General features: G+C 45.6%; 5 protein-coding genes and 2 long non-coding RNA genes across 12 annotated transcripts in view; 4 read left to right on the top strand and 3 right to left on the bottom strand.

Moving 5' to 3' along the window:
• Window positions 1–81,180, top strand: part of Lmtk2 (lemur tail kinase 2) — an 87,260-nt gene extending 6,080 nt beyond the window's left edge. For 2 of the 3 annotated variants that reach the window (XM_087903302.1, XM_085683870.2), the window contains exons 2-14: window positions 20,340–20,464; window positions 25,284–25,428; window positions 34,359–34,432; window positions 38,741–38,859; window positions 39,696–39,783; window positions 50,044–50,177; window positions 58,238–58,322; window positions 58,708–58,829; window positions 64,877–65,026; window positions 66,544–69,445; window positions 75,540–75,672; window positions 76,034–76,273; window positions 77,580–81,180. In XM_087903302.1, the coding sequence (XP_087759428.1) occupies window positions 20,340–20,464; window positions 25,284–25,428; window positions 34,359–34,432; window positions 38,741–38,859; window positions 39,696–39,783; window positions 50,044–50,177; window positions 58,238–58,322; window positions 58,708–58,829; window positions 64,877–65,026; window positions 66,544–69,445; window positions 75,540–75,672; window positions 76,034–76,273; window positions 77,580–77,608 (4,346 nt within the window). In that variant the 3' untranslated portion in view covers window positions 77,609–81,180. The remainder of the gene's footprint in view (window positions 1–20,339; window positions 20,465–25,283; window positions 25,429–34,358; window positions 34,433–38,740; window positions 38,860–39,695; window positions 39,784–50,043; window positions 50,178–58,237; window positions 58,323–58,707; window positions 58,830–64,876; window positions 65,027–66,543; window positions 69,446–75,539; window positions 75,673–76,033; window positions 76,274–77,579) is intronic. The other variant, XM_087903301.1, reaches the window with a different exon arrangement.
• Window positions 81,181–83,298: 2,118 nt separating this feature from the next.
• Window positions 83,299–87,466, top strand: Bhlha15 (basic helix-loop-helix family member a15). Its single transcript, XM_048436781.3, has 2 exons — window positions 83,299–83,379; window positions 84,048–87,466. The coding sequence occupies exon 2, from the start codon at window positions 84,092–84,094 to the stop codon at window positions 84,698–84,700; it is 609 nt and encodes a 202-aa protein (XP_048292738.3). The 5' UTR covers window positions 83,299–83,379; window positions 84,048–84,091; the 3' UTR covers window positions 84,701–87,466.
• On the bottom strand, window positions 87,467–116,518 carry Tecpr1 (tectonin beta-propeller repeat containing 1). The gene is made up of 25 exons (XM_087903300.1): window positions 116,401–116,518; window positions 112,110–112,344; window positions 111,804–111,986; window positions 111,484–111,606; window positions 110,852–110,977; window positions 108,767–108,941; window positions 108,578–108,678; window positions 107,182–107,283; window positions 104,434–104,579; window positions 101,994–102,499; window positions 100,997–101,142; window positions 99,909–100,064; window positions 99,102–99,251; window positions 98,855–99,012; window positions 98,180–98,307; window positions 97,012–97,114; window positions 94,624–94,720; window positions 94,425–94,504; window positions 93,264–93,320; window positions 92,428–92,608; window positions 91,810–91,945; window positions 90,975–91,067; window positions 89,403–89,509; window positions 89,200–89,319; window positions 87,467–89,071 (listed from the first exon to the last, which is right to left on the bottom strand). The coding sequence occupies exons 2-25, from the start codon at window positions 112,332–112,334 to the stop codon at window positions 88,970–88,972; spliced, it is 3,501 nt and encodes a 1,166-aa protein (XP_087759426.1). The 5' UTR covers window positions 112,335–112,344; window positions 116,401–116,518; the 3' UTR covers window positions 87,467–88,969.
• A 23,092-nt stretch (window positions 116,519–139,610) lies between these two features.
• On the bottom strand, window positions 139,611–145,834 carry LOC148123093 (uncharacterized). Of its 2 annotated transcripts, none has more exons than XR_015735292.1 (3): window positions 145,666–145,834; window positions 143,518–144,077; window positions 139,611–140,101 (listed from the first exon to the last, which is right to left on the bottom strand). It is a non-coding gene; the product is annotated as an uncharacterized LOC148123093 (long non-coding RNA). The 2 variants fall into 2 exon arrangements; XR_015735291.1 differs by having other exon boundaries at window positions 143,592–144,077.
• Window positions 145,835–145,980: 146 nt separating this feature from the next.
• On the top strand, window positions 145,981–168,858 carry Bri3 (brain protein I3). 2 transcript variants are annotated; one of them, XM_048436778.2, is made up of 3 exons: window positions 145,981–146,122; window positions 160,210–160,312; window positions 168,449–168,858. In XM_048436778.2, exons 1-3 carry the CDS (start codon window positions 145,996–145,998, stop codon window positions 168,579–168,581), a joined length of 363 nt encoding a protein of 120 aa, XP_048292735.1. In that variant the 5' UTR covers window positions 145,981–145,995; the 3' UTR covers window positions 168,582–168,858. The 2 variants fall into 2 exon arrangements, with proteins under 2 accessions (XP_048292735.1, XP_085540022.1); XM_085683896.2 differs by lacking the exon at window positions 145,981–146,122 and adding an exon at window positions 159,669–159,931.
• A 1,030-nt stretch (window positions 168,859–169,888) lies between these two features.
• Window positions 169,889–267,648, bottom strand: Baiap2l1 (BAR/IMD domain containing adaptor protein 2 like 1). The gene is made up of 14 exons (XM_087903298.1): window positions 267,366–267,648; window positions 228,498–228,573; window positions 222,838–222,924; window positions 189,555–189,616; window positions 189,382–189,453; window positions 186,821–186,958; window positions 185,837–185,989; window positions 183,531–183,698; window positions 182,550–182,697; window positions 180,215–180,422; window positions 179,579–179,656; window positions 177,540–177,732; window positions 171,078–171,115; window positions 169,889–170,479 (listed from the first exon to the last, which is right to left on the bottom strand). The coding sequence occupies exons 1-14, from the start codon at window positions 267,414–267,416 to the stop codon at window positions 170,365–170,367; spliced, it is 1,587 nt and encodes a 528-aa protein (XP_087759424.1). The 5' UTR covers window positions 267,417–267,648; the 3' UTR covers window positions 169,889–170,364.
• On the top strand, window positions 194,788–225,411 carry LOC146895505 (uncharacterized). Of its 2 annotated transcripts, none has more exons than XR_015737260.1 (3): window positions 194,788–195,159; window positions 217,770–217,859; window positions 225,110–225,411. It is a non-coding gene; the product is annotated as an uncharacterized LOC146895505 (long non-coding RNA). The 2 variants fall into 2 exon arrangements; XR_014999982.2 differs by lacking the exon at window positions 225,110–225,411 and adding an exon at window positions 218,409–218,578.
• Window positions 267,649–287,515: the final 19,867 nt, after the last annotated feature.

Here is a 287,515-nt window from a genome sequence, read left to right as displayed (position 1 = left end):
TGAGCTTCTGATCCTCCTCTACCTCTGGGGTTGGAGGTATACGCCCCCAGTTTTATATGGTAGAGACTGAACCCAAGGTCTCATGAATGCTAAGCAAGTACTCTACCAAATGAACTACATTCCCAGCCCTCAAAGAAGGAGATCTTAAGTGGTGGTTGCCCAACATGGAATATTTATTTTTACTGGATTTGAAAAATCCTTTGCTCAGAATAACTTGCTATTTGGTGGATGGAGACCCTGTAAGAAAAAAAATCAACCCGACAGATTTATGCAGGCTCTATGAGCTGGCATAGTTACTTCTGCAGGTTCATTCTGTTGGGTAACTATGCTAGAAATTTTTAGGATGTTCTAAATTAGTCTGCTTTTATGTAATAAACCTGTTTTTAAGCTCCGTGATGACTAAAGCTTTTGCAAGTGAACAATTGCTGGTTTTAATTCACTTAAAGGAACCATGAACAATCTAAATTTTCTTAATCCCAAACACAGTTGCATATTTTCTTGAACTATCCTCAAAGGCTGCATGGTTCAGCCAGATTGAGGAATAACCAGCCAGGGTCTAATGTTTTCTATTTTAAATCAGTGTCCGTCCGTTCTCCTAGCCCTCCACATCGTGTATCTTTGCAGTTCACTGGCAATGCTTTACTCTTTAAAATTTTTATTTGTGGGTCAGCAAGATGGCTCAGTTGGTGAAGGTGCCTGCCACCAAGCCTAATAACCCACGATCAATCAATCCCCAGAACCCACATGATAGAAAGAGAAAACAAACTCCCACTAGTTGCCCTTTACTTACTAACATCCCTTCCTCACTGCAAAATTAAAAAGATAAATAAATGTGATAAAAATTATTTACTTAGTTGTGAAGAAGGGTGTGGTCCGTAAAGGAGAAGTTGGACTGGTGGTTCTGATCTGGAATAAACTGTCTGTTCAGGGTGTAGATTCTTCAAGTGACGGGTCTTCAAGTAAAGGTATGTTTTAAGAACAAACTAGGGGAAGAACCTGCTGTTCTTTCAGAGGACTTGAGTTCAGTGCCCAGTACCCACATTAGGTGGCTTTCAACTGTTTGTTTACTCCAGCTCCAGGACAGTTGGTACCGCTGGCCTCTGCTGGTGTCTGCACTCATGTGCACATATCTACATGTAGTCACACGCTCATGCATAATTAACATAATAAAAATAAAAGAAGAAAACTAGGAAACCAGACTAGTAGTGCACACTTACAATTTTACCACCCACGAGATGAGACTGAGGGTCATGAATTGGAGTCCAGCCTAGGCTATGTAGAGAGGTCCAGCCAGCCTAAGCTGCATAGTAAGACCCCCATCTCAAAACTAAGGGCTAGAACTATAGCTCACTGGTAGAGTCTAAGGCCCTGAGGTCAATCCCCAGAACTGCAAAGGAGAGAGAGAGAAACAAAAACAAAAAGCCAGGAAAATATGGTAAAATCACTGTGTTGGCAGAACAAAAATATTGCGATGATGTATTTTAAAATTGTGACAAGTGACTCACTTGGAACCATGCCTTGGCATTTCAATTATTTGCCACAAAAAACAGGCATATCAGAAAAATAACCTCAGTGTTTTAAAAATTTTTGTTGGCAAGGGTTAGCACAGTGCAGCAGTCTGAAATCTCATTTGATTTTATTATGACTCAAGTGGGAAATGAGAGCAGTGCAAAGGGGCCAGACACCTAACAGGATGGTGGGCCTCTCTCAGTCCCACTCCACCTGAATGTGGCTATTTGTTCTCTGGCCACTCCTGTATCCTCCAGGGCCTTGGCTGGAGTGGGGGGATGCATGACACTTCAATTTTGACAGTTTGGCTGGCAGATTTTGCATTTTGCTATGTAATGTGTATTTTTTTTACTATTTTAAAAAGCTTAAGGTACTGTCAATTCAAATAAACATGCCAGGACTGTGCAGTGTGGCTGTAATAACCCCTTGCTCCTTGTATCTGGCCCCAGTTTGGTAGATACCCATCTGGTATGCTATGAGCTCTTCCTGTCTGCACTCTACACCTTCTGTGGCTGGTGGTGGTGTGCACAGCACCTCCTTCCTCCCCTGCTCTGTGGTGTGTGTGTGTGTGTGTAAGCAGGGTCAGCCCCCAGCATTGTTCCTCAGGAGCTGTCCGCCTTGTTTTTGAGACAGGATCTTTCACTGGTCTGAAGCTTGCCAAGTAGGCCAGACTGGCCAGTGAGCCTCAGGGGCCTTCCTGGTGCTGGTATTGCAAGTGCCTGGCTGTTTTGCATGAGTGCTAAAGATCAAGTGCAGGTCCTCCTACTTGTGCAATAAGCACTTTACCAACTGAGCCTTCTCCCCAGCACTTTCTTAAGAGCTCGGTTGACTTGCTTATAGTTTACGAAATACTCTGTGCTAATTCTCATCTTCCTTTTTAAAGCTCTTCGTAAACCCCACTTCCTCCTAAATCCTTTGTTCTGGTCCATGGCTTAGAGATTCCTGCCCCAGTAAACCATGTGTTGCTGGTTGAAAACATTGCAACTTAGGATTTGATTATTTTTCTTAGCACTCAGCCAAGTTTTATTGAAATTGGAAGAAGCACAGCACGCACACACATGCATGCACACATGCATGCACACTTTCATGCAAGCATGCGCCCTGCAGCACAGAAACACGGCAAGCACTCACTCCACAGCACACAAAGAGGTAGACTCTCTCCCAGTAAGGAGGGGTTTTCCAAGAACGCTGTCCCTGGTTTTGATTTTTTTTCTTTTAAAATTTTAACTTAAGCGACATTTGAAGGTATAGATCACATTTGTACATCAAAACATTTTAAAGTAAATTAATTGTACACTGAAAAACTGTGAATTTATGTGAAATGGAAGGCAGTGAGGAAAGTTTACTAATAGTCTATATGATCAAATAAGAGCATAGATTCCTTCTACCTGTCTACCACTTCCACTTAGCATAGACCTTTGTATTATTAAGTCCTTTCAATTGGCTTGCAAGGGCCGTGTCTGGTGCTTTGTATAGCATGTCCCAGGTTGTAGGTACTCAGTCCAATGTGTAGGTGAGGATGATGAGGGTAGTCCTAAATTCCCCAAACCACGATGGAGCGTTCATACATAACAGGAGGTGGTGGAGGTCAGAATCTTCTTTTTACACTTGATTTTTCATGCAGTCATTGACTTTCAGCTGGAGTGAAGCCATTTATAGCGTGGTGTTTTGCTTTTGCTTTGTGTCTATATGTTGATATGTATGAGGATACATTTGTTTGCGGGTACACCTGCATATATATGTGTCTGCATATGCAGGCCTGAAGACAACCTCAGATGTTTCTCAGGCACTGTCCATGTTTTTCATTTGAGACATGGTTTCTCATTGGCCTGGAATTAGCATGTAGTCTAAACTGGCTGTATAGCAACTCTCATCTCGGCCTGCCTCAGTACTTGGATTACAGTTGCATGTTACCTCACCTAGCTTTTATTACTTTTTATTTTATATTTTTTTTATTACTTTTTAAATGTGGATTATGGGAAGGGCTTTGTGTGGTTGGTTGTTGGTTGGTTGGATTTCAAGTGCTGGGAATGGACCCCAGGGTCTTATGTGTGCTACTGAGGTATACTTCTCTCCCTTTTTCTTATCGTTAACACCTTATGTTAGTATATTTATACCAATGAGGAGTCATTATTAATGTGCTAGTATAGTGAAGGTGTGCACTTAACTCAAGTTTCTTAGTATTCCCTCAGACACCACATTCCTGTCTCCTGTTCCCTTACTGGAGACTGGACATAGGACCTTCACTGTACACCCTAGCTAAGTTCTGTGCTGTTGAGCTTTGCGTCTCTGGTGGCCTCCAACATTACATTTAGATGTCATGTCTTTTAGGCTTCTCAAGCATATTTCTTGTTTCTGATGGTGTTGATAGTTTTGACATGTATAAGAACAGGTATTTTGTAAAATGCCCTATAACTGGTTTGCCTGATCTTTCTGTTTTTATGAGAAAGGATCTCAAATTCACTCTGTAGTGCAGGATGACCTTGAACTTCCGGTTCTCTGAACCTTTGGTCCACCACCCCCCCCTTCACTTCCCTTGTGCTGTGCTAGGATTACAGGCTCACTGCACAGTTCTTGGCTTGAGATGTTGTTTTGTTTTGTTTTGTTTTTTTCTTCTTCCTTTTTGATTAGGCTAGGATTAAGGACTAGGAGGAAGATTGCAGAGATTAAAGTGGCATTCTTACCAGGTCAAAGATGCCACATACGTGCATTGTAACCCTCACTGATCACCTGGGTGCTGGTCCTTTCCTGCTGTAGTTACTTTTCCTCCAAGTGCTCAGTCCATGTTTACTCTGTGTAGAGTTAATTTATGTTCCACCCCCTCGCAACGTCAAGTATCTCTAGATTAATTTTAAGATTTTATTTTTATTTTTAGGTGTGTGTGTGTGTGTGTGTGTGTGTGTGTGTGTGTGTGTGAGTGAGTGTGAAATGGAGGCCAGAAGAGGGTATGGGATTCCCAGGAGTTACTGGCACCTATGAGCTGCTCAGTGTAGTAGGTACTGAGACCTTGAATTTCTGACCTTCCTGTTTGCACCTATTTAGTCCTAGGATTGCAGATATGCTAGGATGTAACCCAGGACTTCATGTGCACTCTTCCAACTCAGCTACATCCCAAGCCTTCAATCTGGTTTTGGAGCTTTTCATATTTATTAATGGAAAATGTCAGATATATACAAAAGTAGGGTAAATAGTATCCGAACCACAGCAGCACACTGAAATTTATGGTCAGTCTTGCTTCACCTGTGCCCTTCCCACTGCTAGAATTGTTTTATTTTTATGTAAACCCTAGTTCTAGATTGGTTCAGTTGGAGCTGAGGGTGTTTTTATAAAACAGGATCCTGCTTGCACCAGAGTCACCTACTTATTTGTAGAATTGCAAATGTTGAGGACCCTGGGTAACCAACAACATGAAATCATAATTCTGTAGGTTTTCTTAAACCTTATACTTAAAGGACTTTCTGCTGCCCTCCTCACCCCATCCTAGCACAGATATTCTATGTAGATATAAAAACACACGGGTTATTTAAATAGAGATTTGGGACTTGTTTGAACTGATGAGATTGAAGGAAGCAAGAGAAAAACTTGAATTTAAAAATGTTTAAGTTAGCTGGGCAATAGTGGAGCATACCTTTAATCCCAGCACTTGGGAAGCAGAGGCAGGTGGATCTCTGAGTTCAAGGCCAGCCTGGTCTACCGAATGAGTTCCAGAACTGGCTTCACAGCTACTGAGAAACCCTGTCTTGAAGAACAAAAACAAATAAACAGGACCCCCCCCAAAAAAAAAACCCAAAATGTTTACATTAGTTTATATTCGGTTCTTTCATCTGTGTGTGAGAGAGAGAGAGAGAGAGAGAAGCTGGTGCTATGAAGCATGCGTCGGAAGACAACTTTTTCCTCCATTGTGTGGATTCTGGGAATGGAACTTTAGCCCTCGGGCTTTATGGTTGTTTCACCCTTCCCTCCCCTCCCCTCTCCTCCCCTCCCCTCTTTTTGCAGGGTCGGGGGTGGGGGATGGGGAGGGGCTGCAAGGTTTCTCTGTGTAGCCTAATCATCCTGGAACTCACTCTGTAGACCAGACTGGCCTTGAACTCACAGAGATCCTCCTGCCTCTGCCTCCCAAGCACTGGGATTAAAGGCGTGTACCGGGCTGTAGAATATTCTCATGAGCCGAAAGAAAGATGATTGTGTAATTATTCGGATGCAATTAAAAGAACATCATAGGCTCATGAATTTTTTCAAAGCAAAATGCATACCTTGAATAGGAGTATTTGCCAACAAACATTTATAGTAAATTTTGATAGAGAAGGATTTTTGTTTGTTTTATTTTATTTTTTTTGACATGGTCTTTCTGTATTCCAGGCTAGCCTCAAGCTCACTGTGTAGAACAGGCTGGCCTCAAACTTGCACCAATCTTACTGTTCCTGTCTTCTATATGCTGGAATTACAGGCATGTGTCACCATAGTGGACAACCTTCAGCTTTTTATTGCAACACTGAGTTGTTGTGAACTATTGGTCACCTCTGAGCTGACTCACAAAAGCCAGGCATTGTGGTATAATCCAGCAGCCCTATGTTCTCAGAAGGCTGATTTGCTGAGAGATTTGCATAAACCCAGTAATTCCAGGCCAGGCTAAGCAACAGACTTGAGACCCTGTTTTAAAAAAAAAGTTGCTAAATTTAAAGTATTGTACAAATTGCAGATTTTTTCTTCAGGATCTCAATAAATTCAACCTGTGCTACTTTAGGAAAGAAATTCTCTTCCTCTGTATTCTGCCCAGAATTCCCCTCTGTAACTTGGCTCACTTTAGGCAGCAACTGTTCCCTCCAGAGATGCAGCCTGACTGTTACCCAGCAGAGCCTCACTTGACTTTTACCTCAGACTGTTATTAAAGCCAACACTCGGATGCTGATTGCTAGTAAGGCAGTGAAAAAAATAACAAAGCTACCAAAATATCTCTCTAGAAATGCTACCCAAGGATCGTTGCAGCGGGATTATCCAGAAATCTGTAATTCAGCTTAGTTTTCTTTACAGAAAATAAAACTTAAAGAGATGGGAGATGACTCAGAGTGCTTGCTGCAAGGGGACCCGAGTTTGATCCTCAGACACCATGTGAAAAAGTCAGCATCTCTGATAGGCACGGGTAATCCCAGTGCTAGGAAGGGTCCTGGGGTGGGGGAGGGGGGGAGACTCTGTCTCTAAAAATAAAGTGAAAAATGGATTGAGAAAGACACTCCAGAGCTCTTACCTACATGTGTACATGCACACACAGGAACTTAAACACACACAAAAGAAAATGTAACTGAATATAGCTGATATGAACCATAAGTACTCAGGAGACTGAGAAAGTTTTGAAGTGTTGAGTCCTTGTCTATAGAACTTTAGGATTGAGATTTCAGTTTACAGATAGAAGAGCTAAGGATTGAAGTTGTAAATTCAATGCTAATTTTACCTGCGTGACTCTTGACACTCAGACCACCCTGTTCACCAGGGTAAGTGAGCTGCCTTGTGTTTTGAGCAACATGCTTATTTAGTATGACATAATCTAACTCCAGCCACATCCTCTAGCATTGACTTGTAGTTACCACCCAAAAGCACTGAAGTGAGATTTTAAGTTGTTGTGTGTACTTACTCTCTGCCTCCCTCCCTCCCTCCCTCCCTCCCTCCCTCCCTCCCTCCCGCTTTCTTGAAATTTTAATGTGTGAACTCTCTGTGCAGACCATGCTGTCCTCAAACTTATATCTGTCTCCTAAATGAATGCTGGGAGTAAAAGTGTGTGCCACCATGTCTAGTCTATCAAAATTTCATAGATGATGAAAGAAAAGCAATACTGAAAAACCAGGAAACCAAAATAGTCAAAGAATAACTTAATTAAAATTTTAGTTTTTATTTTTGTAAATGTATGTGAATTATATGCCACATGTGTGTGGGTTCCCTCAGAGGCCAGAAGAGAGTATTGGATCCCCAAAACTGGAGTTGGTTGTGGGCTGCCCAATGTGGGTGCTTTAACCAAACTCGGACATCTGGAATGACATCCTATTTTCTTAACCAATGAGCCATCTTTCCAGCCCCAAAAGGAAAGGAGGTGGGGAGAGAGGAAGAGAGCGTGTTTGTGGACTTGTGAGGCTAGAGTTATTGGATCACCTGGAGCTTGAGCTTCTGGCAGCTGCAGTTGTCAAACATGGGTGCTGGGAACCGAACCTGGTCCTCTGCAAAAGTAGCTCACTCTTAACCACTTAAACCATCTCTCTAGTCCTTTCCTCCAGAAGATTTGCTTTGTTTTGTTTTTTGAGACAAGGTTTCTCTGTGTAGCCCTGGCTGCCCTGGAATTAGTTTTGTAGATTAGGTTGAACTCACAGAGATTCGCCTGCCTCTGCCTCCCGAGTGCTGGGATCAAAGGCATGCGCCACCACCGCCAGATTTAGAAATTTTTTTTTTTTTTTTTTTTTTTTGCTACAGGCTCTCATACTGTAGCCCGTCTGGCCTTGAACTCTATAAGTACTGAGGATGACCTTGAACTTGTGATCTTTCTTACTCCGTCTGAGTGCTGAGGTTCCAGGTGTGCCTCACAATACCTGGTTTATGCAGTGCTGAGGACAGAGCCCAGATCGGTGTGCCAAGCAGACACAGCTGAACCCCCTGAAAGAACAACTGTACTTTCCACCTCTGAAATGAAGTTGCATCAGTTAATTAAAAGGATAAGAGAGTTTCTGCCTTTTAAGAAACATAATCATAAACTTGTAAATGTTCATTTGTAAACATGAAAATCCTTTAAACATCATAGACCTGCGGGCTTCTGTAAGGGCCTGGGCCCTTTTAAGAATCTGCTGACTACTGTGGGTTCCAAAATAATGCTCATTGCAAGTGTTTAGTTTATCTTTCCCAGGTGCAAGATAGATGTTTAAAAAGCCTGTGGAGGGGCTGGAGATAAGATGGGGGAGACGGCAAAAGGGGGCATGGAGACAGGCTTGCTGTCTCCCTTGCTGGCTGACCAGCTCGTCTAGCTAATCAGTGAATACCAGAATCAGTGAGAGAACCTTTCAGAAAATAAGGTGAAAAGCAGTCAGGGAAGGCATCTCTGTCTTGACCTCTGACCTCCAGATGCAGCTGCATGAGTGAGTGCACCTGCACATACACACACAAACACCCTCAGGTAGGCTCAGCAAGGGACCTACTCTCTGATCCACTCCCTGGGCCCCTTGGCATTTATACTGTGGCTGCAAATATTCATAGCTGACTACAGATTTATTAAGTTGCTTTGACAGCTTTTATTTTCCCTTTGTTGCCATGTTTTAGTTTTTATATAATCGTCATTTACTCATTCTTCACTTATCCTACTGTCCTGAATCTCCCAGGATCCTCTGTTCTGTACTTAGAGTCGTGGCACTCTGGCTGCCGTCAGGTTCCATTGAGAACTCTGAGTCAGTCTGACCTATTCCTTTCCTGTGTGACCTCTCTTCTCTCACTTTATTAGTTTTTTTTTTTTCCCATCACTGTGACAAAATACCAGATAGAAACAACCGAAGGGAAGAAGAATATATTCTGGCTCACAGTTTGGCTATGTCCTGCTGGGACCATCATGGTGGACTTCATGCAGGCAACGTGTGTACCAGAACCCTCATATCTTGACAGATCAGGAAAGTGGACTAGAATATTAAACAGGGCCAGGCTTTTAGCCTCAGGGTCCACCCAGTGGCTTATGTCTGCTTGCTAGGCCTCTTGTCTCAAAGATGCCATACTTCCCAAAACAGCGTTAGCAACTAGGACCAAAAGTTGGAACATATGAACGTAAGGGGACATCCACCCTATTCACTTCCTTCATTTCATTAACATGAGTATTCATCCAACCCTTTGAATCTTAACACTTTGCTTTGGTTCTGGAAAGTTCTCATTCGCTTACCCACATATACTTTTGGAAGATTTACCTGTTTGTCCTTTTCTTTTTAAAATTTAATTTGACTTCTTTTGTGTGTAGACTAGGTTGGCCTCTATCTTCCTGCCTTTCAAGTACTGTCTTTCTTTTGAAACTTTTGGGACAAGCTTCTGGTTTACTTCTGTTGATGAAAGAAGACTTTTATTTAAATATTTTTTGATTTATTGTCTTTATGTGTATGTTTGCCTGCATGTATGTATGTGCAACACAAGGGTAATTTACCTTTGTTACAACAACAAAGGTAACAAGAGGCCTCAGAGGCCAGAAGAGGGCCCTGGATACCTTGGAACTGCAGTTATGGATGGTTGGGAGCCACCATGTGGGTGCTGAGAACTGAACCTGGGCCTCTGCTACAGCAACAAGTGCTCTTAATCTTGGAGCCATCTCTCCAGCCTCACTTCTGTTGAACTTTTTGTCTTATTGTTCTGCTGGGTATTAGTTTTTTTGTTTTATTATTTTTCTATAACATTTAGTTTTCAGGGGCTTCTTCCCCATTCATTTATTCAAGAATGCAGCCTAGGCTATTCTTGAACTCGTGGGCTCAGGAAATCCTCTTGCCACAGCCTCCTAAATAGCTGGGATACTGACACACATACCTGAATCTATCTGTTTCTACTTCTCTCCCCCTACCCTCTCAGACCTGGTCTCCCTATATGACCCAGGCTGGCTATTCTTGGAAGTCTCCTGCCTCTGCTTCTCTCACACTGGGATTACAGGTGTGCACTGCTATGACTGGCTCTCCTACTTTTTAAATACCATCTTCTCGTGAATATGGTGTCTCTTCTAGAATCTGGAAATATTGATTGGAGTTGTTTGCTCTCCATAGCCGTTACTTGCATTCTGTTTTTATTTGCTGTGTAAGTTGCTGTCTTTGCCTAAATAACATTTTCTTAAATGTCAGGTGCTCTTAGCTCCTGAACAAGAGATTAAAACACTAAACTGAGATCTCCTCCCTGACCATTTTTTCCTTTTCTCTCTGCCTTACATCCAACAACAGCCTGGCACTGCTGGCTCCACCCTGTTCCATCCTGTCAGGGAGTGCTGAGGTAGTATACAGAGCAGTGGCTATGACTACACATCTCTGTCTCTTAGTTGCTCAGTTTTTCATTTGAAAATGTCTGCCTGCTTTTGAGGTTGTTGTAGGGGTGCATGAGTTTAATGTAGTGTCTGGCATGTAGTAGGTGCTGTTTAAGTATTGATATTTCACAATATCAAGTCACCAACATTTCCTATGTGGATTAGTCTAATAGCAAACATACATTCCCTGGGACTGGGGAGATGGCTCAGTACAGTGCTTGCTGCACAATCATGAGAACCTGAGTTCCAGAACCCATGTTAAGGGCATGGTGGTGCATGCTTGTAACCCCAGCACTAGCAAGGCAAAGACAGGCAGATTTCTCGAACTAGACTGATGTAATTAGCTAGCCCCAAACCACTGAGAGACCCTGTCAAAAAAGACAAAATTGGACCTAGTGAGATGGCTCAGTGGGTAAATATTCTTGCTGACAAACCTGAGGATCTGAGTTCAGTTCTTGGGACCCACATGATGGAAGAGAATCTATTCATTCAAGTTGTCCTTTACACACACACACACACACACACACACACACACACACAATTGTATGTTCCCCAATCATTCCATATAAAGTAACAGTGTCTTAATTTTTGCCTTGCTATTTCATAGTGCATCTCACCTCTCAGGTTGTTTGAATTTACTTGTTTCTACTCAGGATGGTAAACTATAGGCTTAGCATGGTGGTACACACCTGTAATCCCAGCATTAAGATGAGAGTTCAGTTATAGCCTGGGCTGCATAGTGACATTCTGTCCCAAAAAGAAATCCTTGTTAGCAGAATATTCATCCTCTTAACTTCTGAGTTGGAAGAGGGTCAGGGCGTAGTAGACTGACATAAGTCACCTGGTCTGATGGTGACTTTTGTCAGACCAGGCCACCATGCAGAAATTCTGTGTACTACACATCCCTGTTAGTGTTCTTGAAGTAGGGGTGAGTTGATGTCTCAGTAATAGGTTTTAATGGGTTAGGCTGAGAGAAACCAGCAATTTCCTATAAAATGATCTCTTTCGCAGGTATTCAGTTAGCTCTCAAATTATGTCATCCTCTGTCAGTGAAAGTGACCTTAATGCTCACTTTTGAACAAATGAGATCCATTCATTTTGTGTTCCTAGGCCACTGGTCTTCCTCTTAGGGGTCCTTGTGGAATCTGATTCATTACTGGCCCTCAGTGTGTGACTGAGTGTATTTAGCACTGTTTCATTTCCCCTTTCTAATATTAGAACCCACTGGGGGAGTCTAGATTGCCTAGTGCTATTATAAATAGATGTACTATTATGTTAGGAGCTCAGAAAACATTTAGTGACTTAAGGTTCTGTGTATAGAAAGCCTTTATGATAGATAGGCTTGCAGTTTTGAGGTATAAAGCAGAAATGTGGGATCCTCAGTGATTGTCCACATTTTCCCATGTGAGGGTGACTCACATTACCAAGTCTCTGGGATGCAGAGCTGCTTGTTTGATTTGGAAGAGGACAATGGTTTTCTTGGTCCTGACTTGCTTAAAAAGAAAAGCAGGGCTGGAGAGATAGCTTTAATGGTGAGAAGCAGTTAATGGTGCTTCTTGTTCTTCCAGAGGACCTTCAGTTCAGCACCCACCTTGGGTAGCTCACATCTGCCTGTATACTCCAGCTCAGGGATCCAGTACTCTCTTTGGCCTCCACAGGTACCTGCCCTCATGTGCATATACCACTCTTCCTGATACACATAATTAGAAAAGAAATATTTTAAGAAAAAGCTCTTAAAAGAAAAAGAAAAGCCAAAGCTATATATTTTAGATGTAGGCTTTATGGCAAGACCAGTTTGGAAGATTGTTGGTGCTTGGCTTTAGGTCTCCTTCATCAGGCCAGCCCAGTTTCCTTGAGTTTCAGTTCTCAAACAGGCTCATATTTCTCTTGTGTCAACTTCCCAAGATGAGAGGGTCTGGGAAAGCAGGAAGTAGCTGAATTATAAAAAGCCGTGCCTCCCAGGAGCTTTGTTTGCCTTGTTCTCTTCGCTGGTCAGGTAGTCTAACCTAAGCCCCTGGGTCCTGGGGAAACAGAGTGGAAGATGGTCTAAACATCTGTAGCCCCAGCACTCGGTAAGTTAGGGCATGAAGATCATTATGACTTTAAAGCTAGTCAAAACTACATGGCAAGACTCTGCCTCAAAATAACCAAAAACAAAACAGTGACAACAGCAATTGGGGCTGGAGTGATAACTCAGTAAGGTGATTGCTTTGCAAGTGAGGATCTGAGTTCAGTCCCCACAACCCATGTAAAAGAAGTGGGCATGATAAGACATGCTTATAATTCCAGCACTAGAGAGGCAGAAACACATAGATCTCGGAACTCCTTGGTCAGCCAGTGCAGTCTACTTGGCAAGTTCCAGGCCAATGAAGACCTTGTCTCCAAAAAAAAAGGGTGAATGACATCTGAGGAGTAACAGCTGAGGTTGTCCTCTGGCCTCTGTACATATGCACATGTAGTTGCATACACAAATGTGCCTATATATACATGAACATGCATGTATATGCACGTACATACCCACAATTGCAGTATTATGGGTCTGAATTGTGCACACCTCACCAGCACCTAAAACTGATTGTGTTTGGACCTAGGGCCTTTGAAGAGGTGACTAAGTTCAAATGAGGTCATCGTGGCAGACTCTTAATACAGCCTGACTAATGTCCTCAGGAAGAGGAAGTTAGGTCAAGGAGACAGCAGGGATATATATGCACACAGAAGCTCATTGAGGGTGTGATGAGAATGCAGCATCTCCAAGACAAAAGCAAGAGGCTGTAGGAGAAAGCCAACCTGCTGCCACCTTGCGCTTCAGCCTGCAGAACTATAAGGTGATCATTTTCTGGTATTGAAGTCCCTCAGTCAGCTTACACAGATCTCAGAGAAAAGTAATGATCACATTGTAGAAACATCAGCTGAGTCCCTCCCGTGTGTGTGTGTGTGTGTCCCATGCATGTCTTTGCAGGTGCACATGTATGTTTGTGTGTTGAGGCCAGAGGTCAGTCTTGTTCCTTAAGAGCCATGCACCTTATTTTTTGAGACAGTCTTTTTACTAGGACCTGGGGAGTCAATAGGGGATTATATATAAACCTTGTCCCTGACCCCATCTATCTAGGGAGCCTTTAAGATTGAGTGATCCATTCTGCAATGGGGAAATGGCGGGAATTGGGTGTCCAAAGGCAGATCCTTGGGACCTTAGAGATGATTCCCACTGATGGGCAAGGTAGAGTTTCCTGGTGGTGGAGTATAAGGCAGTAAAAGAAGATTGATCTGATCAGAGAGAGGGCCCCATGGCTCTCAAGTGGAGAGCAAGGGCAGCTCAGCCTGAGCCTAGACTGCGAAGGTGGTGGGAGTCAGAGGATGCTGGGCAAGCCTTTTGGACTGTCCTGCTAACACCTGGATTTTGAGCTTGGAACTTGGAAAGTATTGCTTTCTGGTTGTTTGGTCACCCAGCTTGTGATTCTTTGTTGCTGTAGTCCTGTCCTACAAAACACTAGTTCAAGAGTAGAAAAGGGCTAATGTTGGCCTGTCTGACAGCTCAGCTCCCAGGACTCGTGTGGCAGAAACCAACAATGGTATAAAAAAGTGGCAATTTGTTTTCTAAAGCAGTTGTAATGTCAGTAGTGAATAAGTGAATAAGCAGTTCAATTGCCTAAGACTGGTAGGAGATGGGGGACGGCTGTCTTTATTATTACTTGTGCTGCTGCCACCATTGCTACAGCCACCGCTACCACTGTGGATTGAATCCAGGGACTCCCACATGCTAGGCCAACACAGGCCAGCACATCACCATTGAGTTACATACCCAGCCTTAGACTGTGGTTTAAATAAATAAGCCATTGACTCTTGGAGTACTGATTGGCCAGAGGTCTGAAGCAGCATATGTCTAAAAGGTAAACCTGAAACATAGCAGAAAGCAGCAAGGCAAGGCTGCTGAGGAGCAGACTTCTTCAGAGTGTAGCATCTTTAAGAATTACTATAAGCAAGGCATGGTGGTTCACTCCTTTAATCCCAGCACTTGATAGGCAGACACATGTAAATCTCTGAACGTTCCAAGTCAGCCTGGTCTATATATCTAGTTCCAGGACAGCCAGGGCTATACAGAGAGACCCTGTCTCAAAAAAGAAAGGAAGGAAGGAAGGAAGGAAGGAAGGAAGGAAGGAAGGAAGGAAGGAAGGAGAGAAGAGGAAAGAAAAGAAAACTACAGTGGATTGGGCGTGCCAGGCATTTTAAGCCCACTAGTTCACAAGTCTCCCCAAAGAACAACTGTAGTCCTCCTAACCTGGTAACCACTAGAGAATGCTATCTAACCAACCCTTTTTAAAATACAAACTGGAAAAGGAAGACTGAGGTGTTGGTGGCATGACATTGCCATTGCTGTCTTAAATCAGAGCCTCTGTGATGAGCCACAGGAAACCCTCACTAATCACTAATAACGTTCTGTTGGAGGACTTGAAGGGAGAAGGTCTTCAGGTCCTCACTCTTGCCCTAGCTGCATGGTTTCTCTTAGGAGGCATTAGCCCACAGATGTACCCAATCCTTTGACAGCGCAACATGACATTGTTATCTATACAGTTCAATTTGAGAACTCTACAGTTGAGTTACCAAGAAACAAAACAAAAGAAACTTATCAAATCTTTTTCTTTTCTTTTTTTTCTTTCTTTCTTTTCTTTTTTTTCTTTCTTTCTTTTTTCTTTTCTTTTTTTTTTTTTTTTTGGTTTTTCAGGACAGGGTTTCTCTGTGTAACAGCCCTAACTGTCCTGAAACTCACTCTGTAGACCAAGCTGGCCTCCAGCTCACAGAGATCCGCCTGCCTCTGCCTTCCCAGTGCTGGGATTAAAGGTGTGCACCATCACTGCCGGTTTTTCAAAAATTTTTTAATATAGGCTGGTGATGATTCATTGAGTAAGGGCATTCTCCATACAACTCTAACAGTCTGAGTTTTATCCCTAGAACTCACAGTGGAAGAAGAGAACCAACTCCCAAAAGGCACACACACAGAGAGATACACATAATAATAAATTTTAAAAATGAGGTCTCAATATTTTAATTTAATTAAGTTTGATTTTGTGTTGGGCTATGTTGGTAGCTATATTGGGATGCATGTGGCCCGCAGATTTTGGGTTTGGGATGTCTGTTAGAGTTTAGGGGGTGGTGAAGCAGCTTCTCTGAGTAGTCACCCATGACAGGGTGGACTTTTGATGAAGCAGCTGGTTCACCCATACTTGTGAAAATAATCTCCAAGGAACTCAGTGGGAGCCTTTTTTACTGGCTCAGCAGGTAAATTGCTTGCTGCACAAGCCTGGTGACCTGAATTTACTCCCAGGAACATGTAAAGGAGGAGAGAACTGACTCGGTCAAGTTACGCTATACCCTCCATAGTGCACCCACACACACACATCATTTGTGCACACTTTTTTTTTTTTTTTAAGAAATTCATTGGTTTCCTCAAGCTCGACTTGAGTGAGAAATTTCTTTGATTGTTGGTGATGCCCTTTCTGGGTTGTAAACAGCATTTAGCCTGTTAACTACCTGGCAAATATGAGGAAATTCTCCTTATAAAATTATATCAGCTGGGAACCAAAGGAGGAGTGACAGAAAGAGAATCCTGTATGAGCCCCAGGGATTTGGACATTGGTCATCAATTTCTTTTTACCTGTGACCCTTTAAAACTGACTCCCAGGCAACTCTAGTTAATTACACAAGCGCATAGGTTTCATTGGAGGTTCTGGGCATCATGATCGGATAATTGGCTGGATTTATAATGGCTAAATTAATAGGCAGGTAGCAGCTCCTGACCTACTATAAGTCATTACTGGGAAATTACCGCCCTTCTCAAATTACCTGTCTCTAAAGCAAATTGTAGGTACCCATCTACCTCATAGAGTTCCTCAGGTTTTCTGCTTAGTAAGTCAAGTACTAGATAGCTATTAGAGTGCTTTGAAAACTGTGAAATCAAATGCAGTGGAATGTGCTTTCGAGATGCCAGGTGTTTTTAAATAGTGTCTTGGGGGAGGTACATTAAGGAACCCAAGCCCCTCATTATCTTCCTCTGTGGAGCCTAGGGAGCTGTCTGAGGGTATGGTGACATGCCTGTCACTGTTGATGTTTTGTTTTGTTTTTTTATAACAGATGATTGCTTTGACTTGTGCATTGCTGAATGCTGTAGGCAGATCATGTTAAAGAGAAACTGGCTTAATAGTTTCCTGACAGTTGCAGCCAGAAGCCTTTTTGAGGCTGGGTTTCTGGTTTAACCACTAGGGCCTGGGGATTTCAGTTGTGGTTCTTGCTTCTAGAATTTACTTCCTCTCTGTGGTTTGAGCAAAACCAGCTCACCTTCTAGTCTAAGGCCTCATTTCCTCATTTTATGGGAGTTTTTCCTTCATCAGTATGAGGGTGGAAGGCCTGAGCTTGATCCCCACAATCTATATAAAAGTGGAGTACAGCATTGAACCAGTGTAATCCCAGCAATGGCAAGTTGGGACCTGGAGACTCTTATTCCTGGAGCTCCCTGGCCAGCTAACCTGCCTTACCTGGTGAAGTTCTAGGTAAAGGAGAGCTCTGAGGATCACTGAGATTGTCCTCCAACCTGCACACACACACGCACACGCACATGTACACTGGCATACATTTGTGCACTGACCATGAACATGTACACACACACACACACACACACACACACACAAAGGAAAGGAAAACAAAACAAGAAAGTACATAAGAAGGTAGGTGAGGTAGGGCAGGACTTGTTAACATGAGTATGTCTTTCCATGCCTGCTTAGTGAATCACAGAAGACCAGTATGTGAATCAGATCATTGGGCCAGCCTTCAGGCAGCCCTGTGATCCAGTTTTATAAGAAATAGGTTAGTATTTGAAAATTAAAAGAGAAGAGAAGATAGTATCTTTGTGGAGTTTGGAGAAGGGGCTTAGAAACCCTTAGGCGGTGGTGAGCTCAGGTTAAAGTACACTAGGATTTTGTAAGTTTAAGTGGTAAACCTTGTGCCAGGCATGGCGGCACACACCTTAGTACCACACAGAGGCAGGCAGAGCTCTGTGAGTTCTAGACCAGCCAGGGCCATATCCTGGCATAAAAACCTGAAGAAATTAACCTCATGGAGGCTTTAGATCTGTGGTGTCTAGATCTTGGCCTCCAGTGCTGCTTTCCCACCACAGGCTCTGGGCATATCGGTTTCCTTATCTATGATGAGGAGCTGGTCCAGTTACATCAGGTGTTGTGCCAATCAGATGAAATAATGCTGTGTTTTATCAAATCTCAGATGCAGTCAATTACAAACCACACCTTTCCTTTTGTACTATTGCAAAGAAAGAATGCTGCCAGTTAAACCAACTTGGTTTCAGGTGTAATGTACTTGAAATTCAGAGATGCTCAAATGTAGTGAGCAAGCCAGACATAATAGTGAAAATCTATAATTCTGACACCCAGGATGCTGAGGAAGAAGGATTGAAAGCTTGCGGTCAGCCTTGGTTTTTTTTATAAGACCCTATCTAGACAAAAAGGGGAGGGTGGCAGGGAAGATGGTCCAGTAGCTTTTAAAGCATTTGTTTAAAGCCCTCAAGAAAGAGACCTGAAGTTTGGCTCTCCTGAATCCATGTGAGCACCAGGTGTTCATCAAGCAGACCTCAAGGTGGATTGGGGGTGACTAGCCGTGTCAGTGAGCTCTGGGCTTGATTGAGAGGTCCTTCTGTGAAAGGACCAGATGAAAAAGTGACGGAGGGAGATTGCTGATGTCAGCCTCCGGCCTTCACCAGCATAAATCCATATACAAGAACCTGCACGTGCGTAAGCTTAAAAAAATGTGGGTTGGGCAGTGGTGGTGCACACCTTTAATCCCAGCACTTGGGAGTCATAGACAAGCGGATCTCTGTGAGTTCGAGGCCAATCTGGTCTACAGAGGAAGTTCTGGGACAGGCCCCAGAAGCCACAGAGAAACCCTGTCTTGAAAAACAAACAAACAAATGGTGGACAAACCATGTGGGTTTTTGGGGGGGGGGCGTGTTTTGACAGAATTTCTCTGTGTAACATTACCAGCTGTCCTGGAGCTTGCTTTGTAGACTGGACTCATAGATCCACTTGCCTCTGCCTCCCAAGTACTGGGATTAAAGGTGCCACCACGCCCAGTAGACAAACCATGTTTTTAAAATCAGTAAAAATCTGACATAATGGAAGGAAAACACTCGGCTGTACAATTCTCTAGGGTCATATTTGATTTTTATTATGTGCATCCAGGGATGAGATGGAGTTATTAAGAATAAATAATCACTGGCATGCATGGGGAGATGGCTCAGTCAGTAAAATGCTTTCTGAGTGAGCATAAGGACCTGGATTTGACTCCTAGTACCTAGGTACCAAAGCTAGATGCTGTGCTACACAGAACAGTGCCAGTGCTGGGGTGGCAGAAGTAGGTAAATCACTGGGCCTTGCTGACCAGCATTCCAGAACTTAATGGGATCCAGGTTCAGAGAGAGTTCTTGTGTCAAAATATATGGTTAAAGGCTGAACCTGATAGCACATGCCTTTAGTCTCAATACTCAGTAGGCAGAGGCAGGATTTCTATGAGTTCAAAGTCAGTCTGATCTATTTTCAGTGAGTTCCAGGGCATAATTGATGCTTATTTGGAAAAAAAGGGATTTATTTTTATTTTATTTGTATGGGTGTTCTACTTGAATGTGTATATGTAGACTATGTGGATGCAGTGCCTCAGAGGATCCTCTGGAACTGGAGTTACAGATGGTTGTTAGCCTCCATTAGGTCCTAGGAATCAAACCCAGTTCTTTGGCAAAAGAAGCCATTTTTTAAAAGATTTATTTATTTATTATATATGCAGTGTTCTGTCTGCATGTGTCTTGTAGGCCAGAACAGGGCACCACATCTTATTACGGGTGCTTGTGAGCCACCATGTGGTTGCTGGGAATTAAACTCAGGATTTCTGGAAGAGTAGTCAGTGTTCTTAATCCCCTGAGTCCTCCCTCCAGCCTTTATAGTAGATTCTCGACAAACTTTGGATGATACACCAATTCCAGGAAGTCTTCAGCTAGCTCCTAAGCACGTCCTGGCTGGAAGGGGGCATCAGTATTGCTTTTACAAATAGACTTTGGTTATTGAAAATAAACTTAGTCCCTGTTTGCAATTCATTTTAGACCTCAGATTTTCATCAGTGGATATGCACTGGGCTTTGGATCTGCTCAGAAGGCATGGAGTCTAGAAGGGGACACATGGTGACTTGATGGTGACAGGACACCATGAATGACATGGCCAAAGTTTATGCCACCTGGAACAAGTCCTGTGCCTCTGATGTGCTGCAAGTGCAGGAGTTGAGGCTTTCCCTTCTGTGCTGTTTTAGATTCTTCCCAAATATCTGTAATCATTCCATGATCTTGGGAACATTAGGCCTCCCAGGTTGAGAGACATACTACACATAACTGATCAGTACTCTCCAGAAATGTCAGGAAGACTGAGAAACTGTCAGAAATTGGAAGAGACTAGGAGACAAATCAAGGAAAATCTGAAGCTCGTCTCATCCTATCTACCAGTCTTGTCCTCTGACTGGGGCAATGCTATGCACATGTAAGATCTGAGCATCAGTGAAGCTCAGCAAAAGGGCTGGAACTGTTTTCTCTGCAGTGCCTCTCCAAATCTACTGTTGTTTTAAAATACAAAGTTGACTTGGCCAGTACTTGGCTTCTTCTAGAGTGGTGAAGCAATATTTTTTGTGAGCCCTTGATTTCATTTATATCTAAAAGAAAGGAGTTGGTTCAGTCAATTAATGCTGACTTAGGAGTTCTATTTTAACATAATTTCTGTCTTTTCAGGGGAAGCACCTGTTGCAGAAGTTCCTTCCCTGTTTGTGATCCTGTCGGTATGCAGTTTAATGATACTGATAGTGTTAATTGCAAACTGTGTTTCCTGCTGTAAGGACCCAGAAATAGACTTTAAGGTGAGTATAGATGGCGTGAACATTTAAAATCATTTGCTGATTGTGTGTGTGTGTTTGGGTGTGTGTGTGTATATGCATGTACACATGTATTCACATGCACAGGTGAGTATACTTGGAAGCCAGACTACAACCTAAGGTGCCGCCTCATTAACACCCTTTTGAGACAGGGTCTCTCACTGGCCTGGAGTTTGCTGAGTAGCCTGGACTGGCTGGCCATCAAACCCCAGGAGTCTGTCTCTTACCTCCCTAGTACTGGACCTTGCAACCATATTCAGTGCTTTTATATGTTGGGAGATTGAACTCAGGTCCTCTTCATGTGTATAAGGCAAGCAGTCTACTGACTGAGTCATTTCCCCAGCCCGAAAACATCTGATACATTGGTATGAATCACATTCTCTTGGGAGCAAGGGTCACTGGATTCTTCTTTTCCTGTCCTGTATATAACAAAACATTTTGAGCCACACAATCTCTCTGTTATAGCCTTTTCATCCTCCACCCTGCCATTGTAGTGCTGTATCAATGACAGATGCTTTGTTAACAAATGGACCTGGTTTTGTGCCAACAGAATTTGAGTGACAAAAGTAGCTGGCTTGGAATTGGCCTGTCAACTATATAGTTTGCCAGCCCTACCTTAGGGAGTCTGTGTGTGTTTGTGTGTGTGTGTGTGTGTGTACATGTATGTGCAAGTACACTTTCCTATGTGTGCATGTATATGTAGAGGCCAGAGGTCAATCTTAGAGGTTGTTTTTTGGGAGCCATCCCAAGTTGTTGTTGTTGTTTGTTTTGTTTTGTTTTGTTTTTTGAGACAGGGTCTCTTATTGGAACTGGAGCTCATGGATAAGGCTAGGGTGACTAGCCAGTGACTCCCAGGATTCTGCCTGTCTTCACTTCCTTACCAATGGGATTATAAGTGTGCACAACCATGTCTTGGTTTGGTTTGTTTTGGTTTTGGTTTTTGGTTTTTCAAGACAAGGTTTCTCTGTGTTGCCCTGACTCTCCTGGAGCTCACTATGTAGACCAGGCTGACCTTGAACTCAGAGATTTGCCTACTTCTGCCTCCCCAGTGCTGGGATTAAAAGGTGTGCACCACCACTGCCAGGTTTATGTCTGGCTTTTTACATGAGGGATTGAATTCAGGTCTTCATGCTTTTGCAAAGTAAGCAGTTTACCAACCAAGCTATCTCCCCAACCTTCTTGAAACCTCCTTGACACTTATTGGTGGCGTGTCTTGAGTTTTTGCTTAAATAAAGAACAATGTGTGGTGCTCGAATTCATTTATTTATAGTCTGTCTGCACAGAAGATCAGGCAGGTTTTGGTTTCTTTCAGGCTTTTGTATAAGCTGCCAAATTTGTGATCATTAGCTCACCAAAGCAAAGGGGTTTCCTCAGTGTTTTGTATATGAGGAAGGGTACCGGAAACCTCAAGTTTGTCTCTAAACCTTGATTCCCTAAAGAGAACAGCACTTCTTACTAGGATACTTCCTATCTATAGTCAGTATAACAGAGGATCTGGCATAGTAGTGACAGATGGATGGGATCTACCAGCAGATCAACTGGGAACTCTTTCTAGAAATTATTGCCCATGTGTTGCCACATTAGGACCTCACAACATTTGTTTAAAAGAGTATATAAACTGGATGTGATGGTTGCATGAATGTAATCCCAGCACATGGGAAGCTGAGGGGGGAGGATTGCTAGTTCTAGGACAGCCGGTCTCAAAACACTCAGCTCAAAACAGCCATCACTAACTTTATGAACTGAGCTCTCTCCAGAACCCCTCATGTCATTTTTATTCTGTGCTCTCTTCACTTGGAGTCTATGGTGCCTCTGAGGAGATAGGGAAGTGCATTGTTTTCCTGGCTCAATGCTTTGCCTTGCACAGAAAACTGAATGCAGGGGAGACCTGTCGGGAATCCTCAGTCCAGACCACAGTCTGCGGTAGTGGTGGCTGTGGACACCTGCGGGCTTTCTGCATCAACACCCTGCCCCCAAGGCTCACATCAATGCGCACACTTCTGTGGGAACTTCCTGACTTCCCTGTTGAGAGCACAGCAATAGATAGAGAATCTGTATCCCCTGACCATCAGTCCTGCCAACGGACTGCACAGGAACCTGGCCACTTGGGGACAAAGATAAAAGTCTGATGGGGTTGCTGATACTGAAGTCTGGCGTCTTATGTTTCCAGATTCCTCGTCCTCGCCTTAGATTGATCTGGGTGTTTGAATGTGAGTATTCACAAGGGAGCCAATTGTGATGCAGCTCAGAGTCTGGGAATGCACATCACTTTGCAGCTGCCCCATGACTGATGCAAGGCTGCAGTGTATTGAGCTCTCCAGCTTCAGAGTCTGTGACTGAATGAATATTTATTGATTTTGATAGCATGTTGGTTGGTTTCTTTTAGACTTAGAGCCCCTCAGTTGCAGGGTCTGAATAGCCCTGGTGAAGACATTTACAGATCAGGAAGCAATTTGGTCTTATTTCAATATTATTATTATTATTATTATTATTATTATTATTATTATTATTATTATTATTATTACACAGTATCATCTCTCTGAATCTTTAGAGTCTACTGGCATATCTATTGGTATATCATAATTGCTGCCAAATTTTAAGTGACATTTTTAAAGTATGATGGATGAACGCCTTTTAGTAAGAGAGGGTTTATGAACTGGGAACTGGAAAGGTGGTTTGGTGTGTAAAGCAGATGGTATGTAAGCATGAGGACCTGAGTTCAAATCCTCAGAACTTGTGTAAAGGCAAATACATGTGTCTATGATCCCCATGCCCCTATGGGGAGATAGAGGACCAGCTAGCCTGGCATATGCAGTAGAGGACAGCAGAGACCCTGTCTCAACCATAGAAGGCAAAGGCTTGTCCTGACCCACCTGCCACAGACACAAAAATGGGACAGTTTTTTTCTCCCTCTTTTCCTTTATTTACTTTTATTTCTTTCTTTTTCTTGAATGAAATCTCATGCAACCCCTAGTGGTCTTGAGCTCCTGCCCCTCCTCCCACTTCTCGAGTTCTGTAAGTCATCACACCCAACTTCCTTTTCCTTTTGAGTCTGTGTCTGTCTCAACCTGCGCCTGAGGCTGGCCTTGACTAAAGATGCACCGCCCGGCTCAACCAATGCTGCACCGTCACGCCTGACGCGCTGACTCTCACATATTGAACGTTCAGAGCTTCATTTTTCTACATGCAGGCAGCAGCGATGTCCAGTGCCTGAGAGTGTCTGCTCACGTCAGAAATCTCCCTTTACTATTTGTAGTTTTTCTTGTAGTGGGTGGGTCGCTAAGGGAATGTGACAGAAAAAGAAAGTGAGAAGGGTGAGAGCAGAAAAATGGAAGAGTTTTGTTCACAGATCTGTTCTGTTTCTATTCTGGTGCTTCGAGAGATGACACTTGATAATTATCTGAAGCAAGTATTGGCTTGTTAAATTTATCTGGGCCCCCAAAGGGCACCCAGCTCACAGGGATGAAAATAGGAAGGGTCAAGATAGCATTTGCCCATCCGAGTCACTGAAGATCCCTGAAGCTTGGTAGGTGCAGTCTCAGCTGGTTTTGTTTTGTGGTCCTGGGATGAAACCCAAGCTCTGCCACATGCTAGGCTAGTGCAGTACCACTGACTCAAGCCCTTTTTTTTTTTTTTTAAATTTTGAGACTTATTCTCATTAAGTTGGCCAGACTGGCCTTGAATTTACTCTGTAGTGGAGACTGGCCTTGAACTTTCAGATTCTGCCTAGGTCTCCTGAGTAACTGGGATTACAAGGCACGTGCTACCACACCCACCTCCTGGCGTCATTTTTTTTTTTTAAAATCAGGGCACTTTTATTTTTAACTGTGTGTGTATGTGCGCGCGCGTGCGCGCGCGCGCGCGCGCGTGCACGTGTCCGCAAGAGCATTTGAAAAGCCAGCTGTTAATGCTGTGGGTACTGAGAGCCGAACCCAGATTCTCTATAAGAATAAGTGCTCTTGCTGGGCGGTGATGGTGCACACCTTTAATTCCAGTGCTCAGAAGGCAGAGACAGGCGGATCTCTGTGAGTTCAAGACCAGCCTGGTCTACAGAGAGAGTTCTAGGACAGGCTCCAAAGCTACAGAGAAACTCTGTCTCCAAAAACCGGGCGGGGGGGGGGGGGGGGAGGAGAAGAGAAGAACAAATGCTTTTAACTCCTACTTAACCATCTCCTCATTCACTTAAATATCTGAGTTTTTAAGCTCTTTATTTCAGTAGGAATCACATTGCAGTTAGAAGTGCAGTTAGAAAATTTTCAAATAAAATTAACTTTGATCCAGTTTATAAAGAGATTTGTGAAATAAATAATGATTTTATTTTAAAAAAGAATTGTTTAATCTTTTAACAATTTTTGGTCTTTTCAGTCCTTGAAACTTTTAAGCCTGGGCAAGAATTTCCATGTTAAGGTCTGTGGGCATCTTTAGACATTTTTGTTTTTAACTTTAAACTGTCAGTTTAGAAAATTACATAAAATATTTATTTCTTACTTTAAAATCTTACTTATTGTCCCAGCTATGGAGTTGCATGCCTGCTGTCCTAGCACTTGGGAAGTAGAGCGGGAGGATCAGGAACTGTAGGCTAGCCGGGACACAAGAGGCCAGACTGAAAAACAAAGCAGAACAAGAAGGAAAGCATCTTATTATTCTGCTTTTTAGAGTTAGTGAGCATAATTACTTGTGCTTTTTACTAGAAGTAAATATGAATTGGATAAAGTCATGGCAGGGTGTTCCGAATGAGTGAGTAAATGCTCCTTGTTTCAGCTTTCACAGCCTGCTTTCATACGTGCTTTTTTTTTAATTGCAGGAATTTGAAGATAATTTTGATGACGAGATAGATTTCACACCACCAGCAGAAGACACCCCCTCTGTCCAGTCCCCGGCAGAGGTCTTCACACTCTCAGTGCCAAATATTTCACTTCCGGCTCCATCCCAGTTCCAGTCTTCTGTGGGTAAGACCTTCTGTCCTCGTGCCAAATGTCCATGAGAGCTGTTTCTAGGCTTTGAGTGTATGGAAGCCATGCTATGGTGTGAGCGCGCTTTGTGTGTGTGTGTACATATCTAATACATATATACATACATACATATCTATATCCATATATCCATGTGTGTATATGTGTATATATATATATATGCTGTCCATCTCTTCCTCTGCTTGTCTGTTTTACTTCTACTTCTGGTGACACTGCATTGTCATAGTCAGACTCATCCTGTAGCTTTCTGAGTTCTCCCTGAAATATTGAAATGGTGGCTGGGGGTGCAGCTCAATTGTTAGAGTGCTTGCCTAGTATACACAAAACCCTGGGTTCTATTTCCAGCACTGTATAACTAGGTGCGTAGCAAGTGCCTATGATCCTGGCACTTGGGAGGTGGAGGCAGGAAGATCAGGAGTCATCATAGGTTACACAAAACCCTTTCTTTAAAAAAATGTAAAAAGCACCGAGCAGTGGTGGCATGCACCTTCAATCCCAGTACTTGGGAGGCAGAGACAGGTGAATCTCAGTGAGTTCAAGGCCAGTCTTGTCTACAACGAGAGTTTCAGAACAGCCAAAACTCATACAGAGAAAGAAACCTTGTCTTGAACAAACAAGACAAAATATATAAAAAGCAGAAAGGTTCATGTGCTGTCTCTGGTAGGCTGGTTTCTCTAGCCACGACACTACTTAATCTTGATGAGGAAAGGGTGCTGCCTGATTTAGGAGGGCCATCTTGAGATGTATTAATTGAACTGGCTTTTTTTTTTATAGGGTTCTTTAGATGGAATCATTTGATAAAATTTTATTTCCTGTTATAATGTAACTCTGTGTCTAGAAGTAGTAGAGTTTTTCCAAGCCTGTAAAAGGAAGATTAAGTCTGTGCAGCTACTAACCCTGCCTTTTGTGGTACTCATTGCACTGTGGGATATGTTTAGGGCAGTATAAACCCAGTTTATCCTCCTGCAGGCTTTCGTCTTAGTTACTATTCTGTTGCCTTGAAGAGACACCGTGACCAAATCAATTTATAGAAGAAAGCGTTTAATTTGGGGCTTGCCTGCAGTTTCAGAAGGTGAGTCCATGATCATCATGAGAGCATGGCAACAGAGAGGAACAGTAATTATGAAGTTATATCCTGATCTAAAAGAAAGTTGGAGGCAAAGAGAGGAGAGAGACTGGGCCTCACATGGGCTTTTGAAACCTCAGAGCCCACCCCCAGTGTCAAACCTCCTTCAGCAAGGCCACACCTGCTATTTTTTCCAAAACAGTTCCACCAACTGGGGCTCAATCATTCAAACATAGGAGCCTATGGTGGGGGGCATTCTCGTTCAGACCACCACAGCATGTGGTGACTAAAAGAAAAAGTAAGCTAGGTAGAACTGGTGACACACACCTTTAATACCAGCCCTCTGGAGGCAGAGGCAAGGGAATCTCTGAGTTCAAGACCAGTGTGGTCGTGGTCTTGTGAGTTCCAGGACATGAAAAAAAAGAAAGGAAGGGAGGGAAGGAATAAGAAAGTAAGCTAAAACATGGCACTCAGGGGAGGTGGCTCAGTGAGCAAAGTGCTTACTGTGAAAGAATAAAGACCTAAGAGCAGATTCCCCAGCACCACATAAAAGCAAGGCATGGGGTTTGGAGCTTGCTGGCTCTCCAGTCTAGCCAAGTCAGTGAGCTTCAGGTTCAGTGAGAGAGCCTGTTTCAGAAAATAAAAGTGGAGAGTTGCAGAGGATCCAGTGGCCTCTTTGGATATCCGGAGGCACCAGGCATCCTGTGGTGCACATACATACATGCAGGCAAAACACTCAGACACATAAAATAAATAATTCAAAACAACTTTTAAATGGCTTGTAGAATATTTAACTTTAAGTTTTCTAAATAGTAATACTTAACGGTAGGATCAATCAAAATGGTGTTGGAAAGGACTCCAGGGACTCTTTGGATAGCTTAAGCTTAAATAGAAATGCTCCAGCTTGTTTATGTCATTGTTCACTTTTTTCTACTTAAGGAAAGCCCTGGGTTACTCAGTCCATCTTAGTTTCAGGCAGTAGAATCCTATCTCAGTTGAGTACTGGTGGAAGAGAGACCAGACTATGGGAGGAAAAAAGATGGAGGTGATCTTGGAAATAGCTTAATCCAGGGCCAATGAATTCAGTCAGATTTTATAGTCTTTGCCTGTCGGTTTCATCTCTCAGGCAATTCTTTCCTTGGAAGAGAGAATCACTGCTGAGAATTCCATATCGTATCTTTGCAGTTTCACTCTTTAGGAACCAGAAAGAACCACCTTAGAAAGGCATTCTGGGTGTCTTCAACCACATGCAAAAGCATCACTTTGGAAAGTGGAGGCAGATAAGACAGATAAGAGACCAACAGCTTCCCTTCAAGGTGTGGGGATGATTAGGAGCACAAACAAACATGGGCATGAAAGAAAGTACAGTGAGCCAGGCAGCCATACCTTTTCTTTCTTGAAGCCTCCTTGAATTCCTTCTTGGAGCGGTGGAGATGGCCCAGTGGGGAAATGGCTCACTGCTGTGCAAGTATGGGCCTGAGGTTGGGTTTCCCACTCCCACGTAAAAGACAGGGTGGGATGACAGCCCTGTTAGCCCTGGGGTCACTGAGAGATTCTGTTTCAAAAACTGAGGTGGAGAACAACAGAGGAAAACACCTGGCATTGGCCTTTGACCTACACACAGCACATGCACATGGGCGTGCGTGCACACACAAATACAGGTGTGCACTACAGACGGCTCCCCTCAGATATATCAGTAAATAAAATTCTTCTCAATAGGAAGAAATCATTTTACGTTTCTTTAGAATACTCACAAGTATTTTTTTTTTTTATCGCTTGGCATATAAAAGGACTTGCCATGCTCCGCACTAAGTCAAAATGCCACGAATGGAAACATTGCCAAATCTGGTTCATAAAATGAAATATTTAGTCAGTTTGAGATGGTAGAAAAAAAAAAAAAAGAGCCTGGTGATAATGGCACACACCTTTAATCCCAGCACTCAGGAGGCAGAGGAAGATGGAGCTCTGAGTTCTAGGACAGCCAAGGCTACACAGAGAAACTCTGCCTTAAAGGGGAAAACACACACACACACACACACACACACACACACACACACACGAGAGAGAGAGAAATTAAAAGTAACGGATCAGGGAGATGGTTCAGTTGGTAAATTGTTTAGGACTTGAATTTGAACCTTAGAACTCAAGTAAAAAAAAAAAAACTGTGTCATGTGGTGCAGATTTGTAATCCCAGCACTGGAGAGGCTCAGACAGACAGATCCCTGGGTCTCACTGGCCAGTCAGCTTGGTCTACTTGACAAGCTTTAGGTTAGTGAGACTCTCAAACTACAAGATACCTAGAGAATGATACCAGAAATTGTTCTTTGGCTTCCACTTTCACACCTATGTGCTCACCCAGACGTGTACACAAACTAACCATAAAAAAGTCCTGTGCCACTAGAACAAGTAAGCTAGGGTTGAAGGAGATGGTGGTGGAATAAAATTGAAGTATGTGTTTGTGCACACAGGGAGAACATCATTAATGATGGAATATCGATTTTTGGAAAGATGGTAACCAGGAGGAGGAAAAGGGTGTCCCAGGTAGTTTGGCAAGTAAGGGAAAGGATTTGGGCTGTCCCAGCTCCTCACTGTCAGTGCAGGCAGAGAGGGGAGCTTCCTGATAGTGCATCTGAGTGTGGACGTCCTTTATCTTCACCCAGCAGGTCCACCTCTAGTGCTTATCTTTAAGAACAACTGGGCAAGTGTTCAGTGCAAGATGTGCAAGGTGCATCACTGTTGGGCAGTGCAGATGGAAGTATCGGTTAGTATTTCGCTAAGTTACCAGAAATACTGGCAGTGGTCTGGTGTCTATTTTATAGGTGAACTGTGTCTGGTTGTGAGAGATAACTTGTGAAATATGAAAGGTGTGTACCTGTTCACAAGCAAGTTTAGAAGCATTACCTATTTTTTCCTCTGTAATGTGGGAATAGGGGTTTAATGATTTAACTCTGGTCTGGAAGTCACTGTGTGGACTTCCCTCCATCTTGAAGATATCAACGTACACCTGCCTTCTGAATGCTGGAATTAAATAAAGGTGTGCACTACCACACCTGGCCATGTAAACCCCAAATATATTCTCTTGGTCCTGAAACCAAAGCATAGAAAAGCATTTATAATGAAATGTTCTTCTTTGTTTCTTATATATCTTGCCAGAAGATTTTCGGGGGGTTGGGGTGGGGGTGGAGTGAGGGATCTGTATGACAGAGGGAACAATGACAACAAGATTTCACTGTGTAGCCCAGGCTGTTCTTCTGCTTTAGCCTCCTAAGTGCTGGAATTAAAGGCCTGCCCCTCCACCTCCCGACTTCTAGAATTTTTTTAATGCGTATACTTTCTAATCCCACTTTACAAAGCAAGTATTTTGTTTCCTTTTTAGAAGGCTTTTTTTTCTTTCTTTTTTTTTGGGTGTGTGTGTGTGTGTGTGTTTGTTGTTTGTTGTTTTGTTTATTGTTTTGTTTTGTTTTTCTTTTTTGAGACAGGATTTTTCTGTCTAGCGCTGGCTGTCCTGGAAGTCACTCTGTAGGCTGTCCTGGAACTCAGAGATCTGCCTGCCTCTACCTCCTGAGTGCTGGTATTAAAGGCATGTGCTACCACTTCCTAGTGTAGAAGACTATTTTTATAGAGCAGTTTTAGGATAATAGCAAATTGAGGAGTTATAATGATTTCTGGTATAGCTCTTCTTGCCCACTTGCATAACCCCCCTCTTTACTGGTTACCATGGTAAATGTACTGTTTGGTATTGTGCTGCGCCATGTGTGTGTTTGTCTGTCTGTCTCTCTGTGTGTAGTATATGTGCAGTGGTTTAGATATAGTGTATGCTCCCATATGTGTGAAGAATCACAAATCCATGCATGTACAGAGGGCAGAGGAGAATGTCAAGTCTCTGACTTACCCCTTGAGACCTGGAGCCAAGCTGACAACCAGGAAGCCAATTGCTCCTACTGTTTTTGTTCTTACAGCACTGGGCACATGGTGTCATACCTGGACTTTTGTGTGGGTGCTGGGGATTTGAATTCAAGTCCTCAAGCTTGTGCAGCAGGTGTTCTCACTCACTGAGCTGTCTCTTCCAGCCTCACATTGTACTTTTTTACACATTTACCATTTGGGTTAGTGCTTTTCTCATTACTACGACAAAGTGTCTGACAAAAGCAATGTGAGGAGGAAGGATTTATTTGGATTCAATTTGAGGGTTCAGCCCATCGTGGTGGGAAAGGTCCAGCAGCAGGAGTGAGGCAGCAGCTGCTCATACTGTGTCCCAAATTAGGAAACAGTGATAAATGCTGGAGCTCGGCTCACTTCCCCTTTTGATTCAGTCAGCAACTCCAGCCCTTATTCAGAGTTTTCTCTTCTCAATTTAACCTTTCTGGAAATGCGTCAGAGACATATCTAGGCACGTGTCTCCCAGGTGGTTCCAGAGCTGGTCAGCTTGACAGTGAAGATCAACCCTCACACCAATATACCCTGAAGAGCTTTTCTTATCAATAAAAATACCTTGTTTATTCTTGCTTATAGTTTGTAGTACTTGCATTTTTGTATACTCTTAGCATAGTTTATCTAGCCAATCTCCAATTGGTAGTTATTTTTGTTGTTTTTAATCTCAAACTATTAAAAAAAATTAAGCTTATGGGTGGCCAAAGAGATAGCTCAGTGGTTAAGAGCACCTGCTATTCTTGCAGAGGACCTGAACTTGGTTCCTCACGCCTATCTTGGGTGACTTACTACTGCCTGTAATTTTGGATCCAGGACACCTGATATCCCTGGATTCTGAGGGCACCCCCATAGACACATAACTAAAAGGTAAGTAGGTGGGCAGACAAGATGGCTCAGTGTGTAAAGGTGCTTGCTGCAAAGCTTGATGGACAACGTGAGTTCAACCCTAGGAACCAGCTCACACTCGTTGTGCTCTGACCTCTGCATGCTTGCTGTGGTCTGTACAAACCTACCACTCATCCCACAGTAAACAAGCAAACGAAGTTTAACAATTCCTCACTTGTGGAATTCCTTAGAATTAAGTCAGTATCTGTGCTTACACCTTTGATGGATGTTGCCAGCTTACTCTTCTTCAAGAGTTGTATAGTTTATATTCCTGCTAGTCAGGAGGGGATTTTTATGTTATTGTTAAGCTAAGGTAGTGTGAATTCCTATTATATTAGAGTGTTATAAATTTAGTATGCTAACTATAATCTCCATGGTAGCCACTAAAATAAAATCCAGTAAGGGATATAAAAGTGTTTCATTAAAAAAAAACCTGACAAATACAAGAAAAAGACTCTGATGAACATCGCTCCTGGTTTTATCTACTTTACATTTAAGTTTTTTGAGTTTTTTTTTTTTTTGAGAGAGAGAAACAGAGAGAGAGAGAGAGAGAGAGAGAGAGAGAGAGAGAGAGAGCACTAGTTCATGCATGCCTGTGGGTAATGAGGCCAGAGGTTGATGTTGGGTGTCTTCCTCTCCAGCCCAACCATGGCACCAACATTACATTTATGTATTTATTTATTTAATGTATGTATGTGGGTGGCATGGTGCATATGTGGAGGTCTGAGGACAGCTCATGGGAATTTTTTCATTGCTTCTACCATGTGGGTTCCAGAGATCAAATTTAGGTCATTAGGTTTGGCAAGTAGGTACCTTTACCCAGTGAGTCATCTTGTCAACCTTGACACCTATTTTAAAGAAGATCACTTCACATTTGTTTGGATTGCTTTTTAAATCTTAACATTAACAGTTTTTCTTCTAGAAAAGATTTCTCTTTATTATTTTTAATTTTGCTTATGTGCATATTTGCATATGGGCATGTGCATCTGAGTGCAGGTGCCATTGGAGGTCAGAGGAATCGATCCCTTAGAGCTGGAGCCATCGTGGGTAGAGTAGAACACAGATCCAGAAGAGCAGCAAACAGTTTTAACCACTGAGCCGTCTCTTCAGCCCCTCTCTTTGTTTTTGTGTTTATTTTTTTAATATTGATGATTGCAATGAAGACTACAATTAACATTGTACATTTATAACAATTTAGCTTTAATTGATGACAGTTTCACAAATCGGACCTGGAAGGTGGCTCAGTTGGTAGAGTTCTTGCCTAGCATGTATGAGGATCTAGGTTTAATCCCCATCACCTCATAAAACTATAAAACTGAACGTAGTCATGCATGCCTATAATCTCAGTGCTGCGGAGGTAGAGGTAGAAGAATGAATCCAAGGGCTTGACTACAGAATTGAAGGCCAGTCTAGGGTACATGAGACTTAAAAACAAGTAAAATTTGTCACACATTACATCTTTATATATTTTATGTCTGTTAACATACATTTGTAACTTTTTAAAGCATTCATGTTTTAAGCCATGTAAGAAATAAATTTAGGTGGTGGTGGCATACACCTTTAATCCCAGTACTCAAGAGGAAGAAGCAGGTGGATCTGAGTACCAGGCCAGTCTGGTCTACAGAAATAAAGAAGAACTGTGTTCCAGCGATGCGGTGGTGTTGGTTTTGTACTTAACTCTTCAGTTGTGCTTGTGGGAACCTTTATTCTTCATAATGTTCTGAGTTTCTTTTCTTTCTTTTTTTTCCTCCGGAAACAGGGTTTTTTCTGTGTAACAGTCCTGGAACTCACTCTGTAGACCATGCTGGCCTCTAACTCAGAGATCTGCCTGCCTCTGCCTCTCAAGTGCTGAGATTAAAGGCATGTGCCTTTCACGGTTCTGAGTTTCTGCTCATTATCTTTCCATCACACACTGGAAGGCTTCCATTGGCATTTATTTATTGCAGGGCATTCCTGTTGGTAGCAAACTCTAGCATTGCTTATCTGAGAGGTCTTAGTTTTTGAAATGTGTTTTTGTCAGATAGAGCATTCTTAGTTTGAAGGTCTTTTTCTCCCAGCACTTTATCGTGGGAGCCCGCTCCCTTCTGTTTCCCATTACTGATGACTAATTGGCTCTTAGTTTTATTTAGGATCCTGTATACACAGTGAGTTATTTCTGCCCTCCAGGATTCTCTGGCTCTTTGCAGTTTAATTGTTATGGTCTTGGTGTGGTCTCTGAGCCTGGTGTTACTGGAGTTTGCTGAACATTTTGGATATGGAGATACATGTCCTGTAGCAGTAGCAGGCCATTTTCTACCTTTTTTTTTTTTTTTCCTTCTGGGATTCCCCTTATGTCTATATTGGTCTGCTTGCTAGTGTCCCATGACAGAGTTACTGTATTAAGAAAAAGAAAACAAAATAAAACCGACAGTATAAGATAGTGTTAAAAAAAAGATAAGAAAAATAAGTTATCAACATTAAATTTGAGACTCTGTATTTGAAAAAGTTGCTAATGTATTTCTCTTTACACTATTAGCACAAATATTAAATTTATGCCAGTATTTTTTACTTTATAGGTTATGTATTTGGCATTTATTGTAAAGATTTATTTTCATTATTTTGTGTGTGTGTCCTGTATGGAGTTCCACAGTTCCAGATGAGAGCATCGTATCCCATTAAGATGGAGTTACAGGTGATTGGGAGCAACTTGCTGTGAGTGCTAGGAATCAATCTTGGGTCCTTAGGAAGAGCAGTAAACTCTCTTAATCACTGAGCCGTTTCTCCAACCCTTACTTATTTTAGTTACATACATGTGTGTATGTCTGTGTGTGTCTCTGTGTACATGTATCTGTGTGTCTATATGTATGTATGTATTGATGTTGCTTTGAGAAAAGGTTTCATCATGGAGCCCAGGCTGCTTTCACACTCAATGATTCTCCTGCCTCAGTTTTCCCAAGGTCTGGAGTCAGAAACCTGCACCACCATGACTCTTTCTGACCTTCCTAGATGCTTATATTTTTAATGCTCTCTTTTTATTTTTTTCCACCAGAAGGTTTCAAGTCTCAAGTTGCCCGACACAGTCTGAACTATATACAGGAAATTGGAAGTGGCTGGTTTGGAAAGGTAATGTGCTTCTTACTTTCTTTAACTCCTTGATTATACAGTTCACATTTTAAAGCTAGTTAAGAATTGGGTTATATGACAGTACTTATTGTCTGTAGACACTATAGTGTTAGCAAAAGTTTTCTCATCATCTCTTGCAACTGTGAGGAGACCTGAGCTCAGCTGTGCTGGGTTCATAACTTTCCAGGAGGTTGTCTTACTCCGATCAGACTGCTATAACAAAATACCATAAACTGGGTAACTTTAAAAAACAAAACTTTATTTTCTGCAGTGCTGGAGACCAGGTACCAGTTGATTAGGCATCTGATGCAGGTTTTTAAATGACACCTTCTGGCCATTTTCTCACATGACAGAATGATCTTTCATGGACATTCTCTTTGATTTCTTGTGGGTTTTGTTTGTTTGTTTGTTTGAGACAGGGTCTCACTGTGTTTCCTTAGCTACCCTTTAATGCACAATGTAGATCAGACTGACCTCAAACTCACAGAGACCTACCTGCTTCTGCCTCCCAAGTGCTGAGATTAAAGGAGTTTGCCATTAGACCTGGTTCTTTTTTTTTTTAAATAAAGATATATGTATTTACTTTATGCATATGCTGCTCTCTCTGCATGTTTGATTTTATGCTAGAAGAGTATATCAGATCCCATTGCAGATGGTTGTGAGCCACCGTGTGGGTGCTGGGTGAGAATTGAACTCAGGACCTTTGGTAGAGCAGCCAGTGCTCTGAGCCTTCTTGCCAGCCCTGAGCCTGGGTTCTGTGTTTTTCTGGAGATGGTGAGGGAGGGGATGTGTGTGAATTGAGACCCTCATTTTATATTGGCCAGGTTGTCCTGAACTCCTAGGCTCAAGTGATCCTCCTGCCTCAGTCTTCTAAGTAGCTGGGGCTACACGTGGTTATTACTCTACCTAGCTTGGAACCCCTTTTATAAGGATCCTTTTCTGTCCTAAAGGGCCCACCTTCTGATGTGTCACAGTGGTGGTTAGTTGTCAGCATATGAATAATGATGGGGGATACATAAACTTTAAAAACATTGAATTATTAGCTGAAGAATTGGAAGAAAAGGCATTGCTTTTTAGATACTTTTTTATCTTCAAGTTTAATTATTTTCTTTCTTCTGTCTCACCTCTTTCTCTCTCTCTTCCCTATATAGCACCTAAGCTAGTTTAGATTGTGACCACTGACATTGAATACATCCAAAGGCTTTTACTTGGGGTTTCCTTGGAAGTCAAGCCATGACCTAATCAAGGGATCTGCCTGGCAGTTACACTGCATAGTGCGAAAATGAAAGCAGGGGAATTGGTCATATCTGTTGCATGCATCAATCTGTGTGCTCCTTGCATGTGTATTTTCAGGGCTGATCATTTGGTGTTAGATAACCCACTGGTGTGCTCCTTCCTGCAGAAGGCTACTTCTGCCTCTCAGCCTTCCTGAGTTCCCTTTAGTTCTTTGTCTAGGATTGAGGTATTGTGAGCTTTCCCCCTTTTGTTTAATATTTTTAGACAAGAGTTTTGCTATGTATCCGACCTCTTGATCTTTCTGCCTCAGCTTCCCAAGTATTGGCATGAGAAGGGGTGCCCCATCACATCCAGATGTGCTTTATTTTGGAGGCTGAGAAGCAACTTCAACCTGTTTCTGTGTCAGGGTGTTGGAGAGAAGGGGGCAGTTGTGAGAGCAAAGTCCTTGGTAAGCAAGAGGTATAGGAGTCAGTAGCACATTTGAAAATTAGGTCTTAGAAGTAGAGGTGGTGTCGTTCTTGCATTGGGGCAGAAGCAGATGGTATAGGTCTGGGTATGGGTGTACCCATGGATGTCATAGTGAGAAGGTTCACTTCTGCTGTCTTCAGTGGAGAGGCCAGTTCTCTCCAGGTGGGAACAGGGGAAGGAAGTGTGGAAGTTTGAGTAGGTGTGAGTCACTGGAGAGAATGGCCCAGCTTAGGGGGTAGGGTGCTCAGAAGCCCTAAACATTTAGAGTGGCAGCAGTCATCATCTGTAGTTTTTCCTCTCCTTTTGATATGTTTTATAGTAGTTGAACTTAGCAGGCACCGAAGTCTGACCAAGCTGGTGTATTTTAGAGAGGAAAAAGGGACGAGTGGTAGATGGGAGGCTAGTGAATTTGCAGGGCAGTTGGCTCCACTACGTAGAGTTAGATTGCTGAGATTCGTTTGAGATAGAGACTTGTGGGGAAGTGGAGGCCGAAATTTAGGGTTTGGAATGTAAGGTATTTAGTAGCAAGGTCTGGATCTGTAGGAGTAGTGGCTAGGATTATAGGAAAGATGTTTGCAAATAAGATGAGGATGGAAGGGTCTGTTGGAGGAGTGCTTCAGCTGGTAAGAGTGCTTGCTGCACAAGCATGAGGACCTGAGTTCAAATCCCAGCACCCACACAACATACCAGACATGGTCCTGTGCACGCTTGTACCCCAGCACCCCAGCACTGAAGGGGAGGGTGCTTGCTGGCTGCCATCCTACCTAAAAAAATGCTAACTCAAGGTTCAGGGGTAGATCCTGCCTTGAAGAAGTAAGGTGGAGAAGATAGAGAACACCTTCCTCTGGCCTCTGCTCATCTACAGGCACATGCAACCCACACACTCCACATGTACATTCACAAATATACAAGTTAAAAAAAGTTAAAAAAAAAAAAAAAAGGAAATCCAGTGCTTTGGCTCAGCAGACGAGAATGCCTGCCACTGCACCTCATGATCTGTATTTAGTTCCTGGAACCTGCATGGTAGGAGAAAGCTGACTACAGGTTGTTCTCCTACCTCTCAAGTGCTGTGATATGTATGCCTATGTATGTGTGCATGTGAGTGTGCTTGTGCTCCTCGCTCCTACATACATTAAATAAATTTTAAAGGCATGGAGAGGTTGTCTGGTCTTTGCAGACACTGAATGATAGCAGTGACAGAGAGAAACAAAATGAGTCAGGCAAATGTAGTAGCCCACCATTGTTCCTCTGCTTGGTGGAAGCGATGCTTATTGTATATATCAGGCTGGTTAATTAGCAAAGACTGTGATTTAGCTGATATTCAGAATTTACTGTTCTCTTCAAAGTTCTGCCCTTAGAATCCTGGTAAAGCCACTTAATTTTGTTGAGGTCTTTTTTTTTTTAATCTCTGGCATTAAAATTAATCTACCTTATATAAATGTCTAAATGATCTTTCTGTCTGTCTCTCAATCTGTCTCTCTCTCTTTTTTTCTCTCCATGTATGGTATGTATTTCCTATTCATGCATGGAGACCAGAGGTTAACATTGATTTCTCAGTTGCTGTCCATGTTATTTTTTGAGGCAGTCTTTCACTGTACCTGGAGCTCATCAATTAGGCTACATTAAGCCAGACTGGAGCTTTCTGTCGTTGCAGTCTCAGGCCTATGATTGATTGCACGGGTGTACCCTCCACACCTGGCTTCTTTAGGTGGGTTTTTGAGGATTGAACTAGGTCCTCATGCTTATAGAGCAAACACTTTACCACCTGATTTATCTCTTCAGAAACTGTTTCAAAAGGAAGTCAGTCAATCTTGATCATTTTCTAGTTAAATAATCCTTTATTAACTATCACTCCGAGATGAGCTGCGTTTGGAAATGTTTTGTGCTGCCCTATATGTAACCTTTTCCTTGTAGCAAGTTCTTAGGAGGGCGCTCATTTCACCTTCTAATTCAGGGGAGTGGTATTTTTCTGTGGTTTGGCTGAAGGTTTGTGACAAGTCAAAGGCCTGATGTCATCAGAATACCAAGGATTTTTAAGTGTCTTGTGATGATGGCTTATTGGCTGTTTGTCACCCGACCACCTTGTGTAGACCAGTAACAGTGCACCTGAAGTGCCTGTGAGGAGAGCTGGGCTGTTGTGTTTTCATCTCCTTGAAAAAGGCATTTCCAAGTAAGCAGAAAGATATAGAACATAAATGTGTAACTACCTGGTGAGTGCTTTAAAGTGGCCCTTCTGTCACCGCCCTCCCTTCCTTTCTTTTCTTCTTTTCTTCCTCCTCTCCCCTCCCCTTTTTTCTGTTTCCTTCCCTTTCTCCCTTCCCCCCTCCTTTCTTTCCTTTCAACAGGATGTCTCTGTATAGCCCAGCCTAGCCTTTTATGAACTCTGTAGCTTCCTTTACCAGCCTCCACAGTGTAGGGTTCCATGCATACACTAACATACCCAGATAAGGGTTTGAGTTTCCTAAGCTTTGTCACTTGGTGTGCAAAGTAACAGGCCATTTAATTGTTACTTGTTTCCTTCATATTTCCTACTCAGTGAAGCTTTTGGTAGAAAGCTTTCTCATTTTGGTAGAAGTGACAAGGAAAGTCATTGTTTGCTTTTAGGTCCTCCTGGGAGAGACTTACACGGGCACCAGCGTAGCAAGAGTCATAGTGAAGGAGTTAAAAGCAAGTGCAAGCCCAAAGGAACAAGATACTTTCCTGAAAAATGGAGAGCCTTATTAGTAAGTAAGCCTTTGTATGTGTTCTGGAAGCAGCCTGCGATTCTGAAAATTAAATTTGTGAAACTACTTTGAGACTTCTGCCGGAAAAACCTGTCTCATTAGACCCACTAGTGCCCAAGAGTCAGTTGAGAACCATTTAATCACTTCACTTGAATAAGAAAAGAACAAACCCGCGCCTGCCTGTGGTGGTGGTGCACACCTTTAATCCCAGCACTTGGGAGGCAGAGGCTGGTGGATCTCTGTGAGTTCAAGGCCAGCCTGGTCTACAGAATGAGTTCCAGGACAGCCAGGTCTACACAAAGAAACCTTGTCATGAAAAAGAAAAAAAGAAGGAAAAGGCAATGACACTGGGATGCTCGAGCTGTCTGTCACGGGTTTCAAGGCAGTCATCACGCAGACACTTCACTGAACATGTGCTGCACGCTTGATATGATAGGGAAATACAAGTTTATGTAGAAAATCCCAAGGAATCTACTAGAAAAAAAATCTAGGAAAAATAATAAAGTCACCAAGGTTGTAAGATACAGGATCAGTATGCAAGAGTCACTTTGGGCAAGAAGTGTGGTTCAGTGGAAGAGTGTTTGCCCAGCATGCAGGAGGCCCTGAGAAAGCATCTTACTCTTATAGTCCTTTCTGGTCTAGAACTTGCTTTGTAAACCAGACTGGCCTTGAACTTTACCTCCTGATTGCTAGAATTTAAAGGCTTGTGTCCCCATCCTCAGTTGTGATGTGACCTTTTGAGTTAATCATGCTGTAATTGAAATCGTTGTGATGTTAAAATGTGAAGCACTAGCATATTTCTTGATGAACAGTGCTGTGGCTTTTATTTTTACCAGTATTCTTCAGCATCCGAATGTTCTCCAGTGTGTGGGGCAGTGCGTGGAAGCAATTCCCTACCTTCTGGTGTTTGAGTTCTGCGACCTGGTAAGTTTTTAGTAGAAATTCCAGTTGAAGTGCTCAAGGGTTACTTGCAATTTTTATTTTCTTTTTCACCCAGAAATGGTGGCTGGGGCACTAATGTCTACCCATTGAAGTGCTTTGTGATGTGTTATCTCGTCACCTTTGTTACCTTTCTAGAGTTCAGTGTACCCAACCCCAACCTGAGGTTTTACTGTTGCTACCATGTTGAATCCTACAGGCTCTGATTAAGCTTTTAATATTTACATATGACTGAAAAGAAGGCTCATGGAGTTTAAGCATATAGTAGGTAGCACTATATGGGTGAGCTAAAACGTGGATCCTCCATACCCTTCCTGAGGGCCCAAGGTCTTCACACCAGCCAGGCATTTTGAAATTGATTTTTCACCCATCAGGGTAACCCATGAAAACTCTTACCAACAGAATACCACTAGTCGTTCAGATTCTTTTTTGCTTATGTATTTGTGTGTATGTGTATGCATATTTGCATGTGTGGGGGCATGTGTGCAGGTGCATGTGGTTGTCTTCCTCGGTCACTCTCCAGAATATCAGTCATGAAGGCAAAGTCTTTTGCTGAACCCTGAGCACTCACATATGTAGTTGGAGACTGCTTGTTCATTTCCTGACCGAACAGACCCGAATAATCACACAGAAACTATATTAATTACAATACTGTGTGGCCAATGGTTCATTCATATTTCTAGCTAGCTCTTTTATCTTAAATTAACTCATTTCTATTCATTTGTGTATCAGCACGAGGCTGTGGCTTATTGGTAAGGATGGGTGTCTGTCTCTGGCAGCTACATAGCATCTCTCCGACTCTGCCTGCTTACTCTCTGTCTCTGTTTGGATTTTCCACCTGACTTTACTAAGCCATTGGTTGAAACAGCCTTTTTAATAGCCAATAGCAATAAAAACATATTCATTGCATACAGAGGGGGAGTCCCACATCACACATAGAGCTAATCTAGCTGGCATTTTGCTCTAGAGATCTGCCGTCTCCACCTTCCACACACTGGAATTTCACGCAGGCTGCCACACCTACTCAGCATTTATAAGGGTGGTGGGGATCCAAACTCTGATCTTCACACTTAGATCCACTAAGCCATTTCTCCAGCCCCTTTCAGATTTTGAAAACAGTAATTGTATGCATTTATATTGTCAAATTAGATGATTAGGATTCAAGGTCATTTTCAGCTACGTAATGAATTTGAGGTCAGCTGGAGCTGTGTGAGACACTCCCTCCAAAAAAGGACATTTTTTTTTCTAGGCATTATAACCTATGGATATTGATAGCTGGAAAGATTATTCTTCGTGCAGGTATATGAATACTTTTAATAACAATATCTATGTGAAAATTTTGAATAAACATCTTTCCCCCATTGTAGAATTCTTCATATTCTAAGCCTATTTTTAACACATAATAATTTGTTATTTTCAAAAACGAGTGGTAAGAATGTAAAAAGAAGTTAATCAGTAAGTTTGATATTAGCTTTAGTTGGATTCCTTCATAGTGTGACCCTAGAGCCCTATGGCTTGGTTTATAGCCGCAAAGATGTTTTTCTGCTTTATTGTTTAAACATTGGGTCAGTTGATGCCAAAGCTGTCTTTCTGTCGGGGGAGGTGGGGACTTGTTTTGAGGCAGGGTTTCTCTAGAACTCACTCTGTAGACCAGGCTGGCCTTGAACTCACAAAGATCCGCCTGCCTCTGACTCCCAAGTACTGGGATTAGAAGAATGCACACCACTGCCACCCGGCCAACTGCAGCTAGTTTCTAAGTTGCATTCATCTTTACTCTGGGGCCTCTGGAAGAGCAGTCAGTGCTCTTAACTCTGAACCATCTCTCCAGTCCCTTGTTTTTTGTTTATTGTCTCCCTATATAAATGATAGCATGAATTCATAAACACACAAACACCAGTCAGTAGTCTAACATTATTTCATGTGTGTTTTATGAGCTTTTGAGTCAGTCTATACCTTTGTTCAAATCTATATCCTCCTCAATTTAGGGTGAGGGTTGTGAAGTGTTCTAACATTGTTAAAGTCTACTGCCCCAGGACCTGGGGAGATAGCTTAGTAGATAAGAACATTTGCTATCTAAGCATGAAAACCTGACTTCAAATCCCTTGTGCCAACATAAAAGTATAATCATTCTGGTGTTCCATGTCTCTAATGCCATTACTATAGGAGGACAGAGACATAAGGATCCTGTGGCTCTCAGGCCACCAGACTAGATATGAAATGTCAAGCTCCAGGTTCATTGAGAGACCCTGTTTCATAGAAATAAGGTATATAGCAATAGAGGAGGGCTCCTGATATCCTCCTCTGGTCTGTTACATTTAGGTACACACACATGCACATACCACACACACAAAACCACAACATAATAGTTAAAAGAACCTTGCGTGCTGGTTATGCATTTTCTTGATTTCTTTTGATAATTCTAGTGGTTTTCCTTTATACTTCTTGATGCCTTATGTGAGAGATACAGATACAGACTTGGTGTGACTTAATAAAACTTAACCTGTTTGTCATTGTGAGTGTTCTCTGGAAGACTAAAAGCATTGATAACAGCCGTGTAGTGGTGGCGCACACCTTTGATCCCAGCACTTGGGAGGCAGAGGCAGGGGGATCTCTGAGTTCTAGCTGTGTAGCACGAATAATAAAAGCCCAGAGTCAAATATGGGGGTTCAACCAGAAAACCAAAAAGTTCTAGTGGCTTAGCTTTGCCCTTCTAATCTTTAGGCAAGCTTTATTTATTAAAACATAAGTAAAATATCACTATAGAACTGGAATTACAGGTAGTTATGAGCTGCAGTGGGACCTGGGGTACTCCAGTCCTGAGAGGACAGGAAGCACCCTTCTGAGCCATGTCTCCAGCCCCCTTCGTTTGGATTTTTGATTAATATTGTTTCATTTTCCCCTGTCAGTTTGAATTTTGCTTCCTTTTCCTCTAGCTGAGTGTAACTAACAAGACTGGAGAGTTCAGGGCCAGTAAATGAACACCTGTACCTGCATTTGAGGGCTCATCAGAAACCTGCTCTCTGGGGCTCAGTGAGTAAAAGCATTTGCTCTGAGTGCATTAAGAACTGAGTTCAGTCCCTAGAACCATGCAAAGCTGTACGGTAGCATGCAGTCTGTAACCCCGTGTTCCTTCAGTGAATGGGAGGTAGAAACAGGGGAGTCCAAAACTGACACCAATCAAGCACTGTCATTGCTTGGTGTGTTAGAGTGGTTATTGTCATACCAGGATTAAGGCTGTTCAGATGAAGTGACATTTGTCCCCATGGGCCAGCTTTGTGCTCACCCTTCTGATCCTAGAAAACCTCCAGATTGGTTCTTCAGCAGATTAGGCCCTCACTAGGTTCTGAAGTGTGGCTACCCTAAGCTCAGTTTGTGCAGACTGTACTATAGAAGGTGTCAGGTGACCTCAGAAGCTAGGAGGCCTAGGGAGCTGAAAATGATGTCCACCTGCACAGAGTACAGAGATATCCCCTGGGCCCAGCGGCCTCAAGTGTACGTGGAGCCCTGTTCCCTACATGCTTACTCATGGCTTTCCCAGAAACAGGCCATATTGAATGGAGGAATGTCTTCCAAAGGCGGGAGCCACCCTCTGGTCCTAAACCTGGTCCTAAGCCACTGCAGCCACGAAAGACTGGCTGTCTCCTTCTGCTCTTAGGTCATAAGCCTGGATGACACTAACACTTTCAGTCGTCACCAAACAGCACTCGTGCTTGCTGATAGCATCTCCTGCATAATCAAGGGAGAATATTTTTGCATCTAAGTAATCCATAGACAGTTACCAGCATTACTTCAGAACACTTGGAACACTTCTGAAAGCATGTGACAGCTCTGCTGAATGAGTTTGTGGCAGGTCCTCAATGGCCAGCTTATAATGCTTGATGGTGGCCGTGCTTGGAACACAACTTGAAAGATTACTGCAGGGTTTTATGTAACTTGCCCTAGCACCGTAGTGGATACATATGCTCTCTCAGGATACCAAGGCAGTGAGAGTGTTCCAGTTGAGGATTGCTCATCCAACAAAAATGTACTGAATGTGTGTGTGGAGCTCTGAGAGCTGTGCTTAGTACTCAGGGAATTCCAGCACGATAAGGCTGCCCTGCCCAGTGTGCCTGCAGGTGACTCACCTGGCCTGTCAGTATGCATATGAAAACCAGAGATTGACATAAAATGTATTCTTAAATCACTTCTCCATCCATCCATTCATTCATTCATTCATTCATTCATTTGTGGCCAAGGTCCCTCATTGGTCAGTGAACTCCAGGGATCTGTCTTTGTGTGCCCTGCCCCAACCCCTCCCTGCTGTGATGGAATTCCAGGCTCCTGGTTTTTATGTAGATATTTGGGATCCAACTTCAGATCATGTTTACACAGCAGAGCACTTTGCCAGCTGAGCCATATCCTCAGCCCAGTAATTATTTTCACTTTCCTAAATGAATCTAACTGCTAATTAAATAAAGATTTAAGTGGCTAATGACAGTGCTGCTGAGACCCAAGTTGCTCAACCTCAGGTAAACATGGTGATGTGCTGGGAGAAAATTTAAGATGAATAGGTTTTGTTATATTTTTAAAGTTGTAATTTAATTTTATTTGTGTGTATATTGTATGTGAGGCTGAGCCAAGAGGCTGCCCGCTTCTACACACAGGAACTTCTAGGCCAGGCTGTTTCAAAGTGAGACTCTGTATAAAAAAGAAAAAGTGGGGCTGAAGAGATGGCTCAGTAGTTAAGAACACTTGCTGCTCTTCCAGAGGTCCTGAGTTCAATTCCCAGCAACCACATGGTGGCTCACAACCATCTGTAATGAGATCTGGTTCCCACTTCTGTGGTGCAGGTGGAAAAGAAAAAGAAAGGAAAATATTTCCCATGGGTAGCTATCTTTGACTATGTTTTATGTACAAAGTAATGAGGCCATAAATTTATAAGCCCAATAAAAATCTGAAATTAGAGATTTACTCCTAACTTCATCATTATTAGACTGTTAATGAAATGCTGGCATGGCGTGGCATGGGAATGTGACTGGCTCAGCTTGAACTTAGAGCACATCATTTGGAGCTTCCCCCAAAATTTTCTGCCTTCTCCTGCTCATTAAGCAGATATGTTAAACATATCTGTGTCCAGTATTTTTGTGGGGCTTAGGGACAGTAGGAAACAAGTGAAGACATAGCTGTGTTCTCAGCTTTTTTTATTTTTATTTTTTATTCCTGAGACAGGGTTTCTCAGTGTAGCCCTAGATATCCAGAAACTCGCTCTGCAGACCAGGCTGGCTTCGAACTCACAAGAGATCCGCCTACTTCTGCCTCCCAAGTACTGAGATTAAAGGCATGTGCCGCCACCACCTAGCCACAGCTTTCTTCTAGTCGAATAAACAAAGAAAATGATCATCTGCAAACAACAGTGTGTTGGAGGGAGGTTGCAACATGGCTTACATTTTAAATGTGGGCTTAAAAGATTGGAACTGGGGGTTAGAGAAATGGCTAAGCAGTTAAGGACACTTGCTGCTTTTTCAGAGGAGCTGGGTTTAATCCCCTACACCCGCTTAGCTGCTCACAGCACACTGTAACTCTATTTCCCTTTTCTGACATCCAAAAGCATTGCACACCTGCAGTACACAGACATACATGAAGGTAAAACATGCATGAGAATAAAATAATAATCCAAATATTAAAGGCTAGGGCTTTGGATCAGCAATAGAGCATTTGCCAAGAATCCATCAATGATGGGCTGGGGTGGGTAGAACCCCTGTTTAGCATGAACAAGGCCTGGGTTCAGCTCACAGCCATAAAAACACAACAACGTTTATTTATTTTGTGTGGAGCAGGGTGGGGGAAGCACATGTATACCATGGGGAAACCATCTTGGAGTGGGTTCTTTGTACCACGTCGGTTATGGGGATGGAGCTCAGGTTGCCAGGCATGGTATTAAGCACCTTTACTCAGTAAGCCATCATGCTGCCCCATGGAAAGGTTAGCTTTGAAGGGAGAACGAGACCCCTTGGGTTGATTTTGTTTTGTTTTTGCTAGCTTTTGGCAGAGCTACTAGCTGTGGGTTTGGCGGGGGGCATTCAGCAGCTGTAGATGAATAGTGGGGTGCAGGTATGTTGGGGGCAGAGAGGCTCATGCAAGGAAGGAGTCCATTCAGGAAGGATGGCAGAAACAGGAAAGTAGCAAGAGCTGGCTAGGATAAGAAGAAGGAGGAGCCAGAAAGGTTTGGGTTTTGTTGCTTTTCCCTGAGAGCTGATGGAGTAGTAGAGCTGGAAGGAGACTCCTCAGGAGATGGTGTCGAGGGCCACAACGAAGAGGCAGGTGATGTTAGAATGGCATCCAGATACAGGCCTCCGTGTGCTTCAGCTGGGGCACGCCCATTTCATTAAGGGTCATGCTGGGGCACACTTAAGTCAAGAAGGTAAGAGAAATTCGGGGTCATCCCTACCTGAATTCGAGGCCAGCCTGGGCTACATGAAATTTTGTCTCAAAACAAAGTTCTTTAGACTTATTAGTCATACAAATGACTTGTGTTTCAGTTATAAGGCTATTTACTGTTTCTGTTACATTGTGTTAACATTAAATTAAAATCTATTAAAAGTTAATTCATTGTGCTCAGTTATCTGCCAAAACCCCTTATAAGGGGCCACTGGACTTTTGTGTTGGAGTTTACCAGGGCCTTTGAGTATTCAGAATTCCAAGTCCTTGCAAGGTGCTTCTGTTCCTAGTGCCGGGTGTAGCTCTCTGTTGCCATCTAGTGTTCGTAAATTGTCTTTCTTGAGTTTCCTTACATTTTAAAACCTGAATAAAGGGAATTTAATTAAAAACACATTGAGGTTCTTGGTGAATTTTTTTTTCCTTAAATAATACACAGTAGCGATTGTCCATGTATACTCAGTAAGCACAATTAAAATATAAGTAAGACAAGCTGGGCCTTATGGGCATAGGCCTGTACTCTTAGCTACTCAGGAGTCTGAGTCAAGAGGATCACAAATTCAGGTCCAGCCTGGGCAACACAGTGAAACATTGCCTCATAATAAAAAGCCAAAAAAGGACTGGGAATGGAGTGCCCTGGGTTCAGTTCCCATGTCTCTGTCTTGCTCTCTGTCTTTCTGTCTCTGCACGCACCTCCTTAAATATATAAATATTTGTTTGTCTGTTTTAGATAGAATGAATCTTTTTAGAACTTGAGGTAAAAATTCCTTTACTGTAATTGAAAGCTATTGTTGATTGATTGGTTGATTGATTTTGAGGCAGGGTCTCTTTCTATGTAATGCTGGCTATTCTGGGACTTGTTATGTAGGCCAGGCCTGCCTTGAATTCACAGAGATCCTGCCTTTACCTCCCAAGTGCTGAGACTAAAAAGGTGTCCACCATGTGCCTCCAGTTGTTCGTTGTTTTAAACTGTGGTATCAGGAGAGTTCCAGAGTACTTCCGGACCATAGACCTAACTGGGAGCCCTGCACACACAGCACACGTCTTCCTCAGGAGTGTGGCTGGGCCCCTTAGGGATCTTGAGAGTCACTCGGGGTTGTCACTTGGAAAAGGCAATTTAAGAATAGGAGTGGTAGTGAACATACTTCAGGTGATCTTGAGAAACAACTCCGGTTCACAGCCACAGTCAATTGTGAGCTTTGACCAAGAGCTGCTGTTTGCTTTGCAAATTGGCAAGACGGAGCATAATTATGAGAAAGTAGGTTTTTCGTCTCTCTTCCCACTTCCCCCTCTACCCTCCCCCCCAAAAAAACAGGGTTTCTCTGTGTAATCCTGACTATCCTGGAACTTGATCTGTAGACTAGGCTGGTCTTGAACTTCTGAGTGCTGGGATTAAAGGCATGCATCACTACTGCCTGGCCAGTAGGTTTTTCTTTATTTGGGTATGCTGCAGCAATGAGGCTAAGAAAAAAAAAAAGCCATTTGATTGGAAGCTTCAGTGCATTTAAATGCTATTTCTGTGTTTTGTTTTTACAGGGGCTGCCTTAGGGAAAGCCCATTTGCCTATAGTCCTGGAGTTTCCTGCTAGAACTTCTCAGAATTAGTTTGATATTCAAATCTTTCATCATGCCCCCAATTCGCACAGCTGGAAAGAGCCTAGCCTTTATGAAGAGCTGTTTGTATTGGGGTGAGGAATTCTAGCAGGAACAAAGGGAAAAAGTTTTCTGTGTTTGGAAAGAAACTCAAAGGCCCTAATGCCGTGAGTGGGTATGAGTGTGCATGGCAGGGTATGAGTGGGCTTGGCTGGGTATGAGTGTGCTTGGCAGTGCTGATGGTGATCAGTGGTGCTGCCTGTGCATGATATTGGTGATCTGGTTGAGTGCTTGGGTGTGCGTGGTGGTGCTGGGTGACTGAGGGTAAATGTGGTTCTGGGTGCTTGGGTGTGCGTGCTAATATTGGATGGTTGGAAGTACACGGTGATGGTGGTGACTGAGTGTACATGTGTACTGGAGAAGGACGCTGTTTCCTTGTAAAGCTGTTGTGCCCTGTGGGTGAGATTTGGAATTCCACAGGTGTGTGTGATGGACCTTAAGTTATCTCACATTTATTCTTGTAGAATAAATTGATTTCATCTGCGTATTGGTTTAATTTACTTGTTAGCTGACTAGAATTTTCTTGGCTAGATAGTAAACTAAAAAATGTAAGCACATTTTATTAGAACAATTTTTTTTCTCTCCCTTCTATCCTTCCTTCCTTTTTTCTTTCCTTCGACAGGGTTTCATGTATTCCAGGCTGGCTTTAAGTCATTTTATAACCAAGAGTGACCTTCAATTCCTCATCCTCTTGCTTCTTCCTTTCAAGTATGAGAGACAGGCATCATCTTGAGCAAATTTCTTAACTCTCCTAAGCAGCAGTTCTGTATCTGCAGAATGCCTGAAGTTTAAAGTATGCACCATGGGTAACAATTATAAAGCCTCCTGCTGTAGATCACTAACACTAGGAATAGAAACAAATGCAGGTCCTGGGTGGGACCTAGACGCTGCGTTATTGTGTACCAAGAATTAAACATGGACAGTTGTCTGTGGAGGAATATTAAGTTTGAAGATTTTATCTTGGGTGGAGTCTGACAAATTCGCGTCTTCAATAAGTTACACGAAAGTTGGCCAAGGAGAACTTCTGAGTCTTTTCTTGATTCGGATTTAAAGAAAACTGAAAGTTCTTGAGTTGTTTTCTACTTTACTAGCAGATCATAAAAGTCTTCAGTTTGGGGGTTGGGGAGATGGTGCAGTCGGTGAAATGCTTACCATATAAATATGAATACCTGGTTTCAATTACCAAAACCCAAGTAAGAAAAGCCAGGGACAGTGGTGTCTGTGTTTGTAGTCTCAGTCCTGGAGAGAAAGACAGGAGAATCCCTGGAACTAGCCAGCCAGCCAGTCAGGCCTGGTAAGCCAGCTCCAGACCAGTAGGAGACACCGCCTCAAAACTGAGGTAGGGAGCAATGGAGGAATGTGCCAGGATTGACCTCTGTCCTCCAAATATGTGTACACTCTTGACCATGGATGTATACATTTTTCTCTCCCCAGAAAGCTTTCGCTTGGATTAGATCACTTCAATAGCTGTCTGTTCTTGCATAAGGAGAATATAATGTGTTATTTCCTCACACATGCGCCCCTTAAACAGGTAGTCCAGAGCACTCATGGGAGTAGCTGGGGATTGAATGCCAGTATGTCTGGCTAGGGTTTGTTCCTGCCTAGGCTGCCATCCTCTCCCTAGGCTTATTGAATTGAACTGGTGAGTGTCTGCAAGTGGCTGGAATGTTCTTTCCCGTGTTGGTCTCTGGGGAAGGAAGCTGGGCGAGACCTGATTGTTGCTAGCGCTCAGTGACTTTCACCTCTTCCACCTCTTTTTCCTTTTTCAGTCTCTACTCCATGGCTCACTCAAGCATAAATGGTGGCCGTGGAACCTTGTGATAAAGCACTTACCAACCACGTGTATCCTGGAAATGAAAGTTAGGTGGTGTGAAGCACACTTTCTTTACCCCTCCACATCATCTCTTTGTAACCTGACAGTTCCTAGGTATCTTCACTACACTTAATTTAATTGTGCATTATACAACTATACATTATACAACTATATTTCATTTACTATTTTGTCCTGTATGTGTTTGTATAATAACTAATGAAAATGATTCTTAAAGCAAAATAACATATATTTTGGGCTGGTTGGAATTACCTTTAAGTCATTTATTAAGTCATCCTAATAGTTCAGGTCAACTACAGTGCTTGTCTAGGTGCTATACTTGTCACTCATGTGGACTGGTTTTCGCAGGGCGACCTGAAGGCTTACCTGCGCAATGAGCAAGAGCATGTGCGGGGTGATTCACAAACCATGCTGCTGCAGAGGATGGCGTGTGAGATTGCTGCAGGGTTGGCAGCCATGCACAAGCTGCACTTCCTGCACAGGTAGGTCTGCCTAGGCACAGGCACACTCTTCACATTGCTGTTCTTACAGCTATCTGAAGAGGTTGTGAGGTTTGGGAAGAGGGACTGGGGATGGGATGCAGCTTAGTTGGTAGACTGCTAACATTCCTAAAAGTGAACATGATAACCTGGGCATAGTAATGCACATATATAATCCCAACACTCAGAAGGCAGGAGCATCAAAAAGAAATTCAAGGACATCCTCAACTACATAGTGAGTTTGAGACCAACCTGGGATACATGAGACTCTATCTCAAAAACACCAAAACAAAAAATAAAGGCAAGAATGGAGGAAGGAAGGAAGAAACCAAAGAGATGAGGTTGTAGCGTGAGCTCTCTGCTTAAAGAAGTATTGGTAAATAAAGGCAGAATTGGACTTCACTTAAACCAACACCAGGGAATAGCATGAATGTGGTTTGATCCTAGAAAATAAGCAGGATGAGAAGTCTGCAAGCATCAGGGTAGGAAGTGAGTGTACCTGGCTCCCTCCTGACCTCTGACTGCTTTAGGCTTCTGGTTATACCCACGAGATCTCCTTATGTGTCTGTTCACAGTCCTGAGGAAGCACTCGCTATAGGTTAGCAGTACCACTTTGCACTAGGTGGTGGCTTTGGTTTCTGACTGGTGAACAGGCTGGCTTAAAAGTGTCAGAATTAGGTCTGAAGAGGCCTCTTCCTGTTTGTACACCATAGGCTTCCTTTTGTCCCAGCACAGGTGACTGGTCCTGCTTTTATTCCCCTTTTGCCTTTAGGCTTTTGAGTTCCAACTTTTCAAAATAGATTTATTTCTTTATTTGTGTGTATGTAGAGTCAATAACCCCTGCCAGAAGGAGGGGGTCAGATTCCTTCTTGATCACTCTCCATTTTGAGTGAGAGTACCTTTGAGGTAGGAGTTCTTCCTAGCTGGCATTTTCTCAGCCAGGCTGAAAGCCCACAGTCCCCAGTGACTCTCCTGTGTCCACCTCCTTTCAAAGCTGGGCTACAGGGGTGAGTGGGGCTGGGATTGAGATCCTGATTTCATTCCTCTAGCTTAGTGCTCATAACCACAAGCCATCTTTGCATCCAAGTATTTGTTGATACAGTGTTACCTTCCTCTTCCGTTACTTTCTTCTTCTGTCCCCAGCAGGCACCCACACACATGTGATCCACACACATATACACAGTTTTATAAACAGTAAATCTTGCTGGGCATGATGGCGCACGCCTTTAATCCCAGCTCTTGGGGAGGCAGAGGCAGAGGCAGGTAGTTCTCTGTGAGTTCTAGGACAGCCAAAGATACAAAGAGAAACCCTGTCTCAACAAAAAATTAAAAATATTTTTTAAAACTTTTAAATAAAAAACAAGTTTAAGAATAATTTATTTTTAGTATAACTCCTTTTATTTATTTATTCATTTATGAGAAACACCTGGTTTTATTTGGGGGATATGGTGAGCATTTAAAGGGTTGTTTCTTTTAGATGCCCATTACTTCAGGATTGACAGAAAAGGGAAGTGATTACCTTTTTCCTCCACATCTGTTTCTTGATTGACTTGCAGTGATAAACAAATTATTTTGATAGAATATTTCAAAATTATGCTAGGTGAGAGTAGAGAGAAGGCTCGTTGGCTAACTCAGTACCCAGCGCCCATCGTGGGCAGCTCATCAGTACCTGTACCATTACCTTCAGAGAATCCAGTGCCCTCTTCTGGCCTCGATGGCAGCTTCACACACATAGACACACACAAACATAATTAGAACGTGAAGTTTTAACATATCCCATCAAAATCCACAACACGAAGTTCTCAGAGATGGCTAGAAAGTGTGCTTTAAACCTGTGCACCACCATGGTGGGTTTGTGTTTGTTTGTTTGTTTGTTTTTTGGGGGGTGTTGGTTTTTCAAGATAGGGTTTTGCTGTAGCTTTGGAGCCTGTCCTGGAACTAGCTCTTGTAGACCAGGCTGGCCTCAAACTCAAAGAGATCCGCCTGCTTCTGCCTCCCGAGTGCTGGAATTAAAGGCATGTGCCACCACCACCCAGCTCACCACCATGTTCTTAAAGATGACAAAGCTGTCATAGCCAGTAGTGTTTTCCCATGCCTCCTCAAAGAAAAGTCTTAAGAGACTTGAAAACAAATAAAGATAAATCATACGATTTGGATGATATTCAAGAACAAAGGCCCAAGGTACAGAAGAGCCCTGGAACCATTGACAGCTGTTAAATTCTGCTTTTTAAAGTAACTGCTTTGGACTAGATAAGTGATACGTAGCTTGGTTGGTAAAGAGCTCACAGGACCAAGTTTGACTTGTAGTTTTTATTTCTTTAATTTATTGTCCAAAAGATTTATCTGTCTTTTTATTTTTTATTTTTTGTAATGTGTATGAGTGTTTACCTGTGTGTATGTAAGCATACCACACACGTGCATTGGCTTCAGAGTTCAGAGAGGGCATTAGGTCCCTGGAACTACAGTTACAGACAGTTGTGAGCCACCATATCAATGCTGAAAAGAAACCCAGTTCCTTTGCAACAGCAGCAAGTACTTTTTATCCACTGACCCACCTTTCCAGTCCCAGTCCGTATTTTTATTATTTTTTTTCTTTTTTTTAAAAAAGCGAGTGTGAGCTGGGCAGTGGTGACTTGCACCTTTAATTCTAGCACTCCAGAGGCAGATGCAGGTGGGTCTGAGTTCAAGGCCAGCCTAATCTTCAGAGTGAGTTCCAGGACAGCCCGGACTGTTAGAATTACATAGAGAAACTCTATCTTGACAAAACAAACCAAAACAAACCAAACAAAAGCCACTGTGGTATTGCAAACTTGTTATCCCAGTGCTGGGCAGGCAGATGTGCGTGGAGGAGTGGCATTGTAAGACATTGTCTGAGGAACAGCTCCTGAGGTCACCCCCATGGCCTCCACACACATGTGCATGCATAACTACACACTCGGGTGCCTATATACACACCACACACATGCACGCTCACACACACACACACACACACACACACACACGCACAGGCTGTTTGGTATAGTCTCATGTGGGGCAAACTTCTGTTTTTTATAAATTCTTCTTGTGTGGGTAGCCTTCCATATGGCATTATTTTAAAACTGAGATTTAGAATATTGGTTGACTCAGAGGACTTGGTTGAAATAGACCAGTCCACCTGTCTAACCCGAAGTTGTCCTTATGTTGGAAAATGATCTAGTAAATCACCCTAGTTAAAATTTGTTTTTACATAATGTTTAAAAAAGAACCTTATCTCAGGGTCTCAGACAACCTGCGTTTCAGAGGTGGCATACACAGCATTGCTGAAGGCCGTGTGAACAGCACATGCTGCTGTTGCCTTCCCACGGGTGACCCAGGACCTAGGGTCCCATGCTCTCCACTTTCAAGGTCTCCTGAGCAGCAGGGCACTATCGGGTTACTTTGGTGGGCAGTGTATGTGCTCATGCTGGCTAAGTAGCTGACTTATTAAGCAACAGGAACATCCACCCAGGAGATAATAGCAAACCAGAGAGCTTTTTCTGGACCGGTCTAGTTTTTTGGTTGTTGGGTTTTTTGTTGTTGTTGTTGTTGTTGTTTTTGGTGTGTGTGTGTGTGTGTGTGTTTTGCTTTTTCTTCTTTCTCTCCCTTCCCTTTTTTAAGACAGGGTCTCATTGTGTAGTCCTGGGTGACCTGGAACTCACACAGATCATCTGCCTTGCGAGCTGATTAAAGATGTACACCACCACACCAGCTAAAAAGATTCTTTAAAAGAAAAACAAAAAGCATAATGTACCCAGTGGTCAGTAGACCAAGGCAAGAGAATTACAAGTTCAAGGCTAGCCTGGGCTATATAATGAGACCCTGCCTCAAACAGACAAACAAAATAATTATCCCAGTTTTACTTGAAGTGTTGGCAAATGGGAGAGTCAGACAGTCGCAAGGGAGCTAGTGTAAGCTCCAACTGTACTGTTGAATGTTATAGTAATGGCTGAGGATGACTAGGCTGGTTTACAGGAAGAATGTCTGTGCTATGATATCATAAGTATGAAAGTTCAATTTAGTAGTCATAACAGTGTATACTCTTCTTTGTGTATTTGTTTTGGTGTACACACTTTGTAGAAAGGCTGTACCTTCCAGTTTGTTAATCTGTACCACCTGGAAGGGTAGAGGGAACAGAGGAAGACTTTAAAAACAAAACAAAACAAACTTTATACTTTAGGAGGTACGGAAGGAGCCCAGCACCCTTACTGCCCAGTTAATGGGGCATGTTTGTGTAGCTCAGTTGGTACAACACTGACCTGGTACACTCCAGACCTTGGATTTATCCCAAACCCCAAGTAAACTAGGTATGGATATGCATGTCTGGGATTCTGAGGTTTGGGAGGTGGAGGCAGAGAAAGCTACTTAGAAAATTTGAGGCCTTTCTAGACCACATGAGACTCAGTAAATCGAGGCATGGTATGCTTGTGTCTTACAAGTTAACAGCTCTCTGTAGAAAATCACTTGGAGTATATACAGCACCAAATGCTACATCTTTCTAGGCTGGTCCAGGACAGGCCCCCTGCGAAAATTAGCATTCCAAGTGTAAAGTGCAAGTTCCCTTCTTAACTAGCACTTGGGCCACTGATTACAAATGTGCACACAGAAAATATACCAGCTTTCTTTGATCCTGATCCAATGTGCCTTCTAGTCTAGACCTGGCTCTGGGAAGGCTGTCTCGTGACAGTTAATCCTGGTGACACCGCGCTTTAGCACAAGTGCTGGTTATGGTGCAGGTTAGGTACCGGCACCTGAGGGAACAGGCCAGAAGGAAAATGCTCCCCCCCCCCCCAAGTGATTCTAGCACACATTTGGTGGTGAGAACCATCAAAGTCTTCCCTAGGGATAGATAGTTCCTTGAAAACTCGGGTTGGCCTTGGTTTTAGGTAACATTTTTAGTTTTGTTAAGATTTGGCTCATTTTGCATTTTGTTGGTGCTGAGGATGGGATTTGGTTCCTCCTATATGCCACTGAGCTGTTTCTCTAGCGACCACTGAGGTACTCTAGGTAGGGACCTTATAACTGAGCCATGCCCCCAACCTAACCTGGGTGTTAGATAGACATTGCCAAAGCATCCTTCTTTCCCTGTATGATGAGGTTTGGCCTCCATTCTGGAGACTAGGAAGTTTTATTCCCTGGGCTTAGACCCTGAACTGGGTGGGCATTATGGCCCCTAGTACTTATCTCTGCTCTCATACTCCTTCAGGGTCAGAGCCCTGGAAAAGTTGGTGTCAAGTAGCCAGAAACTGCTTATTTGAGTATTCCATCTAGTTTTTGTAGTGGTGTACAATGTGAGACTTAGCTAGAGTCTGTAGAGATCCACTAGAGTCCTGGCTGTCCAGCTCAGCCTTGATGTTGGACAAGCCCAAGGAAAAAGCCACCCAGGAGTTCTTCTCCCATCCCATCACCAGTCCCCAAAAGTCCTGCCAGCAGTTGTAGAGAGGCTGTAGGCACTGTCCTCTGTCTAGTCAGAATTTCACAGTAGAAGAATTCTGCATTCCCAGAGCCCAATGGGTGGCTGTTATGCAGTAGGTACTTAGTAATGTGGTATTGCTCAGCCAGCAAGGATGGACCTAATAAGCAGGAAAAAAGATCTTTAACACTCTAGGAAAGCTTGTGCCCTACCCCCTCCCCCACGTTTCTTGATAGAATGCGGCCTATCTGAGTTCCGCAGCGTGATGGACATGGCCCTTCAGAGCCTCAATGTTTGTGGCTGCTGCAGTCAGGTAGTCAGGGGGACAGAGAGGGTCAGCTAGGGCTGGGGTGGTTAATTCTTCTCTCCTCAGCTTTATTTGTCCCCTCTGAGTGTATTTCTTCTGTAGAAATCTGTTTTACCCAGAAACACAGTTACCAAGATTGAATAAGATAGCAGAAGCAAAACTCCCGGAAGAGTATTCAGTGACTTTCAGGTGACTGGCTCCTGTCTCACTCTCTCTGTCAGGAGCTTGGTCACTCTGCTGCCTATAGATAGAAACTTGCTATGGGTTAATTTGAAGCTGGCCTTGGTCATCTTAAGCTATCTGCACTAGAGAATCCTTCTACAGGTGGGCAGACTGTGATGTGTAGCTACCCAGGTTAAAAACAAATGGTGATAAAATGTGACTTAGAACCCTTGGGACTGCTGCCAAATGGAATGACCAGCCAGTGCCTTCTGAGAGCCAGGCAGGGCTGAAGCTTGGGCAGCCTCGCCACCAGACCTGTTTTTCAGCTTGAAGGAGAATTCTGGCTGCATTTGTGTTTCCTGACCTGAGCAGTCTTGACGTCAGGTTGCACACTAGCACCTTGTGTTTTTTCTGTTCCATATCTTTGCACATTAATAGTGCAGAGACTACTTAGTGTTAGCATTTTAGGCCGATTACATCATTACCTTGAATCTAGATAGCAGTCCTGACATTTAAAAACATTCTGTGCACATTTTTATTGTACTTCTGTAATCCCGTTTCTGTACACACAATAAACCAAATTAAAAAGAAAATAAGATTGTAGGTTTCTATTTTGTTAACGATAGTGAAGTCAGAAAGTGTCCAAGGTTTTACCAATAGCTGGAAGGCTTTGCGATAGAGCGTCATGCAAATCACCACACATAAGCAGCATACAGAGCCACTTAGTGCAACCAAATCAGCATTACACTAAGAGTGTCCTTTGAGACCCAACAATGCAAGGGCCAGTGTTGCTACTACCCACTGCTGCCCCTTGTAGCTGTTGATGGTGAGAGTGTGAAACACTTCACTTGCTAGCAACGTTACTTCCAGCGTCTGCTCACTAGTAGGTACTGTTTTGTCCTCCAGTTACTAAATGAGAAAACTGAGTCACTTAGGGCAAAGAAGGTCTTAGAGAAACACCTGGGTAGCGAGAGCATTGTAGCCGCATTGGGCAGCTCACAACCACCTGTAACTCCAGCTCTAGGGGATCAGACACCCACTTCTGACCTGAGCATCTAAACTCGTGCACTAACCCACACACAGATAGACACTCATATGCATAATTTAAAAAATAATAATATAAATAAAATATTTTAAAGTTTTTTGAAAATCAGAAACAACAAAAAAGAAGGGAAAGTTTTTTACTTATTGAAGTATGCCTTCTGTTTGATATGTGTGTACAGGCTAGAAGACAATCAATCTCCTATGTTGTTTTTCTTGTCCATTTTCTTTGAGACAGTGTCTCTTGCTGGCCTGGAACTTGTTAAGTAGGCTAGACTGGCCTCCTGTCTCTGCCTCCCCAGCTCTGGGTTTGCAAGTGTACTTTACCATGTCCAGCCTTTTCATGTGGGCTCAGAGACTAAACACAAATCCTTAGGATTGCAAGACAAGCATATTAGGTACTGAGCCATCTTCCCACCCTTCAAAGTACCAGTTTTATAAAAATGAACTTGTTATTCGAGTGAACACTGTCTGTAAATTGTATAGCGTGCTTGTGTACTCTTCTCTTCCCCTCAGGAAGGTAGAGGGAAGAGACAGAGCTCTTGGAGAGGGCCCAGCGCCAGCACCTACGTAACTTTGAAAAGTGAGGGCACATGGGGTGGGGGCACAGAGTGGCTTTTAAACCTTTGGAGTTGCACTTTTATTAACAGATTAAGAGACTGTTTCTACCCTCAGATTGTAAAGAAAATTCAGGCAATTTCAGTATTCTGAAGTTCTTTCTGAGTTACTCTTTAAGTACTGTGATCCAGGCCACTGATGTAGGTGTGCTCATACTTAACCAGTGATCTTAGTTATGTGTCTAAGTACTGTGATCCAGGCCACTGATGTAGGTATGCTCATACTTAACCAGTGATCTTAGTTATGTGTCTAAGTACTGTGATCCAGGCCACTGATGTAGGTATGCTCATACTTAACCAGTGATCTTAGTTATGTGTCTAAAATGCAGTTAGGAATGTGCTATTTAACTTAAACTATGAAAAGAATCAGGACACCAGTTACTAAGCAGAGAGCTGAAGACACGCTGGTTTCTAAAGGAAGCCTCTAACCTGCGGCAGTTCTGTGAGGTGAGATCCAGGCTGCAGATCCTGTTTGTTCTTACGCTGGCCTTGCTCCTTCCGTTTGCAGTGATCTGGCCCTACGGAATTGTTTTCTCACCTCCGACTTAAATGTCAAAGTGGGCGACTATGGAATAGGATTCAGCAGATACAAGGTAAGCAAAGCTCTGCCTCCATTCTCTTAACCTGCTTAGTGTCAGCCATGGACACTAAGTTGAAAAATGCTACTCATGCTTGGAGAATGGGTGAGAGTCAGTCTTCATGACAGCATGGTCTATCCCAGGCCTTTGAATGGTACCATTGACCTCGGTTTTTTCTTAGTTAGTGGCTTTGTGACAAGGTTTTATGACAGCTTTCGAAAGACTCCGTTTAAAAACATTTGCATTTCAGTGTGATTGATTCAGTTTGACTGATATAAAAAAATTTTAAAAATGCCTCAACTTTGTACTTATTTCATATGGGCATGTATGTTTGTGAGCATGTACATGCCAAGGACATGTGCATGGAATTCCTCTGAACATTGTGCTTGTGATTATGCAGGAGGATTACATTGAGACGGATGACAAAAAAATTTTTCCTCTGAGGTGGACTGCTCCAGAATTAGTGACCAGCTTTCAAGACAGACTCCTGACTGCGGAACAGACTAAATACAGTAATATCTGGTAGGTATCTGATACACCATTTTATTTGGTTTCCTTAGCAAAGGCCTGACTCCCTTCTCTTTGAGTATAGAAGTAATTATGTTAGGATGTAGGAGGCAGAAAGTCATATCACGTGCCATAGCCATGATAACAATTTTTAATGCTGCTCCTTCTGTCCATTTTCTTCTACTAAAAACAAGAACCATATCTGTTTTACATTTTGTGCCTACACAGGGCCTGGAATATAGTGGGTGCTTGATCTTTACTGAGTGAATGGAAAGCTGAAGGGAGTTTGGGCTGTTATGTAAGACTGATTTTTAAGGGTCGTTTCAGATGGTGCTAAAATGATGTCTCCAGATCTTAGACTAGACAGTGTCGTGGATTTCTTAATGACAGCTACATTTTGGGGGTGTCGTTTTCATGTTTATTTTTGGTTTTTCTTTTCTTACCTTCGCTTTGGATTGGTTTCCTTTTTTAGCTGTTTTCCTCTTCATTTGGGAGCTATGCTTTCTGCACCTGTACTTTAATCAGTTGTTCTAGAAATTACAGACAGTGTGTGTGAACTTCACAGACTTAATCTGACGTCATTTTCTAACCTTCTTTCTTGACTAGTACAGGACTCAGCGTTTCACTTCTCTAGCTGTGTGCTCTCCCCCACGTGGGCGTGCATGTGCACACACGGTTATGTGCCATTGTTGGATATTCTAGTATTTTTTTTTTACCCCTACCCCCAAACATGTAGCTTTTTTTTGTTTGTTTCTTTGGTTTTGGTTTTTCAAGACACGGTTTCTCTGTGTAGCCCTGGTTGTCCTGGAACTCACTCTGTAGACCATGATGGCCTCAAACTCTCAGAGATCTGCCTACCTCTGCTTCCTGAGTGCTAACATTAAAAGGGTGTACTACCATGCCTGGCTAACATGTTACTTTTTAACATCAGTATCCATTTAGATTTATCCACATAACAAACTGTTTTCCTTGTGTTTCTTTTGTTTATTTTTGTGTTTGATCTCAGCCCTTCCACTGTGGTTATGCTACTTCTACTTACAGTGTGTCCCTCCTGGTTTGATTCAGTGAGGCCGACTGGTAACAGACTGTTCACACTTGCCTGCTTTGTTCTCGTCCCTTAAATCGTTTTTACTTAACAGTTTTTTCCTCCCAGCATGTTGAAGATGTCATTCTACTGTCCTCTGGCTTCCATTGTTGCTTTTGTGAAGTCAGCTGTAAGTCTGCCTAAGGTCTTTGAAGGTAATATGACATTTTCTCTCTGGCTGGCTTAACATTCTTCTCTGACTTTTTTTCTCTTCTTCTATTTTTTATTTTCCTGTGATGTTTGTCAGTGTTAACTGTATGGGTTTGAATTGATACACCCACCCCTGCTTGTTATTTACTTGACTTTCTAAATCTATAGGTTGATACAGTGCATTGGTTCTAGAAAAATTGTAGCCCTTATCCTTTAAATATTGCCTCTGTTTATGTTCCCTCCTTTTGGTAGGCTAGGTGAACATGTATTGTTGTTTCCTACTCTGGCTTATGTCTCTTGATTGATCCTTTGCATTCCACCCTTTTGATTTTAGAACACGTGTTCCACCCACTAATTTTCTACTTTTTGAGGGTTTATTTTTATTTTATGTGCATTGGTGTTTTGCATGTGTATCTTTGTGAGGGAGTCAGATCCTTTGTTACTGGCTTTACTCACATAGTTGTGAGCTGCTATGTGGAGTCAGAGAATTGAACCCAGGTCCTTTGGAAGAGCAGCCAGTATTCGTAACTGCTGAGCCATCTCTCCAGCCTCTAATTTTCTATTTTAAGATTCTCTTTTCAGCTATATTTTTTTTGTTGTTAAATCTCTCTGCTTTTTTTTTTAAATTATCGGAGTTTTTTTTATAACTGAATTGTGATCTGTATCAGATTATTGCAATAAATAATACCTTCTGCTTCTGGGTGGAGAATTGCTTCCTCTGACTCTCCTTATGGTGAGACTGCATGGCATCTAGACTGAGATACACTCCCCCACAGAGGGCCTGGATTTGCCTCTTTTGGGTACTTGGGTGCCTTGCCACATACAGGGCATTGCAGAGTGAGCTTAAAATGTTTCTCAAATAATAAGGATTGTTCAAGGCTGACTCTGGTTACTTTGTAAGTCATCCCCATTAGTCACTCTTCTTTCTCCCTGTCTGGCAGCTTCCCTTCCAGGAGCTGGCTTATATCTACCCTGAAGTAGAGTCTTTCTGCGGGACACTTTACCTGGGTAGACCCAGGGTTTTGGCCTGCTCAGCATTGCCTTCTTCCATGGAGCCTTAGACAAAGAAGCCTAAGTGCTTGCATAGGTGCCCCAGGGCTCAAAGGTGGCTTTGTCTGCTCAGTTCTCAAAACTAGCTTCACCCTAGAAGTTCCTGCCTTCTTACCCACGTTAGATTCTTCACGATGTTTTTTTTATGCTTCACTGGCATTTTTATTGTATTTAGCAGGATGATTGACATGAAAATGGAGCCTGTGTTCCCCAAGGCAGAGTTGGCACTGTTCCTGACTGTCAAAACAGTTGCTGGCAGGTCCCGCCATCCTGCTCATGCCAAGGTGGATGAGGGAACCTCATTCAGAATTTAGAGTAGAGGTGGAGAAAGCAGCAGAACACATTTCTTCCCAAAAGAATAAGACTTGTGGGCCTAAGGAGCTGGGGAGCCTATGCTTCCTTCCATGCCCTCTGAAGAGTTGGGGGGTGGCAGAGCCTGGTGCTTTGGTCTGAGAATGTCTTACTGGAAGAGAAGGAAGTGAGGTGAGTGAGGGCTGTGGAAGCCTGAGGCAGGAGATAGGCAATGTGGCTCATTCTGTCTCTTGCCCAACAGCCAAACAAACCTTTTGGGTTTTAGCATTTCACATGGATCCTTTATTTTCTTCAATAAAATTGGAAACTCTCTAAGGTCAATAGCCAGCGTTTTAAGCATTTTTGTACTTAAAGTGATCGTACACCCCTGAGGATTCTTTGCCAGGGAGAAGGTGCTGTTTTCTGGCCTGGCGTGAGGGCTTTCGTCTTTTTCCCTCCTTTAGGAGAAATGACCTCTGTGGACGTGGGACATGCTGACTCTACTCAGTCACTTGTACAGTAGCAACAGGAAATTGAATACCAGGCTGCAAAACGGCAAAGAAAGCCACTCTGTGCTGTTGTTACTCATGGGTTCCTAGTGGGTATGAACAGTCTCATGTAGCACAAATCCTAATTGTTCTTAATAATAAAAACTTGGAGTCAGCTATCGGGGTGAAAGCTGAAGGATCAGAGAGGCAGAGCGGCAGCCACTAGAGTTCTTACCTCTGTCAGTGCTCAGACCACAGGGGCGGTCCTGTCCTCAGACTGCCTGCTTCAGACTGGTGCCTCAGACTCACTGAGCTCTTGTCTCCTCCCGCCTTATACTCCTCTCTCTGCCCAGCCTTATCACTCCTGTCTCTACCTTCCTAGTGCTGGGATTAAAGGGATGTGACTCCTAAGTGCTGGGATCACCTTTGTGTGGACTCTGTTTCTCTTTTAGACTGGATCAATTTTGTGTAGCCCAATGTGGCCTTGAACTAACGGAGATCCCTCTGCCTCTGTCCCCTGAGTCCTGGATTAAAGGTGTGCGCCATCACTGCCTGGCCTTTAGTGCCTTAACTCTGCATTCTGATCTTTAGGCAAGCTTCAGTTGTTAAAACACAAACAAAATAGCTCCACAGTCTCAAAACCACACCCCAAATCTGGAAGAAGACAGAATTGTAAATCACAGGGAGCTTTTGAGAAACTCCACTTTCCTGGGCCAAACTTGGCTGTGTCACTGAATGTTAGATACAGGCCATGTGTATCTATTCCAGCAATTCCAGCACTGGGAAGCAGAGGCAGGTAAATCTTTTTGCATTCATGGCCTGCCTAGTTTATGTAGTAAGTTCCAGGCCAGCCTGGGCTGCATAGTGAGACCCTGACTTTTATTTAAAAACAAAAAAGGATGATATGGATCCTGAGAACCAACTTACTTGTTTAGAATTCTCCCAGAAGAATCTAAAAAGATGGCTCAGTGGTTAGGCGTACTGGCTGCTCCTGCAGAAGACCTGAGTTGGATTCCCAGCACCAGCACAGCAGCTCACATTCCATCTTTAACTCCAGTTCCAAGGGGTTCCAGGGCACCAGGCCTACAAACGGTGCACAGACATGCATGCAGGCAAAATACCCCTATACATAAAATAATACAATTTTTAAAAATGTTAACTTCGGGGGCTGGAGAGATGGCTCAGAGGTTAAGAGCATTGCCTGCTCTTCCAAAGGTCCTGAGTTCAATTCCCAGCAACCTCATGGTGACTCATGACCATCTGTAATGGGGTCTGGTGCCCTCTTCTGGCCTGCAGGCATACTCACAGACAGAATATTGTATACGTAATAAATAAATAAATATTTTTTAAAAAAAGGAAACTTCGCAGATGACATTCCTGGTTCCCTGAGCCTATCCCAGGAGATTCCCATATTGCAGTAAGAGTGGAAAGCAGCAATAGGAGGCTCTGAAGGAAAGGGAAGGAAAGGCCTTCCTTTGAACTAAGCAGCAGAAGCCTTTCTAGGGGATAGAGCTCTAGGGTGCAAGTAAAAGTTGGTAGGGGAGGGGAGAGGTGGGTGTTCATCACACGTTTATAAACCTAACACTTGTCTGGTTGAGGCAGGAGGACCACTGTGAATTAAAAACCAAGCTGGGGGCTGGAGAGATGGCTCAGAGGTTAAGAGCATTGCCTGCTCTTCCTAAGGTCCTGAGTTCAATTCCCAGCAACCACATGGTGGCTCACAACCATCTGTAATGAGGTCTGGTGCCCTCTTCTGGCCTGCAGGCATACACACAGACAGAATATTGTATACATAATAAATAAATAAATATAAAAAAAAAACAAGCTAGGCGTTCCTTTTTAGTGTAGTCTACACAGTGAGAACGTGTCTACAGACAGCAGCAATAACAAAAGAGCTAGTCGAACAGACCCTGAGATAGGACGTCCCGCCGTGCTGACACCTGCCACAAGCTAGGAGGCTAAGGAGGAACCAAAACAACAGGTGACAGGTCTGATTGTGAAGTGAGGTTTTACTCATGTCAGAGTTTCTTGGAATTATTTTATAGTGTTTATAGTTATTCAGTAGGATTCCCCATCTCAGAGTTCAGAGTATTTATATTGTTGAACCATTTTGTCAAGCTTTTAACACATCCTGTCAATCTTTCAACTAATTCCCTTTAAGTTTGTCTTTTTGTGGGGAATCTTTTTGTTGTCACTTTGTAGGTGCAATTTTCCTGTGCTGATCGCCTGGTCCCAAATAACCGACTCAGAGGCAGAATATGAATTATAAATACTTGGCTGATAGCACAGGCTTATGTCTAACTAGTTCTTATAACTTAAATTAAGCTATTTCTATTAATCTACATTCAGCCACATAGGTCGTGCTCTACCTTTCCTTCAGCATATCCTGCTCCCTCTGTGTCTCCTGGCGTCTCCTCTGACTCCACCCTTCTTCGTCCTAGTATTCTCAGTTTGATTGTCGCACCTAACTTTATCCTGCCTTACTATAGGCCATCAGCTTCTTTATTAACCAATGATAGTAATACATATTGACAGTGTATAGAAGGATTATTCCACAGCATTGTTGATTTTTTGTTTTGTTTTGTTTTGTTTTCTTGAGACCAGGGTTTTTTCCTGCAACATCCCTGCCTGTCCTGGAACTTGTTCTGTAGACCAGATTGGCCTTGAACTCACAGAGATCCCACCTGCCTCTGTCTCCCAAGTGCTGTGATTAAAGGTGTGCACCACCACTGCCTGGTTCCTTTAAGTTTTAAAATCATAAGGGATCATATTGTTTAATTCTTACAATTATATTATGCTCTATTATAGTGATGAAATAAATATGAGAAGGCCTTCTGGTCATCCAAATAGCTCTTTTTTTTGCCATTCGGATATTATTTAAGAGCTGTTTTATCCTGATCTTACTAATAAATAATTACTTCCGTACATATCTTGTTCATACAATTGCTGGTGCTACAAATAAAAATGAGACCACAACTTGACCCTCTTGCTTTCCACAGGTCATTGGGTGTGACACTTTGGGAACTCTTCAGTAATGCTGCTCAGCCTTATGCAAATCTTTCTGACCTGGATGTTCTCAATCAAGTCGTTAGAGAGAGGGACATGAAACTCCCAAAGCCCCAGCTGGAGCAGCCTTATTCTGATAGATGGTTGGTAGCTTCCTTCTGATTTATAATCTACAAATACAAGGAAGGAGTGGGGACATGGCTCAGTCAGGGCAGTGCCTGCCACTCAAGCAGGAGGATCCAAGTTCACAGCCTCATTTTTACATTATTCATGGTTGATCATGCAAGTGTCATCTCTGCATTAGCCCATCTCGTGGTTACCTGCGCTTGCATTGCACACACACACTTAAAATCTTTAAAGTAATAGTAAATAGAAACTCGGGGTAGGGCTGTGAGTGTAGTGCCATGAAGAGCCCTGGCCAGCACACACAAGGTCCAGGCTTCCATTCCTAGTGTTTGACAGAAAGTGTTAAACACACCCCTGCTAAATAGAGGAGAATATGGGGCTACCAAGATGGCTCGGGGTAAAGGTACTTACCACTGAACCCAGCAAGCATTTGATCCCTGGTACCACATGGGGAAGGAGAGACCAACTTCTCCAAAGGACCCTCTGAACCAAATAAGTGCCATGCTGTGTCCCACTCCTGACTAAATAAGTAAATATTTAGGAAAACTGAAGGCGAGAATGTGGCAGAACCATTTCAGAATTCAGTGGTCTACAAGATTGGGCTTGTCAGCACCCTGCGATGGGGTGCTCATGAGGTCCTGATCCTCCTTAAATGTTGATACACATAGGATTGGTGACACAGGGAGAGGCAGTTCTCAGTGGTATAGCCACTGATAAGGTACATACAGCCCTGTAAGCAGCCCTAATGAACACCTTTGGGTCACACACACCCACAAACACACACATGAAAATAGAGGGGAGGCTAGTAGGAAAGAATGGGATTTGTGGGAGTGGGAAAGGGCAAGAGAGGGTGAGGGGTGGCTATGTGAATATGATTGTAATACAGTATGTGCCTGTATGAAAATGTCATAATGAAACCCATTATTGTGCATAATTAATATGTGCTAGCCAGGTGGTGGTGGTGGTGCTGCATGCATGCTTTTGATCCCAGGTAGAGGCAGGCAGATCACTGTGAGTTCAAGGCCAGGCTGGTCCACAGAGTGAGTTCCAGGATAGCCAGAGCTGTTACATAGAGAAACCTTGTCTGGAAAATAAAAAGAAAAAAGTTAATATATGCTAATGAAACATTAAGACTAAACATATGCAAGATAGAGCATGAATCATGTTTTTTTTTTAAAAAAAATTGCATGTTCTTAGAATGCTATCAAAACATTAACAAAAAAGATTTAGAACAGCAACCAAAAATATATTTTTATGAGATTATTACAAGAACATGTGATCTGGCAGACAGCTTGTAACTGTATACTGTGAAGTGTCCTGCAAACAAAACCAAAAAAGAACGTGTGCATCACGTGTTCTTTCCTTTCCTCCTGCACCATAATCACTTTGAGGTAAGCCCTTAACATGGCTGGCAGTGGTTGAGGTCTAGAAATCTTGGTGGGAAGGGCATGCTGAGTTGGCTCTGAGGTAAGGTTGATCCCTTACTTTCAGTCACTGTGTTCTGTTCATTAATTGTCCATTGTGTGGCTCTCAGGTATGAAGTGTTACAGTTCTGCTGGCTGTCTCCTGACAAGAGGCCAGCCGCAGAAGATGTGCACCGACTACTCACTTACCTGCGGATGCAGAGCCAGCGGGACTCAGAGGTTGATTTTGAACAGCAGTGGATGGCTCTCAAGCCAAACACCACCAGCAGGGACACATCAAGTAGTGCCGCCTTCCCCATCCTTGACCACTTTGCCCGGGACCGGCTAGGTCGGGAGATGGAGGAGGTCCTCACAGTGACTGAGACCAGCCAGGGGCTGAGCTTTGAGTATGTGTGGGAAGCTGCCAAGCATGACCATTTTGATGAGCGAGGTCGAAGTCACCCAGATGAAGCCTTGTCATTCTCCAGCATGTTCTTCCCAGTTGAAGTGTTTGAGAGTTCACTTTCAGATCCTGGCCCTGGCAAACAAGATGATAGTGGCCAAGAGGTACCCTTGAGGGCCCCTGGGGTGGTTCCTGTATTTGATGCCCACAACCTCTCTGTTGGAAGTGACTATTACATCCAATTGGAAGAGAAAAGCAGTAGCAATTTAGGGCTGGATTATCCACCTGCACTGCTCACAACTGAAGTGGATAATCCAGAAAGGGTTGGAGCTGAGGAGCCCAGCACAGACGACGATTTCTTCCGGGGCAGCACCCACCCTAAAGAACCCAGCTCAGCCCAGGACTCGCATGCGCCCAGCCTCCCTGGGAGCCCTTTCAACATTTCCAGTGACCTTGACAGAGCAGATGACCTGCCCAGTCACCAAAAAATATTTGATCTAATGGAACTAAATGGGGTCCAAACTGACTTTAAGCCAGCCACCTTGAGTTCGAGCCTGGATGACCCCAAAGACACTTGTCACCCCGACAAAGAAAAGTCCTGTAAACTTTTCGACCAGGACCCTCTGTGCTTATCAGAAAGTCTTTTGCACCAAGAACACTTTGATCCACTGAGTGTTCAAGAATTATCAAAAAACTTTTTATTTCTTCAGGAGAAAAACCTTCTGAAAGACGCGCTGCCTAGCAAGGAGCCAGTGAACGATCTTCAAACAGAACTTAAGAATGCAGGTTTTACCTCAACACTGTTAGGTTCGCCCCAGAGAGACTCTCTGAGTTCTGAAGTTGAGTTTCCTGAGAAGACACTGGGCTTTCCTCTGTCACAGGAAAACATGAGCAGAGAGAATGAAGGTACAGGTGTCGTGCTTCAGGACAGTACATCACCACAAGCCTCCCCACAAGTGCAGATACCTCCGGCCTCACTCACAGAAGAAGCACCTTCTAATGGCCCCTTAGATTCGATTCTGAGGCCAGGAGAAACCAAATCTTCTATAGATGTCAGAGTCCCTGAGGACTCCATCTGCCTGGCTGTAAGCCCTAGCCCTATTACTGCCCCAGATGAAACTCTTACCGATGCCAAAACTCATGATGAGGGTGATGGACCCCCAGACATCACTTGCCAAAACAAGGAGGCCTTGGATCTAACCAAAAGAGACTCCATTTTTGTGAATGATGGTCTTGCTGGTCAGGGTAGTATGGGGAGTAGTCTTCCAGAATCCAGACAGGATTTACAAAATCAGCCATTTTCAGAAGACCTTAGTGGCAGCTTACTGGAGAAAAGCTCGGAAGCTGTGGAGACTTTAAATCAGATTAATTCCAAGGCTGCCCCCAAAGATGCAGCCTTGGCATCTGCCCTCTCCTCAGACTCTACCAGCCAAGATAGCCTCTTAGAAGACAGTTTGTCAACACCCATCCCCACCTCAGAGCAGTCTGTGGAGACACCGGATTCCCTGGACTCGGTGGATGTCCACGAGGCCTTGCTAGAGTCCCTGGGCTCCCACACCCCGCAGAAACTCTTGCCCCCTGATAAGCCCGCAGACAGTGGCTACGAAACAGAGAACCTGGAGTCTCCTGAGTGGACCCTGCACCCTGCACCTGAGGGCACTGCTGATTCAGACACGGCTGCAGCAGGTGACAATGGCCAGAACAGTTTGCCTCCCAATCCAGTCATTGTCATCTCAGATGCAGGCGATGGCCACAGGGGTGCTGAAGGTCACCCTCAGAGCTTCACACTAGGCACCCAGAGTTCGTATCGAGACTCTGCATACTTCTCAGACAATGACTCAGAGCCAGATAAAAAGCCTGAGGAGGTCCCAGTGACATCTGCCTCTGCCTCTGCCTCTGCCCCGGCCTTGGTAAAAGGCCAGTCCCCACCCGAGCTTGTTGTTCCAGAGGAAAGTTCTGACGTCGGAGACAGCTGTTTGGAAGCCCCACAGAGCCAGCCAGATCAAAGTCAGGTGTCTACTTTGCAGAATTCTTGTCACTCAGAACTACAAGAAATGTTGCAGCCCACACCAGCTGATGCTTCTAGAGAGACATTTCCTGTGGATGATGAGGCCAGCAGCCCCTTTAGTTTGCTGAATTCAGAACTCAGCAGCTGTGATGACCTGGAGACACAGGAAGATCGCCCATGCACCCTGGCCTCTACCGGCACCAACACTAATGAACTCCTTGCATACACAAGTTCCACACTGGATAAGTCCATGTCCAGCCACTTCGAGGGCCCGAAGCTGAAGGAGCCAGACATCGAAGGGAAGTACCTCGGCAAACTGTGTGTGTCTGGGGTGCTGGACCTCTCGGAGGATGGGATGGATGCTGATGAGGAAGATGAGAACAGTGACGACTCGGACGAGGACCTGCGGGCCTTCAACTTGCACAGCCTTAGCTCCGAGTCAGAAGACGACACAGAGCACCCGGTGCCCATTATAGTTAGTAATGATGATGGCAGGCACTTGCGGAGTTTGTTGAAACCCTCAGCTGCAGAGGGTTTGGTTGAGCAGCTGCCAGATGACTGGAAGAAGGAAAAGAAGGCTGTGACATTTTTTGATGATGTCACCGTTTACCTGTTTGACCAGGTATCTCAGACTTCTGTCTCTTTATATTGTAGAGAATTTCAAGAAGGTATGAAGCTAACTGTAGCCTGATTTGGTTCTGTTTTTAAAAATTCAGAATTTTCTTTCCTTTTATGTATGTAGTGTTTGGGTATATGCGTTTGCATGTGTGTAGGGAACAAGGTTGGTGTCGGTGTCTTCCTTGTTCACTTTCCACGTGATAGAGAAGCCGGTTCTCTCACCTAACTTGGAACTCGCTGCTTCAGCTCATCTCAGCCAGCTTGCTCTGGAGAGCCCTGGGATGACAGGTGCATCCTTCCCGGCATTTACCTGGGTGCTGGGGACTTGTGCTCCAGTCTTCTTGCTTGCTTGGCAGGTGCTTTACCACTGGCTTTGTTTTCTGGATCCGCAAGATACCCATCCTTTTGGTTCCATTGTTCTTCGTGCTGACTTCCCCTCACAAATCCAATCCACCTGTATCATCACCTTCCACCTTGGAGCAGTGTCCATGCCTTTGATGAGAAACCCGTGTCTTGGCTCTCATGTCATGGTGTTGAGATTCTAAGCCTTAGAAGTAACCTTTTCCCAATGACTGCCACCGGGATGTGACTGGGCTTCAGCGTGTCTTGTCACAGTCGAGGCAGGCAGTGAAAGCAAAGCCCTCAGCATGCCATGAGTTCAGGAAAAGCGCACTAGGCTCCCCAGGAGGGCATCATTCCTGTCATCACAGCTGTGGTCTTGTTTATTTTATTTTATTGGTTGTTATTTATTTTTCCAAGACAGGATTTCTCTGTATAGCCCTGACTGGAACTCACCAGAGCAGGCTGGCCTTGAACTCAGAAATACACTTTCGTCTGCCTCCTGAGTGCTGGGACTAAAGGTGTCCTCTATGCCTAGCTTTGTGGTCTTGTCTTTTCATTGCTGTTGAGACAGCAGACTACGGTAATGTGGAAGTCATCTGATGTTCCAAGAATCATCAGAAATTAATTTTGTACAGGGCATTTGCATTCAGTTAAGGGAGAGTCCTGGGCATTCTTCCTGGAATTCTTAACAGAATTCCACTGAAATTAGTTGACCAAATTTTAGAATCTGACAATTGGCACTAACACCCAACACTTGGGTGCAGGCCTAGAACAGTTGCTGGCAGGGAACTCTAGAGACGATGGCCAGCCCCTGCAGGGTGAGTCTGGAGAGTAGGACAGCCCTTCTGCTTTGACCCTTGGTGGCTTGGTGGGTAGACAGGCTTCTTGAAAATGGAACAGCTTTTAACTGGAGAGCTCTCTTTCTTCTCTGTCTCTGTCTCTCTCTCTCTCTCTGCATACACTTGTGTCTGTTCACAAGTAGAAGTCAGAGGTCCATGTCTCATGTCTTCCTTGATTGCTGTCTATCTTATTTTTTGAGACTAGGTATCTAATTGAATCAGGAGCTCCCTGTTTTAAGAACCCAGCTTTAATTAAAAACAAAAACTTCTGTACACCACTTACAAGCCTGGATCCCGAAAAGGTCAGAAGAGGAATCCCCTAGAACTGGAGCTACCATGCATGGGTGCTGGGAATCAAACCCAGGTCTACTGGAAGAGCAGCTAGTACTTTTAACTGCTGAGCCCTAGACACCTAACTTTTTATATGGGTATTGGGGATTGAACTTGGGTCCTCAGGCTTTCATGCAAGCACTTTACCAACCGAACCATCTCCCCAGCCCCTTCCTTCCTCTGTGTTCTTTGTTTGTTGGTCTTTGTAAACTTTGAATTACTGTTTTATGTGGATGTTAATGGACCCCAGGACCTTGGACTGGTAGTATACTGTCACTGCCATCCATCCCTAGTCTTTGTTTTTGAGACACGTCGGTAGCTCAGGCTTCCTTTGAGCTCTCTCTATAGCTCAGGCTGTTCTTGAACTAATAGTGCTGTTGCCTTGGTCTCCTTAGTGCTGGGGTTATAGATGTTAACCGTCATGTGTGGGCCCTGAATGAATTAGATTATGATTAAGCTTTCAAGTCATAGCACCCAAGAGTAGTTCCCACTGTATGCCAGAAGGTACAGGGTCCTTGGTGTCTTTGATACTGCTTGTACTGTTTTTTTTTTTTTTTTTCTTCTCTCAGTTCTCAGAGCTAAGCCCTTGGCTTCATCTTGGCCTCTGGGAGATAGCTTCTTAGGGTCCCACAGTGGATGCTTCCAGTTGCCACTGTCGGCCTTCATCCTGAGGATGCTGTATGCTATCACCTTCCTTCTTACCAAGGCAGGGCTTGGGCTACAGGCGAGCCATAGAGTGTGTGCCTGGCTTGCTGAACCCTAGGTGGCCAGCAGCAGATCAAAAGTAAGCAAACAAAACCCTCGCATTTACTGCTGCACGTAGGATTGGGTGGGTGGTGAAAAAAAGAAACACACCTGACTGAGCCTGGCTCCTGGGTGGGCCAGGTGACTGCCTACCTACCTCCTGCTGCTTCCAGGGTTCTCCCCAAGCCTGACCTCCAGAACCATCCAGCCAAGATGGCTCCTAAGACCAGAAGAGAACCTGCCTCTTTCATTTGTAGAGTTGGTGAGGTTTGGGGCTCTCTGGTTGCTTTGTTTAGCTTTACTGTTTGGTGCTATCTGCGGCTGGGATCTCAGGGCAGTGGCTCAATGGATGACTAGGGAAGTGCCTTCTTCCTCGGGGAGCTTCTGGAGGTCTCTCCAAACAATGGCTTTGCTTTCATGATGTTTTTTTTCTTTATTGTTTTCCCTTTTCAATTTCATTGATTCCTACCTCATCTTTAGTATTTCCTTCTACTTGCTTAGGTTTATTTTGCTTTTCATTTTCTAGTTTTGTTTTGTTTTTAATGAGTATGGGTGTTTTATCTGCATGTATGTCTGTGTGCCACACGCACACAGTGTCCACAGAGGCCAGAAGAGGACATTAGATCCCCAGGTACTGTAGTTACAGATGGTTGTGAGATTCCATGTGGGGCTGGGAATCAAATCCAGGTTCTCTGGAAGAACAGCCAGTGATCTCCAGCCCCCTTTTTTAGATTCTTAAGGTAAAAACTTGTTACTTGAGACTTTTTTTTTCTATTAGACTTTAATGGTATAAATTTTCTTTTTGCTGCTATAGCTACTTTCCACAAATTTTAATTACATTGTACTTTTATTTTTGTCCAGTTCAGATTGTTTTCCCATTTTAAGATTTCGTCTTTGACCCATCAGAGACTTATATGTATATTATGTAATTTCTAAGACTTGGAGATTTTCTTTTTTATAATTGTTATTGCATTTATTTTATTCGTTTATTATACTTTTATTTATTCAGTATATGTGCACTTATGCCACAGTGTACATATGGAGCTCAGAGGACAACTTGGGAGAGTTGGTTCCTTCCTTCCACTTTGTGGGTCTCCAGGCCATCAGCCTTGGCAGCAGGCACCTTTACCAGCCAGCTGGCTGGCTCCAGTTGGAATTTTTCTTGTATCTTTCTGGTATGAACTAATTCTATTTATGGGGGCTAATTTATTTATGGGGGCTAGTGAGGCGATTGCTAAGATTATAGGTGTTTGCCACCATGCCTGGCTAATATAGGTGCCCAGGATCTAAACTCACATCTTCATGCTTATGTGGCAGCACTTTATGGACTAAACCATCTTCCCAGCCCCCTGCAAGTCTGTTGTCAGTGCAGTGCCTGGGTTTAGGTGTGTCATTTGCCTCTGCTCTTCCCTTTCAGTCTACTTCCTGCCTCTGGAACAGAGTGTTGGCAGCAGTGTGTTTCTCCGTGGCGAGTGTTAGTGTACCCTGGTGTTATACTTCCAGGGAGTTCATCACGTGTGTTTGGGTAGGCTTGGAATCAGTGTTCCTTCTCTTCAGCTGGAGTGTAGAGTCTTTCCTTCTGAGTGTTGCTTACTGTCCCTCATTCCTGACTGTGTTGTGTACTTTATATCTCCATCCACTGAAAACTCTCATCAGGATCTGGGGGTGCAGCTCAGTGGTAGAACACTTGCCTGGCTAAGACACCATGACCAAACAAACAAACAAAAAATAGTGCAGTGTATTTTACTTTCAGTCGTCAAACATTTTAAGAAATTCATGAGCATGACCTAGGGGTGAAGCCTAGCATGCATAAATATCAGCACCGCATAAAATGGACATGGTGGTCTACAAACTATAATCCCAGCACTCAGGAAGTGAAGACAAGAGGATCAGACGCTCAAGGTCATACTTGGCTACACAGCTAGTTGGAGGCCAGCCTGGGTTACGTGAGACCTTGCCTTAACTAACACACACACACACACACACACACACACACACACACACACACACACACAGTGGGGTGCACGAATAAGTATACAAAAGCAATCTGATAGTTTTTGTGAAAAGAAAGAAAAAAACTCAAGGCAGATGGTTTTATATTCGACTCTGTCTCCTTTTGTTCTGTCTTCAGCACTGGTTCCCGGGTTCCTGTCTGTGTCTTGTCCTACTTGCAGAAGTTCATTCAGCTTTTCTCAGCTTCTCTTTCCCCTAAATCCACCGACAGCCGTTTCTTCATTGCATCCTTACTCCTGAGGGTGTTTTCTCTGGACATAGATTCTGAGTCGACAGCTCTTTCCCGACAGCATTTGACCTCACTGTTTAAATTCTCTTCAGATAATCCCAGTGCTTGTGACCTTTGGCACCTGTGTGGATCATTTCTTCTGTGAAGTGAGGTTGCCCTGGCTCCTTGAAGGCTGGGTCACTTTAGATTTTGTGTCTTCCCGGCATGCCACAGGGCATCTGTTGTTTCAGGTTGATGGAGAGTGTTGATATGTTTGTCTTAGGCCTTCACAGCTGGCTTCAGGCCACAAGCACCAGCCAGCCTCCTGTGAGCTTCGGTATCAGTACTAGTTCCTCTTTCTACTCTGTGGCCTGGTGCTGTGCCCCTGGCAGGCTGGACTTGGTGGCACCCTCTCATCTCACACCATCCAGTTTTCACAACTTTGCTGTGTTGTTTGGGGTCAGCTCAAGGGTAGGCCCAGAAACTCCTCAATACTTGTCTAGTTGTTTTTCTAAGCTCCTCCCCTTGATGATAGCCCTGTAATCCCAGCCTTGTCCACCTCCAAACAGAAAGTTGGTGCTTAAGTCTGCCACACAAGAAGGGAAATCGTATAAAACACCAGGGGTCCTCTTCAGAACCAGCCATCGGATTGCATGGAGATGGGGTAACAGGACAAGGAGAGAAAGGAACCTTGAGTTGTCCACTCTGAGGGTTAGAAGGGCCCTTCCTTTACTAGAGTCAGAACCAAAGGCTTCTCTGGCAACACTGTCCAGGCCAGGGCATTCCAAAGGCAACATGTCTGCCATGCAGTGCCAGCTTGGTACCACTCTGAAGTCTGGGCCTCTTCCCTCCTGCATCTACTTGTTTGTGTTCTTCTCAGAGGTTTTAGGACTGTTTCACATGCCTTATACAGATGCCCGAGCTACATTTGAGGGGCTGTGTATGGCAGGACTTTGCCATATATAGTGGCACAGGCCTGTATTCCCATCATTCAGGAAACTGAAAGGATCAAGAGATTGACGCCAGCATGAGCTAGATAGCAAGTTTGAGACCCTGGGGTTACATAGTAAGATACTGTCTTTTAAGAAAAAAAAAAGGAAGAGGCGAAGTGATGGTGCATATAACTTAAATTCCAGCACTCAGGAGGCCAAGGCAGGGTCAGCCAGGGACTCACTACAGAGTGAGTTCCAGGACAGCCAGGGCTACATAGAGAAACCTTGTTTTGAGTGGGTGGGTGGGGGAAAGAAGGAAGAAAAGAAAAATGGTGCTGGAAAGAACTTGTCTTGCTGGTGCACACCTTTAATCCCAGCGATTAAAGGAGGCTGAGAAATGGGCACATGTCTAGAGTTTGAAGCCAGCCTGGTCTACATAGGGAGACTGTGTCAAAAGGGTGGTGGGGGTCGGGACTGGAGAGATGGTTCATGGGTCCTTTCGTGTAGGACCTGGGTTCCCAGCGTCCATTTGGCGGCTCATAATCATCATAACTCCAAATCCTGAAGGTCTGAAGCCTTCTTCCTCACGTAAAGTAAATAACTCTTTTTAGGACACCTCATCTGATGAGTCTGTCAGCCTGGGTAAGGTTAGAGAGTGGGCTCTGAAAACTAGAATATTTGTCTTTTCAGGAAACTCCCACCAAAGAACTGGGGCACTGCGGAGGAGAAGCGCATGGTCCTGGTCCCAGCAGCCCAGCAGCAGCATCAGGCTCACCCTACCTGGGCAGGTGCATGAATTCGGAGAGCTCCACGGATGAAGAAGGTATTTGTCTGTGCTGTGTTGATCAGTTGCAAAAGCTGGGGAAAGGAACATTATTTGGGGAGTTGTTTTGTTTGCTGGTCTCTGAGACAGAGCCTTACTCTGTAGACCAGGCTAGCCTATAAGCAAGATCCCCCTCTGCCTCTAAAGTATCGGGATTAAAGATGTGTGCCACCACGCCTGGCTAATGCTAACATTGTTGGAAAGAAACATAACTTGTTTTTAAATGTCCCTTGAAGAAACACACCCCCTCTATGTTTCTGCTCTGCCATCTGTTGGTCGATTGTGCCGCGTACCCTGGGCTCCCTCTCCTTATCATGAATTGATTGCATAAGGTGATAACAGGGTGATGTTCTTACTGCAGGTGGAGGCTTTGAATGGGATGATGACTTCTCCCCAGATCCTTTCATGTCCAAAACAACAAGCCTTCTGGGTTCCAAGCCTTCTCTTCAAACCTCCAAATACTTTTCTCCCCCACCACCGGCCAGGAGTGCGGAGCAGAACTGGCCACATGTGTCCCCCTGCTCCAGGTTCTCCATCTCTCCTGCCAACATTGCCAGCTTCTCTCTCACACACCTCACGGACTCAGACATTGAACAAGGAGGTGAGAGGAGCCCTGCATGTGCTGGGGGTGGGGACATGGCAGAAGCTTGATGGCTTTGAGCCAGGAATGCTCATCTACCCTAGACCCAAAAGAATGATGATTTGATGCTATTTTAGTCTTTCCTGAGTAGATTATTCATTTGCTTGAAAATTCTCAGCTTGTGATGGGATGTGGTTCCTCAGGTATACTAAGTGTTGTTCCACTTAGTATATCTAAGTACATCCCCTTACTAGAGATTCTAGGCAGGTGCTCTACCACTGAGCCACACCCCAGCCCCTCACTGGGGGATTCTAGGCAGGGGCTCTACTACTGAGCCACACCCCAGCCCCTCACTCCTTTACCACTAAACTTCATCCCAGGTCTCTTCTTACCCTGTTTTGTTCTGTTTTTGAGGCAAAGTCTCACCAAGTCACCCTGCCTATCTAGTATCTAGTTTGGCTTTGAACTTTGAATCCTTTTCCCTCAGATTCTCAAGTAGCTGAAGTAACTGGCCTGGTGTATCTCTCACAAGCTTAACAGTGCATATGTGGCCATGCTTCCCACATCCAGAATCTTTCCCAATGCTCATTTCTGTTTAGCCCTGCTAGCCTGGCCCTAGAGATCTTGGAGGTCCTGGAGAGGGCTCTGTTTTCTTTCCCCTTTCTTCCAGCCCTGCTTCCTTGGGTCACACTTCTCTCCCAGAGGAGCGCCCTGCACAGGCACCCGCTCTGGGCACGCTTGACCTGTGGTTTGGACTGGAGCCCAGGCTCTCCGTCTCTTCCCTGGCAGTGTTGATTTTACCATTAAGTCTTGGTCTCCGTGCGATACCAGAGGGCAAGCTGGGAACTCACAGCAGGGACCAATTTGAAGTAGCAATACCTGAACATATGGGCCTCTTTCCCTATACCAAGATTGAAAGATAAATGTTAATAGGTACATTTTTTATTTGAAGTTTACAGATCAAATAATAAATGTAGGATATAAAGTGCTTTTATTTGTTTACATAGTTTTCACCTGTGCCGAAGAGATAATGCTTGTGCCTAAGGATCTGTGTGGGGGCAGGTGCACAGGTCAGACTAGGTTACTGCAGTGCCCCTGACCGTGGCCATGGAGCCACTGTGGGAGCCAAGCAGCTGTGTGTGCAGAACCCTGCAGACTGTGGGAAGGAGGGACAGACAGGCAGCACAGGAAGGCGTGAAGCAGCCAGGCACCAGCTGCAGCTCCTTTTCCTACCGGTCTGATCTGGTCACCTCCATGCCGTTAGTATCTGGGTAGTGAATTCTTAAAGCTGACCTTCTTTGTCATGTTGCTTCTTTTTGGGAAATAGGCAGCAGTGAAGATGGAGAGAAGGATTAGCAGCTATGGACACACTCTCCTGGCCCAAGCAGTGTTCCTGCATGTCCACCTAAGCGACGACATCGACTCCTTGGTGGCTGGCATAAGGCTCAGGAATGATGGGAGCTGGGCCACCACACCAGGAAGCCAGCTCCCTCTGCAGCCCTCGCCTGTACTGCTCATGTATTAGATGTGCTCTGTGCTGGGCATCCTGTTGAGGTGGCTGCACTTCCACATGGTTTTGGCGCATGAGTGTTGGCGACCTGTGCACCCCAGGTCATGGGTCTGTTTTCTGTGTGGGTGTCTTCCCCACCACATCTGAGCTTCTAGTTTGGGCATAGGTGCCACAAAGGGGTACACCACGGGAATGGTCACAAGTGAGCCATATTTATTGTCTTTTAAGAAAATCACTAATTGCTCTGACTGCACTGTGGGTGAGTGTTTGAGCTCCCAATATTGTACAGCATCGTAAATTATACAAGGAAAACATGGCAGGCCAAGATGGTGCTGTCCACTGTTTTTTGGGGTGTTTGGGGTTTTTTGTTTTGTTTTTTGTTTGTTTGTTTGTTTGTTTGTTTTCTTTTTTTCCCCCTCCCTGTCTTCTCGTGTGTTTGCCCTGCATGGTACTGTAAAGCTTCGATATTTTGAGTGTTCTGTCTTCAGACCTGTGGGAACTGTACACAGGTACTCTTTCCCAGGCCATGCTGACTCTGGGTGTTTGTGTTCTATGTTCCTAGAGGAAATATTTTTGATTTCAGAACTGCTGCTTAGTTACGTTGATTGCATCAAGCATGTCTCTGTATGAGGTGGATTCTCTCTGAGTAGCCTGTCCTGCCTCTTGTGCTTTTAAATCTTTTTGGTAGAAATCCAATAAGAGATGCACCCAGAACTCAGTGCTCTCAGTGCCCAGGGCCATTCATTTTCTGGTGTGGCAGATGAGGCCCACACTACTTCCTCTCCACAGAGGCCAGCCTGCAAGAGTTCTCATATGTCCTGCAGGTAGGTGGGGACCTCTGAGGCCCCATGAGAAACTGTGGGTGCAAAGAGCAGTTTGTCCAGAACGGATGCTGCTGAGAGAGCTGTTTGAAAATGGCTGGGGTTGGGGCTGGGGCTTCCCATTCCAGGCCACAGCGCCCAGGAGACAGGCAGTGCTCTGGACCTGCCTGTTGCTGCAAGGAGGAGGACAGGGACCCCAGCAGGGCCTCCAGCAACCCTGGGGAACCCACAAATGCCTCCCATTCTGTGTCAAGCACTCTGCTCTTCTCTTGTTCTGAAAGGGATGTCAAGTCTTCAGCATAGCCTCAGCATCGAAGGATCTGGTATCCCCAACACAAGGCTGCCTCGCTCTGCTGGCCAGAAGTCCTGCTTTGATGTAAGGAAGTGTTGGTGGCCAGTGCCATGTTGAGCGGGAACTGCACCTGTTGGGGTGGCTCTTACATGGGCTGATCACCCCCAATACTTCCCGGTGCTGACCCCACTATCCAGACTCCAGTGTGACATTGGGGTGAGTCTCCAGGCCCTGACTGGGACATGGTGATGTCAATCAGAGGGACTTGGGCCCTCCTACAGAGTGCAAGTGTGGATGTCGGTGTCAGTTTACATAGCAAATTATGATCTTTATTATCAACTCTTGATTCGATCCATGAATTTTTTTATACTAAGCAATAACTTTACAATCAACAGAAGACAATTAAGAACAGAGAGTCTCCTTTTCCCCTACTTGGTGCAGGCCTAGCATGCCGGGGCTCCATAGAAAGCACTGGATCTTGTGACATGTATATTACAAACAGGGCATTTGAAAGTAATTTTGCCAAAATTGTCATAACTGAATTTTTTGCTGTGTGAAATTTCTGATTTTTTTGTTACCTCTATCTACCAATCTTAGTTGAAGAGAGAAGCAGTTATATTAAGATTTTTTTTTCAAATTATAGGTTTAAGAAGTTCAGATTCACTGATTACAATCACGGGGATCCATAGACTCTATATATAGCCTTCTTACACAGCCAGCCCGGGGTAGATTTATTGATGGCTGAGGGCTGGCCATCTTTCACCATGTTGAGGGGATTTTAACAATACAATCCCATTTATATTTATATCTATATTGCTCTCATGGTTAATTGCCAAAACAAAAGCATTTTATATCTTGAGTTGGGTGGGGGTGGGTGGGTCTTTCTGTGGCATCGCATGGAAGGGAAGACTAATGTGTAACACTTGTCAGTGCACCCTCCCAAAGTCCCAAGCAATATGCAGACATCTCCATAGATTAAATTCCTGACCATTTTTGAAAAGTGAGCATGTACTTTGCCATCCAATATGGGTTTTGTCTTGTTTTGTTTTTTTGTTTTTGGCTCTTTCAAGACAGGGTTTTTCCTTGTAGTCCTGGCTGCCCTGGAACATGCTTTGTAGACCAGGCTGGCCTCAGACTCACAGAGATCAGCCTGCCTCTGCCTCCCAAGTGCTGCCACCACACCCAGCCGGTTTTGTTTTAATGATAATTTGGTTGCTGTTGGTGGGCTTTCCAAACTTGCTCATTCAAATAAGTGTGAAATCAGTGGTCCCTGTAGCTGGCATGGGGTTGGACCCAGTGGTTCTTTCCTGCCCTTCCTAAGTGCCCATCTTCCACCTATCAGACTGGAAACTGACCTTTGAAGTTCTCTTAAAAAATAAAATAATAATGAGCCCTCCATGTCTTTCTTTGCTATCTTCCATTTGTTATATGAAGACCGATCATAAGTCAGAAAGAAAAATGTAGTCCCCTCCCCATGAGACTCAGACTGCCTGGTCAGAGTCAGTCACTGAAAGGCTGCAGTTGCCAGCGGCCTCTATTTCCAGCTGTACAGGTCTGAATGTTTTTAGGAAGATGGCTTTATCTAAGGAGGTCTGTCTCCCTGCTGTGAAATGCCCTTTTAAACCTTTCTCTCTCTTTTTTTTTCTTCATATTTCTCATAGGGTATTTGTAGAATTAGTGACCTATTGCATGTCTGTCCCAGGGCTGGGGAAGAAAGCAGGCAGCGCCTCAACCTCCCACCCCTCAGCCCATCGCCTGAAATCTCAGGTGTAACCAAGTGTCAGGTTCTGTGTGCTACACCTCAGAGCACCCACCTCAAGAGACTGGGCAGACACGGTTACTTCAAACATACATCTCAATATTCCTTAAGTAGCGAACAGGGTGGCACTATATTGGCCGTAAGGAAACTCCGTTTAACTTCTAAATAGGTTCTTAAGATGCTCTGACAGTGTTGCGTTACCCACAGCCATCCCAGTGGCTGAACATGTGGTGTTTGGTTACTGAAGCCTGCACAGGCAAAGCTGGGTCTTGATGACCAGACTTGTGCATGTGCCCACTGTTTGATCATGTCCACAGCTTGAGACCTGGGTGGGGCAGTCACACCCTCCAGGCCTGCCACCTACTGGGTTGTACTTCACACAGAAGGTTCACAGCAAAATAACAGTTAATGAACTTGGAGTTTAAATTGTACATTTTTAAATTGTAAGATTTTTACTGTATATTGAAGCTTAGTGTGATTCAATAAATTGCTTGTAATTTAAAAACTATTTAATATTCAAAATAAATATAGTTATATATTTATAAACTCCGTTGCTACATTTATTCCTTGTTCTTTCCATATGTGGGATCAGCGTGGTACTTTTGGGTCTCTGAGCCCCCCACAGTCCTGAGGGTATAAGGATGGGTCACAGAGCACTGTAGAGCCTGCACGTGTGGCTGTGATTTCTGTAATTCAAGCATTTCTACTTACTGACGAGTTCAGGTGAGATTTGGTTTATGAGGCCTTGGCTTGGCCCGGCCTCCAAGTACTACTCCAAGAAGCTCACAACTGGCCCTTCGGGCTGGAAAATGACTTATTTGCTAAGACCCATGTTCAGTTTTAAACCCATGATGTCTAAAAATGGAAAGGCTAGGTAGGGTGGAGCCTGCACACTTGTCATCCAGTTCTGGGGAGACAGGCAGCAGATCGCTGGGGTTCACTGGTCAGCCTAGCATCCTGCTCCTGTTCCAGACCACCGAGAGCCTCTCAGGCAAACAAAATGATGGAGCACCTGAGGAGTAACAGTTGATGTTGACCTCTGACCTTCATACTCCATGCATGTGCACATGCCCCCACACCACACATGCGCCAACACATTAAACATCACAGCCTTTCACTGGTCTTGGATATGGTACACTCCTTTAGCCCCCAGCACCTGGGATACTGAGGCAGAAGAATTGCCATGAGCCTAAGTCCAGCCTGGGCTATGGTATGAATGAGGTCCAGTTTCAGAAACAATAGCTGTCCTATGCAATAGTGGGTTGTCTCCATGACCCCTGACTCTTCTCTCCTTGAAGGCCAAGTGGCATGAGGGAGGTGACAGCTTCCCACCAGACATTGCCCATGGGCAGGCTGAGTCACAGGTAATAGCACCCAAGTCTGCCAAACATGAGACCTCACCCAGAGTCTTCTGGCTGCATTTTGACATTTCCTATCAGCCCATGGGGGAAAAGCTTGTTTAGCTAAGCATAGTGACCAACTACACTTAACAATCCTTGTACCAGGAGACTGAGGCAGGAGGATTGCCATGAGTCTGAGGACAGCCTAGGCTGTGGAGTCTCTGTCTCAAACAGAAAAAGAAAGGGAGTTAATACCACACTGCCACAGCACACATCTGTAACCAGCACTCACTGGATTAAAGAATATATAGATAATTCTCAGCACGTTTTTGTCAATAGTTGAGTCCAAAACACAGAAGTTGAGCTGAGTGTGTCAGTACCCAGTTTTAATTCTAGCAGGAGGCAAAGGCTGGAGGATCAGGAGCTCAAGGGCAGCCATGCCTGCTACAGCCAACAAAATGGCTCAGTCACTTGTAGCCAAACCTAATGACTTCAGCCCCGGAACTCATGGTAGAAGTAGAGAACAGACTCCTGCAAGTTCTCCTCTGATCAGTGAGCACACACACACATACAGAACAAAACCAAACAACCAAAAAATTTTTTGTTAAAGGCCAGCAGGAAAACCTGTTTCCTGTGAGCACCATGATACTCATGGACAGCTTGGGGGAGTTAGCTCTCTCCTTCCACCATGTGGGTCCCAGACTCAGTCATCAGATTTGATGTCAGGTGTCTGTCTCTACCCACAGAGCCACCTCCCTGCCACATAACCTTTTATATTGTAATTCTCTTGTAACCTGGGGAAATCGAGGCAGGCAGGCAGGTGCCATCAATTAAAACAGGTAGGCAAGCGGGTGTGTTTGTTGTTTTGTGGCCCAATTTTCTGACTCTTGAAGACTGACACCTTGCCACTTGGAGATCTAGTGACCTGGGTAGCTTCCCTGACCCACCACATTCCAGCCTGGAGAGACCGAAGCGGGGAGAAGCTGTGTCCTCGAGTCCTTAGGGTCCCCTGGAAAATTCACGGTGTTCTGGGGCAGGGAAGGAGAGATCGTGCCCGCTTTGTTCAGGGATGTGGCTGCCGTTCCTGTAAGATCACGCAGGGTGGCTTATCCTAGACTCTGTTCTGAGCCTTAACCCCAGGCCAGGTGCGCTGGCCAGGTGCAGTCTGAGGGGTTCCCCCGCCCCAGCGGGTCCACAGAGACCGCGGGCTCTCAGACCCAGAGGGAGAGGGGAAGCTAGCCCGCACCGGTTCCCAGAGCGGGGGCGTGGCCGCAGGTGCCGCCCTGGCCCCGCCCAGCGAACTCATTTACATGCTTCCCGCGGCCCCGCCCGTGGTGGCTAAAGCTACGTGTCCTTGTCCCCCGTGGGCAGCCTCAGCGCGTGCGGCCTCGGATCGGATCCCCAGGTAAACCAAGGGGTTGGGGGAACTGGATGGGACTCCTAGGAGGGGACCCAGAGGCAGGATCAGATGGACGTCTGGCTCAGGGTGGGAGGAAAACACAGATGGTGGCTCCCACTCAGACTGGCTGGTGCCATCCACGTGGTGGAACTGGGGGCTGCTGCAGGGCCTTGGCAACTGTCAATCTGACCTGAGTGCTGTTCTGGTTCTGAGAGTGTCTGGGCCTGTGTCGTGTCCAGGAGAGCTGTAGATAGACATGCTGTCTAATGAGTGCTGCCTGTCTCTGAGACAAATGACAGTGGTGGTGGGGGGACCCCAGAAGCCAAGGTTGGGACCTCTTCCTGGGTGGTTAAAATAAATTGTCAAGGGTCACCTAGGTTCAGGAGGTACATGACAATAATAAGGGGCATGAGACCTGGAAAGGCTTCCCAGATCAGTGAGAAGGGGGGACTGCAAGTGAGAGAAAAATGTGTCCGTGTGAGATCAACGAGGACCATGGGTGAGTCAACAAAGGGCTCAGCATGAATGGGAAGTGCATAGGTGTCACTGTGCACCCGCCGTCAGCTGCACTGGCTATAGACAGCATTGCATTGGAAAACAGCAATGAGACAGCCGTGCTGCCTGCTCCCCGGCCATACTGAATGACTGCAGAGGGGCTGTGTTCTCCATTTCAGTTCGAAGGGCCTCTTCCAGCCACCACCTCCTGGGAAAACAAGCCATGAAGACCAAGAACCGACCTCCGCGGCGCCGAACATCCATGCAGGACACAGAAGCCACCCCAGGAGAGCAGACTCCCGACAGACCCCAGTCAGGCTCAGGAGGGTCTGAGCTGACGAAGGGTCTTCGGAGTAGGACGGCTCGTGCAGGTGGACCGCGAGCAGAGGTCAGCCGCCGGCGACAGGGGTCTGGTGGCCGCAGGGAGAATAGTATCCAGAGGCGACTGGAGAGCAATGAGCGAGAACGACAGCGGATGCATAAACTCAACAACGCCTTCCAAGCACTGCGTGAGGTCATCCCGCACGTGCGGGCCGACAAGAAACTCTCCAAGATTGAGACCCTCACGCTGGCCAAGAACTACATCAAGTCACTGACTGCCACCATACTCACTATGTCCAGCAGTCGCCTCCCGGGGCTGGAGGGGCCGGGTCCTGCGCCAGGTCCTAAACTCTACCAACACTACCATCACCAGCAACAGCAGCAGCAGCAGCAGCAGCAGCAGCAGCAGCAGCAGGTGGCTGGGGCCACGCTAGGTGCCACGGAGGACCAGCCCCAGGGCCACCTGCAACGGTACTCTACACAGATCCACAGCTTCAGAGAGGGCAGCTAGCACCCGCTCTGGGCTCTGGGCTGGGTTGACAGTGCTGACCTGGCCTGCTCAGCTCAGCTCTGGTCCCTCCATGCCACAGGCCCAACTGGTGATGATGCTATAGGTATTTTGTTGTTGACCAGAGTCTCTCGTGTGGCCCATGCTGGCCTGGAACTCCTCATCCTCCTGCCTTCACCTTCTCTATGGCTGCGATTACAGGCACACATCACCGCATGGTGCGGTGCTAGGAACGGAAAAAGGGCTCTGTGCAGGCTAAACCAGCTCTTGGCCTCCTGAGCTACATCCCGCAGCCCAAGGTTGAATCTCTGGTGACTCCATTTTCCTTGAACGTCGGCTCAGCCATCAACATGGGGCAGTTTTTCCTAGCCAGCCAGGGGACAGCATCAAGGCATATTGAGGCCCAAATCTCTGAGGAAAGCCTGCCCAGTCCCTGCCACAGAACAGGCAGGATGGGAAAGTGCTATCCTTCCTCAGAATTCTCTTTATGTGTGGTGGCCGCGGGGCGATTCCAGAAAGAACGTTACTTTCAAATGTCCCTGCTACCGCTGAGCCCAAGATCCCTCCTGTATTGTGGGTCTACATGGAGGCCGAGCCCAAAGCGTCACCCACAATTCATCAGGGAATATAGCAGAGCCAAGATGGGAGCTCTTTCTGCACCAGCCATCTTGAAAGCCCAGATGTCCTGGGCTCAGCTTAACAGCTGGGCTTAGAAAGGCCTCATGGGACTTTAAGTGGATAATTGGGTTCCCTCACTCCCCCTCCCCCAAATGGAGACTTCTGGAAAGGTTCCAGTGCCCTGGGGCTGTGACTGACCACAGCCTGAGTGGGGCCTAGGACCTGAGGCCCTGCGTGGGGACCAGGTAGGGTCTTTATGAAGAAGACCCTTGAGCCTCTGTACAGGGATAGACCTGCCCTGGGCCTTCTGCAGGCTTCCCACGGCCTTCAGCAGGCTTCCCACACCCGCACCCCCCTATTCCAGGGGTGGACCACCATGCTTAATAGGGCTTATTCTCTTGCCTTTGCCCCTGATGTATGGCTAGCCACGTGTTTTTTTCACAGGCTCATGGGACTTAGCTCTTGGTATTCTTGGTGTTTTCTCTGAGGCGGAAGCTGGAGAGACAGGCTTGCCCCTCCCCCAGCCTGATCATTAATAACCAGGACTGGGTGGTTGGCAACCTACTGCCTCAAACCCAGCTTCCTTCTGTGGGGCGTTCCTGCCCCACTGGCTCTGCCAGGCTTCACTACTTCGCTGTCAACTGCTGCTGGCTTCTCCTTCCTCTCTTGTCTCTCTGCCCAGAACTGTCCTGGAGTTCCTTGGGGCCCTTGCCCGCCCCCCTTTCTTTCGAGTGACAGGAATCTCACTATCATGTGTAGTTGATCGCAAACTACTCAGGTTGGTCGCAAATTATGCAGTCCGGGCTGGTTTTGAATTTGCGCTTGGTCCATCCTCCTGCTTCAGCCTCCCAAGAACTGTGAACATAGGTATAGGGGGACAGCTCTGGCACCCCACGAAACAATTAATAGTGACACAGGGCCCGGGGGGTGTTGATTTCTCTATCCTAGTGAGACTTGATTTGGGTCTGGTCCCTTCACAGATCATAGGTCGGGTAGACTGAGGCCTTTGTGTCTGTGATTCAGGGATGGTTACTGGGAAAGGTCAATACTTAGGGAGTTTGCCAGTGTGAGCCGAGGCCAGGCACACCTCCAAGTTGGGAAGACAGAGCCCAGATATCTCTTGCTCTGGGGGACCTGCCGTGTGGAACACAAAGGGCCTCTGCCGACAGGACAGCACTACAAACCCAGTGGCTGGCTTCCAGATGAGCCAAGGCCAGAGCGCAGCTCATTTTGCTGGACCTTGCCTGGAAGTACAGCGAGGAAGGGAAAACGTCTGACCAAACTTCTGCCCTCAGGCCTGTCTACAGCCTAGGGCTGCCCAGGGTCACTGCCTTGCGTGGCTACAGCCCGGTGGCTTTGTGTCCCACGAGCTGACACACACACCACCCCCTGCTTCCCAGAGGGTGGCATGGGCCTAGCTGTTCAGTTCTTTACCGGTGACAGACAGGACCTATATGTCCCTTGGGAGGCTAGGGGGCAAGTCTGTGATGCCAATAAGGTCTGTTGGTCTGTCTCCCTGTCTCAAGCCCAGGCTTGTCTGATTTTTGTTTGTTTTTAAGACAGGTCTCATGTAGTCTAGGTTGACCTCCAACTTGCTATGTAGTGAAGGATGAACTTTTGATCCTCCTGCCTCTACCTCTTGTGTTGGGACCGACTACAGACATGTACCCCCTGTACCCAGTTTGGGCAGCCCTGGGGACTGAACCCAGGGCTTGGGGCATCTTTGGCAAGCTTTCTACCAAATGATCGACACCCCCGGCCTGGTCTCTTCATTCCTGCTGGGTAATGGAGCTGATTTTGCTCAAAACCCCGGACAAGAGGGTTGGAGCCGCCCCCAGCTGGGTCCCCTGGACTGCGGATCCACCAGAGCTGACCGGCATCCTATCAACAGCGGCAGAGAACGCGGAATGTGACCTGTCTGGAAAGAGCCAAGATGAAGAGGACGGCCTGCGTCCTGCCCGTCACTGCGGTGAAACACTCCGTAGTGACCTGAACTGGCTTTTTCCCTAACGGTTCCCTTGAAGTACTAATGAAATCGCCAGCTGTATCTTCAAATGAAAAGATTCTGTTGCCACCGTGCTTCGGTTCTAGGCACAGGGGCCTGGAGACCTGTGCCTTTCAATCCAAATTCTAATAAAAAGATGTCAGTCATGCCGTTGTATAAATTTTTATTAAATAGAACATCTGAGGAGCTGAGACGATTTGGTGTTACTGAGGGGGTGAACAGCTGGTGCCGGGCAGCGAAAGGATGTCACCCTGGCTAAAGGGCAGAGTGGTGGGCACCCGTGTGGCACTCTGGTGAGAGCCATCTGCAGGTCACAGCTGCTGGGGAACACACTGGGAACCCTGACACTGGCATGCAGATGGGAAGGTGACCCCTCGAACACCTCTCTGCACGGGGTGTGTCTGGTCCCCCCTCTGGAAGTGCTGAGGACATGGGGCTCCTGAGGTGTCCTTGGGATGGAGCTCCAGCATAGTTTCCTCTTAGCTTCTGGGGACACCCCTCATGCAGAATGTAGCCCTTCCTCACCATGACATCACACGGAGGATTCCAGGGTAAACCGGTTAGGGGTCAGCCTGTCCTGGCTCCAAATGAGCAGAGATGGGGCTCTGGCACCTCCTGGGCAGTGTCTGAAACACGAGACACCACCTGCGGGCACACACTCGTGCCGGGGCCAGCGCTAGGCTATGCCGGGCAATCTGGAACTCCTGTCTCAGGTCAGCAGGGGCCTTCTGCCCGGTCCTGGGTCACAGGACAGCCCGAGGCTCCGGCCATACCCGTCCACAAAGCACAGGCTTACACCCAAGTCTAGGGCGCAAACTGCCTTCGCCCAGGCCTAGCCGCCCTGCAGCAAGTCCCGGGTAAGGAGGCCCTGCCCCCACATCTGAAAGGGGGCTAAATTGGGGTTCATGGTGTTGATTCTCGACATGGAAACTGCCTTGCAGTGCACCCCAGGAGGGATCCCAAACCAGGACAGGATCCACCTAGTTCCTGAGGCAGGGTCTCCTGTAGCCCAGGCTCCTGACCTTGCCTCCGCCTTTTGAGTCCTAGGATTACAGGCCTGCTTTACTTATCTAGATGTTTGTTTATTTGTGACAGTCTTGCTATGTAGTCCTAGGCAGTCTCAAACTCACCATTTTCCTGCCTGAGTCTCCTGAGTGCCAGACATTTAGGCATCAGCCACCAAGCCCAACTTCTTTGCTTAACCAAACCCATTTGGAAAACCTGCTAAGGGATGACCGCTGACTGAGGCTTGTACACCAGAACCTCACGGCTGTTTCTCCTGGGGATGACTGGGAGGTGATGAGGAAGGTCCCTCCCCAGATCAGCCTGTCAAGGGCCAGAATTTCTGGAGGGCTCTATGTTTCTGGCCTGGAAAGCTGAGAGGCCTAACACGGAGGGACCAGGGCTGAGGGCCCAGGCAGTAGTTGTCTCCACTCTTCCCCTACAGCATCCTTCACAGACTGGAACACGCGTGGGCGTGCTTGCGGTTTCACATCTCTGGGCGTTCAGTCAGTGCTTCAGAAATAGCCGACTTGGGCCTGACTCCCTGAACGTGTGGGCCTGGGTGACGCCCTCTCAGACAACACAAGAAAGGCTCGGTTCTGGTCCCTCAGGCTCCAACCATCCTTGCCTCCGGGTGAGGAGAGGCCTCAGCAGTATGCGGGACCTTGACCATGGGCCTCCTGCTCCCTGGACACGTTCCTGGGTACCATGGTGGCATTGGCCCGGACAGAGATGTGGTCCCAGCCTCCCTACAAGCAGAAAGCCATGTCACTTAGGACTCAAGTATTCTTTCTCCCCAAGACTCTCCCACCAGCCCGCAAGTCGAGTCTGGTGCACACAGCGCCACCAAACCGTCCCAGATGGCCGGTGTACTCACTCCAATGCCGTAGTCCCAGCCCTGCCCCTTGGGTTCCCGAGGCTGGACACCCATACGATGACACACTGTCCCCCGGCTCAGGCCATGGCTCCCCTGGACTTTGTTGGCAATCACCCAGACCTGGAACAGAACTTGGTTGGAGCTCCTGGCCCAGCTGCAGAGGAGACCCTCGTCCCCGCTGCCATCGCCTGCTGTGCCCTCACCTGGTCCAGCGGTCCCACAGACACTTTGCGCACATTGTTGGACACGTGCTCCCAACTGGAGCCCTGGGGATAGCTGGGGGTGATCCCTGCTCGGTACCACAGGTTCCCTGGACGGAGAAGCAACTAAGGTCATCAGCAAAGTCTTTTTGGCCCATCTTGGCATGCTGTGGGGTCAACCCCAACTCCCCCTCGAATCCTTCACACCCAAGGGCTCTTGACGACCCACAGCCAGGAGCCTGGGCCATAGCCAACCCTGTCTCTCTGTGTGCTAGGCTTCATAATCGTCTCATTGTGCCTCTTGGAGCTGACAGCCTCAGCCACTCTGAGGGAGAAGCCAAGGACAAAGAATGTTTTAAGCAAATAAAAAAGAAAACCGGATCTGGATCTAACCCCTGGGCTCCAAGACTGTTTTTGTTTTCTTTTCTTTTTCAGAGCCTCATGTAGCCCAGGCTGGCTTTGAACTCCCTGCTGCTTCCACCTCCCAATCCTGAGATCACTGGTGCACAAACCACACCCCGGGCGTGTGGTACTTTGTGTGTGCGAGGCAGGTGTCCTACCGACTGAGCTGGGCGTTTTCGCCAGGGTTTCAGAGATGGGATTGCACAATGTAGCTCAGGACACCCTCAAAATGATCCTTTTGACACAGCCTTTCCAGGACAGAGCTTCTAAGACACGCTCTACCACACCTGTCTTCATGCTTTCGAGACAGGGTCTCCTGTGTTCCAGGCTGGCCCTGAACTTCCAGGGAGGCCTGAACTCTGCTCCTCCTGCCTCCCAGTGCTAGGATTACAGGCCTATGCCACCATGGCTCCAAAGTCTTAATTCTGCCTTTCCTACCCATCTCATCAAGACAATCAGTAAGATCTTGGGAAGAATGAGCCAGGGCCCCGTCAGAGGGGACACAGGGATCAGAAATGGCCCTGTGCTGCCCAGGGGGCTCCTTGTTCCTCACCCAGGCGCGCCTAGATGATGCTCTAGATGCATCTGGGGCTGGTCACACAAACTGAGTAAGTTAGGGAAGAGACCAAGACTGGCTCTGAGCTGACATTTCTGGCCCCATGCAGGATCCTAGGGGCTTTGCTGTTGGCCTTGGTCCAGACCCTGCCTGCATGGCTCCTGGGGTGAAGACTGGGCTGAGCTTACATTTCTGGCCCCATGCCTTGGTCCAGACCCTGCCTGCATGGCTCCTGGGGTGAAGACTGGGCTGAGCTGACATTTCTGGCCCCATGCCTTGGTCCAGACCCTGCCTGCATGGCTCCTGGGGTGAAGACTGGGCTGAGCTGACATTTCTGGCCCCATGCCTTGGTCCAGACCCTGCGTGCATGGCTCCTGGGGTGAAGATTGGGCTGAGCTCCAGTGCCCTGTCTCCATGTTAACCACAGTGCAGGAGGTGACATTAGCGGCTAAAATTCCTTGTCCCTAGGGAAACAACACAGAAAGGCCTGGACACTTCCAAAGGGTCTCTGAGAAGGGCTGTCATTCCAGCCTACTGGTGGCCTGGGCGTGATCACAGCGGGGCCCTCCTGGGACCCCATCCTCCCCACTGGCCATGCAGCCTCTCAAATGACTTGCCGTTTTCATCCAAGGCATACACTGATGTCTGGCCCACGGACACCTGTGTCAGCTTCTGTTTGGGAGGAGAGGGGATGTGGTACCAGCAGTCACCTGTGAGGGGAAAGCTGACTCAGGAGGTTATCGAGAGACCCCCACACACACCTGTGAGCCCAAGCCCAGGCCTGTCTAGTACCCCGAAGCTCACAGCAGGCTGAGACTTGCAGTCAGCCTTCAACTCCAACAAATGTGTGGCTGGGGCTCAGTGTGTAAGCTGGGGGTCATGGAAGGCCACCTCAGGCTCTGCCACTCACCCAGTATCCCAGGCTTGCCCAGGGTCCTCTGGGGTTCAACCTGGGTTCTGATAAATAGGAGACCTACCCACCATCTTTCATCTTTTTGTTGTTGTTGTTGTTGTTGTTGTTTGAGACAGGGTTTCTCTGTAGCTTTGGAGCCTGTCCTGGAACCAGCTCTAGTAGACCAGGCTGGCCTCGAACTCACAGAGATCCGCCTGCCTCTGCCTCCTGAGTGCTGGGATTAAAGGCGTGAGCCACCACTGCCCAGTTTTTTAAAAAATTTTTTTTAAAGTTTTCCTTTTTGTTTTTTTTTAAAATTATGTATACAGTATTCTGCCTCCATGTTTGCTTGCACACTAGAGGAGGGCACCAGATTTCACTGTTGATGGTTGTGAGTCACCATGTGGTTGCTGGGAGTTGAACTCAGGACCTCTGGAAGAGCAGTCAGTGTTCTTAACCTCTGACCCATCTCTCCAGCCCCCCACCCACCATCTTAATGGGAAACTTCCTTCCCACACTCCTTTGGAATGGGGCTAGAGGTGGGAGGTGGACGCACTCACCAGCAGGCTGAGACGGAGACACAGAGCCCCGGTAGAATGCAGAGCCATCCCTGGCCACAGCCCACACCTGATAGCAGGCCCCGATGGAGACAGAGGCGAAGGGCTGGTCGGTGCCAACGTGTAGCCAGGAGGAACCCTGGAGACGGAAGGGTGAGGGAGACGGAAGGGTGAGGGAGACGGCTCAGGGGCCAGTGGGACTACCTTGGCCTCCTCCTTCGAGGTACCTAAGCCTGCCCGGGAGGTGTCCTGGGTGGTCTGACCTAGCTACAGTCTGCCTTGGTCTACTATTAAGCCCCTGGACTCAGGCTTCTCAAAGGAAAGATGACAGCATGTCCACGTCATCAAGGGTGCTGAGGAGCCACCGTGTCACCTGGACCCTGCTGCCCGCCCCCCTCACTCCCAGGCCTGGAGAGATGGCGACTCTCCATGCCAGCCGTATCCTTGGCACTACCTGCCTCATTTGGATTACATATGACACCTTCCCACTATGGAGACCCATTCTGGGCAAGACCATTCTGGGGAAACCACAGGCCAGGTGCCTCTCAAGAAAGAATCCTGATGTCCAGAAGATTCTACAAAAACAGGTGCAACCCTGAAGTCCAGAAGGTTGGTGCTCACCGCGGGGTTGAGTTCGGATACACCCAGGCGGCACAGGACATCCCCCTTGTCACTGACAGCCCACAGTGCAATGTTGTGTCCTCGCCCATCTGCATCCGTACTCTCTGGGATGATGGACACATCGCCGAGGGCAATAGGGGCCACCTCCAGCCACGGCCCACTGGTCACCAGCTTGCATTTTCTGTTCAGGGAAATATGAGCCTGAGTCAAGGAATTGGTGTGACAGCAGGCCCTGGGCCACGCCACCGCTCATCACTGCCTGTGTGACAGCAGGCCCGGGCCACGTCCCTGCTCATCACTGCATCACTGCCTGTGTGACAGGAGGCCCGGGCCACGTCCCTGCTCATCACTGCATCACTGCCTTTGTGACAGCAGGCCCGGGCCACGCCACCGCTCATCACTGCCTGAGGCTGACACAGGCACAGCCCAGCACACAGAAGCCGAGACGGAAGACCCAGACAGGACTAGGGGTGAACCACAGACTCCTGGGCTTAGGGGAGGGGTGGAGCACCCAGTGGGTAGCAATGATGGACTCCTATCTGTCCCCTGCCCTTCCTCCCAGCTCTTCCTCCAACCTATGGGCAGAGCTCAGCCAGTGACATTTCTCTTATTTGTTCTTCAGAACACACTTCAGAAAGCAGAGCGCGGGGAGCCTGGGGCATTTCCTGGGTTGACATTTACTTTGACTCTGGTTTCCTCCCTCCCTCCCTGCTTCTTTCCTGGGGCCTTAAGTCAGAGGCCAGCAGATCTGGCTCGAGAGAAACCAGTGTCCCCTTCCCTGGGCCTAGAGCAGGAAAGGGGGCCTGAACCCACTACCCTGCAGTTCTGTCTCTCACCTGGCCCAGCACCTTCTCCTGACAAAATCCTTCATGGTTTTGTACCCATGGTAAGAGCTGCAAGAGGAAGAAATGGTGCAATCACGATCACTTCGTGGAACTTTCTAGAAAGTGACACTGCACACACCCCCAACTCTAGGTCACATAAGCAGAGGAGCAGCCGGATAGTTCTCCAGCTGGCCTCAGTGTGCTGGGGCTGAAACGCAGCTTTGGGGGGTGGGGGGAGCGAGGCCTGGGCAGGGCAGCAGCGGTCCAGAGGGTGGGCTCAGCGGCTCTCAGCCTGTTCTCTCCCCAGCACTATCAGAGTGTATTTGGTCTAGCTGAGGGCTGCAGAGTCAGTCAGGGAGGCCACACTGCCGCCTGAGGGGATGACCTGGATGCTCACCCCGAGTCTGCTCAGAAGCCATCCCGCTGGGGCCTTGGCTTAGGTTCTTCTGGTTCACTGTTCTGTTTGGACATCTGCGCTGTGAGAGGCCTGAGCTAGCCTCGGAGGCTCTCAATACAGATGATCCACCAGCCCTGACTTTGTATGGGTACACGGAGGCCGGAGGACAATCTCGGCTGTCATTCACCAGGCACCTTCTACTCCCCACAACCCCGACATCTTTGAGATAGGGTAGGCTCACTAGTGAGCCCCAGGGATCCTCCTGTCTCCGCCTCCCCAGAGCTGGAATTACATGTGTGTGAGTGGGTTGTAGGGTCAAACCCAGGTCTCGTGTTGGCAAGGCAAGCCCTTTACCATCTGAGGCACCTCCCACGCCTAACAGACCACCTACGCCTTGGCATGCCTGGCTTCCCAGGATGGTGTCAGCCTCACTCCCAGGACTCCTCTGCCCCCTCAGCAGTATGTTCCCCCTCATGCTGCCCCTCCCATCACCCATCACTCAGTGCCTGGCCTATAGCTCCCCAGATTCCCCAGTGGACTCCAAGGTTCGTCTTGCCCTCCACGAGTCTCTTGGGCCTTGTCTGGTACAGCAGGGGCAAAGGCATGGGCTACAACCAGGGGTACAGGCGGCACTCCCCATGGTCCCTCTCACCCCGACCCTGAAGCAGGTGAGATAACAACATTAGGGTGGGTTCTGCTACTCAGCCAGGCTGGGGCAGAGGTTGCGTGGCAGAGGGTCCCAGCCCCAGAGGCTCAAGGCACAGGGAGATGCTTACGCAGGGAAGTCGCTGGCATACTGCCATCCTTCCTGATCGGTGCCACCGGGGACACTGAAGTCCACATACCAGTCAGAAACCTGGGGAAGAGTGAGTCAGGGTGAACGGGACACTCCCTCCCTCAAAACCCACAGCCCAGTAGAAACCTGGGTGGGGGAGGGGCAGGGCAGCAGACCCTGCACAGGGAGGCAGGACTCACCCATGTCCACTGCAGGGACGGCGGCTTCGTGCCAGCCTTGGTGCACTCCTGCAGCCCCGTGGCATCACTCCACATGTACCGGTCAGTGGGCAGACCCCTGCAGCAGGATACAGATGTAGGGTGGTGATAGAGGACTCCGAACAGCCGCTCTGCCCAGATGCTCCTGGTAAGGGGCTCATACTGCACTCCAGCTGGGGACATGGCAGAACCCCCTGAACAAGCCACCTCTAGACTCACTCACACACCAGGATGACAGACAAAACCAGAGTTGTACCAGCGCAGGGAGACTAATTGAGATCACCGTGTGTCACCACGGGGCCTGGGCCATAACAGCTGAGCCATCGACTGAGGCCATGGCTCACCGTGTGGTCTGGGAGTTGGCTCTCTTTCCCTTAGGTTATGGCCTTAATAGCTGTGCCCCAAACCACGAGATGCTGCATCCCTCAGTCAGAACCCATGGATGGGACCTTAGATGGAAATGATGGCTAATCTTTTCTGTCGGTTTCTCTGTGTAGCCGTGGCCGATGATGATTAATCTTGCTACCTTGCTTAGATGAGAGACACGAAGACAGTAATCAAAGCCCTTCTGAGCATCTCCAGTTTACTTAGGTCATGAAGGCTCTAACCTAATGTGCAGCTGGAGTCAAGATCTATTGTTTTTGTTTTGTTTTTGTTTTTGTTTTGAGACAGGGTTTCTCTGTAGCTTTGGAGCCTATCCTGGAACTAGCTCTTGTAGATCAGGCTGGCCTCGAACTCAGAGATCCGCTTGCCTCTGCCTCCTGAGTGCATGCGCCACCACCGCCTGGCTCTCTCTTCTTTCCTTCAGGTATTTTGTGATGTCATTAGAGTGAACATTAAGCTAATAAAGGCATCCTCATAAGAAGAGAAAATTTAGGGCTAGAGGGGCACATAAAGGCTCAGTCAGTGAAGAATGTGCCCTGAAAGCACAAGGAATTGAGTTGGAGCCCCAAGGCCCATGTTAAAAAGCTGGGCGGCGGCACACATTTGTAATTCCAGTTCCCGGGGACTTCAAATTTCAGGGTCCACATATCAGTCTTATAGAGACCTATTGGTGTCCCTTCATTCACAAGCTGCCTGTGCCGGCTTTGGTGTGACAATCACTAAACTGATTTTAGTTTAGTGTGTTTAGTTTAGGGTAGTTGTGTCCGCCCACTACTAGGATTTCCCAAAAGGGTTTTGGTTTGGGTTGTTTCGTGAGATAGTCTCTCACTTTATAGTCCTGGAACACACGAGGTGGCCAAAGCTGTCTTGAACTTACAAAGATCCTTCTGCCTCAGCTTCCTGAGTTCTGGACTACAAGGTGGGAGTTACTCACTGTACCCAGTCCCAAAGGTTTAGAGTAAAAATGTAAAAAAAAAAAAATGTATTTCCAGTCAGGTGTGGTGGTACATGCCTTTAATCCTAGCACTCAGGAGGCAGAGGCAGGTGAAACTGTGAGTTCGAAGCCAGCCTGGTCTACAGAGTGGGTTCCAGGACAGCCAGAGCTACACAAGAGAAACCCTGTCTTGAAAAACCAAGAAAAAGTTATGTGTGTGTATTTGTGTGTGTCTGTGTGTGAATGTGCCATGTAGTTGTGTAGGTGTGGGTGCCTCCAAAAGCCAAAAGAGAGCGTCAGGTCCCCTGGAGCTGGAGTTATATTTCGTGTAGTGAACAAACTCAGGCCTTCAGCAAGATGCACTTTCCCCCACAGAGCCATCTTTCTATAGAGACAGGGTCTGAGAAGAAAGGAAGAGTCTGCAGAAACAGTGCAGCTGGTACAAGACTTCCTTGCAAGCCTGAGGACTCAATTTCAACCCACAGAATCCATATACAAAGTTGGGCAGGGGCTGAAACGGCTCAGGGATTACGAGATCCTATTGCTCTGGCTGAGGCCCTGAGTTTAGTTCCCAGCACCCATGTTAGGAGATCACAACAGCCTGCAACTCCTGCTCCAGGGGTTCAGCACTCTTCTGGCCTCCATGGACACCTGCACTCATGTACACAAACTTGTGCGTATTTGCACATGCACGTGCACACACACGTACACACATTTAAAAGTAAAATAGATCCGAGAGAGAGGAAAAAAACAACCCTGGGTATGGTGATCTGCACTTGAATCCCCAGCACTGAGAGGTGCAGATGACACCTGAGCTTGGTGGTGTCCACATGCATATGTGCTCACACAAACATGTGCATGCTCTGCACGAAGACATGTGCACACACATGCGCACACTTACTCACACACCTAAACAAGACACACCATCTAGTGACTTCCAGGCTGGAGGCCTTGACCACAGCTCCAGGCTATGCAGAACTTTGCTACTCAGCTTTTGTGAGGGCTGTGGCCTGGGCCAGACAGTACCTTTCCCCAGCTTCCCTGCCACTCACCTGCTGGTATAGCCTGTGACAGGGTTCCAACGCTGGTTCTCATAGATGTAGACACTCTTCACGTCTGACTGTGTGTAAATGTTGCTGGTGCTGCTGGCCAGGCCTGGAGAAGACAGAAGAGGCCAGGCCACATTAGCCCTGAGGCTGCAGCCAGGGATTTCTGTCTGAAACCGGTCGGGAGGACAGATCAGAGCCAGAAAGGCTGATCTGGGTTATTTGATCTCAGAGAGACTAGCCTCGCTTGGGTTTCTATCTCCTGTGTGTTCCCAATTCCTCTGGGACTGCATAGGTTCCATGAAAGAGACCTGTGACAGGACCTCATGGTATGTCCCAGACTGGCCTTGAACACAGAGATCTGCCGGCCTCTGTTTCCCACAGCAGGGCCATAGCACACCCGGCCCCTCCATCCATAGAGACCCCGTTGCCCTATTGTCTTCCTGTCTCGTGCCAAGCAGGTTCCTGCCCAGCTCAACTTATTAGCAAAGCTACCTTGGCCCACATATACGACCTCTGTGAGTCTGGATGACCTCAAAGACAGAGCAGAGACCAGAGTCGTTCCCGCCTCAAGCTCAGGGACGTTCTTTGGCCTTTGAGGTTGGAGGTTCCTGTGGTCTTGGTGAACCACAGTTCTCCAGGGTCAGCTTGCTTCTCCACCATGGGGTGTCGGGGCTGTGGCATAGAAAACGCCTCAGAATTCTCCTTTGTCACAACTCTTCCCACCCTCAACTTGGGGACTCCAGTGGTGGGGATGACTCACTCTCCCTAAGGACTCTGGAATTTGGCACAATCGGGGAGCATGGGTTCTGGGGCTACCCCAAAGTACTCTGTGAGTTCATCTATGAAATGAGGTGCTGAGCATACTAGAGGACCTTGACAGCTGCTGTTCTAGAACCTTCAGGTTCGTCTGTTCTGCTGGTGGAGTCCCAGAGGGCATCTCAGAGGCCAGGCCTACTCTCTGGGTTCTCGGGTGCCAGAGGTTGGCCTGGGACTGCCCTCTGTGGAGGCTGGCAGCGGTAAAGGTCACATGCCAGCCAGCTGTTTAAGTGTTGGTACTGGGACAGCCGTTCTGCGCACTGGGAAGGGTAGCCAGATGGGATTAGGGGAGGTTATGGTCAAAAGGTTTGGGGAGCTGATCTTGCCAGCCTCAGGCGCTCTGGGTTACCCTCACCTTGGAAGCAACCTCCGCCATAGCCGCCTGTGTATACCCACGCTGTGTGGTCATAGCCAATGCCCCACACCACACCTCGGCTGTTGGCCTCTATAATCCGCAAGTGGCCTCCCATCTGCCGCCAGAACCTGTAAGGGTGATAAAAAGCCACTCAGCCCCATTACCCAGCGGCTCTCACTTGGCCAGATACTACAGGTCTGAGGCCTCCATGCAGTACAACAGACAACCACTTGGTTGTTTGAGTTAGAGAGGGCACGGAGTGGCAAACCAGAGACAGGGTGTCCCTAAGAGCTTGTCCCCCTCATCCCTGGGCCACACTGGCCATGGGACAGGGCTCAGTAATCTAATTCACAATGCTCCATTCTCAGAGCTGGGAAGTGGAGTTGGGGTTGGTCACAGTGTGCTAGGTGCAGCCAGGCTTAAATGTCATGGCAAAGAGCAGGGAACGTGCCATTTAATCCCCTGTGCAAGGAACAGTGTGGCCAGCTGGCTTCCAAGCCATCCTAGGGAGGCTACCTGGGGACAGCCGCCTCCAAAGCAGGAAGGTGGGTTGGTTTTCTGCAGTGGCTACCCGCTAGGGGAGCCCTTTCTAGAAACATAGAATCTGCGGCCTCGGGGTTGGGTGGAGGTGTGAGAGGCCAGGCACCGGGTTCATTCAGGGCACAGCCTACTCACATCTGGTCACAGGGTAGCAGGTGCTCACGGGCTTCCAGGTCTGGGCTGGGTTCGCTCACAAAGATGTCACCCTTGCAGGTGACCGACCAGATGGCCTGCGGGGACGGGCGTCCGTGGACCTTCCGGCTCTCACAGCAGGACAGGCTGAGCAGGGCGAGCTGGCGTGGGTACACAGCTGGTCACTGCTGGGCACGCTGAGGCCTGGGCACTCTCTTCTCATGAAGCCCTATCGGACCCCATCACTCACCCAGTCGTTCATGTCTTGCTCTGTGGCGGCAGCCAGGCGCACGGGCCACCTCTGCCGCGTCCTCTCGGGGGTGTAGAGGGCGAAGGAGTGCTTGGCTTCATTAAGCACAGGGACCAGCACGGTCACCTCATTCAGGAACACGTGCAGGTACTGTTGGGACGACGCGGTGCACGGTGAGGCTGTCACCCTCATCTAGACCTCATTCTTGGGCCCCACGACCCATTTGCTAGTGCTGAAGCTACCCTTGATGAGCAAACGCTTTGGGGCTGAGGCCGTGGCTCAGTGCAGAGACAGGTAGAACGCACAGACCAGGCATGGGGGTGCGGAAGAGCCCGTTTCCCACCCACCCCTCCTAAAACATGCTCTAAGTTGGCTGCCTGGCACACGTGAGACTAGGATTCGTCTCCTCAACCTCTGGTCTCAGCTCAGAGGCCAAGTCTGAACAAGCAGGAGACAATCATGTGACCCCAGCACCCGGGAGGGTGTCGTTGAAGGATGGCAAGTTCAAGGCCATCATGGGCTACCTGGTGACTTCCAAGCCAGACTACTTAGTTAACTTAGTGAGACTCTGTCTCAAAATACAAAGGACTAGGAAAATATATAGTGGTGTTTGGATTAAAAAAAAAAAAAAAAAAGACTGTTGTCAGAGGGGTGCTGGTTTGGCGAGGTCACATGTGCCCACACCAGGCTTTGCCAGTGAGGGCAGGTTCTGCAGTAAACGCCTCAAGGGCCTACTCCACATGCCCCTCTCTGGAAAACGGGCCCTTGATGGCCCCCCTCCCCTGACAAGTGCTTTCCACCCCGTACCTTCTTTTCCTCATGGACCATGTAATAGATGAAGAGGATGCTGTCTCGAGCCCCGTCATGCCCTGTGAACTGCTCCAGGGCCACACGGACGTCCACCCATTTGTGGGGCTTCCAGTCACACCACCACTGCAGGGACCCGGTCTTCACCCACACTGACTGTGGCACAGACAGCCGAGGGCAGGGGAGAGGTCACAGGCAGCTCTTTCCCAGAGCCCTAGAGCTAGCTAGCTATTCTAGCCCTGGGTCTCCCCATCTCCCCATGCTCTGAGTCCACCCTCCCAGCTTCTCCTCCATTAATGTCAGTGCCACAATTTGACACTAGGTGGCACCAAATACACAGTTGTCGCATCAGTCTCCCAAAGTGGACACATCCTTAGCCCACCGTCTGGATAGGGAAACTGAGGCTCAAGGAAGAGGTCACATCTGGCCAAAGTCTGAAAGGGAGTCAACACAGACCCCAAGCGTCTGGGCCAGCCTTACCCAAGACTTCTTGTGTTCTATTTAATTTCTCTTTTCCTGGCCTGACTATGGCATCCGAGATTGGGTCTCTGTTTCTGAGGTCATGGGGTTACCAAGAAGGGTGACCCTGGGATGGCACTGACTGTCTACAACTCTATCCTGATCCAATTCATCAAAATACCCCCACTGGGAGTTTAGGTTCCTGGGGGGGGGGGACAGACAAATTGACACGGTTTGCCTTCTCCTCCCTGTCCATCGCCTTCTGAGGATGCTGGCTTCCCAGGACCACAAGAAAGGTCCTTCAGGACAGGTGACTGAACCAGCAACTGGATTCCTTATCCTTGGATCTGCCTTGGGGCCTGGAAGCACTGCTGGGCATGTGGGACAAATGTCCACTCTTAACACCCCACATCGGGGCTGGCATACAGCCAAGAAGCAATCACTAAAGAGGTAGGGGCAGGTGTGGCACTGAGTGTCCATGACCCCAGCACTCGGGAGGCTGAGACAGTTGGATGACCAATGGGACATGAACCTGGGCTAAAGGATGTGTTCTAGGCTAGCACAGGGGCACAGTGAGACCCCCATCTCTAAAGACACAGAAAGAGTATGGCAGGGCCAGCTGGGCCTACCTGCTCCACAGCCTGCTCGTAGTGTCTGAAGCTCTCTAGCTCCCGCTTGGTCCTCTCCGTGAGCTGCTGGAAGATCTGTTTCCTCCAGGCAGCAGTCTGGGCAGGGGTGATGGACAGGGACAGCGTCTGCACTGAGGGGGACAGGCCTGCAAGAGGCCAGAGTCTCAGGCTGGGTGCCATCCTGCCTGCAGCTGGACGGGAGGCTAATGGGGCTCCCTGCACCCCCGTCCCTGTGATGGTCCATCTTGCCAGGACCCAGCCCCAGCCAGGGTTAACTGTGATGGGCGCACCCACCTTGAGAATGGGGTGGCACCATCCCATGAGCTGGGGCCCCAGCCTGGATAAGAAGGAGAAATAGCATCCATCCCTGTTTCTTGACTATGGAAGGACTGTGACCTCCTCCATGATGGGCTGTATTGCTGAACCATGAGCCAAAATAAACCATCCCTCCTAAGCCCTCCCTGGCAGGTGTTTTGACAAGCAGTGAGAAAGGGAACTACCACAACCCCCAAATCAGCCTTTAAAAATGTTGTTTTTCTTTCCTTCCTTCTTTCTGTGTGTGTGCTGATGGTAGAGTATCTTTTTTCAATAATTTCTCTGCCTTACTTTTTTTTTTTTTGAGACCGATCTCTCACTATCTTAGTTGCCTGGCCGGTGAGCCCCCAGCACTGGGGTTACAGGCATACACTGCCATCCCCCACTTTTATATGGGTTCTAGGGATCCAAACTCAGGTCCTCATGCTTGCACTAAGACATCTCCCTGGCTCCAATCTACCTGTTCTTGCTAGAAAGTTCCAGCTTACAATCTGTTGTGTGAGCCTTCCTCCTTGGAGCCTCGGAAGGCCAAAGACTGGCCCGATGCCTTGGTTAAGGTTGAACACGGAGGCTCCAGGCAGGTTGGTGAGCCCGCTGCAGCCCTCAGGCTAACCTATACCCCAGGCACCCACAGACACGCGCAGGGACGCTTTGGATACACCAGTCCCATGAGCCCCCTTACCTGACTGGACAGTGAACCACTTGAGCACAGAGCCTGCCTCCACTGCGCATCCACCTCCAGACACCCAGGCCCACAGGGGATGGTCATCCGCTCCATAGGGCTCCTCCATGCCCAGTGGGAAGGGCCCCAGGGAGGAGAGGCCTGTCGTCTCAGGAAAGCCTGCAGCTGGCTGGTTAGACGCCCTCTTGGGCTCCTTGAGGTCAATGTTGGTCCAGGGTAGCTCGGCTGGTGTGGAGGCTGGGCCATGGCTTTCATCAGCGCTCGAGGCCTCAGGGGCCTTCCCTTTGCTTTCAGCAGGGCAGGCGTTCTCCATGCTCTGCTCAGGGTTCCTGCTGGCCTCGGGGCCCTTGGACAAGCTCCCTTTAAGGTTCCTGGGATTGTTCAAAGATTCTTTGGGGAAAGGTTGTTCGGGGCCCTGTCTCTCAACTTCCGAGGAAGCATCTGTATCGCTGGGTGCAGACTCCGTACCACTGCCCCTCACCTCATCACCGAAGAAGCAGCCAGCACTGGGGACGAAACAGGACAAACTCACTTCCTCGTAGAAGATTTATTTCACCACTGTAACTAATTTAACTGGGTGAATCGAGTCAAGTCACAAGCCCACAGAGCTCTTGTCTACCGCCCCTGTACAGCACACATGAACGGTGCTTCCCAGGGGCTAAAGACCCCATCCTATCCCAGATCAAAGGGTTGAGACGTGTGTGTATTTACTGTTGTCTCTAGATGGTCTGGGGATGTAGATCGGCTGTCAAAGTGCTTGCCTGGAATGGGTGAAGCCCTGAGTTTGGTCTTCAGCAGCACCCCATAAAACCGGGTGCACGGCTGTCATCCCAGTTTGGGGGAGGTAGAGGTAGGAGGATCAGGAGTTTAAGGTCATCCTCCGACACACAGCCAGGCGATATTCCATGCTGCCTGGAACTCACACTGTAGCCCAGGCTATCCTTGAACGTATAGCAATCCCAAATGCTAGGGTCACAGGGATACACCACCACACTCAACCGGAGCACCTTGTTGCTTTGCTTTGTTTGGGAGACAGGGTCTCGCGAATCCCAGGGTGGGTCTCAAATTCAGTAGGTAACCATGGGTGACCTTGAACTGAGTCTCCTGCCTCCACCTTCCAAATGCTGGGATTACAGGTGTGTACCACCACACCCACCCAGTCACGTGGTGTTGAGGACTGACAAGCACTGCTCCAGCTGAGCAACGTCACCAGCTCTCTGGTATCTTTTTGATTAGGGTAAAATACATCTAAGGTTCTTTTTTTCCTCTGCTGCTCTTGTTGGTGGTATTATTGTTGTTGTTATTATTATTGTAGAAGTAAGGGTAAAACCCAGGGCTAGGAAAGTGGTCTGCGAAAGAGCTGCACCTGCAGCGCTTTCTATTTATTTATTTATTTTGGTTTTTTGAGACAGGGTTTCTCTGTGTTGCCCTGGCTGTCTGTAGACCAGGCTGCCTCCTGAGTGCTGGGACTAAAGGCACGCGCTACCATCGCCCTGCTGTACTTTTGTATTTTAAGATGACCTAGTTAAGTTACCTTTGTAGGTAATCTTGAACTCCCTCTGTCATCCAGGGAGCCCTCCTGCCTCAGCCTCTGAGTTCTGGGATTACAAGAACCGTACGACCGCACCCAGTTAAAGCTGACCTTTCTAGTTGCTGAAACAGGGCATTAGTTAGCCAAGGATGACCTTGAATGTGACCCTCCTGCCTCCACATCCCCAAGCCTGGGATTGCGGGTGTGTTCTACCACCTCTGGGCTACACTGACTACTTTAAAGTTTGTGCAACCGTTTCCATCACCTACTGTCTTGGTTCGCTCTACCTGTCAACCTGAGAAGCCCAGAATCAGTCATTTGGGAGGTGACTCTCAGCTGAAGAATTGCCCGGATCATAATGGGCTGTGGGCAAGGCTGTGGAGGAGTCTTGAGTATTAATTGATATAGGAGGGTCCAGCCCACTCTGGCCAGCACCACTCCCCAGGCAAGTGGTCCTGGGCTATTATATAGGATGTGCCTATAGGCGAGCTGGCAAGCAGCGTCCCTGCACGGCTCAGGCTGGAACTCGTCCCTAGGCTGTAACTTCTTTACTCAGAAGTAATGTTCAACGTGGCCCAGCAAACAGGCCTGCCTTTGAGTTCCTGCCTTGACTCCCTCCATGATGGATCATGGCCTGTAAGGCGAAATAGACCCTTTCCTCTACGAAACCGCTTCTGGTGACAGTGTTTTATCACAGCAATGGAGATATGATTAGGACACCTAGCGACAGAAGTTTCTCTTTTCTCTTTCCGTTTTTGTTGGAACAAAGTCTTACTATGCAGCTCAGGCTGGTCTAGAACTCACAATCCTCTGGTAAAGACTGATTCTCTTGTAGGTCATTGGCCTTGTACCCCATGGGGCCACAGTCTGTCCCACCCAACTCCTCTGCGCACTACTGCCCTGTGTCACCTGAGGAGACTGGATGAGCTGCCAGAATGTGACCGGTCACTTTCTCGGCCCACAACGATGGCCTTCCATGTCTTCCCGCTGAGCTCACTGGGGGTGACGCCCTGTCGGAAGTACACAGCTCGGTCCTCACAGCTGATCCCCCAGACCTAGAACAGATAGGGGTGCTGCTGAGAGGCAGTTGGGCACACACCTGGACCTCTTACCCTTTCTGCCAGGGTCTAGGAGTGCTCAGCAGGGCTGTAGGACAGGTATGTAGGACAGGTATGCAAATGCAGACAGGAGTCCCCTTATGGTGACATGGGGGGGGCATGCATGAGTGTTTGCCAGGGCTAGGGATGTCTGGTGGGGGTTGGTAGATGACTGAAGATATCCAGGAGACACAGAAATCCAGGCAGGAAAGGCTGGCAGGGCTGGGGGAAGGGAGGGGTCGCAGCAAATCCAGGAGAATCAGAATCCTGGCTCTGGGTTCCTAACGAGTGGGGCTATGAGATGACAAGGTCCAGAGTAGACAGAGGGGTGACAGATGCTGAGCTGGGACAGAGTCCACTCAGTGCTTTATCTTAGTTAAGACAAGTTTAATTATATGTGTTTTGTGTGTATATGTGAAGGTATGTGTGTATGTTGTATGTATATGTGTAGGTATGTATGTATTTTGTATGTATATGTGAAGGTTTGTGTGTAAGTGTAGGCATGTGTGTATTTTACGTGTATGTGTAGGTATGTGTGTATTTTGTGTGTATATGTGAAGATATGTGTGTATTTTGTGTGTGTGTATATATATATATAGGTATATGTGTATTTTGTGTGTATATGTGAAGGTATGTGTGTATTTTGTATATACACACATATATATATGTGTATGTATTTTGTGTGTATATGTGTAGGTAGGTAGGTAGGTATGTATTTTGTGTGTATATGTGAAGGTATGTGTGCGTTTTGTGTGTGTATATATATATATATATAGGTATGTGTGTATTTTGTGTGTGTATATATAAGTATGTGTGTATTTTGTGTGTGTGTGTGTATATATATATAGGTATGTGTGTATTTTGTGTGTGTGTGTATATATATATAGGGATGTGTGTATTTTGTGTGTGTGTGTATATATATATAGGGATGTGTGTATTTTGTGCGTATATGTGAAGGTATGTGCGTATTTTGTATATACATACATGTATGTGTGTGTTACTTTGTGTGTATATGTGAAGGTATGTATGTATATGTGAAGGTATGTGCTATGTGCATATGAATGCAAGGGCCCATGGAGGCCAGCAGAAGGCATTGGATCCCTTGGCTACAGGTGGTTGTGAGCTGCCCCCAAATGGGCAGGGAACAGAACTCGGGCTGCTCAGTCATCTCTCCAGTCTCTTGTTTTATTCTTTGAGACCTCACAACATAGCCCAGGCTGGGCTGGAACTTGATAGTCACCAAGGATGACCTTGAACTTTTGATCCTCCTACCTCTACCTCCCTAGTGCTGGGATTGCAGGTATGCACAACACCTGGTTTTAAGTGGTACTAGGGATGTAGTAAAGAATTACTGATTCATAAGTAAGTGTGTCCCTGAATGGGTTTGTGTGCACCACAGGAGTGCACGTGCCTGCGGAGGCCAGAAGAATGTGGTGGATCCCCAGGAACTGGAGTTACAGACAGTTGTGACCTGCCCAATGTGGGTGCTGGGAACTGAACCAGGGTCCTCTGTAAGAGTACTAAGCAAGCACTCTTAACCACTGAGCCTCTTCTCCAACCCCTCATTATCTTTTTAAAAATTATTTTTTTGTCTGGGTGGTGGTAGTGCACACCCTTAAACCCAACACTTTGGAAGCAGAGGCAGGAGGATCTCTGAATTTAGAGGCCAGCCTGGTCTACAGAGTGAGTTTCAGGACAGCCAGGGTTATACAGAGAAACACTGTCTTCCAAAAACAAAAACAAAAAAACCCATTATTTTATTGTTTGGATTTTGTTTTTATTTTTTTTCAAAGATTTATTTATTTATTATGTATACAATGTTCTGCCTGCATGTATGCCTGCAGGCCAGATGAGGACACCAAATCTCATTATAGATGGTTGTGAGTCACCACAGAGTTGCTGGGAATTGAACTTAGGACCACTGGAAGAATAGTCAGTGCTCTTAACCTCTGAGCTGTATCTCTAGCGCCCATTATTGTATTTTATGTGTCTGACAGTTTTGTCTGAATGTATGTCTGTATACCACATATGTACCTAGTGAGTGCAGAGGTCACAAGAGGTAGTTGGACCTCCTAGAACTGGAGGTAGACAGTCGTGAGCCACATGGTGCTGGGAATCAAACCCAGGTCCAGCAGAAGAGCAGCCAGTGATCTTAACTACTAAGCCATCTCTCCAGCCCCAAACTGCATTTTTTTTTTTAGGAGGAAGGAAGCATTGTCATACTGACATCCACGAGAAGAACATGGCATCACAGAGTCAAAGAGGGGAAACCCAATATTCTCATTCAGCAGTGTCCTCCTCAATGTTCCTTAAATTTACCTTCTTATATATAAGGTGCATGCCCCACCCTTCCTCACCAGCAGACTGCCCTGCAAGGTCCTAAGTGAGGTGACCCTGAGCCAAACAGAGAAGCCAGGTCTATAGAATACCAGTCTCCCGGGCCCCAGAGAACCCTGACTCCTCACTGTGCCCATCTGGGATCCTGGCTGGGGAAGAAGGGACAGTAGGGTGGTAGTGGAGAGGCTGTGCTAGGAGTCCCATGAGCCATGTGCACACCCACCTGGTCGTTCAACCCCACGTTCACCATTGTCATCTCGCCAACCATCTCGATCCAGCTGGTGCCACAGGGGTTGTGAGAGTTGACGCCCCTCCGGAACCACACCTGCAAAATCAGAAAGATGCATGTATCCCTGGAGACATTTGGAGACAGAAACTCATGTGTGTGTGTGTGTGTGTGTGTGTGTGTGTGTGTGTTCTCGAGCATGTAGTCATGTGTGCAGGGCAGAGAACAACCTCATCCATCAATTCCACAGGTGCCATCCATCTTGCTTTTTTGAGACAGGGTCTCTCACCAGCCTAGACCTTGCCAAGGAAGCTTGACCGGCTGGTCTGTAAGCTCTGGGGATCCATCTGCTCCCACCTCCAGGCACTGCAATCGCAGGCACACACCAGCATGCCCAGCACTGGGATCGCAGGCACACACCAGCACGCCCAGCACTTTTACATTGGTTCTAGGGCTGGAACTCAGGTCCTCACGATAGCAAAGCAAGTTTTTACCAACTGAGCCACCTCAGAATCCGAGGGGAGCTTTTCATTGTATTTTTACTTATTTACTCAGACAGGGGACAGAGAGGAACATGTATCATAGCTTGCACGTGGCCATCAGAAGACAGCTGTGGGGGTTGGTTCTCTCCTACCATGTGCATCTGGGGATTGAGCTCAGGTTGACGGGCTTGGTAGCAGGCGTCTTTACCCACCGACTCACCTTACTGGCTCATTCTAGAAAATCCTTCTAAAGTTGACAGGAATGGCCCCTACATATAGTTAGAATAAACCCACAATGTACAAGGCCCTAGTTTCCTTCCCCAGCACCATGACAGGCAGAGATGATAGATGGGCAGATAGATTTCACAAGAGCATATAAAATTGGCTAATTTGACTGAACCTGCCTCTGATAATGTGACAAAGGAGAAGAGAAAAACATTTAGTTGGCTGAAGTTAATTGGGTGGCATATTGGCTTCTGGTTATCTGAAATGGTTGGCCCATGGAACAATAAACATGGTTGTTTAGCATTTTAGTCCAGGGATGCGAGTGAAGGTACCATTTGATCTCTAGAATCAAATACCCTGGAGATGGGTGATGATTTCAACAGAGGGAAAAGCTCACAGCAGGGGCTGCAGGTGTGGCTCGGATCGTAGAGAAGTTGCTTGGTATGCATGAAGCCCAGAGTTTGGTCCTCAGCAGTCAGGTATGATGGTACATGTCTATAATCTGAGCAGGAGGAATGGGAGCTCAAGGCCAGCCCCTGCTACATATTAAGTTTCGTATACCATTTCAAAGGGAAAAGGCAAACTCACAGGATTTACACAATGGGTTTAGATGACCTCACAGGAACAGAAAGCCTTGGTATTAAATGGCACCATTACGTACCCCAGTTCCAGCCCCCAGCTCTTACTTTGCGGTCCTTCGTGATGGCCCAGACCACACTGACTCCCGCGGAGACGTGCATGATACCATTTTCAGACCCAGGAGGCTCCACTATGGACCAGGAACTTCCTGCCGGTTCCCAAAGAGACCCCAGGCAGCCCCGTCAGCCAAGATTCTGGACAGGAAGTGCCCCGCATCCTGTGATGGGACTGGCTACCTTTTGGGTTGTTCCTGCAGATTCCTTCTCTGACCAGGGCCTGCCCTTCCCAGAGGGTGGCCCATATAAGGTCGTGGGGTCCACAGCTGATCTGGACCACCTCCCCTGGGGTGTCCACAAGAGACCAGGAAGAGCCTTCTGGGTTCGGGTGGCTGACATCCTCTCGGTACCACACCTGGGAGAGGAGAAGAAAATATGGTATTTGAATGGCTAAACCTGCCTACCTGCACAGGCCGCACATGGGGTCTCTGACACACTCACACCCTCCCTGCATATACACACCTTGGTGAGAAAGTGCACAGCCTGGGCTGTGGCGGGACTAGAGAGGCAGACCTAGTCTCTGCTGTGAGACCGACCGTCTACAAGCAGATTCCAGTGTCAGCATGGGACGCTCAGCAGATCCCAGGCAGTCCATGACACCTGTGCCCCCTAGTGGCAAAGTGCTCCCAGGACACCTGTCACAAGCGAAGGCAGGGTCTTCGAGGTTTAAGCTTAGGGAAATCCAATGTCTAAAATGTCCACTTCTTTTCCTCTTCAACCAAAACAATGAAATTCCTCTCTCCCCATATCTCTGCCAAGGATTGTTATCCGTTACTTTCTTGATAATAGTTACCCCGACTCTGGAGAGAGGGAATCTCAAAAGTAGTTGTGTGTGTGTGTGTGTGTGTGTGTGTGTGTGCATGCATGCTATTGTTTGTGCATGATCATGCATGCATAGGGCCTACAGAAAAGGACTTGTAGCTGGGGTTGACAGCATATAATCACACTGTTGATTCAGTTCAGGTAAAGGAGGTGAGGGGAGGATGGGTCCACAGAGCCATCTTTGGACTCGGGGTTCTGACTTCTCTGGTCTTGCCAATCTACCCTTATGATGGGCTCTGCAGGACCAGCCCTGGGAAGCCCTGGCAGCTTCAGGGAACAAGCCTCTCCCTTGCGGAGCACAGGGTCCTGGGGCCACCTCTTCCGGAGCACAAGAGTGGGACTGGGTGATGCTGGCTCACAGCTGACACTCGGGAACACAAACACAGGTGTGTGGCCCCTACTCTACCTTCTCTTTGCATCCGGGTGGGAAGTCCTGAGCTAGGGCGCTCACCCTGCTTGGCCCCTCTCCACCACCCTCCAGAAGGGCTCAGAGAAAATGACTGTGCTTCCCCTAAATCTGAGAGAACATGACCCCAGCCAAAGTTAAGCCTGCTAAAAATAATCCGCTCTGACTGTTCCAAAGTCAGTGGTGACTTGTGGTTAATCTGGTTAATACAGGAGTTACTGAACAATCATAAAATAAGACCTAAAAAACTACGAGGAAGGCATCAGACCCCTACGCTTGGGACCATCTGTGTTCCCGTTGCCATCCAGGCTTGGCGTTTCTCATAAACTCTCTGAGAAAAGAAATTCTCTCTAAATATGCATCTATCCATCACTTACCAATCTGCACATCTACCATCTACCCATCCATTCATCCATCTACCCACCCATTCATTTATCCATCCATCCATCCATCCATCCACCTACCATCAATCTACCCCAATCCACACACCACACATCCAACCACCCACATCCAGCCAATCAACACTCGACCCACTCCTCATCCCCCTACTTACTTCCCATCCATTTGTCCAGCCACTAGCCTATCTATTCACTTGTCATCTATCCACCCACCCGGGAGTTTTCTGTCATCTATTCACATCTACTTACCATCCATCCATCCATCACCCCTCATCCATATACCCATCCCTATACCCGCCCTCATCCATCTAGCTACACACCATCAATCTATCCACACATCAGCCATCCACCCACCCACACATCCACAACCCTCCTGGAGACTGGAGGAAGGAGCTGGCAGGGAGCCCAGAATCCGTCCAAAGAGACAGAACTGATTACATCTGAGCTAGGACGAGTGACAGGTCCCAAGGCTTCCAGGGTATTGTGGAGTCTGGAAACTCTCTGCCCATGCAGGAAGTCCCAGTTCCAAGGACAGGAGGCAATGAGCTCTCTTCCCCACCTTGGGAAACCCCGGCACCAGTCCAGCCTGCAGCCGGCCTCCTTTGCCATGTCAAGTTGGGCACAGTGGTAGTGACTTACCTTTCCCTGCAGGGACACGGCCCACACGGACAGGCGGCCCACAGGTTCCTCTGTGATCTCCCACCCTCCCACAGAGAGGTCATTGAAGGGGTCGGGGAGTTCCTTGGGGTCATCCTTTGAGGGGATCTGAAATGAAGGGTGAGAAGCAATGGCTGTCATCACCTGGTGACCTGTACTGGGTCACCCCCTCTCTCTCCTGCCTCTCCCCCAGTCTGTCCATCCTCAGCGTGGTCCATGCTGCTTGACTCCATGAGGAAGGCAGCCACAAGCCTGCAGGCCCGTGGAGCTGGCCATGGGTACCCTCTATTCTGTCCCCTCATCAGACGCCAGACCTGAGCCACTGCTTTTGAGCTGGATCATTGGGGACAACACTAGAGCCCTGGTCAGGGAGGGAAAGCCTAAGAAAGGATAAGTTCTGTGCTAACTTTGACTCCTATATGGCCAGTTTCCAAATGAGGGGACCTGTAGGGCTACAAGGCTCCGTGGCAGCAAACAAACCAACAGCCAGGTCCTGGGGTGGGTATGGTGTCCCCTTCTGCCCTGGTTGGGGGATGAATGAAGATGCCAATCCTTGTAACCCTCCTATCAGGGACCCTATGCTCCACCGCCATGCCCCATTGAGGCAGAAAGACCTTGGCCCAGGTGTCCCGGGATTTGTATCTCCTGTACCGGATCCACTTTCGCCTCCGCACGCACGAATTCCATTTCTTGTCTTTAGTGTAGGTGGCAGGGAAGTCCATAGCGTATGTCCACCCCTGAAATACCAAGGTTCGAGCCTTATCTGGCTTGGCGGGGGAGGGGGTAGCTTCTGAGGAATGGGAAGGTGGAGAGATAAAGGGAGGGAAGGAGGGAGCAAGGTGTCCAATCCCAGCAGAGGTTGGACACCAACAGGGAGCACTGGGGAACAAGCTGAGCCCGAGAGGCATTCATGGAGGGTTCTGAGTTCACCTACCCCTTTCTCGGTGGGCTCCCCTCCAAAGTTCTCATCCACGTACCAGTCTGATTCCCATTCCCAGTGTGGCGAGGGCAGTGCTACCCCATCCAGCGGCCGATGCTGGAGCCCACTCACGTCACTCCATGACCAGCGGTCACTCGGCAGGAGCTTCTCACAGAAGCCTCCCATGGGGTTCCAACGCTGAGGCCAGGGGACACGGAGATGGTATCAGGAATGAGCCAGATGGGGGTGGACCACCTCAGCAATCACACACACACACACACACACACACACACATACACACACACACACACAGAGAACTACCTGATTCTCATAGGCCTCCTCTCGGTGGCGGATGGGTACATCACTAGAACACACGTACAAGTAGACCTGGTTGTCACAGGCAATGCCCCAGCAGCACTGGGTGGCTGCACTGACCCGCTTGAACTCCATCTGGACATCCTTGCAAAGCTCCCAGTACTGGCCAGCCGTGGACAAGGTGTACACCCTCCCGAAGAGGTCCACCGCCCACAGCACAGAGGCAGGCATGGTTGCAGCGCTGTAGGGAAGGCAGGGACAAGAGAAACAGTGTCAGTGTTATGAGTCCTGGACCAGGAACATCACGAGAACCTTGTGAGGTGGCTGTATCATGCTACAAATGGCAAGATGAGGTCCCAAGAGACAAGCAAGCAGTCACCATAGCAACCATAAGCAAAGCGTGTCTCCCAGTATAAACTCTCTTCGCCTCTTCTTTCTCATTTTAGGGATGCTCTGCCTCCTTAAATTTGAGACAGGGTCTCACGTGCCCCAGGGTTGATCTCAGATTTTCTCTGCAGCAAGAATGATCTTGACTTGTGACCCTCCTCAGTACTTCCCAAGTACTGAGGTTACAGGGGTGCCCTGCCACACACTGTTTACGGGGTAGGACCCAGCACACACAAAGAGCGGGGTTTATCCCCAGCACCCTACAGACTACATGCGGTGGCTCATCCCTGTAATCGCAACACTCAGAGAGTCGAGCTGAAGGCCCGCCTAGGCTACCCGAGACCCTGTCAAGAGAGTACTGGGAAAGTAGGTAGGGTTATTTAGGGACCTCCAGGCTTTGCCAGGCTGCTCTACTCTGCCACAGGCACGGGGGCGCTCCAGAAGGAACTGCCAGTGTGCTGAGGACTGGAGACGGAACAAATCTGAAAATAGGAGCATCTGCCTCAGGCAAGATCAGCTCCTTTGGAACCCAGTGAGCCTCACAGACAAAGGAGGATACAGGTTGCAAAGGGAGCGACAGGGATACGGAAGAGGAAGCCAGAGGCAGGCAGGGACAAGTTCTGAGGAATATCTATGACCTGAAGCAGAGAAAGACTTCAGGAAGGGGGACCTGCTTCCTAAGAACTAAATGAGGTAACACAGACAGAGAACTTACGGTAAACACTGTTCAGTACCCAGCATGACCTCTGTGATGGCCACTGATGTCACTTGATATACAACCATTAACCGCTCATCTGAGTTTTTGTTGATATGTTTGAGTCAAGGCCTCACTATATAGTCCAGATTGGCCTGTACCCCACAATCTTTCTACCTCAGCCTCCCTAGTGCTGGGATGACCGGTGTTTGCTGTCTCACCAGGTTTCAGTCTCTTGAGGAGAAAAGTCAAGCCAGAGGTGGGCAACATGGCTCAGCAGGTAAAGGCCATTTGCCACACAAGGCTGGCAATGTGAGTTTAACTTCCTGAACCCACATAAAGGCAGAAGTAGAGAACCAACTATACAAAGTTACCCTCTGACTGTAAGTATATGCACGCACGCATACACACAAAATAAAATACTAAATAAATTTAAAAAGTAATTTTTTAAAAAAGAAAGTAAAGCCGGGCGGTGGTGTGGCACACGCCTTTAATCCCAACATTCGGGAAGCAGAGGCAGGTGGATCTCTGTGAGTTTGAGGCCAGCCTGGTATACAAGAGCTAGTTCCAGGACAGGCATCAAAGCTACAGAGAAACTTTGTCTCATAAATAAATAAATAAGAAAGTAAGTTGGGCAGTGGTGTGCATGTCTTTAATTCCAGCACTCGGGATGCAGAGGCAGGTGGATTTCAGTGAGTTTGAGCCCAACCTGGGCTACAGAGAGTTCCAAGGCAGACTCCAAATCTACACAGAGAAACCCTGTCTCAAAAAACCAAAATAAATAAATAAATAAATAAATAAATAAGAGAATAAAATTCCCAGCACTTGTGAGGCAGAGGCAGGCAGATCTCTGTCAGTTTGAGGCCAGCCTGGTCTACAGAGCTAGTTCGAGGACAGACTCCAGACTCCAAAGCCACAGAGAAACCCTGTCTTGAAAAACCAAAAAAAAAAAAAAAAAGAAAGAAAGGAAGGAAGGAAGGAAGGAAGGAAGAAAAAAGAAAATAAAATTCAAGCCAGGCAAGATAGTACATTCCCATAGTTCAGCACACAAGCGGTAGAAACAGGATGAGGACTCCAAGGCCAGCCTAGGCTACACAGTAAGATTCTGTCTCAATTCCCCTACCTCCAAAAACAATTCCCAATCCAATGTATAAACAACCAATTAAGGCAAGCTGAGCCTGAAGGTTGAGCTCAAAAGGTAAAGCTGTATTTGAAACATTTTCCTTCAGATAAATGACTAAGCAGTAATTTTCTCCCAGACATAATTGAGCCTTCTGGGCGGCTAATGGAAGAACACTCGGCTGCAGAACCAGGATGGAGTGGGGGTTGTACTCATGAACTCCCTTCCGAGTGGGAACTCAGGCACCAGTCACACCGGAGCTAAAGGCCACACCGGGTAAACATCCGAGGCCAACCACAACTCGTGTCTGCCTCCACAGGATGCTCCCGCAACTTGTCACATGCCACTTCCTGTGAGATCACCATGCAACCTGGCTTGGGTCACTAGGTCACAGGACTCTTGATGTGGGTGTATGGAGGTCTTGTGATCCTGGGATCCTAAGATATCATCATTGGTTTTTGCAGAAGCGAAGGGATGGAGAGAGGGTACATCTCCCATGGAAGCAACCTCTACTTCACCACAAATCTCCGAAAGCAGCTGTAACCTGGTCCTGCAGTTATTTGGTTAACTCACCACAAAAGCCATTTGCCTCTCTGGGTTAGTTTATTCACAGATCCCTTCAGAGACCAAAAAATAGACTGCTGTGGTAGCACATTGCCACGCTCTCCGCACCTGGAAGGCTAGCCTGGCCTACATAGTGAGCCCCAAGTCTCAAAAAAACAAACACAATGAGAGCTGTGAAGATGACTTAGCTGGCCAAGTGCCTTGTAAGGAGGAAGACCTGAGTTCAACTCACATTTAAAAAAAAAAAAAGTGTGTCCTGGGGGTAGGGGAGGCGTGGTCAGCCAGGTGGCTGATTGGGTAAAGTTACTTTCTGTCAAACTGAACAACCTAATTTTGAACTCCGAGACTCACATGGTGAAAGGGGAGAACCCACACCTGCAAGTTGTCTTCCGGTTTCCACATGTGAGACATAGCAAGTGTGCATGCGCATGCACGCTCACACACACACACACACACACACACACTATTAAATAAATGTAAAATAAATTTTTAAGTGAGGCATAATGACACTTGCCTAGAATCCCAGAGCTGGAGAAATGGATCCTTGGGGCTCCCTGGCCGGTCAGCCTAGCCTAATCAGCTGCCCCAGGCTAGTGAGAAACCCTGTCTATAAAACACCAAGGTAGGTGGTGCAGGTTGACCTCTGACCTCCATTTCCACGTGTACATCCGCATAGACAAAGAGCGAGAGCGAGAGCGAGAGCGAGAGCGAGAGAGAGAGAGAGAGAGAGAGAGAGAGAGAGAACAACAGGGTAAGTAGGGGTAGATGCCCTAGAAGCCACAACACTGCACAAGGAAGCATGCACATGTTTACTTCTCCCCAACCTATCTTGGGGCTCCCTCTTTTCTACTACACCCCCACTCCTATCTGGTGTGCACTGGCAACCAAAGTTGTTTCCTGGCTACCAAATGCAGGGACTACTCCAAAGCGATTAGGATGAAAAGAGAAGACAGGAAATAGCAGAGCTTGTATGGGAGTGGGGGCCTTCCCTGGAGAATAAATAGAGAGCGCCCAGCCCCAGCGGACAGGAGGTATCCTGGCTTTTATCCAGTTCCTGCACTTGGGCGACAGGTGGGTCCCCTCACTGCCGTCAGGAGCATATGTCGGACTGTAGGGCCCTGACCATCTGCCTACATTAATCCCAGGACAAGCAGATTTGCTCGCAACAACGTCAAGAGAGACTACAGACAAGCCCCTGGACGTTCTATTTCTCTAAATCATTCAGGCTTCAGCGACCGGCTCCTTTAGATCGCTGCGGTCCTAAGGCTGCAGTGGGGGCGTGCTGTAAACCGGGTCCCGGGGCTGGCGCGTTTGGGGGTTCGAGGCAGGGATGGGGTGGTATCCTGCAGGCGTGCAGCAGAGAACACAGGTACAGTCCCTCTCCTTCTATCGATCGTCCCAGCAAACGCAGCCAATGGAGGAGGGGGAGCGGGAAACCGGAGGCTCCTCTGCTCTGAGCCGCCCCAATCTCCCCGGATAGGAGTCCCCAGGGCTCTGTCACCGATGCTTCGGGGACACCGCGCTGCACTTACCTGGGCCCACGCCCGGCGGGGCGGGTTCCTAGCGGCTGCCCCTGAACTCCCAGGCTATTGCTATCGCCTGGTCCTCCCCTGGCCTCAGGCGAGAGGGCGGGCCGGAAGCAATGGTCAGTTCAGTTCTGATTGGTCAGACTCTCAGTGACGCAACTGCCTGGGAGCCCTCGGTAGACCGCTGCGCTCAGCGGCGAGCTCACCCGCGCCGGGTCGCGCGCATGCGCACTCCCGGGGTCGCACCTGGTCCGGCCGACCGGCAGATTGCGTGCGGCGTCTGATGAGACTAGGTGCGGGTTGTTGCGTCCCCAGTCCCTCAGGACCCGGCTGCGGGAGCGGAGCAGGCCGGTGTAGATGCGAGTACCTCAGGCGAAGAGGAGGGGCGGGCCGGGAGCATGTTGGAGCGCAGAGTGAAAGGTGACCTGAGGATCGCGGGCGTGTGCGGGCGCGCCTGGCCCGGGACCGGCGGAGAAGGACACGTGACTCGATGGAGCCCTCGGAACTAGAAAGTAGCCCTGAGTACAGACTGGAAACGTGACTTTTATGACTGTACTGTGGCATCAGAGTATGTATTGCTCCGTCTCTTGCGATTGTCGTTGATAACCTAGATTGATGGAGCATAATGTTAATGTCGATGTGTGAGTGTTCCCTGGATGTGCTGATGTCTTCCCACTTTGTTGCAAGAATTCCTTCCCAGGAGAGAGGTCAAAAAATGTCTTCCTATTCCCCATAAGGTCCCAATGACCGACCAGACTGATTGCACGGGAGTTGATGGGGCTTATTACTTCCAGTGCATGGATGAGTGCGAGTGACCCTGCAGTTGGGCCCCTGACAGTCTCTATGCATCACAGCTGATGGCTTCCCTATACCCTGTGTACTCTAGCATCTCCTAAGATCCCATGCAATTAGGGCAGAATGGCATATAAATGCTCTGGAGGCGTGGCCAGGGGGCAACGGAAAGCTCAGGTCTGGTGACCACATCGCCTCTGAGGGAACGTCAGCAGTCTGGCCTCTAGCGTGCATCTGATGACCATGGCAGCTGCTTTCCTCCAAGGACCTCATTCTGCCACACACTTTGACCTCCCCAGTAACCCAAATGAGCCGAGAGCTTCTGCTCTGACTTGTGCTTCTGCCATGCTATGCTGCCTTGCTAGGGACCTAAAAGCAATACGGTGAGCCATGGACTCACAAAATTGTGAGCCAAAACAAGCATTTATGCATTTGTTTTTGAGACAGAGTTTTGCTACGTGACCCAGGCTGACCTTGAACCCAGGGTCATCCTACCTCAGCCTCCCGAGTTCTAGGATCACAGCGTGCACCGCACGTCACCCCCCAGCAACCTTTCCTAGGCCAGTTCTCTCAGGTGTTTGCAGCAGCACTGGGAGCACACGCCCTCCTCCTTTCTTGGTTCTTTCAAAAACTTTTATGTGTATGAGAGTTTTCTTGGCATGTATGTCTGTGCACCGTGTGCATGCATGCAGTGCCTGAAGAGGTCAAGAACTGGCTCTGGATCCCCTGGAACTGGCGCTGTGAGCCGCTCTGAGGGTGCTGGGAATGAACTTAGGTCCTCTGCAAGAGCAACAGTGCTCTTAACCACCACACCTTCTCTCCAAGGGAAGCACAGGCTCATTGTGAATACTGAGTAGGTTGGTGGCGTCTCTCCTGTACCGCTGAGATGGAGGATTCAGCGTGGAGATATGGGGAGAACTCTTTCAAAGCTTAAGGTCTCAGAGGCAAAGGGGGTGGATCCTCTGAGACTAGGCTACGGTCTGCTGCACTGCAGAAGCATTAGTGTGGTCCTAGGAAGACTTGGGTTCTGTTGTCTGTGATGCTTATAGCCTTCTTCTTTGTCCCCAATTTGCACTGGTGAGATCACTGAGGACCCTGGCAGGTGTGCACTGGTATATAGCTCACACGGGGGGAGTGGGCAGGTGTGCACTAGTATATAGCTCACACGGGGGGGAGGGGGCAGGTGTGCACTGGTATATAGCTCACACGGGGGGAGGGGGCAGGTGTGCACTGGTATATAGCTCACACGGGGGGAGGGGGCAGGTGTGCACTGGTATATAGCTCACACGGGGGGAGGGGGCAGATGTGCACTGGTATATAGCTCACACGGGGGGGGGGACAGATGTGCACTGGTATATAGCTCACACGGGAGGGAGGGACAGATGTGCACTGGTATATAGCTCACACGGTGGGAGGGGGGACAGATGTGCACTGGTATATAGCTCACACGGGGGGAGGGGGGACAGATGTGCACTGGTATATAGCTCACACAGGCCTGAAGAGGGCCTCAAGTGTCCTCTGTTGTCACCTTCTGCCTGTTCTTCTGACAAGGGCCCTGCCTGAATCTAGGACTGACTCACTGTCTCTGGCTGGAAGCCAGTAAGCCCCAGGGATTCTCGTGTCTCTGCTCACCTTGGGGTTGGAGTTAATGGGCAGAGACACCTGGCTTGCTAAGTGAGCATTGGCTCTGAATTCTGGGTCTCATGACTGCAAAGCCCGTGCTCTTAATGTCAGAGCCGCCTCTCCAGCCCCTGGCTAGTTTTAGGGTCCTTTTCTTCCCCCTTACAACATGGTTTGTTTTGTGTGTGGTGTCTGTGTACACGTGCACACGTACCACAGCACAGGTGTGGAGGTCAGAGGTTAGCGGACTTGGGTCTCTCCTTCCACCGTGTGGGTCTCACGTGGGACTGAAGTCAGGTTGTTAGCCCTTTACCCTCTGGGCCATCTTGCTGGCTTGCCTAGTTAGTTTTTTGGACACAGGATCTCACTGGGTTTGCCCAGGGTGGGATGGACTCCACTGTATAGCTCGGGTTCTCCTTGAACTTGCAGTCTTCCTGCCTCAGCCTCAGGAGTGTCGAGATTCCAGGCTGCACCACGACACCTGACATGTTGCTATATTTTGACATTTTTATTTTATTATTATTATATGTGTGCATGATATCCCACAGTACCTGTGTAGAGGTCAGAGAATAACTGTAGAGCTGGTTCCCTCTACCGTTTCGTGCATTCTGGAGATCAAACTTTGGTCTCTAGGCTTGCCCAGCAAGTGTTACCCACGCCCCAACCCTCCTGAGTCTCTTAACTTCCTCCATACTTTTGTGTTCTTCTCCATTTGAATCTTGCCACTTCTCTGCTTGACCAAGTTGCAGCTCTGTCGCTTACATCGTGAGTCGCTCGGGCTCCGAGTCTGTGCTGTAAAGGCACACGATCACTTGCCTCTTGTTGGGAGGATGGCGGAGCTAGGTCTCTGGTGGCATCCAGAATGTCACTGTGCCTTCTGGATCCATAGTTTTCTTCCAGTGCCGGGGATTAAACCCAGCCAGGGTCTTGCACACGCTAGGCAAGTATTCCGCCACCAGACTCCCTTCCTAACTTTTCCGTGTAATCAGGTTTGGGTCACTTGGCCATCATTGCTCATTGCCTAGTGAGAGTTCTGGAAATGCTTTAGGGAAAACACTGGCTCTCCGCCCACTCCCAGACGTGATAACTGGCACTTCTCTGCCAGTGTGGACTGTACTCTTGAAGTATGAGCCCAAATACACCCTCTGCTCTGACCTCTAAATGGAACCCCCCCATATACGTGTAATCACATACAAACAACATGAAAAATAAATAAAAATGAGACTAAAAGTGTGTGTCCGTCTGTCCTTGGCTGGGGAGAGCTCACAGGGTCACAGATGCAGTGTGTGTGTGTGCGCCCACATTGGCACATCTAACACCTTGAGGAAGGGATTTTGAGACAGGCTCTGAGTATGTAGCTCTGACTGTCCCGGAACTCGCCATGTAGACCAGGCTAGCTTAAAACATGCAGAGATCTGCCTGCCTCTGCCTCCTAGGTGCTGGGATTAAAGGTGTATGCCACTATACCCGGGTAAAACATGGTAGTTTTGATTGGTGATATAGCTTACAACCCACAGGGCCCTGGGCTTAATCCCTGGTTTCACCCTGGGGAAAAAGGAAGAGAAAAACAAAAGAATTAATTTTTTAATTTCTAAAAATAATAATTAAAAAAAATTAAACCACAAAACCTCTAAAATAAAGACAACCGTGGGCCAAGCCTAGAAGTCAACAGTAGCCACTCAGGGTGCGTGAGAACGGGCAGGACCTTCCCTACCTCATTGCTAAGTCCCTCAAAATGGTGAATGGAACATGCATTGACAGGACTTACAGATTCTGTATTAGCACAGTGCTTTATTCGAATTGGCCAAGAGATCTTTCACCAAGAACTGAAAAGGTGCAGAGGGAAAAGAAAGAAATGTGTGGTATGAGAGGAGGCAGGAAGGAAGGCAGGGAACTGTAAGGGCTTGAGCTGTGTGAATAAAGACGGCCAGTGAAGGGTTAAGAAGGAGAGCCGATAAGGTCTGTGCTGGAAGTACAAGGGTCGGGAGTAGGAGGCTGGAAACCCCAGGGTAAATTACTCTATAGGAGGCAAATAAAACTTGCTCTTGCCCTTAATTGGGGCTCCTGGTGTGTGTGTGCGCGCCGGCTGCCGCCCATCCCTGTGTTTTCACTTGGAGGCTAAAGCTCGCTCTTGTGGTTTGATTCTTACAGCAGTTAAATGCCAGTGTGCTCAACACCAAGCTGTAGTTCATGAAACAGTTTTTGCTGCTTTTGTGTTTCTGGCGATGCTGGGGATCCAATCCAGGTCCTTGCACATGGACTAGGCAGTGTCCTGCCACTGAACCGCATCTCCAGCTGTGGCCCACTGAACCGCATCTCCAGCTGTGGCAAACTTACCTAGACAGCCTCTCTGGGGCTGGGCATGGAACTCAGAGGTGGAGACCTTGTCTGTCAGGTGTGAGGACTCTGGCTTTGATGCCTCGTTATTCACATAGTAAAGGAACAGAGCATGCAAACATCTGTATTCTGTTTTTACTCGAGAAATGTAATTTGTCAAATAAACCAGGTTTTGGAACTAAGTTGCTTTTGTGGTTTTCTATAATTGTTTGCACAAGCATTTGTGTGTTTGTGGTGTATACGCGCACGTGTGTGAGGGCAGCGTTCATGGACATCAGCTGGTTTCCCTACTTTTAAAATCTTGTTGTTTTTCAGTTATTTTTATATTTTAACTGTGAGAATTTTGCCTGCATGTATGTCACCAATGTGTGCTGTGTTTGGTGCCTGTGGAGGTCAGAAAAGGGTATCAGAAATCCCAGCTCTGAGAAGAAAGGGCAAGTGGACACAAAGTCCCATTCCTAACCAAGAAGTGATTTGCAATTGATACTTGCTGGGAAGGAAAAAATCCATTTCACTACCAACCACATTCCAGGGCAGGCCCCATGCACCGGGGCAGTTGACCAACACAAAATGAATGCTGTGCTTTTTTTTTTGGTGGAGTTTTTGTTTCATTTTGTCACATTTTGTTTGTTTTGATTTTCATTTTTCATTTTGATCTTTTTTTTTAAGAGAAAGAACATGAAGTTTGATTGGTCAGGAAGTGGGGAGGATCTTTGAAGGGTTGGGGGAGGCTCCCTTGTACTATTATTATAGATCTGTGCCGACACACCTGAGTCTGCGTGGATGCTGGGGATCCAAACTCAGATCTTCATGTTTGCATGGCAGACTTTACATTTCCCCAGCCTCCTGCACAAGTTTTACTTAGTGTTATTGACCTAAATGGTGATTGCTTGCTTGCTTGCTTGCTTGTTTGACTTTTTTTTTTTCAATACAAGGTTTCTCTGTGTAGCCCTGGCTGTCCTGGAACTCACTCTGTAGACCAGGTTGGGCTCGAACTCAGGTTGAGATCCTCCTGCCTCTGCCTCCCAAGTGCTGGGATTAAAGGCATGTACCACCACCGCCTGACTTGATAATTGTCCTGCACTCGGCCTCGCCTGCAAGAACCACGCGGGACACAGGATTCTTCTGCAGAAAAGCTTTATGCCTCTTGGGAGCTAGAGCATAAGCCATATGGCGGAGACCCAGATATGAAGGAAGCCATCCCTTATATATGAAACAGTCCTGCTTCGGACGTGTCGCTCTTGGATTGGTCAATTGTCCATAATCCCAGGTGAATGCCTCGGGAGTAGGCGGGGACAGTAGTGGAAAAATACCAACACGTGTGCGTTCACCTGGCGGTGAAGCCGGATGTCAGCGCCATCTTGATGATGGAGAATGTGGCTGCGGCCTTCTACAGATAATCATTTTTAAAAAGAGTTGGGAAATAGAAAAGAAAAAGGTGTCAGGTCTTCTGGACTTGGAGTATAGGAGGCTGTGAGCCACTGTGGTGGTTGTAATGAGAATTGATCTCCAGTTGGTGGGACTGTTTGGTAAAGCTCAGAAGGTGGGGCCTTAATGTTAGAGGAGGTGTGTCGCTGAGAGTGGCCTTTAAGGTTTCAAATGCCTATGCCATTCCAATTAGCTCTCTCTGCCTCCAACGTTTGGATCAGGATGTCATCTCTTCGCTCCAGTACCATGCATGCCTGCCTGCCTGTGGGCATGCTTCCTTCTATGAAGATCATGGACTCACCCTCTGAAACTGTAAGCAAGCCCCAAATTAAATGCTTGCCTATCTGAGTTGCCTTGGTCACAGCAATAGTAAAGGAAGTAAGACAGGCACCATGTGGGTGCTGGGAACCAAACCCGGATCTTCTGCAAGAGCAGCAAATGTTCTTCATCACTGAGCCAACCCTTCAGTAACTTACTTTTATTTTATTTGTGAGGCAGGGTCTCACTGTCCCTGCTGGCCTGGAACTTGCTCTGTAGACCAGACTATCCTTAAGCTCCATAGACATCTGCCTGCCTTTGTCTCCTGAGTGCTGGAATCGAGGACGTGTACCTCCATGTTTGGCTCATTACCTCTGTTAAATCTTGTGTGTCTTGTGGGAACACAGGACGTACTATAGCACCCTTGTGGAGGTCAGAGAGCATTGTTAGGTGTTCATCCTTACCTTCCACTCTGAGACAACCTCTGGTTCTGTACTTTGGACACCAGGCTAGCTGACTTGGAGGAATCTGCTCCGCCCCCCCTCCCACCTCTGTTAAGAGCACCAGGATTTTAGGCACATGCTGCCATATCCGAGGTTTGGTTTTGTCTTGACGTCATTCCCCATCTCACCAACCCTCCACCTTAGTAGTTGAGCAAAGGTCTCTCACTGAATTCGGGACTCAGCAACCCACTAGACTGGCTGGCAAGCGCTAGGGATTCTCCTTGCTCAACCGCCTTTGTACTACGCTGCGCTGACACACCTGAGTCTGTACGTGGGTGCTGGGGATCCAAACTCAGGTCTTCATGTTTGCACAGCAAGCTTCCCCATCTCCCCAGCCTCCTGCATAAGCTTTACTTTGCATCATTGACCTAAACGGTGATTTGTGTTTTTCAACCCCAAAGTCCAGCACAGAAATGGAGTCCCATTGGCTGCTGCTGCGGGCAGGACGCCCCTCCACGGAGACTGACGAAACCCTGGCTTCTGCCCTGCTGAGCCTCAGACAGCAATTTTAGGCAGGCAGGACACTCCGGATCTGTGTCACCCAGCCAGCAGGTGAGCGTTTCCACAATGATCCATTGTAACCCTCCGTACTTCCCAAGTCCAGTCTTGAGGTCAGCAAAGTGGTAGTCGTTTTTTGTGGAGAGAAAAAACTAAAAAGAAGTATTCCAGACACGTGGGAGAGCAGAAGAATGCAACTGGGGGAGACGTCAGAGTGTGAGAGTCTAGACGTGGTCCCTGTGGCAGTTTCAACGAGCATGGCCCCCATTGGCTAGTGCGTTTGGACCCTGCTGAGCCACGGATTCAGTGAGCCTCCAAACCCTTTGTTCTCGTCACATCTGAAGTCAAAGCCTCGAGTGTGTGATTGGCCTACATCCAGACCCTTTTCCTTATTTTAGGGACTGGGCAGTTGAGAGAGTTGGGGCCTTGCTTTTGTCACTCCCTACCCTGGGGAAATAACTTTCTCTACAGTTCATAAGAACACTCTGGAAAATATTTTTTTTGTGTGCATTATATGTGTGTGGTGTATGCATTGTTACAGTTGTGTGTGTGTGTGTGTGTGCAAGGCAGTGGTTGGCATTGGGTATCTGAACCTCACTGCTAGCTGGCAAGTCTCAGGAATCCCCCTGCCTCTGCCTCCTAGTACTAGGATTACAGAGCTGCATCTGGCTTTTTATGTAGATACTGGGGCTCTAACTCCGGTCTTCAGGCTTGCATGCCAAGCACTTTACTGACCGACCCATCTCCCTGGTTCCCTCCCCACAAGATTTTGAAGTGCCGTTTCATGTAGCCCAAGGCTGATCCCAAACTCACTCCATGCTTCAGGATGACTGTTAAGTCCTCATCCTCCTGCCTCCACCTCCTGGGTGCTGGATTGCAGGTGCTTATGCAGTGCTGGGGATGGAGCCCTGGACTTCCTGCAAGCTGAGCTAACTCTTTATCCCAGGAGTCAAAGAAACCCTGTGTGTGGCTATGTGTCCATATATGTGTATGCATGCATTTGGAGACCAGAGATCAAATGTCAGATGACCTCTTCAATTACTCCACCATATTTTTTTGAGACAGGGTCTCACTAAACCTGGAGCTCATCCCATGGCTGCACTGACAGGCTAGCAGCTCGAGGGTCCCCCTCTTTCCACCACACGCACACAGGCATTACAGGCACCAGGCGTAATTTTCCCTGGGTACTGGGAATCCAGTCCCTGGTCCTTGTACATGCATGGCAAGCACTTAACCAAGCCATCTCCCCAAACCTCACTTGTAGTCTTTTCTGCTAATATGTGAAACATCAAACAAAGATCAAGTTTTGGTTAGCGTAGTGTATGTTGGAGACAGCCCCTGACTTTGCACATCCTAGGCCGGTGCTGACCTATGTCCCAGCCCCATCTATGTGTTTGGTTAGTTAGCTTGTTTGTTTTGCTTTTCTTAGGATTAAGTTTGTGGTGAACTTCCTCTAGGCCTTCTGAGTACTGGAATTGCAGGCAGGAGCCAACATGCCCAGCCCTTGTGTCGTTTTTTTTTTGTTTGTTTTTTGTTTGTTTGTTTGTTTTTGGTTTTTTGTTTTGTTTTTAGGTCCCATGGCTTGTAGAGGTAGAAAGAATCATTTCCAGAGAATTTTCTTTTTTTTTTCTTCCTTCCTCCTCCTTCCCTCCCTCCTTCCCTCCCTCCCTCCCTCCCTCCCTCCCTCTCTCTCTCTCTCTTTGTTTTTTGTTGTTGTTGTTGTTGTTTGCTTTTGTTTTTGTTTTTGTTTTAAAAGACAGGGTTTCCCCATGCAGCCCTGGCAGTCCTAGAACTCACTCTGTAGACCAGGCTGGCCTTGAACTCACAGAGATCCTCCTGCCTCTGCCCCCTGAGTGCTGGGATTAAAGGCTGTGCCACCACCGCTGGCTCCAGTAAGTTTTTTTAAAGCTGGAAGAAAAAAATGACTAAATGGAGAGTTGCTAACCTGTGGATGTGAAGTTCCCTACAAAAAGACCCTGTATTGGCACATGTTTACCAGCAGGTGGCGGTATTAGGAATGAGTTCATAAGGCACCAACTTCACATCGGGGCTCACAGGAAGCAAAGCCCCTAAACTAAACGGTAGCACACATTTGTAATCTTAGCACTTGGGGAGGCTGAGGCAGGAGGATCTTGAGTTAAGGCCAATCTGGGCTATATAGTGACATAATCCCCCAACCCCAGGATTTCTTTGTGGTGTAGTTCTGACTGTTCTGGAACTCACTCTCTAGTCCAGACTGACCTTGTTAGAGATCTGCCTGCCTCCGCCTCCTGAGTGCTAGGATTAAAGTGTGCCACCACCATCGCCTGGCTGTGACATAGTACCAAGAAGCAAAAGATACTTTGTAGGCAGTGGGACCTGTCTGGAGGGAGTAGGTTAAGGGATGTATTTTTGAAGGGTAGATCTTGTCCTGGCCCCTGCCTGTTTGTCTGTTTCCTGACTACTGTGATGTGAGCAGCTTCTTCCTGACACTATGTTGCTTCTTGCACCCCAGGTCCAATGTGATGCTGCCACAAACCTTGAACTGAACCCACCAAACCTGTGAGCCAGAATAGAAATCTCCTGTTTAGTTACTCTCCTCATAGCTGGGGGTGGTGCTCTCCAGCACTCAGGAGGCAGAGGCAGGAGGATCTCTGTGAGTTTAAGGCCAGCCTGGTCTACAGAGAGAGTTCAGAACAATCAGAGCTACACAGAGAAACCCTGTCCTAAAAAAAGAAAGAAAGAAAGTAAACTACTATCCTCAGATATCCGCTGCAGAAACACAAAGTCCAAATAATATAATGAGCAGCCAGGAGTCAGGGCAGGCGAAGGTCGGGTCTTAGGCGTTGCCCCTCAGTGTCCATCCGGGGCTATGCAACAATCACCACAGGCCTTCTGTCATTTTAGTTATCACCTTGCCAGGAGAAATGGTTACATAATGTATCGGATCTAATAAAGAGTACAACAGAATACAGGAGCCCTGTGAGCACTTGGTCACACAGAGGTAATGGGAAGGATTATTACAGTTCTCTCTCCTGTCTTGAGAGAGCGGCCTACATCCACAGCCTTATTTTTTTTCAGGGATGGTCACATATTAGCCACATGTGGAGTGGTTTTAAGCTGAAGTCTCCAGGGGCTTTGGTGTACCACTCACACTGGGACAGTCTCGTGTGTGTGTGTGTGAGAGAGAGTGTGTATGTGTGTGTATGTGTGTTGCACACTTATGTGGAGGGATTGCTAGAAGAGGCCCGAGGTTGACTTTGGATAGCTTGCACTGTTTCTCTACACCTTATTTTTTTGAGGCGTTGAACTTGGAACTTGCTATTTTGCCAGACTGATGGATAACAAGCCAGAATCCTCTTGTTTCTGCCTCCCCAGAGCAGGGGTTACAGGCACACACTGCCACATTCAGATGTTTTGTGGGTACTGGGATCTCAATTCAGGTCTTCGTGCTTGTGAGCCCCTAGGACAGTTTTTTTTTTTTTTAAGTGAGACACAGATCTGTAGGTCTGTCTCATTAGTTTAGGAGCACAAGGGATAATTAAGAATTCCTAATGTGGGGGCTGGAGAGATGGCTCACCAGTTAAGAGCACTGGCTGTTCTTCCAGGGTTCAATTCCCAGGTCCCACATGGCAGACTTCTGTCTGTAACTTCAGTTCCAGGGGACCTGACACCCTCACACAGACATATATGCAGGGAAAACACCAACGCACAAAAAGTAAAAATAAATTATTTGGAAAAAAAAAGAATTCATAATGTGGTCTATGAGGATGAAAGGGCTTTTATGAAGATGTTTCCAGTATAAACAATCACAGGGTGGAAGATCACATAATGGTGTATTTCATCTCCCAACAGTGTGCTGTGAAAGGGTAGTTCTATAAGCTGTGCATTCAGTTTAGGAGCTTTTGTTAATTATAATAAGTAAGCCCCTGTGAGAATAGGGGGCTTAAATATGTGCAGTTGGTGTTAACTGTCAGTTTGACAGAATAAAGAATCACTTGGGACACTGGAGAGATGACTCAGAGGTTAAGATCACTGGCTGCTCTTCCAGAGGTCCTGAGTTCAATTCCCAGCAACCACATGGTGGCTCACAGGCATCTATAATGGGGTCTGGTGCCCTCTTCCAGTGCACAGGCAAGCACACAGGCAGAGCGTTATCTACAAAGTAAATAAATAAATAAATCTTAAAAAAAGATCACTTGGGAGCTAGACCTCTGGGCGTGCCTGTAGGGGATTGTTTTGATTGTGCTGAGGTGGGAAGACCTGCCCACTGTGGGTGGCCCCATCCCCTGGCTAGGATCCTGGACTGTACAGGTGGAGAAGAAGGAAGAGCTGAGCAGCCGTGTGGCTTCACCTCTCTGCTTCCTGACTGGATGGGGTGTGACAGGCTGCTTCAAGCTCCTGCGTCCTTCACTTCCCCACCATGATGGATAATTCTTTGTTGTTTTTGTTGCTGCTACCGTTTGTTTTGTTTTGTTTTTTGACATTTTTGGTTTTTCCACACAGGGTTTCTCTGTAGCTTTGGAGGTTGTCCTGGAACTCGCTCTGTAGACCAGGCTGGCCTCGAACTCAATGAGATCCGCTTGCCTCTGCCCTCTGAGTGTGCCGGGATTAAAGGCATGTGTACCACCTCCAGGCTTGGTTGTTTGGTTTTTCACAGGTTTAATTGTGAGAGTTTTTAAAGAATGACAGCAACAGGAAAGAAAGGAGACCGCAGTCCTTTATCTCGTACCATGAGAGGCCGCTGGTGGTTTAAGCAGTGACAGCTTTTAGCTGGAGGAGTTGAAGACCTGCGATTACTCAGCATCGTGGTTGTCCTAAAACAAAGAAAATGAAAGTTTCTCAATAGTTTCATCGTTTGAATTAGCACATGCCATCTGTCCCAAGAACAACGCAAAATGGACACGTTGGAATGCGGCCAGATTTTGCAAACAGACTGAGAAGTTGTCAAGTATGGTAGATCGCCCATCAGTATGCAGTAGGTTACTCCCTTTCTCATTCCCAGTCACTGTCCCCGTGAAGAGACATCATGTCCAAGGCCGCTACTATAGTAGAAAACATCTCCTGGGGATTTGCTTACAATGTTGGGGGTCAGTCCATTCCTAGTGGAATGCAGGCAGGCACTGGAGCTCTAGCTAAGGGCTGCATCCTGATTCGAGGGGGCAGAGAAAGAAAGGCGAGGCTTGGCATGGGTTTTTGAAACCTCAGAACCCATCCCCAGTGACACATTTCCTCCAACAAGGCCACACCTCCTAATCCTTTTAATCCTTTCAAATAGTGCCACTCCCTGTGACTAAGCATTCAAATAGATGAGCCATTCTCATTCAAACCTCCACACTCCCTAAGAAAGGATAATCTTTGTGGGTGGTATTTTACTGAGCACCACGGCTATAACCCAGTGGCATGGGAGGATTTCCACCCAAGGAGAACCTAGACACTGTTAAACACACACACACTTGTATGTGTAGAATCCAAGGGTTTTTTTGTTTATTTGTTTGTTTTTGTTTTTATTTTTTTGAGACAGGGTTTCTCTGTAGCTTTGGAGCCTGTCCTGGAACTAGCTCTTGTAGACCAGGCTGGTCTCAAACTCGCAGAGATCCGCCTGCCTCTGCCTCCTAAATGCTGAGCCAGAACTCAAGGTTAAACAACGGAATTCACCAGTAGTCGATGATTTCTGGTCGTCCTGCCCCTACCTCCCAAGTGTTCTGATTACAGGTATGTAATACGGGAGCTTCCTGCACAGAACTCTGCAAACTGAGACACATCTCTAGTTCACTCTTTCTTATTTTTGATTTTGTTTGTTTCTCGAGTATAGTCCTGGCTATCCTGGAACTCTCTGTAGACCAGACTGGCCTCAAACTCACAGAGATCCAACTACCTCTGCCTCCTGAATGCTGGGATTAAAGGTGTGTGCCTCCACAGCCCAGCCACACTTCATTTTCCAGTGGGGGGGTCTTACCCTGTAGCCCAGACTGTCATGAACTTTACTATGTACATTAGGCTGACCTCAAACTGGTGTTCCTTCTGTCTCAGCCTCCTAACTGCTGAGATAATAGGTGTGTACCGTAATACTTGACTGAGAATCAATTTCGTGTGTGTGTGTGTGTGTGTGTGTGTGTGTGTGTGATTGTGCATGTTGGGGAGGGGTCAGAGATCAACACCAAGTGTTCCAGTCATTCTTCACTTTGTTTTAAGGCAGTATTTCTCACTCACTGATTGGGGTAGACGGGCTGCCTAGTGAGCTCTGAGGATCCCCCGCCTCTGCTGCCCCAGGGCTAGGATCACAGATGTGCATCTTCATGCCTGTTATTTTACATGGGTTCTGGGGATTGAAGTCAAGTCCTCATGCTTGCAAGGCAAGCACATTACTAACAACAGCCATCTCTCTATCCTGTCTTTCTTTTTCGCAATGCTAGGTGTCAAACCCAGAGCCCGACACGTGCTGGACAAGTGTAACTCAGAGCTCTACCACTGAGTTATTCCCCTAGGCCGCCCTCGCGGTGCCAGTGGCTCTGAATCATTGTGTACGTGCTACAAAGGAGAGATGAAGACAGCATGGGCAGATCGGAGCCTTGGTGTGCACGCATCCTCTGGGCACAGTGTCTTTGGTTCTCCTAATGTACTTCTCTTACTGTGATAAACGCCATGACCAAAAGCAACTCCAGAGATGGAGAATGCCAATTGGCTTGTAGGTTATACAGTCCATCATCGAAGGATGCCAAGAGCTGAACCCAAGGCAAGAACTTGAAGCAGAAATTGCAGAGGAACACTGTATACCGTCTCACTTCTTCTGGCTTGCTTAGCTACTTACACAGCCCAGGCCCCACAGCCTAGGGAACACCCATAGTGGGCTGGGCCCTCCTACATTAATTAGCAACTAAGAAAAGACCCCATAGCTGGGCACCTCTAATTCTAACACTTGGGAGGTAGAGGCAGGTGGATCTCTGTGAGTTCGAGGCCAGCCTGGTCTACAAAGCAAGTTCCAGGACAGCCAAAACTGTTACTCAGAGAAACCCTGTCTTGGAAAAAGAGAATGAAAGAAAGAAAAAGAAAATACCTTACAGATAAGGTCAAAAGCCAATCTACTGGCATTAATTCATAAGCTGAAGTTCTCTCTTCCAGGTTACTCTAGGTTTGTGTCAAGTTGACAGCTGAAACTAGCTAGCGATGATACTGGTTGTTCCCTTTTTTCCAGCTACCAGGTATTAAAGAGAAGATCATGACCAAAGCACCCATTCCTAGGCAGCTGATGAATAGTGTACGAATCCTTCCTTAACCCACCAATCCATTCTAAAATCCCCTCTAAGAGTTGCTTTTGTCATAGGTTTCCTTTCCACGGTTCATTCATGCATCGTGAAGGATACAGCTGGAAAACGGCCAGCCAGAAGACACAGAGCAGGATACGGATTGGCATTGGGCTTCCATACGCTGTCTAGGAGCGTATTTCCAAATATCCATTCATCAGGTGTCGCTGGAAGAAGTCTTCCCCCCCCCCCCCCGCCTCAGGTGAGTTCAGTGCCCACAGAGGCCAGAAGAGGGCATTGGGTCCTCTGGAACTGGAGTCACAGATGGTTGTGAGCTGCCGTGTGGGTGCTAGGAACTGAACCCGGGTCCTCTGGGGAAGCGGCTTATGCTCATAATCACTAAGCCATCTCTCCAGCCTCAGAAGCTAGATTGTTTTTTCTCCCAAAGGCACGAGGAGCTGGGGCCGTAGCTCCATTGCTGGAGTTCTCACCACCATGCACCGGCTCATTTTCTAGCACATAATGTGTGACCCACATTTGGAATCCTGGCACTCAGGAAATAGAGGCAGGAGGGTCACAAATCCAAGGTCACCCTCAGGTCCTTATCAAGCCAAGTGCTTTACTGACTTGCTGTCTCCCTGACCCCTGTGTTTTAAAGATAAGATGATCGAATTTCTGTTAGGGCTTAGCTATATTGAAGGCTCGGTTTTCAATGCAGTGTTCAGAAGTGAGGCTTTCGGCACATAATTGGATCAGAAGAGTGCAGATATAATCGGTGGATTAGCCATCGATGGTTTCATAACTGATGGAATGTTAAGAAATGGTAGAAACTGTGGAAGGTATGTTCTTGGAGGCTGCCGAGAGGCCACTGAAAACTGTGTTTTTTATTACTTATGTATTTACTCTTTTGGGTTTTCAAAACAAGGTTTCTCTGTGTAGTCCTGGTTACCCTGGAACTCACTCTGTAGATCATGCTGGCCTGAAACTCAGATATCTGCCTGCCTCTGCCTCCCAAGTGCTGGGATTAAAGATGTGCACCACCACCGCCTAGCTAGACTATGTGAGTCTCCCTTTCCTCGGGGTTGTTGGCCACCAGCCCACGAGGGCAAAGGGAGCAGAGGGATGAGCAGGGTTTGGATGGCTGTGAGCAGGATGGAAAGAATTTAGGGTCACAGATGGGAAGGGTTGGTTGGTCACAATACAGCACCTGATTATCATACAGGCGGGAGGAAAGATGGAGACTTAAGTGCTAAGTCATGCAGCATTTGCAGGGAGCTCTGCCATCTTCCAAATAAGGCCAGGCAGCTGAGTTTAGGAACACTCTCCAAATAAGATTAGAGGAGAAGAGGAAGCCCTGCTGGGAAAGGGGGTCCTCCACTTTGTGCTGAGCTCAGGGAGCTATCCAGACATGGTGGACTGAAAGCTTACTAGCAGGGATCCTCCAACAAGACTGTATTTAAAAAAAAAAGATTTATTGTGTATGTATATTGTAGCGTAACACCTGCTCTATGCGCCATGGTACAGTTCACCAATTGGGCAAGGGGCTGGAGATCGAAACACACACAGAGACACGGGTAATGCCCAGAAAGCCCCAAGAACGCTCCTTTATTGTGTTCCAGGGAAGCTTGTACAGGGTAATGGCCACCCCCTAACTCTTAGCTGCAAGCCCACCAGAAACCACTCCCCCGCCATCAGGAACTCCCGAGGGTCTTGTGCTCAGAGCAGCTGCAAAACAAGTTGTTTACTCCGGCAGGCGGGGGGGGGGGGGGGGGGGGGGGGGGGGGGGGGGGGGGGGGGGGGGGGGCGTTCGGTTCACAGGAAATTCAGGGTCTGGGGGTCCACAGTCCCCAATATCTCTCCCTTTTCTATATAGTTAGACCAAGGTTCTAGACTGGCATGGGCGTAGCACAAATAGGACGGAAAAAAGGAGTCACAGCAGCCATCTGGTGGGCGGCAATTCCAGCTGCCACGGAGGCCGGAGGTCTCAGTGATGACAGTAGTGGCCACCACAGCCGCGATAATCCCTAAGTTTCAGCCAGGACAGCTCGGCAGTCATCCTCAAACTCCAGATCCTCCTGCCTCTGCCTCCTTCAGCATATCCTACCAGTGTGTGCCACCACAACCGGCTGGGGTGGCTCCACCATGCTGGGCACCAACCCTGCCAGGGTGATGCGCCTCCGGCTGCTTCTGGGAGCCGGCCTTCTGCCGCTACTGCGCAGGTCCCTCAGGTCCTATAGTGGTACGGGAGAATTGTCTGTATTCTGTCAATCATGTATTTTAATAAAACGCTGATTGGCCAGGCAGGAAGTATAGGCGGGTCAACCACACAGGAAGTAGAGGCGGGGCAATGAGAATAGGAGAAGGCTAGGGAGGAGGAAGCTTCCTCCTCCATTTCTGCCCAGACCACCTAAGAAGCAACATGTGAGCTGACAGCTGAAAAAGGTACCAAGCCATATGACTAACGTAGATAAGGATAATGGGGTAACATATGTTATAAGAGCTAATAAGTAGCCAGAGCTAAGGGCCAATCAGTTTATAACCTTATGGAGTCCTGTGTGTGATTTTCTTTGGGATATGCCGGTTGTGGGGTACTGGGCGGGACAGATACCCCAACAAGCCGGCCCCTCATGTTACAGATGGCACCCACGTGAATAACTGCATCCACAGAAAGCCTGAGAAAGCTTGAGAAAGAATAGAGTAAAGCATGTTTTCTTGGTAGCAGCAATTTCTCAGGTCTGCTCTGCTTGCTAGGGGCAAGCAAGTGCTCTCATCTAAGAAAGGCTTCCTGACTCAGCTTTAGCTGCAAAACCCTGCAGCTCTTTTAAGAGGTCCTGCCACTGTAAGATTTTAGACAATTCTGTAGCCATTTCTGACAATTCCAAACCCTCTCAGCCTCTGTGCCTCAGTGCTTCCCCTCCTCCCCTGGGAACCAAGGACCTAACGGCTACACATGCATGTACTCAGTTCCTGAACAATTACCCACATACATATGTTTTGACTCAGTCCCCTGGGAAACGGGGTCAAAATGACCTCTTACCTCATCTGATCTGACAATAGTTTTCCAGTCAATTATTGATATTAACCCTTTTCGAATAAGCCAATCACAATGGTAAAGGAACAACCCCTCTTGTTTCTATGGGGCCTTCTCCTTTAAAAGTAGACTGTACCAGCTATTGGGGGTCTCTCGGCTTCCCGAATGCTGGGGGACCCTGTCATGACAGAATTAATAAAATCCTCATGCTTTTGCATCGGCTGTGGTATGTGAGGTGGTCTCTGGGGGCGACTCCTTCTCAGTTTGGACACTAGAGTCCAACACCATGAAACACTTAAATGGTGTTGGTGAAAAGCTGAACGCATGCTTTTCGGTTTTCAGCTGTAGCAGGAAAAAAGCTGTGCTGTTTTAAAATGCTGGCCGTCCTGCCAGGGCAAACTCTGCCTCTTTCAGGCAGGCAGTCCGACCATGGAGGATTTGAATGTGGTCTGTGAGCAGAATACTGTAGCTTGCTTGCTGGCAGGGACCTTGAAATGCCACAGAGTTGTGGCAATAAAAATGGCTCCAGTAGTACCTTTGCCATAAGGCTGGAAAGCTAAGGAATGGGCTGGATCTAACCGTCAAAGCCACGGCTTTAGTCCTACCCATTAAAGATTCATGTGGTCAGAAAAAGAGAGATATACAGTAAAGAGAGATTCAAAGAGGACGAAAACCTCTAAACGGTTTACAGTGTGTTAAAAATATATGCAGGATAAAAGTTAAAGTTCTTAAAGTTAAAAAGAAAGAGAGTAGGTGGGTGTGGTGGTACACATCTTTAATCCCAACACTTGGGAGGCAGAGGTACATTGACCTCTGTGACTTCAGGGGTATCTGGGCAGTTCCGGTTTGCCTCAGCTCCAGCACTTGTTGATGTGCCTCGCTCCTGCTGTGGCTCCGAGCACCACCACCTACGGCATTCCCCGTGGTCCCACAGCCTCCAGTAAACCATCATTTAGGGAATTTGGGTGTCATTTTCTCTAAACTACTTTCTGCTGTTAGTTGGGCAAAGTAATTTTTTAGGGCATTCACAGCAACCTTTGGCTGGGGGTGGGGGGGGGTGGGGGTCTTGGTCCATCAAACCGTTATATTAGCCTGGAAGGATTCCACAGATTCTCATCTTCTGTGGAAACGAAAGCAGAACTTCCTTTCCAAAGCAACAAATCCTTAGACCCATATTTTGAAATCAAGATAACTTTCTTAGCAGTCCCCAGAATCAAATGTCTCTTTCCAGTCAAAAATTAAAAGAAAACATAACAATATACATAATCCAGATTCTCTGTGCACATTCCATCTTTCTGAGGCCTTCAATTCACCCTCTTGCCTCCTCTTTATTACTTTCCTGCTGTCCAGTCTTCTGGAGGGTGTCCCTCAGAGTGTCTCAGGTTCCCGATCTCAGCTATGTCTCCTGTGGCACCTGGAACCACTATCAGGCAAGAGTCTGGGGATGAAGAAACACATACCCATCTTCAGTACACCCTTACCACTCCAATGGGTGATCTCTCAGGGATCCCTAGTTCCCCATCTCGCTGGGGGGAGGTGGTCTCCATTTGTAACACAACACCTGCTCTATGCGCTATGGTAAGGTTCATGAGTCTGGCAAGGGCCTGGAGATTGAAACACACACAGACAGAGAGATGGGTACCTTCCGCAGCTGCTGCAAGCATAGGAAAACAAGTTGTTTACTCCGGCAGGCAGGGGGTCCACAGTCCCCAACAGTATATGTGTGTGTGTGCTTGCATGAGTTTATATGCACCATGTGTATGCACATATCTGTGGAGGCCAGAGAAGAGTTGTTGGGTCCACAGATCACACAGAGATGGGGACAGACCACCAAAGTCTAATAAACCAGAAGCAAACTTTATTCCAGAAAAAAATTAAAAATTAAAAAAACAAATCTCCATGGGGCCTAAAAAGCTTATCAGCTAGCTTAGACCATAGCCAGAGATGGACTTGTAAGGCTGTGTCAAAGGCCAGATTTTGAACTCCTCCTTTTACAGCAAGCATTAGGCAATAACAAAAGAATTTTACAATCTCAAGGTAAAACTCAGATAAAAATTGTCCTTCTTTGCAATTTCCATTAATGTAACATGAGGGGGGATGGCTTGTTTGTGTTTTTCTGTCCCACCCAGTTGTTTAGTCCCAAAGTAAAATCACACAAGAGATCTCTGTAAGTTATAAATGCTGATTGGCCTGTTAGGTCAGGCTTTTTACTGGCTAACTCTCATATCTTGATTAACCCATTATTTTTTTCTATTTTAGCCATGTGGCTCAGTATCTTTTTCAGTGGGGCAGCTTATATCCTGCTGCTTCGGTGGTCTGGGCAGGAGTGGGAGTAATCAACTTCCTCCTCCCCAGAATTCTCCTGCTCTCCTTGCATCATTTCCACTTCCTGTCTGGTTTTCCCGCCTACACCTCCTGCCTGGCCAATCAGCGTTTATTTAAAACATGATTGACAGAATACAGACAATTCTCCCGCACCACTTAAGATAATGGCGAATCAATCCCACACCAGTTATGTTTTAAAGGGGTATTTTTTTGGGGGGTAAAACTTACATACACCATAAACCGTCAGGAAGGGAGCCTAGTCGCTGGAGCAGGAGCCGGAACCAAGCACCGGAACCAAGAGGCCTAGCCGAGGCTTGCCACTCTTCTTTTAAAGAGAAATATACCACGCCCCAGTGGGCTGGTATTTCAGCAACTATTGGCTGACGGAGCAGAAGGCTCTCCCGCAGCACTGTGGGCTCGTGCTTCAGCGACTATTGGCTGAAGCAGCGGAAGGTACTCCCGCAGCACATTAACAGAGTTTTTCAGTTAAACTAGTGTTTGTATTTAGCCCATCATTTTTCCTGTCATTCCTTGATAGTGTTTACCAAGCCTCTGCACCTCCCCTCACACTGCCCGTTTTGCAAAGCAGGGAAGGGTATGGGACAATATAAAACCAAAAAGTCAAAAGTCACGTACATCCCATAATTTAAAAGTTAACTCAGCTCACATCAATTTCTGGTCATGAGTGGCAGGGGGGGCGGGTATCTAAAGGCTGACCCTAGGTTTGCAGAGCGACCCTAAGTTTGCAGCGAGCCACTTCAGCCTCACAAATAAAACTATGGGTTGTAAAGCAGAGTAACCCATGGTTAACAGTTAATCCTTAAGCTGCTGAGACAGCTGCTGACAGGCTGCCCTCATTCTCCTAGGCTTACAACTTTATATTTCTTTATTTCTGCATTCTTATTTCTGGAGTCTACATTTCTATATTCTTATTCTTGGGCTCTTCAGAGCCAGTTCCCTTAAAGCGGCAGTTAAGGGTGGTGGGAGCCGCCTGATAATGGTGCTGAGAGCTGAACCGTCATCCCTCCGTGAGAGCAGCAAACACTTGTAGCTACCAAACCATCTCTCCAGCCCTCAGGACTGTCTTGTCCCTGTTCTTCCTTGCCCGATCTCTCGGTATCCCGGCGTTCCTGAGGTGAGAGCTTTGCTTTGCCACACGCTCCCCACAGGCCTTTAGCGGTGAAGTAGCCCAGCACAGACTAAACCTTTGCTCAGCCATTTTGTCATGGCAAAAGGTGACTAATACCTTCTCCTTGGGTCTGCTGTTGTCATCAAGTATATGGTTTATCTCTGTGTGTGTGTGTGTTGGAGGGGGGGTACAGGTGCATGTATGTGCCTGTCCATGTGGAAGCCAGAAGCTGACTTGGGCTCCTGTTCCTCAGGAATGGTCTCTTCTCGAGGCAGGATCTCTCACTGACCTGGAACTTGCCGAACAGAGTAAGCTGGCTGCCAGTGTGCCACAGGGGTCCACCTGTCTTGCCTACCCAGTGTTGGGATTACAAGTACTTGCCCCCGCAGTGGATTTAGGGGCTCCACCTCAGATTCTCATGTTTGCAAGGCAGACACGTCTCTGCTAAGCATCTCCTCAGACCCTCAAATGTATGTTTTAGGAGGGAAGAGGCCCTTGTGAGATGTTTTCCCCTCATTCTTTCCTTTTTCATCCCTCCCTCCCTTTCCTTCCTTCTTTCCTTCCTTCCTCCCTCCCTCTCTCCCTCCCTCCCTCCCTCCCTCCTCCTTTTCTTTTTCTTTCTTTTCTTGAGACAGGGTCTGCAATCTTGGCTGTCCTGGAACTTGGTATGTAAAGCAGGCCTGGAACCCACAGAGATCTGCCTCCTCTTCTCAAGTGCTGGGATTAAAGGCGTGCCTGGCATGTCCCCTAATTTCTCTTTTATGTTTCCTGTCACTGCCCTTCCCCCAGGTGGTAATGATCATCTGTTAAGGGAAACTGTAGAAACGTTCCCTTCAGGATAGCTTGTTGCTACTTCACTGCTCAGCTCCCTGTGGGACAGGGTCTCACAGTATAACCTAGGTTGGTCTCCGACTTGCCATGCTCCTGCCTCAGTCCCTGAAGTGCTGGATTCGTAGGCAAGCATCACCGTGCTTATCCGTGGTGTGGCCTTCAGGTACCTCTGGTGCTCTGTAATTGCTAGGACTGGGTCTCGGAGGTCATGGCCCAGATGGAGGACTTTGACATGCTGGCTGGGGAAATCGTCTTAGGATTCATGGCACTCTAACCTCCCAGTTCCGTGTACGTTCACATGCGTGTGCACATGGAGCTAGGGGAGGGTGTCGGGAGCCCTGTTCTGTCACTCTTTGCCCTCTTCCCTTTAGATGGGGTCTCCTGCCGAATTCAGAGTCAGCAGCAAGTTCCAGCGATGCTATCTCTGCCCGCTAGCATTGGAGTTACAGGTTTCTGTGGCCGTGCCTGACTATTTCATTTGGGCATGTGGGTGATGGGGATTTGAACTCAGATCTTTATGCTTGCCAAGCAAGTGCTGTCATGCACTGAACTATCTCCCCGGCTCTTTGTCTTTTGATCCTTTGTCTCCTACAGGGCAGGTGAGGAAAGGTCTCTGCAATTCCCTTCTCTGCCTCGAGGCTCCACCTGTCAAAGCAGACACAGGCCTCTCCCTCTGAAGTCTCACAGACATAGGAAAGGCCTTAAGTCTGCAGCTGGGCCCAGGCAGAATTGTCAAAAGATAATGTCTGTCATTTGGATGCCAAAGGTAACAGTTTATAGGTGCTGGGGAGCTGACTCCCTTGGTAAAGTGTACACAAGTATGAAGACCCAAGTGTGGATTCCCAGTATCAGTGTAAAAAGCGGGGTGTGGTGGCACATTCTTACAATCCCTGTGCTGGATAGGTGGGGACAGGAGGGACTATGGGACTTGCTGATGAGCCAGCCTAGCCAAATGGGTGAGGCCCAGATCAGCCAGAGACCCTGTCTCAAAGGAGGTGGGCAGCGTTCCTGAGGATGACCCTTGAGGGTATCCTCTGGCGTCACCAGACCCTGTGTGCTTGCATACTTATGTCTCGGAGACCTGGGACAGATGGCTGACTGAGGTGCCTGTTAGCATATCAAAGTGCACACTGGCCAGCTGTCCCTAGCATCACTGGGTCCTCGATACTCGGTACCCACTTATCTCTCCCCCACACCACACACAAGGACGCACCCATCCAAGAAAACCGTTTACAAGTTCATTTCCGTGTCCTGGGTCCCTTTGTTCTTTATTCTTGGTCCATTTACTCACCACTGTTCCCTCTCTCTTCCCCATTCAGGAAGACATGAACCCCGAGCTTTACTGGGGTTCACGGGTGATTGTATTCCCCACTGTGCACATTATACACTTGTGTGTCTTGGCCCCTCTTAGTCCCTTGTCAGCGCAGTCCTGAGAACTGAGGTTAAAGGGAAGTTCCCACACACTGCTGAGTGTTCAGAGATGGGGTCGGTAGTCAAAGTGGTCTGGAGAAAAGGGAGTTGGGTCAGGTGTGGTGAATCTTCCTCAGTCTGTCGGTTTGGGTTTGGGTTATGGTCTCTGGCCAGTTGTCTTAATTAGCATTTCCGTTGCTGTGATAAAATGCCACTATGATCGAAAGCAGCTTGGGGAGAATGGGGTTTACTTCATCTTAGAACTCAGGTCACATTCGTCACATCACTGAAGGAAGTCAGGGCAAGAGCCTGAGGCAGGGACCTGGAGGCAGGAATGAAGCAGAGGTCATGGAGGAACACTGCTCCCTAGCTTGCTCTTCACGACTTGCTCAGCCGCTCTCTTATATGACCCAGGACCACGGGCACAAGACCAGCCTATAGTGGGCTCAGCCCTCCCACAGCAATTATTAATCAAGATAATATCCCTCAGATCTGCCTACCGGCTAACCTTATGGAAACATACTCTCAATGAAGAGTCCCTCTTCCCCCTGGTTGGTGGTGGCGCATGCCTTTAATCCCAGCACTCAGGAGGCAGAGGCAGGCGGGTCTCTGTGAGTTTGAGGCCAGCCTGGTCTACAAAGCGAGTTGCAGGACAGCCAGAGCGGTTACACAGAGAAACCCTGTCTTAAAACAACAACAACAACAAAACCCAAAACCATCTTCCCAGATATATCTAGCTTTGTGTCATGCTGACAAAACCAGCCCACACAGGGGCAGCTTCAGGTGAAGAATTTGCGCCATGTATTTGGCAGAACATTATGGTGGTGGAACTCAGGGAGAAGGCTGTTCATTTCCTAGTGAATAGGAAACAGATGACAGAAGGGACCAGGGCAATGCAGAGCCCCAGAGGACACACCTGCAGTCACCCACTTTCTCCAGCTTGGCCCCACCTCCTTAGCTCCACCATCTCCAAATATTTTGAGATATATTCTCACGAGTCTAGGCTGGCCTTGAACTGGCTGTGTAGCCAAGACTATGATAAACTCTCCGGTAGCCGAGGATAACCTTGAACTTTTGATCTTCCTGCCTTGTGCTTCCTAGTGCTGAGATCACAGGCAAGTGTTTCTGTGCCCATCTTATGCAAGGATGGGGGTCAAACCCAGGGCCTTTGTATGTTAGGCAACTTGTCTATTAACTGAGCTATAACCCCATATATATTAATATATATTATATATATTATATTTATATACTATAAATATATATTTGTATATTATAAATATATATTTATATATTAAATTTATACAAATAAAAACACTTATAGCTGAGTGTGGTCATGCACACCTTTGATCCCAGCACTCAGGAGGCAGAGGTAGGTGGATCTCTGTGAGTTCAAGGCTAGACCAGTGTACATAGAGAGTTCCAGGATAGCCAGGGCTACACAGTGAGATTGTGTCTCAAACAAAAACAAAATAACCCCCCCACACACACACACATTTAGTGTGTGTATGTGTGTATCTGCCTATCCACCTTTGCTGCTAGCCAGTATGTAGGCGCCCCTGGAGCCAGCAGTGATGAGCTAGCTGCCTGGTATAGGTGCTGGAACCCATATCCGGGGTCCCAACTTGGGATGTCTGAGAGAGCAGAAGCTGTTAACCGCTGAGCCGTTTCCCCAGCCCCCTTCCTAACTTTTTTTTTTAAGGAATTGAGATTTTTTTTTTTTTTTTACTTTTCTGTGTTTGGGTGTTTGGCCGGCTTGTATGTCTATGTACCACTTTTGTGCCTGGTGCCCTCAGGCTGGAAGATGGGGTTAGATCTACTAGAACTGGAGTTACAGACAGTTGTGAGTTACTCCGTGGGTGTTAGGAATCAAACTTGGGTCCTCCACAAGAGCAGCCAGTGCTCTTCACAGCTGAGCCATCTCTCCATCTCTGTAATTGAGATTTAAACCTGGGATTTGGCTTTGTGGTTTTAATGTCAGCACATGCCTTTATTTGGTTATGTAACAAGTGTTGTGTTTATAGCACATGTATTACTGCAGGTTAAACTCTTGAAGAGAAATAATTTAATAGTCTTACCGACTTTAGATATGCCAGAAATAATGGTTTTTAAAAATTGGCCTGTAAGACTTACAAGGTTTGTTGTTGTTGTTGTTTGTGTTTTGGTCTTTTGAAACAGGGTTTCTCTGTGTAGCCCCGGCTGTTTTGGAACTTGCTCAGTAGACCACGCTGGCCTTGAATTTACAGAGACCCACCTGCCTCTGCCTCCTGAGTGCTAGGATTAAAGGCACAGGCCACCACCACCCAGCAATACTAACCATACTTACTTACTTTAATACATTGAACATTAAACAATGTCCAGAGAATGTAGACATCATTTTTCTACTCAGTGCCCTGGGCCAGCAGGGTTTTGTTGTCTTTATGTTAACAGACACATTTCCACTAAGGTCAACACTGAGCCACATACTAGATACAGATTTTTGTTTGTTTGTTTGTTTGTTTTTTCCGAGACAGGGTTTCTCTGTAGCTTTGGAGCCTGTCCTGGAACTCGCTCTGTGAACCAGGCTGGTCTTGAACTCACAGAGATCCACCCGCCTCTGCCTCCCAAGTGCTGGGATTAAAGGCATGCTCCACCAACCGCCCGGTTTAGATACAGATTTTTAAAAAAGATTTGTATTTGCAGTTATGTCAATGTGTGTGTGTGTGTGTGTGTGTGTGTGTGTGTGTGTGTGTGTGTCTGTGTGTCTGTGTGAGGATGTGTATTTGAGTGTAGCTGCCCTCAAAGGCTGTAAAGGGTGTTGGATCCTCTGGAGCTGGGGTTTCAAGTGGTTCTGAACTGCCTGACATGGGTGCTGGGAATGCAACTTAGGTCCAATGCAAGAACAGAACATGTTCTCCACCGCTGAGCCCTCTCCACCTCTAGTACCAGTATTTATAGAAGAAACGTATCTACTCCGAGCTGACTCATCCTTCCTGTGGTCCTCAGGGACCCAGCTTTAGTGCTGCTCATGGCAGGGCTGGACTGTGCCTTCACCATTCCTGGTGACCCGCCTAAGGGTCCCTCTAAATCACTGTTGCTTCAGAATCATCCTCAGGACAAGGTCTCCTACACAGTGTGTGGATGCAGCCCCATCATTGCACGGAAATCAGGCACCAGGAGCTGGAAGCCTCTGGTCAGGTTGCAGCCACAGTCAAGACGAGAGATGGACTGAGTAAATTGGGAGCATGAGGACCATGGGAGAGGGTAGAAGGGGAGGGGAGAGGAGGGGAGGGGAGCGGAGAAAAAGATGTAGTTCAATAAAAACAACTTAAAAAAAAAAAGATGAGAGATGCAGTGTTGTGTCCTTCCCAGGCTCCTGCCGCATCTTGGTTCCCAAATGCTGGCACTATTTTGAGAGGCTGTGTGATGGTTAATCTCCACTGACAACAAGTCACCAAGGAGGCAAGCCTCTAGGTACACCTGTGAGTGGGTCTCTAGATTAGGCTGAGCTGGCCGTGACACCACTGACTGAGGTGGGAAGGTCCCACCCTGAAGGATGGTGATGCCATTCTTTGGGCTTGAGTCTTGGATTGTATGAAAACGGGCACACAGCTTTAGTCCCAACACCAGGCAGGCAGAAGCAGATGGATCTCTGTGAATTTTTAGGCCAGCCTGGTCTACGCAGTGAGCTCCAGGACAACCAGGAGATCATAAGACCATATCTCAAAAACAAACAAGCAAGCAAGCAAATAAATTCCAAACCTGATGGACAGAAGCCTGGGACTGCGAACCAAAACATGTTTTTTCCCTTCCATCGTTTTGCCAAGGTGTCTTACCCCGGCAAGTGTTCAAACGAGGTAGATAACTACGGAAACTTCAGAAAGTCTGGCTGGATGAAGAGGTTCACTAGGGGCTTGTGCTTGGGTCGCTGTGTCACCCTGAGCCTTTGCTTTCTCCCCACCCCCTGCTTTCTGGCTGCCCCTGTTCCCCTGCTGTGGGCTGCTCCCCTCTGCTGTGCTGCCCACCACAGTTATGTGATCCTTCATCTTCAGTGTTGACTTTAAATACTACATAGATTTTAAAAAAATAATTGTGTGTGGCAGGGAGGTGTCACAGGATAACTCTTGGAGTTGGTTCTTTCCTTCATCCAGGTGACCCAGGCTTGGCATCAAGTGGGTACACAGAGCCATCTCCCTGGTCCCTTGGTTCTCAACTTGAACGGATTTAGAATCTCCACGGAAACACTCCTTTGAGTGTGACTATGAGGGTATTTCCAGAAATAGTAAAGAGAAAGACCAAAGCTGGATACAGGTGGCACCATCCTGTGGGACAAAAAGGAGAAAGTGAGTGAGCACCAGCCCCTCCCCCACTTCTCCCCTTCCCCTGTGGTTGCAGTGTGACCGCTGTCTCTGCTCTGCCACGCCACTGCACCATGACAGAACCGTTCCTTCTCTGCCACCCCTTTCTTAGATTTTTTTGTAAATGTGCATTGGGGTTTTGCCCTGGTTGTGAGCTGCCATGTGGGTTCTGGGAATTGACCCTGGGTCCTTTGGAAGAGCGGTCAGCGCTCTTAACCGCTGAGCCATCTCTCCAGCCCCAAACACTCCTTTCTTTAAAGTGCTTCTTGTGCGGTGTTTGGTCACAGCCAGGAGAAAAGGAACTAACACAGAACGACACCTCTGACATGGTTCTTCCCTGTAAGTTGTTCTTGGGTATTCTGGTTATAGTAACTAACACAGTCAGTGACTTCATCAAAGCAAGCGGGGAGGACCAGGCTCCACCACCCGCGTGCAGCCCGCCATCTAGAGAACAGGTACACACACTGTCATAAGGCAGAAGGTAGACATCGTGTCTGTGGAGCTGTGAAGTTCTCCGGGGGCTCTGGAGACCAGAGCTCAGTGGTAGAGTGCTCGCCTAGCAAGCGCAAAGCCCTGGGTTCCATCAGCTGCTCCGTATGCTTCAGACACAGTGATGCCATTGGGAGCTGGAAACAGGAGAAGCAGGACTTCAGGGTCATCCTGGGCTACGTTGTAAATTTGAGGGCAGCCCAAGATACAAAAACAAAACAAAGCAAAAATCTGCAAGGGAAACAAGACCACAGAACACATAGCTGTCTCCAGTCTACTTCCTAAAATTTCCTCAGTCAGGGAAGACTATAAAGCTAGAGCCAAAGAGGGAAAACTGCCCATCTGGAGCCATCCTTACCCCCAGGAGATTTGTCCCAGCCGTGTCTGTTCTCTTCGAAGAGAGTGCTTAAGCTTTAAACAATCTGTCCCCTGCTTTACAATACAGTTATATAGCTCAGACCGATCTCAGACTCACTGTGAGCAAGGATGACCTTGAACTTTGCATCTTTCGGCCTCCACTTCCCAAAATGCTGGGATGACAGGTGTGTACCACTAAGTCAGGTTTGCATGGTGCTGGGGATGGAACCCACATTGGGAAATGCTGCTGGCTGAGACACACCCCCTGCGCCCCACCCCTTTATTTGAGTTTTCTATTCTGCATGGTTCCCAGGACTGTGTGCATCGTGGTAAATGAGTCTTTTTTTCCTCTTAGTCTGCCTTTTCTTGCTATATCTTCATAAACACAATTATCAAATCTTCAGAAAGAAAGATGGTGTGTGAGTGCATGTATATGTATGTCAGGGTATGTATGTGTATGGTGTGTGTATGTGTGAGTGTAATTACATGTGCGTTTATTTATTTCTTCGGAGACAGTCCCTTCATAAAGCCTTAGCTTCTCTAAAGGTTGAAATCTTTCTCCTCCTGCCTCCCGAGTGCTGCACTGGGCGGTGCGCACCACCTTGTTGGGCCTCATGAAATTGTTATATAATGTTGTATTGTTGATTCAGTTCATGGAACCTCAGGGCTATTTCTGCCTCCTTGTGCATAAGGCTGCAGCTCTTACCTTTCACTCTGACCTTTCCAGGGCCACAGGCTAAAGGCTGACACTGGACCCTGTCTCTGCTGCATGGTGGCAGCTTATCACATGGTGGCTCCACAGTCTCCGCCTGAATCATGGGTGGTATCACATCTCTTGGCAGAGGGATGAAATATCTGAGCTGGTGTCACCTCCTGCGCACCGCAGCGAGCTCAGAACCTAAGAACCTTGGCACAGAGCGGGATTGTGAGGCCACATTCTGTCCCCTGCGAGGCCCAGCCTGCCCAGTTCCTCCCTGCCTCCCCCGCATTCTCAATGATATGACTCTGCCTCACTGGCCTTTGGGGTCATTCCTTCATGTTGGTCACTGCCTGTCAGCTGCTGGAACGTAAGGGGGCTTTTCCTGGCCCAACCTCAGACTTCCTCTGGCCACTCCTGGGCATCTTACGGGGACTAGCCATGGGCACCACTGTGCAGGAAGCAGGTACGAGGCCCTGGGCTGTGAGGCCCTGGGCTGTGAGGCCCTGGGCTGAGGCTCGGGAGGCCTGGTTGGGGAAGACACTTGGTGGGAGTGAGAAGGGACAGGAAAAACAGGTATTTTTTTCTCAGTCCCTTTATTATGGTACCCCCTCCAGTGTGTGTGTGTGTTACATATGTGTAGTGTATGCACACGTATCTGTGTCAGCTACAGAGACCAGAGGACTTTGGGTGACCTAATCTAACATTCTCCATCTCATTTTCTTGAGGCAGGGTCTCTCACCCGGAGCTAGGCCAGGGATTGTCTTAGTGACTTTTCTACTGTTATGCTAAAACACCATGTGGCGGTGGTGACACGCACACCTTTAATCCCAGCACTCGGGAGGCAGAGGCAGGTGAATCTCTGTGAGTTCGAGGCCAGCCTGGTCTACAGAGTGAGTTCCAGGACAGCCAGGTCTGTTACACAGAAAAACCCTGTCTCAAAAGAACAACAAAACAAAACAACAATAACAACAAAACCCCACCAAAGCAGCTTATAGAAGGAAGAGTTTGTTTGGGGTTTTGGTTCCAGAGGGACGAGAATCCATCGTGGCACTGATGTGGTAGTAGGCACTAGCCATGGCATCCTATAGGAACAGCCTCGAGCTCACATCTCAAAAGCACAAGAAGGAAGTAGAGCAAACTGGGAAACTGAGTCTTTGAAGCCTCATAGCCTGCCCCCAGGGATGTGTTTCCTTCAGCAAGGCCACATGTCCCCAACAGCACCACCACTAGGGACCAAGGGTTCAAACGCCCCCCCCCCCCCCCACTAGGAAGGATGTCTCATCCAGACCATGACAGTGATCCTCCAGTCTCTGCTCGTCACAGCACCCTGGTGACAAGCATGCACAGTGACACGCCTGACTTAATGTGGGAATATGGGGATTTGAACTCAGGTCCTCATGCTTGTAGAGTTAAGTGCTCTTTCCTGCTGAGTCACCACCGGAGCCCCAGCATCTACTCCTGTCAAAGACCCTCCCACAAGGATTCCCCAAGCTTGCTTGTTTCCCAAAGCTAAGGCCCCATGCCAGCACCGTCTCAGATCCCCTGACTTTGGGGATTAGCTCTGCAATCTAAGAAATGGCTGTGAGAAAGACATCAGGATCTTTAGTCACACCCACCCATGAAGAATCTTCTGTGAATTTTCAGATTGGGTCCTTGACATCCTTATGGACCCAAAGTCATGAATTATTTGTCTCATGGGAACTGGTCCCTTGTCTGCTTACCCCAAACAAAGAGGATCCATGTTTGTCACTAAATTCAGTAATCAGTAATTGGTCACAACTGTGCCCCTTCAGGCTCTGCTTGGTTTCCTGCTACCACTGTAAATTAAACACAGAGAAACCTCCTTCAGCACCCTGGATCAACCCAGGGCCTAACATATGATGAGCAAACATTCTACTGATGGCCACACCACAGCCCCTCACTGGGGGATTCTAGGCAGGTGCTCTACCACTGAGCCATACTCCAGCCCCTCACTGGGGGATTCTAGGCAGGGGCTCTACCACTGAGCCACACCCCAGCCCCTCACTGGGGGATTCTAGGCAGGGGCTCTACCACTGAGCCACACCCCAGCCCCTCACTGGGAGATTCTAGGCAGGGGTTCCAGCAAGCCTAGATATCCTCCCATCAGAGCTGGGGTTGCAGGATACCTGGCCTGTAACGTGGGTGCAGGAATCCAAAGTCTGATCGTCATGATTGTGTAGCAGGTGCTCTCAACCTCTGAGCTCCCTCTCAAGCCCCAGACTTTGTTTTTTGAGACAGGCACTCACTGGCCTTGAGTTTGTCAACCCAGCTAGTCAGACTGGTCAATGAGCCTGGGAATACAGGTTCCTACCCCATGCCTGGCTTTTAACATGTGTTCTAGGTAGCACTCAGGTCATCATGGCAGGCTCTTTACTGATGAGCCATCTCCCAGCCCAGGAGACTATTCTAATACTCAAAGGATTTGATGTCTCCAGTTTAGGGAGCTCAGTCGCTTGCCCAAATTATACAGGAGACCCCTAGCCTAGAACATTCTTGACGAGAACCCATTGTATGTCAGTCCCCGATCTTCCCCTCCACCTTACCTGCCTCAATGTCTAAATTTAGTTGTTTCAATTTGGTTGTCCTTGGACCCTCTCTGTCCCTCAATTAAGAAATCTGGGAAGATCGGGGCATAGCTCAATGGGTGGAGTGCTTGCCCAGGGTGCCAAGGCCCTGAATGTAAGACCCTCAGAGAAAGGAGAACAACGAAGGGCATTTTGTACATTTGAATATGTATATATGTGACTTAGAAAAGATTGTAAATGTGTTTGTGCACGTATGTGTGTGCAAATGGGTGTAGTCGTATATGGGGATGCAAGTACGCGGTGGCCAGATGTTAACCTTGTGTTGTTCCTCGGGACTGCCCATCCTGTGTTTTCTGACGAGGTCCCTTACTAGCCTAGATCTTGCCTCATAAGTTAGGCTGGCTGGGATCTGCCTGTCTCTGCCTCTGGTAGTTCAAGCCTTGGCCTCCATGCCTGGCCTTTTCATGTGTATCCTGGGGTCAAAAGGCAGGCCGTGATGCTTGCAGGACAAGCACTGCACCTCTGGAGCCATCTCCCTGGCTCCATGACTTACAGAAGATTTACCACCCGACAGCAAAAAAGACACTTCTGTGTGTTGTGTAGAAACCAATATGCTTAATTTATAAAATTCTTAGAAATATTTGCCCAGTACAATTGTAAAACTCACACCAGGCTTATCATAAAACCCCGAAGTGTTTATCTAAGATAAACATTTAGCTGCTATTCAGCAAATATTTGGTGATGTCCTTCCCCAAGCCAGGCACTTGTAATTGGCTCCAGCGCTGGCTTTTGACGCTAGGCTTCCTCCTTCTCCTTTTTTTTTTCTCCTTTGCACAATCCCAGCCATGTGAGCCATGTGAGGTACCCAGTTCCTGTATGTGCCAAGAAGCCCACGTGATGGGTTATCAGCGCTTCTCAAGAGCATGCACGAAAAGGGCATGATCTTTGTTTCAGCTTCCTCTGCTACGTTTGAGGACAGTCACAGTGACTGTCAAGGTCTGGAGGATGACAGCCCCCAACCCCCAGGCAGGGGCCAGCACATCCTCCGCCTGTACAGATCCCCTCTTGCTGCCCTTCTTAGAAAACATTTATATGCACTGCTCAAAATCAAAGTTGCATTTATTTATTTATTTATTTATTTATTCGAGACAGGGTTTCCCTGTAGCTTTGGAGCCTGTCCTGGAACTAGCTCTTGTAGACCAGGCTGGCCTCGAACTCACAGAGATCCACGTGCCTCTGCCTCCTGGGATTAAAGGCATGCGCCACTACCGCCTGACTGCATTTATTTGTTTTTTTTTAATAGAAATGGCAATACTAAAAAAAATAAATTTATGTGTGTTAGGTAATGTAAGTGGATAAAGAATAGAATTAAAGTTATCAGAAAAATGTACATAGGACTTAAGGATGGCAGGGTCTCATGTAGCCCAGGCTGACTTCCAATTCACTAGTTAGCAGGTTACTTGGGAGAGGATGACCTGATCTTCTCTTCTGCCCGCCTCTACTTTCTGAGTGCTGGCATTATGGCTGCATGCCGTCACACATGGCTTGACAGGTGCTGAGGATAGCTTTATGGAGTCTAGGGCAGTGACATCTCTAGCCCTTATTTTGATTTTTATTTTCCTTTTGGTGCGGAGTCCTTTGGCGTGCTTGGCAAACACCCTATCCCTAAGTGACGTCCTCAGCCCAAAGAAGATACAATGAAATGAAACAAATTCTGTCTTATCCTGTAGGAATGTATTTCTCGTAGAACCAGTGGTCAGACAGTCTGGTGAAACAGACTTGTAATCTCAGCTACTCAGAAGGCTGAGGCAGGAGGATCACGGTTTAAGGCCTGGCTGGGCTACGGAGTAAGATCAAGACCACAACTTGGGCCACTTAGTGAGACCCTGTCTCAAAATAATAAAAAGAGTAGGCTAGCTTCTTGAACTTACAGCTAATACCAGCTAGGAAGAGGACTGGCTGTGTATAGCTCAGCAGTAACTTAGCTGGCGGGCATGAAGCCCAGGGTTCATTCCCTAATAATGCAAGGGCAAAGGCACGGCTGCACGCGCGCGCGCGAACACACCCTCCCCCACACCCCCCACACCACACAGCCACCAGTGTTTCCACATTGCACACTTGGTACAGAGCAACACGGTGTAGACTTAGGGTTCCTTGAAACAGCAACAGCTGTCTGTGCCTGAGTTTCCTTTGCAAGCAGCTAGGGGGCGCTGATGTTTACTTCCATGAGATGACCCTAAAAGAGGCCAGAAAACATAAATCATAGGACATGCCGTGGACCGTTCCCAACATACCCAAATCACGGTTACTGGGATTTTTAGGATTAAAGAAGCCCTGATAAGTGACCCAGCCTCAAATACCAGTTAACGAGATGCATTAGCTAATTAGATAATCGTGAAAAGCAGAAAAGGGAGTTATCCGGTACGGCCACATTGGGAAGAGGAACAAATGAAGAGGTCCAGGGACCCCAAGGTCCACTTTCAGGGACATTTTAATTTTTTTTTGTTTTAATTATTTTTCTGTTATGTGAAATGGTGTCCTCCTGCCTGCCTGTACCTCTGTGCACCACATGCATGCAGTTCTCGCAGAGGCCAGAAGAGGGCATCAGATCCTCTAGGACCAGAGTTAGAAATGGCTGTGAGCTGCCTTGTGGGTGCTGGCAATGGTCCCCAAGTTCTCTTCAAGAGCAACCAGTGCTCTTAACCACTGAGCCATCTCTCCAGTTTCTGAAATTTATGTCTAAATAGAGGTCAAGAATTATGCATAACTAAGAAATCCTGGTCAAGGTGTGCCCCTGTTTGTCACGGACCCATCATTGTCCCGTTCAGGGTGGTCTAACAAGGCTTAAGGTAAGGGCCCACTCCGACTGGCACCTGGGGTTTCAGTCTTTCCCTCTCCTCATTCTGAGACTCCTGCGGGGAAGTCCCAGTTCCCTGGAGACCAGAGACCATTGTTTCTATAACCCCACAGCTGAAGGGAGGACACTAGTGTCTCTTTAGTATACCTTGGCTCCAGCCATGCCAGTGACACAGGGCAGCAGGATCCCGGCCATATGAGGACGCTCCCTGGGAGGTGTAAGGCTTGGGCACGTGTTCATGGACACGACAAGGCCATTCTATATCAAGCCTGAGCCCTAAATGCAAACAATGGCTGGTGTCCTTATAGGAGGAGGGGGCCCAGAGAGGCATGAGGCTAGGACTTAAAGGCATTTGCATTTGTTGTGTGCTGGAATCCGGAGTCAGCAGGCACTAGAAATGACAGGAAGGGTTGTTCCTAAGACCTCTGGAGGGAAAGAAGCCCAGCCCATACCTGGATGGTTGACTTCTGGTCTCCAATGAGATGGGATGGAAAGACAGGGGTATTATGGGGACGTGAATGGAAAGGAGCCTCATCCAGGTGCCTGCTTGAAGGCTCTCTCCAGCTAAAGGGTAAAAGTTCGAGCACAATTAGTCACGTTTCCTTAGGGCCTCTCTCCCTTCCCAGCTGGAGCCTGCAACTCTCCAGGACTCCACCAGAAACCCCAGTGCAGGAGAAGATCAGCCCTAAGCCTTGCACAAGCCTAAGACCTCCTGGTTTTTCTTTATCAGATCATGACTCCATGCAAGTCACCTCCGCAGCCACCCTGTCATCTCACTTGTCAGAAAGAAGGGGGTGGGGATATACTCAGTTGGTAATGTGTTTGGCTGCCACCATGAAGCCCGAGTCCAGGTTTCAACACCATAACCCGTGTGTGGTGGTGCACAGCTCTACTCCCAGCACTTGGGAGGTGAAGGCAGGAGGGTTAGAAGTTCAAGGTCATCTTTGGCTACTTAGAAAGCCACGTGAGACCTTGTCTCAGAGAAAGAGGGAAGGGAGGAAAAAGAGAGAGGGAGGGGAAGAGAGAGAGAGAGAGAGAGAGAGAGAGAGAGAGAATCTTTTAGCAAGCCTTTGAGATGTAACTTGAGAGTCCCCAAAATGCTGAACGTGGCTAACGACATGACAGTTAATTGTGTCCCCTTTAAGAAGTTGTATTAGTTGCTCCATGTTGCTATGGCAACAACACCATGACCAAGGCAACACAGAGAAAAATGTATTTGGCTTATGGTTCCGGGGCGATAAGAGGGTTTCATTGTGATAGAGTAGTGTGGCAGCTGATGGCAAGCGTGGCAGCTGGAGCAGGAAGCTGAGAGTTCACGCCCTTAACTACCAGCAGGGATCAGAGAGAGCAAATGGGAAGGAGGCGAGGCTTTTTAGTTCCACGGCCCTCCCCAGCGATGTGTGTCCTTCAGGAAGACTGCGCCACCTCAGACTCCCGGGCTTCAGCCTTTTCTTTCTCCAGTGGCTTAGTTAACTTTTCTATTGCTGTGAAGAGACGCTAAGGCTATTTACAGAGGACAGCATTTATTAGATGCTTACAGTGTCAGAGGGTGAGTCCATGACCATCATGGTGGGGAGCATGGCAGCAGGCAGGCAGGCATGGGGCTGGACAGTAACTGCGATCTTGCATCTGATCCACAATGACAAAACAGAGAGCTAACTAGGAATAGTGTGGGCTTTTGAAACCTCAGAGCCTACCTCCAGTGACACACCTTCTCTGACAAGGCCACACCTCCTAATCCTTCCCATACCGTTCCACCCACTGGGGACCATGTATTCAAACTTATACACCTATGGTGGGCATTTTCCACAATGCCTCAGTATGAGGTTTCCTGGGAAATTCCAACTCCTTAAGGTCCACTGTTTCACCAACATGATGGCCAGGAAGGAGGGGCACAGGTGTCTTGGAACATTTCCCCGGCTGCCTGGATGGCTACATTACTGCCTCATGTGGCTCGAGGATCACACTGTAATTCTTCCTCTTGCCTGCACAGACTCCTATTCTGGGGCGTCCCATAACCTGTCTGCTTCTTACACTTCCCCCTCTGGTCTCAGACTCAGCTTCTGGCTTTGCTCCCAACTTCATGGAGGATTTAGCAACACTCAGAGAACGCTCCCATGCTGGGGATGTAGTTCAGGGTAGAGTGCTTACCTAGCAGCCAGTAGGAGGGGGAGGGAGGAGAGCAAGGGGAAGAAAGGGGGTGGGATAAGAGGGAAGGGTAAAAGAGGGAGTAATATCTGTCCTAGCACCTTTGCGTTCCCTTCTGTGGGAAACCAGTCCACCCTATAAGGGACTGTCCCTGCTGTGTACAGGACTCTGTCCCCTTACCCATCATTCACCGCCCTGCCCCGCTGAATCCTATCACTTTCCAAGTGATCTGTTGTTTGCTAACATCAAACAAGTGAGCAAGTCTAAACTCTTCTTCCATCTCTATGTGGTCAATGGTTTCATTTTCTTTTCTTTTCCTTTTCTTTCTTTCTTTCTTTCTTTCTTTTTTTTTTTTTGAGACAGGGTTTCTCTGTAGCTTTGGAGCCTGTTCTGGAACTAGTTCTTTTTTTTAAAAAAATATTTATTTATTATGTATACAATATTTTGTCTGTGTGTCTGCCTACAGGCCAGAAGACAACATCAGATCTCATTTCAAATGGTTGTGAACCACCATGTGGTTGCTGGGAATTGAACTCATGACCTTTGGAAGAGCAGGCAATGCTCTTAACCTCTAAGCCATCTCTCCAGCCCCCGGAACTAGTTCTTATAGACCACACTGGCCTCAAACTCACAGAGATCTGTCTGCCTCTGCCTCCAGAGTGCTGGAATTAAAGGCATGCACCACCACCGCCAGATGGTTTCATATTCTTATTTTGAGTGTGTGTGTGTCTGCATGTTTGCACTTACACAAGTGTCAGTGTGGAGAACAGAGGTTGAAGTCAGGTATCTTCCTCGATTGCTCTCTCTCTCTCTCTCTCTCTCTCTCTCTCTCTCTTTCTCTCTCTCTCTCTTCTTCAAGACAGGATCTCTCTGTGTAGTTCTAGCTGTCCTGGAACTTGCTCTGTAGACCAGGCTGGCCTTGAATTCAAGAGATCCTCCTGCCTCCACCTCCTGACTGCTGGGACTAAAGGTGTGCATCACCACCACCCGTCTCCATCTATTTTGTAAGACACAGTCTCTGGCTTAACCTGGGTCTCATCTATTTGTCCAGGCTGGCTGGCCAGTGAGCTCCAGGAATTTCCCGCCCACCCCACCCTGCTCCATTTCTGCCTCTCTAGTGCTGGAATCGCAGGTGCACACCACACTTTCTGGCTTCTATGTGGGCGTGAGGATGCAGATTCAAATCCTCTCTTCACTGGCTGATCCAGCAACACCTCCTCCTTTATCTGTTTATCTATTTATTTTGGTAACAAGGTCTCGCGTAGCCCAGGTTATCCTCAAATTTTCTGTGTGGCTAAGGATGGTCTTGAATTCTTGCTTCTCATGCCTCTACCTCCCACATGCTGGGATTAGGGGTCTGATGTGGCGCAGTACATGGCTACTCTTTCTAGTCTGTCTTTGGTCAAATGTTCCCTTCCGAACTAGCCACTCCAAACACTGGAGGACAGCTGCAAGCCACTCCCCCATTCTCACTGCCTCCCCATCTCCTTGAGCCTGTTCATTCCCTTGGCATCCCTTCTTAGTAACTCCATCCGCAGGTCGTTACCTCATCAGCGGCAAAAGCAGGTGACGGGTCTCATTTCATGCTGGCTACACCGACGCTGCGCTACGTGTAATACACCCAAGTGACTCTGACTATGAAATGTCCCAGCCCTTTCAGCAAGGATGATATTAAACCAGATGTGGTGTTGTGTGTCTGTAATCCCAGCACCGGGGCAGTGGAGACCGGAAGATAGAGAGGTCAAGGTCATCCTTTGTTATAGAGTGAGTTCGGGTCAGCCTGGGCTACACAACACCCTGTCTCCAAACTACTACCCCCCAATACACACACACACACACACACACACACACACACACACACACACACACGACTGGTTAGAGAGATGGAGAGATGACCCTAGTGGTTAAGAGCACTGGCTGCTCTTGCAGAGGACTTGGGATCAGTTCCTAGTCCAGCAACCACCATCTATAATTCCAGTCCCAGGGGACCTAGCACTCTTTTGGCCTTTACAGGAACCAGGTACACATACAGAACACAGGCACACAGGACACAGGCACACATGCAGGGGAAATACTCATACACATAAATACATAAATCTAGACCAAAACAAACCGAAACGCCAATAAAAGGAGGGGCCGTTCCCAGCGCCTGCTCAAACAAAAGCCTCTCCCAGCTTTTCTTAGGTGTCTCTTAGGGAACAGCTGGCTCAAGTTCACAGATGCAGGAAATGGGATCTGGCTGGCTCCCCCCCCCCAGCACAGCTTCCCTGCTGTGCACAGCTGGGTGCCAGCCACCTATCTCCCACCATCTAGCCACACTCCTGAGCATCCTGCCGCCAGTTTGGTGACTTTCCTAGGCAGTTGCCCAGCCTTTTTGTTTCAGGTGGGGTTTTGTTGGCCTGGAACTCATCTAGATCCTCCTGCCTCAGCCTCCTGAGCGCCGGGATTACAGGTGCATGCTGCCACCCCTGGAAAGGTCAAACAGTTTTAATAGGAATCTTTCATTTTCTTCTCTTCTCAATTTCCCTGACCTTTGTTGCTGCCTGCCATTTTTCTCACCCATCCATTACCAGGCTTGACTCTGCTCAGCTTCAGAGACTGGGTGACTTCAGGACGGTGATGGCTGTAGACACTGGTTGCTCATCTTCCGATATGCAAAACCGATGCTCCGCGCTGTTTAAACCCATGTAATTGCCGGGTGGTGGTGCACACCTTTAATCCCAGCACTTGGAAGGCAGAGGCAGGCTGATCTCTGTGAGTTTGAGGCCAGTCCAGTCTACAAAGCGAGTTTCAGGACAGCGAGAGCTACACAGAGAAACCCTGTCTTGAAAACAAAACAGCAACAAAACAAACCCGGGCAGTCCTGCGGTCAGTCAAACCCTTCAAGGTGCTTTCTCCACTCTAGTGTCTCCGTCCACTTCCCTTTGGTCTCTTGGGGACCCTTTCAGGCCACCCCAAGGGACTCAGAGGCATAGCATGGAACTGTCTGCTGTTCACCTTTTGGGATTGGACCTTGTGCTTCCTAGGAAGCTCTTGCCCCCCTGGGAGGTTCTTGCTCTGGTCCCTAGGGTCACCCCCCTGGCTTCTACGCTAGACACTGAGCCCCAGAGGATGCCTGGGTCCTTGCTGCCTGTGGCCGTTCCTATCTCCTCACTCCTGCACTTTTCATTTTACTCTCTGACCCCCTATCTGACGCTGTTTTGTGTCCCCATTCTGTGTCATCTTTGTCCCCTCAGGCATGCATGTGGCCCTAGCATGCGCACATTCGTGGGCGGCTGCATGAGGGTTCTGTTGGTGAGTGGCATTCTTCAAGGTTACACTGGGAAATCCCACCCCACCCCCAACCCCAGCATTCATGGGATGGCACCCTTATGTAGAAGTGTTCCTAGGAAACCAGAGGCTGTGGTTCTCTGTGGGGTTTGATCAGCAAACACGGGGCTGCGAGAAAAGGAAACTGACTTTTAAATTGAAGTCTACCAATGTATATGGTGTCTGATAGGAAAGCTTTCCAAAGGCAGGGACAATAAATAAGGAGGGTCTTGGGCTGACCGGATAGCTCAGTGGGTAAAGGCATTTGCTAAACAAGCCTGGGGGCCTGAATTTAGTCTCCAGAACCCACATAAAGGTAAAAGGAAAGATATGTCCACAGCTAGTCCTTTGACCGACATACATATACCATGGGGCATGCACCCTCCCATCATTCACACAACAATAATGAATATAGATTTTTTTTTTTAATGAAGCAAAATCACCATCCGGGAGGTCACAGTGGAGCAGCCTGAGATGAACTCACTTCTCATGACAATAGGGTTGGCGCTGCATCCCAGGCTCCTCTGGGAGAGGGGTTATACTGCTCAAGCCTTTGGTCTCTAACCGTCGCTCCCCTCACCCAAGCATCAGCCCTGCTTCTTCCAAAGCTCTCAGCCATGCTCCATCAGCCAAATTGTCGAGACACAGTCTCCAGTAGCTTAGGCTGGCTCTGAGCTTGCTGTTTAGCCAGGGGTGGCCTTGGAAGTTTGGATCCTCCAGCCTCCACCTCTAGAGTGAGGCGATTAGAGGCTTGACTTAACTTGCCTGGTTAATGCAGTGTTGGGGATGTGTGCTAGGTGAGTGCTCTACCAACTGAGTGACACATCCAGCCACATTGGGTTTCTTTGGAGACAGACAGACAGATGGCTCTGAACTCCCAATTCTCCACTAGACAGACACACAGACAGACAGACACAATTTCTTTTATTATTTATTTATTTATTTGGTTTTTCAAGACAGGGTTTCTCTGTAGCTTTGGAGCCTGTCCTGGAACTAGCTCTTGTAGACCAGGCTGGCCTCGAACTCACAGAGATCCACCTGCCTCTGCCTCCTGAGTACTGGGATTAAAGGCATGCGCCACCACCACCCAGCTCACATCTTCATTCTTGTCTTTGATGTTCTCTGTCTGTCTGTCTGTCTGTCTCTCTCTCTGCCTTCTTCAAGACAGAGTTTCTCTGTATCCCTGGTTGTCCTGGTACTCACTCTGTAGACCAAGCCGACCTCGAACTCACAAAGATCCGCCTGCTTCTGCTTCCCGAGTGCTGGGATTAAAGGCGTGCACTACCACTGCCCAACCTTGATGTCCTCTCTGTGTATTGGCCAAGGGATTGGCCGGCCTCTCAGTTCTCATGAGATGATGGGCGAAATGACCCATATAGAACAGGGAGGGAAATGGGAACGGGCTTGGAAGAACTCAACATGTTATACGGGGATGCGAGTTTCTTCTGAGTTCCCCAGATGTGGATCTTGTGTGCACATAGCGCCCGGAAACAGGCCTGGCAAGATGTGCTCAGTGGTCCAAGGGCGGCAAGTCTGTTACAGGGGAACCAGCCGCTCTCTGAGGCCTGCTCCAGGGGAGGGACTCCTCACTGGTGCCATAACTGGGTCAAAGCCATGGCTAGGGATGTCAGAGGCCCTAAGTGGAGAAGCTCCCTCTGTTAATTTGCTAACATAAAAGTAATTGAAGTGTAGCAGCACAGGTTTCTAGTCCCATTCTGGGCAGATTACAGCAGTATCACAAGTCTGACATAAATAAATACAAAATGAATCTCTGAGAAGTTGTAGTGATCCCAACTGTGGATCCAAACACGGACCACATAAAGAAGGACAGGAAGTGGGGAGTGTTGCCAAAGCAAGGCCCTGGAAATACACAGCAAATGGAAGGGTTCTAAGTGTTCCAATATTCCTTTTTGGTTTGGTTGGTTTTGAAGCCGTGGTCTCCTGTGTAGCTCAGGCTGGCCTTGAACTTGCGTATAGTAGAGGGCGTCACTGAACTTCTGATTCTCTTGTGTCATCTCCCAGGTGCTGGGATCACAGGCATGCACCACTGCACCTGGTTTATGTAGTGCTGAAAATGGAACCCATGGCTTCATTCATGCTAGGCAAGCACTCTGTCAACTAAGGCGTAGGCACAGCTCCCAATCTTCCTAACCAACCAACCAAGTACCATGCTAGGTAATACTTCAGCTAGAGGCATGACAACGGCCATGTAGAGAGACTGCACCCGAGCACGGGCCTGCGTCAAGCCACTGTCCTCTTCTAGATAGCCACGTTTCCACTTAAACCCAGCATGCACCTGGGCAGGCTGCCAAAAAAGATTAAAGTCCTTGAAGGACACACGGCAGGTGCATAGTTTAGGGTGCTTCCAAGCGGGGCAGTTATTTCTAGTTAGTGGCCACAGCCCCTGAGGATGACTTAATTAATCAAAATGGGAGAGGAAAAACGCTCTGTGATTGAGTAGGCTTTATTTAGTGGGCGTGTACTCAAGGGCGTGACTTGGGTGGTGATCCCAGCGCTGGGTCGGGGAGGGAGGGGGGAGAATTCGAGGGTTTAAAATGGTGATCAGGAACCGGCAAGGTTGCCCAGACTTTGGGAGACAGAGGCCTGAGCTACATAGTTGTGAGGTCGGGACCAGCTTGGGATCCATGAGCCCACGTCCAAAGGGGGTGGGGGGAGGCGGAAGGGGGTGGCGGCGGCGAGATGGCCCAGTGGGTAAAGGACAGTGTGCCTGCCGCTGAACCTGACAGCCTATCTATCCCAGGACCCGTCCGATGGAAAGCTATGGAAAGCAGAAACCCACTCTCGAAAGTTATTCTCTGACTTCCAAATGCGTGCACGCTCTTATAAACACACACACACAAATAAAGGTAACCAATATTTTTTTTTAAAAACAAACATTTTAAAATGATCAGGATCTTATTGGGTGTTCAGCCGTGGCAGGGTGTCAGAACTGCTCTGGAAGCCCAAGATCCTACGAGAGAGGCGGGGCCGAACGAGGACAACACCCCACCACCCGCCGCCGCGCGAGGCGTCTTTAAGACGCCCTCCCCCAAACCCCGCCCATATCCCCGCCCCACCCCGCCCACGTGACCCCGGTCTTGTGACCGGCAGGAGGGCGGGGAACCCTTGGCGCGCCCGCCCCGCCCGGCGCGCGCCTCACTGGGCCGAGCTGCTCGGGACACCGCCGTCGCTGCTCCCGCCGCCATCCCCGCCGGGCCGAAGGAAGCAAGCCGGGCAGGAGCTGGCGGGCGCGCGGCCCCTGGGGCCGCCATGGACCACAAGCCCCTGTTGCAGGAGCGCCCGCCCGCCTACAACCTGGAGGCCGGCCAGGGCGACTACGCGTGCGGCCCGCACGGTTACGGGGCCATCCCCACCGCGCCCCCGCCGCCGCCCTACCCCTACCTCGTCACAGGTGGGCCAGCGGCTCGGCAGGGTCCCCGAGCGGCCTGCTGGCTGAGCGGCGCGCTGTCCCGGCGCGGGCCTGCAGGGGCAGCTGCTGCCCGGAGCGCCCTGCCGGGCCAGGCCCTGCCCGGGTGGCCGTGAACTTTGTGTCGGAGGGTTTGCACTTGGCTTCTAGAGCCCACCCGCAGGCGCGCTCGGCCCAGCTGGAGGCTGGGAGGACGGGGGCTTAGGGGGAGGGAGGAGGAGGGCCGAGAACGCCCGGTGCTGATCTGCGCTCCGCTCCCACAGGGATCCCCACCAGCCACCCCCGGGTCTATAACATCCACAGTCGAACGGTCACCCGGTATCCTGCCAACTCCATCGTCGTGGTCGGAGGCTGCCCGGTCTGCAGGTAAGTCCTTAGCCTGGGGGTGGCGGACGACGCACGTGCCGGGATCTTGCAAAAGGCCAGCGGGGGTGGGATGGGGTGGGGTCACAGCCGGGGATCCCGTCTGCGAGGGAGTCCCGCAGGCGAGGGACTGCAGTGGGAGAAGGTGGGGTCACACACCCCTGGCTCTGAAATTACTTTATGCGGCAAAAGAATGGGTTCCCTTTTCCTGTGGGGAGTTGAGTGCATTTGGGAGGCATGGCACCCCGAGTGCGTGGGACGCAGGAATGTTAACAATGGAGGCTGATGGTCTTTCCTCCCTGGTTCTGGGATCCGCAGCGAATCAAGGTTTATTTTGGTTTTTCCTCCAGTTTCCGCTAGTGTACTGTTACAGTTGAATCCTATTAATGAGGTGTTGGGACTTGAGTCCGCTGGCCAGTATGCCTAAGGACTTGGGGAAGCCAAGTAGCCAGGCTGAGAGGGTGCAGAATGCAGACCAGGACTTAACAACTCCGGGCCACCAGCTGGCCCAGGAGGAAACCCGGTGCTTCTTTGTTCCGGCCTGGAGTGTTTTTTTGTTTTTTCATATCCCCACATTGGAGCGGACAGAAACTTTGTGAGGACTTTATGTAAGGCGAGAGGTGCAGCCAGGCTCGTTGGAGGCCGGCCTTGAGGAGTAAGACTTGGCCTCTCCCTCAGATGCGCAGGGCAGGGCTTCAGCCTTTGTCTGGGAGGAGGAAGTTCAAGTCTGCGAGACGGGATTAAGAAACCCTTGTTTGGACTTAGACTTCATTTCAAAAGTGTGTTTCAGAGGCGGAGAGTGGAGCCATGGGGAAGTTAATGATTTTAGAAACTCGAGAGTGGCTTCACAGGTGACTGAGGGTGGAAGACACTGGACCGACCCTCAGAGCTGGTCATGTGCCTGGGGAAGGAGAGGGCAGGGGTGTCCTCACTCGGGGACTCAAGTGCAAACTCAAGGTGGGACGTCTGACTGGCACTGTTGATGGCCGACTTTTGGCTTTTAGAGCTGGTGGAGGAGAGGGGCAACCGTAGGTGGGCACCCTCTGGCTGCCTCCAGAGGGCAGTTCTCTGCAAGAGTTCCATCTTCGGGCTTGAGGCACACCAGGTAGACAAGAGGAAGCATGGACAGGGAGATGCTCCTAGTTTGTTGAGCAAGGGAATCAATATGGGGGTCCCCTGTGCAGAGAGCCATTGGGAATAGGGGGAGTTGCATGGAGGTGGGAAATGGGAAGCCTTCCTGTTGGTGTCTAGGCTTGTCCCTGGGGGCCTTAGAGCCCTAAGGATGGGGCAAATATAGATGATCGTTCAAGTTTAAGGTGTTAGGCTGCCTGTCCGGCAGAAGGAAGGCGAATGGGGAGAGGTGTGGCAGTGGAGGGGGCCTCTTTAGGATTTCATGTCTGTGCTTTGTCCAGCAACCAGCTGAATGAGGAACTGGATCCAGATCCTGGCCCCTACCACATGTAGCTGTTTTTTCTCCCTCAGTGGACAGGGGTGTTCCCATGAGGCTCTTCTTGTCCCAGATGTCTGAGCTTGTAGAAGGGGAGCGGGGAGACCAGCAGCAGGGCATTATGGTGCTGGAGCCTCAGGAGCCAGGGCAATCCAAACCGAGAACTGTGGAGTACCCAGCGGCAGGCTGGGTTCCTGCTGGGTAGAGAGCTCTTTCTCTCCCTGGGACATGAGTTGTGGTGTTCTGCAGGCTTGTGGCTCCTACTCGTGGGGCTCTTCAGTCTTGCAGAGTGTGGGGCAAGGTCGGGCTGTGTCCACTGCCCTCTCAGGAAGGTCTTGGGCTCTTGTGGGTGCTTCTTTGGGAACTGGGAACTCCTGCTGTGCCTCTGGGTGGAGGCATTCAGCCTTAAGGAAGCTGGGTTCTCAGAGGACAAGTTTGGGGGTGCCTGACCCTTAAAGCAGTGACCACTCTTGGATCGTCCCAGGCCACTTGTGTCTCGGCTGGGAGGAACAGGCTGTTATGTACCCCTGGGATCCCTGCAGGCCGCTCATAGTACTGCTAGCCCCTGGCTCCAAGGCTGATTCCTATCATTACAAAAGCAGGCATGCAGGGAGTGGGGGCAGAAGTCAGCAGGATGGGCAACACAAGATGGGGTGGCCAGCTTTGCCTTTGGTTTAGGGAGAGAGTGTGTGTGTTCCTGGGATTGGGACTCCAGGCTGTAAAGGTTGAGTCTGCTCCTGCCTAGCTTGTTAGGGCTGAGAGATAGGACACATCTCATGTGACCAAGCTTTCTGTCTTCCAGATGTAGCTTGCCAGGCCCTGTCCCTTCCCTCCCTAGTGGCTTGGCAGGAATTTGTCCAAGTCACACGTCTGTGATTCCCTCTGAGTGAGACTTGGCAGAAGAAGCCGGTGTCGCTTGTCACTTTGCCATTCTGTCTGAGTTGCAGTTAAGCAGCCTGACTCCATCTTCCCTTTATAGACATTTGCAAGAAGTGATTCTCTCATCCCCATCTGGGCGGCTTCCAGCCCTCCTAGGTTTTCCTGCCCCACCTGCAGCAAGCAATGTATCTACAAAGGTCCTGGCTCTCTTGAGGCAGGCGCCTTTCCACTCCAAGGGCTGGGGTTGTCCCTAGATGCAGGCAGGTGAAGCTGATCAGCGTGCCCTGGGAGCGCTGGTCACAACGGGAACGGGCATGCACAGGGTGAGTGGCAGGGCTGTGAGTGCGGATCCTGGCAGGCACAGACTCCTCGTGTGTGCGTACTGACTGAGCTGTTACTGGGTATTAGCTTTGGAGGTGACCAGAGAGGCAGGAAGAAATCCAGGGGAGGGTGGAGTCTGGATACAGCCCTGGGTCACTGGTATAAGGGCGACTGATATGAAAGCCCCCGTGGGCTGGTGTGGGTTTGGGTGTTGGAGAGAACATGAGGTGGCAGAGAATCTGGAGAAGATGGGGTAGCAGCAATCTTGGGTTTCTAATAATAGTGGGTGGTGGAAGGCCTGCTCTGCCCCACCTGTGGCTGAAGAAGGAGGTGAAGAGGCTGGCCATGCCTGTCAGGAGGTGGAGGCTGGTGTCCTGGCTGAGTCCTGGACAAGGTATAAAGTCTGAGGGAGACCTGCTTTGTCTCCCAGTCCTGTCTGGGGCCTACCAGCTCTGGCAGTGTGGATGGTACAAATCGGAGTATTGGGAGACTGAGGGAGCGTGCCCTAGCCCTTTTTCCCCACTGTGAACACTCGGGCTATGCCTGACAGTTGGGCTTTTGATGCCTGTGTCTAGGTGACAGGATATTTTGGGAGAGGTCCTGGTGAACTGCCCACATCAGGGTGCTGCCCTCTGCCATGTGGGGAGGCTCTCTGGAGTGGAGACTGTTGTCTGGTGGCTCTGTTGGGAGCTTTCACTTCAGTCAGTAGCTGGCAGAGGATACCTTTGCATCCCTTTTCCTGGGGATGTTGTCCTTCCAGTTCTGGGAATGTTGCAGGTGGCTCCCAGGGCTGGAGGGTGCTTCGGGGCTGCTGGGCCTCGGACTTTTACTTGAACATCCGAGGGCTGAAGCCAAACCCAGGGAACCTGACTGCCCTTGGATCCCTGCCACACTTCCACAGCTGTATGACCTCAGGTGCAGCTCTGACCTCATCAGCCTGTAAGATGGGGCCAGGTTGTACCTGTGGAGAGGGGTGGAGTGCTGTAAGGACACAGGAGGGATCAGGGTAGCCCTTTCTTGCTAAGTACCTGGCGCTTGGGACCCTCCAGGGTTGCATGTCTTCCTGAAGCTCAGGGCTCCCTCTCTCCTCTGTCCACTTCCCTCCTGCGGCCAACCTATCTGTCAGGTGTCAGGGTTGAGTGACCCCTTGTTTGTGGAGGCTCCAGTTAGGGGTTAAAGAGGTAAAGGCTTTCAAAGTTAGTTATTTTCCTAATTCGCTGTGCTATTTCCTCCCCTTTCCATGTGACTGGTTATGGATGGGGGAGGGGCAGTCCAGGTGCTGCCAGGAGGCCTGGCTTGGATTCTGAGCCAATTGAAAGAGTTGAAACTTGTCCTGGTAGAGCTTTTTGGAGGTTGTAGAGGAGGGAGGGTGAGGCTGTTGGGGACAGGCAAGCTGGAAGGCAGCAGCCTGCCGTGCTATTGCCACCTCAGGAGCCTGTAGCATTTTGCCGAATATAGGTTGGCTTAGAGGCCATACTGTGTTTCTGGAGTCAGATGTTGGCTTTTAGATCTAAAACTTTTGCCAATGTTCCATTTGAGATCTGGGGCAGAACTGAAGTTAAAATGTTAGTATTTTTGCAGTAAGACATGACTCTTCCTGTTAAGTAGATATAGTGAGACTATAAATAGGCTGGGCAGTGGCGCATGCTTTTAATCCCAACACTTGTGAGGCAGAGGCAGGTGAATCTCCGTGAGTTTGAGGCCAGCCTGGTCTACATAGAGTCAGGACTATACGAGAGCAAACAACAAAACAGAGAATAAATTACCTCAGATGTTCAGGTCAGCTGCACCCAGGTTGGGCTTGCTCCCGCTTTAGGAAAAGCTCTGCTTCCAGAGCTTTGGTCATTTGGAATTGTGGGTTGAGGGCATGGGATCTTGGGGGCATGTGCTCTCTTGCTCACAGCTAAAGATAGAGAGCCGGGACAGGTCTCTCTTTCCCATCCCTCTAGTCCATTGAAGCCTGCTTAGAATTTGGGTTCAAGTTGTTTTTTTGTGGGATGAAGATAATGTGAGTCTCCAGTCAGACTCTTGGTGCTGGCAGATGTTCAAAAAAAATCCTTAGGTGACTGGTCCCCACATGGTGTGACTGAAGGAACATCCTCACTTTTCCTGGAGGCATTGCTGAGCATCCCAGAGCAAGCTGAGGGGAAGGCTCCCTAGGGATAGGCATGAGGTTCTCAGTAGTACCAAGTCTGGCGCTCCTGACTATGGAGTCAGCAAGAAGGTGGCATTGCTTTTCAGCTCTGAGCCTCTGACAGAAAGTGTGGGGCTTGCTGGGATCCCCAGGTATGTGAAGACTAATGCTTTGAATTTTCCCAGTGCCTGGAGGTCCAACAGCGACAGGTCAGCTGAATCTGCTGGGCTCTGTCTTGCTGGTGAAGTTCTGAGCACAGTTAAAGGGTTCAGAAGATGAGAGGGACTACTTCTGGTAATTGTGTACCAGGCAGTATGAGCCATGCCGGAGTGCCCAGACGAGTGACCTGCTATCCTGGCTCCTAGTTCTACATCCGAGACCTGGCTTGTGGTCTGGATGGAGCGTTAAGAGGAAGGGACAACAGGGTTGGGGTGTGCTGCCACTCTAGAAGGCTTACCCCCAAAATACAGCAGTAACTTATAGCTGGGACACTCATGTAGATGAGATGCACGGCAACATGAGAGCCCACTCCAACCCCATACACCCTGGCATAATCTTACAGTGCCCCAGCCACTGGCACCTTCTGAGCTCTGCACCTCCCTTGGGAGTAACTTGGCAGGTACGCTTGTCTCTTTTCTTGAGTATTGAAGGTCTTGAGGCCCCTGGTTTCTTTCAGAGCTTCTGGTGACCCAGTCAGAAAGCAAGATTTGCTTCCTGTGACCCAATGCTCTTTTGTGGGAATTTTCTTTCTTCTCCTTTACCTTCTTAACCTTTTGAGAAAATGTGTTATGTAGCTCAGGCTGGCCTCTAACCTGCTGTGTAACTGAGGATAACCTTGGACTTCCGATCCTCCTGCCTTTACCTCCCGAGTGCTGGGATTATGATATATTTTCTAGTTGGAATATGCAGACCAGTATTTCTTGGAACTTTACCTAGCGATTGGACAGTTGTGAAGGTACTAGAAGGATGGAACCCAGACAGAAATGCCCTTAATGGGTCAGGACCATATCGCCGTCTACCAGCCAGAACATGTCTAGGCCCAGGGCTCTAGCCACCTGTGCCTGGGGACAGCTGCTGTCAGAGGGCAGCACAGCAGCCTGGTTACAGAGGGCCCTGCAGCAGCATTCTGGTGGAGACCTGCCCAGTCTTTGTATAGGCTAAGGAAGTGTGGTGATGTTGTGACCTTGTGATAGTTAGGAAGGGACACTTTTATAAGAGTCATATGAGGGACAGACCTTGGTGGCACAGAACTTGGGAGGTGGCGGGAAAAGGTTCCGAAGTTCAAAGTCATCCTCAGTTGTATAAGGAGTTTCAGAGACCCTGTTTTAATGCCTCCACCCCCAGATTACACAAGAGGTAGCTTTGCTGACATCAATGCAGGCATATCCTGATGGATGCTGCCTTTAAAACAGGGTTTGGTTTCCCCTGTGCTCTGGGCTAGCCTACCAGCAGCAGTGTTAACTAGCTCTGAACGAGGAAAGCTCCCAAAAGTGGAGAGTAAGGTTGTTTTCCAAACCTGCCTGTCCAGAGCTCCTTACCTGCAGAGCTTCTCAGGGTTCAGGTGCTGTGTGTGCAAAGTGCTTTGGGACTTACTGTCCACCATAGGTTTGTTTCTGGAGGCTTCTCCTGATAGATGATGGAGGCTGGCATGGAGTTTGCCTTGTCTTCTAAGCAGTTGAAAACAAGATTCTCAGAGTATCTGGATTTATTTGTCATGGCCCTAGGAAGCCCTCAATTTTGGCTCTCACCTGTTTGGTCTTTTAAGCTGTCACTTTCCTGCTCTCCTCATGAATAGTGAAAGGAGTAGCCAGTGTGGTCCAAAGGACAGTTTGCTGTGTCTAAAACCATGGGGAGGGATAAGAGGATGCTGGGAGGGACTCCTAGCCAACTCCTCCACCCCCATTCCTACCCAGTGGGAACAGAGTAAGCAGGGTCAGCCAGGCAGCTTGCTGTCCCTGTGATAACCTTGATGAACCCTATGACCTTTGCAGCTCCCATATCACCCAGTGTCTCTTCAGCAGCCCCCCCCTCTTTGTTGTGTTATCTTGGTCTTGGCTCAATTCCTTCTCTGTCCCAGAAGTGTGCACTGCTCATGGGGTTGTGCCTAGAGCACTGGATGAGGTCCCCATTGGGAGGGAGAAGCATGCGGGAGTCTGTTTGGTAGAAGTGAGACTTGGTGTCTAGAACTTTTCAGAGGAGCTTTTGGAGCTCTGCTTCTCACCTTTGGGAATGGAGAGAAGACCCTTGAGCTACCTATGGTGACAAAGACCTGGAATCCTAATCTGAGGCAGGAGGAGCCAGAGTTTCAGGCCAGTCTGGGTCACGGGAGAAAAGGTGACATGTGACTGAGACAGTATTAGGTCACTGGACCTGTTCTCATGCTTGATACAGGTTTTTCATGATGTTCCTTTGTCTTTCTGTTTCACATTCTGCATGTTGGAAGTAGACTTTTTTTTTTTTTAAAAAAAAGATTTATTGATTTTTATGTGCATTTTTTTTAAACTTGCATGTACATCTGTGTGAAGGTGTTGGATCCCCTGGAACTGGATTTATGGACAGTTGTGAACTGCCATGTGGGTGCTGGGACTTGAGTCCAGGTCCTTGAGGAGCCAGTGCTCTTAACCACTGAGCCATCTCCTCAGCCCCGTAGACTTGCAGCTGACCTGAGTCTGGTCTTTACATCAACCAGATGATCACTTTTAACAGTGTCCCTTAGAGGACAGCAAAGAGACCTAAAGCATTTCAGCACTGGAGAAATACTCTGGGTCTGGGGACAGAGCACTTGGCTACTCAGGAAGCTCTGACTGGCTTCTGTTCCCAGCACAGGAGATACTCTAGGGTAGGTTTCATTTTCAGGGTGTCTTATTTTCCAGAGGTGTAGACTCATTTGCTTCACTCTTATTTTTCTGTTGTATCATGAAGGCAGAAGTCAGAGGACAACTTCATGGAGTTGGTTCTCTCCTTCCACCTTTATGTGGGTCCCAGGGATTGAGGGGATTGAATTTAGGCCATCAGGTTTTTGTGGCAAGTGCCTTTATAGCTGAGCCATCTCACCAGCTCACCCCTTTTTTGTAAGACTGTGACCAATGGAAAGTTCTTGCCTTTATTTACGGTAGGTGATATCTTTCATTGTGTTCTTCGAATTTGCCAAGGATGCCCTCAGTAGCAGTGGCAGTTTATACTGGCTCCAGCCAGTTCTGTGCAGTCCAGCCCTGGGTGTGTGTGTACCATTCCCAGCACATTCCCCCTGCAAGTCAGGCAGGCACCCAGTGTAGAGTGTGTGTGGGGGGGGGTGGGGGAGGGTGACGTCCCATGGGTTATCAGGCTTGGGGTCCTAACTTGGTGCTTTTCTCTGCAGGGTTGGTGTCCTGGAGTACTGCTTCACCTGCCTGGGCATCTTCTTGGCCATTGTCCTGTTTCCTTTTGGGTTCATCTGCTGCTTTGCATTGAGGAAGCGAAGATGCCCCAACTGTGGAGCAGTCTTTACTTAAAGGGAACAACACACCCAGTTTTCCTACATTCAGCTATCTTTTCTAATGTAAATGTTGTGTACAATAGTTTTATTTGATTAAGCTTCAGGACTGTTTTGTAAAGTGTGGTGGGATAGACTTGGCATTTGTGCGCTGACCGCAGAGGTGGAAGAAGGCAGCAAACTGCTCCCGAGGTTAAGGATAACTCAAGAAAGCACTGCTTCTATTTTTTGCAGTCTTCAATTTGAGAATGGTGAGAGATACTGTTTTAAATAAATGAGATTCATACCATTGTGTAGCTTGTTCTGCTTGCCCAGTGTTTTTACACACTGCCCCCTTCACACTTGCAAAGGCCGCCCGTGGCTATCTTCTAGTCCTGAGGTGTCACTTAAGGCTGAGAACATGTGTTTCAGACTCTCCTTTATTATCAGCCCGAAACAAGAGTCACCTTGGTGTTTGCAGAGCTGGGGCGTGAGTCCCAAGAAGTGACCCTGTGAGGGAGAGCACACCTCAGAGGAAGGGTGTGAGTTCTCAGTGCACTCCCCCTTCTTCAAATATCCAAAAGCCACACTTGGTTTGTTCTCTATCGGTGAAAACACAGGGCTTTCTACCTTAACCTTTACTCAAGTGTTGATCACAGGGACTGTGTTTGAAATCTGGCCCTTTCCCCATCAGGCTGGGATACCTGCCTAACACAGAGATACCACAGGGCATGACCCTGACTTTGTGATCTAGGGAGGGTGTTGGCATGGGCAGGCACAACCACTTGCCCTGCATGGGAACCAGCAGGTTTATCCTTCCACGTGAGCCTGGCAATGCTTGGCCCAGCTGGAAAGACTGAAGTTTCATATACACAAATCCAATTTCCAGCTTGGGAAAAATGATGAGATTCAAGAATCTGGTAAGCAGCAAGCTCCTGTCCATAGTGACTTGCCTAGATGTGGATTTTTAATTGCCATTCCAGAATAGGTCTAACTTCTTGGACAGGTAGGGACTGACTCTGATCCTGGGCTCAGGACTCTGTGCAGTGGCCTGAACTGTTGGTCTTAGCCAGAAGTCTTGAGTGTGGGACAGTGTCGGGCTGCAATAGTGCCCTGGCCCTCCTGACCACCAGTCACAGGCTTCGCAAGTGCTGTTTATAGGCCAGTACCTGATTGAAAAATGGAGAGACCTGACCCTCAGATGTGTCACCAAGCTTTAGAGATGTACACAGACCCTTGCTGTTAACCACTGAACTTAGTAGCTCCTGGAGATAATTTTACAAGTGCCAATGAGGTGGGCAGACTATCTCAACATTCTGCAGCAATGTCTGTCAATTGAGGTCGGAATTCTCAATTGTTACACATTTGTTTAATCAAAAAGGTTAAAATTATATTTAATATAGCTTTATAATTTATATTGCTTACTGTATTTGCACGCTCTGATGCAAACTTACATATATTCCTTAGATGAGCATCATAATGCTACTTAAAAGCACAGGCTTTATAAAATAAAACTCTGGTCTTTTTGCATTCAGCTACAGAAAGCCAGGCACAAAAGCATAGATAAGACTATCCCTTATTCTGGCTATTTCCTTAAAAATAAAAATTAAAAGAACTTGAACCAAATTTACTGCTTTTTGAATAGAAAAGGAAATATTTCAAATGATTGATCTGTTCACTAAGCTACTCATTTACCTTAAAGACAAAAAGTGTAAATCCAGTTCTCTTAAACTGAGAAAATACATTGATTTGCTCAAGTGGGGTTCACTGAAGTCAGGCACCCCCTGAGACTCGGACAGTGCCCGCACCCGTTTAGCAACCTATCATTGTGCAGGTGAGAACTCAGAGCGACTGGCAGGATCTTTTCGAATGATTGGTGCTGATCGGTCATTTGTCACTGTTGGCCGGAGTTTCACAGTAGCAAAGGGGTTTTCTCCACTATAGGGGAGGAAAGGAGGAAGAAAGAATATAAGTACTGTTTCAGAACAGGAATTAGATGTTGTGTATGGGGGTGTATGCACACAACAGTGTGCTTGCCTACATGTGCAGGCCAGTGTCATTATTAGGTGTTTCTATCATACTCCACTTTCTATTTTGAGACCGGAATTCACTGTTTATGGGTTGGCATCGAGTACCCAGAATCTGCCTGTCTTCATCTATGGTGCTGCGGTTAGTATGTTTACTGTGATATCCTGCTTTTCTGTGTGTGTTGGGGATTTGAACTCTGGTCCTTTTTATGCTTGTGCAGCAAGGACTTTACTCATTGAGCCATCTTCCCACTACATTCATATCCTGGACTTGAATACACAGGTATCTGACAGTTTACTATGCTGAGACAGAGAGCAGGTCACACAAGAGTCTGATGGAAGGAGCCCTGTGGAATAGGCTACCTGCCTTGGGTTAGAGCTGAACCATGCTGCTCCACTGTCTAAAGCCAGTTTCCTCCATCTCCATGAAGGGCCTTTGGGGGAACAATAGCCACTTCCTTAGCAGAGCAAGCAACATTACACTGACTTCATGACTAAGTTATACATACCTGAGGAATGGTGGCTTTGCGGTTCCATTTGCATCACTCTGGAAAAGACAGAGATTATGGAAGGATTGAATTTGGGACATTTTTATAAGACCCACAGATAAAGACAGGCAAAGTTAGATTTAAAGCCCCCAGTGGAGCTGGAGATAGACTGTTTTTTTTTTCTTTCGGTTTTTTTTTTTCCTCCGAGACTGGGTTTCTCGGTGGCTTTGGAGCCTGTCCTGGAACTAGATCTTGTAGACCAAGCTGGCCTCAAACTCACAGAGATCCGCCTGCCTCTGCCTCCCGAGTGCTGGGATTAAAGGTGTGTGCCACCACCACCAGGCTTGAATGATGCTGTTCTTGTAGAGGACCTGAGGTCAGTTCCCAGTCCCTATATAAATGCTCACACGCACCTGCACCTCCAGGGCATCTGACTTCTTGAATTTGTACTTGTGTTCAAACACACATGTAGACACATAAATAAAAGTAAATCTTTAAAGTTATTCATGTTTAAAAGCATCTGATGTCTAAATTATTTCCAAAGAAGTGAAGAAGAGAAAATGTTTTAGATTGTCAAGGGCCTTTTGTGTCAGAAGGTGGAATAAAGCGGTGCCTTGAAGTATGGCAGCAGTGCTCACGCAGGTCAGCAGGGAACATCCTGAGTGCTCACAGGAACTCAGATCACCAAATTAAACTGAGCGACAGCACCATGGCATGAAAGGGAAACACAGATGTGTTTCAGACCAAGCTATAGTATGTTATTAGTGACTGTGGGCTCCCCCTCTACTCGCCTCCCCTGCTCCATGCCTTTATTTTTGGAGTGGAATCCTCAATGATGACATGAAAGTAATAGCAAATTGGTTTGGGAGACTGATGCTAACTGCTAGAGCCCGCCATCTGACAACCTGGGGTGTGGCTTTGTAGCACACTTAACCTAGTTTGTAAGAGGTCTGGGCTCAATCCCAGGGAAGTAGGGAGACAACAAGGGTGGGGATTGTAAACTGAGGATCCATCCAAATCCTGCTGGTGTGTGGCTCTGAGCTTCACAGCAGGTCACAGATACCACCTCCCTCCAACATACCTTTAGGGTGTTGGCTGGGGAATTGGTGTGTCTATACATCCTTTCCAGAATTCTAAATATCTTGCAGTCTCAAATTTCTTATCGTTCCTAAGAGAGCACTGGCCGAGCACCGCCCAGCAGAGGGCAATAAAATATCATCTTAAGCACCAGAGCCCAGCAGAGGGCAGTAAAATATCATCTTAAGCACCAGAGCTGTGTTCAAGTGCCTAGAAAGCTTCCTAGGCAGACAGCCTTGGGCACATGTAGGTTCAGAGCAAACAACTCATTTTTTAATGTGAGTTCTGAGGCTGAAGTCCTGGGCCAGGACTCCTGCAGGGCAGCATCGCTTTCACAGTGAGTGGATAGACTATCAGGGAGGGGCAGGCTGCAGGCCGTGGGCTGTGACCTCAGCCCCTGGGCTTCCCTAGCACAGTCATCTAGCACAGGACTCAGTGTATACTCATCACAAGCATAAAGCGACTGCCTGGCTTGGCACGTCTTAATCAGGCTTGAAGTGGCATAAAAGTGATTTCTTCCTGCAGGGCACTCAGCTTCTTTAGCAGGTCTCTGGACAGTCATTTCTGATGTAACTTCTTATGATAGGGATGATTAAGAGCCGACTTACGATTTCTTTTTAAAGAGCATCAGGAGGTCCTGCCAGTTGCCTGCTCAAATTGCTGGCATGATTGGACTGCCTGGAGCAGCAATCCAGGCAACAGCCTGTCTGCAAGGGGCCTCCTGGCGCCCAGAAGTCAGACCAGAAGAGCAGCCTTGAAGCGCCAGGCTACCTAACTTTCCCGCTGAACACTCCTGGACAAAACACTGTCCTATCCTGTGTGACCGTGAGGAGGACAGCATCATATCTTCGACTGGAAACCAGAAAGTTCTCCACCTGACATTGCCTGCGGTTAGCCCTCCTAGAACTACCAGTTCAGTGGCCTTTTAAGGAGCCAGGATGCTTCAGGACTCAGCACACCAAGTCAGAGAAACAAGCACAGCAAATCCTTGAAAGTAAAGTGTTCATGTGCCCCAGACACCAACATATCTGGACAGGCCTCTCATAGCCCCAAGTAAAAATGCCCAAAAGTCCAACAGAATAGCTCTTGACTTTCATCCATTCTGTCCCTATGAGACTTCAGTGCCAGGACATGGGGATCCTGGTCTTGGAGGAAAAACAGTAACTGTGTGGGGCATGCACAGAGGATCTGAGAATGTTGTTTGTTAATCTGTTGCTAATTGGACAATCACTTCAAGAAAATTCATTTTAAGGGCAGGTGTGTCCAATACCCATATGCCCAGTACTTGAAAAGCTAAGAGAGAAGAGTTGGAGGCCACCCTGGACCACATAATGAGATCATACCTCAATTCCCCTACCCATTCCCCAAAAAGACCTAGGAATACTTTAGTTGGTAGAGTATTTGTTAGTCTAGCATGCACTAGGCCCTGGGTGCCACTACTAGCACTGTATAACTGGCCATGGTGGCACCAAGTTGTAACCTCAGCACTGTGGAGGTGGCGACAAGAGGATCAGAAATTAAAGGTCATTCTTGGCTACACAAGTTTTAGGCTAGTGTGGGCTCTATGACTCTGTTTTTAAAAAAATGAAAAATGTTGTATATTCTATGTGTTATTCTTGTGTGTTCATGCACATGTGTATGTTACCCTTTAATAAAGTGTTTTACTTATATTGAGTGAGGTAACCCAGACCCAGAAAGAAAATTATCATATGTACTCACTCATAAGTAGCTTTTAGACATAAAGCAAAGAAAAACCAGCCTATAATTCACAATCCCAGAGAACCTAGACAACAAAAAGGACCCTAAGAGAGAGACATACATGGATCTAATCTACATGGGAAGTAGAAAAAGACAAGATCTCCTGAGTAAATTGGGAGCAAGGGTACCATGGGAGAAGGTGTGTGGGAGGGAGCAGAGGAAATAAAAAAAAATAAATAAAGTGTTTACTTGGAAATCAAACCTAGACAAGACCCGACTTAAGGTGGTTTGGCATGATTGCTTTCAATGGCATGAAAACTACAGTGAATCTGGGGTGTAGTTTTTTCCTGGACTGGTGATATGTGTTACAGTCCCTTCCCATGGGATCCTGGAGTTACTGCTGAGACGCAGCTTCAGGCACTCTGCACTATGCTGGCTCACTAAGCTAGGATGTGCCATAAACTAGGTGATGCAGGACATCACCACCACAGCAAAAATCCAGCAGCATCTGTACAGGGTGTTTCCAGGTAGCTTCTCCCAAACCCAAAATGGCCACTGCACTTGCTCCTTAGTTACCCTCTTTGAAGCAACACTATTCTGTTGCTGTTGCTGATGGCAGGGGGTCCTTTTGCTTCCCCTATCTGTGCTCCTAGGACTCCTGATTTGAGTTGGTAGCAGTGACACGGTAGCACTGTCAGTGGAAGATTGACAGTTCTCTCTATGGTATGCATAGGATCTTGGAATATTCAAGAAGTGTCTGTTCTTTCTGTGAGTGGTAAAAACACAGTACAAACCCATCATCTAATTTCACCTTGTAACTGTGAAGCCCTTTGCATTTATGTAGGGGTTACTGTCCATCTCTGTTTTAAGAGAAGGCAAAGTAAACATCCTTAGTGGGATTTACGCCTGGGTAGAGAGACTCTGAAGTATTTCCACCTTTGGATTTTGAAAGCCTAGTGCCTGCCACTCCCCCTCCCGCAACCCAGGCTAACCATGCTGGGGATGGAACCCACAGCTTTATTCAGCCCACACAAGCTCTCTAACAACTGAGCTACCTCCCCATTATTTTCTAGTGACTTGACTTTTACTAGCTGGTATTTTCCATTATCCTTTGGATCAGAAAGGCAATCCTGCACCCTATCAGGTCCTTGGTAAACAGCGGAGAAGTGGAATGTGCCTTATCAGTCAGAGCTCCCAACTCCCTTCCCCTCCTTGTACTGATAAACAGAACTAGAGACTTTACAGCTCTGTTTCTCAATCCACTGCAGACCTCGGAAGTGGCTGTCATTCTTCTGTCCTCCCCCTTTCCTCCATTTCCCACGGCCCTGTAACCCATTTCACCATTGTATCTAGCCAGGCCAGCTCACAGCAGGGTCCAGGAGCAGCAGCTCAATTGGTTGCAGGAGGAGAAATGCTGTGATTCCATTATGTGTGGGTGTCAGGTTGGGTCAGGAGGTGAAAATAGCTATCATTCATCCTTGTATCTATATTTACTTAAATCTGTATCAAAAATAAATATAATTGAATGTTAATCATACCCTGGAAATATGCGTATTACTAAAATTTTTCCTTTAATATTTTTCTGGCTTTCAGAAAACCAAACCAAATTCATCCTTTTATATTTTTGAGTGGCGCTGGGAGATCCGCACTTGTGCACCATGCACTACTGAACAAAAGTTACCTTGTAATTGGTGTTTGCTGTGGACGAACTGTGGGATTGCACCCCTTCTGAGAAATGGGGAGTATACCCATGCTGAACAGAAAGGATCCTACAATTGTAAAACCTAACAAGAAGACAAGCAGTAGATAGAAGAGGCATGGACTCAGTTGTACCTGCTGCAAGAGGAACCCTGGGAAAGGGTCAGCGAGGAAGCCGTGGTAAACACAAGCGGTGCACACACTTTCAGCTGCTCTTCCTCCCAAGAGTCTAGCTCTGTTTCCTATTCTCTGCCACTCACTCCTCAGCCTCCTTCCAGTTTTCTCCATGCTGTTTTCTGAGACACCTGCTACTACCCCATCCCGTTCATATCCCATAGAGCCTCCTTAGCCGGTATGGATCACGGTCTCAACAGCCATAGCCATGCCTTCACAAACACCCCCGGCTCCACAATCCGCCCACTCCAGTACTATGACTTCAGTTAATCCCCAACCATTCGGTCATGCTTGAGGCCTCGCCTGTGACGATAGACTGTGTATGGTGGGAAGCACCAAAGATTGTATATGATGTCCTGAGTTTGCAGTCAGTAAGACTTCCAATGATACATTTCTCAGAACGTATGCCATCAGTAAGCTACACATGATTCTACACACGATCATACTCCTCATCTGAACTTGAGCAGCTGAGAAGCGCAGTGACAATTTCCAATCACTGCCAGCAGATTTAATGGGTGCATGGTATGGCCCACCTCCTGCTTTCCTGTGGTGTACACAAACTCACTCTGCACACTTAGTTTGTCACTCTGCTTGATACCTGGACCCACACAGCAGCTGATGATCAGTAAGTAAGCAACCAGAAACCTAGGTAGGACACACTGGCCAAGTCAGCGCCTGCCTTGCTTTCTCAGACTGGACACTGAGGATGCATCTGACTCTCAGCCATTCTCCATTCTTCATCTTTTCCTCTTCTGCCTCCACTGGAAAGGAACATCAGGAAGTCCAGTCACCCCCTAGTTCCATTCCCTGTTTATGTACATCACACACAATGTTTAAACTTTCTGCTCTCTGCCTCAGAAACATCTCCAGGAACTTCTGCACAGTGGTTCTTTCCTGTCACAGCTTGAATGTCACTTCAGAGAGACCACAGCCACATATACTGCCCCATGATGCCTGTTGTCCTGTAAGTACCCTGCATTTGGGACAGAAGGGCTGACTCTCAGATGCAGGAATGCATCTAGTAGGCTGCCTTTGCTTCTCAACAAGCTCTGACTGAAGGTCTTGCCCCCTACAACCTAGACCCACTGAAACCTAGCTCTCTCCAGGCAGCTTGAAGGCCATCCTAGCATGCTGTTCTCAGCGGGCTCCCCAGAGGCCTAGGCCCAGCTCCCCACTCTGAATGATTCTTCCTTTTCCCCCGTTCTCAGGGCTCTATCTTGTGATGCTGAACTAAACAAATTTAACCTGTCACATCCATCCAGGATGTCACCCTATTCATTAGTACCTCCCTCTATTTTCATTCTCAGCATGGCTTTTAACCTGTTTGGGTTTTTTATTTGCTTCCAATCACCAGGATCTAAGTTCTAAAGGAGCAGGGCCCTCACCTGTTTGTCTAGAGCCCACACTGTGCCAGGTGCTCTGTAGACATTCCACCTGCAGTTGCCAAGGGCAAAGAGGTGGCTAGGAGACCAAACCCTCTATGTTCCTTCTCAGGATCAGTTAAGGATTAAAGACAGTGTTTGCACATTGGCCAGCACAAAGTCCCTATTTTAAAGCTTAGCCACTCTCCTTTTCAGAAAACAACAGAAAAGGAACAAAATGCAGAGGAAGAGGATTGAAAATAAAAAACTAAGGCAAAAGCAAGGAGACATGAAAGTTCCAATAAGACCCAGCAAACAAACAGTTTAATTGTCCTGCACAAGAAAAAGTAAAAAGGCAAGAAAGAAGGCTTAGAGTTGAGGAGTTGGGGAGAGTATGTGTCTTTGAAGAAGAGAACCCCATGCCCTCATCCCCCATCAGCCATGAACAGAGCTAGGGCCCCTTGTCAGCACTCACAGGAGACGTGGGTGTGGCATCTGGTCTGGACACTGGGGCTTTGAAAGTAGAAGTAGTAGTCGTCTTAGGAGCATCTGCTCTCTTGTTTGAGGTGGCTCCCATAGTCAGGCAGTCCAGGTAGTCAGGAGGTGGGATGTCAACACTGCTCTTCTCAGTCAGGTCCACAGTACTGATGCTTCTCACTGGTGCAGGGCTTAAAGCCAAAGGTTAGGGAGCCAAGTTAGATGAGGTCATGCCACTTGCACCCCTGTGATCCAAACATCCCATGGCTAAGACTATTAACCGTAGTAAGGATGTGTCAGGGCTGGAGAGAGGGCTCAGCAGTTAAGAACACTGGCTGTTCTTCCAGATGACTCCAGTTTGATTCCCAGCATCCTCATGGTGGATCACAACTATCTGTAACTCCAGTTCCAGGGATCTGAAACTTCTTCTAGCCTCTGAAGACACTGTGCACACATATGGTACACAGACATATATGAAATCAAAACATCCATTCACATGGAAAAAAAGTGAAGAAAGAGGGAATTACAGCACTGCACTATGTACATATGTAGTGGTTTATATGCATTAAGTGTGCGTGCTTATATACATTTGCTAGGTATTGAGACACTATCTCAAAAGACAACTCTTACCTACTTCTTAAAAGGATAGTTTTCCCTTCTTGGTATGATGGCATTTTTAGACTCTGCTAGAGGGGAACATATGGAGATGGTTTATGAGGAGAGGGCCTGAAGGATGCTGAGCATGACATCTGAGGGTCCAGGGGCTGGAGAGTAGTATGCACGAGGGAGTTATGGTAAAGTTTATTGTGGACATGTTATTTCTGAGGGTTCATGGGCAGTCAGCTAGAAATAGCCATATTTCAGTCTGGATGAGTTATGACTGAGTTTCAATCTTGGTCCTGTACTCTTAGCTGTGTGTCCCTGAACCAGTTCTTTTATTGTTTGTTTTCGAGACAGGATTTCTCTGTAGCTTTGGAGCCTGTTCTGGAATAGCTCTTGTAGACCAGGCTGGCCTCAAACTCACAGAGATCTGTCTGCCTCTGCCTCCTGAGTGCTGGGATTAAAGGGAAGCGTGTGCCATCACCGCCTGGCTTTGAGCCAGTTCTTAAAACTTTTTTGTGCCTCAGTCTCCTTAGTTTTAAAGTGGAGCCCTATCTCACAGGGTTGAGAGAATTCACTGTGGTAAGCAATTTAAAGCACTTGGGATTGTCTCTAAAAGATGTTTTTGTTTGTTTGTTTGTTTGTTTTTAAGATTTTAAATGTATGTTTATCAGTTGTGAGCCACCTGACTGAGAACTAAACTTGGGTCCTCTACAACAGTAGAATGCATTCTTAAATTCTGAGCCTTCTCTCCAGCTCCAAGACGCCTGTTTTTAATTGTCACAACCTAGACTGAAGCAGGGAGGTTACAAGGGAGGGCCATTGGTGTAGTTGCAAGTATAAAGGTAAATGAAACATGGCTAGTGAGTTGATCAGTGAGGACGGTGCCAAGCTGGATAACCTGAGTCTGAGCCCTAGAGCCCACATCATGGAAGGAAAGAACTGACTCCTGCAGGTTGTCTTCTGACTTCTACACATGTGCTGTATGTAGCACCTGCTTCTCCCACAAAAACTAATAAGTGAAATGTGGAAAAAAGAAGTAGATGAAATAGCCCAGGGAACACAGGAGCACTGAGGATGGATTCCGAGAAGCACGAGCGCCTATGTGGTGAATGGAGAAAGGACCCACAGAGGAGAGATAGCACAGGTCAAGAACTCAAGGTAACAGAGCAATGTACAGTGTTAGGGCTGCTGCTGAGAAACAGCAGACAGGTGCTGTGGATGTAGCACTGCATCTGGTGGGGACAGGGAGAACTGAGGAGCTGGTGGCTGGGCCTTGTCACAGCAGATAGCCAGGGAAGCTCATGGACCAAAGGAACAGAGGAGAAGCAGTTGGCTCCTATTAAGTGTTGACGGTTAATCCCAGTGTGGCTGCACATCTAGGTTGTAGCTCTTTAAGTTTTCAGTTTCTCGGAGAGCTGGGCCATAGTCCCCTACCTTGGTGTAGGCACAGACACTGCTTCCTTCACATTTTCCTCCAGCAACTTTGTATATGATGATGGGAACCAACCCCTCCTAAAGGTAAAGAAAAAGACCCATCTGTGATACTTGAGGCAGGCACATAAGTAGTATTCATATTTGGAGACATCCTGATGACAGCTCGGGTAGGCTAGCCACTCACAAATGGGCTGAATGAAGTAGAAGCTTTTACTGGTGTCTCCTAGACACACACACACACACACACACACACACACACACACACACACACACACACCATAATAGCTTGATGATCTGATCTCTGGAATCTACACACTGAAGGAAGAGAACAGATTCCCTGGAAGCTGTCCTCCTACCTCTACACTGTATATGCACACATGCATGTACACACAAATAAATATAAAAATATGCCTTTTGTCAGCAGTGACATAATATGATTTGATAATCTATTCTTGCATCAAGTTCACCTTTACATGCACAAATTAGCTTGTGATGTAATAACAGCAGCTGCCCAAACTATAAAGAAGAATAAAGGGTTCCTACACCCACAGACAACTTGCAGTTTACAAGAACAACAGTGGTTTTCTGAGGTGAGGGCCACTTGAACCTGGTGCAGATAGGTTCGTGCCAACTCACGCTTTGGTGGTGTCATGCTCTCCATAGAGCCAGCCGTCCTTCTCATCAGGGATGAGCAGTGTGATGATGTCTCCCTGGGAAAAGCTAAGTAAAGTCTTGTTATTGTCAGCAGTGTGAGGGAAGATGGTCTTCACTTTTTGCTTCTTCATCATGTTCAGTCCAGTTGCAACAGAAACCGATCTTTGTAAACTGGGATCTTCTGAAGTGTCTGTTGAAGTGAGCATGGGAATGGTGATAATTCAGAGAATGCTCAGCAGGCAAGTTCGAAGAGTAACCCCAGGGAACCATTTGTTTCTGTATCATGCCCACATGATCCTTTTATGGAAACAAATTCTGGCCTATTTCCAGGCCTTTCACATTGCCCACAAGGAGGAAACAGGTATGCCTCAAGCCTGGAGGCCTTTGTAGAGGTCAGAGGAGCCCTGCAGCCCAGAGCCCTTGTAAGAAGAGAAGCCCAGCACAGCCTGCTTCACCTACACCATGGCAGCCAGGCTCACTTTTTCACTGGTGAATGCCCACACTTCGTGCTCTTTCAGTTTGGAACACAGAGGCAGCTGAGGCAACAGCTTAGACCCACTGCCTTTCTCTTGTGCTACAAGAAAAAGGAGTGAGTTGGAAATGCTGGTATTCTGGCTTCTCACCCGAGCACGTACATGTGAGCTGCTGAGTTCCCTTGGTTGAGAATATGTCAAGAACCTTAGTGCTATACAGCCACTAGCCAGCCTCCAGAGGAAGGCTCTGTGACTGTTGATATTGATGGACAAGGGAATTGAGCCCAAAAGAGTTCCAAGACTGGTCCAGCTCACAACTGGCAAATGGCAGCTATGCCACTGGGGGCAGCTGAGTCTATAAGCACCTATACTTGGGCACTATGCCACTACTGTCTCTAAACTTAAACACAGGCTGGTATGTACCACCCCATAAGATGGGAAACTGGCATGGGGATTTTAAATACCTGCTTTATTATTGCATCTTTGTAACAATTACAACACAAATTTTGCTATTCCTTAACATGTCTCTAATTATCTCAGCACTAAATCTGCCAGGGATTTTCATTTGGCTTTTATCAAAAAGAACCAGTTATTTGAATGAATTATATACTTTGACTTTCTTCAAAAGCAAATAACTACAAGTTATTATTTTCCCTTGCTGAGTAATCCCGGTTGTCTTTATAGAAATCTTTTGTCTCAATCTCTCATCCCCTACAACTGAAGACTACAGTCTATGGGTTCTCTCCAGGTGCAGCCTGACTGCCATCAGATTTGTACTGAGGAAGTTATCAGATATGCAACATTGTGTGAAACTAAATTATTATCGTCTATCCTGTTTATTTTTAAATACACTTCTTAGACTGGAGAGATGACTCGTTGGTTAAGAACAAATATTGCACTAGCAGAGAATCTGAATTAAGCCCCTTGCAAGCAGCTCAAACTGCCTCTTACTCCAATTCCAAGAGATCCTACCTCTCTTAAGCCTCCATAAGCACTGTGCTCATGTGCATATATCCCCATACAGACACATATGATTAAAAAAAATCTTAAAAAAAAACTTTTTGGGGCAGAGAGATGGCTCAGTGGTTAAGAGCACTTCCGGAGGTACCTGGGTTCAATTCCCAGCACCCACATAGCAGCTCAGAACTGTCTGTAATTACAGCTCCAGGGCACCCGAAATCCATGGCAAAACACCTATATGTAAAAAAATTAAAATAAAAAACAATTGCCTAGGTTCTGTGTGATGAGAAGAGCATATAAAGTAAAATGAAAGTTCTCATTAAAATAAAAACCTAAAACACTTCTCAACAGTATATTTACTCTGTAGACATCTACCAGTAGATAGAATTAGTGCTATAAAAACACATCACTTATCAAATGTCTCATGGTCTCCCCTTCACACATGCTAGACAAATGTCCTACTGTGGAGGTCCATTCTCAGCTCCAGCCTTATTCTTTGAGGTGTAAGTTATTCAAAGCCACAGTTGTATGTATCCATTATACCTGTGTATCTGCCTTTCCTTCACAGTACAATTATCAAAAAAATTTGACAAATTATTTTTAAAATGTAAAAAGGGAGCTAGAGAGATGGTTTAGAGGTTAAAAGTACTACCTGCTTTGGCAGTGGACCTGGATTTAGTTCTAGCATCTGTACTCAGTGGCTCACAGTCACCTGCAACTCTATCTCCAGGGCTCTAACACCCTTTCCTGGCCTCCAAGAGCATTAGCACACATGTGGCGCATACTCCTATCCCACACATACACATAAATAAAAACAAATGTTTAAAAATTAAATAGAACAATTGAATAAGTTTCCATAAAAGAAATCAAGCTAAATCTCTTACCTGCTGAGTTGTTTATCTTTTCTGAACTCTGTGCAGCTGTTGCAGGGTTATTGAACATATCAATCAAAGGACCGGTATAGGCTTTGATTGGAGGAGCAGGGGGCACCTTTGGTGTGTATTTAGAAAGAGTGTCATAATCTTTCCCAATCTGTAGAAACAAATCTTTATTAGTCTAATATTAGGACAATACAGATTTTTAGGATTGCTTTTTATCATATGGCAGAAACCCCCACTCTTAGTTGTGAATTATTTGAAAAGTATCATTGATTTAAAAAAAAATATTTTAGAGTCTTACTATGTAGTCCTGGCTAGTCTGGAACTCTGTGTGTTCTATATTCAAACTCATAGAGAGCTGCCTGTCTCTGCCTGCAAAATGCTGGAATTACAAGTGTGAGCCACCGCATCTAGATAGGCTCCCTTTTTAGCGTTACTTGGCTACAGGTGCTTACATTCAAAACAATTTTTTGAAAGAATTTTGAATGTGTTATATTAATTTGTTAAACACATAGCTTCAATAACAATTGAGTATCATGTACGCCCTGCCCCAGATTCCCAAGCAAAGTCTGCATTATTTTGAAGCAATTCTCAGACATATCATTTCTTTTCTTCTTCTTTTGGATAAAGGTCTCACTATGTAGTCTAGGCTGGCTTCAAACTTATGACCTTCCTTCTGCATTCTTCCAGGTGCTGAGTGGTACCAGAGTATTTTAGTCTATTCTCTCAGATGTCTATACTGCCTTCATTGGTAATAAATTTATAACATTGAAATACAGCAGCAATAACATTTCTAAAACATAACAGTGCTTAACAGTATAAAACATTTGCAGTCAATTCTAGTTCTAAAGGAAGAAGGGAAGTTGAGGAAATGGGGTCTAGGAATAGGAAAGGAGGGCTCATGGTGTCTACCACCAGAATCAGTCTCGGTCCCCTAGGTCAATATGACTCACACTAATAAACATACAAAAAGGGACTTATTCCTACCATCTTGCTTCTCTCGATCATGGGTGAAGGCTGTGGTGTCCCGGACACTGGGGTGGAGATGGGCGTCTTGATCTCTTCTATCATGTTCATGATTTTCTCTGGTACTTTTGTGGCATCACAACAGGTTTCCTGCCACCGGGGCAGCTTGGAATTAAGTAATTCTGCAGACTATAAATCCAGAAGAAACAAATTAAAGACAAAGGTGCATTGTTTGAATTTTTGATAAAAGCTGCCTCAAACAGGATCTCTACTATGTATTAAGACTTGTATCCAGCAGGCAGTTTAAGCAACTATGAACACCTACTGTGTCCTGAGGAGGCTCAGGACCTAATGGGAACTTACTTGCTTTCTCAGCATGAACACAGAACTTCCAGTTAACACAGGACCATAAATGATTAAGAATTCTGTTGGGGCTGAGAGTAGCTCAGAGGCAGAATACATGCTTGGTATGCATGAGATGTGTGTGTGCTTATGTACATCTCAAAACCAAAACAATTAAAACCATTCAAAAGCTAAAGCAAAAAGCTAAAGCTGAGCAACCAATATGAGAATCTTTCATTTTCCAGATAGCCCTGGAAAGGACAATCACCATCTCCCCACCAGTCCTTCTAAAATCAACACCTCTATTGCGATTAGAGGCGCAGGAGTCAGGCAGATGAGTCAGACTCTGTTCCAGGAAGTCCACCTGTGGGGAAGAGTCTATAGGTTCAGTGGTGGGGATGGGAAGGAGCAGGCAGGGCTGTGTATGTGCCTAGGGATGCTCTTGTCACAGTCTACAGGCTCTGCACAGTAGTTGGGTGGCAGCACAAAGACAGATAAATGGGCAGAGCTAAGACACTGCAGCTCTGGAGGCTGAAGCTGAGGAGCCATTCCTGCTCCCATAAACCAGGCTCTGCTCCTGCAGCAGGACTCTCAGAGGTTCTCAAAACCTTTCGGTAATCTCCCTCTCCAGGGCAGCATTCTGGCTGGAGAAAGAAGTAGGGTTCCATCCCAGATAGCTATTTGCATGGTAACAACACTGTTCTCTTTCTAAACTCACATCAACCACTTCTGACCCTGACAAGCTGGGGAGTGGCATAATGAAGACCACTTGCTAGCACTAAGGGCAGGACTAGGGCTATCTGCAGCAAGGGGGAATCGCAAAGCAGTTTTCAAATAGCTGAAGGAGTTTCTGGTACAAAAAGAAGCAGGATTGGTCTATGCTGTTCTACAGAATACTACTGGGACCCAAGGTTAAGTCTAAGAAAGACCTTGTCAGTAACTAGAGAGTTCTGAAAACAACCCAGGTTACCAGACATAGTGGGACATTGCCATAGGAGGGAAATTCAAGGTTGCTTCCCTTCCTCTGCAGCTGTGACCTTGTCATTCTGCCACAGCAGGAATCCTTCATTACGGAAGTATGCATGCTTCTAAACCTACTTGGCACTTGGCGTTGCTCTCACTCATGTAAATGCACCATGGGCGTCTGCAGATGCATCGACACTGGGGCAGACATGCAAATGAGCACCGGAGACAGCACTTTTTTATTATAAACATTTTAGATCTCAAGATTTAGACTAGGAAGTTGCATATCCTTCAAGTTACAAAACTTTTACAAAATGTGACACATGCACACTCAGGGCAGGTTTCTCCCCTTGAGAAAGAGTTGACTTAGTTCTAGCTCTTGCAGAACTTCTCATATTTTGGAACTCTCTCTTAAATCACTTGCTTATGAACAACAGTGAATGTTTGACTTCAATCATGCAAGCTAGGGATGCTTATATAGGCCCAAGAGAATTAAAGGGGGAAAAAAAAACTACGATCATCTAGAACCACCCAGAGATTGGACCCAGTCAAGACAGTGACATTCGAGATGCACAGCCTACCAAAAGTTGACTTTTTAAAAAATGTGTCTTTTTTTTATTGCTTTGGAGTCACAGCCCAGGCTGGCCTCAACTCACTCACTCTGTAGCTGAGGATGACCTTAAACTTCTGATCCTTCTAGCCACACTTCCTGGGGATTACAGGTGTCTACCACTATACCCACCTTACACAGTGTACTAGGAATCAAACCCAGTGCATGCTAGGCAAGCACTCTACCAAAAGTTACAACTGGAGCCCCCAAATGTGTCATTTTTTCCTACAAGGGATTTTAAATATGGATAAATTATGAAATTAATGATCAGTATTTATTTGATTATTCATTCCACCTGTATTTCTGTAAAGGCCCATTGCTCTATACTGTGCTTATCTGTAAGGAGAGGAATCTCGAGGGCTTTTGAGTATAAGATTACTGCCACACTTAGTGCAGTCTGTTGCACACTTACCTGCCGGTGATAGTAGTGTATGTGATTGGCAAAGCTACAGTGCTTGTCCACCAGAAAGCAGAAGCGCCTTTTTTCCTCAAGCAGGGCTTCTTTGCAGCCATCTGCAATGAACTTCTGAATTTCACTCTGGCGAGAAGTAACAGTCTCGACATACTATGAAAGTAAACAATAGAAGCAAGACAGAAGGCATCAGATTGCTGCACGGCATGACATTTATCACTTGCCATCTTTATACCCAGTTTACTTTGATTATGGAGTAAACACTAAATGCAGATAAACATGGGACAAAATACTTGTAACCTGGCCTGAGCAGATACTGACTCATGTGTAGAGAAAGGTTAATGAAGGTTTTACATTGCCCACTGAGCAGCTGGCACCATATAACTACTCTAGGAATGACTTCTAACTGCAAGATAATTTGGAACTAGAAAGTTTCAGTTTTGATCACAGTTCCAGGTACCAACCATAGGATTTAACCTAAGCCTCATTTTCCCATGGTAAAATGAGGACAGTCAGGTCAAACATGGTGGCACACACCTTTAATACTGGTACTTGAGAGGCAGAAACAGGCAGATTTCTGTGAGTTCTAGGCCAGCCAGGCTACACAGTGAGACCCTATCTCAAACAAACAGGAGGGATAGTCATGTTAATCACAAAGGTCCCCTTCTTTTCCCCGAGTTAAGGGGAGATGCCAATAAGTTCTATGTGCTATTATGTTAATTCTGGAAAACGCTGCAATACTAAGTCAGATTACATATGCTTTGTTTTTCTTTTCTTCAACACAGGGTCTCATCATGTAGCATAGACTAGACTAGAACTTAAGTCCCCTCCAACTCAGCCTTGAGAGAGCTGGGATTTCTGGCATGTGCCACCATGCTCAGCGTGGAATGCTTATGAGTGATATGGTATAGCTGATTGAAGTAAGCCTCCCCTTAAACTGTACATACAATGACTGACAAAGGAAAATATCGCCGAAAAGCTCACCTCGCTTTCTTTGTGTTCATATTTGAGTGCATTTCGTCCTCCTTGACTTTTTCTTCTGATCTTCTTCAACTCCGCCTGAGACTTCTCCAAAGAGTCTAGTTTATTCTTGTGTTCTGCTTGATATCTTTTCAGAGTAGCCTGTAAGTCAAATGTTGTTTTACTGTGGCACCATGCAAGCTGCCTTGAGTCACTTCTGCCCACACTTAACCGTGCATAGCTAACTGGCTTTGACATCCTTGTACCCATGTGGCTTCATTCTGGCTGGGGCTTAAGAATGCCAGTCCACCTCTCTGAATGTGGCTAACAATGGGGGCTGACTGAGAAGCCAATGATAATGGCACTGGGATTTGATTCTACTGCATGTACTGGCTTTTTGGGATCTTATTCTGTTTGGATGCTCACCTTCCTAGGCCTGGATGGAGGGGGGAGGGCCTTGGACTTCCCACACCACGGCAGGGTACCCTGCCCTCTCTTAGGACTGGAGGGAGAGGGGAGTGAGTAGGGGAGTGGGCGGGAAATGGGAGGAGGGGAGGAGGTGGAAATTTTGAATGGTATTATTTATAAAGCAAAAAAAAAATATTTGAACTAAAGAAAAAAAAAAGAATGCCAGTGCACACCATCTTCACATCTACTCTAGAGGATCCCCCTTCCACTTGAGTTCTTAGGTGCTGTTCTAATGTTTCTGTTTATAAGCAGCTCTCTAAAGATAAAAATGTCTTGTCTTTTTAATTCCCTCTTTTTTCAAAGGTTTTTAGACACTGGGTAGTCAGTGCTTTGATGAATACACAAACAATACTAAAGATCTGGGAATTTAACTCAGTGGCAGAGTGCTTACCTAGTGTGTCAAGCCCTGGGTTCCATCTCCAGCATACACTCACACATGTGCTCTCTCTCTCTCTCTCTCTCTCTCTCTCTCACACACACACACACACACACACACACACAAACACACACACACACACAGTTGTTATATGATTTACAATTCAAGACCTACAGGGAATATGTGCAACTGCTCACAAGTGTTTGGGGTGCTGTATAGCACAGTGTTTAAGAGACTAGATTACAGTTATAGCTTCTTTCCTTATTACCTGTGTGAGCTCAATACTTAATTTCTATAAAACCCATGCTTCTCATCAAATCTGTAAGAGGATCATAACAATATCTAGATAAGGGTTTTGTTAGGAATACAAATTAGAAAATGAGCTGGGCATGCTGGTCCATGCCTATAACCTCTGCACTTGGGAGGTGGATAAAGAGTTTGAGGTCATCATCAGCTACCAATATGACTATTCTGGGCTCCACAAGTCCTGTGAAGGGCAGTGAGGGGGAGAAAAAAGGTGGTTGGAGAGCTGACTCAGTGCTTAAGAACATTTTCTGCTCTTGTAGAGGACCAGAATTTGGTTCCCAGCATCCATGTCAGTTGTCCTACAACTTTAACTCTAACTGTAACCTGTGTGTATGTGCACTTACACTGTACTAACATGCACACAGTTTGAAGTTGGAGTTAAAGTTGTACACACACACACACACACACACACACACACACACACACACACATATAAATTTTTTTTTAATAGAATGTAAAAGGCACAACTTGAAGTCCACCTCAGCAGGTGTGTGTAACCCCATGGCCTGTGCGTGCATAGCTACAAACCTTGTAAAGATTTCTAGAGAGGACTATTTGGAAGGGTAACATGGGGAAACCATACTAAAACATAAAGGGGCTGGGGATTGGATGACAAAAGAAAGTAAGTGTCTAAGGGAAGATGTCATACACCTTAGTCCTGGGAGTCAAAGTGCTGGTGAAGGGAGGCCTACAAACTGCCTGGATGGATGGCTGTGTGACAGGCAAGAAGTCACAAAGCACAGGTGTTCTTCCCAAGCACAGTGATATCCAGGTGCTGCTTAGTGAAGGCACCAGCTGTAAAATACAGACACAGATGTCGTACTACACCAGCATGGTCTCTGAAAACTCCTTGTCCCTCACAGGAGTGATTTCCTTCTTTAGTTTTTCCTGTGCTTTGTTGTTGCTGTCTCTGTGGTTTACTTATTTATTTTATACTTTGCCTGTATGCATATTTGTGCACCATGTGTGTAAGACCAGAAGAGAGCATCAGATCCCCCAGAACTGGAGCTACAGATGGTTGTGAGCCGCCCTATGGGTGCTGGGAATTGAACCTGGGTCCTTTGAAAGAGCGGTCAGAGCTCTTTACTGCTGAGCTATCACTCTAGCCTGTTTCTGTGTTTTTGTTGTTGTTGTTTTAAGATAGGGTCTCACAGTGTAGCTCAGGCTAACTTTAACATCATTATCCTTATGTGTTGGAAATATGGGCGTGTGCCGCCATACCCAGCACCTCTCTATTTTTGTAACACACATACCAAGTAATGGCAAAAGTGAATCCACTTAACCCAAAGGGAATGCTAGTTTTATATATTACAGTTTGTGTCAGCAGCAAACTCTACCTTCAGCAGCAGACAAAACAGTGTGTGAGTGTGTGTGTCAAAGTTCTCCTAGGCTGAGTGCTCAGGTGTAGGCCAGGGTGGATGAAAGCTGCACTCACATTCATATACTTTACGTCAAGCTCTGTCTTCTTCTCTAGCTCATGGATAATCTCCTTATGGAATTTTTTGAACTGTTGACAAAAAATGAAAATTAAAAAAAATTCATGTCATATTTGAGTTTTAAGCAAAATTTTTAAAAATACATTTTAAAATATAACAACTGTCCACATACATTTTCATCAAGAGTCTCATTGAGTTTCTTGTGGGTGCTGGAAATCTCTATGAGGACATGGCCTGTGAACAAAAAGAGACACATAAGGGGAATCCATTTGCAAATAAATAAATAAAAACAAAATAGTGGAAGCAAACAATACAAGGTTGCCCTTAGGGGATCCAAACAGTGAACCCAAGACAAGTATAGGGTGTGATGTCTCCCCAAAGAAGGTTCAAAGGAACCCTGTGAACTAACTTCCTACCTGGGTTAAGAGCACCTACCCTGTTCTTGGTTTCATGCTGGTCTATTTAACTCACTCCCTCAGCCAAATCCTATAAAGATTTAACTTTTTAAAACAGATTTTTGGTAATGTTTATATTATTATGTAAATGTGTGCCATGTGTCTGTGCCCATGGACGCCAGGAGAGGGTGTCAAATCTGGAGTTATAGGTGGTCATGAGACCTGATAGCTGGAGCTAAGATTCCAACTCATACTCTCTAAAAGGGCAGCGCTGGTATTTGCTCTTACCCATGGAGCTGTCTCTCCAGCTCTGTGATTTAACTTTGAATTCTCTTACAAAAGATTAACTCAGTCAACACAATAACTAATTATAGGAACAGAGGGTTTATTTTTTATCTAATCCTTGGAGTAATCTGATTATCTGCTCATCACAGAGAAAAAGCATCTTCTTTTTCTCATTTTAGTTCCTATATTTGTTCTGGAAACTATCAGCACGAGGGGAAACTGTAGCAGCCACAGTGTTCCACCTTGGATCTCCTGGGAGGACAGAATCTCTGCAACAGAGAAATGTTCCAGGGCAAAGGAGTGGTCAAGAACCTCTCTGCCAGCCTACCTGCCTCAGAAGCCACACTGGTCTGATGAATACAGCAGGAAAACAGAGGGACTCATTTGGAATGACTGCCACTGCTTTATGAAACTACTACAGAATGTACTGGTGGATTGCTCTATACGTCAGTAGCAAGATCGAAGGAATTTTTATGGCAAGCTGAACAGCTGTGGATGGGAAAGGATGGCACAATAGGGCCCTGATAGAATAAGGGAAAAGGGACCTCGTGGCCTCAGCTGTCACTACTGTACAAGTGACTCAACTCCACTTTCAGGAGCATTTGCAGACAGCTGTTTCTCAGATCTGCCAGGCCAGCCCAGCCCCTCCCTCATCTTCCATCTCAGAAATCCAGTCTCCTCCCAGACTTGGGTGTTCCACGTGTAAGAGTGAGCTCACTGTGCCTCCTAATCCACATGTCCCCAGCCAGCCCGTCATGGTGGAAGACCTCTCACCCACGTGTCATACCCATGATGAAGAGTCACTTACTGTGCATTAGTGCCATCCACTGGGCCACCTTGAGGGAAGAACATGAATGAACCTTACTCACACTACTTTTTTAGGCCACAACTATGATTGTCCTACCCTGAGGAGAAGACACACTGAACAAACCATGAAGTCACAGACATACTTTCCAAGTGCACTCATCAGAAGTGGGAGGACTCTCCTTGGTCCCCACACAGATCCAGATGGTTCTGCATCTCAGGAGAGTCTCCCTCCTTGACTCCATCCCTGACTCGTTTGTGCGCTTATTTCTCTGGAGTATGTTCTCTTCTGGGTCAACTTTACATGGTGCTTGGGATCTTTCTAAAAGCAAAGAAGGCAGCCTCCCTGCTCTCCCCACGGTATTCCAGATAAACAGACTCATGAGCTACAAGCCAAAGGCCTCTATGAACAAGTGTTGTGTAAACCTTGGGTATGGTGGGCACAGAGTCTGTAGAAATATAACCTGGAGAGGTCACAGGCCATCAGGATCCGGGGAGACACATTATTCCCTAAGCTCTGTGAACCTACAGTTCTAGCCAGAGAATGTGCTGGATAAAGGAGACTTGTGGCAGAATCATGCTCAGTATTCAAAACTTTTTTTTAACCTACCATGTTCATTAGCGTCCCACCCTGATGGTGCCATCTAAAATTCCCAAAAGTTAATATGAAGAAACAAACAAGAGAAGTCTGCAAGCTGGCCAAGAATATAACCACATTACTATGTCATTTCAGATACTGAAACATTCAGAGTTACTTTTATATCCATTTTGAACCATAAACAATTCCTTGTTGGAGAGAAAAAAATACAAATAAGATCCAGTTCAATTATTTGAAAACTAAGCACTTAGTTCTTGCAAGCTGGATCTTAAGGGAAAAAAAATCTAAAATATTTTGGCTGAAACCATCAGAAGAATTCTGTTGGAAAGCAAAACGGTCACATTTCTTTCTTATATGACCCTTCTTGAACTGTGTTTCTGCAGTCCCACTCAAATGTGGACCTCAGAGCAACATGTTGTATGTTAAGCACAGCTCTGAACTCAGTGCTCTGCCTTGCTGGCCCAGCCCACCACACATGGGTTCCCACTGCCTAAACTCCTGTTTGGTTTCTGCCACTGCAGACAAGTTCAATGAAATGGACCATTCACAGTGGTAGTACGGGAACCCCTGACCTTGTTATTCTTATCCCTCATGGTCTGTGGCATTCCAAAGCTGGCCTTCCAGTGGTAACCCTGGTGGGGTCCTTGGTTTTAAGAATTGACTAAAACACATCTTAGCTATGATTGTGCAAGCTGCCAAAGCATACCTTGAAACAGAGCACGAAACTACCTTTAGGTTCAATCCACAGACGTTTATTGATAAAATGAGTAGGTCCACAGATGTTTACTCTCCAATTGAACAAGTGCTACTTCAGGTTTGAAAATGTTCTGTTTCTGTGGTGCTTCACTCTTCAGCCTCTAACCCACTTTTTCATGAATTATATTTGAGAAGGGAAAAGACTCAGAGAACATTGAGGGAGGAGCTGAGAAAGCACAACCCAGATTCAAACAGAGCAGAACAGAGTACATGCCCCGACGGGAAGCTGTGGCTGCATGCTGCACCAATCCGTTCCTTCTTTTCAGGTTCAGAGCCAATATTTCAGGAAGAAATTCATTTCATTAAAGCCACGTGACTCAGTCTGAATAAATTAGATTCTTAAGGGTGCATAATAAGGAATTTATTATTAAAATTAAACATTTTTGCAGCACTGGAGATGGAACTGGGGTACTCTCCCATGCTGCGCAAGTGCTGCACCACTGAGCCACAGCGTTGGCTCAAAGGAATTTAGGTAAAATATGTACACATTTCAGGTTCACAAACTCCACTTAGATAATGCTCATAGCAATAATGGCAAATAGCAGTATTGTTCTAGGTTTTAGGAACTATGAAGAAATGTGTCCAATATTTTGAACAAAGTTATGTAAGGATATTCATGTGGCCAGTAGGCAATGTGGCCTTGAAATGTTAAATAACAAAACTTAAAGAATGTTATTGGTATGAGATACTTTTTGTTTGAAATACTTTTATTGATTTTTTTTCGTGGGTAGTACTGCAGATGGAACCCACAGCCTGGCTTGTTGGGCAAGTACTCAGCTCCCATTGGGAAGTTAGTTATTTCTTTGACACAGGCTCTTGTTATATTTATATAGCCCAGAATGTCCTCAAATTGCAATCTTTCTACCTCTACCTTCCAAGTGTTGGGATTATAGACATGCACCACCACACCCAGCTGGTCTATTAATATGTTTCAGTGAGATAAGTCTTTACCAATTCACAGTAAGAAAGTGGAGGAGCCAGATGGAGCCTGCCAAGGACAGAGGCAAAGAACACATGCCTCAAAAAAAGCAAAGAAAAGAAAACCAAGCCCAACTCTTTCCATTTATATCTGGTCACAGATAATTACAACACATTTGTTATTTCTAGAGAGTACAGAGTAATGGCTGAGTCACACGCCACTTCCTACGTGTTACTACAAGTGGAACCAGACAATAAAACAGTGGTGTGGAAGCCAGCCTACTACCGGCCTAAAGTCATACTGTGCAGACTGAATTGAAAATGACCAAAAATGTCACTGGGAAATGGATAGTTTTTCTGATATTTTTACAGATAGCAAATGTGATGTGGAGAAATGCAATGGAAGCTAAAAAGAGTGCTTAGAAGGTACAGGTGTTTGCTGCCAAGCCTGGCAACAACTTCAAGCCCTGGGACCCAGTTGGTAGAGGAAAAAAAAGAACTCATGTAGGTTCTCTTCTGACCTCCACACACAAAATAAATAAAACGCAATAAAAAATTAACATACAATGAAAGTAAAGGCCAAGCACACAGATGATATGCTAAGGAGACAAGTATGTGAGCTGGGGATCCAAATCACCCATACTTAATCACAGACACATGAGCATATTGGAGATGCTCTACTGCCTTTAAGAAGGGCTCTTAGGCCCTGGAGGCAGGCAAGTGGCTCCCCTTTGATCAGTACTGTGCTATACAAATAGCAGCATGAAGCTGTACCTGATGGCTCATGCCTTTAATCCCAGCATCAGAAGGCAGAGGCAGGCGGATCTCTGAGTTCAAGGTCACCCTGGTCTTGGTCTACGAAGTGAGTTCCAGAACAGCCAGGGCTACACAGAGAGACCCTGTCCTGGAAAAAAAAACCCAAAACAAAACAACAAAACAACAACAAAAACCCAGTCAACTAACCATACGAACAACAACAACAAAACCCCACAAATAACAACATGTATGTGAAACAGAGCTTAAATGGGTCTCATTCTTGGCTTAACCAACTGAAGTGCTACAGTTCTAATTAATGTCTTATAGTCATCATATAATTATTCTTCCAGCGTTCCAGTGTTCCCCCAAATAAACAAATAAATGGCAAGGAGCTATATGTCACAAGACTCAGCTTGGTCAAACGTGGGTTATCCTAATCTGAGCATCAAAACAGTGAAGGATGGTAAGGATGCTAATAAACTATAAATCACCAAAAAAAAAAAATTCCAGGAATCTGTGAGTCCACGCCAACAGATAATACAGGGGACAACAATGCTCCTGTCAAAAGTAAATTGTCAAGCACCAATCAGTGAGGAGAGGCTGCTGGACTTGGGAAATCACCATTTTGCCACCATCATAGTAAAGACTGGCTAGAGCAAAACCATTAACACATGCAAAACTTAGAATGAGGAAGAAGATATTGCATAGCCTGGAAGTTTTCCTCTAAGATTGCTTGCTAAGAGAAATATTTTTAAAAATTCAATAGTGAACTACAAGTCAGACAGTACCTTTATATCAGAAGCGAGAGGAAAATGACCAGTGTGCTCACATTTGATACACACCAGATGCAAAATGACTTAGATAGTATTCTAGCAAGAACAAAGATCTGACATCTCAAAGTCCTGACTACCCTCAACCCTCAGTTAGCATTTATAAGAGGTTTATACTACCATACTTTAATTGAATGAAACTCACCTATTTAGATTTTTAAATTACATTAATTTATTTGGAGTGTGGTGTACACCTATGTGGAGGTCAGAAGACAACTTGGTTGGAGTTCATTCTTTTACTGTGTGGGTTTTGGGGATCGAACTTAGTCAGGAGTACAGGTCTTTTTCCACTAGGTCCTCTCACCAGCCTTTCATTTATCTATTTAGTTTTGGAGAAGGAGAAAGGGGAAGAAAGAAGATGAAGATGATGATAAAGATTATTCATCCCAGACCTGGTTGCTGGAGATAATAGGAGCTGAAGAGGTGTGTTGGTAGGTGAGTTGATATCAATGTTGTACTTACAGGAAGATCTTGGGCAGCCTATTTCTTAGAAAGTGGTCAGCACAGTCAAAGATATGAAAGCGAATATTTCTCTGAGTCAAATAGAAGTTGCAGCTGTGAGAATCTGATTTTGTAAACTCCATAAAGAAGGGGCTTCATTTTAAGTCATATAATGGGGCGGGGGGGGGGGCTGATCTCAGCTCCAGAAATGTGCCACAATAGCGGAATTTGAACAGATACCCTAAAAACAGCCAATTAAGGAGCCAAGGAACAAGGCCATAAAATTTAACAAGGTCCAGATGTTCCTAGGGGGCATTCTGTCCTTGAAGATACCTTGTCAATTATTAATGAATCTTTGTTTCTTTTTTTTCCCCCTGCCCAAAAACTGACCCATGGTTTCAGAAACTACCTTACCCTATGCCCTCCTTACCCAGTCCCATGACAACAGAACATTTTTCCTTTAAAAGTTCTCCCCTTCCCCGGCTCTGGGCTGCACTTCCCTCACCCACTGCATTGGTGTGGTAGAGGTGCAGTTCAAACTCAAGTTTGAATATTAAAAACCCTTTTGTGCTTTACATCAGAATCCGGTTCTGTGGAGTTTCTTTTGGGGGGATAATTAACTTGGGCACAGCAGCAGTCACAGGCTAGAGAGACATCTCAGGAGTTAATAGCCTGTACTGCTCTTGAAGAGGACGTTTTTAGTGCCCACTACCCATGACTAGCTGCTCACAACCTCCTATAACTCTGACTCCAAAGGAATCTGATGCCTCTGACCACTGTGGGTACCTAGACGACTCACATGTTCACATACCCAAAACACATATACATAATTAAAGAAACAATTAAAAAATTTCTTTTAAAAGGTTGCAGTCATAGTGGGGAGTGAGGCTGAGGAGGATTTTTGAGTTTGGTGCAAATCCGGGCTTTAGAATGGGATCTTGTCTCAAAAAACTGAAAAAAATATAACCATAAATGTAGACTTTTTTTTTTCTTTTTGAAGGTGTTTCTTTTACACACAGGACAAATAAGACTTAATTTTTGATAGCTGGGTGTTAGTGGTACACACTTTTAATCCTAGCACTTGGAAGACAGAGGTGAATCTCTGAATTCAAGGCCAGTATGGTCTTCAGAGTGAGTTTCAGAACAGCAAGGGCTATATAGGGAGACAGATCCTGTCTCAAACAACAACAAAACAAAACAAAAACCCAACAAATAAACAAAAACAACAAAAAATCAAAAACAAAATAAAGCAACTTGATTTTTATGTGGAAGTCTAGAATAAACTATCCAGAGGGAACTGGCTTTGCACATTAGACTGTCAGAAGCTACTGTTGATCTCTCAGTAATGGAGCACAAAATCCACAGGAAGAAGGTGGGGGCTGGAAAGAATCCTTTGCCGAGCTCAAGGGACAGGGAGCCTCAGCCTAGGTCAAAGCATTTGCAGAAAGAGGAGCTGCTGCCAACTAGGCTTCTCAGCAGCACTACCCATCTTCAACATTGCTTAGGAGAAGTAAAGAGCCCCATACTTCCTAGAATTTACCTCAGTATTTGCTCTCTGCAAAGATGGAAAAATCCTCCTCAGGCTTCTCCCAACAGAGATAGAAATAAGCCCAAAGCCCCGTTCTGGGCTCCGCTGGAGAGACTGGCTTTCAAGGGCAAGCTGCTGCAGTAAAGTCTTACCTGACCTGGGACAGCAGCCAGTTATCCCAGCCCCCTTCAGGCTTTCTCACTAAGAGGAAAGAAGAGCTAAGAAGCTCTTCCAACGGTCAGATTCGAGGTATTCAGGTTGTCCAAAACTTTCACAAAACAACTCAAGATTCCCACTGAAGATAAAGGAATGAAGTTCTCCTTTCCCAAGACTGTGTCACAGCAATCATCAATAGGGCCCCAGGAAGGGATCTTGGGTATAAATGAAGAGCTGCAAGGCACAGACTCCACAAGAACGACACCATGAGAAGAGGAAAAATAAAAACCTTTGATACAGTTACAGCTACACCCAACATTAAATATATCCCAACTCCCAGTCAGATAAACAAACAACTATTCCACCAAGGCCTAGCTTCCACTGTTCCTATTTCTTGGTATATTCAATTTTCATTAACAAAATTACACACACTGAGGAAAAACACAATCTGAAGAGACAAGGCAGACATCAGACCCAGACTTAGATATGGTGATTTTGAAACTGCAAGACTGTTAACTTAGTTGGGTGTAACAATGCACACCAATAATCCCAGTATTCAGGGCTGCCAGTTTAAGGACAGCCTGAGGAACACAGTAAATTCTAGGCCAACCTGGGCTACACAGTAAGAGTCTGACATACCCTCAAACAAAACAAACAAAACAAAACAAAACGACTAACGACTATGGTTGACACGCCAAGGATCCTCCCGGGAAAACTGAGTGACAGTGAGAACAGATAAGAAATGTACTCAGAGATTGATTTTTTTCTATATTTATTTATTTATTATGTATACAATAATCTGTATGTCTGCTGGCCAGAAGAGGCCACCAGACCTCATTACAGATGGTTGTGAGCCACCATGTGGTTGCCAGGAATTGAACTCAGGACCTTTGGAAGAGCAGGCAATGCTCTTAACCACTGAGCCATCTCTCCAGCTCCCTACTCAGAGATTGAAACTCGAATAAATAATCAAAGAAAATGATAAAAACAGAGATATAGAATGCCTCTGATGTTCTGGCTTTCCAGGAGACTGGACAATGAGCTTAAAAGAACCAATGAGCTTAAAGATATGTTGGTGCAACCTTCCAAAACTGACATACAAAGGAATGAATGAAAAAAATGGGACAAAATATCCAAAAGCCGTGTGCAATTAGAAGGGTAAAACACCAATAAAGGCAAAGCCAGAGAGAGAAAGGAGTGAAGTGAAAAATCATCAAAGAAATGGTGTTGGAGACTATTTTCCAAACCTAAAGACAGATATCAATTCACACACCCAGAAAGCTCAGAGAACACAGAACAGACACTGAAATACTGACACCTCAGTGTATCACACACAAACTGCTAAATACCAAAGATAAACACACATTCTTGGAAGAAGCCAGAGGGTGGGAAATGCCAAGGCTGGAGAGCAACAGGATAACAGTTACAACAGACTTCCCCATAAACCACTTACTAGAATGTAAAGTGGGCCATGGTGGTGCAAGCATGGAATCTCAGCACTCAGGGATAGAGAGAGGAGAACTGCAAATTCTAGCCCAGCTTGGTCTATATAGTATAAAAAAAGCAAGCAGCCTGGTGGTATATAACCCTAACCCTGCAATCCCAGCACTCAAAACACCTGAAGTAGGACTACCATAACTCAAAGTTAGCTGGGCTATGTAGTAAACAAGAGGGCAGCTAGGGCTTCACAAACTAAAACATACCAAAGATAGTAAAATATCTAAGAATTTCAAGATTCATCACCTAACATGCAAAATTATCCTCTAAATACACAAGAAACACACACACACACACACACAGAGTAGGGGGGATTGGGAGAGAATGAATGTGTGTGTGTGTGTGTGTGTGTGTGTGTGTGTGCGCGTGTGCGCGCGCGTTGAGGTAGGGTCTCCCTATGTTATCCTGGTTGGCTTGGAACTTGCTATGTAGACCAGGCTAACCTTAAACTAATAGCAATCTACCTGCCTTTGCCTCCTGAGTGCAGGGATTAGGAGAGCACCACTTTGTCCAGCTGATTTTTTTCAGACAAAATCTGTCACCAGTAGACTTCATTGCAGAAAATGTTAAGACCTTTTTCAGAGAAACATTTTATGTCAGAAATTCAGAGCTACATAAAGAACATTTAATAAAAGGATAACATTAAAGAAATAAAGGTAATAGAATATTTTTCTTCTGTCTTCCTTTTTTCTATTTTTTTTTTTGAGACAGGGTTTCATTCTTTGGCCAGGCTGTTCTTGAATTCATATTCCCCTATGTCAGCCTGTGATTATAGGCACGTCTGTCATACCCAGCTTTGTAAAAACTATTCTTAGGAACTGGGGATGTAGCGCAGTTGGTAGTAGGTAGAGTGCTTGCTTAACATAGACAAGAAGCCTTGTGGTTGGGCTCCAGTACCACATAAAACTGGGTATGATGATACATGCCCATCATCCCAGCACTAAAGAAGTAGAGACAGGAGGATCAGGAGTTCAAAGTCATCTCTGTTACAGAGCAAGCATGAGGCCAGCCTTTGGCTACATAAGACCCTCTCAAAATAACTTCAGTTAAAATGACTGCACAGTACTAACAAAAACAAGGTACTGAGTAGTTTTAGTTCATGGATAACTGAAACTGATGACAACAATGCCACCAAAATGGAGAGGAGAAGCTGTTGCTCCCATTACTAGATAGAAATAGTCTCTGTCGTCTGTTTTTTTTTTTTTAACGGTGTGAAAGAAATGTGCAACATGTTTTAATAGAAACTGCACTTTAAACTTTCACTTTTGATCTTTTGCTGGGTTAGTGATACATAACACAGTACTTCCGTGTGATGTGGGACAGTGGTGAAGGGTCAGTGCTGAATCAGAAGGGGAAACACCATGCATGAAGTAACCTTAAATGTGCATTGTTCAGTGATGGACCATGGACGGCTGAGGAACACAGCCATTTACTCTGGTAAATGAGCAAAGGTCTCTTTTGTGTGTGTCTCTTTTTTAACCCTCAGGACAATCGTCCATTCTCGTGGGCCCGAGTTCTATGATCCCAACTACATGACATTCTAGGAAAACAAAAACTTCAGAGACAGTGAAAAGATCAGTGGCTATCAGGGGCTGTGGGTAGTGATAGTATACACTTAGCCAAATTAACAGGATGTAGCATGAACCTTAATGTAAACTGAAGCCTTTAGCAAACGATAGCTCACCAGTACTGTTACCAATTGCCCTCTCAACAAATGTACCATACAAAGCAAGATGTTTAAAATGAGGAGCCTGAGTGGAGGGTAAAGAGGATATATGGACACAATTCAAGATCTATTCATTCTGTAAGGTGGAAGCTAAAAAATAAGGTGAAAAGAAAAAAAAAAGACAAAAATAGTTAACAATAGCCCTCTGGGTATTTTACAAATCAAGTCTCAGGGAGGTATGGAACACAACAGCTACACAATACCAGGTCTATAGAATAGAGTAGTAAATAGTAGGATTTAGTGGTATACCTAACAGTCAAGTATTGTCTAAAAATTAGGAGCAAAATTTCAAAACCAGAAGAGGGATACAGGATTTAGGTGACATTTCTGTCACTAGCCTGTGTACTGGCTGGTTTTATGTCAACTTGACACAAGCTAGAGTCATCAGAGGAAGAAGCCTCAGTTGAGGGAAAACCTTGATGAGATCCAGCTGTAAGGCATTTTCCCAATTAGTGATCAATAGGAGAGTGTGCAGCCCATGGTGAGCAGTCCCTGGGCTGCTGGTCCTGGGTTCTATAAGAAAGCAGGCTGAGCAAGCCATGGGAAGCAAGCCTGTAAGCAGTTCCCCGCCATGGCCTCTGCATCAGCTCCTGCTTCTGGGATCCTGCCCTGTTTTTTTAAGTTTCTGTCCTGAGTTCCTTCAGTGGTGAACAGCAATGCTGAAGTGTAAATCAAATAAACCCTCTCCTCCCCAACTTGCTCTTTGGTCATGGTGTTTTGTCACAGCAACAGAAACCCTAGATAAGACAGCCTGATAAACTGATTCTGAAAGCAAACTGAATATTTCACACTTTAACAATTAAGTCAATTAGCCTACTCAATGTTCACAAGCATAGCAAGCTACACACAAGATTTGTGATATTACTTAAGGTGAATTTCTTATTTAAAATGTTTGTGTGTATAATGTATCTATGTGTTCATTGATGGAGGAGGGTTATCTGTCTATTGTGTTATTTTCATTGGTCAATAAAGAGACTGCCTTGGTCCCTTGATAGGACAGAAAATTAGGTAGGCGGAGTAAACAGAACAAAATGCTGGGAAGAGGGCTATGAGCCAAAAGCCATGGAGCCAGCCACCAGGTCAGACATGCTGAATCTTTTCCGGTAAGCCACCACCTCATGGTGCTACAGATGATTGGAAATGGGTTAATATCAAGATATGAGAGTTAGTCAGTAACTAACTCTCTAGAGATAATGGGCCAGGCAGTGCTTAAATGAATACAATTTGTGTGTTGTTATTTCTGGGACTAAGCTAGCCGTGCGGGAGCTAGGTGAGGCGAAAAGCAGGCCTGCCCGCAACTCCTCACTACAGTTCATGTAAGTGCAAGCATACATATGTGGAGACCAGAGACAGCCTCAAGTGTAGGGCTTCACCTTTTTTGCCTTGTCTGAAACAGAGTCTGTGTTCTTCGCAGTTGCAACACCAGACCACCTGGCTCTGGAGCTTCCAGGGACTCTCTTGTTTCTGCCTCTTTCTACACTACCATGTCCAGCCTATCTGGATTCTGGGGATCCAAACTCAAGTACTCATACTTGTATGGCAAATCCACAGAATCATCTTGCCAGCCAAAATTTAATGTACTATTTTTATTTTAGCCAAAATAATACTTTAAATTTTTTATTATTATTGTGCATGCACGGTATATGGGTGTGCATGCCATGACACATATATGGAAGTCAGAGGGTAATTTTTGGGAGTCAGTTCTCTCCATCCACCTTTATGTGAGTTTTGGGGATCAGGCCACCAGGCTTGCATGCAAAGTGCTTTCACCCACTGAGCCACCTTGCTGGTCCAAAAGAAAAAAAAAATTATTGAAATGTATAAACTGTATATCACACAGAAGAAATTTATCATTTCATATAGAAATGGTAATTGTCTTTATATCTTAATGTAAAATACAACATCAAAAGAGCAGTGTGTTCTATAAATGATTTCAAATGAGGAGAATAAACATTAATGATTCATTTTCCTTATTTACTCAAATACATCTACTGTGATGCTGACAACAATGAAAACAAGTATGCTATCAATCATGAATGAGGATGACAATGGCCCATTTTAGATGATGAAGTCAACTAACTGTAGGCATTTTCATTCAAGGCTTAAATAACACTACCTCTGGAACTGTACAAATTTCTGTTTTTGTTTTATTTTATTTTATTTGTGTGTGTGTGTGCGCGCGCGCCACATATGTGAAGGTTCCTGGGAAGGCTAGAAGAAGGCATCAGATTCTCTAAAGCAGGAGTTACAAATGGCCAAATGGGTGCTTAGAACTGAACTTGGGTCCTTTGGAAGAACATAGTCATCTCACTAGCCCCTGAGGATTTTACTGAGATTTTGAGAAGCTGTAAGATTTTCATTGAGAGTGAGACTTATGTTGGACTCTGAGTTTGTGATCCTGACCTCTAGGTAGCCTTGATTCAACTATGAGTCAAGAACTCACAGGGAAGGGAAATTAGGTTTGCTCTCTTGGGTACCTATGACTGTTCACCTTCACTGTCAACTTGATTGGACTGAAAACTCATCTCTGGGTGTCCAGGAGGACATTTCCAGAGAGTATTAAGTCAGAAAGGCTGTGATTTAATTAACAGATTAATCCCTTGATGGATTAATACTATGAAGGCATTACTAGAAAGTGATTAAAAAGTAGGACGTGGGCCTACCTCATGGAAATAGAACCTTTGGACTATGTTTGTGGCTGTATATCTTGCCCTGGTTACTTCCTCTATTCTTTTCTGGCTACCATGATGTGCCTACTCTGCTCTTTCATGCTTTCTCTTCCATGACTATCACTGCTGAAGACAGTAATTTCTTCTCTTTGAAGAATTTGAGTAATTGCTCAAATCAGTAACTCCTTCTCTTTACATTGTTTTAGGTATTTAAGCCACATGCTGCACAGTAACTAATGTTGAACTGCTGCCCAGGATGTGGGAGGTAAAAGTCTCAACATCAGAATACTCTGGATTGGTGAGATGATGAGATGGCTCAGTGGGCATAGGGACTTGACGCCAAGCATGATGATGTGAGGACTCACACTAGAAGGACAGAACCAGCCAGGCAGTGGTGGCACATGCCTTTAATCCCACCACTCGGGAAGCAGAGGCAGGTGAATCTCTGTGAGTTCGGGGCCAGCCTGGTCTATAAGAGCTAGTTCCAGGACAGGCTCCTCTTACATGCATGCATGGCACACTTGTGTATGTATATGTATATGTAGTTATATATATATAACTATGCACACAAAATAAAATGTAATAAAATTTTAGAAAACAAAATACTAGAACATTTGAATTATTGTCTAAAAATAGAACTGTGGAAAGTTAGTGTAACCGGAGGACCTGCTTGTCTCCCCGGTTGCCCGGCTAGCTTAGCCCCGAAATAATCACACAGAGAGAACTACATAAGTTATAAAACTGATTGGCCCATTAGCTCAGGCTTCTTATTAGCTCTCGTAACTTCTATTAATCCATTATTCTTGTATATGTTAGCCACATGGCTCAGTACCTTTTCATCAGGGCAGGTCACATCCTGCTTCTTCGGTGTCTGGACAGGACTCCGGGAAGAGCTTCCTTCTTCCCAGAATACTCCTGTTCTCATTGTCCCACCTCTACTTCCTGTCTGGTTTTCCTGCCTATATGTCCTGCCTGGCTACCGGCTAATCAATGTTTATTTAAAATATAATTGACAGAATATAGAATTGTCCTGCACCAAGTTAGGCAGTACCATAGAGGCACACACAGGCTAAGTGCTGGACTGGTCCTTGAAGCTGTTTCAGCTCTTTGTGAATGGACAACAATGGAGGTGAACCAAGGTGGTAGAATTGCCTCTCCAAGGATCCACTGAAGTCTGCTCGTTTCCTAGCTCACGTACAAATACAGAAGCCCTGAAACAGGTAAAAACAGGGTGCATGACTGTTGTCTACCCCACATTCTCATCAGAGGGCAGACTTTCAAGATGTCTAGGCTCCTGGACTTGGCTGAGACACACACTATCTCTAGCTTGTCCTATGCAGCCAGCTGAGCCTGTGAGACCTGACAGAAACCCCCCCATAGGACCTAGTGACAATCAAATGGGAAGACCAAAAGAAGAAAGAGTGTGGCACACTATGATCTTCGAGAATGGTCACATTTCAGATCCAGGGAAGTTAAACACTGGCTTAGTTAGCATCCCTGTTGGGCTAGTGAAACAGGGCTGTCCTTGGTCACAGGTCCACACAATGGTCTCCAGACTCAGGTTTCCAGAGAAAGGCTCAGTGTTTCCAACTGGTGAAACAGGCACCCAGAACTTCTAAGGTGATCCGTGGACCAGCAAACAACTGTCTCTATCTCCACCTCCACTCCCAACCACCATCCTGTCCCACCTGGTCTGGCATATCAGTCTTGTACCATGCTTATTCATTTCTACCTTTTACCATTTATTCTTCATTCAGAAGCCAGAAAAATGTCTTTACAAATCTAAGTTTGATCATTTCATTCCCAGGTTCACCACCTTCAGAGCCTACACCTCCAACTCAGGTTGAAGGTCCAAGTTCTTATCTTGGCCCACCCCCACCACGTCCTGGTCTACCTTCTTAATCTATAGAGCTCACTCCTTCCTGATTTCCTTGTTTCCCCAAGGACAGAGGCCTATCCCAGGACCTTTATATTTGCTGGTTTCACTGGAATGTTTGTGTCAGACATCCACCTCACAATATACCTTCCCTAACACAAGTTGCCTACTGCCAGCAAAAGCAATTCCCTTCCTTCCTTTCTTCCTTCCTTCCTTCTTTTCTTTTTCAAGACAGGGTTTCTTTGTAGCTTTGGAGGCTATTCTGGAACTAGCTCTTATAGACCAGGCTGGCCTCGAACTCACAGAGATTTGCCTGTCTCTGCCTCCCGAGTGGTGGAATTAAAGGCGTGTGCCACCACCGCCCAGCATCTACTCTATCCTTTCATCACCTGACGTGTTATACCACGTGTCTACTATCCACTAGAAAGTCTCTGAGAAGAAGTTCTTCAAAACTAGATAGAGCTTACTAGACAGCAGATGCTCATTTAAATTAGAAAGGAGGGGCTGGAGAGATGACTCAGGTTAAGAGCAGTCCATTCTTCTAAGAGGACCAGATTCCCAGAACTCATATGATGTCTCACAACTATCCATAACTCCAGTTCCAAGGAACCTAACAGGCATGCACATGGCACACATACATGTATGTGTGCAGGCAAATCATTCATACAGATAAAGTAAAATAAGTAAATCTAAAATATTATAAAACTAAATAGGAAAGAAAATACTTCCATTATCACTTGATTACCAGCTGGTATTTTAGTTTTATGTATTTTTTTTAGAATACCAGAATGAATTTTCCTCTGTCCAGTTTTTTCTACGAGCCAAAAACAAAGAAGTCCCACCCCTCCTCAGTACCACAGCGCTTCTCTTCCTCTCTGTCATTCAGCTCCAACAGAGCAAAACTTAGAGTGAAATATAGACAGTCATCAAAATAGTGAATACCACCAATGGGGAAGATAGCTCAGTGGAAGAGCATTTGGTCAGCATTCATGAGGTCCTAGGTTTAATCCTTAGTAGTGGCAAATTAAAAAAAAAAAAGAAAAGAAAAGCAACAAATTGTTTATCACTCCAAGTAAAGGTGTGAGGCCCTGGGTTCACCAGCACCAAAAATTTAATTAATAAAAATTTAAAAAAATGTAAGTTTCAGAAATAGTCAAAATGAATCTTACCTCTCATTAAAGGCTTGGGGGCACTGGATGTGGCTCAGTTGGCAGAGCTACATGCCTAGCATGCATAAAACTCTGGGGTCAGTCCCAGGTACCTAGAATCACATACATAGGGCATAGTGGCACACACCTGTAATCCAAGCACTTGAGAGGTAAAGGCAGAAGAATCAGAAGTTTAAGGTCATCCTTGGCTACATAGCAACTTTGAAGATTCCCTAGAAAAAGAGGGCTGACCAAAATTATGTATAGCCATTGGTTTTATTATGTAAAATAGACATTTTAAGATAATAAAGAGAAAAACTAAATTTGATGTTTATTAGGTTCATTTTTCAGCCAGGATATAAATTTTTTTTAGAATGTAGGTTTTAATTTTCATTACAAAATCAAAGTCTGTCATTTTCAACATCCCAGAGGACTTGTAAGTTATACAGCATTAATATGAATGGGAAATTAAGCTGGATTGAGTACAGAATAAAAGAGTGATAAAATTAAAATATTTAATCAGAGCCAGGCATGGTGGTACAGGCTAACTCAGGAGAGACTGAGGTGGAAGGGCTTTGAATTTGAGGTCATGCTGAGCTACATAGCAAGGCCCTGGCTCAGGAACTAGAGAAAAGCTAGGTATAGAGCTTATGGTGGAATGATGCTTGGGTATGTGCGAGGTCCTAAATTAGACCTCTGGCAGCATATAAAACAAGCACAGTGGTACACATCTACAATCTTTGTGCTTGTGCTTAGAAAGCTGAAGAAGGAGGATCAGAAATTCCAGGGCATCCTTAGCTACACAGTAAGTTTGAGGCCAGCCTGGGCTACAAAAGACCTAAGCAAGGGCTGGAGACGTAGTTCAGTTGGTAGAGTGTTCACCTAGCATATATGAGGTCCCAGGGTCTACTGCCAGCACTGCATTAGCTAGGCACGGTAGAGGGTAGAGCCGCACCTATAATCCTATCTCTCAGGAAGTAGAAGCAGGAGGATCAGAAGTTCAAGGTCATTTTCAGCTACACAGAGTTTGAAGTCAACCTGAACTACATGAGATCCACCTACCTACCTACCTGGTTTTTGTTTTAGTTTGGTTTTTTGAAGACAAGGTTTCTCTGTGTAATAGTCGTGGCTGTCCTGTAACTTACTTTGTAGACCAGGAAGGCCTCGAACTCAGATCTGCCTGCCTCTTCCTCCCAAATGCTGGTATTAAAGGTGTGCAGCACAAAGGTTGTTTTCATTTTTTTCCAAGGCAAGGTTTCTCCCTGTAGGACGTCCTAGTACTTGTTATGTAGACCGAGAACTTATTCTGTAGACCAGGCTGGCTTCAATCTTAGAGGTCTGGCTGTCTCTGCCTCCAAAATGCTGGGCTTAAAAGTATGCACCACCATATCCTGTGTGTGCATGCGTGTGTATATGTGTGTGTTAGGACAAAAACAACAAAACAGGAGTAGAATGATGAGAAAGGGAGGAGAGAAAGGAAAAAAAAACAATGAACTGATTAATGTAATGGTGTGCCACATATCCCATCCTGACCAAAGTGGAAGCTGTGCCTGAGTTACGCCTCAGTCTCGGGGCCCTGCAGAATCACAGGGGTGGATTGCTGGCCTGTAAGGTGCAGGTCATGGTTATAAAGTGTCTGCTATTCAATGTGCCTCCTTACTCATCTAGTAATTTGTACTGAACCTTTGAACCCATGCTCCTAAAATGAGTCAGTTTCTAATAACTCCCAACCTTTTGTGCCATTAATACTAATTCCTCAATTTGAGATGATGCATACAAAATCACCAAGAAACAAGGTTCCATTTTTCTTTTGCACATTATTTCCCATGATCCTCTCTACAAGCTCCAATACCCAGATAAGTGGAGACTGCCCTTATTCCCTAAGAGAAAGCACAGATTCTTGAACTCCTCTGTAGCCCATTAAACATCCTCAGACTTCAGTTTCTCTGCCACTCCCATGTAGGTGTGATCATCTATTCCCATGAAATTTTGTAATTCGTTACTCTTTACTCCAATATCAAATCATATATGTTTATATTTTAATAATCCCTTTATAGTGCTGTAGGTGAAGACCAGGTCTACAAAAGATGGCCATAATTTCAAAACAAAATTGATTCCTAGATAGGAATCCAATACCCCATGTCAACTCACTTAGCCAATCAAGCATTTTTTTTTCACTTATCTCTAACTCTTCTTCTTACATCCTTGTCTCACGAAAAGTTTATCAATGAGCCCAGGTAAGAGACAGTAAGATGTTGGCTCCTGCTGCCAGCTCTCCTCTGTTCTGTCCATCTAGGAGTTCTTGCTGATGGATCACTAGGACCACCTTCACCCAGCCTCACAACCATTCCTGAGACACGAGCAAAGAGGTTACCAGCTCTTTTAAAATTTTTAACTTTCAATTTTACACACACACACACGGACATACAGACACATGGACACACGAACATACGGACAAGCGGACACTTGTGTGGAGAAATGTGAATGCCTGTGGAAGTCAGAGGTCTCAGATCCCCTGGAGATGGAGTTACAGGTGATTGTGAGCTGACTGCTGTGGGTGCTGGGAACTGAACTTGGGTCCTCTACAGGAGCAGCACGTGTATTCAGTTGCTGAGCCATCTCTCCAACCCAACTTACTTTTTGTTGTTGCTATCAGTAAAGTACCTTAAGTGTAAATAGTAAAAGTATATTCACAGTGCCGTGCAACCCACACCACTGCCTAGTCCACAAACATTTTTACCACACCAAAAGAATTCCACTACTCATTAGGTAACCAATCCTCATTTGAAACCTCAAATTCTGTTTTGTGTTTGTTTACGAATGTTTTTGGATATGTCATATAAATGGAACCATGCAATATATGGTCCTTTTATTTGGCTTCTTTGACTTAGCATGTTTTAGAGGCTCAGCCATGTGGCAGTATGCATCAGTTCTCCATTTATTCATGGCTAAATAATACTTCATTATAGGGATGGATCACAAATTGACTTTTTAATCATCAGCTGTAATTAATGGTTAAGATCACGCGGTGCCATACATTACATTTCTCTTAAGTATCTAAGAAGCAGAATTGTTGTGTCACATGAGAATTTAAGGAACTGAGACTATTTTACAACATAGCTGTTCCATTTTACATACCTACCAACAATATATGAGATCTTCAGTTTTTCTGTATTTTAATTTATTTTTTGAGAGAAGGTTTCTTTGGCTGACTTGAACTCACTGTGTAGATTAGGCCTGCTCAAACTCAGAGATTAGCTTGCTTTTACCTCCCAAGCATTGTGATTGAAGACATGTACCACCACACCTGACTTGTTACATCTTTGCTAACATTGTTATCCACTACCTTTTAAAACACTGTGACCCTCAACATGATAGGCCATTCCTTTGACACCCCCCCCCCCGAGCCAGTCTTCTAAGAGAAAAAAGACCAATTTAACAAATTGTGAAAGATGGGTTGAAACAGGGTAATTTTCTGTTTGTATGCTTCCAAATGCAAAGACTCAGAGGATGGACAAAATGATAAAGTATAATGAAAAACAGGTGATGTTCTTTCAGATTCAAATGTAGGATATATGTCCGAGGAATCAGGCAGCATAAATGCTAAACTATTAAGGATCTCACAACCTCACCTCTATGTGGCCTGTCAGGTTCAAACGTGAAATACCTCTTGCAGGTGAATATGTTTGAACACACAGTCCCCAACTGATGGTGCTGTTTTGGGAGGCTGTGAAACCTTTTGGATAAGGGGCCTACCCAGTAGAGTGGGTCTCTGGTGGTGGGTCTGGAAGGACATAGCTTTGTCTAGTTCTGACACAAGTTCACTGCTTCCTGATCCACTAAGATGTGAAGAGCCTCTGCCACACTCTTCCATTGTTATAACTCTGTCATAGCTTCTGTGACCATGAGAGACCAAAGCCCGTGAGCCTAAAGAAACCCTTCTTCCTTTAAGCTGCTTGTGTCAGGTGTTTTATTACACTGGATAAAGCCACCTGCTTCCAAGCCTGACAACCCAAGTTCAATTACCCAGACCCACATAGGAAGTGGGAAATCAACTCTTGCAAGTTGTCCTCTGGCCTCTACTCACATGCCATGGTGCATGTGTCATCTACCTCCAGTTGGGGAAATGTGGCGAGCAGCCAAAGACAGAAGACCAGACTAGCCAATAAGCTCCTGATTCAGTGAATAATCCTGTCTCAAATAACATACCCAGGTACAGTGGCACACACCTTCAGTCCTAGCCCTAGGAGATAGAAATAAATGGATCTCTGTGAGTTCAAGGCCATCCTGGTCTCCATAGTATCTCAAAAAAAAAAAAAATCGTTTCAGGGGAACCATACCTGCACCTGAACACCTGAAGTTGAATTCCAATTTCCAATGCATGCACATGTGCACGTGTGACACACATGCTGAAATAAGTAGTCATGCTTTAAATAGTCCCAAAGTTTCTGGCACTATGGTGGTTGTGTGCTTAACACTATCTTTATTTCACTGAGTAATGACAGGATCATCTGACTGCCATTTCAGAAAACTATCTTTCTGATGTATAAAAAACTAAGTTGGTGACGGGTGATGGTGGCAACACATGCCTTTAATTCCAGCACTCAGGAGGTAGAGGCAGGTGCATCTCTGTGAATTTGAGGCCAGCCAGGTCTACAGAACAAATTCCAGAACAGTCAGGGATACACAGAAAAACCCTGTCTCAGAACAACAAACAAACAAAACAAAATTAAACTGGAACAATAAGCCACATAGCTAGGATCTAGTCAACTAACTACCAGTAGCTAGCTTAGCTGACCTGGGCAAGTGACTCTTTGAACTTGCTCCCGTATTTATGAATGGGATATGATCCTAATGACACACATCTCATAGGGTTGTCGCAGGACTGCAGTGTCAGTGTGTATACAGTGCTAGGACAGTGTGTGGCATGGGTGGGTACTGTCAATTACTAACATATGAGTCAGTATGCTTCTTTGCATGTGAGTGTATGTGTGAAGGCCAGAGGCTGATGTTGAGTGTCTTCCTCCTCTATCACTATTATTATTATTATTATTATTATTATTATTATTATTGAGAGAAGGTCTCACTATGTAGCCCTGACTGGCCTGGAACTTACTATGAAGACAAGGATGGCCTTGAACTCACAGAGTTTCATTTATGTCTGTCTCCTAGGGCTAGGATTAAAGTTGTGTGCCACTATACCTGGGTATATTATTTGAGACACTGAATCAGGAGCATACTGGCTAGTAAGTCCTCAAGATTCTTCTGTCTTTGGCTGCTCTCCACATTTCCCCAATGCTAGGGCTGTTATGCAGATGCTGGGAATCTGAATTCAGATCCTCATGCTTACATGGCAAGCATTCTATCCACTGAGCCACCTTCCCAACCTTTCATATTTCTTAAAAAATTATTTCCTCATATACTTTTTCTGCTTTTTTTGTTTTTGCTTTTTGTTTTGTTTGTTTGTTTGTTGTTGTTTTTCGAGATATGGTTCTCTGTGTAGCCCTAGCTGTCTTGGAACTCACTTTGTAAACCAGGCTGGCCTCGAACTCACAGAGATACAATTGCCTCTGCCTCCTGAGTGCTGGGATCAAAGGTGTGTGCCACTATACCTAGCTCTATCTTTTAAAACTAAAGACTATGAATTTGAAAATCAGTAAGAGAAAACACAAACTGGTACAGCGGTACATGCTTGTATTTCTAGCAGTCAGTAGTTAAGATGGGAAGATTTTGAGCTGGAGGGTAGCCGGGGCTATATGAGACCATCTCCAAAGTCAAGAGAGGGGAAAAAAGAAAAGAGGAAGCCCATGTCTTTTTAGTATACTGATTAGACAAAAAATCTACTTTGTTTCCAATTTAAGAAGCTGGTTTGGGGTCTGGGAAGATAACTCAGTGGCTAAAAGTGCCTGCCACCATACCTGACAAACTGGTCCTTGGAACCTACATTGTTTAAGGAGAGAACCGATTCCTCTAATTGTCCTCTACTCTCCATACCAGCATGTGTCTATGCACACATGCATGCACAAGTGTGCGTGCACGCACACACACAAATAAATAAGTAAATAAAATGTAAAAAGAAATTAAAGACATAACTCAAAATAATGGAATAGCTTACTAAATTGGAGCAAAATAACACTGTCTAAATTTATGTAATGGTGAGATGCCAAAAAAGAAAAAAACAAGTTTATAAATTTCCCGAAGCCTGTATTTTGTTTTCAAATTTTAAGTGAGCACAAATAACCTTTACTTTTTTCTACTTACAAAATCAAAACAAACAAACAAACAAACAAAAACAAAAAAAAACCAAAAAAACCCCGGATGTTTTTTGAAATATTTTCTAAAACACTTTCTCCTGGTCATCTTCTGTTTTCTCTTTCAATGTTTTCAGTATTTTCTAAGCTTTAAAAATAAGTGCTGTGAAATCAATATGGCAGTTTCTCAGAAAACTGGGAATCCATCTACCTCAAGACCCAGCTATAACACTACTAGGCATACCCAAAGGACACCCCATCCTATCACAAGGACATTTGCTCAACTATGTTCATAGCAGACTTAGTCATAATAGCCAGTAACTGGAAATGACTTACCTGTGCCTCAACTGAAGAATGGACAAAGAAAATGCGGCACATTTACACAATGGAGCATTGCTTAGCTGTTAAAAACAATGACATCATGAAATTTGTAGGCAAATGGATGGAACTTGAGAGGAGACTTAAGGGGGGTGGTGAAAGGATTTCCCTAGGAAGGGGAAATTGTTCTGATTTTGTGGATGGACTAAGGGCAGGTGGGGTTGGGAACAGGAGGGATCAGTGTGTGTATGTGTGTGATACTGGGAGAAATGACTAGAACTGGGGCCATTTCAGAGGTGAGGTGGAAACCTAATGTAATGGAAACTCCACACAAACTGTGAGAGCAACACTAGCAAAGACTCCTCGTAATGAAGGACTTGAACTGGCCATCTTCTGTAACCAGGCAAGGTCTCAGTAGAGGGATTGGGATACCAACTCAGCCCTACAGCTTATCCTGCCTGCAGAGTGTTCTGGGACTGGAGTCTAGCAGAATCCTCATCAAAGAGACCAGAGAGACTTCATCCAGCAATTGATGGGACAGATGCACAGTCCCACAGCCAAGCATTAGGTGGAGCTCAGGGAGTCCTGCAGAGGAGGGGAAGGAAGGATAAGAGGAACCAGAAGGGTCAGGGACACCAAGAGAACATGGCCCACAGAATCAACTAATTGGGACTCATGGGGGCTTGCAGAGATCAGGGAGCCTGTAGGAGTCTGACCTAGATCCTCTGCAATGTTACAGCTGTTCTTGTGGAATTCCTAACAATGGGAATGGGGTGGTCGCTCTTTTGCCTATCTATGGAACCCTTTTCCTCCTACTGGGTTGCCTTGTCCAGCCTTGATGTGATATACCTATTTTGTAGTAATATGTTATGCCATGACTGGTTGATGTCCTTGGGAGGACCTCTCTTTTCTGAGAGGAGACAGAAGGAGAGTAGATCTGGAGGAGAGGAGAGATGGCGGGGGGGGGGGAGGGGGAGAGGAGAAACTGCAGTCAGGAAGTAACATGAGAGAAGAATAAAAAAGTAAAAAAAAAAAATGAGTGCTGCTTACTTAAGAGACAAGTCTGCTGTCTCACACCGCACTTCCCTCTTATGTATTAAAGGTACTTTAATATACCTTACGAACAAAGGTACAACTTCAGCAGTAGATGTGGTATCAAGTTTTATGTGTGTGACTATAGGTCATACCCTGGCAGCCTGAAGCCACAAATTTGACCCTGTGAGCTATTATTTAACAATTAAACACAATGGATTAGACCACTTTACCTGCTGAATCCTGTCTACAAAACTACAGAGCTCTGAGTCTGTTTCTCCCAGAATGCCAAGTGGTTATGGACTGATTTCCTTAGAGTGCCGTGGTTGCTGGAATTCAGTTGTTAATGTCTGTTAAGCCCAGGCACTCAGTAAGAAACAGTTTTTCCTATCAAACCTCTGACACAATCACTCACATTTAAATACCTGCATGATGTTAAGGTTTGTTCTTTTTTTTGAGATGAAGTCTCATGTGGCCCAGGCTGGTATGAAAACTCACTGTGTAGTTAAAGATAACCCCAGATATGGGGCTGGAGAGATGGCTCAGTGGTTAAGAGCACTGCCTTGCTCTTCCAAAGGTCCTGAGTTCAATTCCCAGCAACCACATACATGGTGGCTTACAAAATCTCTAATGAGATCCGGTGCCCTTTTCTGGCCTGCAAGGCATATATGCAGGCAGAACACTGTATATATAATAAGTATCAATTGAATTTTGTACCCAGTATCCTTTCTTTTGTCTTAGTATGTAACTTAAATCACTAGAAACAGTAAGACCTAAAGTTAATTTGTTGTTTTTATTTTATTTTTTGTTCTTTTGAACAGGGTCTTACTATATAACCCAGGCGGGCCTCAAACTTGTGGTTTTTAAACTTGTGATACTCCTGCCTTAGACTCCTGAGTACTTGGGTGCTGGGGACCACCATACCAGTTGATTTCTCGTTTCAAAGCTGGTTTAGGGTAAACCAGGTATGGTTGCACACACTTGTAAACCTCAGCATTTGAGAGGCTGAGGCAGGAGGGGCAAGAGTTTGAGGAAAGCCTGGGCTACATAGTGTGATCCTGTCTCAAAACAAACAAAAGCAATTATTCAGGAATAATTACTGGCTTCTCATATAACTTCAGATATGGACCTAGAACATCTTTTCTGGCTTTAACAAACTGTCACATCCTTTCTAAGCTTGGATATGCTTATATATGTATGAAAATGATGGATAATGTGGTTCAGAGGTAGAGCTACATTTGCCTGGCATGTACAAAAGTTGTGGGTTTAATATCCAATATGGGGGGGGTAGGAAAAGGTAAACTCAAATTCTTCTTATATCTTCAAAACACAAAATGTTTTGTGACCATGCTCACACACACACACACACACACACAGAGCAGTTCTGCACTGGATGACAACTGTGTGGCCTCAAATTCAATTCTGACACTGTCTACCTGAAGACAGCGACAGATTCCACCAGCTGAGAGCTCAGTCTCACAAGGTTAATCCTATTTCACAGCTGGTAAAAAGCAGATTATCTCTTACACTTCCACCCGCCAGCTATAAACTGGAGTTCCCACCCTGTCTTCCAAGGGTTTGGCTATGGGCAGGGTGTCTCCCAGAACAGGAAAACATTACTGGTTCATTATAAAGGACTCTTGGCTGGGCAGTGGTAGCGCACATCTTTAATCCTGGCACTCAAGAGGCATAGGTAGGTGGATTTCTGTGTTTGAGGCCAGCTTAGTCTACAGAGTGAGTTCCAGGACTGCCAGGACTACACAGAGAACCTGTTTCAAAACAAAACAAAACAAAACAAACAACAACAACAAAAAGAAATGAAGGAAAAAGAAAGAAAGTAAGGAGAAGAAAGAAAAAGAAGGTAAAGACTCGAGCAAGGGGACAGTGCCCAGTTCCTCCCTGGACACTATGCTCCATGAGCCAACTTGCATTAACCTGTCTAGGGCTTCCCTCAACCTAATCCTTCTTATAGAAACTGTGACTGGTTAAATCACTTGCTGGAAAACAGCCCCCATCTTGAGCCTCAGGAGTCCCAGTTGTCAGTCAGCCTCTTAGCATACAAAGACTTAACCCTCTAGAGACCGAGAGTCAAGAGGTAAGAAGGTCTGTGCTGGTAAGATGGACAAAGACCAAAAATGTATTTCACAGTAGATATCACAAAAAGCCTCTAATGTTCCTTCCTTTGTGGTTATGATGTTGCAAAATGTCTTGAGGAGTTCCTTTCATGTGAAGGGATTTTGCTAGCATCATTTTCTCAGAAACATCTTCATCCTTTTTATCACAACCACTTCCTTCAATTATGTCATAAATCTAGGCTTCTTTTAGTTCCTGTGGTTACATATGCAGAGTCTGCTGAAAAGAGAGCAGGGCAACTGGCTCAGTCTGCTATGCCTTATCAATTCCACTGGCATTTGGTTATAGGCCATTTTTTTTCCCATTTCTTTTCTATTTTAATCTCTCTCTCTTTGTACACATAAATAAAAGTGTCATCATGGAAAAATGTGTATTCTTACAAACTCACATTACATTACAGATGAAAAGAATATCAAGGACAAACACTAGAAGTCTGTTGAGTTTCCAAATGTTTGTGAAGTAAAGTGGGGACTAGAGGCATCATTATAGTCTTTGAAACTTTAGTGGCTGGGAGGCACATTATCTCATTTCTTCTTCAAACAACCTGCACGCATGACCGTCACCTCCTTTAAGCACACCCAATCCACCCATAAAGGTCAAGTGTTGCTCAAGCTCTGCTGCACCCATAGACAGCAGCAAACTGACAACACAAACTCTATGGAGGTCTCTAAGTGACAGGTAGCCTCCCACCTGGAGGTCTCAGGATAAAAGCCTGCCTTCACTGTCCTTTACACAGGGTCTTTCCCAGGCTATAGCTGGATGGTGTACACTCTACAATGAAGGCTGCTAGACCTGTCCACCTCCAAAGGGATCTTGGGCTTCTCGAGTCTTGCTCTGTTTGGTTACAAAGTACATCTTCAGGGAGAGTGACCCATTGTGGTCACCATGGAGGTGGATAATCTCTTACTTCTGCAAAGCAGGTCATTTCTAAGTTTGTTCTTAGACCCAGCAGCCACCCCTAAGGGAACACTGCACCTGCAGATCACTCAGAAAAAAACTCACCCAGGAATGAATGAATGACTAAGGACATTGGGTAATGGGGGAAGAATCCATCCCACATTTTCAGTGAGAATTCATGAGTCCCAAATTTGGGTGAACAGTAAAAGACACTGTTGGGCATGCATGTCTGTGTGACTTACTTGTTATTTACATGTCATAACTCCTTGACTCCTGTTGTTAACAGATACATCTCAGGGAAAACGTCCTTTCCCAGGGGAACTGGTCACTACTAAATACACTGGCCAGGCCTGCTCTGCCACTAATATTAACTTTGACAATTTTCTCCCTTTTTTACATTTTAAAATTACATAAAAATTTGAGAGGCTGGGGGATGGCCAGTACTTGCCATAGTGTGTATGCATATGATGGTCAAAAGACAATTTGCAGGAATTGGTTTGCTCCTTCTACCATGTGAGTTCGAGGGAGCAAACTCAGGTCTTCAGACTTGATGGTAAGTGCATTTTGCCAGTTCCCACTCCCCACCCCAGCCCCATTTTGAGTTAGGGTATGACTATGTAGCTCAGGTTAACCTTGAACTCGGGATCCTAAATGCTGGGATCACAGGTATGTGCCACCATGCTTGGCTTTACCTCTTTTCCAAAAAGGATCCTAAGGTTGTGAATTCAGTGGCTCCTGGGCTGGCCCTTTCCTCTCCCATGTGTTTCAGTGCCAGTACAAAGAGGTAAAAAAACTCAGATTCTGGGCTGGAAAGATGGCTCAGCAGTTAAAGAGTATTCATTGACTGCTCTTCTAGAGGACCTGGGTTCAATTTTTAGCACCCATATGGCAGGTGACAACTGTCTATAACTCCAAGATCTGACACCCTCACACAGACATATATATAGGCAAAACACCAATGCACATAAAATAAAAATAAATAAATAATTTTTAAAAAAAGAACTCAGATTCTAAAGTCAGACTGCCAACTAACTAAGCGATCTGAGACAAATCACCTTACTTTCTAGGCCTTGCCTGTTATAGAAGGCACCTGTGTCCTCCACATTTGGTAACTGTGTGTGAAATGCTGGGCATGAGCCCAGCTCACAGCAAGCCCTTAATATGGGCTATTACGTCTAAAACGTGACTGGAGACAGGTCTTATATTTCTCACTGGGAAAAGTGGACTAGAAAAAAAATGGGCAGAGTATCTAACAGCACACTACTAGAAGAGACTGTACAGGCATATGGTAACGGTAGATAGTTGTGTACAATAGTAACCTTCTGGGTGATGTTATTAACTTTTCTCTATTCCCTTAATTTTCATATCACAAGGCTGCAGGAATCACAGAGGAAAGCAGCTACTGAGCAGGAGGCTGACACAGGGAAAATACTCTGGAGTTCATGGTCACAAGGCAGTCAAAGGTGAGCAATAAAACTCAGTAGGTAGAAGAAACAAAAAATCCCCAACATCCTTCTTCCTTCCTGCTTAGATTCTTGTCTCTAAACAGCAGATGGGAAGGATAGCTGTGGTCTATGGGAAAAGAAGTGCAATAGACCTAGGAGAGCAAGTGACAAGGTCTGACGTATACAACTGCTGGGCAAATGTACGCCAGCCCACATGGGAAGGAAAAAAATCCATTCCAATCAGAGACACCCGTAACACGCAAAAGCACCACAAATGTCTTCCAGAAACATTTGTGTAATGTCTTCCCCTTCACTCAAACCACTGAAACCAAATCATTTAATGCCAGAGCTGCCTGCTATCAGGGCTGCCTCCCCCCAACAGCTGTGTCCTCACTTCTGCAGTCCTCAGCCAGTCACAAGGAACCTTCTCTGGCAGCTGGAAATGGATGAGTGTGACCTAACCTGGGTTATGGAACATAGAAGGGTGTGTGCTGCAGCTTCTGGGCAAGGGTTCCTCCTTCATAAAAGGACACACCCAAGAAGACATTTTACTCCCTGTATTTGCAGACAATGAGAAGACATGGGATAATCAGACTGGTAGCCATCTTGGTGCCATGAGGAAATGGATATGAAGACAAGAAAAAGAGATAGAATCTGAGTTCTTGGTGATGATTAACTAAGCAGGAACTTGCTGCTCCTGGCCTTACATGAAATAATAAACATGCCTATTGCTTAAATCACGGTAGGCTGGACATTTGTTATGTTTGAGCAAAAGCATACTAAATTATTCACATAGCAACAGCCTAAACAGAACCATCTATAGTTAAAAATCCACTCCATCTTTACCAACAGAAGTTAATTCAAAAGACTCGCTGAATGAAAAACTTGAAATGAACATGGTCTCACTGAAGTTATACTGTAGTCTTTGTGTTGGGACAGAACTGTTTGTGTTCTAGCCAAGTACTGTATCCCTGAGCTGTATTCCAGTCCTTCATTTAAAGTTTTTCTAAATTTACATTAATTGTGTGTGTTGGGGGATGGGCACAGACCACAGGATAGGTGGAGGTCGAAGAACAACCTTAAGGGGTCAGTTCTCTCCTTCTACCATATGGGTCCCTGGAATTGAACTCAGATTGCCAGCCAGCAGTAAGCACCTTTATTGCTAAGTCATCTTGCCAGCCCCAGTTCTTCTCCCTGTTTTGGAGACAGAGACTCACTATATAACCCAGGCTGACTTTGTGATCCTTTTGCCTTAGCTTTCAAAGTGTTGGGATTACAAGCATCCGTCCCAATGCCTGGCTTCTCCTTAGTCTTTGTGCTGGCTGATTTTGTGTCAACCTGACACAGTTATCTGGAAAGAAGGAACTTCAATTAAGAAAAGCTTCTGTAAAGCAAAGGACATGGTCAACAAGACAAAATGACAGCCTATACAGAATAGGAAAAGATCTTCACTAACCCCACATCAGACAGAGGTCTGATCTCCAAAATATATAAAGAACTCAAGAAATTGGTCATCAAAAGAACAAGTAATCCAATTTAAAAAAAAAATGGAGTACAGACCTAAACAGAGAACTCTCAACAGAGGAATCTAAAACGGCTGAAAGACACTTAAGGAAATGCTTAACATCCTTAGTCATCAGAGAAATGCAAATCAAAACAACTCCGAGATTCCATCTTACACCTGTAAGAATGGCCAAGATCAAAAACACTGATGACAACTTATGCTAGAGAGGTTGTGGGGTAAAGGGAACACTCCTACATTGCTGGTGGAAATGCAAGCTGGTACAGCCCCTTTGGATGTCAGTGTGGCGATTTCTCAGAATATTAGGAAACAACCTTCCTCAAGACCCAGCAATACCATTTTTGGGTATGTATCCAAAGGATGCTCAATCGTGCCACAAGGACATGTGCTCAACTAGTTCATAGCAGCTTTGTTTCTCATAGTCAGAACCTGGAAACAACCTAAATGCCCTTCGACCAAAGAATGGATAAGGAAAATGTGCTACATTTACACAAGGGAGTACTACACAGCAGAAAAAAATAACAATATCTTGAATTTTGCGGGAAAATGGATGGAGCTAGAAAACATCATTTTGAGTGTGGTAACCCAGACACAGAAAGACAATTATCACATGTATTCACTCATAAGTGGTTTTTAATCATAAAACAAAGTAAACCAGCCCACAAATCACAATCCCAGAGAACCTAGACAACAATGAGGACACTAAGAGAGACTTACATAGATCTAATCTACATGGATAGCAGAAAAAGACAAGATCTCCTGAGTAAATTGGGAGCATAGGGACTTTGGGAGAGGGCTGAAGGGGAGGGGAGAAAAGGGGAGGGGAGAAAAAGGGAGGGGCGCAGAGAAAAATGTAGAGCTCAATAAAAATAATAATAGTAAAAACATGCCCCAACTAGGTTAGCCTGTGGGCAAGCCTGTGGTATATTTTCTTCTTTGATGATTACTGTGGGAAGACTCAGCTCACTGCAGGCAGTGTCATCCCTGGACTGGTGGTCTTTGGTGGTATAAGAAATTAGGCTGAGCAAACCATGAAGAGCAAGCCAGTAAGCAGCTCTGTAACAACTCCTGCCTCTAGGTCCCTGCCTTGTTTAAGTTTCTGCCATGACTGCTCTTGATGATAAACTGTGATATAGAAATATAAGCAAAATATATTTTTTCCTCCCCAAGTTGCTTTTGGTCAGGGTGTTTTATCACAGCAATAGAAACCAAACTAAGACAGTTTTAAATAAACTTTATGTTTCATAAGGCTATGAGTACCAGTATCCAAATCACATAAAAATATTGCGAAAATGAGAGAAACACAATCTACCTTTGGTTATTTATTCTTTCTTTTGGGAGAGGGGTGTATACAGGTACCTGGGAGCATGTGTGCATGTCTGAGAAGATCAGAGGTTGATATCATGTGTCTTTATTACTAGCTTTTCCACTTTATTTTTGAGACAGGGTGCCTCACCCTCCTTCCTAGTGATGGGAGTGTAGTATGTGCTGCCACACTCTGCTTTTACAGGAGGGCTGGGGATCTGAACTTAGGTCCTCATGCTCGTGTGCCAAGTATTTTATTCACATTTCTCTAGTCCTTCTTTCTCCTTCTTCCTCTTCTACTTTTTGAAAATATGTAAATTTTCTGCTACTCTTCCATACTGTGAATTTAAATGAAGAAAGTATGGTATTTTAAACACTATCAAAAGAAAATATGCAAGTCAAAAGTAGTTATTATTAGGCTCCCCCAAAACAAGGCTTGTTGAGGTGAACTTATCTAGGGAAAGCCATAAGTGGGCAAAAAACTAGTAACTCTGAGACAGTAGACATAAGCAGGAGGACAACCTGAAACAAAGTAAACTAGAAAGGGCCTTTACTTTCATTTCCTCTTCACAGAAGGACCTTCACCTTCTCAATATACTTCCCCCTGAAACTGGAGCTTCAAGGCAGTGTTTATAACAACACTGTTACTGTGGAAATAGTTGATTCAATGTTATGAACTTGAAGCTGAATAAAGTAAGGTGTGGAACAGAAGTCTTATTTAAACAGTGGCAAGACCCATAAAACATTAAAATGGCAAGCTGAATGGTGGTGAGTCAGAGCACCATATGTTTTAATGTGAGGGTCATACTTTTTTTTCTCCCGATGCCTGGCACAATGGGATGATTCTTTTTAATTTAAGCTTATTTTTGGAACCTATTATCATCTCAGTTGTTTCTGGAACCCCAAATATCTAAAACATTGCTATCTGCTATATAAGGCAGCTGCATGTCATTAAACGGATGGTGCTTCAGAGAGCTACTGGTCATCATGATACCACATCCACAGAACACAGCTGGGGTTTCAAACACCACTTGTGATGGATTCTGCGAAACATGGGCAGTGTTGCTCCTCATCATATAACATCACTGCAGATGTGCACTGTGCCTTTTGTCTACTGCTTCACCAACTTTTAGGCATAAAGCAGTTGGAGAACACGAACACAGCCTGTCCCACATCCTGCCATCAGCATCAAGCTTCTAGCTTGTTCCAGCCTTTGAGCGGGGGTCAGTAAGTTCCTCAGGCAAGTTTGAAAAGTCTCAAGACACCGAGTAGAGATGGACATGTCACACTTTAGGCACACATACACGCTTCACTATGTTTTTCAGAATCCTTAAAGCAAATTCCTAGCATCCATACAATAAAACATAGTCCATAAATTTTAAAGATGAGAGTGACACGTGGGTTTATTGGCAAAGTGGCCCTGCCTGCAGGAGATGACCGCAGTGCAGCGGCATTAGCTCTGTAAATAGAAGCCCAGCTTCCCTTGGCTGTGGTGGGAGCTGCCCAGGGTGTGGCTACCCTCCGTGCCTGCACAGGGGATCCATTCATACTAGCAAAACCGGAAAAATCACAACCAAGGGCAACTGTGGAAGGAATGGGAGCCAAGAGCACAGCATAAAGGAATCAAGGAGTCATTTTCCACAAGGTGAGTCACCGGAAGCACTTGGCCTGGTCAGAGGTCTTTCTCACCCACCTTGGTTCAAAATGTAGGTCACCGTTCTTCAAGCTGGAACTTCAGGGACCTGATGTGACAGGCCTGAACCCAGGCAGCAAAGGCAGGAGCAGAGTTTCTAAGGTCAGGGAAGGGGCCTCTACCTCGTCTCTAGGCCCCTCTAGGCTTGGCCTGCCTTCCAAAAACACCTCCATTTTCAAGAGCCAGGGTGAACTCAAACTACAGTGCCAACCAGTCCTTTTGTGTTCCTGATTTGAGCTACCTGACACACTTATTTATTTATTTTTTTGAGATAGGGTTTCTCTGTGTAGTTTTGGAGTCTATCCTGGAACTCACTCTCTCAACCAGGCTGGCCTTGAGCTCACAGAGATCCTTCCGCCTCTGCCCCACAAGTGAAGGGATTAAAGGCGTGCGCCACCACCGCCCAGCCCTGGAACACTCTTATCAAACTCCTAGGGTAGCAGGCTAGGTTTTTGTAAAAATGGATGGCAGCTCACCTAGTTCTGTTGATACAGGAGACCCAGTGGCAATCTCGCCAATCTTGGCCACTCCGTCGTAGTAGGCCTTTCCAGCCAGGATCATAGCTAGACAGGAATGTGATACAAAAAATCATTACTCAGAAAGGAAAGGAGGAAGTAACACAGGTTCAACATCTCAGTGTGCCTCTGATGACAAGAAGTTCTAGACCAGACTATTTTGGCAGGTGAAGTTATAAGACCCTGCCTGCTCCTGATGCCAATTCCAGGGTATGTTCCTGACATCAAACAGACACTGGAACAGAAACATTTTGGGAACATACAGATCAGCCATGTCAGTACTTGAGTAGTCCTGGGTACAATGGCCTAGGAACCCGTCTCATGAAAGCACATGTTTTTTTCTATTAAAAAAGAGCCAGGTCATGCCAGGCAGTGGTAGTGTATGCCTTTAGTCTTAGCACTTGGGAGGCAGGGACAGGCAAATCTCTGTGAGTTTGAGGCCAGTCTGGTCTAGAGAGTGAGTTCCAGGACAGGCTCCAAAACTACAGAGAAACCCTGTCTCAAAAAACAAACAACACCCCCCCACACACACCAAAAGATAAAAAAGAGCCATGTCTGGTAGTATAGGACAATAATTTCAGCTACTCAGAAGGTTGAGGCAGGAGGAATTTAAAGTCTAGCTAGGCTTCAGAGTGAGTTCAAGGCCAGCCTGGGGAACATGGTGGGACTCTTATGAAGAGTGATTGCCTAGAATCCCTGGTGAGGGGCTGGAGCATAGCTCAGCACAGAAAGCTTGCCTAGCATGCACTATGTCCTGGGCTCAATCCCTAATACTGTAAAAAAATAATCTGAGTCACAACTAACCAACATATTTGCTACTGCAGAAAAAAAAAACTATGAAATTTGAAATACATTAGCATTGCCGGGAGGTCATGGTGCACACCTTTAATCCCAGCACTCGGGAGGCAGAAGCAGGCGGATCTCTGTGAGTTCGAGGCTAACCTGTTCTACAAAGCGAGTTCCAGGACAGCCAGGACTGTTTCACAGACAAACCCTGTCTTAAAAAACCAAAGAATTTACAGACTTATCTAAAAAAATAATTTTCCTTCCTTTTCCTTTCAGCAGAAACAAGCAAAGGTTTTATTCCAACAGAACCTAGGTTCTCATCATGCTAAAATATGTTTTCTCTAATTAAAAAAATAAATAATATTTTTTAAAATGGAGAGATAGTTTAGCAGTTAAGAATGCATACTACTCTTGTAGAGGATCCAGGTTCAGTTCCCCCAGCACCCATGTTAGGAGGCTCACAACCACTCAAGCTCCGAGGGATCCAACATCTCCAGCCTCTGTGGGCACCCTCAAGTCACACACATATACACAATTTAAAATAATCAAATTAAAAACTTTAAAACTGTTTTCTCCTTCACACTGACCCCAAAGGATATGTGTCCTGTGGAGCTGAAGGCTACCCATTCTGTAAAGTTCTCTAATAAAGCTGGAGTGGGATGGATAAGTGGCAGTCTGGCTTCTTTTGCTTTACAGGCAATTCAGTTTGAGAATGGTGTATGACAGGCAAGCATTTCAACAAGATTCAGCCAAAATCAGCGTCACTCTGGAGGGAAAAAAGTTTCTACCCTTCCTCTAAATTCAGAGATTGCCTTCATATACAGAAATCATTTTTCCCTGGAGCTCTGGTGAGCACAGAACTTGGACTAAACAGGCCTCCTGGCGCATTCTCTTTACCCACAGAATAGTTAAGTGCTTTACCACTGAGATACATCCTCAGTCCTTTTATTGTAATTTTCATTTTGAGACAGGATCTCAACTAAGTTTTCTAAGATACCCTTGACTTCCTAATCTTCCTAGCTTTATTTAGCCTCCTAAGCATCTAGAATTACAAACCTGTGCCACCGAGTCAGGCTAAAAAATAGGTTGTTATTTATTTATTGTGTATGTTTACAGACACTCATGAATGCATATGTGGAACCTTGGGAACATGGTCCACCTCCTTTGAGACAGGGTCTCTCATTGGCCTGGAGCTAGCCAATTAGGTTAGACTGACTGAGCAATGAGTCCCAGTGATCTACCTGTCTCTACCTCCTAAGTGTTGGAATTACAAGCCTGTGCCACTATACCTGATATTTTTACATAGATGGTGAAGAGCAAACTCAGGTTCTCTTCTTTAAGACAAGCACTTTACGGTCAAGCCGTCTTCCAAGTCCCTATATTTTTATTAAGATAGAAAATTATAAGTATGTGTATGTCTGTGTGTGAATATGTCATGTATATGCAGGTACCCACAGACGCCAGAAGACACTGAATCCCCTGGAGCTGGAGATGAATGCAATTGTGAGCTGCCTGATGGTGATGGGAACAGAACTCAGGTCCTCTGCAAGACAAGCAAGATTTTCAATTGCTAAGCTATGTCTCCAGCCCCTATTTGTATTTTTAATTCTCAGATGCTAAGGAAGCACTCTACCACTAAGCTACACCACCAAACCTAAAAGGTGGACTTTTATGGGGAAAGATTTTAAAAGATCAGATAATTTATCATGTATAGGTGTAGCTAAAGGCCGAATTCCTGCCCCTGTAGTTTTTTTTTTAAATATTTCAGCATTTACTATAGTTTTTTAAAATACAAATTAAGGTGGTTTTTTTATCTTCATGTAAGTTTAAGAAATGCAATGTTCTGCTGTATTACTATCTTATAAGACTGGAGGAGAACTTACAGAGTAATTAACAACAACAGGCAGCATTTATATAAACTTTTCAAGTCATTACTTAGCTAATCTACTGACAATGTTAAGACACTGGTGGGTAATGTTATCAGCTCCTTTTGCCAAGGGAGTGGAGTAGAGACACTTCAGGCTGTCCCCAAGGTCAATGTGAGTCAGCCACAGTGTACACAACTCCTGCTGAGGTACTTCACTTCCTCAGCTCTAAATCATAGTGCTTTAGCTGGAACCAAGGAAGAAGCAACTCCACCTAAAAACAAGTGTGTTGCCAGCAAAATGTCAAGTCAATAGATGAGGTTCAAATGAGAGGTTTAAATTGTAAAATACTGATAAACCGAAGAGCACATTAGTGGGAGAGCTGCATTAAGGATTACACAACAGTTAAAATTTCTGGTTTACACCCACACATTAAGATTATTTTTCATTAACTGTTTACTTATATTAAAACCATGCAAGCTTCTCAGTCTTTCAAAGTAGCTTTGCTTTTATAATTTTTTTGCCTTTTCACATTTAAAAAAATACTAGCTTTTTTATAATAAGGCTAAATTAACTTAAAAACCATGTAATTTATCCAGAACTAATAAAAAATAAAATAGTATTTTGATAAACTTGCCCCACCTTGTGAGTTTCTGCTTCTTACTATTTTAGGAAACCTATGAATTCTGTTTTAGTGATTATAGCTCTGGTGGTCCTCGGAACATACTATGTAGACCAGGTTGGCTTCGAATTCACAGAGATCCACCTGCCTCTGGCACCCAAGTGCTTGCATTCAAGGCAAGTGCCATGCTTGGCTGATAATATTTTTCTTAAAATATAGCTTTATTGGGTTATTGTTCTACTAAAGCCCCAATGGATCTCTCACAAGTCCACATTCCACGAGTTCATGATAGATTTTTATAGTAATAGTTTCAATGAACTATGGCCCTACAGATTTCCAGTCTGTGGTTTCCTGAGACACTGACCATGGAACTTGTTTTGGCCACTGTGATACCAACAAGCATGGTTTACACAGGAACTCAGTAAATGTTAGGCCTTTAAGGCTAGTGCGGTTTTGATGGAAGAAGACCACCCGAGGACAGAGTATGTCAAGCCCCCAGAGGAATGAGTCCTGAGACTCCAGGGGAAATAGAAAGTGGCATCTTAAGCCACCAAGTCTGTGGGTAGCTGCAGTATTTTGTACAACAGTAGGTGCCTAGTGCTATAAACACTGCAATGCTTGACTAAGCTGACATTGTCCAGTCCTACTTCTCCCCAGTTTAGTGTGGCGCCCAGTGCTCATTTTTTCTGCTTGAAGCAGTGTCTGTCTGCTGATATCTCCTATCTGTTAGTTAGCTTGAGCTCTTGTAAGGTTTCCTGCCTGCTCCGACCCACACCAATCACTCCTATTCAGATCCCTGTTGACAATCGTCTAGATTTCTCTCTCAGCCATTCACATGTCACTCCACCTTTATAATCTGGCTGACATCCTCATCTGTACTACAAATTCTTACCAAGAGATTTATACTATCTAAAATTATCAGTGGCTTCAGCAAAACTATACCCAGATGGCCTGCAGAAGTTCTGGGAATACTTATCAAGTATGGAACCATCTCTAGGAGGTGGTGAATTGGTAAGAGCCCTTTGGGGAGAAGTCTTGTTAACGGGAAGCTAAACTGCAAGCAGCTCTCTTAGTCTATAACTCTGCCTCAGAAAGTAGTTCAGGATACACAGTAATAATAATAATAATAATAATAATAATAATAAATAAAACAGTTCTACAGGTCACAGTGCTTTCCCTGTGAGGACTGGAGACAGTGATGACTTTGTGGGGCAGTGATTAAGCAATCACCAAGGGACAGCAGTAAGGCCAGCCTCTTGCTCTCAGAGGAGGGAAGGTGCCTGTAGAAGATAAAGACATGTTTGGAAAGAGAAGCAAGATCTCAGACCTGCTTTATCTCCTGGTACTGAAAACTGCAGATAAAAATGCACAGCACAAGTCTACTTTTCCAGTGACTGCAACTATCATGTTCCTTGCCATCCACAGCTCAGGGTGTAGGCAGTACACTGTCTTGCTGGGCCATGGTTGAGGGTGGTTAGCAATGTATTCTAATAGCATTCGCTTTCAGTAGCAGTGCAGCAATAGCTGCTTATCAGCCTTCTCAGTGAAAACCTTTTCAAGAAAGCTAACAACCTGGGCCCCAGAAGAGAGGCAAAGATCAACAGTTGAAGTTTATGCCTTCAAATTCAGTTTCAATGAAGAACTTACTTTGAAATGATAATTTAAGCACAACTTTTAACGTAGATGTTCTTCTATTGAGGTTAAAAATATTACTTTTCATGTTACTATAAAAAATGATATATCAGCAAGGTATTATAGTGGCTCACAGTTGCGATCCTGGCACTTGGGAGGGTAGGAAGGGGGATTTCCTGAGTTCAAAGGCTGGCTACCCTATGTTACAAAGTGAGATTCTGTCTCAAAATGAAAAAAACAATCTATCTAAAGGCAAGAAATTCTTCTAGCAGGGCGGTGGTGGCGCACGCCTTTATTTCCAGCACTCGGGAGACAGAGGCAGGCAGATCTCTGTGTGTTCGAGGCCAGCCTGGTCTACAGAGTGAGTTCCTGGACAGGTTCCAAAGCTACACAGATAAACCCTGTCTCAAAAAACAAGAAAACAAAACAAAAGTAGAAAAGTTCATGGAAATGATATTAAAGCCTGATTTTGTATATCAGAAAGCACAATTTTAAAGTTAAAATGTTACTTATAGTTCCTTCACAATTACTCATTTAACTCATTTCAAATACATTAGTACCATACTGCATTATCATTGCAAAATCCTGTAGATAAGTTATAAAAAATTCCAGTTAGAGAGATTTTTAAGATGCAATGTTAAGTATTTAAAGATAAATAAAATATTAATAGATTTCATGTGCTTTACATTAATTTAGAAAAAAATTAAAAGACTTACCATTCACTGCTTTTTCATAATTTTTTCCTAGGTTTATTAAGTTTCGTAGCCCAGGATTGAATTGTTCCACAACATTCTGACAAACACACAAAACAAACAGATCAATAAACAAAAGAGGGACGACTAAAGTCTATCACTATGAGGCCTAGAATTCCTTTATGATACAACATACCAACAATAAAGTCTCAAATACTCTTTTCTTTTCTTTCTAGACAAGGTTTCAGGAATCCCCAGGCTGCCCCGAACTTGTTAGGGATCCAAAGATGACCTTGAACTTCTGTCCTTCCTGCTTTCAGTTCCCAAGTGTTAGAATTACAGGTGTGTTCCACCATGCCTAGGTTATAGTTTTGGGGACCTAGGACTTCACAAATGCTAACTGAGCCAAATTCTTAGACTACAAATAATGCAGATGTAAGAATCCCAATGAGCTTGATTTTCTGACCCAACAGATAAGCAGTAAGGAGGATATAACCCAGCAATTTTCAGTTGCCCAAGGACTGCCCACACTCTGCTATAAATGAAGCAAGCAGCAGACATTCAAAACTCTACCATATCCCATGGGGGCTCTGAGCCTGGAGGCCAAAGAATTCTCTCTGGTACAAGTAGATTGTTCATGAATGTAACTCTAGCATTACGAAATAGTAATATTTCGTAAATATTAGATACTACAATTCAAGGAATGTACTAAAGATCACATTTCCTTTCTCAGTAATGCCTTTTTGTTTTTCCTGGAATTAATAATTGGCTTGCTCCTCTTCCCTCTTGCTTTTACGTATGCACCTAATCCATACTCATGCAGTGTCAGACCAAGCACAGGACTACCAATTTTATTTCTCAAACATACAGAATAGCCAACTGACTTCCCATCTCATTCCCCCTCCCCTGGAATTCCCAAAGACTTTCTGTCCTCTCTCTCAGCCCTAGCTGACTTCCCCCAAGTCTGCCAGGCTGCTATCCTTGCATGTTCCGATCTGGCTGCCTATATTGGAGCTCTCATTCTCAGCTGGGTGGTGGTGGTCCACACCTTCAATCCCAGTACCAGGGAGGCCAAGGCAGGCAGATCTCTAGTTTGAGGTCAATAGAGTGAGTTCCAGGACAGCCAGGCATACACAGAGAAACCCTGACCCTGTCTTGAAAACAAACAAAAAAAGCTCTCAGTCACACTGTCTTCTTCCATTTTGCTGGGAATTATTCTCCAAAACTGATGTAAGAATGATGTGAGAGGTGTATCCATGGCCCCACATGTCTGAAACTACTTAAAAATTTAAAATTATTTCTTTATTATGTGTGGAGGAGGAGGGAGAGGATGAACTGCAAGTGCCACAACACATATAGAGATCCGAGAACAATCCATGGTTGCCATTTCTCCCCTTACACCACGTGAGCTCTGGGGACTAAACTCAATCATCAGTCTTGGTGGCAAGTGCCTTTCCTATTCCTGAAACTACTTTTACCTTGGCATTTGTTTGCCGTATTGCTGGGCAGTGTATGACATACTGACTTGTCTTCCTCAGAATGTTTAAGATACTGCTGTTACTTTTGCTACAATAACAGGTGTCTTTCTCTATTATTCCTTACCTTGAGTTTTGACACAGGGTCTTTTATTCAGCTAGTCTAGCTGGCCAGCAAGACCCAGTGACACAACTGTCTCTGCATGGGACTGGAATCCGTGCTTGGGTTTTATGCGGCTGCTGGAGACCCAAATTCAGGTACTCATGGTTGCAAGCAAGCACTTTATACTGACTGAGCCATATCCTGGCTTCAGTCTTCCCCTTCTTTAAAGCTTTGTTTTAGAAGCCAACTCTTTAGCCGAATGTTGTAAAATCAAACACTGGTCTGCTTCATTTTTGGATCTTTCCCATTTGTTTTATGAGATGCTTGATTACTTCTAGCCATGTGGAAAACAGGTCTGTCAAATCTGGAAAATGTTTGTTTTGTTTTTTGTTTCTTTATTTCTTTTGGAGCCCAGACGATGACTTTTTTGGGAGGGGGGGAGGACAGGGTTTCTCTGTGTAGTACTAACTGTCCTGGGACTTACTTTGTAGACTAGGCTGGCCTCAAACTCACAGAGAGATCCACCTGCTTCTGCCTCCTGAGTACTGGGATTAAAGGCATGCACCAATACCACCTGGCCAGGTGAGGGTTTTATGCATTCTGGATTTATCTAACATTACTTGTTCTCTATTTCCTCACAGTCTTTATGTTCTATACATAAAGTTGAAAAAATCCTCAACTTTACATCCTAACCATTCATTCATTCATTCATTCCTTTATTTATTTATTTATTTTTATTGAGTTCTACATTTTTCTCTGCTCCCTTCCTCCCCTCCCTACCTCGCCTTCTCCTTCAACCCTCTCATAAGGTCCCCATGCTCTCAATTTACTCAGGAGATCTTGTCTTTTTCTGCTATCCATGTAGATTAGATCTATGTAAGTCTCTCTTAGGGTTCTCATTGTTGTCTAGGTTCTCTGGGATTGTGATTTGTAGGCTGGTCTACTTTGTTTTATGATTAAAAACCACTTATGAGTGAATACATGTGATAATTGTCTTTCTGTGTCTGGGTTACCTCACTCAAAATGATGTTTTCTAGCTCCATCCATTTTCCCGCAAAATTCAAGATATTGTTATTTTTTTCTGCTGTGTAGTACTCCCTTGTGTAAATGTAGAACATTTTCCTTATCCATTCTTCGGTCGAAGGGCATTTAGGTTGTTTCCAGGTTCTGGCTATGACAAACAAAGCTGCTATGAACTAGTTGAGCACATGTCCCTGTGGCACGATTGAGCATCCTTTGGATATATACCCAAAAGTGGTATTGCTGGGTCTTGAGGAAGGTTGTTTCCTAATATTCTGAGAAATCGCCACACTGACATTCAAAGAGGCTGTACCAGCTTGCATTTCCACCAGCAATGTAGGAGTGTTCCCTTTACCCCACAACCTCTCTAGCATAAGTTGTCATCAGTGTTTTTGACCTTGGCCATTCTTACAGGTGTAAGATGGAATCTCGGAGTTGTTTTGATTTGCATTTCTCTGATGACTAAGGATGTTGAGCATTTCCTCAAGCGTCTTTCAGCCGTTTTAGATTCCTCTGTTGAGAGTTCTCTGTTTAGGTCTGTACTCCATTTTTATATTGAATTATTTGTTCTTTTGATGACCAATTTCTTGAGTTCTTTATATATTTTGGAGATCAGACCTCTGTCTGATGTGGGGTTAGTGAAGATCTTTTCCCATTCTGTAGGCTGTTGTTTTGTCTTGTTGATGATGTTCTTTGCTTTATAGAAGCTTTTCAGTTTCAGGAGGGCCCATTTATTAATTAATGCTTTCATTGTCTGTGCTACTGGGGTTATATTTGGAAGTGGTCTCCTGTGCCAATGTGTTCAAGTGTACTTCCCACTTTCTCTTCTATGAGGTTCAGTGTGGCTGGCTTTATGTTGAGGTCTTTAATCCATTTGGACTTGAGTTTTGTGCATGATGATAGATATGGATCTATTTTAATTCTTCTATATTGACATCCAGGTATGCCAGCACCATTTGTTGAATATGCTTTCTTTTTTCCATTTGATATTTTTTGCTTCTTTGTCAAAAATCAGGTTTTCATAGGTATGTGGATTAATATCCGGGTCTTCTATTTGGTTCCATTGGTCCTCCTGTCTGTTTTTATGCCAATACCAGGCTGTTTTCAGTACTGTAGCTTTGTAGTAGAGTTTGAAGTCAGGGATTGTGATGCCTCCAGAAGTTCCTTTATTGTATAGAATTGTTTTGGCTATCCTTGGTCTTTTGCTTTTCCACATGACATTGAGTACCATTCTTTCCAGGTCTGTGAAGAATTTTGCTGGGCATTGCATTGAATCTGTAGATTGCTTTTTGGTGAGATTGTCATTTTTACCATGTTAATTCTACCTACCCAAGAGCATGGGAGATCTTTCCACTTTCTGGTATCTTCTTCCATGCTAACTCTTTTATTCTTTTTTAAGCTTTTGATTTTTGTTTTCTTTTGAGAAAAGGTCTTGCTTAGTAGCCCTGGCTGGCCTCAAACTCAAGATCCTTCTCCCTCAGCCTTCTGAGTGCTGGTATTACAGGTGGGTGTACATTCTTTTTTTTTATTTACTTGTTTGTTTATGGTTTTTCAATATATGGTTTCTCTGTATAATAACCCTGAATGTCCTGGAACTCTGTGGCTGGACTCTGCCACAGAAATCTGCCCATCTCTGCCTCCCAAGTACTGGGACTAAAGGTGTGCATCATCACTGCTTGGTCATAAAGTGCTTTTAAATACGTATGCATGTATGATGATTATAAAATACAAAAATGTAATTTTTTTCTAAGAGTTCTTAAGTATCTAACTCTATTTTTAAAACCCCCATTTCAGTTTTGGCTTATGATGCTGTGTCTTTTCTGAGTAACTGTAGGTGTTGGTATTCTATCTAGCTCACTTCCCCATGGCATCATCCTAATTACTTTTTTTAAAAATCCAACTAAAGGCTTTTATCCAACTTCTGGTGTTATTTTTTTGTTTATTTAGTTTTAAAAACTATTTTACTGTTTTATGTGCATGAGTATTTTGGCTGAATGTATGTCTCTGTACCATATGTGTGTCTGGTTCCCACAAATATCAGAAGAGTGAGTGTTGGACACCATGAACTTGAGATACAAATGTCTGTGAGCTACCATGTTGGTGCTGGGAACCTAACCCCAGTCCTCTAGAAGAGCAACCAATGCTCTTAACTACTAAACCATCTTTCTAGCCTCTATTTGTTTGAGACAAAGTCGGTCTCCCACTCTTTCTCTCTCTAGCTCAGGCTGCTTCAAACTCACAATCCTCCTGTCTCAGTCTCAAGAGTGCTGGAATTATAAGTGTGTGCCACCATGCTTGGCTTCTGGTGATTGTTTTTTTTTTTTTTTAAAAAAAAACAGGGTCTCACTATGTCACCCTGGATGGTCTAAAACTCATTATATAACCAGATTGTCTCTGTCCCCTGAATGTTGGGATTAAAGGCATATACCACCATTTTGGCTACTTCTGGTGAGCTTTAAAGACAGTTTGGGGGCTGGAGAAATAGCTCATTGGTTAAGAACACATATTGCTCTTAAAGAGGATTCAAATTCAGTTTTCAGTGCTCATACCAGGAAGGTAAAAACTGCTACTAACTCCAGGCCCAGGGGATGTGATGTTCTCTTTTGGCCTCTGTGGGCACCTGTGTGCATGTGGTAAACACACACACACACACACACACACACACACACACACACACACACACACACAGACAGACATTCTTTTAAAATAATTCAGCTGATATTTACAAGTAAAGCCCTTCTTGCTGCTGCAAAGCTTAGGGTTGATGAGTGACTTCAATCACAGTCTCTAGACAGCAAGTACATGGGGAGTCTGGTCATGGATAGCACTCAGGGCCAATATTTCTACAGAGACATTGCTAATTCCCAGTCATCAGGTAGAAAGGAGAGCATTCAACAGATAGTTAGCCTTTCTATCAGTCATGAATGGGAGTTGAGAAGCAGAGTATACCGAATCACTGTCTGCTAAATTCATCTTTGGAGTTTTACCTCTGATGTTTTTACGGCCCAAGCTCCAACATGCCCTCAGATTAAATCTCTGGTCTGCAAGCAGAAGAGATCTATTCTCAGAGTCAGCTGGGATAGGGAAGGGAATGGGAGTTTAACATTATATGCATACCAGTCCTGTGTGCCTCTATTCTTGGCCATTAGGGTCCTAGGGTGAATGGCTCACTTACCCCAAATACTTCTCTATAGATTCTTTGAGTACCTGTAAGCCAATCACCACTCTATTACTCCCATGATGCTTGCTTGCTTGTTTCCTTCCTTCCCACCCTCCATCCCTCCCTCCCTCACATGTCTTATGTACTTTAGGTAAGCTTCAAATTTTTTATGTAGCCAAGGAAAACCTGGAACTTCTGATCCCACTGCCTTGATCTTTCAAGTGTTGGGATTACAGGTGCATATTATCACTATGTCCAATTTATGTAGTGCTAGGGATAGAACTCAATGTTTCATGCATGCTATGCTAGCACTCTACCAACTAAGCTATCTCTCCAGCCATATTGCCCAAATTCTCTTTAGATTTTTTTTTGTCAACAGATGTCCCCTTTAGATCTCTGCACTATATATAGATTTATGGTGTGTGTGGGGGGGTGTATTTCTATCAGAGGGGAAAAAAAAAAACCACAATAGTGACTCTGCTTAGCCTAACTGGAAATCTACCCATCTTGTATCACTGAAGTAGGCAGCTGTCCTAGGTCTTTAAGTGGCCAAGAAGCCCCCAAAGCCTCTGGCTCCTGTTCTTTTCAAGATGAACCGTTAGTACCTAGTACTATGTATCTGTAGACACATCTGCTATTGATCTAGTCTCTTCTTAACTCCCCTTTAAACTTTCAATTTAAAATAGGTTAAGCCTCATAAGGAGTTATTAAAAAATATATATGCAAATGTATGCTGGTAAAATGGCTCAGCAGATAAAGGCACTTGCTGCACAAGCCTGACAACCTGAGTTTGACTTCTAGAACTCATGGTGGAAGAAGAGAAAGAACTCTTGAAAGTCATTCTCTGACACACGCTATGTCATGTACATGCTTACACTCATGCATCATACACACGCAAACACATACTATGAAAACCACAAAACACATTGTTCCTAGACATAATTTCCCTTAGCTCCCACAATGACATTTTCTATAACCACAGTACATTCTCAAACCCATTAAAAAGCTACTTGTATAACACTATGGGCCAATCTTTGTATTCATTATTGTTTTCAGAGAAGACTATCTGTACAAAATTTTATCATGTATATGGATCTGCACAGTCATCACCTCAATCATAATGCAGGATGGTCCCTTCCTAGTCACCCTCCCCACCCACCTCTAACTTTGCTCTTAAGAGAATGCAATGTAAATGGAATCATACATTATGTGACCTTTTGAGAGTAGTTTTTTCACTCAGTGCAATGCCTTTAAAAAGTATACAACTTGGACCTGGAGGGAGGGGGGAGGAACTTGAACTTCCCACAGGGCAGGAAACCCTGACTGCTCTTAGGGATGGAGAGGGAGGAGGAGAGGGAGTGGGGGGAGTGGGAGGGTGTTGGGAGGAGGGGCGGAAATGGAAACTTTTATAATTTAATAAACTTTGAAAAAAAATTTAAAAAAGTATACAACTTCATAGGTGTATCAATAGCCTATTTCTCTTTTCTGTCTTTTAGGTGCTAGTTGTGTTTCATGGTATGGATATATCACACTTTGCTTACCAATTTATATAGCAAAGAGCATTTGGGTTATTTCCAGCTTGAGGCTATTCCAACTAAAGCTGATGTGAATGATCATGTACGGGTCTGTGTATGAATGTAAGTTTTTATATCTCTAGGATAAATACACAGGAGTTCAACTGCTGCATCACAGGGTAGGTGCTTGTTTAACTCTATGAGATGCTGCCAGGCCTGTAGGCAAAGTAGCTAGGTCACTCTGGATCCCATCAGCAATCTAGGAGAACTCAATAATTCTTAAAATCTAATAATTTCATGGGGATGTGTCTTACTTGGTAAACATTTGTCTAGTAAGCATAAAGCCCTGGATTCCATCTCCAGTTCTACATACACTGGGCAAGGTGGTGTAAAGTGTAATCCTAGTGGTACGGGAGAATTTTCTGTATTCTGTCAATCATGTTTGAAATAAATGCTGATTGGCCAGGCAGGAAGTACAGGTGGGTCAACCACACAGGAAGTAGAGGCAGGGCGATGAGAACAGGAAAATTCTAGAAAGGAAGAAGCCTGTTCCTCCCAGTCGTGTCTCAACCACCTAAAAAGCAAGATATGACCTGCCCCGCTAAAAAAGGTACTTAGCCATGTGGCTAACATAGATAAGAATAATGGGTTAATATAAGTCATAAGAGCTAATACAAAGCCTGAGATAATGGGCCAATGAGTTTTATCATTAATATAAACTTCTATGTATTTTCTTTGGGGCATAATGACTGTGGGAACCGGGCAGGACAGAAATCCCAACGAGCAGGCCGTCATGTTACATCCTAGCACTTGGGAGGTGGGCAGCAGAAGATCAGAAGTTCAAGATCATCCTTTACTACACAAGGAGTTTGAAGTCAGCCTGAAATATGTAACTATATGTTGTTGTTTCAAAACAAGAACAACAATAAAAACCTCATTAGAAAATGGTCGCTTTCTAATTGAAAAATAAAACTATTTTAAATGCAATGTCTAAAATTCCTGTGATATTCTTATGAAGCTGAGAGTATATGATAAAAGTAAGAGGAATCCACTACATAGCTAACCTGTTCTGTAGCATATAAGAAGTCATACAAAGATGACTAGATCTGTTCTCTAAGCATATTACTTATAAAAAATAAAAGTATAATTTGATTGTGTATACCTGTGCATGTGGGTGTGCAGGTGCGTGCGTGTGTGTGTGTGCATGTAGAGGCTAGTAGTCAATCTTAACTATCTTTCCTCAAGAGCTATCACTTTGTTTCTTGAGACTAGGTCTCTCACTGAATCCAAAGGCTTTTCTATTAGGGTAGGGTAGCTGTCCAGCAAGCCCCAAGCATCCACGAGTCTCTAATAATTGGTGAATATTGGTGTTACAAGAACACACAACCATTCCAGGTTTTTATACCAGTGCTGGGGATTGAACTCAGGTCCTCAGGCTTGTGAACAAGCACTTTTCCAACTGAGCTATTTCCCATGGCCCCATAATTTGTTGATTTTTTTCTTTTAATACAGGGTCTCTCCATGTAGCCTTGGCTGGCCTGGTACTCACCATGTAAACCAGGCTGGCCTTGAACTCTGAGATCTGTCTGCCTCTGCTTCTCAAGCACTGGGATTAAAGGTGTGCATCACCACACTTGGCTCATAATCTGATTTTTTAAAAAAAAAAATATTATTCTGAAGCCGGGCGGTGGTGGTGCACGCCTTTAATTCCAGCACTCAGGAGGCTGTGAGTTCGAGGCCAGCCTGGTCTATAAGAGCTAGTTCCAGGACTGGCTCCATAGCTACAAGGAAACACTGTCTCGATAAACAAAAACAAAAAATTTCTTGAAATACTTACTAACTCTAATATCTTATGATGAACACTGAATATCATACATAAGTCACTATCCACACACACAATCTTATCTAAAAGGCCAAGAAATAAGTATTACTATCTAAACAATTCATAGATTTTAACTGAAACTTAAGACTACACAACCAGCTTTGAAGAAAACAAGAGTTCTAAAGCTGGATAAATTCAACATGTGTAGTTTAATTCTTTGTTATTTAGGGTTAACAACAGAAATGTTGGCCCCTTCCAACCATGGAAAATCCATTTCTATATTGGCTTTTGGCCATTAGTCTAGTTATTTTAGCTGAAGTACAAGTTATTTTTAAACCCAAGAACAAAAAAGCAACACTGCCTTTGTACTGTGAAATTTGCAAGATGTTACAGCAGCAGCCCGTGCACTTGTGTGTTGAATTAACCCATGTTTTTTAGAAAGGCAGTCAATGGGTCAAAGGCCAAGGTTGTAGCCAGGCTTGCTAAGAGCTGTGGCAAAGTCTGTACTGGAGGGTCCTTAGCAGGAAAGACCAATTCCATTTCAAATTTGGAGGAAAAAAACGGAATACATAAGACAATGTTTCAAAGTGAATGGAAAAGACACAAATGAGCCAAGAAACACTACTTTTGTTTTTTTTATTAAAAAAAAACTTAGTAAGTACTCAACAGTTACTACTTGACAATTAGTATAATTTATCAAATCAGTTTCCACTAGAATGTTTCTTTTCCATTCAGAAAGTATGAATACCTATAGTTACAAAATAAATTCTAGCTAATCCACTGGTAATATAATTCTCCTTGTGCCAAATCTGATGTGAAGAGGGTTTGGTTCTATCTTAAAAAACAAAAACAAAAACAAAAAGCCCTCAGTGGCTGGAGAAAGGGTGGCTACTTAAGATAAACTGCTGTGACTACGCACTCTGCAGTCCCAGCTACGCTGGAGGTTGAGGCGGGAGGACTGAAAGTGGGAGGCAGCCTGAGCTAATAAGGGAGAGTTCAACTATACCCTGAGCAATTTAGCAAGACTATGTCTCAAAATAATAATAACAATAAAAAAAAAGGGGGCTGGGGATTGAGCTCACTAGTAAAGCATCTGCCTAGCATGCATATAGCCCTTAATCATTATCACTGTAAAGTTAATAAACAGATAAAGACAGGTAGGTATGGTGGTAGCATAGATTCAATGCAAAAAGATCACTGAAATTTGAGGCCAGCCTGTTCTACATAGTGAGTTCAAAGTCAGCCAGAGCTATATAATGAAAAAACCCACAGGGCTGGAGATAAAGCTTAGTGATTAAGAGTGTTTACTATGCTTAGTTCCCAGCACTAATATTGGGCAGCTCACAACCATCAGTAATTCCAATTCAAAGGTGATCTGATGCTGTCTTTTGGCCCCTGCAGACACAAACACACAAGAATAAAAACAAAATTTAAAAATTTAGCCAAAGCAAAACAAACAAAAAACAATACAAAACAAAAACCAGAAATAAGCTGAGTCTATTCCCATTCTTGATAGTCATTGGCTATGTCATTTCCCCTGCCTCACATAGGTACAGATAATAATTCAAAGACAAGTATTCAATATTAAGATTTTTAACTTCTTTAGCATTTGGCTCCCCCCACCCCCAGACAGGGTTTCTCTATAGTTCTAGCTGTCCTGAAACTCGCTCTGTAGATCAGGCTGGCCTCAAACTTACAGAAATCTGCCAGTCTCTGCCTCCCAAGTACTGGGATTAAAGGCGTGCGCCACCACTGCCTGGCAGAATTTGGTTTTTTAAGACTTCAACTTTACCATGGGGCTGTAGAGATGGTTCAGTGGTTAAGAACACCGACTACTCTTAGAGAGGACCTGGATTCAATTCCCAGCACCCACATGGCAGTTCACAACTGTCTGTAGCTCCAGTTCCAAGGATCTAACACCCTTACACAAACACAAATGCAGACAAAGCACCAATGCACATAAAATTAAATTAAATTAAAGAAAAAAAAAGACTTCAACTTTACCAACACTGAACTATGCACAAACTAACAGGGATACCTAGTTGATAGTTTTTAAAAACACATGAGTATGAGTTGCTCAGTAGTGAAGCTAAATAGTTCTTAAGTTTCTGAGGCTGATCTCTACAGGACCAAGGGAAAATTGTTGAATATTTCAGTACTTTGTCTTTTGCACTTAAAAATGTGAAAAATATTTACAGAAGATAATCTTCAAGTGATTTACAAATCTCTAAATAAATGTCAAGTTCTACAGCTTCGGATTTTATGTCATTTTATACAATCCCTTGTATGAATAGAGACAGATTTTAAGGTTGTGTGGCAAGAATATCTATAACAGGAATTAACCAGGGATACTTAATGCTTCATTTGAAGAAAACTTTTCTTCCTCCTTCCTTGAATGTTGCTGAAAGCTGCTGTTCCTGTCCTAACCTTGCCAATATTTGATTACCTCCTCTGCCTTGGGGAAAGTATTAGTAAGAAAATTTGGCACAGACACAATTGCTTGAGGGCCAACAGATGTCACAAGAGTCACATTGTTCATGCCCATCATGGATGTGGGACACAAACATAGTCAAGGAAATGTGGGAAATTGAGATAGGGTTTTTTAAGGCATTAAGCTAGACCAGAAGTACTTATTTAAGCCAGCTGTGGTGATACATGCCTGACACTTAGGAGGCTGAGGCAGGAGGATTGAAAGATGGAGGCCAGGCTGGACAACCACTACATAGCAAGATCTTGTCTCAAAAAGCAAAACAAAACAAACAAAACTTTTTTCAAATATGTATACTCAAAAATGCTCCCTGTTGCTGGCTGTGGTGGCTCACACCTCTAATTCCAGCACTCTGGAGGCAGAGGAAGGAGGATTTCTGTGAGTTCGAGGCCAGTCTGGCCTATGAAGCGAGTTCCAGGACAGCCAAGGCTGTTACACAGAGAAACCTGTCTTGAAAAACCAAGATAAATAAATGTTCCCTGTCAAATATAAATAACGTTTGGCTCCCATAAATCTGAACTATCATATTATCCATCAAATGGCATTATATACAATTTGCATTATCTGTAATCTGTAACAAGCCATCATAGGAGCAATGAATGGGACTGCAAGTGTTGGGGACAAGGCACACTTTGAATAATTAACCTTTCTGAGCCTTAGTCTGTTTTACAATATGTAAATAATGATTAATTTTCATTTCCTAAGAAGCATGAAGGCTGAATAATCTAACATCATGAAGCACTTATTTGTTTTGTTACATATCTATTTCTGTTGTTCTGTGAGCAAACCCAGATCCTCCTGCAAGCTAGTCAAACACTGTGCCGTTAAGCCCCACCCCCAGCTCTAGAGAGCACTTACACACTCTTCACAATACTAAAGGCTTGGTACACACTGAACCAATAGTAATTAATATTTCAAGAGCAAAGCTCTAAAATATTGGTCAATCTTCAAACAGATGGTCATTTCTGTTTAGTCAGGGATCTAGGTAACACGGAAACAAATACATCAGCTCTCCTACCTCAAAATGTCATTATCAGGGTGAGAGAGGTCATGATCACAAAATATCCAGAGAAGGAGCCAACCACAGAAAGTTGAAAGTGTTCTTTATCTGCTTTACTCAGCCCGAGAAGCTTTGATTATTTATTGTTTTCATGTGTAAAAGCTGTTAAAACTCAGGGAGTTATATTCCTGGCTCTATACCCAACATTTGACTTGGATCTTATTTGATCTCAGCCTCATGGTTACTAGTTATCCCACTTCACAGATGAGATTCAGGAACTCTGAGGCATTACATCTTAAATCTTAGTAAACATTCTGTGGGCAGCAGCAGGTTTTACTGCCAACTTTTCCTTTCACCCTGGTACCTCAATAGTTTCTTCAAGTGTGTTGTGAAAAACACTGAGATAAAAATGCTTCCATGATGTCAGAGCACTGCATTATGAGAAATTATGGAAAAGTCTACAGTATTTTTATATTATTTGATATTTTCTTAGACTCTTACTACCCATTTTTTGTGACTGTAATTAACCTTCTAATAGCATCATGATCCATACTCATTGGTGAGTATTTCTAATCTCCTCCTTCTTTTCTTTTCCTTTAAAAACAGAACAAAAAGAGAAAAAAAAAAAGAATCTGGAGCCAAAAGGTAGCTTAGTAGGTAGAGAGGTGTTTGCAGCTAAGCCCACTGACCTGAGTTTGGTCTCCAGAACCCACATGGTGCAAGAACTGAATCCTGCAAGCTGTCCTCTGATCTCACACATGTATGTACATGTACACTCAAGCACATATTTTTAAAAAAGGTATAAAAGAAAAACACCCCACAGTCACTTAGTCTTGACAGGAATTATTTACTAAAGGCTAACATTGTCTTCATGGGCCTGTTTGCTAGAAGTTACACTACTGCAGACAAAAATCACTGGGTGCTTTAATGACCCCATGCTAGTCCACAGGGAATCTGTAATCAAGACTACTGATAACTTTCTAGTCTATCATTTATACCTTTATATACACAAATATTAGTCATGAGAGATGCTTTTGCTTTATATATTGAAACAATACTTAAATGAGAAAAATATTTGTGGTATGATCCACTTCATTTCACTCATCTTTTTTTATTCAAGGTTATGCTTCTGAGACAGGGCCACGTGGATATATGTGGATTGAGTTTATTCCTACAAACAATATCTCACTGTGACAGTGTTAGGTGTTCCCCTGGATGAGCTACAGTATCCAGATAGTTAACTCTGAGAAATTGCCACAGAAGTATTATGTAGATATGGTTACTATATCTACTAACAGATGGCAAATGCCATTCTGGGTGGATGTCATCTAATCATCTGAAAGGCCTTACCAAAACTGAGTTGTCACTGTGATACTTGGGGACTACGTCACCTTCCAGCCCTACAGTGCTCACTCACCACCTCCCAGAATAAGTCAGCTTCCTAAAATGCTTTGCACTTTTTAATGGAAACACATACAAATGTACACATACTCATCATATAAAAGCATTGTATTTTGTTCACTGAGTGGCAAGTCAATTCTTGCAAGCTTGTGCTACCATTAATGCAGTAATAAATTGTATGCCTCCTCTATGCAGGGGTAAGAACTTAGGTAAAAACAGAATTTCTGAGACAGAATATGTGACAGATTTTATTACATAGACCACCAAACTGGGAAAAAGTGGCTGCAGCAGTTTGTACCCCATAAGTGCTACACAAAATACTATTTTTGCCACATCTTTGCCAATATTTCAATTATCATACTGTTTTTCTACCTGATAGGTAAAGGGCAAGACCGCTACAAAAATTTCAAAAGCTGTTTCCAATGTCAGTATTAAAAGTATGTATCTGGGGGCTGGACTTTTATCTCAGTAGAGTTTGTCTTATATACATGAGGCTCTGGGTTTCATCCCCAGTACCTCAAAACAGAAACAAACAAAAACCCAAACTACACAGAAGAGACACAATATAATATAATTTTTACCAGGTAGCTCCTGGTAAAATGTGATGGATTTATCTTCAGTTCTTATGTTTAATTTTTGTTATTTTTAGCGGCAGGGTATGAGGAAGAGATTCTTCAAACTGGGCCATTCCCTGCAACTGAAACTCCACACTCCACCCCAGAACTGAGCTACAGGTTCTTCATAAGCTGCAAGTCCAAAGTGCCAAATCAATTCCTCCATGGGGAACAGACTTGGTCCTCCCAGATGAGGGCTGTGGCTGTAGACCAGCCCACTGGATCTCTCATCTCTCAGCTTCCTACCCTCACTCTTTTCTTCTCACAGACAACAGCAACTGCAGCCTTCCTCTCTCCTTCACTCTCACTGCACTCTTGCATTTTCCTCGTTACTTACATGATATTACCTATCTGTTTATTCCCGGCCACCTATTTGAAAGTAGACGTGAATTAAGGTCAAGGACCTGAGTTTAACCCCCACTGCAAAGCTATTATTAGGAAAAGGAGCAGTGTCAACCTTCAATGTCTCACAGTGAATGAAGTGACAGTTTTGGAAGTCAGTATATACAGATGTATGTGTTCATGCTGGATTCCCTGCTTGCTGTCCTTTCAGCTCCACAGGCACATCTGAACACAACCACTACAGACACAATTGCCCAGTGGGCCAATTAGCCATGAAGATCAAGCATGAGATAATGGGGCCACTGCTTGCAACTTCATTAACTCAAAGTAAAAGCTTCACTAGAGAATCATAAAAGCTACAAGGCTCTGTCCTCTATCTACTAAGGTTTAACAGGCTTGCAAAATCTGAAAATAGCAGGGATTTCCTTGTGTTTTACTTCCAAACCCTGTGTCCTTCCTGTCATTTAAATCACCTTATTACCAATAACATGTCTTTAAAAAAGAGCACCTTATTAGAAACCATCTAAATGTCTATTGACTAGTGACTATAAAAACAAAATGTGGTGTATTCATACAATGAAATATTATTTGACCATTAAAAGGCATGAAGTAAGACACATACTCCAGCAAGGATGAATTCTATTATGCTCAGTAAAGAAGCCAATCACAAAAGACCACAAATTGGGCTCGGGAGGCAGCTTCAAGGTATAACATTTGTCTAGTATGTAGGCCCTGGTTTCATTCTACAGTACCAGAAAGAGGAGGAGGTAGGGACATTGCCATGTATATGAAATAGCCAGAGATGAAGACTCTATATGAAATAATCAGAAAAGACAATTGCTTTTTTGTCATTTTGAGACCTGGTCTCACTATACGGCCCAGTTTGGCTTGATTCTCATTAGGTAACCCATGATGGCTTCAAATTTGCAATCTTCCTCTCTTAGCTTCTAGAGTGCTGGGATTACAGCCACCCCGTCAGGTCAGAAAAGATAGGCCTATAGAGAGAAAATTACAGTGTTGGTTGCCTAGAACTGGGGGGGGGGGGGAAGGGAGGGAGGAATCACAGCAAACGGGCATGAAGAATGTATATGCTTTAAATGAGTGAATTTTGTACTATGTAAATTATAACTCTATAAAGCCTTAAAAAAAAAACAACACATTAAAAAAGATCAAACACCAAAACCCTTTGAAAGGTGGGGAGCGGTTCAGTGAATAAAGGCATTTGCCAACAAGCCTGATGACCTGAAATCAATTTCTGGAACCTACGTGGTGGAAGGTAAGAAAGAATCCCTGAAAGTTGTCCTTTGATGTCCATATATGCACCATGGCATATATGACTTCCTCAACAAGCAAATGTTAAAAACGAAAGAAACCGACAGATTAGAAAAGTAAAATCACTTTGCTAAAGATTCACTCTACGTCCTTAAGGCTATGAGACAGCACAATGCATTTGCTTATTTCTTGGTTGTAGCTAAACAGTTCACATACAGATAGATGATCTAGGTGTGGGGTGTGTGTGTAGGCCAGAGAACAACCTCAGAAATTCCTTAGGTACTGCACACTTCATTTATTTATTTAGACATTCTGTCACTATTCTGGGGCCCATAATTAGACTAGACAGCTGGCCAAAGAGCCCCCAAGATCTGCTTGCCTTCTCTTCCCCAGTGTGATTTTAAATGTGCACCACCATGCCTGTTGTTGTTGTTGTTGTTGTTGTTATTATTATTATTATTATTATTATTAGTGTGTGTGTTCTGGGGATCAAACCTAGATTCTCATGCTTGCCTATCGAGCTGTCTTCCCAGTCGAAGTGAGATGTCTCAAGATATGGTCACCCACTGTCCTTAGTGAACACTGGTTCAGGATGAGCAGAAAGTACTTTTAGCCTGTAAAGTGTTTATGCTCATGTTGCTGTCTGCAGCAACTGCCTCCTCTCCCACAGTAAAAAATCAGTTTGGCCCATTAGCAGAAAATGGTCAACACATCCATTTTGAGTCAGATCTGCTGGATTAGCATTTGTCTTTCCAGCTATGAGTGGAGAAGGTGTTTGGCAAACATTTGCTTCCAGAAACTATAACCTTACTATGTCCTTCTATAAAGGGAATTTCCATAGGAAACACCCAGCCTCTAGAGAAAACCCTCCATTGATCATTCATCATAACTTCAACATTATTTTCCCATCTTCCATAATCCAGTTTTGGTTACACAGAACTCTTTCTGCAAAAATAGTTCTTCTAAGTGCAAAGGTCATGTAGGAGGTCCTACAGGCTCACAGGGATCTGTTCCTAGCCACATAGCCTGAGTGAAAAGAAGCTACAGGGGCTGTGGACAGGAAGTACAGGGATGGCCTTCTGTTCAGAAGAATATTTTTGAGCAGTCAAAGGAGCACCTCTTAGGTCCTGAGATTACCAATAATCAATCAAGAAATCAGAAGCCAGTGTGATCACCCAGAACACAAGGTCTGTATCGTCAGATACAATTCAGCTTCCATGAACTTCTATTGTCTAAACAACTTTTGGGGATGAGTATATAGCTTAGTGGGGAGAGTGCTTGCATACCATGCTTTGTTCATTTCCAGCACCATATAAAACAGTTGTAGTAGTGTAGGTCTGCAATTCCAGCACTTGAGAGGTGGAGACAGGAAGATCTGGAATTCAAGGCTAGCTTCTATTAAATGAATCAGCATGGGCTATATGAGACCCTGGTGTGAGAGAACTGTCTGTACTCTGTCAATCATGTTTTAAATAAACGCTAATTGGCCAGGCAGGAAGTATAGGCAGGTCAACCAGACAGGAAGTAGAGGTGGGGTGATGAGAACAGGAGAATTCTAGGAAGGAGGAAGCCCATTCCTCCTGGTCCTGCCCAGATCACTGAAGAAGCAGGATGTGACCTGCACCGTTGAAAAAGGTACTGAGCCACGCGGCTAACATAGATAAGGATAATGGGTTAATATATGTTATAAGAGCTAATACAAAGCCTGAGCTAATGGGCCAATTAGTTTATAAGTAATGCAGACTCTGTGTGATTTTCTTTGGGGGCTTACCGGCTGTGGGAACTGGGCAGGACAGAAACCCCAACAAGCCGGACCCTCATGTTACAAGACCCAACTTCAAACAAACAATAAAGAAACAGATTGTTGTGAGGTATCCCCTATTCCCTACTTGTTAAGGCAACAAAGACTTGTCTGAAGTTAAAGCACAAACAAAAAGTCTCCTCTATCACAGAGGTAGGAATGAGAAAGCTACAGCTGTTCCTACTTTTTGAATAAAATTTTCAGGGCTGCCAAGAAAATTATTTTTCAGAGCAACCAAATCATTTTACTAATATAGAAAATCTAGGTTCTCAATTATTAAATTTTTTAATAACATAGGTGATGTGGAAGGGAACATCTGTAATTCCAGCACCCAGGAAGTAAAGAAACCAAGAGAATCATGTCAAGTTCAAGGCTACATATTCTACATAGTGTGAGTTCCAGGAGCTAGGGCTACATTGTAAGACTATACTTAAGCACAAAAACACAAAGGTTGGTGAGATGGCTGAGCAGGTAAAGGTGCTTGTAATCAAGCCTCATGACTTAAGTTTGATCCCTGGAACACACATGGTACATGGAGAGAACTAACTTCCAGAAGTTGTCTTCTGATACACACACACACACACACACACACACAGACACACGCATATACACACACACAATGGCATATTTCTGCTGACAGACATGATTTTAATTAAAAAAAGAGCAACAACAAAAACAAAAAACATGGAAGGAGATAATCAGGTGTGGTATTATATGTCTATAATGACAATACTTGGGAGACTGAGGCAGGAAAATTCAGAGCTCAGAGCCAGGCATTGTCCCCCCTAAACAAAAATTAAATAACCAAAGTAACTTAGAGAGGCATGCATAGGTATTCTGACTTCACAACCATCTAAAAGGTAAAAAAAAAAAAATGACATTTGGTTCAGTCTAGAAAATTGTATTTTACTTTAAACATTAGAATTTAATATTTGTGTCAGGGAAGAATTATTCTAAGCCTTTCTTCATAATTCATGTACAGGTGATTATATCAAGAACTGGAGAACATGTTTACTTAAATTTCATTCTACTAACTCTGTAAAGTCTTCCCATTGAGATATTTAAAACAACACTAAAAACTAGACATTTATACAACCTTTATTAGAAGCCCACATCAAGTGTGGTCCTATGCTAACTCCATTCATATATAAGATGAATGAAGAGAATTCCAGCTGATGGCCAAATAGAAAAATGGGTATGAAAAATATCAAGGCAATCCAAATAGGAGATGGAAAAGGGTAAAAATGCAGATACTGGCTAGGAAGATAAACTTATTACTTGCAGTGCAAGAAAGAAGACCTGAGTTTGAAGCCCAAGAACCAACATGAAAGCTGGCTGTGCAGCGCAGTGTCTGCAATCCCACTGCGCTCCGACGGGGAGACAGAAGGTAAAGACAGGACAATCCCTTGAAGCTTCCAGCACAGATAGCAAAACAACAGAAACCTGTACCAAACAAGGTCAGGACAGACATGGGAGGCTGTCCTCTGATCTCCATATGTGTGTTGTGATAGACACACAACTGCACTCATTCACATGCATTCATGCTCACACATACCCATGCAATGCAAACACATACACACACACTGTATACATACAAATATTTTAAATGTTACTTGCATATCACTTGAAATAGATAATTTTATCACAGAAAAGTCATATATGGGGGCCAGTGAGATGGTTCAGCAGGTAAAGGGGCTTGCCACTATGTCTACTAATCTAAGTTTGACTCCTGGGACCCACAAACTGGAGAGAACCAACTCCAGAATATTGTCCTCTAACTTCTAAAAGTGTGTCATTGCATACACACATATCCCCAATTTTTTTGAAGGCAGGCATTAAAAAAATAATAATTGAGTAATTCATGGGTTTCAAATAACTGTCTAGGAGTACACTAGATCATTTGGTTAAGTAGTCTTACCTGTCTGCTTGCTGTTTATTTTTTCTGCTTGCTGTTTTTAAAAGGTCATGTCCAGCAATAAGTCAGGTGTAGCTTTAATCCCAGCACTTGGAAGGCAAAGGCAGGAGGAATTCTATAAATTCCAGATTAGTCTGCCTACATAGTGAGTTCCAGGCCAGCCAGAGTGACAGACTAAGACTTTAAAAAAAAAAAGCAAACAATGGATTTACAGGAAAGGATGGTTTATATGCTAGGCTGAATTTGTTTAGAAATCCCCAAAGTACTTAACAGCAACAGGAACTTTATCAGATCAAAGTACACTCATTTCTACATGTACTGTTTGTTGTTTTAAGTTCACCAGTTCCTTCCAAGTACAATTCTTACAGTAATGTGTGGAATAACTTTAATGAGTCTCCATGAAAGAGACTGATCATTCTAATGTGCATTAAAATTGCAACCCTTGTAATCAAGAGAAAAAATTTTAGATAATCAAGTAATTTGTTGTTGTTGTTTTTCAAGTCAGGGTTTCTCTGTAGCTTTGGGGCCTGTCCCATAACTAGCTCTTATAGACCAGGCTGGCCTCAAACTCACAGAGATCCGCCTGCTTCTGCCTCCCTGAGCACTGGGATTACAGGCGTGTACTACCACTGCCCGGCTGATAATCAAGTAATTTTAAGACAGCTCACAATCTTTACTTATAGTCTCAAATTGAAGGATGGGGGAATAAAAATCTATTTTAAATATATGCTTTTTAAGATTCATGTGTATGTATTGTGTTGATCTTCTTGTGAATTTTGATCTCCTGGATCTGGAGTTACAGGTGGTTGTTAGCCACTAGTGTGGGTGCAGGGAACTGAACTTGGGTCCTCTGCAAGGGCATTATGTAGTCTTAACCACGGAGTCATCTCCACAGCCCAGAAAGTATGTAATTTTTGTTTCTCATCTACTTCTTTCATATATCACTGTCTCGAAAACTTCTTACAGACTGCCTTAAAAAAGCAAACAAACAAACAAACAAAAAACCTCTCTCAAGCATAATCATTTCCTTTAGCCCAATTTTGTTGTTAGGAAACAACAAAATCCAAAGAAATGAACAGACAAGCAAGGCCTCGTACTAGGTCTGAGGATCCTAGCTACTCAGGAGGCTGAAGCAAGAAGAACTTGAGTTCAAAGTCAGCCTGAGAAATTTAATGAGACCCTACCTCAAAAGAAAGTAAAAAGAGTACTAGCTCAAGTGGTAGAGCATCTGGGAGTATGGCTCAGTAGAAAACAGGCTAGCATGCAGGAGGCTGTGATGTTATCCCTAGTAAAACACAAAAAAGAAAAAGAAAGTTAAGAAAAATAAAGAAATGAACATAAAAAGGCAGCACCCTTCAGGGACAGGTCAAAGAAACAATCAATTGATGGCACTCAAAGCTGAGGGCAAGAGCTGGAAGTGTGACGCTTTGGCAGTACTGTTCTGTCATCAGCTATGCAGACCCTGTTGCTTTATTCTCTGTTGGGAGCCACCTGGAGGCACAGGTGGTCCTGCAGTTTGGAGGTAGCCACGTGGGGCTGAGCAACCCTGCCTGCACCCTTGCCTGCACATGCTCAGACCAGCAGAATGGCATTAACCAATCAGGACAGCGTTCAAGCTGCTCCACCGTTTAAAAGCAGATGCCTCGGGACCCTACTTCCTCTCTCTAAGCTTTCTCTCGTCCCTGCTCTATCTTCCCTTCCCTCAATTTTCCTCAAGGAAATGCTCCAAATAAAGATGTGACCAGAGAAGGAATTCTCGTTTTGGTGGCGTTCATTCCTGCGGGACAGGATGGCGCCCCGCAACTGGTGCTCGAAACCCCGGACGCTGAGGGACCCTGACAACTACGCCGGGGGACCCTGAGAAAGCCCGGGAGAAAAAGCCAAGATCAGACACCAGCACAGAGAGCCTTGAATTTCAGAACTCTGAGAACATGGAGCGGTGAGTGACGTCTGTGAATCCCCAGAAAGGGGAGGAAAAGAAATGTAAAAAGGAATTTCAAAGGATAGGCCTAAATAGAAAAGAAAATACAAAAAAAAAAATCAAAGTTAAGGTATCTGAAAGAAGGTACAGAAAGCAACGGGGAAGAAAAATCCCTTAAGTTCAGTGCAGGAGGAATGTAAACAGCAGCAAAAAGGGCGAGGTTTACGGTTGGGAGATCCGCGGCTTCCTCCGTGCGTACTCGCTGATAAGAGACTCGGGGCAACAGTCTCGTAGGGAGGCGAGTTTGATCGTGTTCTAAGACTGCCTTCCCTGCTCTTAAAGAGCCACAGAGGTTCTGAGGTGATTTTCGCCTAATTTTGTTAAGAGAGCTCAGTCTCTGGCTCTCACGTACAAAAAACTTTAATTTTTGACTGAGAAAGACAAGCTGCTTGATCGTGCTGAGAGTGCTGGCGGCAGCCGGCCCGCCTTTGAGCGGTAATGCCTGATTAGAAACACGGAAGTGGGCCAGGCACGGTGGTGCACACCTGTGATCCCAGCTACTCAGGAGGGAGACGCAACCAGTTGCTGGCGGGGAGTTTGCTGGAGGTCTACGAACAGCCAGGTCACCATGGCGACGGGCGGGCTAAAGTCCGTGTGTCATCAGAGGCTATATGTCCCGGCCTTCTGGCGGGGCTATGGTTTTTGGAGGACTTTTTCAGCACCTGAGCGGACTCGCCTGACTGAGGCGGAAGCTGCGTGGTGAGCAGCGGCGCCATAGAAGGCAAAGAGGAGCTGAATCGGCTCTGCGGAAAAACTGTGTTTCCATAGCAACATGGGCGAGCGGGGAGGTGAGTTCCCAGAGAACGGGGCTCTGCGCGCAGGCGGACCGGGCAGGAGAAGCCCCCCCACGGGTGGGCGGATGCCCCCCTCGCCGGAGCTTGGCGGTGCGAATTCAATGCCTGAGGTGAGGCTGAGGTACAGTTCGCAGTTACGGGATAACCGGCGAGCCCGCGCACGGCCCGGGGCGGAGCCATGCCTTTGGGCCATGCGGAGCGCGCCATTATGGGCTTCAGAGGCGGAGCTGTGGCAGCCGCCGCTGTCCGCTGCTGCTGCCGCCCTCAGTCAAGGTCGCCAAGAATTCAGTCAGATAAAAACATTTGTCGCCAAAAATTCAGTCAGATAAAAACATTTATCCCCTAAACAACGTCCCTTCGTCAGCAGGAAGTAGCCAGATCGATGCTACGCCCATTCTCCCTTAAAGAACTGGTCGTGATTATCATAATAAAGGCATGTTTACCTGGTTACCGTATCCTAGGTAACAAAGAAAGGCGGACCTTTTGCCTGAGGCACCTGGTGAGATAAACAATGTTACCTAGAGGTTTTTCCATCTGAATAGGGGAGCTGGAGAGATGGCTCAGAGGTTAGGAGCACTGACTGCTCTTCCAAAGGTTATGAGTTCAATTCCCAATGACAACTGCTTTGGTTTTTAAACAATAGAGGGGGACTACACTACCAGTGACAGCTTCCCCCAGAGAAAGGATTTCTCTTGCATTCTATACACTTAATTTTAATTCAAAATTTTGCTGGTATAGGCAAACAAGATTTGCTTTTTGAAGCAGAGACCTGCAGATCTCTAAGTTCAAAACCAGCCTACTTCCAGTACTGATTGTGCTGAATTTTTACACTGAGAGTTTTTAATACTCTTAAATGTTTATTTGGGAGGAGAGTTTTGTTTATGTTTTTCTAGGAATGCTGACATACATCTGGATGCCAGCGAGACCGACCAGAGAGATAAAGAAGATGACCCAGTGGATGCTGAGTGTCCTGCTGTGGAAGATTCGTGCGGAGACAGCAGAGATGACCTTCTGGGCAGTGCCAAGAGCAGCTGTTTCACACCATCGACTTGAGCAACACCCTGTGCAACCTCTTATCTCTTACTCTACTTTGCCTTTTCCTTCCTTAGGAATGGGTGGGAGCAGAGATATCCTTGGCATGCTGCGTCTAGGTGGGGACCAGATTGGAAAATAGTTTTGCCTTATTGCTCTTAAAGACAATAATTAGGGGGAGATGTTGGGAGCCACCTGGAGGCACAGGTGGTCCTGCAGTTTGGAGGTAGCCACGTGGGGCTGAGCAACCCTGCCTGCACCCTTGCCTGCACATGCTCAGACCAGCAGAATGGCATTAACCAATCAGGACAGCGTTCAAGCTGCTCCACCGTTTAAAAGCAGATGCCTCGGGACCCTACTTCCTCTCTCTAAGCTTTCTCTCGTCCCTGCTCTATCTTCCCTTCCCTCAATTTTCCTCAAGGAAATGCTCCAAATAAAGATGTGACCAGAGAAGGAATTCTCGTTTTGGTGGCGTTCATTCCTGCGGGACAGGATGGCGCCCCGCAATTCTCCACTGTGGTTTCTGGTGGTGACCACAGCACCTGGGCACAGCTGTGGTAATCCAGGAAATAGCTGATGCTTGGATGCTTGTGGTAAGCTTGGTAGAAGTATAACAGACAACAGCTGCTTGAAACAAGGCAGTTGTTATTATTGCCACTTTCTCAATCCCTTTGGTTAAGTAGCAAGTAACAATTTAGGTCACGAGAATGTTGTAGTGATATTTCATTTGTACTTTAATAAACAAAGCTTGCCTGAAGTTCAGAGAGTAAAACAGCTGTACTAATCAGCCTTACAGACCAGGTAATGGTGACACATTGGCCACACTAATTTTCCATAAAACAAGGTAGTAGTAGTGCATACCTTTAATCCCAGCACTAGAGAGGAATATAAAATGGGAGGAGACAGCTCTCACAGTCTCATTCTGAGATTCCTGGAGGCAGAATCGCCATATCAGACTGAGGTAGCGGTAAGAGCCAGTAGCTGGCTGTTTTGCTTTTCTGACCTTCAGGTTGAACCTCAGTTTCTGTCTCTGGGTTTTTAACTGTGCTACAGAATGTGATCAGTATCAATCTTCAGTATTTATCCTGAAGACTGTACATACAGATATCTCTGAGTTCCTACCCTGTCTTAGAACAGTGAAGGATTAAAATGATTGCTGAAGGAGTATATAGCTAACTAACGTAGGGAAAATGTGTGCTGATAATTTCAACACTGATTTTTTATCAAATATGTATCTAGCTCAATCCATGCATTACTCACTCCTCTAGATACTGAGAATAGCAGTAAAAAAGGTAGGAAATCAATGCTTGTATGATGATTGCAGTCTAGTTAACACACACTACTCCTATAGCTAACATTAACTGAACACCTACCATGTGCCTGACATTATTTTACTATCACATTTGAACCTAGGAGTAACCTCATAAGTAGATAGTATTTTTAAAATTGTTTTTAAATTATGTATATGTGTGTGCCTGTGAGTGTAGGTGCCTGGTGGAGTCCAGAACCCATCAGTTGTCCTGGAACTGGAGTTATAAGGGGTTGTAAGTCACCTGACATGGGTGTTAGGAATTGAACTTGGGCTCTCTATAAGAGCAGTATGTGCTATTAACCACTGATTTATCTCTCCAGCCCTGAAGCACATTATTGTCTCTATTTATAGAAGAGAAAACTGAAGCATAAGGCAAACAGAGGAAGATGGCATTATTGAGTATCAAATGTGTCAAATGTGGGATAACATAATAGATGTATTGGTTAACTAAAGAAATCTTCTCAATGGGCACAACATTTTGATAGATCTTTAGTAAGAACCAGGTTTTAATTATTAACCAATAAAAACAACACAAATACAAAAGGACCTCCTACACCAGTGACACCTTTAATCCCATTACTTGGGAGGCAGAGGCAGGGGGATCTTTGTGAGTTTGAGGCCAGCTGGTCACAAAGGCGAGTTCCAGGACAGCCAAGGCTCTTACACAGAGAAACTTGTCTTGAAAACAAAACCAAACAAAACACCAAGAAAAGGAAGAAAAAAATCATCAGGTTTTATACGTTTAAAATATTTTGCACACTTAGAGATGCAATGTGCTAACGAACATAGTTGATATCCTGTACCTCAAGCTGCTCCAAGTAATGACACTCATGCTAACAAATAAATTAAAATTCATTTGTTCATTGTGTATGTTCATATGTGTGTGTGGTGTATGAACACCTGTGTGTAAGTGGTTTGTGTGCCTGTGCACACATGGAGGCCAGGAGGATGAGGTATTCTGCTCTTTCACTGTCTTCTTTTCTGGAGACAAGTAGTGGAGCTAGCTAGGCTAGTGGCCAGTGGTTTCTGCCATCTCCTGTCTTCACTCTGTACAGTGCTGCTGTTACAGGCAAGCATGTGGCCATTCCTGGGTTTTTATATAGGCACCGGATTAGAACTCAATTTCTCATGCTTTCACAAGTCTTGCCCATTGAGCCGTTTTCCCAGACCCTATCTATTTAGTTCTAGAACTTCACTCAAGCTAGGAAAATGAGCCCAAAACTATGAGGCATACCTCCAGCCCAATCACTAAAGTTTCACTAAAATAATCATAACACAACTTAAGTAGAAGGAATTATCATTTTCCTGTTTTTTTTTTTTTTAGGATTTTTTCAATCGGAAATAAACTGTCTATTACTTGCAGTCCCAGGAACCAGACTCTGACAAGCATCTGAAAGTGACAGGAATGTAGCCTGTACCTTTCTTAGTAAGTCACAGGGTCAGTTCTGCACTTAAGAGGAGTGGCTGTGACCCGTCATCTGTCCTAAACTATACACCTATCATCCCCGTGTCTGTCCTGAGCAGTGTGCTCTAATCAGATGAGCTTCCCATACTTTTCACAGGTTATCACTAGTTTTGAACCTGTCCAGTACACAGCTGAACCTAGAAAGGGATCAACTATTGGCAACGGGAAAATCTTTAAAAACAGTCTTAAGAATTGTACTTTGAGTGTTTTTAATTTAATTTCTGTTGCAATTGTGGTTTCAGATTAGTAAGCATCTCAAATATCCCTATATGTAAAATTTAAGAGAAAAAAAATATAAGACTTTAAGATTTTAAAGTTTAAAGGTTAACTTACAAAACAGGTAGCAAGAAAGAAGTTTTATATCAGTTACAATATATTTAATTGAAATGGAATCTATATGTCTATTTCTGTTTATTTTGGGTGAAACATAAAAGTAACCATTTCAGGGCCAAAGAGATGGTTCAGTGGGTAAAGGCACTTGCTTTCTAACCTGCTAACCAACCCTAACTAAGTTTGATCTCTGGAACTCACATAGTGGAAGAACTAATTCCTAGTTGTTCTCTGATCTTCTTGGGTGTGCTGTCACACACACAGAAAGAATCTTAAAAAGTAAATTTTGATACAATTTACTCAAAGTAACTCAACTTTCTCAAGAGTCTAACTCAAGAGTGTAGAAAGGGCAAGTTTGTTTCCTGTTGCCTTCCACTTAACTTTTTTGTTACTTTAAAGATTTTATTTTTAAATTTTGTGTGCGTGTGTGTGTGTGTGTGTGTGTGTGTGTGTTTGCACATGTGTGCATGTGAGTTCAGTGAGCGTGGAGGCCAGAAGAGGGTGTTGGTTCACCAGAAGCTGGAATTACAGGCAGCTGAGTTCTGGGTGCTAGGACCTAAACTAGAGTCCTCTTTCCAGCTATTACTATACATTTTATAGTGAAGGGATTGTTACTACTTCAGGACTTTCAATCTCCAAGATGGCAAATAAATAAAGCAGTTGAAGCAACAAACTGGAGGGCATCTCAACCCCCTGCTGTTACATGGCCAAATGTGCACATTCTTCAGCCTGTAAACCATTTAGATCTCGAAGGTTTGCTCATCTATTTTACTCCCTGTTTTGGGAGCATACCATCAACATAACCCCAAACCCATTCCACCGCCAGAAAGGGACAGAAAACTGAAACATTTTATCTCATTTACACCTGTTTCACCTTTATCAACAAAGATTTGAGGTAACTGTTAAAGTCAGTGACTAACCAGAAAGAGAATCAAAGCAGAGAAACAGAAACACTAAATTAAGACTGATGAAAACAAGAACAGAAGTATAGAGGTTTGATTGTTCACAATACCACGTGATTACTCTGTAAATACCATACATTCCAAATTACCCTAATCGTGGTAGAAATGAAATCTCAGGTGTTCTAGACAATGTCTATATTCTATATACTGTTGATAGGTATGTTTTTCTACTATAAACACATAAAATCTCTCTCTGTCTCTCTCTGGATTAAAAAGGAAGTGGTTTTAAAACATCTCTGTAACTGACTAGAGTTCAGGGTAAGGTATACTCACAACAACGCATATTACAACATTATATGGTGCATATTTGCTTTAAAATGCAGCAACCTTTGGACCTACAGCTCCCTTCTGGGAATTTAACTTTCAGATCAACTTAGATTGGGGTAAAGCTTTATATGCAGCCATGCCTACTGCAGTGTCTTAATAGCAAAGTACTGGCAATGATCTATATCTAACAAGAGGGCTAGATCAATAAATCATGAAGAATTTCAGAATACTGTAGAGTCATCAAAATGATGACTTTGGACTCGCCAAGATAGGATAGATATGGAGTATTTTCTCTCAATTTGTCAAATACAAATGGACTATGTTAATGTATTTATTGCCTGTATATATTGCAAAAAGTTACTGTACTTACTGTATATAGTTTTTCTTATATTAGTTATAGCCTTTTTATTTTAGACAAAAAAAGGAGAGATACAATAGTGGTATATTATTTGTGTTTTAATAAATAAAGGTTGCCTGAAGATCAGAGGGCAAAGCAGCCATAGTAGTCAGCCTTACAGGCCAGGGAGTAGTGGCACACACCTTTAATCTCAGGATTTGGGAACCAGAGGCAGGTGGATCTCTGTTAGTTCAAGGCCACCCTGGGCTATGTGACACTAAATCTGTCTAAAAGAGAAACAGAGCTCACACAAAGGTGGTCCCAGCACTTGGGATCACACACCTTTAATCCCAGAACTAGGGAGGTGGAGACAGGAGCAATATGGCTAAGGGGAGGAGGCTGGAAAGAAACAGGAACTTGGTGGAGTGTGGAGTTTGAGGTTGGTGGAGAGCATTGCTGGATCTTCCCTTTGTTTGTCTGAACCTTGGTAGAGGTAAGATCTCTTTAGTGCTTGGCTGCTTTGCTTTTCTGATCTTCAGCTTGAGTCCCAATATCTGTCTCTGGGTTTTTATTATTCATGCTACACTTACATGGAAATTTGTACTGGAAAGAGTTGACTACAACAGCTAGTATGCAATATGAGATTCTGGATGACTTACTTTTAGAATTTTCATAGAAAATTTGAAAATAGTCTGCTAAAAGAGAAAAATAGTTTTAAATTTTTCTTAACTTGACAAACACATAAAACATTGTGGAAGATGCAGAAAGGTGTACTTTTCAGGACTTGCTTTCAAGTACATACAATTACAATACAATCAGGATAAAGACTCCAATTAAAAGAAACATTCTGGCCAGGTGTGTTGAGGCACAGGCCTTTAATCTGTGAGCCAAAGGCCAGCCAGGTTGCATAGTGAATTCTAGGCCAGTCTAGAATTTACATAGTGAGACTGTGTCTCAAAAACAAACGGACAAAGAAAAGCACAAAACATTTCCTGCACTACAGAGATGGCTTAGTGGATATAGTAACTATCAAGTAAGCATGAGAACCTGAGTTCAGATCTCTCAACACCATGTATGTAAACAACAAGTGTGGCAGCCAAGTCTGTAAACCCAAGGACAAGCGTATCCCAAGAGCTCATCGGTCAGCCAGCCTAGCATGATCAGTGAGCTCCAGGTTTAGTGAGAAGCCCTGTCTGAAAAAATACAGTGAAATGTAACTGAAGATGACACCTGATGTTGACATCTGGCCTCCAAATACATGCATACACATACGTATACATCCACACAATATATACACACATGCTCTTCCTACACACATATAGAGAGATGGGGAGAGAGAGAATGAATCAGATAGACAGAGATACAAAACATTTCCTTTAGTAGATACCAGCACTGAAATTTCTTGATTACACTGTAACTCACTGAAACTGCTTTTAAAAACTAGCTTACAGTACCCATACCAATAAAATTTGCACATTTCCAAGAAAAGTTATATAGAAAGGTACTTTCATTAACACTCAGTGAGCAAGAAAATCCAATTGACTGAAACTCTACATTCTATTCCAGTGCATTTAAAGAGAACTCATCTAGGTCTAGGGCATCTCTTCCATAGTAAAACTTTTTAATGTATCCAGCTATGACAGTGTAGTCTCTAATAAAGTTAGTGTTTTACTACAGTGAAAACTGTTAACCATAGAGCCCGAGACCCAAAATCACCATAGGTCCTGACTCTGTCTCTGACAGTGTCTCCTACCAGATCTATAAGATGCTGCACAGAAACAGATCATCAGCAGACCAGGGGCAAACATTTTAAATATTAAATTTTCATTTACATATACCAATCGGAGAGTAAAAATGAAGAAAGACCAACAATATCAATTTTGGGCAAGGTTAAATACAGAGCTACTGGAACTCTCATAGGCTGAGTACAGGGAAGTTGTGGGAGTCAACCAGTACAACCACTGTGGAAAACCACTCAGTACTTCCTACTAAATTTCATGATCTAAATGCTTCACACTTAGTCGAGTTACGCCTGTGTGCATACCCAAGAAATATAAGGATGTATGCCTATCAGACATGTACCTGAGTGTTATAAAGCATCATTTGTGACATCCTGGAGACAACCAAAAAATGCCTGTGATATATTCTGATGGTAAAATATCAATCAGCAACAAGAATGAGCAATGACAATTAATGTACCAACATGGATGAATCTGATAACCATACTGAATAAAAGACAGATAAAACAGCAAATACCATTAGAGGTTAGAAGAGTGACTTCCCATACTGTATAGTGACCAAAAGATAACACAAGGGCAGTTCAGTGGGGCAGATCAGATTACTTCTTGATCTGGGAACTGGTTACATAGTGTTTACTTTGTGAATACCTGTGTCACAGGTAAGTTAAGTCAATGTTAGTGCAGTTTTGTGATAGTTTTTACTTTGTAACTGTAGAATAAACATCCACATGGAATGCTAAAGAAAAAAGAATCCTCGCAATTAATTCCATGCACACTAGGTTTCCTTTGCAAGTCTATGCAAGGCCAGACATAATGTTAAGTACTGAAAAATGTCACAAATATAAACTTAAAAGCTACCTAAAACTGACAAAGGATGCCACCGCTCTAAGTTGGCCCAACTTCTCTCACATCACAATAAAGGATACTGCACAGCCATGTTACCATAGTTGTAAAACTCCTTAGAAACAAAAACATGTTTTGCTAGCAAAAGGCAAACTATTGTTTGTTCCCTTTATTTTTATTTTACCAAACAAAAAGCTAAATTACTGGGCTGTTTCCATTCATATTCAAAACCTAGCAACTCTTCCTATTGTTCTGTTGCACAGGGTTCTCATATCAAATCCCCTTTTTAGTCACTGGATAGCTAAGAGCAAGTTGTCCAGACTTCTGCAAATCTCAATTTATCTTTAGGATACCTGAAGGAAGAAGAGTTCTAGGAAAAGATAGAGATGCCAAATAGAGTACAGAGCAACAGAAATAAGTACACCTCAGAGGGCAGTTTTCTTTTTTCTTTCTTTCTTTCTTTTTTTTCTGACTTTTTAAAAAAGCTACTGATTTTTAAAACAGATTTATTTTTATTTGTGTGTGTTTGTACACACAACATGTGTATGCAGGTGCCCAAAGAAGCCAAAAGAGGATATGGGATACCTTGGAGCTGGAGTTGCAAAGAGTTGTGAGCTTGGTGCCGGGATTCAAACTTGGGTCCTCTGGAGGAACATTATGTACTCTTAATTAACCGCCGAGCCATCCATCTCTCCAGCACTTGTTTTTCACTTTTCTGAGACAGTGTTTTTTTACTCTGTAGTCAAGGCCATTCTTAACTCACAGCTATTCTCCTGCCTCCGCTTCCCCAGTGCTGTGATTAAAGGAGTAAGCCAGTATGCTCAGTTAGACAGGGTTCTTATAAAGCTTTATATACTAGACTTGTCTATCCACTCTGGAAACCAAGCAGACCCCTTAAATAACTCCCATTAAACTCAAGCTGAGAAGATAAACAAGGGAACAACATGCGCAGATGGTTTGCTCTACAGTAAGAGAACAAATGTATCTCCATTTCTTAAAGGTTTGTTCAAAACATGTCTATGAAGATGAATTTCCAGAAAAGAGAAATTTTCAGTGACGTTTTAGATGACCAAATTATGAAAATGTATTGGGTGGGTACACTTGTTAGTCACCAGACACAATCACTATTCAGAAGCAATGGGATGACTGAAGCTGGTCACTCAGACTCCAGGTTTGTTTCTCAACTTAAAAATGGTTGGTGCTGAAGATGGCTCAACAGTTAAGAGCACTCACTGCCCTTGCAGAGGATGGGACTCAACTCCCAGCAACCTCAAGGTAACTCAAAACTGCCTGTAACTCTAGTTCCAGAGGATGTGACGCCTTCTTCTAGGCTCTACAGATACCAGGTATGCATGTGGTGTACACACATACATTCAGGTAAACACTCATATACATAAAATAAAAAGTTCAAGAAAAAAATTTTTCTGTTTTTTTTTCTAAACTTTCTTTTTATTTGTGTCTTTCACATCAATGCATCTCAATTCCATTCATTTCTCGTCCCTTTGTATCATCCCTCTGCCCTTGTAACCCCCCCACAAAAAGTTAAATTAAATTAAAAAGAAAAAAAAGGAAAAAATCTCATCATAGAAGCTATAATGTGACATACTGAGTCACACAGTAAGCCCTTTTATCCTTATGTGCAAGTGTTTATTGCAGAGTCTGGTTTGAGACCTCTGGTTTCTGCTACACTATCAATGCTGGGTCCTTACTGGGACTCCTCTTGGATATTCTGTTGTTGTCCTGTGTCGTGAAGATCCTGCAGCACTGGGTCTGCAGGACCAGCCCCTTCTTGTGCTCCAGTAGATCATAGATGGTGTAAATGTTGGGATGGGTCAACTCATAACTCTGGTTCTGGGCCTGGGTAGTTGCAGGGTTGGTCAGCCCTATCTTCACTACCAAGATGAGTTCACCATTGCCCTTGCTAGTTCATCCCTTGCAGAAATGAATAAGGGGCAAGGCCCATTTTGGCTTTCACATTCTCAAGGTCGACTTTCCCGCACTTACACCATCAAACACAGCTCTACTACATTGCCCAGGTGAGGTGTAGGGGCCACTCTCCCAAGTGCTGCAGCTGATCTGGGGCAGAAACACCTTTCCTGCTCTTATGACCTCAGAGTCAGCTCTTCTCCCATCCATCACAGAGCGAGGTGGGAACATCTCTCCCGCACGCCACCATATGGCAGAGCCAGATCTCCCTTGTTCATGTTCTTGGGGTGATTCACCCATGCTCGTTTGAACAGGGTCAACTCTGCTGTGCTGCCCAGGCAAGGTGCAGGGCCCACTTTCCCAAGGGCTGCAGTTGGTAAGGGGGAGGGTTAGTTCCCTCACCCACCACAGGTGGCGGAGGCAAAAGCGGGGATGGGGGGTGGGGGGGAAGCATCTTTCCCTCATCCTCACCACCTCAGGGCAGACTAGAAGGGTGTGGCCAGATATCTCACTCTCATACCCTCAGGGCCAGCTCACCCATGCCTTTGCCAACAGGGTCAGTTCCCTCCTCTGTCACAGTGGTGAGGGGAGGGGTAAAGGGAGGCATCTCTCCCACACCCACACCTTGACATGACAGATGAGTAGTGGGGACAGCTCTCCCATGCTCATAGCTTTCCTAGTACAGGCCTGCACTCTCCCAAATGCTGCAAGATGGGGAGGGGCAGGGGCATCTCTCCCACTCTTATGACCTCAGGACCAGCTCTCCTACCGGCCTCAGGAGTTGAGGGGCAGGAGGACCTCTCTTCCTAGACCATGCTGCCATATGGGGGGGCAGAACCAGACTTCCCACACCATATTCTTGGGTCCAGCTCACCTGTACCCCCATCAACAGGGTTGGTTCCCCTGTGCTGTCCATACGGGGTGCAGAGTCTGCTTTCCTGAGTGAAGCTGGTAAACGGGGGAGGGTCAGCTCCCTCAAAAGCTGAAGGTGGTAGGGCACCTTTCCTTCACCCCCACCACCACACCACAGACAAGGGAAGCAGTACCAGCTATACCCCTCTCAAGCCCTTAGGGCTGGCTTACCAGTGCCCCTGTCTACAGGGTCAACTCTATGGTGCTGCCCAAGTGACAGCAGGGCCAATTCTCCTGAGTGCTGTAGCTGGTGAGGGGTTGGGTTAAATAAAATCTTTAAAAAATGATAACACAACATCCACATCTACCTTTGGGTAGTAGTATAATGATACAAAACACTTTATGCAAATGTCAAGGGAGGGAGCCGAGATCTGAACAAAGGATTAAACACTTAAATTGATTGACTGTGCACTGGTTCAACAAATACACCTTCGAACCAGGAACTGTTCTAGGTGCTTGAAATACAACAAAACAAAGTTATTTACCGTGTGCAGCTCACATTCCTGTTGGGGAGGAAAGACAGATGAACAAACATAACGAATAAACACATCACACACTATATTCTACAGTTGTAAATTTTATGGGCGGAAAGGTAAAGTAGCTTAAGGTGGGGTTGGGAGATAGACTGGTTATTTTAAGAGAATTAAACTGGCCTTCTTGAAAAGCTGAAATTTACTGACTGCTTTATGTGAAACATTTTATTGTATCTTTCCCCTTGAGACAGGGAGGGTCTTACTGTGCAGCCTTGGCTAGCCTGAACCCACTTTCCAGACCAAGCTGGCCTTGAACTCACAGAGACCCACATGTCTCTCTGTGTCTCCCAAGTGCTGGGACTAGAGCTATGTGCCACCATGCCTGTCATAATTATTTTGAAAACTAAATTTGGGGGTTGGGAAATGACTTGGTAGGTAATGTGGTTTTGCATAAGTATAAGAACTTTAGTTTACTGTGAGGCAGGTGGATCTCTGTGACAGCGAGTGCCAGGCCAGGCCAGGATCTAAAGCGACACTGAGAAACTCTGTCTCGAAAACAAAGCAAAGCAAAACAAAACAAACAAATAAAAAAAAATTAGTTTAAACTCCCTAGCGACCACATAAAAAGTCAAAGGAGGCAATGTGCACCTGAAATCCCAGTACTGGTGAAAAAGAAACAGGAGGATGTCTGGGGCTCGTTAGCCAGCCAATCTAGCCAATATGGTGAACCTCCAAGCTCACTGAGAGATCATGTCTCAAAAACAAGGTGGAAAGTGATTGAAGAAGATGCTTGTTGTAGACCTCTGTTCTCCACTGCTTATACACATGCACACACACACACACACACACACACACACACACACACACACACCACTCTAAATTATTCCTTGGCACTATAAACAATTTTGCAAAGACTTGAAAAGGATTACAATCTAAGAACTTTTGAAATTACAGTTGGTGCTAAATGTTTGTTCTTTTAAAAATGTATTGTATATTTGATTTTGTTTTAAAGACTTATTTTTTATTATGTTAAGTTGTATGAGTATGTGTACATGTGAGTGTAGATGCCTTGATGACCAGAGTCATCAAATCTCTTGAATTAGAAATACAGGCAGTTGTAATTCATTCTCCATGGGTGTTAGGAACCAAATTCAAGTCCTCTGCAAGAGCAGTAAATGCTGAGCCATATCTCCAGCTTTTGTATGTATGTATGCACACACACACACACACACACACTTTCCCTAAGCTATATACACTGCACCTTAGTTCTTTAATAGAATGAATCTTATTATGTTAGTGGCAATAGATAAAGATTTTGTCTACGTTCCTTTCCCTCTGTCCTTTGTGAGTGTCATTTCTTGGGCTGACACTGGGGGTGTGATGGTGCACACTTTTGGTCCCAGCAGAAACAGGCGAATATCTGTGAATTCAAGGCCAGCCTAGTCTACAAATTGAATTCCAGGACAGCCAGGACTGTTAGCACAGAGAAACCCTATTTCGAAAATACAAAACAAACAAAAACAAAAAACAAAAAAATTTCCAACTGCTAGGAAGGTTGTGGTTCCTCTTAAGCAAAGTTTTTTGAACTTTACTTCATCCTCATCCACTAAAGAATGAATTCATCAGGAAACTGCAAAATCACAAGAAAGTTTTGAGAGCAATTATGGGCACACTATAGACTAAGCATGGGAAAAGGACTGGGATCTTTGGCTAACCTCAAATCATCAACAGTACTTCATATTTCAGGGCTCATTATCATGCTATTTGTTTATGAGGCACTAAAACACACATCCTTCTGGGAGTTAGCACGACTATCCAGTAATCATTTGTCTAAGTACCGTTTTTTAAAAAAACTAAGCCAAGGTATAAATATATACTTAAGGATATCTGACACTGCGTAGAGGATAACACTACTTTACCAACCTCCCACCGCTCCAAAGAATTTATTCCTTTATTTAAGAGATATTTGAGTATATATTTTTTAAAAACACATACACACAACTAAAACCCAGACAGGCAAGACATTAAGTCTCATTTGCAGGTGGCCTTTGTAACTGCACCTGGATAGGTTGTGTGTCTATTAGTAAAATACTGTAGACTGCTAGGTAACACAAAGGGAAATCTGTTTTTAAAAGAACATTCACCAACATTGCCAGTAGAATTTTGACAATATTGCACTTAAATTGTTTTTAACTTTGATTATGATAAAAAGACTTTTCAGGCGTCTAGTCACTAAAATCTAACCTTTTGTCTAGTACTGTGATTTTTAAGGAAAAGCTGGTTAAAATCAATTGGCATTTAGCAAGCTTGAGACATGTTTTCAACACATGGGAACGGAAAGCACTGGTCTCTGATCTTCAATCTACTATAACCTTTCAAAAACCATGAGCCAATGTGGTTGTACACACTTTCAGTCCCAGCACTGGAGAGGCTGAGGTCAGCCTGGGGTACACAGTGAGGCTGGCCTAGACTACATAAACGAAAGTGGCTCCAAAAAAGAGAAAAAAAAAAAAACAAAAACAAAAAACCTAGCCCTTTAATCCTAGTACTTGGGAGGAGGGAGAGAAAGGAGGCTCTGAATCTGAGACCAACCTGGTCTACATATCAAATTCCAGGCCGGTTGGGCCTACATAGCGAGACCCTGTCTCTAAATAAATTAGAACAACAAAATATCCTAAGAAGAATTTACTATGCCTTATGTTTACAAATATGGATAACTAAAACAACGAAATCAACAATTTCCCTCTTGCTCCAGTTCTGTAGCTAAAAAGACACGCCAAGGTGGTTAATATTTGTGGCACTGTAATTTGCTTGGACACACCCCACCAAAGATTTCTCAGTCAGAAGTGAGGAAAAAGAGCAGTAGAGCGTCTGATTGCTTGTCTCAAGTTGACATTTTCTTCCCAGACCAGCAAGATAAACAATAGGTGTGTTTGAGAAACTTTAGGGCTTTTTACCCCAAAGCAGATACCCAGATCCCACACATAAACAATTACCTACATCCCCTCAGTTACACTTTTCCCTTAACTCTCATCTGAGGAACTTGTCTCTCCTGAGGCTAAAGAGTTAGACCGGTTTATTTACATACTCAATCAGCACCGCACACCTCCAGTCTTTTAGATCATCTAAGTACGAACAATCTCAACCCAAATAAGGCTCTAAATTAACATCCACATTTCTGGTTTTTCTAAAAATTGCCATTTATTAAGGAAACACACCAATAGGAACAAGTTTTGGTTACAGTTGCAGACCTCCAAAATAATAATAATAATAAATATCTACCTAGAAAGTATAATCCATGTTAAGTGTTATAATACACAGATGAAGGGAGCTGATACATTTTGAACTTCAATGGATTTTGAAAATATTTTCATGTTGCTTTAAAATGATTTTCCAACAAGACAATAAACTCTGACTTCTGGAACTCACTCAGACTTTGCAAATCTAGAAACTCTATTTTAGGGATTAAAAAAAAAATCTACAGAAATGACCAAAGAGTAGTCTTTAACCATGGCTACAAGCAAATTTAGAGAACTTTAAATCTCTAGGGTTCAATGGGCCTAAGTGGAATTAAAACAAAAGTTGTTTTGTATTCTATTAATAGCATATGATTAAACGCGTATCTTATTTCAAATGGAATTCATTTATAAGTACTTAAACTTACTAAACTGGCCACTAATCCCATGTCTGTTTCTGGAAAAATTCTCTCACATAACATGCAAGTTAAAGGACCAATCACCATGCGTTCTGCTAGCTTAGGTCAATTCTTATTAAAATCTCAGTGCTCTCTGACTCCAACAATCTCCCCAAATCCTGGACGTAGGAAAAGTAAAACGCGAGCGAACAAGATCCCAACAATCGCATACATGCATAAAACTGCCAAAACGGTAACAACAACAAAAAAAGCCAAATTAAACTTAAAAGCTACGGTATGAAAGAGTCCAAGAGGGGGGAAGGCGTTTCAAGTCTTCCCAAGAGCAGTTTCGCTGGCAGCCTAGAAAATTCCGAGTTGAGGGAGCCAGGCTCACCTGGCGATGGATTCCTAATTACGGAGGAGTTTCTCCCCTACATTCTTGAGCGCTTTCTTTTCTTCGCGGAAACTCGAGCCTGTCTCTCTCTCTCTCTCTCTCTCTCTCTCTCTCTCTCTCTCTCTCTCTCTCTCTCTCTCTCTCTCCTCTTTTGGATCTGGGAAGGGTTTAGTCACGACGGTCAGACCAGCACCCTCACTGATCACAAAGAGAAGTTGGGGGGGGATCCTGAGGACCCCACAGATTGTCGTCCATGTCTCCAACCCCCTTCCCCCCACCACGGGAAATGTGCGGGTCCCCTGGGCGTCTCCGAGAGCCCAGAGGGGACAGACCTTTCCCATGTAAAGTCCCCACTTTATCTCAAAAGTGAGAAAGAATCTCGACCTATCCCCGCTGGCGACAAGGGTCAGCTGCTTGGTGGGGCGCACGTTCCTGGCCTCGGACCCTGGAGTCCCCAAGTCTCTGGGTCTCCCAGCCTCCGCCTTCAGTCTCGAACCGCGATTCCACGGGGTCCCAGACCTCCCTGCACCGCTCTCGAGCTCCTCCTCAGAGTCCCACGCTTACCCGGTATGTGTTCTCCGTGAGCCGGTTCACCTCCTCCGGCCCCCGAGACATGGCTGCAGCCTCCGGGAGGGCGAGCGCGGGAGGACGCGGCGGGGCCTCGTGGCCGCCGGACTCCGGGCGGCGGGAGCGCCTAGGACTTGCGACTCGAGCGGCCCTCGAGAGTCGGCCGCCGCCACAGCCGCCAGCCGGAGAGAGCCAGCGCGCGTCTCCGCTGCCAAAATGTCAAAACTTTGCAGCGCTTCGAGCAGCGAGGTGCGGCGAGGTAAACGTAGCCTGACGCGGTTGGGACGAGCGAAGGGACGGGCAAGCCCCACCTGAGGCGGGAGGGGTGGGAGGGGCTGGGCGGCCATGGGGCGGGGCAGCCCCACCTGAGGTGGGCGGGGTCTCGGCCGGGTAGGCCGGAGTGGGCGGGGCGGCCTCGCTTAAGGCCGCCGCGGGGACCGGGAAGAGACTTGTGGAGCTCGGTGGGCGTGGCCTGGAGGCTTGGAGAGCCCGGTCCGCCTTCGGGGCTGATTGGCCTCAGCCGAGGCGGTGGGGAGGGGTGGCGTTGAGGAGCCAGCGGGAGGGGACGCGCCCCTACCCCGCCTGAAACGGCCTGCTGGGCGTGGCCTAGATGGTCGATGGGCGTGGCCGAAACGAGATGGGACGGGGTGGCGGTAGCCGCCCCAGCTGAGGCCGCCGGAGTGGCCGGACAGGGTGGGCTTGGCCTCGCAGACTGATGGGCGGTGCTGAAGCGAGCTTGGATTGGATTGAGAAGCTCTGGCTCAGGCAGGCAGCGGATAGAGGGGTCTTGGTAGTCGCTGGTGGGCGAGGCTGAAGCGAGGCGAGGTGGGTGCAGTGGACCCTGGGGATCGATCGGTCAGGGGGCTTCCTCCCCTGAGGCTGGCGGGGTGGCTCTCCCAGAATTCCAGTCACGCCCCTACCCTCACTCTCGCAGTACTTTTTAAGCAAAACTTGGACCTAAGGCGTCCAGGTCTCTGGTCTTGGGTCCTACACAAGGTGCTGGCCCTGAAAGCTCGAGGCCCACGCCCTTCGCTGGCGAATCCTCGGAGCCCTCTGCCCTTTGGGGGACTGTGAGGAGAGGGTGTTCTACACACACAGGTCGATTTCCCTCTTTGACTCTTGTCTGCTCCCCATCCAAGTGCCTTAGGACACAGCTTCTTATGGACGGAAGAAAGGAGTCACCACTTGTCTCAGTTTTGAAACTTGGGATGTGTCAAAAACGTAATAGACGCCAAGATCGGATTCCTGGAATAACAGAGCATTAAGAATAACTTAAAATTTCATGCCTTACAACTATGTAAATCACAAGATTGTTAAAAAAGTTTGTGTGTGTGTGTGTGTGTGTGTGTGTGTTATGCAAGAAGTCAACCGTAGGCGTCATTCCTCAATCGATACCCACATTTTTCTTTTTTTGGAGACAGAGTCTCTTACTTGAGTAGTTAGTTTGGCTAGACTGATGGTCATCAAGTCTCCACAAGCACCCAGGGATCTATCTGTTTCCCACGGGAATTACAATCTACCATTTGTAACTTATTTATTTATTTATTTACTTACTTACTTGTTTTTTTGTGTGTGTATGGGTTCTGGGCATCAAACTCAGGTCCCTAGGCTTGCACCGTAGCACTTTCCAGACTGACCCATCTCAGTCCCCTGTTGCAGCACTTTTTAAAGTCCTGGTCAGCTGAGGTGTTAAGGATGTCTTCTCTCCTTTCACCTTGCAGAGGCTATGGAGGTGTGTGGCTTTTTGAAAAGTGTTTATTTTACATATACAGACACTTTGCCTGTGCACCATGTATATGCCTGGTGCCCTGAGAGGTCAGCAAACTGAGATTGCAGGTGGCAGTGAGCAGCAAGTGGGTGCTGGGAATTGAACCTGGGTCCTCTGGAAGAGCCGCCAGTGCTCTTAACCACGGAGTCACCTCTCTAGTTCCTCCTGGTGCTTCCTGTTCTGTCTTCACCCAGTCACACCCTGTCCAACTGTGGGCATGCGCTGGAGTACCCGTCTAGGACTGAGGTAAACCGGACTCCAGGCGCCCACCGCAGCCTCCTCTTAGCAGGAAACACTGCTTAGCATTTGAGACTTGCACTTAACAAGAGTGAGTGGGGTCTTAGTTTTAAAAGCTGTCCAGGTACGGCTGCTTTGTCTATGAGCTCTTAGGATCTGAAACTTCTAAACTGCTCTGGGATAAAGTTCACCAGGAAATACACACAAAGAGAGCACTGTGTGGCCCAGATGGAAACATGGAAAGTATGAGCTCCTCCAGACTTAGAATAGACAGAAGCACTTGGACTTTAGGGCAGTCTTATCACGTTTTGAAAGCTATAAAACATATCTGGCTTGGAAACCAAATGTTGGTGCCATTGCATCATGTGCGTGTTGCATGTGGGAGGAAATAACATATCGGACCTAGGTTGTAGGCAAGGGGAGAAGCTCCCTGTTTCTTTAATGAATCTCCAGGAGCCTGGCTCAGGAAATGTGCCACTGGGCTTCACTTGCTATGTGTGGTGTGGTAAGCAGGACCCTATAATTACACCCATTACATATTAGGGTTCATCAAGCGTGTCTGCTGGCTTTTATTTGGACTTGAAAATCCTTGTCTTACCTTGGCAGGTCACCTTTTGTCTCGGAACGCCTCACTGTGCCTTCCTTCTGATGAATGAGGTCATTCCACCCTCCGCTGCCAGGCAGTCATCCGAGGAGCTGTAGAGAGAGCAGCAGCTTAACCTCTAGCACCCCACAGCTTGGCAGCACCAGTTCGGAGCCAGAGAGGACAGATTAACAAGCCGTCATAAAGCCAGCGAGGCTCTCAGATGGCCCAGTTAGATTGCCAAGGGTAGAATTTGATCAGAGACCCAGGTTCTTAATTGTATGCAAATCCTTGCACAGATTATCAGGGCATATTTAACTCAACTTTATGGAAATAACTTCCTTGTTATGATCTTTCTGATTCCTGAAAATCTTTTGAGAATGGTCAGTTTCATATTTTTTTTTTCTAATGGTGCCAGGAATGGAATCCGGGGCCTTGCTTACACTAGACAAATGCTCTACTGCTAAGCCATATCCTAGACCCTCACTGGGAGATTCTAGGCAAGTACTCAACCCGTAAACTGTAACTCTAGAGTAGGAATAGTCAGCTTTAGCCAGGTAGACTTCTGGCCAGGCGGTGGTGGCGCAGACCTTTAATCCCAGCACTTAGAAGACAAGGGCAGGCAGACCTCCGAGTCTGAAGCCATCCTGGTCTACAGATCAAGTTCCAGGATAAAGTTGCACAAAGAAACCCTGTCTTGAAAAACAAAACAAAACAAACAAACAAGAAACACAAACCAAACCAACCAGCTAACCAGCCAAACAGCAACAACAACAATAAAGAATGGTTAGTTTTAAATCTGTCTAGAAATCAAGCATAAGGCTTCCAACCCAAGTTCCAGGCTAGGCACTAGGTATTTAACCTAGGAGGTCTTTGTTGAACAAAAGAGCAAGTGGATATTGATTATTTTCTCAGTGCCAGGCACTCTGAGTATGTGTGTATGTGGGTGGAGGTTGCTGGGAGGTAGAATGAATTGGACTGGACTCATCTTTTAATGCATGTGCAGAAGGCAGAATTCGAGGATTGAGCTGAAAGCTGTAATAGAGGTACAGCTGACCATGCCATAGGCAAAAAGGTGGGCTCAATCTCAAAAAGTCCATTTAGACTCATCAAGGGTATTTGTTGATTGCACACACGCTTGAGAACCCATGAGGTCTTAGATGTTCTTGGACTTTACAGTGCCCATCAAGAATGGAAGAAAGTCAATCGATAGAAAGGAATGACTCAGTAGAAGGTAAGGTGGGCTGGTCACCATCATATTGTTTCTCAGTGCAGTTAAGTGCTGAGAAATCCACCTTCCCCCAACCCTTAGCCATCCAGCCTCTTAATATCTTAGCAAAGCACTTCCCCATGGGCAGGGAACTATTGTCTCCTCTCCTAGCTCTTGCTTCAGTTAAAGTAATCAAATGTCCTGTTTATGTTGACATAGTTTGTAAGGTGTAATAGTAGGACCTGGAGGTGGCTCAGTGGGTAAAAGGTTTGTCGTGCAAACTTGAACACTTGAGTTAGGATCCCTGGCACCTACACACACACACACACACACACACACACACACACACACACACACACACAGAGCAAAACAACAACAAAAACTCCACCAACCCCTAAAAAACCTAGGTCTATAACCCCAGGGCTGGAAGTTGGGATGGGTCAGAAGAATGATAGGGTGATCGGTGGGGCTGCCCGGGCAGCTAGAGCAATTGAAATGGCAAGGTCCAGGTTCAGGGAGACCCTCTGCCTTCCACATCCACACACATGAGTATGCATACCCACATATTAATGCACATACAGGCATACAACACACACATTCACTCAAAAGATGTCAGTGGTAATGCCAATACGATCTTTTGTTTATTTTTAAAGGATTTACTTTATTGATTCACTTTCTTTTTTTTTTTTTTCTCAAGACAGAGTTTCTCTGGGTAGCCCTGACTGTCCTGGAACTCACAATGTAAACCAGGATGACTTTGAACTCACAGAGATCTACCTGCCTCTGCCTCTCCAGTGCTGGGATTAAAGGTAATTTACTTTATTTCTATTTACGTGTGTGTGTGGGGGGGATTTTCCTTGGAGGCCAGAAGAGACCTTCGGATCCCTTTGTCTTAGTTAGGGTTTCTATTGCTGTGAAGTTGTCATGACCGTGACAACTCTTATGAGGGGCTTACTTAAGATTTTAGCATCATGGCAGGGAGCATGGCGGCATGCAGGCAGATGTGGTGATGGAGAAATAACTCAGAGTCTTACATCTTGCAAGCAACAGGAAGTTGACTGACAGTCACACTGAGGGAAGCTTGAGCAAAAGAAACCTCAAAACCCACCCCACCGTGACACACTTCCTCCAACAAGGTCACACCTCCTAATAGTGCCACTCCCTTTGGGGACTATTTTCTTTCAAACCCCCATACCCTTGAACCGGAGTTACAGGTTGTGTGAGCAGCCCGATGTGGGTGCTGGGAATCAAATTCGGGTCCTCTGTAAGAGCATCAAGCAGTCTTAACCAAAGAGCCATTTCTCCAGACTAGCCAGTAAGACCTTGATGATCCCAATGAAAACAAACAGGTTGGCCTTCTCTTGAACTTCCTGTGCATTTGCTCAGAGGCTCTCTGCCTTTGAGTGTGTGCCTGTAAAGTTCCACAAGATTTTATGACCAGAGAGATCCCTCCTGAGCACAGTCATCAGGGGTGAGCTGCTATAGAAACGCCAGTTCCTACACAATGGAGCTGAAAATTGCTGTATTCTTGGGAAGAACCACAATTGGAAGCTTTGGGATTTCGCTTCTTCCCCATGTCAACCTTGTTCCTCTTGTAGGGTTTTCACTAGCTTTTCTCTTTACCTGGAATGTTCTCAACCTTTCGTCTCTTAATTGTCTCCAGTCTTGAATTTCTGCTCAGATGCACTTTCAGAGAGATTGTCCCTGGCCATTCACCCAGAAGTAGCATTTTAGGTCTTCTCTGTCAGAGCATTTTATTTGAATTTTGATGACACTGATCTCAGGTTGGGACAGGCTGAGTGAAAATGGTCCCCAAAAGAAGTTTCTCTCCACCTTTTTTTTTTTTTTAAATTTCTTTTCAGAGACAGGGTTTCTCTGTATAACCCTGGCCATCTTGGAACTTGCTTTGTTGATCAGGCTGAACTCACAAGGATCCGCCTGCCTCTGTCTCCTGAGTGCTGGGATTAAAAGCGTGTGCCACCACTACCCAGAAGTCCTCGCATGAATCCTGGGAACCTGTAAATGTTACCACCTATGGCAATGACTAAGGAGTGTATGTGTTGTATGTATTTGTTAGTGTGAGTGTGTGCAAATGTGTGTAGAGGAGCACATGCACATGTGTATGCACATGTAAGTATAGGAGTATGTGCACATGTGTGTTCATATGTGTATAGGAGCACATGCATATGAGTGCTCTTTTGTGTAGCTGCAAGATGCTAGAGTCAGGTGTCCTTCCTCAACTGCTGTTCACTTTTTTTCCCCACTAATTTGCTTATCAATTTGCCTAGCTGGCTGCCCAGTGACCTTCATTCACTTCATTCAGGAATCTACCTTTCTTCTCCCTGCTGCCAGCACTGGGGTTACAGGTGCATACCACCATGCCTGGCTCTTTTACATGGATTTTGGGGGCCCAAAGTTAGTTCCTCATGCATGTGTACACGTCTGTGTGTGTGTTTGGTGCATGGGCATGCGCACACCACGTGTGCACGTGGAGACCAGAGTTGGCATCGAATATCTTCCTCAATTGTTCTCCGCTTTATCTTTTGAGATAGGCGCGATTGTTGAACCTGGGACTCACTGATCCGGCTGGACTGACTGGCTCACAAGCCCCATGTCCTCACCCCTCTCCCTCCCCAGCACCAGCATTACATATGTACGCTGCCGCATTCAAGTGTTTGCATGAGTGGATCTGAACTCAGGTCTTCATGCTTACAGGGAGTGCTTTGCTGGATGAACCACCTCCCTAGTTTATCCTTTGGGGCTTTGTTTTGTTTTGTTTTGTTTTTCAAGCTGAGCCATGTACCCAAACATTTTGAGCCATTCTGTCCATCACCTCAAATCTTTGTCACCTGACAAATTCTGGATCGTCCTTCCTGCCAGAAACCTGAAAGGGCCTTTGTTGTTTTCACTCGAGATGGTGTGTGGGGTGATAAGTCCAGGACAAGAAGCCGAGAGATCGGGTTTTGGTTTGTGTTTATCAGCACGCAGCAGCGGGCAGAGCATTCCTCACTTCTTGGGCTTCAATTTCTCGCTCCTGGAATAGGGGAGTTGGTCTTCAAGTTACTCTCTCTCTCCGGCCCTTTCTTTCCTATTAGTCGTCTGTGCAGAGATCTGAATGCGAAGTCTTTGTCTCCAGGTGCCGCTAACGAGGAGAGGCAGCAAGATAACCTGAACATTCTTCGTGCTCTTCCAAGGTCAGAAAGGAAGAGACACTGGTCTGTTCTGAAAATTCCTCTACGCTTTATCTTGCAGGGAAACAGCCTAGAGAATTTGTGGAAGTCCGTGTTTGAGGCCTAACCTCATTTGCCTTGTCTTGAGATTTTCTTTTTCTCCCCTGTGGGCAAACAGTAGCAGAATAAGTTCTAGACTTTCCCCACTAAGTGAATGTATGTTCTCTATTTTTACCAAACTCCAAAGAATGGATCAATCTTATAAACTTTCTTATGGGGACCTCGCAGTCTCTCACACAGGCTTGTTATTATTCCTAGCTAAACAAGAGCAGGAAGTTCTAGAACCATGGTATCTTTCAGTGGGTCTTTGTTTGACATAGCTGACTCTGATTTACCTATGTCACTCAGAGCGAGACAGGGTTTCTCTGGAGTTTTGGAGCCCATGCTGGAACTAGCTCTTGTAAACCAGGCTGGCTTTGAATTCACAGAGATCCACCTGCCTCTGCCTCCCTAGTGAAGGGATTAAAGGTGTGTGCCACTACTGCCCAGCCAGAACACAGCCTCTTGAGTGCTGATTGTTTATGCAGTGTGTTATGGGTGTGTGTCACTATGGTTAATGAAAGAGGACATGAAAAATGTTGACATGAATTATTTTTTGCAGAAATATATTGAGCCAGGTACATAGAAAACCAACCTTCCCCTTCTGGGTGCAAGAATTAAAGGCAATTGCTACCACGCCAGGTTTTAGCTTACTTTTGGAGATGTTTGGAGTCTCTCACTGAACCCGGAACTCACTTATTTAACTAGACTGGCCACCAAGTTCTGGGATCTGCTTGTCCCTGCCCCCACAGTTCTGAGATTACAGACATGCACGGCTATTTCCTGTTTTTATGTGGTTCCTAGGTTCTCAGGCTTTCGAGGCAAGCATTTTACCTTTTGAGCCATTTTCCGAGTCCCATTTAGTTCTCTTTCAAGGAGAGCAAAGCTAGCAACACAAGATACACTGAGGTTCCATTTGGCACCCATGTTGCCATTCATCTGTGTTTGTACGTGACCTGTGATTCTACATGTCTGTGATCCTAACACTTGAGAAGTGGAGGCATGAGACACAAGAGTCCAAGACCAGTTTGGGCCATATGAAACCACCTCAAGCCACCCCCTCCCCCAAGTGAGAAACTACATCTGTGTCCGTGTCCTCGGTGCCACTCTTTTTCATGCTGGGCCTTGGCATTCCTAGCAAATTCCTTTTTAGAGCAATTCATTCCTCTCTGACTTGTGGCCCTGAGTACCACCATCCCTCAATTTTAACTCCAAATTTCTGTGAACCTAGAAGGGTAATAACCAAGTGATCATCCTGCTGAAAGGGAGAAGATAGAACAACTCTTGGATCTTGAAATTCAGCAGAAAACATTAGTGCGAATGCATACAATTATAAATAATTAAGCAAAACCTTGAGTTGTAATTTATGTGTTTCTTTTTAAAAGTCCCCAACATATTGACATTGACCGAAGAGAGCAAGGATTCTTAGGGATCAATGGAGACTCTGCTGAGTAGCAGTGAACGGAATGGCAGACTTTGCCAATTATTGTCCCATCGGTATCTGATCACCATAAAAGTTTTAGCAGGAGTTTGGCAATGATGTCAGGAAGTACCATGGGCCCAGAAATAGGAGCAATAAATTCATGGCGGAAAGAACTTCACTATTTCCATATCCACTACTAAGATGCATTCGCCAATTGCAGGCATGCAATATGTGCATTATTTGTGGCATTTGAAATCTTTAAAATCCTTTTTCGCTGTAGCGTGAGTCAAGTTGGAAACAGGAATATAAGGTGCGTAGGTCAGTTCCTCTTTTCTGCTACAGAGCTGAAAATATGTGCTTTTCTTGCCTCTTTGCTTTTAAGATGCATCCTGGTCAAAGAGCCAGTCCATGGAGATCTGCTTCCATGCCTTTCTAGAAAATGTGAGCTTGTAAAGATTAGTCACCCTATGTAAGCATCAAGCAATAAGCAAAGTTAAATACAAGTTGTGACTAGAAAGGTACGGATACAGGTCAGTGGTAGAGCACCTGCCTAGATTCCCCCAGTGAGGGGCTGGAGTGTGTTTCAGTGGTAGAGCCCCTGCCTAGAATCCCCCAGTGAGGGACTGGGGTATGGCTCAATGGTAGAGCCTCTGCCTAGAATCCCCCAGTGAGGGGCTGGAGTGTGACTCAGTGGTAGAGCCCCTGCCTAGAATCCCCCAGTGAGGAGCTGAAGACTGATTCAGAGATAAGTATTTGTCTATCATGCATGAGTCTCTGGGTTTAGTTCCCAGTACCAGAAAAATAAAATGGGAGAGATTAATTAGCTGATGGGAGAGATGGATCCATAGAGTCCCATACATAGTGAGCTCCTAGCTTTCTGTTCTTTGCAGCTAAAGCATTCTTCAATGGCACACCTTGCTGTCCTTTGGAGTTGTGGAAATTGATTCTAGGATTCTTGTGTATATTCAGCTTCTAACTTTATATATAAAGAAAAGCATATAGTCTTTGCATATAACTTATGCTTTCTTACTATTATTTTTAAGTTGGGTCAGTAAGATGATTCAGCAGGTAAGGGCCCTTGCTGCCAAATCTGATATCCTGAGTTTGATCCCCTGGATCCAAATGGTGAATGGAGAGAAAGAACTCCTGAAAGTTTTCCTCTGGCCTCCACACACTGTGGTACTCATGTCCACACAAATAATAAAATGTTTATTTTATAAGCGTGTGTGTGCCACAACACATTCATGGAGGTCAGAAGACAACTTTCGGAAGGCAGTCCTTTCTTACTGCGGGTTCTGGGGATTGAACTCAGGCCATAGGCTTACACAGTAGGTGTTTTAACATTGAGTCATTTTTCTGGCTTTACTTTGTTCTTTAATATTTCATTTATTTTTATTTGTCTGTTTGTTATACACCTTAGGTTGGCCTCAAACAAGTCTCCAGCTTCGGCTTCCCAAATACTGGGATTATAGACATCGTCACCATGTTTTGTTTCCTCCATTTTTTTTTTTGGTTAGTGCTTCATGTATTCTAGACTGGCATTCTACTCTCTATGTAGCTAGGGATGACCTTAAACTTCTGATCCCCTTGCCTCCACCTCTCAAGTGCTAGGATTGCAGGTATGTACCACTTGGTGCTGGGATGGAACACGGGGCTTTGGGCATTCTAGGCAAGCACTCTATTAGCTGAGCTATATCCCTATGGCCTCAGTTTGCTCCTTTATACTTTTAATAATCTCCAAATAACTTATGATCCCTAATATGGCATGAATAATAAGTAAAAATTATATATATGTATATATATATATATATATTATTGTCTAGTATGCTAGTGTTAACTGCCAATTTGACAGAATCTAGAATCACCTACAAGATGGGTCTCTGGGTCTGCCTATCAGCCTAAAGAGATCATCTTGATCATTTTGAGATCAAGAAGACCTGCTCACCGTGGCTGGAACCACTGCCTGGTTGGAAATTTAGATTATATAAGTACAGACAGGAACTGAGTAACAATATGCATCTCTCTCTCTCTCTGCTTCCTGACTGTGGATGTGATGTGACCTGCTGCCTCATGGCCCTGCTGCCTTGACTTCCCTACCATGATGGACTTCACCCTTGAACTGTGAATCAGAGCAGACATTTTATTCCTTTAGCTGACTTTCTCATGGTAAATTTATCACAGTACTAGGAAGAGAAACTGAGCTATCTAGGAAATAATGGAAAAAATGCCTGTGCATATTCTGTACAGACAGAGTGTTTTCAGTTCACAGTTGGCTGAACCCAAGGGTATGGAAGGTTTCCAAGGGTCATCTGTATTGCTCCTAAAATTTGGAAGAATTTGTGTTTGGCTTGAAATCAACACAGATAAACATCATGAATATTCCAACATATCCGAATGGTACAGAAGGGTGTAAGCATGATTTTCCTGGTTGGTGTGATGAAGTAATCCCTGACAGGAGCAACTGAAGGAAGGAACGTGCTTTTGTTCACTTCTCTGTCACAAAGCTAATTTAGGAGGAAAGGGTTTGTTTGGCTTACGTTTCCACATCACAGTCCATTATCAAGACAGAGACTTAGACAGGAAGCTGGAGGCAGAAGCTGAAACAGAGACCTTGGAGGAATGCTGCTTACTGGCTGGCTTCCCCTCAGCTTGTTCGCTTCCTTTCTTATCCAGCCCAGGCCCACCTTCACAGGCACAGCACCAGCCACAGTGGGCTGGGTCCTTCTTCATTATTTGTAATCAAGAAAATGTCCTACAGACATCGCCACTGGCTGGTCCGGTGAGGCAGCTTCTCCTTCGAGGTTTCCCCTTCACAAGTAACTCAGGGTTGTGTCAAGTTGAAGCTGATGCTAATCACTACAGAGGTTATTTTGGCTCACCATTCAAGGGTATAGTCCATCACAGGAGGTGACGCAAAGGCACAGTCCATCATAGGAGGTGACGCAAGGGCACAGTCCATCATAGGAGGTAATGCAAGGGTGCAGTTCATCATAGGAGGGAACACAAGGGTACAGTCCATCATAGGAGGGAATGCAAGGGTAGAGTCCATCATAGGAGGGAATGCAGAGTTCCAGGAATCTGAGACAGCTACTAGCTTTGTATCAGTAGTAACGAAAGAAACAGAAAGAAAGCACACATGTGACATGTGTATGTTCATGCATCTGCAGGCACACATGCGGGCTTGTGTGGAAGGCAGAGGCTGACATCAAAACATCTTCCTTAATCTCTTTCCACCTATTTTTTGCGTCTCTGAACACGGAGACTGGTTGACCAGTGAATCCCTGGAATCCTCCTGTCTCTACTGTGAAGTGCTGGGGTTACAAATGAATACCACCATGTGTAGATTAATTTTTTCAGATTTAATATATAATATATATATATATATATGATTATTTTGCCTGCATGTATGTATGTGTACCTTGTGTGTGCATGGTGCCCTCAGAGGCCAGAAGAGGCCGTCTGATCCCCTGGAACTGGAGTTATAGACAATTGAGAGACATTATGCAGGTGCCTTGGTCCTCTGCATGAGTAACAAGTGCTCTTAACTATGAAGCCATCTTTGCTGAGCCCATGCCTGGCTTCTCTGTTGGTGCTGGGGAGTCAATTGCAGGGCTTTGTACTTGCACGGCAAGCGCTGTATACATCGACCCCTCTTCCCAGCCCCATTTTCTCATTTTATTCAGTACAGGACATCAGTCCACACAATGGTGCTGCCCACATTTAGGGTAGGTAGATCCTCCTACCCCAAGTGATACAATTTTGAAACTCTTTCCCAGAAACACCCAGGAATTTGTCTCCTGGGTGATTGGTTCTAAATCCCTGTCAAGTTGACAACCAGGACTAAACCCCACAGAAGGCATTTTTGAAAGGTCATAATTTTCATCTTAGGAACTACTGTAGTTTGGAAGAGAAATTAATGACCAAGTTAGAATGTGATTAAGGAGACTAAAAGGAGACAGATACTGTCAAAACTTGAACTCTTGAGGCTGGAGGCATGGCTTGTGTATGTATGCCTGCATGTATGTATGTGTACCTTATGTGTGCATGGTGCCCTCTGAGGCCAGAAGAGGCCGTCTGATCCCCCTGCAAACTGGAGTCATAGACAACTATGAGCCATCAAGCAGGTGCTGGGAATCAAACTCCCATCCTCTGCATGAGCAACAAGTGCTCATGGTTAACTGTGCTGGTTAAGAGCGCTGGGAGCTCTCACAGAGACCTGGGCTGGATTCCTAGCACTCACATGGCAGCTCATAGCTGTGCCTCCATCCCAGGGGATTCAATACTCGTTCTGACCCTGTGGTTGGGCACCAAGCATGTGCGTAATGCACATACATGCTTGCAGACAAAGCATTCATATATGTAAAATAAAAATAAACAAATATTTTTAAAGTAGATATTTAAGCTTGGTATGGTGGTTTGAATGAGAATGCCCCCCATAGGTTCATAGATTTGAATACTTAGTCACCAGGGAGTGGCACTATTTGAAAGGATTAGGAGGTGTGGCCTTGTTGGAGGAAGTGTATCACTAAGGGGTGGGCTTTGAGATTTTCAAAAGTCCAAGCCAGGTCAGGTAACTCTCTCTGTTCTCGCTGCCTGCAGATCTGGATGCAGAACTCTCAGCTACTTCTCCAGCACCATGCCTGCCTGCTTGCCTCCACGCTTCTCATGATGGTAACAATGGATTAAACCTTTGAAACTGTCCGCAGGTCCCCGTGAAATGCTTTTCTTTACAAGAGCCATGGTCATGGTGTCTCTTCACAGCAACAGAACACTGACTGACTAGGAGATTTGGGCTGGTGGTTCAGCTCTCTGGTGTAACCTCAGTCCTATAGACACCGACACTGAGTCTTGAGTTTGAAGCCAGTGTTTTGAGATAAATCTGATCTAAAACAAAACAAAAACCCAATAGCTATCCTGAAAAATCTTGTATTGTCTGTGAGTTCATATTCTTTTTAAAATTTTTATTTTACCTGTTTATTTATTTGTGTGGATACTCGTGTACTGTGGCTCAAGGATGGAAGCTGAAGGACAATCTGCGGAGTTGACTCTTTTCTTCCACCACCTGGGTTCCAGGGAATCACACTCAGGTTACCAGGATTAGCATCAAATATCTTAGCCACCTCACCAGTCTGAGTTCATATACTTTAAAATAATTCTTTTTTTTTTGTTGTTTTTTTGTTTTGTTTTGTTTTTCGAGACAGGGTTTCTCTATGTTTGGAGCCTGTCCTGGAACTAGCTCTCGATCAGGCTGGCCTTGAACTCACAGAAATGCATCTGCCCCTGCCTCCGAGTGCTGGGATTAAAGGCATGCACCACCACTGCCCGGTTTAAAATAATTCTTTACAATTTAGATTTCTTTATTTGTGTGTCTAGGTGAAGGTTCCACAACATGAGTGTGAAGGTCAGAAGACAACTTGTAGGACTTGATTCTTTGTTCACCAGCTGGGTCCAGAGATTGAACTCAAGCCTTCAAGCTTCACAGGAGGATCCACTGAGCCATTGACTGGCCCTGAGTTCATATCTTTAAGACACTCTCCGAAAAGCACTTTTATTTCATTGCAATCTATGGGCATCCTTTTTACATTCTCTTTTCTAGTGAGTGGGTCTCAGAGCCATTTTCCCAGCTGTCAAATAGAATCCTTGTAAAGAGAAACCACCCACTTAGCTTCAAGTCATTTACTAATTAGGACTGTGAGACTTCCCAAAAATTAGCATCAAGAATAATACTATTTTTAGAAGTCCTCAAATGATAAGATACTCGCATAATATTGTGAAATGATGATACATCTCTGGCCCCTTATATTAGTTCACGATCCTCAGAAAGAGTTCTCTTGCTATAATAGTATTTGTCTGAAACAAAAGGAGACCAGATTAAAACCAAAAAGTATAAGTGAGGTGTAGAAGTCAGAGGACAACCTTGGTGTCTTCCTCAATTGCTCTCTTTATATTTTGACCCAGGGTCTCTCTTCTGAACTTGGAACTCAACAATTCAGTTAGACTAATGGCCAACAAGCTTCCGGGACTCCTCCTATCTCTACTTCCCCAGTGCTAGGCTTACAGGACATTGACCCGGCACCTAGCTTTATGTGGGTGTTGGGGATCAAACTCGGGTCCTTACACATACATGACTAGCTCGCTATTCCAGTAGGTAAGACTTTGCTCCCTGGGTCTTGAAACGTTTAGGAAGGTGATGAATACTTGGGTGTCTGCATTTCCTTGTACCTGAGTTGACCGGATTGATGGTGAACTAAGTAGATTTCAGGGTATAGAATCAGTGTGTTATTCTACATAAGCATAGCTTCTGGCAGCAAGGGCTGGCATTGCATCCTTTCTAAACTTGTGTTAAGGATGGCTACAAGAAGCCACCTCCCCCAGAAGTGTCGTGGACATGACATGGCAGTTGTACCCATGATCTCACAGCAGTGCCTGAATAAGACTGGGCCCATCATCATTCTATCACAGATAGAGGGGGAGGGGATCAGGAGGCCACATCCTCTCAGGGAGCTAGTCTAGTTGCTGGGAGAGGGGGAGTCCGCTTTCTCAGTGGTGTAGCCACGGTAAGTTGACCTTGCTCAAGTAAATAACTCCCATCCAAGCTCATGCAGGCATCTCTGATTGAATGCAGTGGGGCACCAAAAATAGTAGAAAGGATGACTTTTTGGGAAGAAGAAAGAGTTGAGGTGGAAGGAGAAGGTCTAAGCGTGGATAAGGGGGTGGGGATACAATAATATCACATTTCATGTATATGTATGAAATTGTGAAGAACAATTTCTTAATAAGAAAGAAACTACCTTTCCCCCACCTGGAGTGTGGGCTGACAGAATCTGTCCCATTTGTGACATGGTGAACACACACGCACGCACACACACACACACACACACAGATGGACACATACACACAGACATAAACATGCACCACCACCACCATCAACAACAACACTACTGCTATCAGAATGTAACAGGCTATGAGCACACGTCAAGTGTTCTTTACTCCTGAGAAGACAGTCTGGCAAAAGCTTACTCCCTGTTGACCTTGTGACCCAGGGCTAGTCACAGCAGGTCCCAGGCTTGTCTCTTATCACTAGGAGTGGGGGTGGGCAGTACTTCAAATGACCCTGAGGAGGTAGTGAGAGATCAAATTTCCCTTGAGAGCAGATCTCTGGCTACCACTGTCCAGGCTCCAGGCTACCAGGTGTGAGTCCAAGCTTGGAATGTGCAGGATTAGCCAAGCCACTGCTGGGGTTGTTGACTAGGAGGAGGTCCTGGGAGGTCACGGGTCCTGCAGCTGTCCCTGCCCTGTCCCCTCTGAGGTTACCTTTGACCTCCACTGTTAACAGAGATTACATCTCAAAAAAAGAGTTCCTGAGTATTTCTCTCACACCTCCCACCTTCAAGTTCCAAGCCTGGAGCATCAAATCTCTATATATTTCCACCTTCTTGGCAGGCTAAGCAGCTTCTATGTAGTTGTATCTAAAGCTGAATTATTATTCTTTCTTTGTTTGCTACCTCCACTCAAAACACTTTCCTATGCTGAGTTCTGTCACCCAGTATTGCTTGATATTGAACCCAGGGCCCAGTGCATTTATGAAAGCACTCTACCACTAAGCCATGCCCTCAATCCCTCACCGGAGGATTCTAGGCAGGTGTTCTACCACTGAGCCACACCCCAGCCCCTCACTGGGGGATTCTAGGCAGGTGCTCTACCACTAAGCCATGCCCTCAGCCCCTCACTGAGGGATTCTAGGCAGGGGCTCTACCACTGAGCCACACCCCAGCCCCTCACTGGGGGATTCTAGGCAGGGGCTCTACCACTGAGTCATACCCCAGCCCCTCATTGGGGGATTCTAGGCATAGCCCAGGCTTGTGTGGAATTCAATATCCTGCAGCTTCAGCTTCTAAAGTAGCTGGGGTTACAGCTCTGAGCCATCACACCCAGAAATCCTTCTTTCTTTCTTTCTTTCTTTCTTTCTTTCTTTCTTTCTTTCTTTCTTTCTTTCTTCTTTCTTTCCTTCCTTCCTTTCTTCTTTCCTTCCTTTCTTCCTTCCTTCTCTCTCTCTCTCTCTTCCTTCTTACTTCATTCCTCTCTCTCTCCTTCCTTCCTTTCTTCTTTCTTTCCTTCCTTCCTTCCTTCTCTCTCTCTTCCTTCTTACTTCATTCCTCTCTCTCTCTCTCTCTCTCTCTCTCTCTCTCTCTCTCTCTCTCTTTCTTTCCTTCTTTTTTCTTTTTTTGAGACATGTTTCTCTATGTAACAGTCCTGGAACTAGCTCTGTAGACCAGGCTAGCCTCAAACTCACAAAGATTCACCTGCCTCTGCCTCCTGAGAGCTAAGTTTAAAGGCGAGTGCCACCACCACCCAGCTGACAAACGGAACTTTATCTCTTTATTTTTCAAGGATAGTGAGATACTATAAGCTTCACTCTTGTGAAATTTTTCGGGGTGTTGTTGTGTGAGATTGGGGGACACTAAAAATCCCTTTATTGGCACTTCTTAGAATCAACAACCTCGTCTCCACTGTAAGATTCACCCCAGTTTACCTCTCCAAGGACCAGGTCACCCTGAAGTCACATTCTTACCAGTTTGGGTGGGTCGACACATTACTCACCTTGACCAGCCAGCCAGTCACCCTTGAGTCACGTTGATCAGAAACCCTGGGACAGATATGACATCATCAGCAAATACAGCCAGTTACAGATTTGGGCACAGTTCTATTTGCCTTGGAGATAATGTCTCTGGCTTGGCCCCTTACATGACGGGTAAAGGACACCGTGTCTGTGAGTGTTAGTTAACTTTATGTGATGATGTGTCAGCAAAGTGGCCAAGGAAAGAGAGAGCGAGGAAAGTCCTTCGGGACCAGCTTGCAGGTCTGCTACAGTAATCATGAGCGAAAAGGCGTGTCCCGGCTACAACAGGAACAGGACTTTCAGCAGTGGCTCGTCTGTTAACTGATTTGCTGTTCTGTGCACAATGCCCTATCTTCCTTGGGTGCTATCATTTATATACGTGTGCATACATGTATCTTTATAGACATATATGTGTTTGTGTGTGCATATATTTATGTTAGATGTATGTATGTGTGTGAACATGGGCGTAGCAATACACCTGCGGAGGTCAGAGGAGAAACTCTAGGGTCAGTCCTTGATTTCCATCCTGTGAGAGGCGGTCTCAGGCAAGATTAGCTGGCCCAGCTTCCACATAGTCTCCTGTCTCCGCCTCCTTGCCTTCCTGTAGGAGCACTGGGATTCTAGATATCTATGAGACCATATCTGACTTTACATGAGCTCTAGGGATCTCAGTTCAGGTCCTCAGGCTTGTATGGTAAAAGTCTTCCCATCGAGGCTTCTTCTCAAGCCTAGTTGATGTTTTTTAAAAGCCAGCCAGAGAGCTTCCTAATGTTCGCCTCTTGTTAGCCTGTGTCTCAGTTGGAACACAGTGGTTGTATCAGTTTCTTGTCTCATTGCTATGACAAGACACATCCACAAAAGCAACTTAAAGAAGAAAGGGTTAATTTGGATTCATGGTTGGAGGGGACCACAGTCCATCATGGCGCAGAAGGCATGGTGACAGGAGCGCGAGGTGGCGTTTGACATTGCATCCACAGTCAGTAAGCAGAAAGAGGGCACGTTGGTAATCAGCTATCCTTCTCCTCCTTCCTAACTGCAGCAAACAAACAAATGAACGAATAAATAGATTTGTTTTACTTATATAGGTGTTTGCCCGTATATATTTGTACACCATGTCCTTATTTGGTGTCCAAGAAGGCCAAATGAAGGCATTGGATTTCCTGGAACTGGAGTTACAGACCGTTGTGAGCTGCCATGTGGGTGCCAGGATTTGAACCCAGGTCCTCTGGCAGAGCAGCCAGTGCTCTTAACCACTGAGCCATCTCTCCAGCCCCTCAGTTTCTCCACTTTATCCAGAAGAGACTAAGAAGGAGGGCCTCTGGGCCAGTCAGCCCCTCCAGTCCTTGAGAGTGTTACTCACATTCAAGGTGAGTAACTTCCCTCCTCAGTCCAGCTCGACTGGTAATGTCCTCACAGACACACCCAGACCTGTGTTTCCATGGTGATTATAAATCGAGTTGACAATGAAGGTTAACCATACCAGTAAGCAGGAAATGCGTGGTGGTGCACACCTGTAATCCCGCTGTTCAGGGAAGGGGCAGGATCATGTGTTTGATGCCATGTGGGCTACGTAGGGAGACCGTAGCACAAACAAACAAACAAACAAAAAACCAGACAAAGCCAACTGCTCAGTTAATGGGTACCTTTGGCCCTTACGTTTCTGCCTGCCTCTGTCCTTGTGTACAGTTCAAATCAATATTCTCTCCTTTCCCAACCAAGAGTCCCTATCAGGCCTGGGTTCTGCAATTTACATCAGGATTATATAATTCTTTGTTATGCAACAAGGGGAGAGAATGGAGTTTCCCTTCTGGATGTCAAAAGGGTTTTCCGTCAAGTTCAAGGTGAGGTTTGCACAACACTGGGGTTATACTAGACACACATGACTGGCACGTTTCCCTCTTCCCCACTTTTTCAGCTTCGTGCTTAGTTTTAATTATGTGTATATCTATGTGCCTGTGTGGGTTTGTGCAGGTGGAAGCAGGTGCTTTTTGGGGCCAGAAGTGTCGCTCCCCTTGAACTGGAGTTATAGGTCGTTGTGAGGTGCGGGTCACGAGTGCAGGGACTCAAAGTCAAGCCCTCTACAAGGGCAGCACACAGTGCCCTTTTCTGCCTGCCCCCGCCCCCCGTTTTTGGGTTTTTTTGAGACAGGGCTTCTCTGTGTACTGTTTCACTGTTTTGTGCAACAGTCCTGGCTGTCCTGGAACTCACTCTGTAGACCAGGCTGGCCTCAAACTCCTAGAGATCCACCTGCTTCTTCCCCCCACCTCAAGTGCTGGAATTAAAGGCATGTGCCAACACCACTGGGTTCACAATACACTCTTAACCACGGAGCCATCTTTCCAGTCCCAACACACACATTTTTTTTTTGAGACGTTGTCTCAGATAGCTCAGGCAGGCCTCAAACTTGCTACATAGTATTCGAATCCTCCTGCCTCTACCTCCCAGTGTAACCGGGTGATGGCAGTATCCAGGGGATTGCCAAATTCATTCCCTGGCAGCAACAAAGAATTGAGCAACCTGGAAAGACAGAAGACCAAACTACAGAAAAGGGAGAAAAATAGCTTCATACATTTAGGATGGGAGAAATAAAAGGCTGGAAGTCCATTAAGTTGAACAGACAATGGCTTGAGTATTTTATAGTGCTTGTGGGTCCTCCCTTCTCCCTGTTGGTCCTGTCTAGTTACCTACCCCTGTGCTTTCCTGGCGTTTCTTGTTCTGGGAATAAGAAGTCACCACCTCAGGGAGTTTGCTTTTGTTTTTGTGGTCTCTTTCATTGGTTCTGGGATTAGTGGTGTGCCCCATCACGGCTTGCTTATGGAATGCTGGAGATCAAACCCTGGGTTTATGCATGCTGCATATCCCAATTGGGCTATATTCCAAACCATTTATTTTTACTTTTTGAGACAGAGTATGTAGCTCATGATGTTGCCCAGTCTGCCCTTACGTTTGTAATTCTGACTCCACCTCTAGAGTCCAGCACCACACCGAGCTTGAATTGTGCACTTTCAAATGGTTTGCTTCACTTCTATTTCAAGAA

The sequence above is a fragment of the Myodes glareolus genome, chromosome 2 (assembly GCF_982192425.1).
Source record: "Myodes glareolus chromosome 2, mMyoGla1.1, whole genome shotgun sequence".
Classification (NCBI taxonomy): domain Eukaryota; kingdom Metazoa; phylum Chordata; class Mammalia; order Rodentia; family Cricetidae; genus Myodes; species Myodes glareolus.
Note: the sequence above shows the minus strand (reverse complement) of the source record. Positions and strands in the feature narration are given on the sequence as shown.

What these genes read in the sequence shown, in the direction of transcription:
- Bri3 (XM_085683896.2), top strand. Translation starts at nt 159,790, where the DNA reads ATGGACCACAAGCCCCTGTTGCAGGAGCGCCCGCCCGCCTACAACCTG. An exon ending in CTACCCCTACCTCGTCACAG is followed by an intron (nt 159,932 to 160,209) that starts GTGGGCCAGCGG and finishes CCGCTCCCACAG; the next exon opens with GGATCCCCACCAGCCACCCC. An exon ending in GGAGGCTGCCCGGTCTGCAG is followed by an intron (nt 160,313 to 168,448) that starts GTAAGTCCTTAG and finishes TTTTCTCTGCAG; the next exon opens with GGTTGGTGTCCTGGAGTACT.
- Tecpr1 (XM_087903300.1), bottom strand. Translation starts at nt 112,334, where the DNA reads ATGCCTGCCTCTGTGCTGTGGGCGGTGGACCTCTTCGGGAGGGTGTAC. An exon ending in CTGCAGGAACAACCCAAAAG is followed by an intron (nt 108,679 to 108,766) that starts GTAGCCAGTCCC and finishes GGGAACCGGCAG; the next exon opens with GAAGTTCCTGGTCCATAGTG. An exon ending in GTGGTTCACTGTCCAGTCAG is followed by an intron (nt 101,143 to 101,993) that starts GTAAGGGGGCTC and finishes GGCCTCTTGCAG; the next exon opens with GCCTGTCCCCCTCAGTGCAG.
- Bhlha15 (XM_048436781.3), top strand. Translation starts at nt 84,092, where the DNA reads ATGAAGACCAAGAACCGACCTCCGCGGCGCCGAACATCCATGCAGGAC.
- Baiap2l1 (XM_087903298.1), bottom strand. Translation starts at nt 267,416, where the DNA reads ATGTCTCGGGGGCCGGAGGAGGTGAACCGGCTCACGGAGAACACATAC. An exon ending in AAAGATAAACAACTCAGCAG is followed by an intron (nt 180,423 to 182,549) that starts GTAAGAGATTTA and finishes TCACTTCAACAG; the next exon opens with ACACTTCAGAAGATCCCAGT. An exon ending in GTGTCTGTGCCTACACCAAG is followed by an intron (nt 177,733 to 179,578) that starts GTAGGGGACTAT and finishes TTTGGCTTTAAG; the next exon opens with CCCTGCACCAGTGAGAAGCA.